Here is a 219495-nt window from a genome sequence, read left to right as displayed (position 1 = left end):
TAAAGCGCCTTGAGGTGACTGCTGTTGTGATTTGGCGCTATATAAATAAAATTTAATTGAAATTAATTGAATTGAATTAGACAGATTTTCTGTCACATGAATGTAGTGGCAAGCATGTTGAAGCCATGCTTAGTGATATGAATCCTGTAAAATGCCACTATTCATATGAATGGATATGTTCTAGAATGCCCAAGTTTGCTACTGTAAAGCACACAAAACATGTAAAATTGCTCTTCTACAACCTCTCTGTCCTCCTTCTCTCCCTCCAGGCTTCTCATTTCTTCCTTGCACTGACAATCACACACAAATATATTGTATTCAACTAGAAAATAACAAAAAGATAATCATATAATAATTATTATGAGAGCAGGTTAGGAGTTCCACATTTCATAACAGTATAACACACTGCTTAGTTATGTGAAATCAATGAATGTAGAAATAAAAACAGAAGCTACGTCGACTTTATAATTTTTTTATTGACTTTTTGCTCCTTGGTCTCTCCCTCTCTCTCCTCCTCTCTCAGTGTTTGTGCTGTCACCCAAAAATGAAACGTAACAGTGAAAGAGAATTTACAACTCAATAAAAGGCATAAAGGGATCCATACCAATTTACTGCAATATACAGCTGCTGGCCATTGACATGTACTGCCTACTGACTTACTTTCGCCTGGAACTGGAGTTGTACTGTAAACATACAATGAATCCTAATTTGCCCAGAATAGGAATAGAAATCTTTACCAAACTAAAATTATAAAATAAGTCGGCTGATTGGCTGATCACAAGCAACATAACACTAGACGAATAGCTCTAACAGCTACAATGAGCTAATTAGGTCTGGTGATCTAGCTTACTTTAACTTTTTTATGCTCTTTAGAGAACAAATAAAAATAAGAAGACACTTTGTAAGTCACAGCAGCATCCCTGTATGATCAGAACAGTTTACATTTCAGATAAAGTGTGTTTTAAGTCTGCACTACTCATTTGTGTCATGAAATTACATCTTCATCATTCTGCCACATCAATGCAAACCTGATATATTAATGATGAGCCACTCTGTTGATGCAATGCCTCTATTTGGGTGCACTGTAACATCATGACATCAAGAACAGTGGGGATTAAAACCTTTTTCATTATAACCTGTAACATCTTCAATAGACAAGTTGAGAAAATACAGTATTTGAAGACAATGTGAAAAAAATACTAAAATGCATTATTATTATAGTTATTTTAGGGAGGTTATGGGTTACCCTGAAATCTAGGGGTGCTTGAACACCCTCTAAAATTTCTACAGTAAACTTAGGTGTGAATGAAACTATACCAAATAACCCTGAAGCAGAATACTAATGGAAATAATCATTTGGGAAAAACAAATAACTGAGACTCAAAATTGTAAAAAGCTACTAATCAAACCAAATGGGCATTAAACAATCAGCAAGAATTCAACAGTTCACAGCTGAAAACCCTGGCTCCAAACCCCAGGACCACGACAGGTCTCTGGGCAAAAATGCCTTGTTAATGTCAGAGGTCGGAGGACCTCTGACATTAACAAGGTCAGATTGCTTTAAGCTGTTAAGAGGGGAATGTTAACTCAAACAACTACTCATTACAACCAAGGCATGCAGAAGAACTTGAAGGCACAACACAAACCTCATGGCAGATGGGCTACAAGACTGCACCAGCTGCCACCCGGTCAGCAGGACAGAACAGGGAACTGAGGCTACAGTTTAAACAGACTCACTAAAATGAAACAAATTTGAGAAATGGAAAAGACACGGGCTGGTCTGCTGCAATATTTGAATGGTAGGGACAGAATTTGGTATAAACAACATGACAGCTTGGATTGATCCAGCTAAATATCAACGGTTCAGGTTGGTGGTCAAAAAATGGCATGTGATAAAGCTTAGATCATGTCAAACTGGTTTCTTGGACATGATACTGAGTTCACCGTACTCAAATAGCCTTCGGGTCCAGCAGTTCTCAATCCCACGGAGCACCTTTGGGAGGTGGTGGAAGGAGAGTCACATCACGGATGTGCAGCAAACAGATCTGCAGCAATTGTGCGATGCCATTATATTAACACAAACCAAAATCTCAGATAAATGTTTCGTAATCGATGACAGGCAAAGATTCAACTGGTCAACTTGTCCCACAAAGAATTAAAGCACTTCTGAAAACAAAAGGGAATTCAACCCAATACTAACAAGGTGTACCTAATAAAGTGAGCAGTGGGTGAATGTCACGTGAGCAAATACAGACAGACACACAAACACAAACACAAACACGTCTTTGGAGGCCAAACATCCAGTGAATCCTCTGCGTGCACTCGGCATGCTTACGTACACGTGCTCATGTTTTTTAGCATTGGTTTTCCTTCTGGGTCATCTGTATCACACTTCACCTGGGGGAGCTTTCAGCACAGACCATCCTGTCCCTTTAAAGTTTCCCTTCAATTCTTGAAAAACTTTGAAGCACTGAGTCAATACAGTAACCTTTGAAAAACCCTCAGCTTAGATCAACGCACTCACCCTAGTGTAAGTTATCACTGGGAACACAACTGCCCACTGCTCCTGAGGTAATGTTAGATGTTGCCAAACATGCTACATTTACACACAGAGAAATGAATGGTGTTATTGCTGAACATGTGAGGCTCAGTGTAAGTTTGAGTTAGTTAAAAGTGTGATGTAGAGGTGTTCGGTTTGCTGCACACTAATAAAACACAGCATGAATTTAAATACCCACAAGAGACATGTGTAGAACTTTCTGCTGGATATATCGTGATTTTGTATCTGACTGGGCAAAGCACATATTTCCCGTCTACAACTGCCTTCCATGACGGTTGTGTAGAACATTTTTTTTTTTTCAAAAAGGGTGATTTTGTGAATTCACAAATGTCATCTTCCCACTGAAATCTGAAAATGGTGAAATTTCCCAAAATCTGGAGATAAGTGGTTTTGACTGGGGTTGTACTTTACCTGTCAGCAGGTGGTGTATAAGTGTCCCTACAGCTGCAGTAGCTAGTCAGTTAAATTAATCATTCTAGTTATAGTTTAAACAGTGCTCTCATCTAACTATATAGTAAGTACTCTTAATGCAGCTCATAGTAAATTGGACAAAAGCCACGAAGCTCATATTTTGGGCTGTGCAAACTAAGCTATTTAACTATGTTTCCTTGGAGTTGATTGTGATGACCTTTTTGCATTTCATAACCTTAATTATATTCACTGAAAATAAAGAAGTTTATTGAAACTGAAAACAGAAATTGTTGCCATATTTACAATTTCAAATGGGAAATATTGTGTTGGTCTTTTCTGTTCTTAGATACTCACCTACCAAACAGCCTTAATCATTATAAGTTGAGCTGAGTTGAGTTGAGAGTTGAGAAATACTCTTATTTGTCAGTTGCAGTTCCCCGCAAATGAGATGGCAGACCTTGCCGACCGTACATACAATACACAGACATCACATTGGGGAGACGGGTCAGGCTAAGTAGCAAAAAGGAAAAACAATGAAATGTGTAACACATAAGTTCTGTTCATAATGATCCCCAAAAGGGAGTCAGCATGAGGAGAAAACAAAAACTCCATAGCACATAAGAAGCACAGATATCATCACACAGTAAGGCTAAAGCATAAAGTCTATGACATGTTTTTTAGTTTTCAGCTTTCTCCATCCATCGTGTTATGTGGAGATGCCACAAATTTCCTGTAACAAAGCCATATTTACACTGTGATGGCTGCAAATCTCTACTTTTTCCCTCCTTTAGACGCAGATTTTTCTTTCAGTCTGTGTACTGCATATGCCTCTCCCAGGACTGTAACACTGTACCTATTCACTAGAGCCATGCACTGAGTTTTCTCCAGTAACCTGCAGGGCTAAAGATGAAGCAAGGTGCTCAAAAGCCTTCTTGAGGATGACTCTACAGCCAAGTCAGTCTCCATAGATCCCACTTTAGAGTAAATATATTGGGATTCTGAAAACGTGTGCACAGTCTGATGTAAAAATCGTTCCCAACAGGTTTTTAATGGGACATTATGATATATTAGTTGCTAGTTTTCTCTGTTGCTCAATATAGAAATTTGCCTATTGCCAACCACTAGTATCAGTATAAACCAACTATTTTCAGGCCTTTTCGGGTTTATTTTTAAGCAGATAGCTTCCAGTTGAGTTTATTTCCATTACTGCTTGGTGTCCTTATTTTACAACTCTGGATGCCAGCAGGCTGACCCACATTATGCCTCCAAGCTTCGCTCTGGCTCAGAACATAGCTACTACATAAACCAAATAAACATCATTCCGTGGTTTTAAAATGACCAATCAAATAAAGAATGATGTCATGCGCCCGTAATGGAATATCAAGGTGGCCAGCAGTTGCCTCGATACTCCATTATGAGGCTAAACCGCAAGACATTGTGTTTGTTCAAGGGGCACAGCTCTCCGCTGACAGCTGTTGCTCCTGCTGTCTCCACCTACATAAAACAATTAGGGTGAACTTAGCTTGATATTGGATATTGGATCTTCACCGGATATTTGTTTTTTCACTTTCAATAACTTAACCAAAGCAAACAATTAAAACTAGAGTAATGATTGCATCTTGTTTCTTAGAAAAGAGAGAACAATTTACAATCACTGGTTTCAATACTTAAAGTGCCATCCACGAATAAATGGAAGCACACTGGTTCACACCAGTTCTCTGGAGCTTGATGAAGGACATTCTGGGAAAAGGAAATAACTACATAGCCAATGGATACAGATGACTGACTTTTTAATACTCTTGAGGATGCTTTCTCTTGTCGCCCAGCAATTATTCTGCATCACGCTTGAGCATATTGTCAGTCACTGAAGGCTATTATTACATTTTAACGTTGCTACAACATCTCAAAGTTAAAATATCCTGAAGTCCTAATGTCACTTTCATTACTTATAAGATGGTAGTATCATTTATGTTGTACACAGGTCAGATTAAAATTCTTTTTATTAATTGAATTTCTGTTGTGATATTTCCGAACAGAATCCATGTCAAAAGTTGTTTCTGAAGGTGCATTATTTTATTGCATAGCCATGAAAAGTTTAAACTTGCTGTGCATACATTTGACTAATATGAGTACAGCATATGAATACAGACAGGTTCATACATAATGCTTTTCTACTCTATTTGAGCACTCAAAGCACTTTATACAACAGGCATCTTTTACTCAAGTACTTCTTTCCAGCTTCCAAGTGCTTTCTATCAAACACTCACACTCCAGCTACTTAGTGCAATTGAAGTTCAGTGTTTTGCCCAAGTACCGTTTGTCAGAGTGGAGCAACCAGGGAATGAACCACCAACACTTGGATTAGTACATGACCTGCGCCCTATCTCCTCCTTAACAGGTTTGCCAATCTCAACTCAAACTTTGCACCAACATCATCACACATACAGAGATTATTAAAATTAACGTTTTCAGAAAAGACTTATTATAAATCCCAATTCATTGGAATTTTTTGGTCATTATCCCCCTGCCAATAAGATTTTACGTTCTCCATTTGTATTTGTTTCATGTTCAATGTGTTGCCTGTACATAACTTTACTGTCACCAACATTTGTTTTCCTGATGGGGTTTTGTTTGAGTCACCACTAAATATGGAATAAAGAAAGTGCAGCAGACTAGTTACTTGAAATGTACATTCAGTTTCTTAGGAGACCGTTAAATCACTCTCCAACAAAAAAATAAAAAAATCTAGAGGTAAGAGACTAAATGTGAAATTTCTCTATTAACTGTGCCACCATTAGACACAACAAAAACACCAGGATCATGTCAAGGATACGAGAAAGATCAAAGCAACAATTTCCCATTTTCAATATTTACTTTTTATTTTTACATCCAACGTTTGCAAATTACCTGACATTAGTGGACAATTACCATTGCACAAAAGCTAGACACTGATGCAGACATCAAGGACATGCCATAATATACTGATAGAGAAGGTCCACATCTACACCTATGGCACTACAGCATATAAATGTGAGGAGTGATCTGCATTCATCTATAACTAAATAACTTCTAATTATAGACAAACTCAATTTGACTAATCATTCATAGTCACATCTGTGATAATGACTTAAGTAATGTGTTCCACCTAAGGAGATGGGACTGATATTATAGGTTGCAGAGTGTGACATAGTGAGCACACTAGGTTACTTTGGTTTGTTGCTGTTGTTACTTTCTTGGCTAATGTAAACCTGAAACATGTGGAGTTATGGATTTCACTATACCTGGAGAAAATGAAGATAAAGGTGGGACTGTTTGTAGAAATGCCAAAACCAGCAATAACCACCTTTAAGTTGGCTGATAGCTTTTAACTAGAGGGAGGAGAATGCATCAGTTTTGTAGCATGTAAATTAGTGCTTGCTTGGATACTTAAAGCAATCGCATTGTTATTATGGGTGGCTGTAGCTCAGGTGACAGAGCAGGTCAGCCACTAATCAGAAGGTCGGTGGTTCGATCCCAGGCTGCCTCCTGGCTGCATGCCAAATATCCTTGGGCAAGATACTAACCCCATGTCTGTGAAGGTTCTCAGTCATCCAGGTCATCGTAGTCAAAGGAGCTTGCAAAGAAAAGCTAAGTTACTTGAAGACGTTTCACCTCTCATCCGAGAAGCTTCTTCAGTTCTAAGGTCAAATGGTGGAGAGTCCCAGATATAAACCTAGTGGGAGTGTCCCCCCACAGAGGACAAAAGGACCCCCTGATGATCCTCTAATCGCCTGAGCCAAGGTGTGGAACTGGGTGTGGGTCCCAATCAGCCAGAGTTTCGGGTGAGTTCATTGTGAAACCTGGCCCCACCTTATCATGCGAATTCCTGAGGTCAGATGGCCCAGGGTGTGAGTGGGCGTTAAGGCGTCTGGGAAGGGATCTCAAAACTGGATTATAGATGGCAGAGAGTTGGTGTCGTAAACCACCGCCTCTGTTCAAAGATGGTCGCTCACAGTGGATGGCTTCTTTCACTCCTCTTTCAAACCATCTGTCCTCTCTGTCCAAAATGTGAACATTGGCATCCTCGAAAGAGTGTCCTTTATCCTTAAGATGCAGATGGACAGCTGAGTCTTGTCCTGTGGAGGTGGCTCTTCTGTGTTGTGCCATGCGCTTGTGAAGTGGCTGTTTGGTCTCTCCAATGTAGAGGTCTGGGCATTCCTCGCTGCACTGTACAGCATACACCACATTGTTAAGTCTGTGTTTTGCCGTTTTGTCTTTCGGGTGAACCAGTTTTTGTCTGAGTGCGTTGCTGGGTCTGAAGTACACCGGGATGTCATGCTTGGAGAAAACCCTCCTGAGTTTCTCTGATACACCGGCTACATAGGGGATGACAATGTTGTTGCGTCTGTCCTTCTTATCCTCCCTCGCTGATGTCTGATCTTCTTTTCTGTGCCTCTTTGCTGACTTTAAGAATGCCCATTTAGGATAGCCGCACGTTTTGAGTGCTTCCTTTACATGTGTGTGTTCCTTCTTTTTCCCTTCAGGCTTAGAGGGAACATGTTCTGCCCGGTGGTGTAGGGTCCTAATTACTCCAAGTTTGTGTTCCAGAGGGTGATGGGAGTCAAACAGGAGGTACTGGTCCGTGTGTGTGGGCTTCCGGTAAACTTCGATGTTGAGGTTGCCATTCTCTTCAATGTGCACAGCGCAGTCCAGGAAAGGTTTTTCTCCCACTAGGTTTATATCTGGGACTCTCCACCATTTGACCTTAGAACTGAAGAAGCTTCTCGGATGAGAGGTGAAACGTCTTCAAGTAACTTAAAGAAGTCCAGACGCTTTTCTTTGCAAGCTCCTTTGAATACTAACCCCATGTTTGCCTACTGGTGGTGGGCAGAGGGCCCGGTGGCGCCTGTGTCCGGCAGCCTCGCCTCTGTCAGTGTGCCCCAGGGCAGCTGTGGCTACAATGTAGCTTGCCATCGCCAGTGTGTGAATGTGAGTGTGAATGGGTGAATGACTGAATGTAAAGCGCTTTGGGGTCCTTAAGGACTAGAAAAGCGCTATACAAATGCAGGCCATTTACCATTTATTGATTAATCTTATTAATTTTAAAACTAATCATTATTTCAAAAAATGTCTGAAATTAAAAACACCTGGTCATCACTTTGCCTTTTTTTATTCACTCAATAAATGTAGAAAAAATAAAGAAGATGATCTTTGTGTCAAAAAATAACAACTTCAACGTTCCCTCTTATCAGGACCTCGAACTAATGATCATAACATTCACTCATTTAGTCATACTGCCTGAAATGACCCTACGATAAGTGTTCCAGAAGTACATATTACAAGTTAGGTGGGGGCGTGGGTAGTGGCACAATTCCTCCTACTTTCAACCAGAAAACTGTAATTTAAGTTATGTCTGTAACCATTTCAAAGTGTTACTCATGGTTGTATAAGGATTACTTGAGTATTGCTAGCTTAAAGCAAGATGTAAACATGGGGTACGATAACTGCATAAGGACAAACAGCCTATGGGTACAGTCTCAAATGTTGCAGCACAACGGGCAAAATTGGTAACCAAGAAGAAGGTTTAAGAAGACTCCAAAAAGTCTTAGGGGTGTTTCTTTGAGATCAATACTTTTGCTGACACACAGAAAAAGACTGATCTTCTACAAGGACCTTTGCTAGCTCCGTAAAAAACAAAACAAAAAAATACAGAAACTACAGAAACTATAAATAATCATTAAAAGGATAGAGTGTTGATTGGGTCAAAGCTGGGTGATATGATCTATACCGCACTGCTCACCGCTGGGCACATCCCAGTCAGTTAAGGGCAGGTCCATCCAGATAAATCACTTCCTGGGGAGAAAGAAAGACGAAACAGCACTTAAGTCATTATCCAACTGCAGCCTCCTGTAATGGCTCTCAAACTCCAAATCTAATCAGTGGCTTGCCACTACAAAGAAAGCTTGCCACCTGATTAAATGAGAGTTCAAATGAAGGAACTGGTGTCACTTTGTGGTTTTACATCAGGACGAACAGGGATGGTGTTTAAACACCTGGGGCGAAGTGTCCATCAGGATTAACAAGAACGGTCTTTAGTAAAGGATGTGTACCTTCTAGCAGGTGTTAACACTCCCAGAGCACGCTGTCTTGTTTGCTCAACCGGAAGAACAAGAGTGACTGAGCAGAAGGTCGTGCTAGTACTCTAGGATAGGTCATCAGTAAAAGAAACATGTTAAATGTCAAGGATGCGAGCAGGGCAGCCGACGTTTCCAGGCGTTTGCTTTTGTTCGTCCCCAAGACATTAAGGAGATTACATTCAATTGTTAAAACCTCAAAGCATCAATCAGGGGCCTTTTGCATTGCAGCGTAGGAGGGATGTTGGCACTCTGACTGACTCACTGTCTGAACCCCCTGGGCTTGCTTGTATCTACTCCACATTCATTCAAGAAAAAGAAGCAAACAAGAAAAAGACCTCTCAGCAATCAATAGCTAGACACTTACAAATGCTGTGGACGTATAAAGCAACACTGAGGAGACTTTGTGCTTCCGAAAAGTGCCTGTTGTGGCTCCTATTTATCATGATTACACAAGAATGAATGAAGTGACTTGACTTGTAGAAATATGGTAGCAAGGATTTGAGTTGTGTGAAGATTTTGCTTGCCAGCCAGACTATATAAAACATTAGGATTCTGTTTCCCAGACATGGAATAAGCCTAGTCTATGCTTTTTCCCCCCCAGTGGAGATCTTGATTTAATTATTATTTTAGTCATCTAATAATTTATTTCATGCACAAATATTTTCATATAAAAGAAAGCTTGCAGACTAAGATGCTTACGCACATGCAGCTTAGCTTCGGTTTGGATTCATTCCATTTCTGGGACTTTCTAGACTGAAGGCAGCACTGGGCCAATCAATGGTATTGTGGAAAGTCTAATAAGGCAGTTAGATGACAGCACTGTTTAAACCTCACCTATGCTGAAACGATTAAATGATTTGTAGTTTAGCAAATCCTTTTCAGTCTAAAACCACAGAATTTCAACCAGAAAGTTCAAGTGCTGTGGAAACATTGAAGTGATGAAGGACCAGCAGTCATCTTGTAATCCCTTTTGCCAGAAGCGATAGAATCAAGCTAAATTTAAAACCTAGTTGACACACTTGATATAACTGGTAAACAATCAGGGCGGCTACCAGTCACCTATACTTATTAAAGCAGAGCACAATTGTGCCCTTTTAACTTATCAATACCAATGAGATCTTGTGTAGTGCAACCATTATAGCTGCTTGAATACTCTGTATCTTAGGAAAGAGCAGAGTGACTCAGGCTGGTACCCTGTCAAAAGCTGGGCAGAGGCAAGCAGTTCCTCTGAAGTATCTTAAGGAAACTTGGCTCTCATCTTTGGAGTCATTTCAGATTCAATCACACTTGATCAACTTGGACTGCATCCCGTGGTATTTATAGAAAGTTAAACGTTATGCGGTTATAAAGCCTGGCCGAAACCCAAGAATCTGCCATCATTTCTGCCTCTGCAGCAAAGCTGAGAGTTGGAAATTTCCGGCTTTTAGTGTGGCTCAGAGATGCTTAAATTACAATGAAACTGAGGAAGAAAATCTTCATGAAGAGGAAACATAAAATACATTTAAAATGTGCTATTCTTTTGCAAGTTCAACTTGTATATCATTTCCAGGAAAGGTCTAAGCTATTACCTCTGTCTTGAATGTTTCTTTTGCCTGTTTTGCATTATCTTTTTGATTTTTTTTTTCAGCATCTTCTTCCATTACCACTTTTCTTTCTCTCACTGAGTTAGCATGTGCATTCTGTAGTCATCATCCCTTTAAAAAACTTGCTCTCATTTCCAGAGAAAAATACTGCAATTGTGGACCATTAAGTTCCCGATCCACGAACTTGATCTTTCGCTTGTTATGTCACTCTTGTTGAGTTAAAAGAGTCTACCAGTTAATGGTTCAGTCGGCCTGGCAATGAAATTAATATAGTGTGTTCAGCCCTTGCATTTTTTCCCTCTGCCACCAGAAATGGGACAGTTTTTCCAATCAGTCAAATGCAGTTAAAAGCACCCTTCACTCGTAAAAGCCATTATTGTGACATGATGGATCCTGAAGCACAAGAGGCCATTAAGGGAGTTTAATGAATAGATTAGTAAGAGCAGCCAGGTGTCTCTAGAACAACACTTGATCACACGCCCACTGAAGTTCAAATTGTGGCATTGCCAGCTGGTGTGTGTATGAATACAAAATCTGATTTTTTTTAAAAAAAAAATTTAAACTGTGATTTTTTTTTATTACAGCCTATTAAAATCTGGCACAGAAAGGCTTCACTGAAGATATAAACTACTGCTTAACGATTTGGGATCATACAGTAAATGTCATATTTTTGATCAAAGCTACTACTGCTTTCATTCACCAAATGAGTTACAAAGTGAATAGTGAATATATCCAAGACATTGACAAGGCTGTAAGTACAGCTACAAGCATTTCACCCCCATGTCATTCTGTGTATGGTTGTGTGTGTGTGACAAATAAAATTTGAATTTGAAATTTGAATTTGAAGTAAGGATTTTATTTTTATCTGTCATCCTGTCAATTTGTTGAACTAATCTAAAAATAACTTTCCCTGATGCTCAATCAAGCGCTTTTCATAAGTTGGATTAGCTTGATGGGCCTTTCTCATCACAGCCAATCCTACAACAGCTCTGTGGGGTTTAGGTAACTGTGCTGGCCATTTCACTGTAGACAAAAACAAGCTGCTTGCTTCTTTTCTCAGTGGTTATTGTATAGTTTGGAGCTGAGATTTGGGTCATTTTAGAAAGGTCAGAGGAAATTAGCTCCATGGGATATGGCATTGTAAAATCAAGTGACTTCCTTGCTCAAGATCCCATTTCTCATGTCAAAGTAACCTCAAACCATCACATGTCTCTAACATGCTTTATAGGTGGAAGTGGCTCATCCTCCTCCATGTTTTTATGAGTCATTCATCTCACAAATGACCCCAAACCCTAGAACTTGGGTTCATTTGTCCACAATATAAACCTTTAAAGACTGAACCATGAAATAATTGCCAGAAATCTGCATATCAAAGTTTAATTTTGTATGTTATGTTTATTTATTTACTTATTTTATATATATTTTTTTTTTGTTTGTTTTTTTGCAATTTATTGCTTAAAAATGTATCGCGCAATTTATTTCTTTTTGTCTGGGGATCATACTGATGATCACAAAACTCCTGTTTGAAATACGATACACTTGGTTTTATTTATTATAATTTAAATTTTAGGAGCCAAACCAATGCTCAATACTCGAGCAAAAAAAAAAGAATTCTTATAAAAGCAGAAATTTTTTTTAGCTGTGCTAACAGCTTTATGATTGTCTAATGATCAGTTAGCCTTTTAACATGATAAACCTGCATTAAGTAACAGAATACAGCATGAACTCCTGTTGAACAATTCATTTGTAATCAGAAATTTTGATTTCTAGCTCTCCTGTCAAGTCTTGGCACGTGGGGAAAAAATATTCGAACTATGATATTTCAAACATTACTTTTTTCTTCATTTTCTCTAAAATGGTCCTGCAGTTTTCTCCAAAACATTGAGTATAGGGTAAGGGTAGTTGCCTTATCTATCTATCTATCTATCTATCTATCTATCTATCTATCTAGATAGATAGATAGATAGATAGGATAGATAGATAGATAGATAGATAGATAGATAGATAGATAGATAGATAGATAGATATGTATAAATTTACTATTTGTTTACTTATAATATTCCCTTTGAATAGTAACAAATGTCTCTTTTTCTAAAAACATGAGCTTATTTCTAAGTGACCTTCTGAGTGGTCTTGTATAAATATGTCTAGACTTTAGTGGCTATTTCATTGGATTTCCAAAACAGGCAAGTCTAAAAGTCAAAAAGCATAAATATCAAACTGAGGTAACCTTTCCCTGTGACCCGGAATTCCTCTGCATCTAGCTTCCTTCATATCTGGGAGTATTGATTGGCACGTCCCGCTGTCCTAATTTAACATCATGCTTTCTTCGCTGTAACCATACAACCATTACGTAATGCCAGGATTAATTCCAGCATCCGAGCTGATGACATGATCAAATACCAATGGTTCTCGAAGCACAGTTGATGCCTTTTTAGAGCAGCCTGTAATAACTTAAACTAGACACACGTGCCCACGCTAAACCAGAAGCTCTGACAGAAATTCCATGATAAGCACACAAATGTCACATCACATGAAATTTAAAGCTGGTGGATATTTCAATTAGTTTGACAGAGCGATCTGATGGCTTGCCGTGTTCAGTTGTCGGTTACATTGCACATTATTTTTCTAACTCCACACTCTATTATTGTTGTGTAACAACCCATTCTTATTGACACCACCATCATTACTGATCACCATTACTTTCAATGATAAAGACATATTGCATTCTTTTAGACCAGTGAAAAGGGAAATATATTTAGCAGCATACCTCTATGTTTCTTTTCTTGCCTGTTTTTTAATATTTTTTGTCACATCTGTGTTGCTTTTCATAGTTGACATAGAGCAAACCACCAAGGCAGTCCACCCTCTGCACAGTATTTACTTTTAAAGGAATAGCTTTGTATTTTCCAAAAGTTGATTCTTCAGTGTTGTGTTTTGAGTTCTTTTTTAATCTACTTTATCATTTTTTTAGTGCAGTAAAAACAACTGCAAATTGCAAGCTTTTTAAATTACATTTTATTTAAAGCAAGCTCCTCAACAGAGGTAATAATTAATTTAATTTACAAGACTGTGTAAAAATTCAAGTTTTGGATAAGCCTATCTGAGGAAAGTGTGAGCATTATACCAGTTTGTCCTTACTCTGTTTAAAATGAAATAAAATATATTTTAAATGTTAATAAGAACCCCAAAGTTAGATCGCATGTGATAGCTACTTTAGAAACCCTCCCCAGTGGAGTATTATTTTGCTTTAGTGGTACATATGGGATAAATATATATTTAATAATCATTAATCATTTATTGCCACATAATTTGCACCTTCTGGGGCCCCTTGGTTTACAATGTGGAAGTATGTTTCTTAATGAGTAGTGGATATAATTTAATCATTTAACAAAGGCTGAGCAAATAACAAGGAACAGGAAGACATGCATGACGCCAGCGTGAAACACTGCACTGAACTTTACATGAGTCAGAAATCAGACTGTTGTATCACACAGCAGAGTGGCTTTCATGTCAAGCTTCGTCTACAGTGAAGTACATCATTGTCTTGATAAAATCTGATCACTTGTGACAACAAAATGAAAAGTGTGACTCATTGTAAAGCTGAGTTGAAGGCTCATCCCAACTTCCTCCTGTTCATACTAATATCAAATTATGTGTCATCAGGAAAAAAAGACTGACAGCCTGTGCAATTCAGATAAATCAATTAGATTTCAACTGATTGATATCAGCTTTCTTTTTCGTTTTATCCGCTTTCAAAAATAATTTGTACATATGAAATAAATCAGCGTTGAGTTAATCGACACAAGACAATGTTCTCATCTCCAAAGTGACTGCTCACATTGCTTTATTCCAAAGCTGGAGTGCTAGATGAGCAAATGCAATTAATGCTTAAATGTTTTCTGGAGAGCCAAAAGCAATGATTGGATGTCTCCGTTTTGTAGGCTTGGCATCATCAGATGTTTCCGCTTTGACACTGACACGAGGTGACAAATGAACAAATGGTTCTGCTGTGTTCATTTTCAAGTTAACTCAGATGCTGTCATCATCAAAAGTCCAACATCTTTACAGTAAATGACTGCGTTTCCTCAGATATGTAACGTGATGACGAGACACAGCGATGAGAGCAAATCTTATAATTCTGCATACATGACCAACAATTTCTGTAATGTTTCTTTTTTGGTTCAGTTAAATCAAAAGTTAGACTGAAATCCAAAGAGAAAGCATTAAGTTAGAGGGTAGCAATCAAGAGTTTATAGAGTCTGATCCAAAGCTGACTATTTTGGATCAGTCCAAGTTCTTCAAGTTTAGCTTCACTTAACAGAGAAGCCTTTTTAAGTACCATGGACTATGCTCATTGAACCATACGGCTGGTCGGTTGCCTTGTGGGTAAAGTTGAGACCATGGCTTTGACAAGTACGCAGAAAAGGTAGTAAGATTATTTGGAACTAACTTTTAACTGCAATCAGCTGTGTGCTACCAGGATTCATGGACGTATCCATACTGCAAGATGGGTGGGGTTCTGAAGTTTTACAGCATTCATCACCATCACTTGTAATCATGAAATCCGGTCGTTAAGTGATGACGTGAACGAATCCTACTTCCGGCCTAAAGTAGTCTGCGTTTAATATGGCTTTTGTGTTGTTACATGTTAATGTTTTGTATTTTCTTCTATTTAATCTCAAAAAGCTCCTAAAACAGTCAGTGATCACTGTTGACCTCCCTCGGCTTTTATTACCGCTAATCATTTATTTAAGCTCAGTTTTTAAAACCTTAGGATGTAACTACAGCCCAGCCCATGAAGCAGTATATGAATGACTAACCTCGTATTGTGGATGGATTATCTCAGTTGTTCTCCTGGCTGAAGTTTGGTCCTTTTACAGCATCCTGCCATGCGATTACATTTGTTCCTGACCACCGAGAACACTCACATTAACTTTTATCAGTGGAAAAAAAGTTAGCTTGTTTATATTATGCTAACATAGCTGTGTCGCTAGTGGTCACGTAGCACATCATTATATACCAGCTAGCCAAACTTCAGTAACCCTACAAACGTCACTGCTGTTTAGTTTTCTGTCTTCATTTATGTTGGAAGTGATAACAGAGCTGTACGTTTCAATTTGTTTCCAAAACCCCGCAGTCAGGACATGCTATATTGTATTTAGATAGAAGTTCTAACTCCGTTAAATGTCATAAATTCCGTTTTCATGGATGCCTGGATGTTAAACTCAATTGTTACACCTGGTAGAGCAGAACGCTGATCATTTTATTTAAGATGAAAGACTTTAGACAGTTTTTCAACTCTCAGTAATGCCATAGTGATTGTTTGATATATGGACCTGCAGCGGAGTTTAGGTCCAGACACGGCTAGTGACGTCAGACTTAACGACCGGATAGCAGGGTTCCTGTCTCATCTGTAAATGAAAATTCAAAACTCCAAGCACAATCAGCAGGCACTGTGGAAGTATTAAGAGCAAAACCTCATTTTGCTCAGTATCATGTTTTTGAGAGCCACAAACATCTGTATTTAATCCAGGTCTGCATCTATCTACTCTATCATGCTATAATAATATGATCATTTATCCCACAATCACAAACATTTATACATTTAACAGTTCAAGTGAGCACCACTTTAAACCTCAAAACCAACCTTAAAATTGTATTCACCCTGCACGTTTTTGTTGGCGTTTAGTGTGGATATGCTACGCTCGTTCAGTTTGTGTGTGTTCTGTGCTTGGTATGCTACGAATTTTAACAGTCAGCACAAAAAAAATCTATAAAGTAATTTTCAGATGGTGCAGATGATTATTTAATAGAGTCGAAATAAGCAACTGTAAAAATGATTAAAGTCTAGAAAATAGCAGAGCAGACGCAAAAATGTGGGGATGAAAAGACAAAGTTCTGGTTAATGTACCTTCATTAAAATATTAGTATTATTTGTGCTTAGTATAATGTAATTGTAATATATTTAAGGACATAAATTTAAAACATTTAGATTGGCCAGAGTTAACCTAGCCTCACTGTATACGTAATTTATTTTACATAAATATATTTGGAAAGATTAGATGATAACAGTTCGTGTAAGTGTCTCATGTCACTGTGTAACAGAAGCTCAGCATCACATTGACGGCATTTCTTGATAATTATTATTTGTTGAGCTAACACTAAAAAGAAGACCTGTTTATAGTGCAGCGGTTTGCTTGGCCAGTACTTTTTTAATACTGTTTAGTTTAGTATTTTAACACGAGATACTGGCTTATTTCTTTAACCTCCCAAGACCAAAACTCTTTTGTGGAATGTATTTTTATTTTCTCTTTGCTATTTGGCTTTATAGCGTTCGATAGAAACTGAGTAATGATGTGCAAAACTCTTTAATTGCTGTCTGAACAGAGCAGCATTTTTCCTGAATACAAAAACAAAATGAGAAACAACACTTGTGCCACTTTGAGCAATATGGCTCATTGGAAAGCCATTTGAAAGAGCAAAATTTAGTATTGTGGTCTAGACAACCAAAAATGTGACGTCGCCGTATGTGGACACCAGGTCCTGGGAGGTTAAGGGAGCTTCAATTAGCTGAGCTACATTTTTTGGCACTTTTACTTTAGTGGTTAATTTTTCAGTCCTCAAGTCTTTGAGTCTTGATTGAGAGAGCTTCAGTACACAGCAGCATGTCAAATTGTTTCATTAGTTACAAGATAAATGTATTTTTATTGCAATCAATTTTTTCTCTAAGCCTAAGAAGCATGTTTCCCAGGCGCCTCTTTTAAAAAAAAAACTACTTACACCTCTCATTATTTGTCTTTTTTAACCTGTCATCTTATACCTCCAACATCTATGAACATTAACACATTAGCATCCTAGTTTGGTCTATTCCCATAAAGGAAGTTTATGAGTTGCTGCCCATTTGTTGGCATATCTGTCTGTCTCCCATGTGACAAGAGAATTTTAACTTCCAGAAACAAAACCCTGCTCAGTTTTAGAAAAGATCTGGGAAAGCATGTGGATCCTGCACATTTACTTTATAATCCATTTATACAAGTAGTTTGTAGACAGACATGCAAGGCAACAATTATAGGGGCTCCCTATCCCCAAGGAAATCTCTTTAAGGGGGATGTCTTTCTGGTAATCCATCAAATATTCGTAAAGCTATTTCTCTTAAAACAAAAGTTTCTGACCAGCAGACTGATCGCCTTAACAAAAATCAAATGAAACACAAGTTTGATGGAAATTCAATAGTCATCACAGAAAGCCTGTGTTTCTATGCTACACTGTAACCAGCATAATCTAAAGCCTAATGTTACAGACATGTCTAGGTTTCTAAGAGGTTGTTGCTAAGTTAACTGTACAATCACTGAACAGGGAGCAAGTACATCAACTCCTAAAATTAAACAACTAGTTAGACCACTTTGTGGCACTGTTTATATTTTATCATGGTGTAGACTACTTTTAAACAATAAACTCTTTATAAGAAGTTTTAAAACGTCTAACTGGTGAGCTGCTCAGACACAATCAGAACATTAAAATGATGGATTCTGGTACTTGAGGACTGGTGTGGGTGCATTTCCTGGCATTAAAACAATAAAAAAGATGAATAGGAAAATCCTAATCACTGTATCCTTAATGGCAGAAATCAGCTTCTTCCAAGACTGCATTTCCTTCTTACAATGAGGAGTATTAATTACTATTTGAATTAAGCCAGTATATGTTTATGTAAGCCATACTGGCATCATGTTGCAATCTTGTCTGTATCCTCATTATATATTTTTTTCTGTGTGTGTTTCATGTTGGTCCCCTGTATGTTCTCACTATTTGATTGTGTCTGCCTGGGTGAGGCGTACCGGTACTGCTCTGACTGCAATTCACTCTGCTCACCAGAGACTTGTCACTAGCAGTTACACTGGCTCCACTTTCAGCCAGATTGTCCCGTCTGTGCCACTAAAAAGTTATTTTTTTTTTTTTTTCAGACTTAAAAATGACTAGTAATAACTCGCTCCACTGGGTAAAATTCACACCTATATATATTGTGTGGTCAGTTACATGCTGTCAATTTTGCAAACGTAGCAATATCTTTTGTCTGCTATGAAACATGATAGGCTTGTGTAGTAAGTGGACTTAAGAAGGGATATGACTGAGATATGAATGTAAATCAGGACTAGACTTTTTCCAGGTCCAAAGAGTACTGGGATTCAAAACTGCTAACAGTGCTGATTGCAAGATCCTTTTTTTTTTTTTATAACTGTTGGATTTTGTGCCTTATGTGTTTCTGTTTTTACTTGCCTTATATGTTCCTCTCTCTGATTTTGTGTTTCTCAGTTGTTGTTTATGTGGTTACTTTCTTTTTTATTTTGAATTTTTGTGTGTGTGTGTTGTGGATTTTACTTCCTGTTTTTGTTCATTTTCACCCTTTTGTAATTGTCTCTCATCCTCTTTCACCTGTGTCTTGTTGCCAGTCACCACTGGAATATGTTTTTTTTTCTCTTTTCCTAAAATGAAAAAGCTTTTACCTTGATAGCAGGTTAATTTTGCCCTGTTGGAGGTTTTAGATGTACGGTAATCCTTGCTGGCACTACTATTGGATCTTCATGATTCTTAGATTCCTGGCTAACCACAAGTGTCTTTGTATTTGTGTGTGTGTGTGTGTGTGTGTGTGTGCGCCCACCCTATACACCTAAGAACAGATGGTGCTCCGCAACATGCTGGTCACGACTCTCTCCACCCAGCTTTTCAGCTCCACCTCAGCCACCAGTCTGCTCATCCTCTATTCAACAGTCATGTTCCATTACTCAAACCCTCGCACTATTCTCCTAAATCTACGCTAAACCGAGTTGAATCTTTGCTAATCTGAATCGAGTCCGAAAATAGCTCAGCATGACATCAGGTGGCTTATAGCAAACCTGCCGCTGTCATATTTATTATTATATTAGAAACACACGATGTGTGGCTTTACTTCATCACATCTATTCTTAGGCACATAGAGTGAGCAAAGAGTCAGTCTGTGTAACTGCTGATATTATTAAGTGCCCATAATGTACAGCTTTTTTTTTTTTAGCCAGAAAAAAACGTCTTCAGCCGTTTGCCACTGAAATGCTGCATAAGTGCTTTCGTCAACACCAGGAAACTGACAGCACTGAGAAGGATCTCTGCAAGACTCTCTCCTCACCTCTTCTCACACACACATGCTCTACTGGAACTCTTAAAGCCTATGACGACATGCAGATGAGAGCCATAAAACTTATCAGCAGGATAGGCTGCTGTGGCTTTTCTCTGATCTGTGGCTGCAGACCCCTGACCTGTCTTGTCATTGGATAGCTGCCAGCTTAATGCAACATTGGCAGAGCTGCCACCTTTTCTACCCGTTAGTCCATCCATTTTCCGAGCTAAAACACATCGCTGACCTATTTTTAGCAGCACAGGTTGGGAATTTGCGGAATTTTGCACCAGTCAGGATATAAATTATTACTATATATTATGTTTATGTGTTTTATTATACGTTATAGAAGTAATGTATGTACGGTGTGTTCTGCCAACAAAAGAAAAGACACAACATAGTTTAAAAAAATCACTGAGTGCTAAAGTGATGATATAAACTAGAGATAAACAGTGTTCTAGTAATTAACCATCACTAAAAATGTCTATAGATAGATAGATAGATAGATAGATAGATAGATAGATAGATAGATAGATAGATAGATAGATAGATAGATAGATAGATAGATAGATAGATAGATAGATAGATAGATAGATAGATAGATAGAGATATCGAGATATATGAATGAGTAGAAGAATGGGTGTGCTTACACTTACCACCATGTGTGGGTCCACAGTGTGGCTTGGACCCATCACACAGTGACTCAGGCTGCTCTCCATTTGAAAAATTAAATGGGAGGTGGTGGTGGTGGTGGGGGGAGGGGGGCACTTGGCAAAATAAAATGAGGCCCCCAGGAAAAAAAGAAAAAAACATGCTGAGCTAAGCACAGCTCCTACAGTCTCAATCACAAAGGAGGAGGTTGGCGCACTGATGTAATGGCTGCCGCCATGCTGCTGCTGCCTTGGCAGGGGAGGAGAGCTCGTCAGCACAGTCCTACTAATTCAAACCCCCACTCCCCACCCACCCCCATTCTGGATCAAGGGTACATCAGATATCATTAACAGAGAAAAAGAGAAAGAAAAAAATGGGGGAACGGTGGCCAAGAATACAGCGAGACGCAGGGTATTGGACATGAGAGAGGATGAGGCATTCAGTGGGCATTTCTCTGGCTGCAGAGACACACATCATGGAAAGTGATAGAATCCCTGAGGGAAGAAAAGATGTCCATGAGAGTTTCTGGAGCTGTGTAGAATGCATGTGTATCACTGTGTCTATGCTAAACCTGTCAGCATCTGTCCACCTGTAGAGCTGCTGCACAACTCTGTGATATACATTTGAAAAAAGGGGGAAAGCTATTGAAAGCACTGCTTTTCTCCCATATCTCCTATAGGATTGGATTTTATTAAGTTAAAAAATAATACTTGAAAAGCTCATGAAATGAGTTAAGAAAAGAGAAAAGTAAAACCATTCCTGCAAAGCTAAGTTGTGGTAGATGTTGTTGTTTTTTTTTTTATTTAAGATAATCCTGTAAATCCTTGTCCAATGACCTAATGATGCTCCCACATAAAACAGGATTTTTTTTTCATTTTCTTTTCTTTGACCTTCATGGGCTGTTAGGTTTTAAGGCACAAGAACTATCTGCCTGCTTGCACATGGTTAAACATTGTGTCGCTGATTATGCTATGCAGTAAATATTATTAATTATAACAGTGATGAACTATTAACTTGAGCCTAATAACTATCAATACCGTCACTCATGATAGCTGTTACAAAGTATTTCCATTTTGGAAAATGGGCGGTTTGTGTTTTACAGCAAAACAACACAAAGTATGAAATACCCTCAGAGAAAAAGCCCAATACAAACCGTAGATCCGTGAGGATTTCTCTGAACACCACATTTATTGACCAGCAATTTCTGGCTTTTACCCGTCTAATGGAACAAAAGCTGGGACTGTTTCTGTGGTGCTCAACAGAAAGCACACAGGATACAACCTCATTAGCTGTTACCACTACACCACAGCAAAAGTACATTTTACTGGGCTCTAATAAGCAGTAGCAAAATGATTATATTATTACAGTTGTTTTTTTTTTAAAGATATGCCATCCTAGGGATATGCAATTCAAAAATGGTGTGAGTGCCATTTTTTCAACTTCTAGCTGCTAAAATAGTGCTGAAAATTATGTTCATTCACACATTCTCATAAAGGATTAAAGGGGAATCCTGCTAGTTTTAAGAATTTTCCTTTAAGTACTCCAGTCTTTTCTGAACATGGTGGTGCTTCTGCAAAGACAGAAATCAACAAGAAAGGTACTGAGCTGGGGAGTAGCATCAGCAACTTCATAATAGATAATAAATAGGCTGCTGAGTTAGTCAAACTGGGACTTGTCACATAAAATGTGCATTCTAGGACAGTGTAGTGGATATATAATCTGCTTTACTTTCTACTTTGGTTTAGTCCTGTTTATTATTGTCTGTAAGGAAAGACAATTCATGCACTGCAGATGAAAAGTCATGGGTTATTATGTTTTCAGGAAACAGACAGGTATTGACTGAAGTGCTCTGTGACACAGAAATAATATATGTGAATAATTGAGATGGATGGCCTTCACTAACACATGGACTTCTTCTGTCTTTGTAAAAAAATATTTTCAATGTTCACAAATGTTGCATTACTACCTGTACTGATTTGACCTTATGGTAAATAGTAAATGGAATCACACACATCTGGGAAAACTATGAATGTAGGCAAAAAAAAAAAAAACAACAACAAAAAAACCCCTTTAAATCCAGCTGGTAAGGGGTTTTCATCATTAAAGTTATTGTGCCTTTAGCGAAGAAAAAGAAACGAAAGTAAAGATATCAAACAAGCACCGACTGTTATGTCTATAGGACAATTTTATATTTTCTTTTGGATTTTTATGGAGAAACAAGTCTGCGACAGCAGTAAGACAACGTCCCTTACCCGGTGACGCATCGGTTTCTTATTCTAATTTACTGCTGCCGCCTAGTGTTCATGCTCAATCACTGCAACCAAGAGCTCGCTCCGTAGAAAAGAATATAGAAAGACGGATTTCGTTAGTAAACTAATGCACACTCCAAGATGGTTAATTAATTCGCACAGATCAGTTCATTCCAAAAAGAGCACCTGTGTTTTTTGTTTTCACAGTTTCAGTTTCTGCTTTCAGTTCACTTTTTTCTATCCAAATGGGTTCTCTTTTCACGATCCTTCTTATTATTTAAGTAAAAAAAACAAACAAAAAAACATTGCAATTGATTAGTTTAGGATTTATCTTAACAAATTAAAACTATTGTTTTATTTTGTCTTATTTGATTTGATAGTATTTGCATTTGTAGAGGCAAGATTTAAAATACACTTCTACTTTATTAATTTTGTTTTTTAGATGTCCTGTGAGTGTTCCGGGGGGTTTGTCGGTTACTTTATATTTTGCACTTATTATTTTTGTTATTGTGATTGCTTTTTTTTTTTTTTTTAAATAAGATATTGGACTGGTTTGGTTTTTTTTTTTACGTCACCAACCAAAAGTTCACTCAGTGATCACTGATTTGAAATCGGGGTTCTGTTGGTTTCCCTGACGTCCTGTCAGGAAAATAAATCAAGTGAGGATCACTGCGCAGGCGGCGGGGACGAGGCACTTTCTTAAGCAGAGATGGTGCGTATGAATTAAAAGTATAATTTTTTGGTCAGTTTCATATTATAAATCAGATCCAAAGACTGAATAAATGATACGGTATATTTTTACTCAAGAAATCCTGAAAGCGGGTCCACTTATTCCCACAATGCTAACGTTAGCTGGCTAACTTTTGACTGCACTGTGAGTAAGCAAAACACTGCACTGCTAGCGTTAGCCGCACAGTGTTCAAAGAAACAGCCATCGTGTGGCTTATACTCGGCGTAGTCTGCCTAAGTAAATATTCATTTAGCTCCTATTAAATGTTGTTAAAACATGATGAGTTAAATATTTGTTAGATGAATCAAGAATTGGAAGGCTAACGCTCAGCAGCTAGGCTGAGTTAGCATCATTGAAACTGGCGATGGAAGTAGAATGTCTTACTTTCGTTTTCCCTTAATCCACTTCACCGGCCTTTAGGCTTTAAAAGCTAGAAAAAGAGAAATAATAATTTTGTTCAGAAATGTATCGCTGCGAAGGCTGTGATGGTTCCGCAAGTCTCCTATAGTAAATGTTAGTGATGTTCTGTAAAGGTTACTTAGCTAATGACAGTTAGCCGTCATTAAATTCTAACTGGTCAAACTTTTGTATGATGGGAGCGTTGCAGTGCGACATGGTGTATCAACATGACTGCATAGCAATTGCAAATCATTCTTGTCCCCACACGTTAATAATGATAATTAAAAAAAAAAAAAAAAAAACGACAGATAAAGATACAAATACAAAAACACAGTGAAATGCACAAAATCCAACGTTTTAATTGTGACGCTGATGAGGCGATAAAAGCAGAAATCCCCATAACCTTTTTTAATCTGCTCTTCGTGTCTGTTGTTATTTGGCTTGACGGACAATTGAAATCCATTTAGTATTTTATGATTGCCATTTACCATGTTCCCAGTATTTATGCTGCTGTCTGGTCTTAATCCAGTATTAAAGTCAGTTTGGTGTTTTGTGTTTCGAGCCAGTAAAGAGATGCGTGTTTATAAATAATTTAATCACGGTGGTAATTTAAAACCTGGCTCTGGAAAAGTCCAACCTGCAGACAGTCTCTTTTGTAGTTGCCGTCTTCAGTCCTTGAGAAACAGTAGCTAACCAAGAAAACTGCTGATAATGCAAGACAACTATGTAAGTTCAGCTCCTGTGTGTGATGTTTTAATACTAGATTTTTAAGTGACTGCTTGGTTTTTGTTTATATTTTAGTTCCGCAACCAGTACGACAACGATGTGACCGTATGGAGCCCACAGGTAAGTCATGTCTTTCACTGACTAAGTGCATCATTGACACTTGGTAGCATGATGAGTGAAATAAGCCTGTCCATCTGTGAACAGGGGCGTATTCATCAAATTGAGTATGCCATGGAGGCTGTGAAACAAGGGTCTGCAACTGTAGGGCTGAAATCCAGAACGCACGCAGTCCTGGTGGCGCTAAAGGTACAGTTATGCAGTGTTTGGTGGTGATCTTACGACATTGCAGGGTTTTTTTTATGCCTTGGATAAATGCCAGAAAATTGGTCACTATACAGGCGCTGTTCCTGATGCAGAAAAACAAGTCTGTAGGATTTAATTTTTTAACACACTGTCACCAAGTATCTACACAATTATACTTCTTTCCTGAATATTTTGTGGGTCAGTAGCATGTTTCTGAGTGTCTCTAAACATATTAAAAGGATTTAATTTGTGTCATCCTGCCTACTTGTCTTATTTGTGGAAAAGGGGGGAGGGAAGCCTGTTTCTTATAATAGGAAGTATATTAAAGTCCAACAGCCAAGAAAATCTGCAGCAGGTTATTGGTGTCAAAGCACAATAACTGAAAATGCACAACTGATGTGTCATGTTTCTCTTGCAGAGAGCCCAGTCTGAACTGGCGGCCCACCAGAAGAAGATCCTCCATGTCGACAACCACATTGGTATCTCCATTGCTGGACTGACTGCTGATGCCAGGCTGCTCTGGTAGGTAACAGTGACACTGATGGTGCAAAGTAAGTCGCTCATGATTATAGTACATAATATTCTTAAATACAATTCCTACACCTTCTCTCCCACAGTAACTTCATGCGTCAGGAGTGCTTGGACTCCAGATTTGTCTTCGACAGGCCCCTCCCAACGTCACGTCTTGTCGCTCTTGTTGGCAGCAGTATCCTCTCTACTGTTATCAATCATACTAATATATGTTATAGCATGTGTTTCCTGTGTGAGTGAGAGAAACTAGACTGTTTTCTGGTTGTCTTCATGAAAGGATTAAAAAAAAAAGGAAAAAAGTGAATCGTACGATTCTTGACTTAAACTGCAGAAACCCAAATCCCAACACAGAGATATGGAAGAAGGCCCTACGGCGTTGGACTCCTTATTGCTGGTTATGATGTGAGTTTGTTTCACGCCTGCTGTTTGTTAAATATCTGCCTGGATTTATGCATGTATAGCTTTATCTGCAGCTGAAAGACTATAAAGGTGTCAGTAGTCAGTGCAGTTGATATTTATTTGTTTCGTGTCAAACAGGACATGGGACCTCACATCTTCCAGACCTGCCCGTCAGCAAACTACTTTGACTGTAAAGCCATGTCCATCGGAGCGCGTTCCCAGTCTGCACGCACCTACCTGGAGAGATGCATGGATAAATTCTCCGACTGTAAGATCCAGTTTTTAATTTTTAACCTTTTCACAAGCATTTACATTTAAAGCAGTTTAAACAGCAAATGAATGCTTATCCTGTTGTATTGTTAAATAACTAATGTAATTTGGCCATGAGCATCTTGAGGCATTTTGGGACATGTTGAAATATTTTAGTCATCAATGCAGTTTTACAATATAAACGTGGATAGTCACACTGATATGTTGGTTTTGTTGTCAGGTATCCTGAATGAACTGGTCCAGCATGGCCTCCGTGCTCTCAGAGAAACCCTCCCTACTGAGCAGGACCTCACTACCAAGGTACCCCAGCTCCCTCCACACCCACCTGATACGTCACCACCTTACACACTCGGCTAGCACAAGTCTTGACTTAAATGAGACATGAGCTTGTGCAGCACAGAGGCAGTTTCTCAGCACTGTGCCCTTTTTCTTTCAGAATGTTTCCATCGGCATTGTCGGGAAAGACATGGAGTTCACCATTTATGACGATGACGATGTTGCCCCATTCCTGGAAGGGCTAGAGGAGAGGCCACAAAGAAAGGTACTGCAAAGGTTTATCCAGTCGAGCTCCGGAGAAACATTTCCATGTCACTTCATTATAGTATACCATCTAAAATAAAACTGGAAAAAATAATTGTGTTTCAGGTTGCCCAGCCCGCAGATGAACCTGCTCCTGCAGAGGCCTCTGATGAGCCAATGGAGCACTGAGGCAGCACGCCAAACAGTGATCTGCTTCCCATAGATCCCAGACAACCACGTGACACTTAATGCAAGTCAAGAGAAATATTTAGAGGGGGGAAGATGTTGTGATGTGCCACTTGCTAAACTGTTAATCAAAAATATTCTCTGCTAACATCAAACAATGTGATGTTGCTTTTGTATGGTTAAATTGTACCATGATACAAGTAATAAACTCATTTTTGTTTTTGAATGCTGCTTCTGCTGCTCTCCATATTATTAGCTGACTCGCGTGTCAATACTTCGATTAACATTGCAGGCATCACCGAAGAGTCTGACTCAGTGCCATAAAGTAGTACTATAAAACTAAACGGCATAATTTGACGACCAGAAGATACAGGAAAGTGTGTGTGAAACATCTTCACAGCATGTTAATCACTGATGTGCATTCTCAGGTGCTTTTACTCACAGTAGGTTTGTTTAGAAGACACTCCTTCATATTAAACACTGAGGAGAAGAGGACTCGGCTAACTCCTGTCTAATTAAAAACTTAAATTAAGAATAGTGTCATTTATTGCATTTGCTCACACAAAGGAATCCAAGAGCACAGTAGGAAAACTGTCAAACAAAATTTAAAATGACTGCAGTTTTAATGGTAGTGTTTCATTGCTGACAAAAGTGAGAAGAGGCACAAACATCCTAATATTGTGCACTAGGTATTAAGACAATTTGCATTCCCATTTGGGGTCTGATTCAGTCTTACTTGCTCTTGTTTTTTGTTTTTCTTTAATTTTAGATATACTTCATCTTCCAGTACCAGATAAAATAACATTAGGTCCCCTAGAGGAGCAGAAACTGATGCCTTCTAACAAACGGTTTTGTGTGCATACTGTCCACCTTTTCAGCACATCACCAGAAATCCTGGAAGCACATTATGAATTCATGCATGCAGACGGCTAATACTCTATTAGATAATGAGGGTCTTATAAACCTTTCAGCCACTGGATCAAGCTGATATTACTGATATAAAATATGCCCTGTTCACATCTTTTCTCATGTATTCACTTAAAGTTAAGCAAGGCTGGAGAAACTGTCATGCTATCACCAGCTTTCATGTTACTTCCGATCTGATGAGAACAGACTAAAAACCCCATCTGCCCTCACAAACCAGACCCTGGTTCAAGTTGACTGTATCTGAATCGCGTTGGTCAGTTTGTGTCTTTCTTTGCTCTCCTCCTCTTGTTTCTCCGTCTGACCAAGCTGCAGGCCGTTTCCGAGTCCACTGGTTGCACCAGGTCCTTAATCTTCTCCTGCTCCAATACGGATGTCATTCTCAGCGTGAGCTCCAGCTCTTTCAGGACTCCAACCAGTTCCTCCTCTGGGACACCCAGATCAATCTGACCCAGTTGCTTTCTGTGTTCGTGCATGTCCTCCTCCTCAGTTTTCCCTAAATTGCTCTCTAACCCTACATCGTCTCTACTTGCTGCTGTCAGATCAGATTCTCTCGCAGCTCTTTCGCTCAGATCTTCTGCTTCCTCGACCACGTCTCCACCTGTGACGTCTGCAGGGAGGTTTTCGAGCAGGTCGGCCCCGTCGCCTTCTGTTCTCTCTGCCTCTGTCTGTGGACTGTGGTGGTGCTCCTTACAACAGCAGTGGGAATGTTCCCAGTATGGATGAGGCTCTTCTGGATAATCTGTGGGAAGTTTTCAGAAATGCATCCCCTCATTACTGATCACTATTGTTTTGAAATCAAAAATACAGCAGTTAGCACAGGATAATCTATATCTGTCTATCTTGCTTTCAGTATTGCAGCTTTACTTTGTAACTGAAATTTAGGTAAAAACTTAATTTTAAGCAAAGTAAAAAACTATTTAGTAAAATCATATGAAATCCTATGAAACATTTTACGACATACAGGGAATCGCTGGCTTCACTTAATCCCTGTGCAGTGTAAAGTTTGTTGCTGAAAGAGAGACTTTACTGACAGAAAGGCAAATAATTATAAGCAGTGCCTTGTTGCTTGGGAGAACTTTGAAAAAAACTTGGAAATCACACAAAAGTCTGGTCTGAATTTGTTCTTTTTGTGCATAAACGCAACCTTAAGCAACTGTTTTCATTGTTGCAGAGCTCTCCAAGAGTGTGTTAAATGGACAGTTAATTTGATGCTTTGGTCAATAAAGAATCTAAAATCAAAGAAATAAAGGAGCAATTATCAACTTCTTCACATGCAAATGCATCGAAATGATTTACTGAAATTCCACTTTCAAGTGTATTAAAGTAAACTAAGAACAGACTAATCGGTGGAAGTCATTGCTCCAGTCCTTCACCCTGGTCAGATATACATCAATATGGTTTGAATGCTAATCAAAGCAAAAAAAGATCAAAATGTTTTAACCTCCTAGGACCTGCCGTCCACATTTGTGGACATCCCATTTTGGGTTATTTGGACCAAAATAATGAATTTTGCTCTACAAGGGCCTGATATCCACTTACGAGGACATCATACTGCTACTGTTCTATCAAAATTTTACATGAATATCCTCATATGTGGCTCTTATTATTCTTAAAAACAAAAATAAGGTAAATAAAAATATCTGGTAATTCTTTGTTTTTACATTCATTGGGTCCCAATCAGCCCAAATATCAAAGAGAAATTAAAAATGCATGCAGTGGAAGAGTTCGGGTCTTAGGAGGTTAAATACTTTACGCCATTGTTTTAAATGCTCTCTGCTGTCTGCAGCACATGTGGCCGAAAAGTGAAAAACAACCACTGATTCATTTTGTATGTTTGCATTAATTTATAAAGACAAACTGCTGATATTTAGAGTCTGGAGTTTCTCACTCTAAAAATCGTCAGCCCTAAAACTGCAGTATCAGTCTGGCTTTTGTCCACACACACACACACACACACGCACGCACACACACACACACACACACACACACACACACACACACACACACAGCAGTGGGTCTCCTGACTTCACTTCAGTCATTTTTTTTTTTTTTGATTTAATGGGACTGCAGCTGGAGTTAAACACTGACCAGAGACCAGAGAACTGAGTATGAAAACAAAAAAGTAATTCAGATCCACAGCACAGGAAATGGATATATCAAAGATATATCAAAGTGCAGAAAGTTCTGAAGAAGAAATAAACTATCAAGGACTTAAAACCAAACACAGATCGCTCGTGTTCTGGCTGGATCATTTTATTCTTTACTTTGGTAAAAACTGCCTTTTGCTTGCTGACCAAAAATAATCATCATGATAGGAGGTGCAATCACAGCGTTCTGTGACTCTGCCTAAAAAAATATTCATTTTTATAAGTGGATGATTTCCCCTTTATAGGCAGTCTCCTTAGGACAGTGCTGCACTCCACTTAACACAACTTTCAGAAAGAGAGAGAGCCAAAAGTGGCTATGCTTAGATGTGGTAAGAATAGCACTTCCAATACTGACCTGAATAATGAAAACATCGCTGTATATGAAATGCAATCAACAGCCTGGCTGATGACAGAAAAATCCCTTAAACTGAAAGAATCTTAAAACAGCATCAGCTAAGACAGCGCAGCTGTGTAAGTATCACAGTTTACACTTGAAAAGCAAACCTCAGAGGCCGACCTGTGAATTTGGCAAAAACACAAAGACAAGCCAAAAAGGATGTGGAGGAAGTAATCGAGCAAATGAACCTGTACCCAAGTGATGAACAGTTACAAGTGTGAAATCAAAGAGGACACTTTCTTTTACAGCTGGAACAGAAAGAATGCAGTTAATGAAACACATTCAAAGGAAACAAGGAGAGAGTGAAGATGATGAAGTCACTTTTTTCTTTCCTAAAAATCTGATAAGAAAACATTTTCCTGTGGGTAAAATATAATCTTTTACCTTTCCACTCATCCTGGGGCTTCTTCTCTGGAGCCATTCCCTCCACCAGCTGACCCTCCTGCATCATCTGTGTTATCTCCGTCAACTGCTGAAGGAGGCTCTCCTCCTGGTCTGCCATCACGCCCTTCACCCTGCACACAGGAAAACAGAAAAGTTTATGCTTTGAACGAATATATTTAAAAGCCAGCTCTCTAAACATGCAGCAATGAGAGAAGTAAACACACCAGCACAGGCCCGTCTTAAGTTTACCACTGAACATCCAAAGGTTTCAGAGAAGGCTTGGGAGAGAGAGCTGTGGTCAGATGAGCCCAAAATCGAACTCTTTGGCATCAACTCGACACACTGGGTTTGAGGAAGAAAAATGCTGAGTATGAAATGGTAAGTATTTGTATAGCGCTTTACTTAGCCCCTATGGACCCCAAAGCACTTTACTCTACATTCAGTCATCCACCCATTCACACACTGGTGACGGCAAGCTACATTGTAGCCACAGCCACACTGGGGCGCAATGACAGAGGCAAGGCTGCCGGATACTGGTGCCACCAGGCCCTCTGACCACCACCAGTAGGCAACGGGTGAAGTGTCTTGCCCAAGGACACAACGACCAAGACTGTCCAAGCCGGGGCTCGAACCGGCAACCTTCCGATTACAAGACGAATGCCCAACTCTTGAGCCACGATCGCCCCGTATGACCCTCAACTGTCAAGCATGGAGGTGGAAATATTATGTTTTGGGGCTGTTTTTCTGCTAAAGGTACAAAACGACTTCCGTGCGCAGAGGGGCCAATAAGTAAACAAGAAACATCTTACTCCTGTGCTTGCCAACATGGGATTCTCCACCAAGTACTGGGTTGTGTCTTGCTTGGTGATCAACTTCTTATGTCACTCAGTGACACACAAATCAATTTCTAACTTTTATATGATGTTTTTTTCTGGATTTTTTGTTGATATTGTCCCTCTCATTAATATGAAAGTATCATAAAAATTAGAGACAGTTTATTTCTTTGTAAGTGAGCAAACCGACAGATTCAGCAGGGAGTCAAATAATTATACCCACACTGTATCTCTGCTGTGGAAGAGATTGTGGATGCATGAAATGAAAATAACAAACAAGCTCTATGGGTTTTGCAATTTTTTGTCTTCTGTAAAAGACGTGCAGTCACCTGTTAGGACTGTGGTGGGCGTTGGAAACAATCTTCTCCATCACCAGCTCTGTCTCCCTCAGCTTCTCCTGCAGCTGGGCCAGCTGGAAATCAGCTGGAGGGCCAAGAAAGGACAAAGTCAGGAGAAAGGGTTGCAGTATGTTTAAATTATGCAGACAATATAGATCAACGCACTGATGCACAGGCAGTCAGAATCATTTGAACAATGTACAGTTGTATTATTTTCTTTTTTACAACCTTGGGGTTTTTCTTATTGGGTTAATAACCAAAATGAAGATAAGCACAAATGCTTTCTGAGAGCGAGTGACTTAATGCATGTAAACAGCTTTAATAATGACTGAAATGCTCCCTTGATGTTGTTGCTGGAAACCAAAAAAGGGGAAATTGTGTTTCTTCGACTTTATTACCACTACATAAAATGACAACGATCATTATACGCGCTCTTCAGACAATAATGAGCACAGCAGTGATAATATGTGGCTCCTTCCATCAGAAAATAACATTAGATTCATTTAGCAGCTTAGTTACAAAAGCAAAAATGATGGGAAAGTGATTAAAAGTTGCTAAATGAGAGTGTTTAAAACCTACTGATCTTTCTCTTGAGGTTCTCTGAGCGTGATGCAGGGAACCTCCCCTCTGCTGGCTTGCTGCTCCCTTTAGACGTGATCTAGCAGAGAGAGAATCAGGATTAAAACTCTTAAAGAAACAACACAGCAAATCCCACAACCCCACAGGGAAGTGTGTGTTTGACTTCATGCTTTATAACAAACAACATCAGTCCTTTGCAGAAAAGACTGTGAACACTTTTCACTTCTTTATGGTTTAATTTTTACTTGATATTAAAATACTTTGACTTGTGCAATTTAGTGTATATGATGAGAGATGTTTAATCACAGCTGCTACATGAAAGCTAGTTTTTACTTCAGTAAAGAGCTTTTAGGTACATCTCTTGCTGTTTCTTCTCGCCAGCTGCTAGTACTTCACCTTAAAGAGGATGTAGAGGATGTAGAGCAAGATCCCGAAGCCATACACAGGGATGATCTGTCCTGCCAGGTTGGATTTGCCTCCAGCTCCCGCCCCTGTTCCTGCTCCCTTGCCTCTGCCTATGGCCTCTGTGTTGTGGGCCCTGGAGGCTCCGGACCCGGCGGCTCTCTGACCTCTGCTCTCCGGAGCCATCTGACGGTGCAACATTGGAGGGAACCGTCCTGAACCTGCAGTGAGGAGCCAAATGGGAGTCAGCGCCATTATTGTTATTGTCTGATTTTTTTAAGTAATGCATTTTTTATTTGACTAGCACAGCGCTCACTGAATAAATAAGTCAGGCTTTGCGTAAAGAGTTAGGCTTCATCTAATGTCTGTGCAGGTGTGCTAACAGAGTCATATTTTGTTTTCCAAATATAACCCCTTTAAATACAAAGCAGTTCGTATATTATACACGTATAACGGTAGATAGTGTCGTGTGTGTTTGGCGCCCTCTCCAGGGAGGAAAATGCTACTACAACTAAAGTGATGCATAAATGATGCAGAACACATATTTTGGATTGAAATACTAACAAAAGAAATAGTATAACACAATTTAAAAATCTAATGAATTAAGATACTATAAAAAATCAACCATATGAACCGCAGAGGCAACCTGACCAGTAAAGAAAAGCCGTGAAATGCGACGTACCCTCCGGCCGCTCGGCAGCATCCTTCCTCCCCCGGGATAACAGCATTTTAGGAAGCAGCAACGCGACGCACAGCACGAGGCCCGTCGCGAGGGTCACCTTCTGAAAGGTTGACATCGCCATACCGACAGGTGAGCAGTCACCTTCCTCACAGAAATAACGATATATTGTGTCAGATTTGCGGAGAGGGCGCAGACGAAGACTGGAGTGTGGTGAACTTCCTTGTTGGCTGGAGGAGCGGAAGTGCTCGGGAGCTGTAGTTACATAGTTTCGCCGTTGGGTGGCGCCAAATGATCGTATGAGTGTTTTTAATGTCCCTGGCTGGTTATGGAAAGATTTTGTATGTGTGTGTACCACTTTATAATGAGCTTTATCACGAGCTGGCCATAATAGTTCATTTCAGACACAGAGGGCACTCCTTACACTGCCATTCATGAAACATCATCATAGAGCTTCTAATAAAAGCACCACTATATCGAATTAATATCTGTTCATCATCACATCAAGTCATAGATTCCTGTGTCTAAAAATAATAATAATAATAATAATAATTATTATTATTATTATTATTTTTCATTTTTTAATTGGAAACTGACTGGGCTGATCTAATAGAAAGTGGAAGCTTGTCCCACAGCATTGAAGATAAAAACAGTGATAGGATGGTCCTCATTAGTTCTAAGAAAAATGTGCCTGTACTTTGATTTCAGGAGGATTTGTCCACACTAAGGGGTTAAAAGTAGTGAGATGGAAAGTGTGCCTATGCCATACAGAGATTACAAAGTATATCGGGGTTGTTGTTTTTTTGGATTGGATTTTGGATCAAATGAGAAGCCAGTGAAAGTGTTTCATAGGGCCTAGCACATTTTTTTCCTCCTTCAGTAATAAAATACTTACATACAATTCTAAATTATTATCCTGAAAAACTAAATATGACTCCCACAGTAAAACTTCAGCTTTCATGTAACTGATATTATACCTAAAAAGAAGCAGCCGCTTTTGTTGTCTCCTTCGTCTCTCCCTGCTTTTCTGCTCCTTAAAGATGCAGTAGGCAGAAATTTAGAAAGTGTATTTGTTAGAGGTATCCCATGATAACTAAGTGAATCCTAAAGCTCCCTGCTAAATCAACTGCACCATGCATGCGGACTAACCCTTAACATGGACTTGGTAGAGAGCAGGTGTACAGAAGGCTTTAAATGTTTTTATCTCTGAAAACTGGGACTGTTTCTGGCCTTAAATTTTGCCATAAGACCAGTAAGAGTGAAGTTGTGGGGCAGGCCACTGAACAGTAAATGTTTTTTCTAAATCTGAGTTCAACCCTTGGACATAAGAATGTGATTTTTTTCCCAATTCCTGTCTGATATGAGTGGGATGCTCAGATTTTACTGAAGCAGAAAAATGCTGTGCACACGTTTTATGCCGTCTTGGAAAATGAACCATTTGCATATTCATCGTCTGAAGGAAGCCCATTTGATTTTGTATTAGATTTTTTTTACAAGACAAGTTATTACTTTTGTACATTTGAAGGGAATATTTAGACTGTTAATTCCCTCTGGCGACATGTCTTTTCCCACCCATTACTGGCAATCTCAGTACAAACAAAAAAACAAAAAACCATGAGCACACAAAGTGAAATTCAAATCAAGTTTAATTAGTGAAGAAAACAACAGCTTGCGAGCAGAATGAGAACAAAACTAGAGTGGGCTCGAAGTCCCATTCGAGGCTTCAGAGAGGAGAGGCGGGGAGATGGAGCTGGTACTCCTCAGTTGCTGAACAGAGCCAAACAATCTTTGCTAAAGTTTCCGTTTGTTTCGGGGCTTCCTTCGAGCCAGCTGGGTGGGGTTCACCACAAAAGACACTTCAGTGACTGCCAGAGCGATCTGACAATCAGAGGGAACTTTGTATTTTTCTTTGATGGATGACTTGGTTGGTGCTATGTGTGGCCTGGCTGACTTCTTTCCATCCATCTAGTGTTTCACATTTGGTGAAGCAGACTATGAATTATTTGCAAACACTAGTTCACTCTTTTTCTGTTCACCGTCCACATTAGGTCCTCTGGAAAATATCTTCTGATAGTTTCACTACCCCGTTTTCACTCCCCAGTCGATCTCAAGTCCATCTGATCAGAACTGTCAGCTTTAAGGGAAATAGTCACGCAGCTCTGGAATAAAGAGTTCAAAGTTGGGCTGCTGGAAATGTGTTCAATCAATGTTTTCTTTTTCTTTTTTTTTCTTTTTTTCCATACAGTTCAGTCTGAAACAAGAAGCTGATGAGGTGTGCGCTGCTGTGAGTTTCATAGTCCAGCTGGCTCACAGTGGTCCTTTCTCTGATCTGCAGAGAGAGATGGAAAACATCAAATATGTCAGAGTGAGGTCTGGGGGCTTCACAAGAAACAATATCATCAGCTTTATGTATCCAGTAACTGCAGTGTGATAGCAAAACAATGGTTTTGTATTATGAACAACACACTGTGGGCTACAAGGGTACTTTCAACAAAAAGTCATATTTTTCAGTTTTAGGTAAAAACATGCTAAATACATCATTTATTTCATGCTCAGCTCTCATAATGAACACGAATATGAAAGTTTAACAAAGCTGTTGCTGCCAATGACAGTTTTGGCCTCATAAGCGTTTAATTTTCTCTTTTATTTATTACAGTGTCGTCCTACCTGTTTGATATGCCTGTATTAGTTTTCTTGTCTTCTGTGTTTCCACTTCCTGTTTTATTTGGTAATTGCTTTTCTTGTGGCTTCACTTCATCTTTCTTCTCCATCCTTTGCATCTGTTTTCCCTGCCCTTGTTATCTTTCACCTGTCTTTGACCGTTCAGCCTGCCCTTTTCCTGTTTTGCTTCCCTGCTGCTTTTTAGATCTCGAAGAAATGATTCATCGGTTAAAATCTTGCACCTCTTTACTTGAACCTATTCACACCAAACTACTCAAATCAGTATGTCACTGTTTTACAAATCCTTTAGTAAATATTATCAGCAGCTCTCTGCAGACCTGCACTTTCCATATTTCTCACAAATGTGCTATAATCACACTGCCGCTCAAGAAAAATGACTTAGTAATTGGTAATTCATAACTACAGACCTATTTCTAATCTTTCTTTCCTCGGCAGAATGTTTGAAAACACACTTTGCAAACAACTAAATGGAGAATTCAACTTGAAGTCTTTGTGATAAGTACCAATCAGGATTTAGATCCACAGAAATGGTCACACTAAAGTCATCCGTGAGCTGAAGCTCAACAGTGATTCACAGAGTTTCAGTCCCAACATAGAATTTCCTTTTAAATCCTACTATTAGTTCACACAGGTCTCAATGGTCTGTCCCCCTGGTACAGCTCTCACTTGTTCACTGTTTACAACCCAGTCAGAGCTCTCAGGTCATCAGGTGAAGAACTTTTAAATGTTCCTAGAATCACATCAAAGTATTCTGAAGATGCTTCCAGTTATTGTTCTGTTCTTTGGAACAAGCTGCCTGCTGACCTGAGATTAATTGCCTCTATGCATTCAAATTAAAAAATAGACTCATTTTATTTTGCCACTTTGTCTCCCTTAAGGCTTTTTAAACCTACACAGGTTTTTATGCTTTTATCTTCAATTCAATTCAATTCAATTCAATTCACAATAGTCAATTTTATATTATACAGTAAAGACCCCACAATAATACAGAGAAAACCTCAACAACCAGATGTCCCCCCTATGAATAAGCACTTGGTGACAGTGGGAAGGAAAAACTCCCTTTTAACAGGAAGACACCTCCTAGAAAATTGGATAAGCGGTCACACGAAGTAGGCTATTAACTCATTAAATTAGCCTTGGACGCTCACATGAAAGAGTTTATGTTATAATTATGGATAAGTGCACTGGCAACAAAGTAGCTAATTTTACAAATTGTGGGAAAAATATGAAGAGGTTGTATTGATAATGCTGACTGTCTCATACTACTGTCAACAACATGAGTGGTACGAGAGGAAAAGCAGTGTACAGCAGTCTAGCTTTAAAAGTGCTGTTTGGATGTGTGTTTGCACTTTAAGCAAGAAAAGAAAAACTCTATTATTAATGATCAGTCTATTTGAAACCAAGAAAGAAAAGTGGAAAGACGGTGAAGTTAACAGAGTTGTTAACATCACAACTCTATCATTAAAACATTAAAACACAGGAGAATCTGATGGATTATAAATGAGTATTTTAGGTGTTTTAGGATCATCTATCCATGAAAAAAATTTTTTAATTTGTTTGTTGCCAACTTGAAAAGATAAGAATTTATATTTCTTACTGATCAACAGGGAAACACGAAGACATTAGAGACTAATGAAAACCTTCTATCTGTGCTCAGAGGTCAGAGGGATCCTCCAAGAATAGTGATGCTATGATTGTTTTGTATTCAGGGATTTCATAGCTGCTGATCTGTAATCTAGAACGCGACCTCAGTCCCAGTACCCACCCAGTACCCTATTAAGAAGTGAACTTTTTAGTGCAGATAACTGAGGGTTACCCAGATAAGATGAAATCCTGCTTTGTATTAAAGGCCTCTGATGGTCAGAGATCAGTGCACTGTTTTTTCCATAGCCATAAACAAAAACACGCTGCAGTTTCTACGATGAATGCAATCCTTTATTTGCTCACAGAAGCCTTAAGTTTGTGTTTTTACATAAAATTTGTATTTCAAATAATGTTCTGAGCAACGTGTGCTGTTCAGTAACTATAACAACAACTGCACTGCATTGAAAGCAACTCACAGAAATGTAACCTAAACACTTTAACACTTGTTTTAAAAAACTCAGGCGCATAATTAATATTTAATTCTCCCAATTGGAGTGTAGATGAATTTACCTGCTCTCTATACTTTATTTACTTCTGCTTTACTTTCACCAAAGGTTGTTTTCTCACTATAAAGAACTATTTTATTTCCAAGTTTGTGTTCAGTGGAACACAAACATGTTTTTATCTTTATTATTTTTCACAATAAAATGTTCTTTGTAGTGTTTTTTAATTATTATTTTTATGCTTTTTTAAATCTACATGTTAACCAGCTGCGTGAAGGTGGAAAAACACACATGTGCAGTCGTCCAGTGGTCACATTCATGAAAACTCAAAAAGGAAAGAGAAAAAAAAAATCCTACATCAACAAAGCTACTTGGATCTCGAGAGAACAACCTTACAAAGCCAAAAAGCTTTCACTGTATCCATTTTATCAAAATTACAGGGTTGGGGCCACATATCTAAAGTAGACTCCCATTTTAGAGAGCTCCAAGCAAAACATGCAGCATATGACAAACATTTGTCTGCATTTGTAATAAAGTTACCTCATTTTTAACCTGAGTTAACAATATACTTGCCTAAAACCTTGAATGCTCTGGTGTTTATGTCCCTGAATACATAAAGATGTTTCTTTTTTGAAAACAAATGATATCTGCAAGATTTTTCAACATTAACTGGAAGATCAGAAATCATTCACAAGTAACTCTCAGCTTCCAGTGTCCAATCGTGCAGGGCGATGGTGTGTATTTTACTGCTGTAGTAGTACAATTAGTATCATAATGATATGTTGGGCCGCTGGTGGCTTTTGGGAATGTTTCTGACCTTGAAAACTTTATATTTGTGGATTGCCTGCTTTCAGCTTTCCTCAAACCCTTTGCACTCATAGCCCAACACCGCTCACACGCCCATCTAGGGGCTTACAAAAGGCAGAACCCAGGATGTAGTTCCACAGGATTTATGTGACCTCAGTTAACAACTTTAGAAAGAGTTCTGCAGATAAGGACAGAATTATTATGATTATTCTCTGGCAGCATGGTGTTTAGAACTGTTGCCTCACAGCAAGAAGGTCTTGACTTGACCCCACCATCTGGCCGGAGTCTTTCTGTGTGGAGTTTGCATGCGTTCCCCGTGTTTGTATGGGTTCTTTCCGGGTACTCCGGCTTCCTCACACAGTCCAAAGACATGTTAGGTTAATTGGTGATTCTAAATTGCCCATAGGTGTAGATGTGGGTGCGAAGACTGACAACCTGTACAGTGTGTACCCCGCCTCTCGTCCTATTGTAGCTGGGATAGGCTTCAGTCCCCCCACGACTAGAACCAGAACAGCAGCGATGGGTCATTTTGTCATGTATGTAAAGCTTAAATTCTCTCTAATAACAAGCAAAATTACACAAGTTTAAGTGGAGTTACAGGGTTGCAGTGCAGAGAACATGTCCAACCACAATGAAAATGTTGTCCCATTGTAACGCTCCCATTATTACAGCGCTGGACAGTATATCTGACAGTGGGGAAGAAATACTTGCAATGTTGGAAGCTTTAACCAGCGTTTTAATGGCTGGAATAAACATTTTTGCTTTGCTTAAGACCCTTGAGCCTTGCTTAGCACATTGCAAAGTACACACTGTACTAATTACTTCTGTGTGAATCACAAAAAGTGATCTGGAAGCACATATTTCTTTAAGCACAGCGCACTCCTTTAGTTTTACTACTGATAAATTTCATAAAAGCAAACATATTAATCTTCCTAAAGTAGCCAAGAAGATATCCTTTAGGGACCAATATCAAGCAGAGAATTATTAATCAGTTACTTCAAAGAAAAAGCCGTACTCAGAACCACACTAAAGCTTTACATAGAATAGAATAGAATAGAATAGAATTCAACTTTATTGTCATTGCACATGCACAGGTACAGGGCAACGAAATGCAATTTACATGCCTATACTGATTTATACTTTAATATAGTGGATAGTCAGTGATTTAGCTTCAGCTGTTATAGGAATATATTGGCAATGAGTCATCAGACCCAAAGGTAAATCCAAAAGTTTATATAAAAAGTTTTGCTTTATCCTTAAAATTAAATCTCTAACCTTTTGACCAAAGTTAGCTAAAGCACTATGTGGGCCAGAATGTTTGCAAATAATCTTGAAAGGAAATTCTGAAATTTCACACAATTACAGTTTTTCTGAACGGAAATATATGGAAGAAATGTATTACAGCAAAGATACCGGCCTCCCTATGTCAGATGTTACACTGACATATTCACACAGTAGATAAGTATTAAGTATTACTGCAGCCAGAGATGTTGATCATAAGGATTGTTGATTGAGCCATCTATAAAGCCACGTAACATGCATGCATAGCAAATTTAAATATTGGGGTTGAAAATCATTTTTTGAGGCAAACACACCAAAGGGTTGAAATTTAGGTTTGTTTCAAATCATATTTATTTGCTTCACTACAAGATGGTAACAGTTGAAATAAAAGTTACGGCTCTCCCACCATTTCATATAGGACAGGTGCTACCAAAGCTGGTTTCACACATGAATTTCAGACCATTTTTTTCAGACCTGCTTCAGTCTGCATGCCAGGTTGAATGAGACATATAGTACAAAGCACTTTGAGTGTTCAAGTAGAGTAGAAAAGCCCTATACACCAATCAGGCATAACATTATGACCACTTCACAGTGAAGTGAATAGCACTGAGTATCTCTCCATCATGGCACCAGTTAGTGGGCGGGATATATATTGGAGAGCAAGTGAACATTTTCTCCTCAAAGCTGATGTGTTAGAAGCAGGAAAAATGGGCAAGTGTAACAATTTGAGCAAGTTAGACAAGCTTCAGATTGTGATGGCTATGTGACTGGTTCAGAGCATCTCCAAAACTGCAGCTCTTGTGGGGTGTTCTTAGACTGTAGTGGTCAGTATCTATCAAAAGTGGTCCAAGGAAGAAACAGTGGTAAACTAGCAACAGGGACATGGGAGGCCAAAGCACACTGATACATAGGAGGATTGAAGGCTGGCACGTGTGAGCAATTGTGGCTCAAACTGCTGAAAAGATTAATGCTGCTGGTAGAAAGGTGTCAGAATACACAGTGCATCAGTTTGTTATGTATGGGATAGCCACAGTCATATCCAAAGAGACCCCTGTCCTCCACTGAAAGCACTAACAAAGGGCACCTGAGTATAAAAACTGGATCACAAAGCAACATCACGTGGATGCTGGTGTCCATGTGCATCTGTGGGATGTGCCGGACAAACAAGTCTGCTTGCAACTTACAGGACTTAAAGGCTCTGTGCTAACGTCATGGTGCCAGATACCACAGCACACCTTTATGGCCTTGACGGGTCCAGCACAATATTAGGCAGGTGGTCATAACGTTATGCCCGATCACTGCATAAGAAGCAATCCATTTACTATTTACTATTTGAATCAGCACAATCTAACCACACAAAGACTTAATATGGGGAGGCTTGCATGTTTAAGTGAGGTTAAAGTGTAGTCCAAATTTTCATATGTCTGTTAAGTACTGGAAAAGTTCAGGTCTAAAATGCAGATGCTTAAGATGCCTGTCAAGTGGTAAAACCTTGTGCAAAGTCTGTAAAATATTCAGTCTGATTAATGTGTGGCTAAGAGATTCCCACGTTTATGCCTGAATGTCACATAATGTGGAAAACACACTAAACTTTTCTCTGCAGGAATTCTAAATTCGCAACGTCTTGTTAGGGACTCTCGTGTCTGCATGTGGACATATTTGGGATGATCCTGGGCGCTCACTTGTATACCTTCCTATTATTTAAGTGCATGGTTTAGTTCAAACTGTCAGACCGTGTGTCTGGAACTGTAATTCACCGTCATCAGAATATTACCTCTTACTGAGGCTGCCTCTCGGTGCTGCCATTAAGATGCCCCCCCTCATAGTCCAGCTGGCAAAGGATCATGTTGTTCTTGAGGAAAAACTTGTCTCCCACGCAAAATCTGCAGAGAGAAATCAAAATATGGAACTGGGTCTTGGTTCTTGCTACAGCCGAAGTGAATGATGAGGTCCCAGAGGAGCATTTCAGGCATATTTTCAGCATACATCTGTAGCTATGATGCTTAGAAATTTAATCTTGCATGACTGCTGCCTGATTAACTATCTGAGTGATATACAAAGTCTTTAACCCCTTGAAGTTTTTCAAGTGAAGGGGATTTCATTGCATTCTGATTACGGTGCACTGCTAATATGCTCTTAATGACCAGTGAGCTCACCAGTACATCTCCGAGATAAGTCAACTGAATTTGATCTCCCTGGCTAATTGCTACCCTAATCTTACCTCTGGCGGCAGAGCTGACAGGCAAAGCAGTCTAAATGGTAGACGTTGTCTCTGGCTCTCATCACCATCTCAAAGGCAGGGATCAGCTTACTGCAGGCTGCACAGTTCCCCGTCACCCCAAAGAGCCTGCAGAGGGAGAGAGGGCAACAAGCAGGCCTGTAATCTGGACAAACACAGATACATTTCAGCCAGGAGCTGCAGAAGGAAAAAAAAACACTGAACTAGAGGACAAAAGGTAGCCTGTGTGTCCCAGAAAGCATCACAGATGATGGCCGAGCACCGTTCGCAAATAATCACTTCAATTACTGATTTATAGCGGTGAACCGCACTGCGTTTCCTGATTATTGATGGCTGTTTCCACTCCCCCTAATGCAGAGCCCACATTATATACATATAAGTGCAGCCAAGTGTGAAAAACCATTCAAATCGCGCCTCTAGTAGTAATTATGAGGAGATGATAGTATGAGGTTCTCATAATAAGATCTGGAGCTGTGTCATTAAGCTATGGCTGCAACTAACCATTAAGTTTATTATCAACCAATCTGCAGACTCGACAGTCAAAAAGCTGGAATGTGAGCGAAAGGCAAGAAAAGCTTGAATTTCTGCAGAAAACGTTTCATGTTTTTACTTGTCAAATGGCATGTATGATTAATTGTTTCAGCTTTGTTGCCAAAATTAGTCCAGACACCCCATGTGGACAGATAATGAGAAAACCACAGGGCTTGTAATGCATCACACAAACTCCAGTAAGTCAGTTAAAATCAGTTTTAGCTATATCACAACAAATAATCACCTCAAAGCTCTTTATATTGCATAGTAAAAATTGCATGAAAACCCCAACAGTCACACGACCCCCTATTAGCAGTACTTGGTGATAGTGGGAAGGAAAAACTCTTTTATTCGGGAAGACACTTCCAGCATCCGGGTTGGACAGATATCTGCTGTGATCGGTTAAGGGTGAGAAGATAGAGGAGTCATTGTTAGTTATTCAGAGTATTAGCAATACACTGAATACCTCTTAGCCTGTGATATGTTCTTTCTCCATTTCCTCCATTTATTTACAATAGTTTAGCATTAAAGGTTCATTTTTAAAATCTGGTTAGCTCATCAACAGCTGATTATACTATAAAATGTCTCCAACAACATCTGATATGTTCTGACATTACAGTTTTTCTCTTAAAAGTTTTATTATTTGGCAAATGTCCCATAAATTCAGAACCTAAACTATGTCCCTAACCCTACATAGGTCGCCAACAATCTGAGGCATGTTAAGAGGTTAGCGGTATAGCACTACAGTTAGCAAACCTGGAAAAAAGTCAGTACACTCCATTGTTTTAACAGTGTTGCTCTGCCAACACTGCGTGAAGGTAGGGTTACAACTTTCCATCTATTCTCTTCAAACATCTGTTATTTCTGCACTAATCTTTTTTCTTCACATATGTGAGCGTTCAGAATATCAAATGTGAGAGTTTTCATAAACTGGATATGAGCTCTATCACTAATGCATTACTGCTGATAGAGAGCAGCAAAATAGAGATTAACTGATATGAAAATGTCACGATTTATATGAAATGTCAGGTGCTTTAAGAAGAAAGTCAATTTATTACTCTCTTCTGAAACCCCAAATTTATCTGGCAACTTTTGAACCTTGTCCTCAGACCACCCGAGAACAAACTGTGTTGCTATAAATGCTTTGTGCTGGCCAGCTGCAGATGGCCTCACCGCTTATTCACCTCTAACAGAATGACCAAATAACTCCCCAAGAGCCCGGCACACACGAAGACAAGTGGCTGCCGCTGATTTCCATATTCCATTAGAGGCCAAATAGAAAAAGGGGGCTTTGGAGGAAGCCTTATGGAAAAAGGTCATCCATGTAATAAGGGAGAAAAGCACTGAGCAGCCCTGGATTACAAATGGAAAACGTCATCCAAAGAGTGACCAACGTGAGAACAAAAGTGAGACCTAATTAACAGAATGTTCTGATCTAACGAGCTCGAGTCAGGCACCTGGTGGGTTTTTTTTTCTGCTCCTTAACGAGGCTACGAAGCTCAATGCTAATTCTCTACAAATGGTCCAATTAAAAGAAATCACATGGTTTTAATCCCACTCTTCAAAGGCCTTTGGTCTGCACCCTTGCAATGATGAGGAAAACAGGAGGCAATCTAGCCAATTTAACTGTCAAAAGGGGTTTTGGTCTCTTAAGTGCAGTGCAGCTAATGAGCGACTTAGCTCCAACCAAATCCAGCTGGATTGTACATGAGACTAACACATGAGTTCAGCAATGTGGCTGCGATATCAGGAATTCTCTTGCTGACCTGACACCAGATATCATTATTTCTAGGCAAGAAAAATCAGAGGCATATAACTCTCAGTGGAGCCCGTTGACGCAGACAAGGTTTGTTTAGAAAAGGTTGATGGTTTTAAAAAGTCTAAGGTAGAAATCTATTTAAACCCCAAGTACACTGAAACATACTTACCTGTATAGTCATCCTATACCAAATCATAGTCACAAAAGGTGCAGAATAACTTCAGATATTGTACAGATGAACGTGCACCGTAATCACGAGGTGGACAAACCCTAAAGGATATCCTGCTTTATAGTCAGTTTTACTCTAATTGGGGCAAAAACTTGGTAAATTAATAACATGGGAACATAAAGGGAACTTAAGGCAAGCGTATCAAACCAAGAACTCACTAGGAAAATTTTTATTGAGCGAAAAAATTAAGCAGTGTCATGTCTTGATGCATGCTTAATCATCCATGTAAGTTAATCCCAAAAAGTTGATTCTGTTCATCTGGATGTAGTGCTTTCAGTCCAGATGAACACCTGCTTTGGCTTCATTTTTCAGACCTGCAGTCTGTGGTGCTGCTCCTTGATGAAACTATCCACTTTGTATGAGTTTATAAACCACTTTGGATAAAATCATTAGTTATTATTATTCTTTGATTCTCTTTTTCTCTTCTCTTTTTTCCTCTCTCCCTCCCCTCACCCCTGCCCAGTCACAGCAGATGGCCGACCCTCCTTGAGCTGGTTCTGCCAGAGGTTTCTTCCTGTTAAAAGCAAGTTTTCCTTTCCCACTGTCGCCAAGTGCTTACTCATAGGGAGTTGTCTGATTGTTGAGGTTTTCTCTCTATCATTGAAGGGTCTTTAACTTATAACAAAAATTGATTTGTTTGTGATTTGGCACTATCTAAATAAAAGTGTATTGAAATTGAAAAGCATCAACTGTTCATTCTACTGAAGTACCAACACAAACTTGATAAAACTTCATATCCACAGCATAATCACAGCTAATATCACCCTTTAAAGACTGATGTCTCCAGCTACATATCTTCTTAGGACGAAACTAACCATTAGAAAAGCCCATGTTAGGAACTATAAGAGACAACGGAAACATTCACAAAGTGCAAGCTTCACTGTTCTGCCTTTTTTTTCTTATGCTGAATACAAGATGCTTATGTCTGTGTAAGTTTACTGCAGACAGCTGATGTTCTTATTTGTGCTCTTGAACCCGTAAACCTCAAAACTAGTCCATGTTTGGATAATGTAACTGTTAACCAGTCACCCTGCAGGATAAACCCTTTCACAAGGAAAAACAAATGAGTATTTTTCCACAAGCCTGTAATGCAGAGTCAAAATATGGTGACTCAAAACATTCCCTCTCAAGCACACCACATCCAAACACTGTCAAATGATGCTTGGACAGATTTAATTTATTTACTGACGTGTTGGCGATTGTGGACACTTGATTGCCTGTGAGGGCCACTTGCTTCACTTTGATATCGTAGTACCATTCTCTAAGAAAAACGCTCACATTTCACATATGGGAGCCGTACCTCAGGTAGTCTCTGCGGCAAAGGATGAGGTTGGCCCGGGTGTAGAGTGTGGAGCCCAGCCGGCCCAAGCGGCAGTCACAGCAGGCACACTTCAGACAGTCCTCATGCCAGTATCTGTCTAACGCCTGAAGCATGAAGCGGTCCCGTATCTTCCCATTACAGCCGGCGCAGCCCCTCGGCTTTTCTCTGGACTGGAGGGACACAAGAGACACACCTGGCAGGAAAAAGGCCAAGAAACAGACAGACACAGAGACAGACAGAGGAGATTCAGTGTTAGTTTTCTGTCAGGAATGAGAAACAAAGAGTGAATGTCAATAAGGGCTTTTTCTGCAATCTATTTTTTTAATTGTTGCACATTAACAATATAATAGAGTATAATAGAGCAAGCATACACACACACATATATATATATATATATATATATATATATATATATATATATATATATACACTTCATTAGGGAAGTCTGTGGGACATTTATCTCTATTTCTAGTTTTATGACATTGTAGGAGATGTGTTGTTTCCGTCTATAGATATAAGTAGCCTGAAGCATGTTATTGGTTTAAAGCCTTTATGATTCTGTCAACATCATCAAAATCGACCTGATGTGGTAAAATAGTTGCTTGGGGTTGCATTGTGTTGCACAGGTGTGCCCATTAAAGTGGAAGTACTGAGTACCAGTTTAAGCAAGGGAACGTGTACTCACTCTCCTCCTTGTCCAGCACCATCCTTTAGGTAAACGGCAATAATCCAACAGTGGGAGAAATACCAGCCTTTACTCTCCTGCGTGGAAGAGCGGTAACAAACACAGAGGCCTGGACGCGCTGTTTGAACCTAGAGTCGCTCAAACTTCAGCTCCGCTCTTCATAGTCCCCGAAGAGAGAGCCGAGAGAAACAGCCGCGGAGTCGCTCTCTTTTCCCTCGCGCGTAAAAATAGCCCGTGGATGGATGAAAACAGCTTCTCGGAGTATCACCTTGCCCTGCAGTAGAGATGTCCCCAAATCAACAGTGGCTTAGCATTATCTTGGCTGATGTCAGTGCGTAAGTATTTCTCTATCTGCACAGGCTGCGGCTGTTCCCCTCAAATGAGCCCTTCTGCACGCAACGAGCCTCCCCCCTCCTCTCTCTCTCTCTCTCTCTCTCTCTCTCTCCCCTCTCTCTGTCTCTCTCTCTCACTGCAAAAAACTCCCAGAGTCAAATGTTTTTTTTAACGCTGCGTGCTAATTATATAAAGTCATTATGTTCAGATCTGATAGTAACCGCCCCCTCCCTCTCCAAATCAATTATTCAATACACAGTCACACACCAGGACAGCCCGGGCCTGAGGTGTTTTAAAATGAGCTTATTCAACTCCAAGGACACCAATTATCTCCAGGGCACCCTGTAGTCAAAGCTGTGGCTTTTCAGCACGACAGATGCAGAGCCTTTTTTGTGCGCGAACGTGCACAGGCGCTCGCCTGTTCAACGTGTTCATCCTTTATTAATGTACTTAAGGTATTTTTTAAAGGTAATAGATTAGCTCGGGCTAAGACTATACTGTATTACAGATACCATGAAAGGTATCTGTAATACAGTTTTCAAAACGAAATAGCCACACAGGTGATTAAATCTCCAGATGCCATAATCAGGAAATACTTAAAAAGATACCCTAATGCGTTGACTCCGGGTTTCGAAATGAATACATCATTTTAGATGGCCTTGAACAGGGAAATATGGAATAAAAACATGATTAAACTGCTAAAAGCCCAACATCATTTCTTCTGGAGATTTTTAGTAATGCTTTAGAGATTGTAGGTTAGTGGGGGCGATGCCAATATAGATCACATAAAAAAGCTTGTCTATACCTTCAGTCTTCCATGAATATGACAGGAAATTGAAACCTATAAAAGAGCAATAAAGTAGCTGAAAGCTTCATAATAGAGCAATTACATACAGCAAGACCTTGTGGGAAAATTAAGAAGTTAATAGAACACCACAAAAAGCATAGACCATGCCAGAAAAGTAATGATCATACTTTGGGTCCCCGTGAGACTATGATCAGCATGTATGACATAAAAACATTAAAACAAAGGTGTGTCTACTAAAGAGTTTAGGGCTTGAGTAGGCTCACCTAAAGCTACATGCCGATTTTTTAAGGAAATCTAAGCTCTATAAAGTAGCTAAAACTGACAATGAAATTGGTAGTGCAGCCCAATGTTGAAATATTAAGCAAAAACCATAAAAATATGCATCAGCTAAAGGTCACAATGACCTAATTGGCAAACCTATTACCACAGGTTGTTAATAGGTGATAAGCAGTGGTTCTCAAACTGGTGGGGAATAGAGCCGCTGCATGCAGACAAATGCTCTGTGGCGCATACATATGACACACATGGTAACATTAATGAAATAAAGTGCTCAGATCCTATCCAGGCTATCATACTAATGTATCAATGCATTTGTCAGCAGACTGGCTGCTATAACCTTCTGACTCCTCGAGTATAATAGTGATATCGTAAGCAAGGAGTCATTAAAAATGAAGAGAATATGTTGGGGCCAGATGCTGTTAATTAAATGCACTTGATTAACTTAGTTGATGTTTTGGCAGTTTGCTGGACTGTAGTATTCAGGTGTGTGAACACAATGAGAAGGAAGAAAGACATCAGCAATTGCTTAACCAACAGTGTTGCTGCCAGTCTGCAAATGGTTATAAAGCCATTTGCAAATAATCTCAAGTTCGTCAATCTATAGTGAGAAAGATTATTCGGAACTGGAAAACACTTGATATAGGTGTCAATTTTCCCAGGATTGGACATCCCATCAATTTAACACCAAGATCAGACCATGCAATGTTAAGTGAAACTGCAAAAACCCAAGAGCCACATCTCACTGCACAGACCTCAGTCAGCATGTTAAATGTTAAAATGACACTACAATTAGAAAAAGACTGAATAACTATGGCTTGTTTTGGAAGGGTTGTCAGGGGGAGGGCCTTGTCTAGCTTATGTTTGCAAAGTTCTCTGAGCAGTCAACAAGACTTCTTGTAAGAGGAGACCAAAATGAAGATATTAATTGATGCACAGCATGAAAACCAACCACAGGATATCAACACAAACACCTCATACTGACTGTTAAGTACATTGGTGGAGAGAAGATGATGTGGGCTTTTTCATAGCCACAGGACCTTGGTACTCAGTCACTGAGTTGGCCATGAACTCCTCTGTATACCAAAGCATTGTGAAGTCAAATGTGAGGCCATCTGTCTGACAGCTAAAGATAGGCCAAAATTGGGGCATGCAAAAGGACAATGATTCCAAGCACAGCAGCAACTCTACAACAGAATAGTGGGAAAAGAAAAAGAATCAAGGTGTTGCAATGGCCCAGTCAAAGTCCAGACCTCAACCTAATTGAAAGCTGTTGGGGACCTTAAGAGAGCTGTGCACAAACAAATGCTCACAAACCTGAATGAACTGAAGAAATGTTGTAAAGAAGATTGGGCAAAAATTCTTCCACAACGATGTGAAAGACTGAAAAGGTCATACAGAAAATTATTGCTTCAAGTTGCAGCTGCTAAAGGTGTCTCTGCAAGCCACTGAATCATGGGGTTGACTCAGTTTTTCACAGGACAGCGTAGAGTCCTGTGAAAACTGTTTTTAAATGACTTTACAACATGAGAAAGAATCTTTTGGCGTTTGATAAAGAACTGATTGATTTATGTGTGATACTATAGTATTGAAAGAGATGTCATATTGTGAATCGGTTATAGGACAAAAAACTCAATGTAGTCATGAATCATACTGCAGGCATTTGAAGAAAACACATTTTTAAAGCCATTTAAGAACATCACTAAGAACGACAAATTAGTTTTGGATAGTCCTGCAACTTCCTCTGGCATAATGCACAGTCTTGATTAATACTATAAGAGGATGTGATACTTTAATTATGCTGTAGAGCATTTATATGTCTTTGCAACCTCAGTAATAGACTGATAATATTACCTCCTTATAAGAACATGTTATATAAGTTATTTAAGATTAAGATTAAATAATTTAATCTTTAAGACATTTAGACAGGATAGATAGGAATTCTTGCTATGGAACCATCTAAAATAGCTTTATCATAAGCCTACTGCATTCAATTTTCTCCTTATATAAATGCAAAAGATGAATTTGAATGAATGAATTGTGAATAGCCTTGAAAGGCAATTTTTAAGTCCCAGACCTGCTGTAAGTCACCATATTGAAATTTTATGAATAGAAATACAGTAGGGCATGGGAAGGTCATTATTTAAAGTTAATATTGAACATTTGGACATAGTCCCTGTAGACAGATTATTGGAAAAATGTAGTGATTTTCAAAGGGGTTATCAAGGCTGGTACACATCCAAATCCACAAACAACACTGCAGCCTGCTTCCAAATAGATCATCCGGCCCTAAATCCTCCTCATTAGAAGCTGTGGCATCAACAACTGTTCTAACATGGCCCCTGGATCAGGTCACACTAATTAACCAGCACCATCGACCGACTATTCCTCATTATCCACCCTCTCATCTGATCGCATATAGGCCATCAAGACAGCTAACGATCAGCAGACTAATTAATCAGCTGATGTGGTGCAAGTGAAGCTCCAGGTTCCCTCTTCATTTGCGAGACACATGGGAGCTAATTAGTTCAATTATTAATGCATCTAATTAAATAGTTTCTCTGGGTAATCACGGTTACAGTCTCGCCCTCCATCAGTTCCTGTAATAAATGGTTCTGCGATGTGTTAGACCTCTTTTGTCCTTTATTTTGACATACACTAACTCCAGTGCAATGCCTGGCCCTTACTAAACATTACAGGCTATTCACAGGCCCAGACCCCATTAGGCTAATTGCACTAAAAGCAGTCTGTGGCTGACATTAAAGGTGAGCTGTGGTTAGGGCTCTAATTAGCAGTCTGTGAAAATAGGAAGTCTTTTGGCCATCTGCTACAGCTTGCCATCCTGCCTTCAGTGTGAAAAGGGCAGATACAAATTTAGGTAATGCTTTTTTTTAGGAGGGCTGTTTTCATATATAATGCCATGAGGGGCCACTGCAGGGAGCACAGTTTTTAAAAGTAAAAGCCGAATTTAGAGAAGGGAATACCAGGAAGCTGCTGCATTTTGTGGGATGCTGTATATAGTTCAGCATGTGAAACCACAGGCTGTGTTTTCATTTCAGATATAAAGGAGGAAAAACAAGGGTCATTTAGGCTTGGGACTTATTTTCAAACATCTACTGTGCTGTGAAGGGATTTTTTTTATGTGTAACTTTGTCGGATGTTTAAACAAAATCTAAAAGAACCAACCTGTGTACACAAATCATAGACGTTTCTCTTTATAGAAGCAAAAGCTTTTCCAGTCGCTAAATGAAAAGCTACCCTTTGGTCCAGAATGAACTATAGCAGCAGCTATTTGATAGATCTCCATGATCTTTTGTATACATTTATGATGAATCATGGTGCGTCTATTTGGTTATTCCGATAACTTCTCATGAAATCATCCAGCAGAAATTTCTACATTATATTTATTTTGCAGCAGGGTGGCTTAGTGGTCAGCATTTAGCCTCACAGCAAAAGGCTCCCGGGCTACACCTGCAAAGCTAGTACCATTTCCACCAGCAAAATTTGCATGCTAAAATGCTAAACTAAAAATGTGACAGTGTTAAATGGCATCATGTCAATTTGGTTGTTGCGCAGATGTTAAGCAGCTAGAATCAGCATTTAAAGAGTAATGGTAACATAACAAAAAGTTGTGGAAGTGTTGTTCAAAATAAACTTTCATGACAAATAGAATAATTAAAATCAAATATTTATTTAATATATTTATTTAAAAGAGCAGAACTAATTAACAATACACGTACCAATTTTTTTTTGTTTTGCTTTTGTTTTGCTTTTCTTTCTTTACAGAGCTTGTAAAGAGAGCTTTGCACTCACATCCACATGCTGTAGCTGTGTGCTGTCACCAGGGGGCGGTGTCAGAAATCTTGAAAAAAGCAGTCTTTGGTCAGCTTTTATGTTTGTCCTGTTGTTGGTCCTTTAGCTTAGCTCCAACAACAGAAAATAGCCATATTCAAGCCTACTGCCTAACCAGTCAGCATTCTACTTAGACCCAGTGCTTTCACCATTGGGCTAACTGCTCTGCAGTTGGTGGGGTTTTTTTCTTTGTTTTGTTTTAACAACTCTATGCTAGCAGGGTGGCCTGGCAGTGCAGTGGTTAGCACTCTTTAACACCTTCTTTCATTACACCAAGAAGGTCCTGGGTTTGAGTCAAGCAGCTGGTGAGGCCTTTCATGTTCTCCCCGTTGCCTGTGAATGTGAGCGTGAATGATGATCTTTCTCTGTGTTCCAGATAGGCTCCAGCCTTCCCATGATACTGAATGCATGCATGCATGCATGCAAGCAGGACTGTTTAGGTTACCCAAAATCCTTCACTCCTGGTAGCATACACAATTGTGGTACCTTGAATTCCACTTAAGTATGTGAAAATGGCAAGATGAATTTCTTGAAAACTGGACGATAACACTAACATTTTTATATTTCTTACACAAAGCAAAGTGCTTTACCAGACAGGCTTGGCTGATTGTAACAGAGCTGCACCTGGACTCCCAAGAGGTTAGATTTCTGAGAGTAAGCTTGTTTGTTCTGATTCCTTGGCTGAGCTGGATGGGGAAACCTGCCAAAGAAATTCAGATTTTAGGACATAAAGTGCTTTTAAACAAAGCAAGTAAATCTCACAAACTCATCCAGAAAGTTCTGTGACTGCTGCATTCAGGTCATTTCAGGATCAAATGCAGAAATCATAAATATATAGGTATTTATTGTCATGTTGTGAATAAAGGACCGACCAATTCAGAGATGTGTAATCAGGTTTAATTTGTGTTGATTAAGAGAAAACCTATTTTTGGACGCCAAATAAATATTTTTAATATCACACTGTTACAAAAGTAAATAAATATCACCATACTATATCCGTTGTCACTCCCGAGACGTAACATGGCGACGTTTTGCCACGTCCCGCGGCGTTCCTGATGAACGCAAAAGGAGACCTTCTGCGTTTTTATGGTACGCGGCGGGTTATGGCTGAAATCCAGTGCAATGACGCTCCCGCGGTAATAGACGTTCCAGCCGTGTATTGCAGCCCTAAACCTAACCTTATCCCTAGCCCTAACCATAACCTTTTCCTGATCTTAACCAGGACTTTAATGATGTTAAATAGCGTGTTTCTAAGCAATTTGAAGAAAAAGAGCGAACATGTGTAGATTGAGTCCATACAGTTCTCATATTTCCTCATTTTTCCGAGGTCGTCATTTAGGAACGTGATGGGTAGCCAAAAACGTAATATGTTGACGATTTGTCACCTAGCGTAAAATGTTACGCTGTGGGAGTGAGAACGTGTTGGCTGATAACAGGTTTTGCTGTGCCTGAGCAGAATCCGAGTAACACTGCTCCATTACAGTACACTGCTCCACCCCGCTGTAACTCAGGTGGCAGAGCAGGTCAGCCACTAATCAGAAGGTCGGTGGTTCGATCCCAGGCTGCCTCCTGGCTGCATGCCAAATATCCTTGGGCAAGATACTAACCCCATGTTTGCCTACTGGTGGTGGTCAGAGGGCCCGGTGGCGCCAGTGTCCGGCAGCCTCGCCTCTGTCAGTGCGCCCCAGGGCAGCTGTGGCTACAATGTAGCTTGCCATCGCCAGTGTGTGAATGTGTGTGTGAATGGGTGAATGACTGAATGTAGTGTGAAGCGCTTTGGGGTCCTTAGGGACTAGGAAAGCGCTATACAAATGCAGGCCATTTACCATTTACCATCCTAGGAAATTTAAGATGTCATCTTGTACCTGACAATTTGGGTCTTTTTAACAGTCAACATTTAAGTCACCTGCTTAAGGCTGCTTGGTATAGAGATTGATCTAGTAGTGAGAGAAGCATCGAAAGTTTCAAGGTTTTGGTTTTCAGCAGAACAGTGAATTTCTCTCTGTGAGTTGGGGGAGATGCACTGCCTCAAATGAGGGAGGTCAAGTATTTCTTATTTATGAGTCATAGGAAAACAGAGCATTAGTTGGACTGGTGCAACGTCAGCAGTGTCAGACTGTTGTGGTGAAGAGAATGGAGCAGAAAGACAAAGCTTTTGATTTGCCAGTCCATCAACGTTCCAACCCTCACCTGTGCTCATGAGACATGGGAAATGACGGAAAGAGTGTGGTAGTTCAGGCATCCGATTGGAAACCTTTGAGGTTTTCTTGGTCTGTCCCATTGCACACTTACTAGAGTGACTGTGTATCTCTTGTTCCCTAGGAACACTTCAGTATGTCTCTCAAAAGAAACTGCAAAGTGTTGCTGGAAAGAACAACATATAGAATACCCTGCTTAGCCTGCTGCCACTGCAACACAACTTTAGATAACCAAAAGATAATAGATGGATGGATAAATGGATGGATGTTTAGTGAGGTCCCATTGTAATGCTTTTTTGATCTGAGCGCAAGCACTTTATCCATCACTACCTTCCTGGTGAGAAACTTAGGAACTTCACATCCTCATACATACTTCTCAACCACAAGGTAGGGAAAAAAGATACCCTTCGTGATTGTTCTCTTTGACTCTGTTGAGACTGTAACACGATGAGCATTATGCAGTATTTAATAACACTTAAAAGTGGCCACTGAAACGATACATTTACTGAGGTCAGACGACACAGATCCTTGTGGTCTTTTCCCCATAGACTTCTGTGAAACCAAACTTCTTTGTAAAACCAGAGGATTTGCTCTCCATTAGAGGGAATGCAGGTTAAAGGCAACTCACCATTGACTTGGGCAGTGTATATCAAAGTCAGCAAAAAGACAATGCATATAAAAGCATGTGTTTGGATCCATGTGTGAAAAAGGAGAAGAATATGGTGTTTATTTAATAGTTTATTTTTAATAGTGATATTGTTGAAAAAGGACTATCTATAGTACACAGAGCATAAAAGATTTGCCTCAAAGCAAAAAGTGAATATCGACTTTAAAAAGTGTTTTTTAGATTCTTGTCTCAACAATTCAAGAGCAATGAGGGCATTTGACTCACTTTCTCTACATATTTTTCAGCAGATGGTGTTTCATCCTGCCCAGGGGTAAACAACATTTTTGACACTTTACTGTGCATATTAATCACAAGAAATTAAAAGTAGAACTGACATTCTGTTTTTTAGAAAAGCCGTTAAAGTTAGGATGATATGTTTAGAGGACACTCTCACCTCATTAAAAAGGTCAGGTAGTTTTCCGAATATTTATTTTAAAAGTTGATATTTAATACAGTACTCTTTTTTTTTTTTTTTTACATCCGCTATAACATCAAAAGCAGATGCAGAGAATCAGGGGAACCACAAAATGAGAGCACCATCAGTCCATATTTTCAAGTATCATAACCCAAAAGAAATGCCACAGTGATATTACAGTGCTGTGAAAAAGTATTTGCCTCCTCTCTGCTTTCACATTTTTTGCATATTTGTCACATTTACATGTTTCAGACCATCAAACAAATTTTAATATTAGACAAAGATAACCCGAGTAAATGCAAAATGAAGTTTTTAAATGATGATTTCATTTCTTAATGGAAAAAGCAATCAAAGCACTGATCAGTCACTGACTCTGCCGACTCAAGTTTTGCTTTGAAGAAGCAGCTGGAACATTTCAAGTACTTGCTCATGGTGCTATACAGTCATTTCCACCCGATGAATCCAAGGTCCACTACTGACGATGCGTCCCAAATCGTAATATGATCATCTAGATCAGATCTCTAATTCCCCCCAAAAAATGGCAGATTAGCTTGGGTAAAAGACCAAAAGTTGAGGCACACAACAATGTGTGCTGCTGGTAAAAATTTCTGGTCTGCCTTTCCTCATAACAGCAATCCCTCAAGATTCTCAGCATTTAAAGCAATGCATTATCAGGGATGACAACATCTAGTCCTTTTACTGAACCATGAGTGGTATAAAGAAGGAATGGTGAGAAGAGTGCGTCAGCAAGCTCAGAAAAATGCTGGACTGATGAAACTTCACCAGAGAGGTTAAAAGATTTCCTGAATTCTGCCTTATGACATTCTTCACCTACTCTGATAGTCTTTACTTCATACTCCACCTGGGTCTGCCAGCGCTGGACCTCTGTCTGCCTCTCAGTCCAATGCCTCCCCAGAGACAATAGTTTTTACTCCTGAGCTTCTCCTCATCTTGAAAGGGTCTTTGTCACAAGCAGGCAAGTAGCAAGCACCTTCCTCCTGACAACCTCCCGTCAACCAGTTCGCCTTCCAGTAGGGATTCACTTTCACTGTTGAGCACCACTGCATCTTCCAGAAGAATCTCTTAGTCCTGCTCCATCTTCTAATCAAACCTCATAACCCTCAAATCTGTTCTTCTCTGTGTTTTGCCCCAGTCTACATCCATGACCTGTTTTTGTTTTCCAACACCTAAGATCAATTTGTAGAGTTTTTCATTTCAGTTAGTTCCCTCTGTTCCCTTTCTGCCACTCTATCAGTCTTGTCTTTCTTTTTTGTCTTTCACGTGACAAACAATCAAAATTAGTGGTGGTAGTGTGATGGCTGTTTTACTATTTCAGGAAATGGGAAACTTGCTATATTTGATGGAACCACGAATTCTGCACTACCAGAAAATCCTGAAAGGGAATGTCCGTCCATCAGGGCCCTGTGTCTCAAGCACACTTGGGTTATGCAGTGGGACAATAATCCGAAACACACCAACAAGTCCACCTCTGAATGACTCAAAAAAACAAAAATAAATTGGAAGTTTCTGAGTGGCCAAGTCAAAGTCCAGATTGAAATCCAATTGAAACACTTGATCTTAAACAGGCTGTTTATGCTCAAAGTCTTCCAGTATGGTTCAATTAAAGCACTTCTACAAAGAAGAGTGGGCCAGATTTTCTCCAAAGCAACGTGAAAGACTGGCAGTAATCGGCCTGGGTGTGGCTAGTGAAATTAAACTCAGCTCCTACCAAAGTCATTTAAAAACTCGACCTATTTTTGTTTAATATTAGAATTTGTTCGATGATATGAGACATGTAAGTGTGACAAATATGCAAAGAAGAAGACGAAGAAGAAAAAGAAGGAATCAGGAAGGGGACAAATGCTTTTTCACCACACTGTCCATTTCAAATAACTTCAAAGCCAGCACTGAATAGCTCCTTTTCCATGGCTTATATGTTGGAAAGAATCTTTCCCACTTTCAAAAGCGTTTGGGCAGCGTTCCTCTGCTACAGATGCAGCCTGTCACACTTGAAGGGTATCTCTTTGATCTGCGAGTCTAAAACTTGGCAAGAAAACTTCAACAACAGTTGTACAAGCACAAACCTTTCCAGTTTTGCTTTGGAAAAGCTGTAACACAATGTATTTGCGTATGTCTCTTTACATATGTCTGTTCTCTATTTGAGTAAACCAGGAATCTAAAGCTGCCCTGTCCAGCTGCAAAATGCTTTAATATATTTAAATATAGTAAAAAAAAAAAAAAAAAGAAAGAAAAAGAAAAAAGTAGCCTAAACACATATAATCTAGTTACATTCCCTTAAAGGCAGAGTAGAATATCTATATTTTGGAAGGATGACAAGATTAAAAGATCTTGGTATAGTATCTTGGTATCAAATCCACTGTTCATCCATTTATTACAGTAAATATGAGGAATTTTTAAAATGAGTAGACTCAAGCCCAAACTCTTGGGTCTACTCGGGAGTTTGGGTCTCAGTAGAGCCTTCTGAAATGGAAATGTGCAAATAATTAACTGTACTTTCCAGCGGTGCCAGCACAACAACAAATCTTGGTCCAAAGCATGAGTGAGATACAATCATTAACATTAGCTACATCTGTGTTTGTCAAATCAAATGTCCAGTGTGAGAAAAGCTTGTTATCATTGGCACTAAAGTCACTTATTCTAGCAACACTAGCTCAGCTGCATCTGTGTGTCTGCATATCATGTGTTGTGCAATTTGAGGCTGTAATACAAAACATGTCATCTCATTCAGCTGCAGGCTTGTCTCCTGAAGTCTGAATTAAAATAATAAAACACACACACACAAAAAAAAATCCCCTCTCGCCCCTGCGGGTGGTCTATCCTTCAAGCTCAGGTCCTCTACCAGAGGCCTGGGAGCCTGAGGGTCCTGCACTAGCTGTTCCAAGGACTGCCAAGATCAAGGACCAAGATCTTGGATGTTGTTCCTGGGATCTCCTGGAGCCACTCGCCTAGCTTGGGAGTCACTGCCCTAGTGCTCCACTGCGACCACTGTTACCTTCACCCTCCACATCTTCTCAAGCTCTTCTCTGAGCCTTTGGTACTTCTCCAGCTTCTCGTGTTCCTTCTTCCTGATGTTGCTGTCATTCGGTATCAATACGTCTATCACTATAGGCGTCTTCCTCTGCTTGTAAAGCACTACTTTGTCTGGTTGGTTAGCCACCACCATTTTGTCCGTCTCTGGAAGTCCCACAGGATCATAGTCATTCTCGACCACCCTAGGGGGGATCTCCCATTTTGACCATGGGACTTCCAGCAATACTCAGCCCAGATGTTCCTGTATACTATGCCGGCCACTTGGTTATGGCGTTCCATGTATGCCCTTCCTGCTAGCATCTTGCACACTGCTTTTGTGTGCTGGATTGTCTCAGGGGCATCTTTACACAGCCTGCACCTGGGGTCTTGCCTGGTGTGGTAGACCCCAGGATCTATGGATCTTGTGCTCAGAGCTTGTTCCTGTGCTGCCGTGATCAGTGCTTCTGTGCTGTCTTTCAGTCCAGCTTTGTCCAGCCACTGGTAGGATTTCTGGATGTCAGCCACCTCCTCTATCTGCTAGTGGTACATACCATGCAGGGGCCTATTCTTCCATGATGGTTCCTCCTCTTTCTTGGGTTTTTGCTGCCTGAGTTATTCACTGAGCATGTGGTCGGTTGGAGCCATCTTCCTGATTTATTCATGGATGTTTGTTGTCTCATCCTGGACTGTGGTGCTGACACTCACCAGTCCCCAGCCTCCTTCCTTCCGCTTAGCGTACAGCCTCAGGGTGCTGGACTTCAGGTGAAACCCTCCATGCATGGTCAGGCGCTTCCTAGTTTTGATGTCAGTGGCTTCTATCCCCTCCTTTGGCCAGCTTATTATCCCAGCAGGGTACCTGATCATGGGCAGGGAGTAGGTGTTGATAGCCCAGATGTTATTCTTACCGTTCAGCTGACTTGCCTGACCCTCTGCAGGTACTTGCTGGTTGCAGCCTTTCTAGCAGCCTCTTAATGGTTCCCATTTGTCTGTGGGATCCCCAGGTACTTGTAGCTGTCCACTATGTCTGCATTGTTGCCTTCTGGTAGTTAGATCCCCTCAGTTCTGACTAGCTTCCCTCTCTTTGTTAACATCCGACTACACTTCTCCAGTCCGAACAACATTCCAATGTCATTGCTGTATATACTGGTGGTGTGGAGCAAGTCAATGTCGCATTCAATCTTGGCATACAGCTTGATGTCATCCATGTACAGGAGGTGGCTGACAACTGCTCCATTCTGTAGTCAGTATCAGTAGCCAGTCCTGTCAATGATCTCACTGAGGGGTTCAGGCCTATGCAGAACAGCATTGGGGACAGAGCATCTCCTCGGTAGATCCTGCACTTGATGGTGACTTGAGCTATTGGCATGAATTTGGCCTCTAGTGTTGTATGCCACATTCCCATTGAGTTCCTGATGAAGGCTCTTAGGGTCCTGTTGATCTTGTATAGATCTAGGTATTCTAGGATCCAGGTGTGGGGCATCGAGTCATAGGCCTTATTGTAATCAATCCAGGCAGTGCAGTATATATATACATATATATGTATTGTATTTGCATATACACCTACGCAGACTTACTCATACATAGCATACATAAAATTACATGTTTTGCTGTCTATAAAGATCTTTGTTTAAGGCAATACAACCAGTGATTTTTTTTTTATTATTATTCACTGTAGTGTAATTTTACATGGAAGGTCTGATCGAGCTGACACAAAGAGTCAGAGGCTATTTGATACTGAAGTAATATCAAATATCTCATTAGATTTAGCTTATTTTGCATCATTAGCACAGGCAGATATGAACATCTTGCATAGCAGTATTTAGTAGGGGTGCAACGATACTCGTATCGATATCGAACCGTTCGATACAGTGCTTTCGGTTCGGTACGCATATGTATCGAACGATACAACATTTTTAATTTATTTTATCAACTTTCCTTCTGATGATGCTGTCTGTGTTGAGCGCTCAGTGGATCTGCGCTCGACAGTGCAGCCTAGGCGGAGTAGTCGAACACAGATTCACTGAGCGCAGGGCAAGCTAGCGAGACAGAAGCTAGGCTAGTTGCAACATGGCAAATTGAACCTCCCCCACCCTCATTCAGATCTGGCGTTTGGAACTATTTTGGTTTTCATGTGATGTATGACCCTGAAGGTAAGCCTGTCATGGACAAAAGTAAAACAGTATGTTGGATGTGCCAGCAATGCTCAATTGGTGGGAACTAGTGTGTTAGCGCAGTTAGCTCGTTAATGTGTTGACGTCTTCCAGCCCCACTCATGAGGTGATCCGCGGTAGCTCGTTAACGGAGATTTGCCGTGTTGTGACGTTAATGTCATTTCAGATTTACGCTGACAGCACTAGTGGGAACACAACCAATATGACTGCACATTTACTCCGACATCATCCTAGTGCAAAGACAAGTGGAAGCAGAGAAAAACAACAAGCAGCATGCTACAAACTTTACCCGAGTCATTTAGACAGCCGTTAGCACACGATTCTCCTTATGGGGACCTGATATGTTTAATATGCTGCTGAGAATATAGCCCAGAAGAAGCGTATAGTATAGCTTTTATTTTGGAAAGAGACATTTCTCCATAATAAACTCTCTTTTCCAAAGATGAGTGATTCCTCAATCAGATACAGGGCTCGCAAAATCGCTAGCCCGACGGGGCTTTTTTCCAGTCGGGCTACCAAAATCTATCTCTGCCCTGCCCGTCGGCCTATCCTAGGAAGGAAAAATATATGTCAATGCTTTTGCATTCTTTTGGAAATGTAGCTGGGTAATTATGTCATTGGCATCGGCCACTGTCAATATGTGACATACTGAAATCGCGTTTGAATTTGCGCTTGTTTTTTGCTTTCACTTTGCAATCGCGTGAACTGTGTATAGAGAGCGACAGTACTGATTGGTGAGTGATGATAATTTGCGCACCAATTCCTCTGACATCGTCTTATCAATCGTTAGCTTACTATGCAAACATGACAAGTGAAATCTCCCGCAGCTTAAACATGTGAGAGGTTGATCGCGCAGAGAATCGCTGAGCGTTATGTTAGTGCGTGTGTAAAAGCAGCAGGATATATATTTTAGTTCTGCTGAGCCAAATAAGACAGGTCAGCGTGAAGAAGTGACAGCCAAAGAAAAGCTTACCACAAAACGGAAAGGTTATGACAAATCAGACTATAAGGAAAAAAGAAAGTGCAGCTTTATGGTTTCATGGACAAAAGAATTTCTGTGGCTGCAATATGACGAGCTAAATAACCAGGGCTGCACATAAGTGGTCCGCAGGTGCGCATTCGCTGTCAAAATAAAAACCCGCACAAGATAAGAAGTTGCAACGCGTGTTTGCGTACATAAGATTTTCAGGAGGACAGACATTTGTTTAGAACTCTTAAAGATGTCGAAGAAGCTCCTTTAAGCAGTTACTGTGATGTTCCTCCACCTCCAAAGAAATGTCAGAAGGAGTCCGAACCACAAAAGAAGCGCGTATTCTCTGAAAAGTGGTTGCAGGAGGTGAGCTGGCTTCAAACAAATGATGAACGCACAGAGATGTGGTGCAGAATGTGCCGTGAAAATTTAATAAATGACAAATTAATAAAAAGGCATGAACATTTTTTTTGTATCGAAAAAATATCGAACCGTGACACCAAAGTATCGAACCGAACCGAACCGTGAATTTTGTGTATCGTTGCACCCCTAGTATTTAGTGCACAGACAGCAGGACATCATTTTTAGTGTAAGAGGAGACAGCGGGATACCTTAATAAACCATTAACAACTCAGATGATCTGAAAAGGATTTCATTATTCTGTCCTTGATGCATAAAAATATCACATTCATTCATATTATCTATCTGTACATTAAAGATATGAAAATAGGAGGCTTATTTCAACAAAGTTAACCTTAAATTTTTGTATCTCTATTCTCTCAGATAGGAGATGTCTCGTTTTAGAAACAAGCTCTTCACATACATTCATCAAGCAATCACTGTGTGCACTCATTTAGCCTGACACACAGTGCACAGTACATGGCAAAAAGAAAAAGAAAAAGAAGAAAAATATTGTCCTTGAGTCCTGCTCAATCAACTTAAATTCTTGTTTTCATAAACATCTTAAGAGAAAACATGTCTGAATAAAGATAACTAGCTTTAGTCCTAAAAAAATATCAACCTACCACATCAATATGCATTTTAATTGTTTTTTAAAGAACAGTCTGACAAAACATTTTCACTTCTATTTATTTCTGTAGCCAATTATTCCAGCCAGATAGTTTGGTGGTGAGAGGTGAGTGAAGTACCACCTGTTTCTGTTCTAATGTGGATCTGTTTCCTTGGAGGTTCAAATCTTTGGAAGACAGCCAATCCCCTGTCACTCTGACTAAGCTGTCGGTTTTTAGATTGGAGTGGGGATGTGCTCACCAGCTGTGAGATTAAGGGGAACTGATCGATGGCCTTTCTGATTGGCTCTTGGGGTGTCCCAGCAGCATCCAATCCCCTTGGTTCGGATGGTTGTCCACGGCCGAGCCAAAAGCAATTCTTCCTCCGCACAGGGGCCAAATAAGATCACTGACCTGAAGCTTCGAGGCCACGCTTGGAGGTTCTGTCTCCATTTGTCTGCGCTCCTCATTTCTCTGGAAAAAAGGAGAAAAAAATGAGACAGTCAGAAGACGAGAGGGGAGAGAGATGAAAAGATTGAATAAAATTAGAATTTGTATGAAAGGCATGTTGCACCTTCGCACATTTACACTTTATTTTTGCTCAATCTGCATTTTTCTGACACCTTTGTTGTTATTAAGCTCTAATGTCCACTGTGTTCTGCACTGTTCTCTCCAGAAATTACCTGTCAGTCAAACTCAGGTGGGAGGCACTGTGATGTGTTTTTCCTCAGATTTGCTTCGAGTCTCTGTAGGTGGGGCTGTTTTCGTTTTCTCTTCTGTTCCGCCACATCGAGAGCTGTTTCTGCCTACCACTGCTTTTTTTTATTCAAAACAAACAGCTTTAGCTGCTGCTCAAAATGTAAAATTCATGACTTCCTGTGCGTCAAATGATTTCTTTTTCTTTCTTTTTTTTAGGAAGGGGGGGGGGGCAGTGTTTCTTGGGCATAAAAGAATGCCTGCAGGTATCTAAGAGTATGAACGTGTCCGGGAAATATCCTCACAATGGAGCGAAATGATATTTGATGAGGAAAAATGTTCACTGATCCCAAACAGCTGTATCAAAAAGACTCGTGCAGAGACATGGCTTTCATTTGCCTCCTGTGTTGCAATGATGGACACTGTCAGGAGGCTGCACTGCTTTCTGTTTGCTCTTCACCAAATATCCTCTGATTGGATGTGGTGAGGCAAAAGGTTACAGAACAATCAGAGGAAACTATTTGTTCAGAAACTTCAAACTTCAACTCTAACAGATGTAATCTTCATCTATCTGTGCTTTAGCCCTGATTTTACTTGGCTGAGCTGATGATGGGTATTTAAAATATAGCTCTAATAAGTAGTGTGAGATTTCTTGGCCTGGCACGCACAGTAAATAAATACCTTTTTATTTTTATTATTTATTTTTATTTAGATTATTTCTTGAAGTAAGTAAGATTCATTTATGGGAAAATTCCAGATGGGTGGCTTCAAAGCCACGTGTTACACAGGGGCATTATTACCCAAATTCTCCCGCATTATTCACCTCTCCATCGCTGACACAGATCTACAGGTCAGTGTATTTATCACTCTCTTTGTCATCATTTTCCATCCTTTTGTGAACATTTTGCATCACTCTTTTGTCCCATTTCATCCCCTGGTATAGGTTTTTTTTTTCTATATCTTTATTTATTTATTTTTTCAGCTTGTCTTGTGTCTCCAGATCCCTTGTTTTGCATCACTCAGCAGATGTTTTGCTTCTCTTTGTGGTCTTTGCATATAATGCTGACTCACATCTCAGCATTTCATTTGAAAGTTGCGACCATCACAAAGGCCTGTTCTTTGTCTCCTCTGGAAGAAATCATTTTTCTATTCTGAGTTAACGGGATACTGACCTGCTCTCTGAAATCTAGAGAAATAAGGATTAAAAGACAAAGTAATGGTCAAACTAATTATTCTGTCTAGTTTCAGGATAACAATGTGGTGTAATCTCAAGAAAGGCTCATTTTAGACAAAGTTCTGTAGAGCAACGTTCAGCTTGTTTTAGTTCTTTTTATGAAGGGCCAAAACAAGAAGGAATGTCAGAAGAACAAAAATGATCCAAACCTCTGAGGTGCATTTAGAAGAAAACAGCTGAAAAAAGCAGAGTTTGAAATGTTCCTTTCCTCTGGGTTTGTAATCATTCGACTGACTTCATAACAAGAAATGTTAACAGTGTCCTCTTTGAGAGGCTCTGACAAGGAAATCAAAGGCAAATTCCTTACATAACATCAATTGGCAAATGAAGCAGTTTCTAATTTATATATTTCAAGTATTACAGATACCACTGTATCTCATCTCTACCTCCTATTTAGTGGTACACACTTGTACCTGGGTACCATTCATGTATTATCTGGGTAATTGCATCACAAATCAAAGTAGCAAAAACATCTGAAGTTAGATTATATTTGTTTTCGTACATCTTTGAATAGCTCAGGGTCATAGCATACACATTCTTACTCATATGTGGTACTTAAAGACACGAGCAATCAAAATGAGTCAGTCAGAAAGAAAAACACCTATAAGTGGATGCAGATTTTCCCTCACATGTTGAAAAAAATTTGAGTCTATTTATATTGGTTTTCCTTAAATTTGCCACTCACCTTCATCTGAGACCTGCTTTCTGCTTTGGTCTCTTCCTAAGTTTTAGCAGTAAAACATCAGAGTGGGACACTAAGAGGAATACAGCTATTATTTATGGCATCTACATTACTATGTGTATTTCCCCCCTTAACAAATTTTTAAAAAAGGAAATTTCTGCTGTAAAAAGTAAATAAATAAATAAACTATCGATCTGGTTTGTGTGCAAATTTGTCGCCTCTCCTGGGCAAGAAATTATTATTATTATTTATTTTATTTTTTTTATTTTATTTTGCCTGTCCCGTTTGGCTCTTTTGCCATCAGAATTATTGTCTAAAGGCGAAGAAAGATGCCCAACGGACTTACTTTACCAAATGGACCATCCCAGCCTTGCCGTAATGGTATATTTGATTCACCTTTTATTGTTTATTTTATTTTATTTTCACTTGCTTAATACGGGACAGACATGACAGGGGAAAAGAAAGAGGGAAAGAAAAACAGCGAGGAAGAGGGACGGGGATAAAGGGCAAAAAATAAAAAGCAACAAAATAAACAGACAAAAAATACATATATCAATCACTTGAATCACCTGTTGAGGAAGAAAAAAGGGAAAACAAGCAGAAGAAAAAAATAAGAGCAACATAATAAACAACATCACGATGATCTATGGGAATATAACAGTAAATACTAAATATTAAACATTATTGTGCAGCACGTAAGATCGACAGTGCACAGTGTGCTTTGAGGTAGCAGCCAAAAAGGGTGTAGTTTGTGTGTGTGAGCACCCGTGTGTACACCTGTGAGCATGAGCGCGCTTGTATTTAAAAGGTTCCTTCATGTAATGATCTGCAGGAAATTATTAAACTCAAGGCCAGATCGTCATCGTGAGCTGTGCTGCCATCTAGTGGAAACGTGAGGGAGCGTTGCTTTGTTTAAGAGGCTAAAATTCAGCATAACAATGGAGCTTCTCCCCTCCCTGCTCTGCCTCTAGTCTTTCTATTTTTAGCACAGGAAATTCTTTTTTTACTAAAGGCTTTAGAGTAAGGCCCTCTCTCATGGACATCTAATTAAAATTAAGCTCAAAGCGAAACAGCAGTCCCCGTGAAGAGCTAAAACAGCCATCAATGTTTAACTTTAATTTCCTCTGGAATAACCAGTGTTTTTACAGCATTTACAAAAAAGAGCATTCATCAACAAAACACTGCATAGATGAAGATATTTTTCATGATACACAGTGCATTCCTTCTGTACAAAATCATGGTGACATAACTGAGAAGAAGTTTTTCTTTAGAAGAAAAACAGCATTTTGTTGAATAAATTTCATGCCCTCACTTGGTATGTGTTATTTCTACAGTATGGTGTTAAGTTTTTAGGGCATTTTCTTCTTCTTTTTTTAACTCAAATAAATACAAGATTAAGATACTGAATCTATACAAAATGCATACAGTATACAACCGAAGCTGGGTACAATGTGCAACAATAACAATGTTAAATTAAAATTGATATCACCTTGTAATAGATGCATTATTTTCTAGTCCAATTAAATACTATTTTATCTTATCTGTCATTAAAAGCAAACAGGATACAACAACATATGACATACAGGTTCCACCTTTACAATAAAGTAAGACTAAAGGGTGCATAGGAAGAGTCTGAGTGTCAGTTAAAGAACACACAATGGCCAGACAGCCACACAGCCATGCACTGATATAGGTATATGCCTCTCACTTGGCACAGACACTGATGGGTGTAGCTGCTGGTTTGTGAAGTTGGTGTTGTTTCGTCTTTTTAAACCACACATCGCCAATGAAGCAAACCGAGAAGCCAAGGCACACTACACACTGATTGTATTTGACATGTCACTACCCTAAGTATTATAATCTTCTTCATCATCTCCAAAAAAGACCTGAGAATCTGAGAAAGCACACATCTATCCCTGCTATCACAGGGCAAGAGGCAGGGTGCACACTGGACAGATCTCAAGACTCCAAAGCTAACACAGAAGAATCGCCAGTTAACCCAGTTCATGTCTTTGGACTTTTCCATTCAACTAAATAAATTGTGTTAAATGTAACGTTCAGCATTTTAGTGATAATGACCACAGCTAAACTAAGTGTTCATACAGCAGGAGCTGTTAAATAAACTATATTATGTATTAGACAATCAGAGGATTTACACAGTATGCGTATTACAAATCACAGTTCAGTGATCCAGTAAATAAAACATTATGGTTTCCAAAGAGTGGCATTACTATGAGAATATACATTTAACGTGCATTTAAAATAACCATGTAATATCAATTATACTGTCTCTAAAATATTATACCAGTATAAAAGGATGCTGAGCAAAAGACTACACAACGCTGAACTATAGGGGCAATACTCTGGTAAAGTAAAGCTAACTGAACCAATCACAAAATGAAGGCATGCAATATGGTGTTGAAAGTTTCATTCAGTGTCATCACTGTTGGCCTACACTGTACTGATGCAGGAGTCGGTGATGCAGTGCGAGCGTTCGACAAATAAAAGACAGCTGATCAGCCTCCCATGTTGTGTTGTTGGAATAAGATAAAAAGATAAAGTGTTAAGGTAACCTTTTTTCATATGTTTAAACTACACCAATAAATCAGACAGAAATTTTGCCTAGAAAGTAGCCGTAGCTATGTAACAGATTGTTATCGTTGCATTAAAAACCTGATAAAGTATTTAAAAACTGTTAAAACAACTAAAATAAAACAAACGAAACAATTTTTGCAAGAGCTGCTGATTGCTGTGGAATGTTCACGTTCCACGTCTGTTTTCAGTCTCTCAGCCAGATCCGATCTGTTTTTGGAAAGTGTGACCAAGTACAGTCAGTGATTGGAAACCCATAGTCTAATAATTAACAATAAACATGTTTTTTGACCTCTGCATATTTATACAGGGAGCAAGTGCTCCTACACATAGCTCCTCATATTGATGCTTCTACAGCAGCCCACGATGGACAAGTGGAACTGTTTCTATAGAAAGGCTATTTTGGAGGCCAAATTAGGTTTAGTTACGTGCTTAGAAAGTGACAGGTATTCAGTTAGTTGCAATCTTTATCCTCTAGATGCCGGTACTACACACAGGTCCTTTAAATATAAAAAGTAGGCATTTCACCAAAGGTTCAGTTAATACACATTAAGAGAAAAAGAATAAAAAGTGTATGTAGTAAATATCTTTTTATGCTTCCCTCTCCTGTATAGTGTTGCTCTACTTAACATACCTGCTTTTTTTTTGACTGCCTCACTGTATTTGGCCCTTTCATCAGAGAAACATACCCAAGGCAAAGTCAAAATAACCAAAGGAAAAACAAAACTTTGCCAAGATATATATTTGCCTGTAAATTTAGTAACTATGGCCATCTGAATCTTTCCACCAACCACTCATGTTGCTCATGATATAAAGAGGCTCACTGTTTCTGTCATTGTCTATACACTCAACCGTTTTCTGCTGAGTGTATAGACCAACACATTACACATCAAACCCAACACATTAAGGATGCATCCCCTTAAGGGCCACGTACAGCAGGGACATCTCAGTGTCCGATTAGCTGCTAACTGTACTGGGATCATCATACGGACTTCCTCCTCTTGCCAAAAACATTGTTGATGAGTTTGGCCATAGACTTTGAGCCGCTGTAGCGTCGTCTGTCAGCGCGATACTTCAGGTGCTCCATCACCTGCCGGATGAGCTGTGTGAAGAGGTTGGCAATGTCTTGGTAGCTCTCGGCTGCTGAGACCTCCTGGAAATTACAGCGGTTTTCCTGCGCCAGACCGCGGCCTTCATCCTCACGCACCTGACGAGCATGGCAGAGGTCCTGCTTGTTGCCAACCAGGCAAACAGGAACATCCATCTCCCTGAAAAACAGACAGCAGGGAGGCGTTAACACCATCAGTCTGCAAGATGACTGAGGATAGCAATATGAAGAGGATGCAGAGGCAAATGTGTTTTATTTTACAGCTTTTGGGTGCTTTTGCTCACAACATTGCAACAATTTTGGCTATTAAACAACCTATCCTATCTTTCTGAGCGTAAAGCAGATGTTTTAACTAGCTGTGCTTGATTTACATTCACATAATCCAACAGTTCCACTTGTGATCTACACCTACATTTATTCTCAAATACCTGTCATTAGGCTACACAGCTCTTCCCTCCGTGTTATCAGGATGCCTTGGCATGCTGCCAGGCAGCCTGATAGATGTAGATGGCCTGTTTGTTTGTTTGTTTTTTCACGCTTAAATTTATCAGACACCTGCGCTGGCAATCCCTGTAAATCATGAATCATTTATGAGTTTGAGTTTGTAGGAGGGCAGTCAGGACTCCCAGCATTCCTAGAATTCAAAAGTGCATGTAGATTCATGTCCAGTTACAAAGAACCTAGGGCACAGATACTTTGTTTTGTTGTTTTCCTGGAGCGTTTTCAGCATGTTCAGTTCATATAGTGGGTGTATGTCATTTTCCGGACTTGCCACTTTACTTTAAACCTTTGATTACTCATTCTTTGCATGAGGATTTCATCTGACATTTGAAATTGTAGAATTGAATGTAGGATTTTGCCTTCATTTCAAAACAGGCATTGTTGTAGCACCCAGAATTACTGTTAAATAACAACCAATCCAAACATCCATTATATGTCAGCAGCATCTGTTATTAAGTTTCTGCTGACCCTTTGCAGTTCTCCATGCGTGTCTCCCGAATCTGCCGCAGGATGTTTTTGGCATTGATGAAGGAAGTGCGGTCACTGATGTTGTACACCACCACAAAGCCATCTGCCCAGTCCACTGGCTCTTCAAGTATACACCTGGCCTCCGAACCCTGCCAAGAAGAGCATGTGCTTTTATGTTGGTATCATCCAGTTTGTCCCAAGTCAACGTGCCGACTGGGTTGATTTTCCTATGGAGCAGGAAAAAAGAGTTGGAGCCTGTATCCTTTACACTGTGTCACTTTCTATGGATGGCATTATGATAATATAGCTGGATACCATTATTATTTCTATAGATGTGTTCCAATGCTGAAAGCACCTTGTATTTTTATTTTTAGTTCCCTGTTTTGAGCAAAACTGAGTTGCTTTTATACTTTTTTGACAAATGCACATTGGCATTACTGTCTTCCCATTGATTATACAGATTTGATTTTATTGCTCTTTTTGCTAATCAAGCATCTTACAGTTAGTTTTCATACCTGTAATATTGAAATGCTTTCCTTTTATGGATCCATAGCATATTGGTTTACAAATTTGCTCAGCAAGCAGAGGGTTGCTGGTTCAGTTCCATCCAGAGATACAAATCCCTTTTGGAAAGTGTCAGAAAATGCATCTGGTGTAAAACCCTGCCAAAGGAAACTCACAGAGCTAGCTGCTGTGGCAACCCTCTGTGACAAGTGAGCAGCTGAAAGTCACTAATACCAGAAAGCATTTCAAAGTGGTGCCTTAACAATATCAGTAACACCAGTAAATAAATTCAGAGTGAGCCTACAAGCGTTTGTGACCTTGACATAAACAGTGTAAGAAGGGCTTGAGGCCTGAGTGCTATAAAACCCAATTTTAAACCTTTTCTCTTTACTGACTTCTTTTAATGCAGTCCGGGTCAGAAGGGCTGGATTGTGACTCTGTGTTCCTTATGGGACAGCAATATTACAGGGGGTCTAAATGACAAAGACAATGACTGATTTGTGTTCTCCTGAGCTAGGGTACTCCAATAAAACACTAACGTTGTAGTAAAGTCCCTCTCAGGTCTTTAGTTTTGTTGAATGAGAAGTAAGAGGTTTATATGGCTCTCCTTTTTTTCAAAGGGACATTCATCTCCTCAGGATACTCTCATAAATCCTTATATTCCCACACTTGCTAACTCTAAGTGAACACATGACCACAGCTAAGCCACAGGCATCTCTCCAGCAGCCTGAAAACAAACCACTGTTTTGATAGATAGATGATAGATAGATGAAGGCAAACCAAATTTTGGTTATGGCCCGACAGTCAAACAAAATTACTCAAGAATGTAAAAATTGACTTTCTTTATGAGTAGTTTAGGTGAATTTTCTTGAAAAGGCATTATTCTCATCAGTGTCAGATTTTCATTTTTTTAGTTTGTTTCCTGTCAGTGGTTTGTCGGTGGTCCTCCAGATGAAATGTTAGAAGAACAACGGGAAAAGTTGGTGGTCCTGCTGCAGCTCTGCTTTTCTAATATATTTCTGTTAATACTAAAAACAAGAGTCTTACCTGAGAGCAGGGGTCAAAAACCTCCAAATTCAGCTGCCTGCCTTCGATCGACAGTCTTTTGTGGTACAAAGAGTCTGTGGAAGAGATACAAAATGCATAAATAACAAAATATTGATGGATGTCAAAATTACACATGGAACATGTCAAAAATGTGGTGTTTGGGACTTTCATCAGTTTTTAGTAAGACTTTCAAGACACAAATCTATTACCAGGTATTAACATTACCTACCATGAATTTGTCACGAATCTACTTTTACTACAAAGTTTGTTGTTGTTGTTGTTGTTTTACAGGAACTGGACTGCTAGTGTATCAAGCATAATTTAAAAGTTGTGATGGGTCAGACATACATACACAAGTATATATTTTGACTTTATTGTTATTTATTTTAACTTTCCATGTCTATTCACTGCATGACTTGTAATCACGGCTAACAGAGCTAGAGTAGCGTCATTGCTGCAGAAGCATCAATGCCTAAAGCGGTAATGAAAACAGTGAAAACCACAGTTACATCATTACAATAAAGGATATAGGATAACAGCATCTTTATGATAAACACAAATATAAAATAGTACAAAAATACAAATCCATTAGATATCCAACTATACTATCAGAAATGTTGAGCTAAAACACTGGAAGCTGTGTCAAAACAGTTACACGACAGGATTGTCTACATTACCTGCCTGCAAAAGGTTTATTATCCAAAAGGACAATATTTTCCTTGTCCATGAATGCACAGGTGAAAATGTTGCATCTCTAAGTGGATGAGAGCAATCTTCTAGACCAAAACCTCATCAAAGTGCCATTATATGAAATCTGGAAACACTTACTGGTATTTGAGGCATATTCACCAATAAAGCGCCTGGTCAGGAAGCGCACGAGGACAGCTGGAGAAAGGAGATGAAATGGAAAACAATAAAATGAATCATGACATCATTACACACTCATCTCAGTGAAGAAGGGTGGGGGAGCCTTGTTCACCCCAGCAGGCACAACACCGTGTTAAATGTCTCCAGGATTGGAGCGATGAAACTGAAGCCCCACATAAAAGAATGCTGCACGGCTTTCCTGGAAGGTCTGTGTGCATATTTGGCAAGCTGAATAGTTAAATCCCCCCCCCAGCCTGTGCTTTGCCTCTACACTGCAAGCTACACATAAAACTGACTGACTGGGCCAGTTTTGGTCCCACAAGACAATCAATTTCAATTAAAGGCTGAAGTTTCAAGTGCTGAACTCTGGAAGCTTGCTCCTAATAGTGGGCCTCTTGAGGGGTTGTACAGAGGTTAGGACACGGTGACACACAAACATGGATATGGACATTCAACACTTAGGACTTAACACAATAGGAATTGTCCTGGTTCCATTGTCACACAAAGATACATTCAAAGATAAAAGACGCGTTGAAAGCAACAAATAGAGCAGAAGGGAGCAGAAAAACATGTCGAATGAACTCAAGCACCCACATACAGCTTCCATAAGCTACAGCATCTCCAAGGTAACGGCTCTGCTTCACTGCCAAGCACCAAGAATGGCCATGTCCCATTGTTTTAAAAGGTTTGTACAGTACAGTCTGAACCACCCTCTCACGGACAGAAGCAGAATCATAAGTAATGCTTTCTCCTAGACAGCATTTTTAACAAGAGCTTAAAAATCCAATCTGAAGTGTGTCCAAACAGGAGAACTGAAGTATGGTTGCATGAACTGGTTCCCCCGAAGAACCCATAAAAAATACTAAATGGTCCAATGTGCACACATGAAACTTAAAATAGACATAGAAAAAAAACAAGCAAAAAAACAAGATAACAAACTATCACTGCAACACATCAAAGCCAGTGAAAGCCAAGATCAAATTACACTCTAAACAACACCACAGGTGGAGCAGCAGGCCGATTGACTTATTGATAAAACATGTTGTGCTTTCCTCTGTCCAGCCTTGAACTAAGCCCTGTGACTGAGGAGTTTTAAAACAAAGGCAGATAATCTCTGGAGGGAGAAATGGTCTTATTAGTTTAGTTAAACCTCAGTGAATGGAGCCAATAATCCACTGTTGTCTTTGGTTATGTAATGCAAAACCAGAGCTCACACAATGCTGGAAGAAAAGAGAAACATGTTTATTCAAACTTGGAAGTGTTCACAGCTAAAAATAATTACTGTTCATTTCTCAAGGCCACTCTTCCTGGACCGCAAATAACAGTTAAAATCGCATGCCAAAAAAAGTTACATGCAATTAATTAATATTAATTTCTGCTATCATTCAACCTAATGTTTTTGGGGTTTTTTGTTTACCGTGTTTCTGAATGAGCTGTACTTGCACCATAATAGTCACGCACCCAGTCATTTCTGCTGTTTTCATTATGGGTATGACATGACATGAACCCAGCATAAACCTGGTGGTACCCTGGTGATTTGCTTAGCTCTGATTTAAGTTTTAGCTGTAGCCTGTAGAAGTGTCGAGAAACACTAAGAAGAGATTTTTCCACTCTGTGAATTGATTGTGGTTTGGCTCTGTGGGAATATTCATAGTTAATCACACTTTTCAATCACCTTTTCTTGTCAAAGTTTACAAGAAGTCTTCCTTCTCTCTCCCCAACCAGTCGCGGCAGATGGCCGCCCCTCCCTGAGCCTGGTTCTGCCGGAGGTTTCTTCCTGTTAAAAGGGAGTTTTTCCTTCCCGCTGTCACCAAAGTGCTTGCTCATAGGGGGTCATAGGATTGTTGGGTTTTTCTCTGTATGTATTATTGTAGGGTCTACCTTACAATATAAAGTGCCTTGAGGTTACTTTTGTTGTGATTTGGAGCTGCATAGATAAAACTGAATTGAATCAAAAATCAACTCTCATGCTCCATGGCTGGCTAGTTAAAAAGTACGCCTTCAAAAATTTTAAACAAAACTTGTTTTGTGGTTAAAGTGACATGTTTTCAAGTGTTAGCATATTGCAATCAAGAGATCTATCCAAAAATTACACTTTCCTTTGGTAGAAGACAAAATAGACAGATCTCAGATAGTTCACAGTCTCAGCAGTATCATCATGTTTTGACTGGAAAGTTAGAAACAACAACAAAGAACCACCAAAACTTCTTTTCAGATCGCAGCAGATTGCAGCGCCTCCCTGAGCCTGTTTTTTGCCGAGTTTTCTTCCTGTTAAAAGGGAGCTTTTCCTTTCCACTGCTGCCAAAATCTTGCTTGTTGAGGTTTTCTTCAGAATACTGTCAGCTCTTTACATTATAAAGTAACTCGACACAACAGTTGTTATGGTTTGGTGCAATATAAAGACACCCGAATTGAACTAAATAGCTGTTAAATCATTATATGATGGAGAGCTTTTGTGGTTTTACACATCTGCATTACTGTTTAGAGCACATATGTAATAACATCTCTAAAGTATTTATGCACATAATTCTGTCCAGCATCTGTTTTGATGAAGACCATGATAAGTTCGCCCAAGCTATGCAGAGCAGGATCGTACTCAGATAGAGCCGTGAGTCACATTCTTTAAAATCTTTAGCTCACCTCAGAAAAGTGTGTTAAGCTACATTGTGTATGTTCTATAATAATTACAAAATCTTTGGCCCTAAATTTAATATAACTGAGACACTGAATGTCTGAGAGGGGAAATTCAAACATGTTAAATCAGCCACAATTTGTCACTTTATCATTTAATTGTTTTTAATTTTAGTTAGCAACAATTTTGATTTAATTATCAGTTTTTCAAGAACAAATACCAACTCTTCTGATTTACCAGTTGTCTTATGCACTGCACTGTAAACTGAATATTCTTTGAGTTTTTGACTGATAGCTAAGCAAAAACAACACAATGTAGCATATAACCATAAAATTAAGAACTTGATGACATTTGTTGACCAGTTGATTAAAAAATAAAATGATGATAAAACACGCCAAACTGCTACATTAGCAGAGACGTGTTTAAATTCAGGTAATAAGCAAAATAAGCAAGTTAAATGAGGTGGTTTGAAGTTAAGGCATCATAACTTCCTTGTCAGCAGACTTGACAGTTTTTACAGTTTTTATTGAGATACAAGTATAAAGAGACACTTTTTCTCCCTTATAGATCACTAAATCACTCTCAAGTACTTACCTGATTTCCCAGCCCCCTGGCTTCCCAGTAGGGCCAGCTTGATGTCGTTCATGCCTGTGTTGTGTCAGGTCCTCAGCTGTATCTCTAGCTGCAGTTCTGTGTTGCGTTTGGTATTTAGGTTAGCCTCAGCTCACTAAACACTCCTTATCGTTGAAGCAGAGTGGAAGTACATGACTGCCCTCCCCTCTCTTTCTCTTCAAAGAGCTGTTTCACATTTTAAAACCAGAGGCAGAGGAGAGTGGGGAAAACAAGCACCCTCCTCTTTGGTCTCTGTCTCTCTGCCAGGAGCTCTTTTGCGCGCTCTCTCTCTCTCTCTCTCACGCACCTCTCATTTTTCTGTTTTCTTTCGCTCTCTCTTTTTTCCCCTCAGTCTGTCTGTTTTCCTTCTTTCATTCCTCTCTTGGACCTATTTCTCCTCTCTGCCTCTGCCCCCTCCTATGCAGAGCTTGCTCAAAGGTCATGACTGACTAAACCTATTGTGCCGGTCCTTCTCTTAACATTTTAACTGTGGACTTGCTTTCATCTATGGATTTTAGTGCTATTTTTCATGGGGTAATGGTATAATGGTATGGAAGCCAGTTATGCTTGTTTGCCAAGAAATGGTCAATATAAGGAAATATAGAATTACAAGAAGCAAAAATAATGCATTACCGCAATGAGTTACATGGTAATGAAAATATATTTTTAAAGATAAATGACACAAAACCTGTGATAATGTTGAGTGAAAATCTCTTATTATGACACTTATCATAATAATGATAAGTATCATAATAATGATAAGTGATAATGCTTTGAAAATTGTGAAGAAAACTCAAAACTACAGTTTTATATTTTAACACATTGTAGCTGATATTTTCAAAGTTTTGCTGTGAATACCATTTACATAATGTTTATCTACAAGAGAAACTAACTTTGAGGGAACATCAGTGCCAATTAAAATAATAGATGGGGGGGGGGGGGGGGGTGTATATCATTAATAAACATATCTGTTTCTGTCCATGCATAAAAAGGTTTATTTCTTTTCTCTTCTTACAGTATACATAACTCTATATAGTCCCATATTGCTTCGTTCACGAAAGGTTGATTTATTGTTCTGATTGGACACTATAACTGGATCATGTGACTAGCGACATGTAAAGTGTGAGTGTATGATAGGTAACAATGGGGTTGCGGTGCACGAGCTGTTGATTTTTCACATTTATTGTTGACTTATTTTTGTCCCATTCTGTAACTGTGACTGAAGAATGATTCATATTTTTTATTGCTGTGGTTAGTCAGCTTAAGGAAACTTAGTTAAAGAGCAAAAACCTATTTTTTCTGGCAGGACTGGCCTTCCATATAAACCATAATTTACCTTCTTGCCATGCTTACACTGATGTTTTCCTGTTTTGGTTTCAGGGAAAAGGAATGGCAGTGATATGATGTGGAAAACTTTTTGCTGATTTTTAGTTACACACTTTATCAACTGCACAGCTCAAAGTACTGAAGCAATATAGCAGCAATAAAAACACTGATTGGAGCATCAGTCATACTCCTCACATCCAATGAAACTGATTCAGACAAGCAATCCATCTCCTTCAGTGTCAGCCTTCACACAAAATGTGACACTTACAGCCTGTAAATCACCCTGAAATAGCTTTGATTTCACAGGCACTAACTCCAGCCAACAACAATGAATATTCTTCAGACTACAACAGCATTTTTGTATCCACTGACCCTCTTGCTAGTTCATTCTGGGCATTTTAGGTCTATTTATTTGATCTTGTTTCTGTGTAAAAAAAAAAAAAAAAAAAGAAAGTCAGATGTTCTTGTGTTTTATTGGTGAAGGTTGTCTAGACTTGGCTGCACTTGTATTGTCAGGCTTTTACAAAAACAATTACAACACTGTTTAAAGCCTTAATTTGGGGTCGTGGCTTTGGGGTATTTACATAAGTTTATTCATTGTTGTGACGATTTGATTAAAGGCAAAAAAAAATCCAGGATTGCCATGTAAACTCAACTTTTATATTTTGAAATGCATTCAAAATGTCCATGTTCGTGAGCGCTGTCAGTCAATTTTGAAGTGAATCATGTTTCCAAATCACCATTTCCAGACTCTAAAGTACTTTCATCTTGTTTACTTTAGGACTGTAGATTTATACCATTTTTTAAAAAGCCATAACAATGAAATGAAAACACCCTGACCAAATTTCTATATGTGGGTCCAAATCTATTCATATTGCATGGCATATGGACTGAATGTGCTTTTGGAATGTTTACTAAATTATCCTCTTTCCATTCAGTGATGTTTGGAGATCACATTTCCAGAACAGCTTGCATGAAGAAAAAATAATTGGAACCAGATAACTTCATGTTTTGGGAATTTAGATGAGGACTGAAATCACCAACACATCACAAGAAATTCTTTAACTCCCTCATCAGAACAGAAGAGAGATTAATATTTCATACTGGGGAAATATGCTAGCCCCAATCACTCCTAATCCCAAACCATTAGCTAGAAATCTAATAAGCATTGGTGGCTAAACATTTGATGCATCAGCTATTCATCAGTGCAAAAAATAAAATTTAAATAAAAATCCATTTCCTGTCATGCTTCTTATTCACAGTGGACATTCCCATAGCAATGAGAAATTCCTCTATTCTACTTCCAAGGTGAGCACACAGTGAAGGACCCAGCCATCCATGGAAGCTTTTAATCAAAAACCATTTCTCCTGAGCTGATCAACACGTGGCTGTAAAGAAGCTTTCATGTGCCCACAAAACTACACATACCAGGAAACACATTACTCTCCCCAGCTGGGCACACACATGAAACTTCAAAGGGTACCATAGCACTGTCAGCAACATCATTATATACTGACTGTGCACGAGGAAACCTTCTAGAAGATTTCTGTTGGTTCTGTGAAATAAGATTATCTGCTATGTATGACATGGGAAATTTTATGTTGAACTTAAACTGGGGAACTGTTGAACTAATTGTCAGATAAATTAGGTCAGTGCTTGCTGAAAGTCATTGCAGTTAGGTAGCCTAATTTCCAGTAATCTACCTTTGTAGGCATAATATTTATATGACCCTGATTTATCATGCATTTTAGATGTGGTTTGGTTTAGCTTGTGAAATATACTTAGACTTCTCCAGATGCTTTAGTCATCATAGCTTAGCATGATTTAATTTATACAAAGAACTCATGCAGTCTCAAGAACTCACACTCTCTGTACTTTGATTTCATTGGAGTTGCACATAAGAAAGTCCAGAATGAAAGATCCCCTGAAGCGCTGTAGTCCAAAAATGCTGGTTTTGAGGAAGGGAACCATTTTGATTTTACAAATAAAACCACCAAAATCAGTTTTCATTTTAGGTTTTGACATCTAGTTATTATTGGCAAATGTGTGCCACCAAAGGAGTCTTTTTCTGTTTGAAGTCCTTAATTGAAAATTGGGCATGCATTAGCAGAATGCTTTATGCAAGAAAGGAAACAGAAAAAAACTAACAAATATCAAACAAACAAATTTCTTTTGATCAGCATAACCAAGCTTTATGGGAGCTATTTAAAAAATCATTTGTGTGTCTTAGCTTCACTTTAGATTCTTAAACCTCACTTAAGTACAACTAAATGATGAAGAGATGTATAAATACGCCTATTGAAAAGCAATAAAAACATGAACATATTCACTGGAGCTGCTTTGCTATCTTAGCTTAGCTTTCTTTAAATGCTTAGAAAATTTCATCTTAACAAAATAAAGTTCAAAGTGTTTACATGTATTAAAAAAAATGAAAATACTAAACCAGAACATGAATTTAAAATGTTTGTTGCAGCCGCATTATGGTATTAGCTTCATATCTGTAGCTAGCAGTTTAGCTAGGTTTATTTTCATGTGGCATAGTTTTTTTAAACTCTCTCTATATATGTAGAGTTATTTAGTGTCTTGGGTTAATTTAATTAGACTAATCTGATATAGATAAGCGGGGGAAAATAGCAAATTGGTAGTTAATTAACTCAATTTAGCTATGCTGCTAATTATTGCATCATGGCTAACAGCAACTTGGCTACCAGTCAATGACATTCATGGCAGGTGAAACAGCCTTCTCAGTTTCTACAGGAGCAGTTTGAATCTACAGCAATCCATATTTAACTTTGTATCTTTTACATTTGTTTTTACATTTATATTTCTGTGACTCTTTATGGATCGGCCATTTGTTAAAAGGTGTTACCCATACACCAAACTTTAAAATACAGCTTGCTGTCTTAATTTTAGCGAACCTTAACAATTTCACTCATAGGGTCGTGTAATGGGTCGTCTTGGGTCCCCTCGAGCTTTTACGCATACTATTTGTAAAGACTGGATTGTGTGAAGCTACAAGCCGGTGTGTTTTATTTATTATTAGGCTACATTTAATTCTATATCCAAGGCTCAAAATTTTGTTGTTAGCTTAGCTTTACTCAGTAACTTAGTAATATGTCCAGAATTAAAATATTAAACTAAAATGTTTAGTTAGTCTGTTTAATTTATTTAATTCGTTTAGTATTAGGTTAACCAAATATGTGTCAAATATTGAAGCATAATAAAGGAAAAATTGGCTAAGAGGCAGAGACATTACTGGACAATTGTGAAACAGTATACTGACCTCCAGCCAGTCCTACCACACATTATAAATAAGCAACATTTAACAATCAACACATACTTTAACTTTAAATCAGATGAATACATGATTGTCCAGACCTACTAAACCATTTCATCAAAATGTGCAAAAGCTTCACGCAGCTGCAGATGGTGGAAGAACTGATGGCACTGGGGAAAAACCTAAATAAAATTACTGCTGATTCATCCCTTTCGGGGGAGAAAAAGCAAAATCCTTTGACTTTGCTTGTGGAAAACGTGGTTCTCATTTCAACAGGAACACCATCAATGGGCTGAGATGGCAACTATCAATCTTTCTAACAGAGGTTTCACTTAGTGATTGTTTCAAGAAACCAGAGTGACTTTGGTGTTTAAAACAATACCCATAAATCCAGACATGCCAAATGTCTGTTGGTCTAGTTTTAGTTATCCAGTCAGACAAACTCTCATAAACATCTTGAATATGTTACTGCACTGAACGTCAGGCTCAAACTGGATAGATGAAGTGCACAGGCAGCGGTTATCCAACCCACTGACTTCATATGATGTTTCTGCACTGGCCTGCTTCTTTTTCCTTTTCTTTTACCCCCAAATTTTAGTTCCCAAATTTAGTCATAAGAAAAGATCTTCATAGTGTTTCCATTACGAGGATTGAATTATGAAGTGAGATGGCCAATGGTGATTGATGGTGTGTTACTGGTCTGTGAGCTTTTTTTTTTTTTTTTAATTTATAGCATTAAAATGTCTATGCTGAGCCAAAAAAAAAAATGTCAGAGATGATGAGCAGCAGAATCTCCTTTGTCCTGGACAACATAAAAAAAAAAGGTAAATTTAGGCTTTACACAGCCAGCTCGATGACCACTACAGCATTATCTTCATAAAAGGTACATCTTTTCCAAGAGGGTGTAATAAACCAAATCAGCTATGCTCTCAGTAGCATCCAAAGTCAACAGCATGCACTTACTCCACTCCCAGACACAATAATTCAGTATTTTCATGCAGTAACTTACCAGGAATGTGAGTGAGCAAGTGAGTCTAAACCACCCTAAATAACACAAAAAGCAAGAGCAAATCATGCAGCAGCTTTTTGGAGGAACGATACATCTTTAACTGTTCTAAAGTGACAATGCTCTTATGATGAATCAAAACTATCAGAGGTACAATCAGGGCTAATGGCTGCTATTGAGTTTGATCTAAACATTAGATGTAGGTCTTATCTCAGAGACGATATTCTCCATTGCAGCTGGAGGTATGTCAGCATTTTCCTCCTTTTTATACGTTGGTGATTCACCCAGCTTCAGACAGACAGAGTGAGGGGGGCTTTGCATGACGGCTTTGATGTTATTAAATAAAACATCTGCACACGGGAAAAAAGAAGGAGAAAGAAGAACTGACGAAAGAAAGAAAGAAAACAAGAAGGAGACACGTGACAAAGGTTTAATGAACTGAACAAAGTAGATTTCCAAAGTCATTAAACCTCCTGTTAAGGACATCCCAAGGTTGGTTTATGCTATTTTATCTTAAATTAGCCACAGCGATGGCGACCCTGAAAAGCTCGCTCTCATCCCTTTCTGTATGCTTTCTGTATTGTATGGCTGACAAATTTTAGATGTGCACACAGATCAAAGATATTGTTTATAATGGGAACACAGTGGGTTTTATCAGTGGTTGCAACAGATTTTGTCCATTTGAAAGTCTTTCATTGGGTTTATAGAGTGCAGGCACTCATGCAGCACTCACAGAGCTGCTTTCATCACTGATTATACATAAGAGCATTTTGACAATAGACTATAAAAGCATGAGCTTGATGCTCTCTTATGTTTGGCAAATTACAATTAGCTGCAGGAAGGAAGAACAGCAAGAACAAAATGTCCTGAAACATTAAAAAAAATACATGTTTAAGAGCTGAAAAATTGAAAACCACAATCAGAAAATGACAACAACACAGAGCGAGCCAGCCACCAAGCAGGGCAGCAGAGTCCAGGAGAAACACAGGCTATCAGGTTTGGCAGACGGATCCACAGCATGATTTTAATGTAAAAATCACCAGGAAGTATCCAAAGACTGTCTGTATCGTTTAAGAAAAAATATATATGGTCAAAAAGAATTAGTGAAGACTGCTGTAAAACAGTGTATTCTGTCAAGGGAGTAAGGGTTTGGAAAAGAATTAGCAAGGAACTGAGAATAAATTGCCGTGACATCATAATTCAGGATGACTAGGGGGAAGTACTGGCATGTATGAATTTTGAAATTAGACTCATTGTAGCTTCTTTTATTTATGCTGCTTGTCCATCCATCCATTTATCCATCCATCTATTCTCTTCTGCTTATCCTTATCTGGGTTGCCAGCAGGCTGGAACCGATCCCATCTACCATAGGGAGAGATCTGACATCTGATTGTTTATTGTCAAGCAAACATCTGTTGCAAAATAATTCAACATATCAATTTTACAATTTTGGTTTTAACTATTATACAGTTATACAAATACTGAATTTCTCTTTGTTGCATATGTTACAACAACTTGTTCTTCATTTTAACTACATGTCTCATGTTATTGTTACTTTTTTTATTCAGTTTTTATGGTAAGTCTCCCTTCACATAGAGAAGTACAGCAATGGATAAATTGATGTTTATTAAACAATTTGCTAATTAATATTTATTATTTATCAGTCAGTTAGCAAGAATAATTGTTAGATTTCTAGGTTGTGGAAAAAAATTACCCTGCAGTATATTTGTAATTATGCTTGTGGATAATAACCAGATAAACAGGTCGAAGCACTACAATAATGCAATGCAATAGGTTTTGTAATAAACTGAAGTATTATTTTGTACTCTGAAACAACCACAGCTGTTTCAAAGTAAAATGCACATACTATGCATAACTTACGCTGCAAAAGTATTGAGGTAACTCCTGCTGGCAGATAGTACAGCAGATAACGTGTGCGTGTGTTTTTGAAGCACTTTCCTCCAGCCTTCACTGGGTTTTACTAGCTTGGCTCTGCATGATGTCGTTTAAGGAGCTCGAGCCGCTGTCTCATATTTCTGAAACACTTGGCAGCTTGTTGTGTGCAGAGTGTCCAGACAGCATGATTTTTTACCAGTTAGTGTCAAGTAGGTTTAATCAAAATGATTACTGCGAAAAATAAGTTATAGTATTAAAATAAGTTTTGATATCACCTAATCAGTGTTCATTTTGCTAGTGTTGAGGGGAAACTGTAGACTGAAACGTGCCCCGCTTAGATCCTTAAATCCTGGCAACTCCTCTAATTCCTCAATTGGCGCTTGAATAAAGACACCTGAAGCCCATTGCTCAATCCCCCCTTGGCTTTCGGGTTGTATTTTTGTGGGGAAGTTGATTTATTGTACACTCATTATCCAAAGTATGTTTACTAACTCCTTTTTTTGTTTTGGTTACTGGTGTTTGTGGACCAGTGGAGGTTCACCCCGTGGTGACCCTGTGTTATGCTGCCCTCTGCTTGATGCTGGTGAGTAAGGTTGCAGCAATTAAGGTGGAAAATCAGACTGTAGGAGAGTGGACCCCAGATACAACACCCCCCTCCTCCTTCACACACACACACACACACACACACACACACACTGGTTTATCTCTGCTGCTAGTTTAAGGCTAGCGGCCCTGGACACTCGCTTGCCTGGCTAGCTGCTGTTAACCATTTTTGTGTTGTTATTGTAATCTTTTAAGAAACATAATAAAGTAACTTAATTATTGAAACTCTGTTGTTTTTGTTTGGGCTTTTTCTTCATTGCAGCTCCAATCTCATTTCTTGATTTCTTTATTTTTATTCCTTATTTGTTACTTTTACTGTCAGCTTGTAATATAATCAAGCTTTAGATTATAATTTAGATTAATATTTCCAAAGGTGCAATTCTCTGGTTGAACACACTGGTAAAAATCCAGACATTAGTTTTACTTTTTCTCTATTTTATATTAACTGTTTCTAGTTTTGGGGCAGAATTTTATTGATTAAATACATCACTTGCTGCCTTTTCGGGCTTTACATCTTCTTTTTTTTTCTTTTACTTGTCATAAATTATAAAACTGAATGCTGTCATGGATGAGGATTTATTTTTATGTGAAGTCTAACCACACAATAAGACGAAGGCAGAGCAACTGTAGGTATTAAGAAAGAAAGTGGCTAGATAAAGATGAAAGTTGATAGATAAGATGGTATAAATGGGGAGTGGGACACAAAAGCCTCTTGTGCTCTAATGGGCTCACTGTCAATAGCATAATTTGCACTGAGGGTACATTCAAAACAGATGTCCTTCCAGTGTTAAGTCTTACACGGGCTCCCCCTGCTGGGGAAAGTTTGTAATAACTGCAGAAGCACAATAACCAACAGTCAACCAAAACAATTTTAATGATATTTATTTGTCATCAAACCCACATTGCTAGGATGTATGACACATGTGCCAATGCACCATTATGAAGTAGTTTTTATGAAAAGGTGGAAAGCCTTCTGTCTACTGTATAAAGTATACTTGCATCACCTAAAATCAGTGTTGAGCAGTGATTTAACATTAACAGAGTTAAAGTAGACCTATTGTGCTCATTTACAACTCAATTTTTATTTTTAGTCTTTACGAGAGTAATGCTGGGCCTATGAGCAGCTCCTCAAATAAGCCATTTAGCTTAGTTCTTCTAGCCTTCAAGCTAATGTTCTTCTGGTTGGCTACCACTCATAAACAGAGGTCAGCCAATCAGAGATGTCAGAGATGTGTACCTGAGATTACTATATTAAGGATATTCCCTTTTATCAACATTATACCGAGCCAATAGTAAAACAAACAGCCTGAAACTGAGTATTTAAGGAAGCGATCAGGATAACTTTTACATAAGCTGATATTATTATTTAATATGAGCACTTTAATATGAAAATGATAAATCGTGCAACTGATCTGATTTGACTGATTTCATTTAAAAACTGTAAATAGCATCTGTCTCTGTTTCATTCCATGAACATCCCTGAAAAATGTCACAAGTTTTCAGTTCCACGACATGTATTTTTAATATAAAAAAAACAAGTTATTAATGTTATTGTCACAGTTTTTAAAGACTTAAATTTCAACATGTTTTGTATTAAATGAGAAGCTGTAAGGAATAAATTGCAAGTTATAGGCAATATTTTTTCCCGCTAAAAACATTTCTCTTCTTTCTGGAGTTTTCCTTGTTCTTCCTGTGGAGCCACTGAAGGCGAGCTCTGTCTGTTGTGCCCTGGTTGGCTGATGGGAATGTCCGGTCTGGAAAAATCTCCTTCAGTTTGCTCAAGAAAAACATCTCCAGGTTTCGACCAGCCTGAGCCACCTCTGAGTCTGGCTGCACAGCACAAGGAGAGAAAAAACAACCCACAGTGACCTACGATGAATTAGCTTACCAGAGTAAAGTCATAAATATTTCAGACCAAGCAGGGGATCCTTCCAGCTTCAAAATCAGATTTCTATTTTGGTTAAACTTATTTTAAAATACCTCAGCACTTACTTGATTACCATACAGTTTACACAAATATCCACGTTCCCATGGCATATTGTCTACTACGCCATAACCATGTACTCAGCACTGAGGAGAAAGAAAATCAAAGACTACAGATTTCCTCCAATATACATTATAATAACTGCCTTGGCTGTAAACATCTTCATTCCTGGTAGATGTAAGTAGTAAATCCAGTCACATCTGCGATACCGCCTGAGATTTGATTGATACTTGATTTGCAGATGAACACATCCTTGACTGGGAGGCCCCATGTGAAGAAAGAGGCCCAGCTTGCTGATACGCGTGGAACTTATCTCCACAGACTGCAGTGCAGGAATAACTCAATTATACCAGAAATTAGGTCAAAGTGGGAAATCCGCTCATATTCCTTACGTAATTGAAAGTAGCGCAGTTCTTGAACATCAACAAGACGTCATCAACAAACTGCTCAGCAGTGAAGTAGTGGAGAGTGTTGCTCTTGTCCAGTTTCCTGCGGATCACTGACAGGTCGATGGGCCTTTTGATGATCTGGTAGTAGTTTCGAGCCTGGCACACGAGAGCATAGATTTGATGTAAGATCACAGAGGTGGAACATTTTACATTCTCAGTTAGGTTGTAAGAATTTCGCTAACAGCAATGTCTTGCAGTTATTGCTGTATATACAAATATGCACTGTATATTTAAACCGTTTGGTGCTCATGTATGTTACATTACTGCTGAGGTGATTTGTTGTTGGACTGACCAGAGGGCTGACAGGTTCATGGAAAGGAGCGCTGAGGATTTGACAGTATAGCAGCAGAGTCAACTTCTCACATCTCTGCAGACAAAAGAGCAAAATCAGTTCAAGCTTCTTTACAGTGGAGCACAACACGGATTTATTACACCGGACAGAGGCGAGTGTGAAAACGCAGTCTGATCTGGTTTGTGTAATAAACATTGATAACCCTCACGTGACACGGTATTTTAGTCATTTATGGCCCAAATATATTTCACACAGGAATATTTCATTAATACTATACTGTTTCCTTTAATTATTACAGATATTATAAAGTGCTATTAATTATGGTTTTCAATAAATGGTAAATGGTTCTTATACAGCAAATTTTCTACTCTATCAAAGCACTCAAAGCGCTTTGCACAGGAGATTGTTTGCTTCAGAAAAATCTGGACGCAATCCCCTTAGTTGTGGTGAGGGAGCAGTCTGGGCAGAGGGGGCAATAAACCAATCTGTTTTCACTATCACTCTGGCCATTAACTGTCTAATAGAAAGCTTCTGCACCAATAAATATTACTGTTGTAAGTCTGTTAATCATTGTTGACCCCAAACTGGACTCAAAAACTGCAATAAAATCAAAGCTTAAACCTTAACAAATGTATATATATAGAGAGTCATAAATGAGTCTACACAACTTAAAATGGTGTGGATTCTTGCCACACCGGTGGATCAATTTCAGTTGGAGAGTAGCCCTTTAATAGTTAATAGTCCTTTAATTTTACAGTAAGCGAGTGAACGTGTGTGTGTGACCTGGCGTCTTCACACTCTCCCCCAGGCAGCTCTCTCACCAAAACTAAGTGAATTGTTTCCAGATTTGTCTGAATCAAACAATCTCCTGTAAGAAAGGATCAACATTTAACAAGCAACCAAAATAAAGGCTATCCTCACAGCAACAGAATGAAAATAAGCATTATAGCTGTACTTTCCCCCTTTAATTTAGGAATTAAACCAGCTTACCCTCTGGTCCAGGTTGGATAGTGTATAAGGTGCCTTGACTCCCTCGCAGGAGTCCATGATCTCACAGTCGTAGGCCTCCACGGGCTCCTGCTCACTTCTACACAGAGTACACACCCAGTCACCTCTGTGGAATACACAGGACCAGAGTCCATGAAAAAATACATTAAACCCATATGTCATATATCCAGATTTGTATGTTCATGCAGCACTTACAGCGGGAAGCTGCTGAGAGGAGGTATATGACAGCCTATGTGATAAACTTTGGGGCAGCGGTCACAGCAGAGCAGCTCTCCTCCGTTCAGACAAACAGCGCAGAAATCTTCACTCTCCTCAGTCCCAGCCTCAGCTCCAGGCTGCTGGGTGGATGAGTCGGCCTGTTCTCCCAAGCATCTAATTTCACCTCTTTGATCTTCACCATCGTCCCCTTCGATTATATCAACCACACATGTACTTTCAACTTCATCCTCCAGGGGCAGGCATTGGTCCTGATCTGTTTCTTCTTCTCCTGGATCCAGTTCGATAACCAGAGTCTGCTCTGGATCTGGATCCAGATAAAATGCTTCAGATTCAGCTTTCCCATCATCAGATCCACAATCAAACAGGATGTAAGGCTGATCTGGATTAGAGTCACAGTCAAAGCCTGAGTCCTGCTCTGGCTCTCCAGAAAGGGAGTTGTCAGGACAATATGGTTCAGTCCAGGATGTTGGACTGAGATCACATGGCTCTACTGGTTTAGGCTGGAATGATCCTTCAGTTAGCTCCAGTATATCTTCCTCAGTTTGACCGAATCCATTCTGTTAGCAGAGATCAAGACACAGAGGTTAAAAAAAGGAACTTATCTTTGTTGTACATGAAAGTGTTTAGACCTTCAGCTCCGTACCTGTTCAGAAATATTTAATGACACATTGTCACAGAGCTCAGCTTGTTTTTGGCACGGCAGACGTTGCAAAGACACCACAGGCTGCAGTGATGATAAAGACACAGACTGGAAGTTCAGACGCTCCAGGCTCACTACAGGTATGCAGGAATTACCCAGAATCCTTTGGGCCTCTGGGTGAATCCTGTGAAAATGAAGGTGTCTTATGGCAGTGTCTTCAATTCCATTACCAAGATCATTTTCAGCATAAAGTCTCAGTGAGGCTAAATTTCTAAACCGGATTCACCCAAAAATGGAAAAAACAACACTGATAAAGACTTTGGAGAAGTTCATTGGTAGGGCAAGCTTTTAAAAGTGATTATCAAGGGTTAGCATTAAGAGTGTAAAATTCATAAGAACATTTTCCATTTTAAACCCATGGAAAGAACAAACAAAAACAATCCTGCCTAAACATTGTTGCAGATCAAGAAAACCACTCTGAGGCAACAACCTTCCCCAGTGCCTCCGCAAAAAGGGCAAAACACAACAGAAACAATTTAGGAACAGGCATGACAACGACCCCAAACCTATATCACCCTGACTTTTGCTGGGCTTTATGATCATGCTCTGTTGTCATCCTTTAAAATCAACATGGCATTACCACAGCAGACTCCCCTTTTTTACCTTAATCTTCTCAATAAAGCTTTCACACTTTTGTCTGGAGGCCTTTCCCATTTTTCAGATGACGGAGATGTTGCTTTTGTTTTTCTGTCATAAGACTGGTTTGGCTCCTTTTCCACCTCACAGAATCCAGTCACGCTGACCTATTTTGTTTAAAAATTCAAAAAAAGAGACTTTGCATTATTTTCATCTTTCTAAAATCCCATTTACTCATCTCTCATTTACTACTAATTGTAGTGATAAATCCCTCCTTCTTTAAACCATTGTTTACATCTATATTCACATGTTCTGCCCGGGGGGTTGGTTCCTCTGCTGTGGTTGCCAGATTTGGACCAGTCTCAGATGGCATGGCCTCCAGTGCCAGCCTTACCCTACACTTGGCTACGCATGGTAACATGGTGGCTCGCCTTTGTGGGAAGTTGCCATGGCATCTGCGAGGCAAGTCTGCCATCTCCAGGAGACTGGGCCTCTTGGGGTGAAAAAACAGAAGAGAAAACAGAGAAGAAGCCGATGGTTTAAAATCTTCTGTGTGCTCAGTGTTTGACAGTGAAAAAAAAAATAGTACAAAACCATAAAAGAGGTAGATTAAGAATCAGCAATGTAACACTAATATAACTGCTCATTTGCACAAAGAGTAATGTTTACAACACAAAAAGAGACGTTATGAGCATAACAAAAAGTTACATCACATTAACATATGGAAGGAATCAGGTATACGGTGAATTATGATCCAACATTACCTCAGTTTGAAGGCAAGTGATGAAAAAACAAGATGTCTGCTTCAGAAAGTCAGGTGAATGTGTCCTCAGGTGGATGTGAGCTGAGCAGGAGAGGAATAGAAATGTTCCATGTGTCCAGTATCAAGGGGAACTCAAATGATTTGATTGGTGGAGTGAAGATTCAGCCTCAGCCCCCTGATATTTCAGCACAGCTCACAAATAGAAACTGCAAACAGGTGTTTAATATTTAATGCGTTTTCCAAGTAATCATGTGATGCCTTTTTGTGCAGTATAGGTAAAAGATATATTGAGGGTGTAAAAATAAAAGCTCTGCATGTAAATCAGCTATGAAAATATTTGTATATTGTAAAGCCAAAAACAATGTGACAGTGTATGTGGTTGCTAATAAATCTGTAGCTCTATCAGTGGTTGGCCACAAAACAACCCCTATGCTTTATTTTCAAACTTTATTAATGACATAAAAAATAAAAATAAAAACAGCTTTGTTTTGTAAAAATGATGGAATTCCTCTTTAACGTACAAACCAAAGTCTAAAAACGTTTGGACACTGTTCCATTCTGCTTTTATTTACAGTTTTGCACAATTTGCAAATCTCATATTTCATTTACAGAAAGCAGAAACACATCTCAACGAAGTTACATTAATGAAATGAAAAGTTAATATTTGTCTAAAATTGGTGCATTTTCTCATTTTAAAGATTTAACGCGTTGTCTACATTCTGATTGTTGTGAACAAAATATGGGTTTTCAAGGTGTTACAACTATTACATTCTGTTTTATTTGCATTTTACAAAACAACCAAATGTTTTTGGAACTGGGGTTATAAAAAATAACCTTTTAAATTTTGAAACACCAACATTGGAGTTTGTGTCTTTTATCAATTCATATATCAGACTGCAAATAACTGATTCATTGTCTTATTTTACTGTTCCTGTTGGTGGAAGTTAGGATAATTTTAATAAAACATTTTCTATATACTTTATTAATTTAGTAAAGATTTTCCTCAATCTGAGGGCCAGGCTCTTTACAAAGGCCAGAAAAATACATTTGAGATGGACTCTTGACATGATACATTTTTCCCCTTTTAAGCCAAATGAAATCTTTATCATGGTTTCGTGTGAGTAAAGTGGCGTGAAATGGAAATACTTCAAAGCAGAACAAAACTTTGGGACACGCTTCTACAGAATTATTTATCTCTTATATTAACCTTATTCATTTCCTTGTTTCTGAAATAGAGACAAAGAGTATAACTTCAAACACATTAAATATATATACACAAGATAGATTAGGGATTAATAACAAAAATGTCCTTACTTGCTCAGTGGTGCTGATCTCTAGGGCTGCAAAAACCTGGTGGCATGGCAGAGGTGTGTCTTATCTTGCTTCAGAGGCTGATTTTGCAACCTGTTATTCTGGCCAATGACAAGTTACACGCTGGACATTTCACTCAAACTTTGAATAACAGACTGACTTTATGTAAATCACCTTTAACTGTGTCTGTTTGCGGTTGCGTCGCCACAGAAACCCAATAAAGCTACGTGGACATGTATGACTACACGTCATCTTTAACTGTGTGCACGTGATCCAAGCGTGTGTGTGTTTTTACTCAGGGTTTATATTCTCTGCATAATGTGTCAGGGTACTGTTTTGTTACACACATTAGTGACTAATATTTTCTTTAAAATGGAGCAACATGTAACAGCTGAGTAATTAACAAGTTTAAAGAGTTCACTCCTTGTAAACCGGTCAAAGATTAACCCCTGAGTGAGGTGCTGACGTCAGATTTGATTATTTATTCACAGTGTGTGCAAATCATCACTATAATTGGCAAACACTATGAAACTGGTATTAAAGGGGCGGGGCAACAGCTTACTAATGTAATGATGAAGAAGGGGAAAAAGAAGCATATTCAATTTGTTTCAGTCAACATTTAAATCTGCATAGACAGAAATGCAAGCAGAGCGTGTCATAGACTGACAGTCTGCCACATAATGATTTAGTTACATTATTGTTTTATATCTCTAGATTGGTGGGAGAATAGAGTCTATAAGCTACTGTGTTTAATCAAAGACCAGCATTACTGTCATTTTCTTTTGTAAGTTGTTTTTAGTTTTCTTTTCCCTAAAGGTTTAGCTGTAATAAACTCTAATAATCTTGTTAAGGACATTATATAAGCGCTCTAGTCTGACTTTTATATATGATGATTATATGTTGAAATAGTTATTATTATATCATAGTCTTGTAAGACCTGGCATTTCACTTTTGTCCTCTGTGGAGGACATGTGTCTGAGACCACTACATCAAGCCCCATGTGTGGAATTTATACAGCTCCTACTGAACTGTCGAGATGTTTATAGCATGAGTCAGATAACCTAGCATCCAAATTTGCTAGTTCCTAGTTATAGTCAGTTCAAGAAGTCGAGACAGATTCTTCAAGATTAGGCAGTCCATCAAAGTTATCTCTTATAAGAGGAAAAGAATAAAGCCCTCTTGAAGGTGAGACCCCTCTTAAGCACTTTTTATCCATAATTGACGTTGGATCTCATTATTTTAGCCCTGCTCAGGGTCCTCAAAAACTGGTACGTCCCGAGCATTCTCCTTCCTAATGTCTGATCGCCATCTCAGCAACTATCTCACTCAGCCCTCTGTCAACCATGTATGGTCATTTTAGTGAGCGACATGACCTGAAAACCCAGAATTATTTCTGTCAAGGTTCGGTTGTATAGCAGGCAGAGGTAGGAGCCAAACACAGGGCTCAGAAACAAAAAGATCAACTAAAAGTGGCAGCTTTATTTCCTGAAAGACGAAACTCCACCCCAAAATTAAAAACTCTGAAACTAGAACCTGGGAACTATAAGCTAGAAACAGACAACTAGCAATTAGCAGCCAGGAAGTTACAAGGGAAACACAGAACACAAGGACCCACACGACGCCACAATGAGCAGAGGGAGACTGGGGACTTAAACACATACACAGGATAACGAGAAGTTGGACCACAGGTGGGAGCACAGCTAGAACTATTTACACACGAACAGGACATCGAAAGCAAAACAGAACACAGTTCACACAGGGCAAAGACTACCAAAATAAAACAGGAAACAGATGGACCAGACACAAAAGGCCAGGGGAAACGAATACTGAGACGAAACAGACTAGATACAGGGAACACAGGGAGGGAACAGAGACAAAGCTACGAAGACAAGTGCAAAAACACTGAAGATGGAGAGAAAGGGCGAGAGCGAGGAGCAGAGAGTGAGAGTTAGGGAAGGGAGAGACACAGAGAGGGGAGATGTAAAATGAACTACACCTAACAAATCTAAATCACAAGCAATATACAATAAAATCAGAAAACTCATAAGTTTCGTTATGAAAAAGTCCTCTTAGATTAAAGACTGGTCCTACTCACCGACTGGCCTCTCCTATAGTCCAGTCATCCACATGGGCAGTTACAAACACTTCAATACACATTGCTGATGCACCCATCACATCAGAAATGGGTCGGTAGTTTATAGTATTCCACTAAATTTGAATGTCAAAAGTGAACTTTAATTAAATGTTAATGTTGAATATATTAGTGTTTGTTGCTTTAGTGTGAAACATTCGATTTCATTTTCTTTCCTCGTGTTTGTCCTCAGCCATCCAGGATACTTTGGTAAGGTGGGCATGAGACATTACCACCTGAAGAGGAATACCTCCCACTGCCCTACCATCAACCTGGACAAGCTGTGGACACTGGTGAGCGAGCAGACCAGGATCAACTACAGCAAGAAGCCCGATGGACCCGCCCCCATCAATGTTGTGCGTGCTGTAAGTATTGCCAAATGTTGCCATTATTAAAAATGTTCTCTCATTGAAATGTCTCTAATTAGCATTATTTGTCATAATAATTGGACCTTTCATTTAGTTAAAAGGACTAGATCACATCTTTATGGGAGTTCTTGTTGCTCTACTTTACTGTAGCTTGGAGTAGGTGGTGGCACGTCGACTTGCCATTTATATTTATTTAGAGTTTGTTTCTCCAATAGATCCTTCTGTGTCAATTTCAGTAATTACTTCCTCCAAACCACCAACGTGTCTTTTAGACCTCATTCCTACAAAACTGCTCAAAGAAGTTCTGCCATTTATTAATGCTTTAATCTTAAATATGATCAACCAAAGACATGCAGCTTGTGGGGATAGGTTAATTGGATAATCCAAATTGTCACTAGGTATGAATGTGAGTGCGAATGGTTGTCTGTCCTTGTGTGTTAGCCCTGCGACAGACTGGCGACCTGTCCAGGGTGTACCCCGCCTCTTGCCCTATGACAGCTGGGATAGGCTCCAGCGCCCCCCGCGACCCTGAAAAGGATAAGCGGAAGCGAATGGATGGATGTATGGATGATCAACCTATATGCCTATGTAGCACAGGCCTTCAAGCTAGCAGCAGTTAAACCATTACTTAAAAAGCCATCTCTTGACCCAGCGGTCTTAGCTAATTATAGGCCAATGTCCAACCTTACTTTCATCTCAAAAATCCTTGAAAGAGTAGTTGTCAAACAGCTAACAGATCATCTGCAGAGGAATGGCTTATCTGAAGAGTTTCAGTCAGGTTTCAGAGTTCATCACAGCACAGAAACAGCTTTAGTGAAGGTTACAAATAATCTTTTTATGGCATCTGACACTGGACTCATCTCTGTGATCATCAGTCGGCTAGACCTCAGTGCAGCATTCGATACTGTTGACCAAAATATTCTATTAGAGCAATCAGAGCATACTGTAGGCATTACAGGTACTGTGCTGCAGGGGTTTGAATCATATCTAACTAATAGACTCCAATTTGTTCATGTAAATGGAGAGTCCTCTTCACACAGTAGTTATGGAGTTCCACAGGATTCCTTAATTCTGTTTACATTATACATGCTGCCTGCAGAATCATTAGAAGGCATAGCAGCCATTTTCACTTCTACACGGATTACTCCCAACTTTATCTCTCCATGAAGCCAGCAGGCTTAGATTTCCCGAGTGTGATGAACAGACAGGGACCCAGTGAAGTGCTTGCTCATAGGGGGTCATATGACTGTTGTGTTTTTCTATGTACCTACGAAGCGCCTTGAGGCGACTTTTGTTGTGATTTGGCGCTATATAAATAAAATTGAATCGAATTGAATTGACTTGGGTTCAGGTTCTGGTGTTCCTTGGGTACATGCAGCGGGGTAGAAGTCGTGGGTGTGATGGCGGTGTGAGGTCCGCGGCACGTGGCGGCATCCATGGCTGCACGAAATTGTAGAAATGGATGATTTCTGTAAATGTTAGATTTCCATTCATCTAATTGTAATTTTCATGAAATAAAAAGACATTGTACCAGAAACAGAAACAATGTTGTTATATTACATCACATCATTCTGTAAACAAACAAAACACCAGTCAACTTTTGTTTTTCAGTCACTGTACTTAAATTATCTAAAGAAAATATCTAAATATTTTTTTCTTCTGGATCTCAGAAGGATGTTCATGTATTATTTTTGCATAGTGATTAGTTATTATCATTAGCTTGTGTTTTCAAATATATATTTGCTTGATGTAACATGAGAATTTAATTGCTAAAATACAAGTAGAACCCGTTTAATTCTATCAATGTCAGACTTTAATCGTATCACTTTTTTGTTAAATTCACAATCGTCTTCTTGGACTAAAAAAAAAGAAAGCGAATTTTCAGTTGACTCTTGTGTCGTTTCTATCATCAATCACCAGATGTCGCTATGGAATTATTGCACTTTGTATTGTTGGGGGCAAATCTCGCACAAAATCGCGTTCGTTCCGAATCCCGTTCCTCTTTCAACTAGCCTCCAAGATGGTAGGTTCTACGTTTTATCCCTGTGCACCCAAACTGGGTTAAATCTACTTCCATCCTTACTAACCTGTATAAAATAATCCACTTTAGATGGTGACTTATAATACACTCATGTTGTAGGAATAAATGTTGGGTGTTATTACCGTTATTTACTCATTTCTGTGAGGACTTTGATGGGTTTACTGTGTGATATGTCGCTTCTCCTGGGCCTCGGCTCTAGCAGGGAATCTACAGTTTTACCCACACGCAGAAAACAAACATTTTTTTGACAACGGTAGTGAGACTTAAATGTGCAAGGTGGTGGTGGTGTAACCCTGAAACAACCATTGGCATAACGCGTTAAACCTGCCGATAAAGGTGGTTGAGCTAGCATTAGCCTCCTACATGCTAAGCAGCATGCAAGTACTCGTACAAACTAAGCGGTTTACTTTAGCGTTTATGTGGGGAAAACATGCTATGTATACTCATTTTATTACAGATTCTTAGCAGACTAACATCACAGTCGACCTGCCGGACTGTTAAGTCTGTTATTTTGCTAGACGGGAGCTAATGTTTCAAATAAACCTCATCTTTTCTTTAACAATAACTGCAAAATCTTTGCTCACAGCCTACCAAGAAGTCGAAGACCAGGAAACTCCGAGGACATGTCAGCCACGGACATGGTCGCGTTGGTGAGTATACTCTTTTTGACACAAGTTTTAATTGATTGTTTTTCATCCCCGGACGATATGGAGATGGAGTAAACGTTTACCGACTCTCTCCACAGGCAAGCACAGGAAGCATCCTGGAGGTCGTGGTAATGCTGGTGGCATGCATCATCACAGAATCAATTTCGACAAATAGTAAGTCACTCATAATGATATTAGTGAAATTTGAGTACAGTGTGACTACTGTAAAGTGGAACTCAATAAACCTGGCTTTCCTGTATTTCGCCATAAAAGTCTTTGTAAGGTAATATGTCTAAAAATACACAAAGTATGCTTTTACCTCAGATATTTAAGTTAGATTATGATGTCCCTCCGTGTTGCCTGATATGATTTGGGTTGTTGTGTTGGATTCCTTTAGAGATAAAGCCAGGTTTTGTCGCTAAAGCAGTAGGGCTGCGTAATATGAGGAAAATCTAATGTCACAATATTTTTGGCTGTATCACAAAAAAACCCTATTTTCAGCTATATAGAGCCTAAAATTGCACTGCTATACTCTTTCAAATTAACTGTTTTATATTTTTGACAATAATATATCTGAATGAATTGAAATGTTTGGGGTTTTTTTTACCATTTGTTGCACACAGAGGTTTTTGACAAATGACAATACTGTCACAGTAAGTCTCTTTCTGTGGTCAACATTAGATGTTTAACAAACAAAAGATCATAGCAACAAAAAGGGACATTGGCAAGAATTCACAAGACAAGTTAAAACAATTGAGATTAGAAAGATGCTCTTTTGTTCTTATAACATAAAAATTGTAAACCAAAAAATGTGATGGCCTTACATTACAGGAACGAACGTTTAGATAGTGGCTATAAAAACAACTAACCTACAACCGTCACAGGTATCACAGCTGGTTTATTTAACGTTTCTTTGCTGTGTGGGAGACGCTGACATGCAGGGTTTAAAACGGGCTTCATTTTGCAGTGGATGACTTTTCAGCTGATGGAATAAATTTGTGGTACTTTTTGTGTCAGTAGTTTTATGGCATGTCTTGCAAATTACCGTATTTTGTCTCCTTGTGAAATCCAAACAGTCTCATTGCCTCGCTCCTCTGTAACTCCGGCTGTCGCCATATTTTTCCTTATCAGGAAGTAAACACGCATGCTCAGCGCAGGTAGAAATTTTTCCGGTTGGGAGGGGGGATTAATGATGCATTAGCAGCATGTGGGAGAAAAAAAATTGACAGTGAATTGCATGCAGACAGCTTTATATTGCAGCAATTTCCACTTTTTAGGTTTTACAGTAATAGTTTAATATTTATTGTGTACTATAGAGCTTGCTGTAATATATAACAAAATTAATTGGCGGCAAATTCAGCAAGTCTCTCAACCTGTAGACGGACTCGAGTTACATCAGCTGAGTTGTGGCTGCTGACAATATTCCCTGTTCTGCTCCGCAGCCTTGGTGAGCTACAGCAGAACAAGGACTACTGTCACTGTAGGGCAGTGGAATTGGAGTGTACCTCACACAGGCAGAAGAGAGTTGAGGTAGCTGATTGAGATGCCACCACAGCAGCTTGGCCAGTCTTTCTGTAGATTAATACCTAAACAGCTGCGTTTTCAAAGAAAGAGTGAAGATTTCATCCAGTAAATCAGAAACATAGTAGACCATCCCCACTACAGAGGTTATTTACTCAGCCCAAGTCTACTTGGTGAAAACTGCCATGCAATATATTATTGAAAGATATGGAGAGCAGTGCACTGATACTGTGTATTATGAACACAAAGAATTTATTGAACTTTCTCCCAATTTGGGAACTGTGCTCATCTGTGGAACACATTTATGCAGGGTTAGTTCTGCTGTCCAGTTAAGAGATGTGCTGATTAGTTTTTACCTGCTTGTAAAAAAGGCTGTAGGAAGAGAAATGCATTTATCTAATGTTTCTATAGAGACTAGAATCTCATCTTGACAGACTTCATTGTCTTGGTGTGCTTGAGTCCTCTTAGATTAAAGACTGGTCCTACTCACCGACTGGCCTCTCCTATAGTCCAGTCATCCACATGGGCAGTTACAAACACTCTAATACACCTTGCTGATGCACCCATCACATTAGAATTGGGGCTGTAGTTTATAGTATTCCACTAAATTTGAATGTCAAAAGTAACTTCAATTAAACGTTAATATTTAAAATATTAGTGTTTGTTGCTCTAGTTTGAAAACATTTTCTTTTCTTTCCTCTTGTTTGTCCTCAGCCATCCAGGATACTTTGGTAAGGTGGGCATGAGACATTACCACCTGAAGAGGAATACCTCCCACTGCCCTACCATCAACCTGGACAAGCTGTGGACACTGGTGAGCGAGCAGACCAGGATCAACTACAGCAAGAAGCCTGAAGGACCCGCCCCCATCATCGATGCTGTGCGCGCTGTAAGTATTGCTAAATCTTGCTATTATTAAAAATGTTCTCGTCATAATAATTGGACCTTTCAAATCTTTACGGGAGTTCTTGTTCCTCTACTGTAGCTTGGAGTTGGTGGTGGCATGTCGACTTGTCGGCATTGAGTATCACCTTAGGAAATTGGATTGTTTTCTTGTTGAGCAGCTGGAATCAGACATCAGAAACCGTTTTCTTGGTTTTGTTTTTTTAAAGAACAGGTGTCCTTTAAAAAGTTGAAACACTCATGGAAAGTTAAACCTTTTGGATGGGTTTATGATGAATTTGGTGCAAGAGTGTACATAGTGCTAATAAAACAGATTTAAGACTTTTTGGTTTTCCTTAATTTTTCTGCTTTCAGGACTCTTTGTGTAAAATGGAGGGAAAAAAAAATATATATACTCAGACATTTACATTTTTAAAGAGCTATAAAGTCTGGATTTGTACCAGATAATTTTCCTGTTTTCAGTCATTGAAAATTATTTCTTTTTGTAAACATACTTTCATTTTTATAGACTAGTTACTCTTGTCTATTAAAACTTGACTTTTGTTTTGCTGCATTTTGCTTATTGTGCTCACGTTAGCACACTCCCTTCTTACAGAAAGTTATACTGGGCATAGCCCCTGATGCAAGGGGATTTGTGTCTCTGGCTAGAGTTGAAACAGCAGCCTTTTTCCTCGACAAGCCAATTTCTAACGTTTGAGTTTTGTTGGGTCGACAGACGTTTTTTACTTAACTAGTGTGGTTTTGTTTGTGGTGGTTATCAGTTCATCTTAGTTTGGCTTACATGTCGTAGTTTTAGCTGTTAGTCTTATAAGAAAATATTACAGTGTATTGTCAGATAAAATAATGATCTCCATCTGTGCTTTCCTTCGCAGGGCTATTACAAAGTCCTGGGCAAAGGCAAGCTGCCCAAGCAGCCTGTGATCGTCAAGGCCAAGTTCTTCAGCCGACAGGCCGAGGAGAAGATCAAGGCAGTGGGAGGAGCCTGCGTGCTGATGGCATAACGATCTTGTCTGTGTGTTTTTGCAGAAATAAACTGTATAAATGGAAACTTGTGTGTGTGTATTTTTTTTTTCCTACTCCCAAGTTGCAATTTGATTGGCATGGAAACTGAAGAGATGCTGTTAATTTTGATTGAAAGGTGTGAGGAGCAGAGGAAACTTTTTCATGTGAGGAAATCACCTGGGTCCTCAGCACTGTTGGTCTTGTCCTTGTAAAATCTTTTTGACAAGTGTACAAGTTGCAGACTGAACAATCTTTAAAAATGCACAGACTTCCTGTTTTGTTCTTTTAATATAGCAAAAGTCAGTCGTTTCTAATGACTTACAATGAAACGGTATTGCTATGCTTTTGGTAATAATAATATAAACTCACCAAAAAAAATACAAATTTTGCCATTTGTGCTTCAGAAAGTCAGCACTACATTGAACAATTAAAGAAATGGTCAGAAAGTTAATCCTGATAATGTTTTTTGTCACGTCATTCCAATTAGAGGCAAAATGTATATTCAAATTTCTAAGGAACTTGTTTATATAGTGCTTAATCAGCTGCTTTTAAACTGCTACCTGTAAAAGAATTTTGTTTATTGGGACGGTGATACCCAACACAAACTACCAGATATAACTTAACAGCTTGTTTTTTATGTCTGGAGGCCCGAAATGGTGCATCTGACAAGTCATGTATAGAATAAAACTGTCAAAAATAAAACTTTAATATCAGTAAATATTAAAGTTTTCTCAATTGCATCTGTGTGCAAGCAAAGCTGAAACAATTCAGTAATTGTCATGAAAGTTGTCCATCATTTTAAGAGCTTTCCTTGGAAACACTGGCAGTGTGCTAGACATGGCAACATGAACTTAAGAAGTTCAATTATGAATTTCACTGCAGATTCAGGATAGTTAGGGACAGTCCTGCTCTTTTATTTGCTTTTCCTTTTTATTCTTTTTATTTGAAGTTATATGAATTAACTAGCTGATTGATAGAAACAAAAATGCAGACTAATCCACAATCAAAATATTCATTATTTGCTTTCCACAAAACCGCACAGAAAAAATAACAAGGTACAGCACAACAAGTGACTTGAAGCAATATTTTCGTGATTGTGCAGACATTTTAAACGCATGAATTTCACTCTGGTTCATGATTTGAATACTTCCTCCACCACTAAGGGGCGGGCTTTAATATGTACGATTTCCTGCCGTGTCATTTGAAAGCAGCTAAAAGCGTGACGTGAATGCGACTGAAACGAGGCAAACGTCAAAGCCAGAGCGTAAGTGTACGGAGCACAGTTTTCTCTAACTTTGCATTCAGACAGTAACCTGCGTACATGTTAAACGTGCAGAGCAGGTAGACGAATAGTCTCCTGACCTGAGGTTTGTTGACGGTTCCTGGAATAAGCAGAATGTGCTCTATGACAACGTCATGCTCTAGAATGTGAGGCGTGCACTTCGAAGTGTTTCACGTCTCGGTGTTCCTGAGCTTCCATCGAGGGAAACGGGTCTGTGCTTAACAGTTGAAAGTAAGTAGCTTCAGAAAGAAGTGACAGCCCAGCTGATTTAATTTGCACGCATGCGCTGTTTCTAGGATATCCGTCCCATACGTTTCTGTTTCCCACACTGCATTTAAGGTGATTATAGTTGGTTCAAACCTTGTCGGAGGGAAAAAAAAAACATTGATCTTTGTTAACTGGCCAAAATTTGTTAACACAGTCTTATTTTTGCACTGATGTAGCTCTGTTAACTTGTTTTCTGACATATTGTGTTTCTTACGAAGCAGCTGAAAAAGGGTTTTCTCAATATCAGATTAGAAAATCAGATGCCTATTAGATATGCTGGATCCACAGAGCAGTTTGACATCCTAGTTTTAAAAAATCCCAGTAAGTGGTAAATTCTTTTGTTGTATTATTATTATTTTTTAAACTCGACTGGTATATTTACAATTAAATTCTTGTCTTTTCAATATTTGTGTCCTGTAAAGCGATCTTAAAGCGTTCTTGGTGCCCGTTCCTTGGGTGAAGTGCACCTGAGTTTTTCCCTATACCTACCCATGGACAGCCAAGCCTGGCTGGAGTCCTCCCTGCAGCGCTCTGCCAGTCTGGGCTTGGAGGTGCTGCAGCGAGCCTCCAGGCGGAGTGTGGACTGGGCGAGCACTGCATCCCAAAACCCCACTATGGCAGATGAAGACACAGATATAGCTGACGAGGTGCTTTTATCTTTCACCTTTAATATTTATAATAATATAACCTTATAATGTAATCTAAATATAAATACTGAAAATTCTTTGTTCAAAGTTTTGTTTTTGTTTTTTTATCAGCTTGTCTCTTTTCATCTCTTGCTTTTCCAGAGAAATCCCACAGAGCTTGATGATGCCTTTGCAAAAATCGCTGAGTTCATTGCACAAACCACTAGTCATTGCAAAGTTAGTGACTATGTCCCAAAGCACCTCTATGTGGACTTCCAGCTACAGACCTGGGAGAATAAAATGTGGATTTTGTCTTTGTTGCAGAGATTTTACAAGTCTGGTTGTTGCACGCAGCCCAGTGACATTGAAAAGAACCACATGTCCAGGTTTCACACACAGCCAGCATCTGCAAAGACATCAGCTGCGCTACCAACCAGGAAATGCAACAAATACCAAGTACTTCTGCGTTGTTAAGAATGTTTTTGATTATTTGGAATAGGAAAAGCTCAGAGGCTGACAAACCCAGAGCATTTAAGGCTTTATATTTAAGCAATTTACATTAGGTAATTTGTTGGCCAAAAAAGTGGCTTGATCATGAGGAAAAGCGAAACAAAAAATTGAGTTGGAGGCTTCAGAAAGTTAGCATTTTACAGTGGCATAGACAGTACCAGCAGAATTCAGGAAACTCCTTTGAAGTTGTATAGATCAAGTTTGCATTTCAGTTTGGGGGCCTGAGTTTTACTATTTACATGTTGTCAAAAAGTTTGACTTTAATTCATCTAAAATGTAAAAAATAATCATTGCATTAAAATCTTTTTATTTGTTGCTTTCAGAACCGCGTGTCTGGATCCAGTGAGGATTTTTATATCGAGCTTTCACCTGGAACATATGCCATCACTGCCAGTGTGGCAGAGTCACAGCAGCAGACTCAGCTGGTCAGTGTTAAAGCTGGGGAGAGTGTCAACCTCACCTTTGACCTCTGACCCCTCAGCTGACCAAACCTGTGTCACTTCAATAACAACTGACCATTGCACATACTCTTTGTTTGTTTCTTGCTTCTTGTATATAGATTTTTGCATTAAGAGTTTACATTTTATTTTACTGTAATGCACTTAAACACATTCTTACCTGCACTAAGACCACATCAGTGTATTGAAATAAAATATTTTTGTAATCAGTTTTTTGTTTGGCTCTTCAGCATGCACTGTACACTGTACACAAGTTTACACTGAGATAATATGTAAATATAGTGGCATTGTTCTCAGAGAGACTGCAGTCCCACTGGTGGTCGAGGTTTGAAGCTGGTTGTGGACAAAATGTCTCTAATGTTTGCTCTTCTTCCTCTGGTGCCAGGAAGTGACTGGAACAGGGAGCTGTGATTTGGTGAGGCACTAATTTGTGGTTCAGGGATGCTGAAACTCACAGGTTGGGTTGTCCTCCTGGGAGCAGCACTCCCTGCACAAAAAAATAAATTCCATCTGAGCTCATGTATATTGCACACATATCAGAACGCATACTGTATACTACTATCATCAAAAACAGCATGTTGCATCTTTATTAACATTTTGTGAGACAAGTTTGCACTTATTTGTGACCGTAAAACGTGAGGGTAAAAGGACTGGGAATGCATTTATGTTTACAATACATCAAAAATAACATGCATGTGTTCATGTGCGCCCACACTGTGTAGCATGCAGCATCTGCTATAAAGGTAACAGAATAACATTTAATCAAAATATGAAAAACATCATCGAAAGGGTTTCAGGACCACTCTACACAGCACATACTGGGGGCCCCAGTAATACACCCAAAAAAGTCGAAGAGGATCGGATGTTTTTAAGATTGGATAAGAACAGACTAGCAGATGGAAATACACTGATTTTTTTTTTCAAGTTATTTATGAGTTTACTAACAAAAATTCAACCAGGTAACATAAGGTCAGGTACAATGTCTTTTAAAATGTTTAATTTCATACACTTAAGTAGATGACAAGGGATTTTAAACATGATGTGAATAAGTCTTCAATTTCAATATTTCCTGTCTTCTAACAGTAACACTCCAGTGTTCTCAGTAAATGTGTCATTAACCTCAAGCACTGTAGAACCCATTTGTTTATGTGATATCTCAAGTGGAATCTTCCTGTGATCTATTTTTTCACAAGGTTTCTTTTTTTTTTTGCCCACTTTTCTTTTGATCAGAAGTTATTAACTCAGTGTGTGTCTGATTCTCACCTGGCTGCCTGTGCTGTGGTTCTGGTCCAGTTCTTCTCCAGTATCTCCAGGGAGGACGCTGTTGTTTACTTCTTATCTTCACTGAAGGAGATGTTGATGCTCTGGTCTCATCATGGGAAAGAGATGAGGAGGAGGAAGATGGCAACTCGGGGTCACTCGTCCTCACATCTGCATCTCTGCGGTCCACCTGCTTGACTTGCTCTGTTTTATCAAGTTCATCTGATTTTCCAAAGCTAGCTCCAAGACTGGGTGGAACTAAACAGGATGAACAGTAGCAAGAGGCACATTCTGAATGGCAGCAGTCGGTGCAGTACAGCTGGGGGGCACAAAGCCAGCTGCAGCACTGATTGTGAGTGACTGCTTGGAGCTCCCGTACTATTCTTGCATGGCGAGAAGCAGAAATGGGCAAAAGCAGACTTTCAGGAAGCACATACACACAACTATTCCACATCAGCACCCGGAGGCTTCTAACACCGTTACCTACAGGAAGGAAGAGTGAGCCCTTTGAGTGGATTACAGATGGTGATCATGAACAGACATTGGTGATTTATTATATGAATATTTATCTTAGGAAACAAGTCTCTCGTTTGAAAACCTTCTCATTAGAATTATTGACTATAAAGAAAAATATCCTTGATTGTATCCACACCACTGAATGTCATATGATGATGTTATAATATAAAATATACGACTTCTGCCGTACCTCCATAACCATCTCTATGTTCTGCGGCTGCCACCACTTGACCTGGACCGTATCTTCTCAGATCTTGTTCCCATGGTGACAGGACAGCATCACCAGGAGCCAACCTGCATGTGCAATCTCTGCTGTCATTGACCATGTCAAGTGAACAAACGAGCTGGCGCTGGAAGGAGGCAATCTCAAACGTTGCACTTTCTGTATGGTCAAAGTCAACCACCCAAATTTCACTGCAGCCCTAAAATTGGAAGACAGTCTTCAAATATTTACTCGTCCCTTTTTTAAAATTAGATTTTTAGTCCGTTAGCATCTGACTTTTGGATAAGAGCAGTGACTTTGAGACTAAAACTTTTTTTTTAACTTTGGCTCATCAGGTTATATTTTTATGATCAGTTTTTGTTGGATTGTACTGAAGCTGCACCACAATAGATTAAATGCTCTATATTTATTCTGCTTTTCCTCTAAACACCAGGAGCTTTTCCACCACTTTTTAAATGGGATGGCACAAGGAGAGCCTTGTGAGAGATTGGCGACCTTACCTAGATCTACCCCACCACGGACCCTATGACAGCTGGGACAGATGGGAAAATTGGGAAAACACTGGGCACAATTTTCGGGCAAAGTGCTTATTAAAGCAGTCAGCATCAATGAGAGCCCTGCTCAGTGCAGCTGATGTGGCCCTGTGCACTCATCCAGATGGTAATACATTAAAAGTGGTGTGGCTGAATACCCTTAAACTTAAAGTCAGAAAATACTGTAAATGTATAGTTTAATTTTTAAAACAGTTGTGCTTTTGCAAGAGTAAATAACTGTATTAGCCCGTATTAGCTGCAGTAGAAACAATATTCAACAGTCATGTGTCACCTGTATTTGTTTTATGACAGTGCCCATGTAATAAAGGCCATCCCGCTCTCTCCTGGCCAGGACTCTGCATCCTGGGAAGAATTCTGGGCTGCTTAGGGTTTGACCAGACAGGATACAGGAGGTAACCGGAAGATTGGGAATACTCCGACTGCTTCTATAGTGTTAAATTGTTGTTAAAACAATGCTCAAAATTTAAAAAGATAGAAAAATTGTGCAACTAGACCTGAGCAGGGGTGAAGATATGTGGTGCAGCTGTGGTATTGTGACAGAGGTGGGGGGACAGCACCACTTGGCTGGATTGAAGCTTGGCAGTGATGGTTGGCTCTCAGCAACGTACAGAGGAATCACCTGACAGCAGTAATAGAACCACACATACTCAGACTCACATTCACTGTGGGGCCTATTTTTTAGAACTACCGAGCAACTCTCAGTCGCCTATACCTTCTCCAGCGTGCCATTCAAATCGAATGGAATCAGATAACAGCTCCCCCTTGTGGTCTGTGTGAAAGACTGCAGATAGTCCCTAGTGTTTCTGTCCAGTTTATTTCCTATATCTTGCAAGTAGAAAACGTTCACAGGCCTCCCAACTGCCAGTGCAGGAAGAGCTCTCAGCACGGCCTCTGGTTGATCAGGAAAGCCTGTGAAAAGAAGGTGGACGGCATGACAGGCAGGGTCGGTGAGCGCAATACTCAGAGCAGACAAGAGATCTCTGCCTGAGCTGCAGCTGATGGAGTGAATCCAGGACAGAGCCATGTACACTGTGTCAGGAGCACAGGAGCACATGTGGCGGGACCAGCAGGTCACCTTCAAGGGAAAGAAAGACTCAGTAAATCTGAGGTTCTGCTCAAGCTTAAAAAAATATCCTCAAAGTACTAAAAGCTCAGGGTGAGATAAAAAAAAATGAAGAAAAGGAAAGAATAAGAGTGATTAGTTATTTAAAAGAAATTCAAACTTGTGCACCTGATTCTTGTTTTAAGTTAATAGTATGCTGTACAACCATTCTACCCTGGAAATGAGCATATACAAAGAAATTATTAAAAGCCCCAAATTACCAGATCCCCATCACCTTGCTTGAAAAGCTCATGATGTTAAAGAGAGAGTCCCTGTGAGACGCTTTATTCAGTAACGTCTGGATCAGCAGGTGTTTCACTGACCCCAGAACAGCTCTCATTTTCTCAGAGCATTCCAGGACAAACGTGATGTTGCATCCCTGCTTTCCCAGGAGCAGTGGTATCAGTGCAGCCTCACATGTCACCATCTGTCCAGATGTCATAGTAACACTGTGGTAATGGGAAAGAATCACAAAGTTTTCTTTTATTTTTTGCCTTTTTTGTAAACTGTAATAGTGAAAAGACAGTGAGAAAGGAAGGAATCACCTGAAAATCTTTGAACTATAGGCCAAATGTAACATATTATCAAAAAGCACAAAACACATAACAATGAAAATATTTCCATATCTTGTGAACATTTTTGAATCTTTATTTAGATTTTTTTTTTTTTTTTTAGAACACACTTTACCAAATTTTAAACTGAGCGCCTGCATCAATTTTTATGAAAAATAATCAGCTTACGCACTTTTCTAAATGTATAGATAAATTAGACAGATTTATAGATAAATTACAGTTTTTGTTTTTAATGTTATGTTTTTAATAATTATTCCAATTAGTCATAATGCAAAGAGGCCAACTTTAGAACTCTGTATTACTGGATCATATTGGAATAACTGATATACTAATGTGTACATCTCTTTAATGTTGCAATAGGTGAAGATGGGACTCATTTAATTACTTTCATGTGTGACTATATGTACTGAACATATACTGTATATATATTGTATATATTGTATATACTAACTTTATATTTTGCTGGGTTTTTTACATTTTAATATATATATTTTTAATTATATATATTTTCTTATTTTATTGTACTTTGTAATATCACCCCAAATCTACAAATTCACCATACTATCAGATAAATGTAGTGGAATAAAAGCATGTAGTCTAATCAAATGTAAAGTTAGAGGACTTAAGTAAATCTACTTCCATCAAGTTGACTCAAATACGGAGAGAAACTTGAAACATTTCTTTCTATGTCTGCAAAAATAGCTCACACCGTTATTAACCTCCTTCAGTAAAGAAAGCAGCTACAAAAATGAGTCACTACAATTGAAATATAACACATTTAAAACACAGATTAAATTACCTACATTTTTTGTGTCGATCACAGTCAGCTGCAGACAACAACTTCAACCCATTGTTGATGTCGGTTTCCATGGTGTTCAAGCCCGAGCTGGCCCTCTTCATAACCACTGGAGGGCCTGTTTACCTACCAGTCGGCAGGCCAGGTCACGCTACAGTTGCTATGGTACAGCTACACAAAAACAGCAGCTGTGAAAAATGACATTAATCTCTGCAGATGTGTCAGGAGTTTTCTTCTCCTAACTCTATTTGATTTTTCCTCTAATTAACAACTCTAATTAGGTCACCTTCAGCTGGTCCCACATTCATAAATGGCTCTCAGATAAAATGGCACTGATAAGATTTTCATGGTGCTACAGCTCATGAGAAAAAATGAGCAAAGGCACAAAAATGTCACCGTTAATTTGTTTATTCAGTGGTACACTTTTGCCTCCGTTGGGTGATAAAACCACCAATCACAAGTGTCACTACAATCCTGTAAACATTAAAAGGCAGTGACCTCAATGCAAATACATGATTCAACTAGAAAATACATTTACAACATTATCAAATATAGTAGAGAAACGTCTAATCTGTATTCAATAGGTTGTGCTGAGCTCCTAATCTACACAAACTAACAGTTGTTCTCCACGGCTGTAGAATACCATGTCTGGCAGCATAATACTAATTTGCTGGATATTACAAAGAGCTAAAAATCACAGTTATATCACAATCTTAGAGATTACAGCTTCTGTTAACTACCTGCACAGCACGTACTACTCTAGCGACTGCTAATACGAGACTCACACACTCTGGGCTAAAAGAACGCTACATGTTAACCTGCAGGTGCGAGCAGCTGCAGAGTGAGAACGGCTGCCTTAACGGCTGCCAACGTTAAGATCGGTGAAGTCATTGTGGAGCATCAGGATTTCTAAACGCAGCAAGCAAACCGGCAAACTGAAACTGAAACTGTGTGAAGGTAGAAATCTGAAGTTCTCCAATGAGGCATCTGGTTGTAGGAGTAAATGTTCCTATTGCTTTTGGTCAGTGTGGGTTTATTGGTGGGTAGGAAGATTAGTAACCCAGGTCTCTGAAGTCTGTGGAGCTGCAGAGACGAAAGTTGGGGGAGAAGAGGCAGATTTGGTTAGACTTACACAAAGATGATCTGGCTTTGCCAACTTAATTAATAATTAAAGGTAAGCAAGGGTTAACATTAATGAAAGTCACCATTATTATGTTTTCCATATACTGCTACAATAATGAAAATGCAAAACTACTCCAGAAAACAAAATGTGGTGCTTGAAATAAGCAGTGTACGGATATTTTTTTTTGCACTGGTTCTTTATGTGTGAAAAACTCCCAGCAATGCACAACTTTCTATAAGTAGTGGATTACACCCTAATTTAAAAATGAGAGTTTTGTGAAGGTTTTGAATGTTTGATTGCACCTCGTGATACTAATTTGTAGGTATGATAAACTGCATGATACCTTATTTTGAAAGGTATAAATATAATTTGCACAAGAAAAAAATGTTTTTAAAGCTAAAAGATGAGAAAAACATCTTACCCTTCACTGAATTGCCTTTTGGCAAAATGAATCTGATCCCTCACAGTTGTCCCAATCACCATGATCTGCTGTTCTGTATCGATCACACACTGCAAAAACAGAAATGTCAAAACATTACAGAACCGTGCTGGTTATAGTAGAGCCATTTTAGTTAGTGTAGTTAAGCATCTAGCTTTTATCTTGTATCTGTTTACATCACTGTGTTGTTTCCCCTCCAGGATGGATGGTGGTGATGGATGGTGGTGATGGATGGTGGTGGCAAAGCAGAAGATTTACCTTGAGTGTCTTTAAAGTCTTGCTGCCCAAGGACATGAGGTGTGTGTTACTTTCTGAAAATAGATGTAATAGATGAACAGTAATATGATGACACTGCTTCATATAAAAGTGTTCTTATAATTTTCATTCAGGCAACGATTGTTGTCTTCCTTACCCACTATGGCAAATGAGCAAGTTATCCTGATTTGTCCGACGGTCAGGCCGAGCTCCTTGATGTGACCATCGATGCAGAGCCTGCGCTGAAATGGGAAGCCATCGATCTCCATTTTGATCTCTTCGACCAGTTCTTTTAAACTGAAAGGGAAACAAAATAAGTCAACAGTTCTCACCTCACATGCTGCAGGTGTTTGCAGTACATACTTAGGAGACACTGAAAAATGAACTGGTGTCAGGAAAATGAAAAATTAGTGAAGACATCTCACCCAAATCTCTCCGCAGTCACAGAGGACATCAGATTCAACTTGCAACCTGTATCAATCAGCAAATTCACTTCCTGTCCTAAACACTGTATACATAGGGGAGGTGCATGTCAGATAGGAGAAAAAAGAAAGAAAAAAAATCCTTTATACAAACAATTCACGGATATTTTGTGCTTGAAAATAATTTTTAAGTAGCCCAACGTCCACCCACCTTGCAGGGCACGAGGATGAAGTCATCCTCCTCATCCTCCTGTGAATTTACATGGCTATGGCTCAGATGAACTTCTCCATTGTTTGGTGTTACTCCAGACATGTTTATCCTACCTCTGCACAGCTTGGCCTCCAGTAGGCGCTTCTGGAGAATATTGTGTGGCTGCTACAACAGAGATTACAAACAACACAAGCACGCCTACTGAATATAAATCCTCAGTATTGTAGAAGCCTAAGATCAGATCTACAGTCTGAGCTAAAAATGCTATAATATAAAGACCATCTTTAAGCTCATGTATACAGTTTAGAAAGTACTGTATCGCCTGACTTTGACATATTTTTGTGTTATGGTTTCTTCACAGAATCCAGAGTCATCCATGTTTGGCTCATTGGTGATTCTAAATTGGCCCTTGGTGTGAATGTGTAAGCAAATTAAATAGCTGTCTGTCTCTTTAGCCCTGTGATGGACTGGCAGTCTCTCCAGAGTATACCTTGCCTCTCACCGTGTGGCAGCTGAGATGTGCTCCAGCCACCCTGCTAGAAGTGGTTAGGAAAATGGACAGACTGATAACAATATAGATTAAGGTTTTCACTTTAGATCATTGATAAATCTCTCTCTCTCTCTCTCTCTCTCTCTCTCTCACACACACACACACACACACACACACACACACACACACACACACACACACACACACACAGAAAGAGAGAGGCAATGGTCCTCCTCCCCATCACCTATATAATGTCTATATAATAATGTCTATAACTATAATAATGGAAGGTCTTAGATATGAGGCTCACCCCCTGCTTAGAAGTCCCGAGTTTCTTCAATCCATCCAAAGGAAGCAGATCAGCGGAGTCCTTATGGAGGAACTGGATCGCCTGTTTCAGCCTCCTCTGTTGCCTCAGAGTCGCTGCATCCAGGACCCCCTTTTCTCCGCGGTTCTCTGTCCGCATCCCTGTAAACATGATGGCGGGCGTGTGCGTGTGTTGCCCCTGCTCTCTGACTGCCTGCATACAACCGAGCCTAATGAGGAATCCCCGATGCGTCAAGTCCACTTGAGAAGAGGAGACTCCCCCGTAACATGACAGGTAGTTAAGACAGCCCAAGTTGTAAAAATGAATCCTGCTGTGGACTTTCAAAATAAAACCCATTTTCCAAACGCTGCATAGCCCATCGCGCAATGAACACGGATGGATGTTTTTAATGCTGCATTACAGATTCATGAACTGCTCAACTCTGAGACCCCTGAAAAGTGGATTTACTTCGTTCTTCCACTAACACAACCCCGAATTTATGTTTTTATTGTACAACCTTTAAAAACACTCAAAAAATTTCTTTCTGTGTACAAAATGCTGAATTAAGAATATTTCAGTTAAAAGTAAGATTTTTTTTTTCCCTTTGGCTGCTTAAGTGTGCCATGTCAGAAAAAGATTGAGAACTACTATAATGCGAATCTGGTAAGCTATGTTCATTTGCTTCAGATAACTCAGACTACAGTCTATTAAAGTGCCTACAGCTCACTGTTTACAAAGACCAGCTGTACTGCATATGTCCGCACCACAAGTTTATTTATTCATTTATTGTGTTTCATATAAATTTTCAAGGAACATAAATGATTAGAAAACGGAAAAGACGATGGGCCAATAATTCACTGGAACAAAACAGATGCAAACATCAAAAAGTAAAAGAAACACTGTGGTGCACTGAATGTTTAATAATGACTGATAGCGCTTGCACATAATCCACAATATGTTATATTCATGTAGCCTATGCATTTCTTGGGTGTTTGCAAGCTTTAGTGGGATGACAATTTTTTTTTAGAACTTTCTGAATCCTCACCGGTTTTATTTTGACAGCAGCTTCCGGTCTCATTCAGTATGTTTGCGTGACTTTGCTTTTACTTGAGGCAGGTAGAACGAAAACAGGGAAACATACGTCACTTTGCTGCAGCGTGACTCCAATAACACGCTCTCACGTGGAGAAACCACTTGCACAAAATGTGATGCTCTATGAGCAGCAGGCCTGTAAGAGTTAACTCACGTTTTGCACAACAAAGGCTTTTTGGTGAGGGGTATAAAGGGGTATAACAGGAAATAAAACTTTTTATCAAATCCCTTTTTTTCTAAATTCTATTTTTAATAACATTTTATTGTTTGTTAGAAAATATGAATCACTAAAAAGAAAGCACGTGCACTGGGCTACAGCAAATAATACAAAATTATTCTCTATTCAAATGGGGAAAAAATGTATATATATGACAGCACTGTCCAAATGTTCTTTCAGTGAGCAGCTCACCCTTGCTTTCACCAAAAAGGAGGCATATCCACAAAGCCATCTCCTCTGTCATTTTGCCATCACTGTCATTTGCATCCGAGCAGGAGACAGTGGTTTATGCCCCCTAACAGGACAGACTGGTATTCCTGACATTTAATTCATTTCAATTCAATAGACAATGAAGCGTTCCCTTCGTGTTTGTTCTGTTTCGTGTCTCTGAGGTTATAAGTGTTGGTTTGGTGGTTTCAGATAAGAAGGCTCAAACCTGCCCCAAGCTGGTTGTGTTTGAAACCTAAATATTGACATCAGTTGGAGCTACATTTACATCATGCAGGTAGTTGTTTACTTAATTAAAAGCAACAATACAAGACTAACAAAATCATTTCTCATTATAAATCCATATTTTTGCTCTGAGGTCAAAGTTTATAATGTGAAAAAATGTACTGAAAGTGTAAAAAAAAAAATCTTACAGATAATTAAATCATTATTTTCTGTGCATGTGTGTAATTAACATTTAGTTTTTCTCCATTCCAATCACTTTAAGCAGTTTGTTTACTTTATTATTTTATCTTTTTAATTAATTTTACTAGTTTATTTTCTTTTTTCAGTATGACATATAGATTAATATTATTATTGTCATATCAATCTATTTGGATTTTTTTAAAACTTTAATTGCATCTTTGTCAGGGTCAAACTCAAGGTTGTCAAACATTCCAACATCCCAAATCTGTCCCACCAAAGAGTCCAACACGGCCCACTGTATGACTTTGCAAAGTGTGAAAACTGTAGCCAAGTCACTAAGTATTTCTAGATTTTTACAAAGTTATGATTCATGTGAACATTTGGTGCCTTTCCTCCTGTGATCTTTAAATGAAATGAAATTCTTCTTCTTTTAATGAATGAAAATGTAATGATAGTAGACTCAATGAATGTCAAAGAACTGAGATGTATTTTTGAAAACTGATTTTTCTTTAGATATCCAATGCTAATTATCTATTTTAGTAAACAGTCCTGTCATCTAGAAGACTTGGGAGGGCAAAGGATATCTGTCACTGTGGCTTATGGTTGAACATTTTTAAAATCTTAGTTACCTATACCAGGTGAACTTTCATTCAGATGTACTTCTTTACATTTAATGACATGATAACATTTGATGGGATTTTCTTATGCAATGACGTTATTAATCTGCTCAACTTCAGATCTAATTGGGCAGTATCTGATGAAATACAAATAGTTAGACAACCCTGAGGTGAATCCTGCATTTCTACAGTCATTCTGGCCTCATTGAGGACTACATCTTTACGTCTTTTCAGCTTCTTTTGTAGGTGTTCATGAGGTAAAATTGTATCAGCTACTTTTAAAAGATGATTATCTGATGTCCTGGGTGTAGTTTGTAGTGTCGTGTCATTTTATCCCACCGAGCCTCTTTTCACTGCATTGCCCACATTCCCCCTTTTTTTACCCACACGACCTTGTTTTCAACATGGATGCCGAAAATTCTTCCACCACAGCGCAGTTTATGTCGCTGGCGAACCCATTTAACCACATTTTGTGTCGCACGGTGGCTCGGAATCTACAATGTTGGCTGACTATCGTCTACCTTTCATGCTTAAATAATTATTTTGTAACGACGTAGCAGCGCATTTACAGTCAAAAAGCCGAGACAATGCGAAAACGGACGCGGAATGGCGTCTGCCAGGGGCCCAGGAGGCTGAATAACAGCAGTATAGACTCGAATGAACGTAACATGCACACGCCTAACCCAATAGGAGCGGGCTTTGCGAGTCGGTGACCAATCCCTCAATAGAGAATGGGCGGGACAACACGGTAAGGATAGTTCTGTCATACATGTTCCCGGGTTGTGAACATCGCCGACCGTTTCCTGCACTGTTGCATGGTGGTCGAACAGGAGGAATTGTTGGAAATTTTTCGGAGGTTAGTATATAAATTGGTTTTTACCCAGTGTGCATTATTCCCTCAGCCATCTCTGTGAGAGGGAGTGACAGGTTGCGGTGGGGATTTAGTCCAAGAATGGGAGACGGCTGTTTAATCATAAAATAAAATTGACACCCACCGAGCCAAAATGCTTATGTTATCATTAATTAGCTCGCGGATTCCTCGCTCTTGTTTTCCAACTGCGTTGGCGTGAGTTAGCTAGCCCTCCGTTTGTCATTCCAGAGCCCTTTTAGACTTCACCAAATCATTTCAAAGTCTCTGTGATCTCGATAACCGCAGTCATCGAGAAACAGTTCGCCAACAACCGCTGTGAAAGTCGTGACAGCGCTGCTTGTCATAGTTAGCAATGTTGTTAGCCTACGAAGCGGCTATCAAGCTTACTCCATTACGGCATGTTTCTGTGGCTGTAGTCGTCAACTCAGCGTTTAGACACGCTGTCAGTGTGATAACTGAATACTGGGATGCCAAAGCCGGTTAAATACACTTGTTTGATATACAACAGACTTGACTAATGTGGCAAGTCATAGTTGTGCTACATCGTAGCACAACTATGACTTGTGCTACATCCAAGTATTGAGTCCAAATCAACAAGCGCCAAAAGCACATCAGCTGTGAGATTATATGCTTATAATTAACGTAAGGTCAAAAAATAATAACTCTTCAGCTGCTATGGGGAAAAAAGCTCTAGTGATAAGACACTAGTAAAAGATTGAATTACCAAATGTGAGCTGAGCACAGCCGTAGACTGGTTTATTATAGTTTAATAATAAACTATTATAATAAGTGATGTCATGTTTATGACTTGAACTTGAAAACGGAGCAAGTCAGAAGAACGCTATAACGAATCTTAATATGCTTCTTCTTTCTGCGTTTAATATCCACAATATGTCACCAGAGTTGTAGGGATTTCTTTACATTTTTATTTTGTATTCGTGTTAGATTTTCTGTTCATTTAACTTCCAGAGTTAGTTTGTTCGTTTCGGTTCACTTTTTGTTAGAGATGTTGTAATATATCAGCTGAACAATGTTATCAACCAGTATCGGCCTTATTGACTCATATCACCTATTGGCAAACACATGACATTTACAGATGTTTATCTTTTATGCAACATAAATTTTCCACGTAATAAATGTTAAAAGGTGTGATGAAGATTTGAAATTTTGTTTATTTTTTATGACGATAAAAGAAACAAAATATATGAGATTACTTTGTTTCCTTGGTACAAAAAAGAAAATGAATACAACAATGCAAACACCTAACACTGGTATCAATTCCATTGAGTCAATAGAAATAGATTAACTATGAAGCCTGATATGAAGCAGGTTGTTACATTGGCTCCAATTTCACAAGTGTTGTATCTTTAGTTTGAATGAGGGGTATTTGTCTGGGGCTGAGCTTAGAATAAGAAATATATGTTGCAGACATTTCATAAACAAACTTGACTCACTTCGCAGGTAAATATGTGCTAATGTTGTATGTGTTCACACATGTTACCATGCTGAAACTGGCAAAACAAAAAAATTAATGTAGTGCAAAAAATCTCAAGTTAATTTTTGTTTATAAAAAAATCTATTTTTGTTTTACTCTTTCACTTAACTTATTTTGTTCCACACTTAGGTTAGGTCATTCTAGTAAATCAAAACTAAGTTATAACACATTATTTCTATGCAGTTGTATGGTTGTTTGCCAGTTTGTTGGTTGTATTTACTGAGTATGTTTAGACACTGAAAAAAACATTTATATATGTATGTATTGCACATATTGGAGGAATAGTGATGATTGGGGGGCACTGCAACAGCAACAACATTAAGTAAGATTCTTAATGGTGACATCCAGTTATCAAATAACTGCACAGTATCTGCATTTTCGGTGCCTGTGTCAGTATGCATTTCATTTGAGTGTCTTGCCTGTTTCCCCTGCAGCAGCTAAAGCATGCTCTTGGCCCAGATAAACCGGGACTCCCAGGGAATGGCAGAGTTTCATGATGCTGATGGGCAGCCGGTCACACTCTGTCTAGCAGAGGCTGTGACAGTGGGAGGTGAGCCTTTAAACTTTCTATTGTTACAAAAAAATTTACTGACATAACTGCAGAACAGTACATCTAATCACATTTGAATTTCAGTCCCAGTTTTGGTTGAGGATGGCAAAACGGTGTCCAGAAGTAATCGGGTATTAGCTGGGACAAAGTGCATCACATCGCAGTCCTGTTGTTTCATTTTGTGACGATCTACTCCATTACTCCTTAAACTAAAAGTCTATGTTTTACTACTCTCTTATTTCCCAGATGCAGATCAGATGGAGAGTATGGACACAGTGAGTCTGCAGGCTGTTACACTTGCGGATGGATCCACTGCATATATCCAGCATGACACCAAAGGTTCCTTTTCAGATGGACAGATTATGGACGGCCAAGTTATCCAGCTGGAGGATGGCTCTGCTGCCTATGTTCAGCATGTGCCCATGCCTAAAGCGGGTAAATAAAATGGAAATATTGTAATACCAATAGCAGAGTAGAGCTTATTCTTTGTGTACTGTGTTTGTGGCACAGTGCAAGGCTGTAATTTAATTGCATGTCATCTATATTATGTAACAAAAGCTCACTAGTAGCTTTTCTTTCTTTTCTTTGCAAGCTCCTTTGACCACTAGTAGCTAACCAAGAACACACTAATGAAGAAGTGAATGTGAGTAATGTTTATTTTTAATGCATTTTTAGGGGGGGGCAGTTTACAGCTTGAAGATGGACAGGCTGTTCAGTTAGAAGACGGAACAACCGCCTATATTCACACACCCAAAGGTAAATAGCACCTAATCAAACTGAATTTAATTTCTAATTTTTTAAGCATCTTTCATCTATTCAGTTAGATTATTTTAATGTTTCATTTATTGTGCATCAGTAAAAGAAAATAGTCAAAAAACATCTGCTTATCCTTTATTATCCTTTACTCTTTTTTTTTAATATAAATTTTAATAAATTTATTTGCAGAGTTTGGCTAAGCTGCAAGTTCACAGACATTAAAAAATGTTCATGTGCATGTGTATCTTCTTTTTTAAAAAACAGTTGTTGTTTATTCATGGGAATTAAAAATGGTTACATAAATGTTAGTGTTGGACTAGAAAATGTACAAAACATTTATAAATAAAAACTCTTAAGGTGAGGGATTTTACCACAAAGAAGCATTAAGTTTGGGTCCAGACATACATGAAACTATTATTTCCCTCCCCAAACTTTTTTATTTTTACTGGAACAAAGCTCAGTTTCATCAGTGAGTTTCAGTTTCTGCGTCCTTCTCCTAATTTCTGTGCAGAAACATATGATCAGGGTGGCCTGCAGGAGGTACAGCTGGAGGATGGGAGCACCGCCTACATTCAGCACACTGTGCACATGCCCCAGTCCAACACCATCCTGGCAATCCAGGCTGATGGCACCATCGCAGACCTGCAGGCGGAGGCGGCAGCTATTGACCCAGAGACCATCAGCGTGCTGGAACAGTATACCACTAAGGTACGTGTGCTTTGTCTTTGAACTGGTGTGGTACCAGCTCTACATTTTGTGTGTGTGTGCGTGTGTGTGTGTGTGTTGACACAGAATTATGACAGCGAGAAAGTGGTGGGGTATGCAGTATAAGTGACAGGTGGATTCAAGGATGGGGGTGGGGTGGTACCATCTGAGGCCCTTCCTGTTTGGAAAGGTGATGGTCACGCAGAAGGCTCTGTGGTCTGTGATGTTTACAGATGACACTATGATCTGTAATGAGAGTAGGGAGCAGGTGGAAGAGCTCGGAGAGGTGGAGTGCACTGGAGAGAAGAGGAATGAATGTCAGTAGAAGCGAGACAGAACACGTGTGTGAGTAAGAGGCAGACAGGTGTAACAGTGAGGATACAAAGAGTAGTATTGATATGAGCTTGCAACGTAGTGGCATTTTATCATGTCACACAATATTTTTAGGTAAAAGAAAATCACTAATACCATTGTGTTCTGCGCACATGTAATTGGCTTGCGTAAAAAGTTATTATCTTGTTATCTTGGCAAGATGGTCACTTGTGAATATGAGATTAAATATTAACTTATTCATAGGTTATATAAATTTGCCTGTTTTGAATGTTCCATTTTTGCTGTAATAATGGTTTATCAATTTTAAATCTTATAGTTTCATATTTCATATCCCTTGGTTTAATATATTTATGATCATCCAGTAGATATTAAAATAACCTTTCTTTTCCCTCAAAGGTGGAGAATATAGAGAACCCCCTGGGGACCTTTGGCAGAGTTGAAGCAGACAATGGTGTCCACATGCGGGTAATGTTTCTTTTTATTTATTTCTCCTTTTTTTTTTCTTTTTTTTTCTTTACGTTAAGCCTAACATTGAATACATAATTGTGCCTCGTCTTTCAGATTGTGTTACAGGGACAAGACAACAGGCCAGGAAGGGTCTCAAATGTTGGGGAAAAGTCCTTTCGCTGTGAATATGAAGGCTGTGGAAAGCTGTACACCACTGCCCACCATCTTAAGGTAAGTGTGGGTGCTTTGTTTTTCTAAAAAGTTTTTTTTTTGTATTTGCCTCCTCAAGTGTAGATTATTTAAAGATAACATTTTGTAAGATTTTGCCATTTACTGAAATGCAATGCTTTACAGTTTTGTTTGTGTCCTGCAGGTACATGAGCGTTCCCACACTGGAGACAAACCGTACATCTGTGACTATCCCAACTGTGGAAAGAAGTTTGCAACAGGTAGCAACGGATAATATAATTTTACAAATTGACTCATGGCTAATTTCTTTTATTTTTGTTGCCAAATTTAATTTTTTTAAACCCTTGATTAAAATCTCATTATCACCATAGTGATGTCGACAATTGAACTAGTCAGGTTATTACTGTGTAAGTAAGTTATTTTTTTCCTTTTAATGAAGGCTGTAATTGAGTGGGATTTAATTTACTTGCAAAAAATACATTTTTTGTTTATCAAATGACTTGAAATGTGTGGAAAATGCAGACTCTTCAGTAAAGCGCCCCAGACAAACTGCCTTAATTACCACTTGTAAACACAAGTTTAGTCAACCCCATTCAATTAAATTCTATTCTTTTTATAGAGCACCAAATCACAACAACACTTGCCTGTTATGTTATATTGTAATATAAAACAGTATATTGAAAGAGATCCCTAAAGGTCTCTTTTGAAGTGGAAAAAACTCTTGCTATTAAACGTAAGACCATATCTGAGATCAGTATAAATATGGAATAGGCTGCTTGTAGGCATGGAATAATAATTTAGCTGAATGTCAAATTGTGTGATCCTTTAAGGCTATGGACTGAAGAGTCACTCGCGCACACACACGGGGGAGAAGCCATACAGATGTCAGGAGTTAAACTGCTGCAAGTCCTTCAAAACCTCTGGAGACCTTCAAAAGCACACAAGGACACATACAGGTAAACAACCACACCCAGAAACTCACTGACAAGTCACAATGTTGTTGCAACACTCAATAAGCCTGATAAGGTTTGTAAACAAACCCAGGAGATTAACTGTTGTTTGCTACTGCTGGTAAAAGCTACATTACTTCAGGGCTGTTAATACAGAAGGGCTGTTTAAGGAGTGTTTGGAATCAAAATGGATTGAACTAACTAGCCACACAGCATTGTCTTTTTTAAACAAACAACACATGGTGGTGAAGAGCTAGGATTGGCTGAACAACTTGAGGGGGTTGTGTCAAGTTGTTCAGCCAATCCTGAACAACAGATGAGGGGAGCTGAAATTTTTCAAAGCCACCATAGTGCAGCAGGAGCACAGGCACATGGTCATCACGAGAAGCATGACGCCAAGTTCCTCCTGCTTGTTTTTTAAAACACAGCAGACATTTTGCAGTTGGAATCACACTGGTTATTTATAAAGGCCTGAAGGCTAGTTTTCATACCAGCATTAGTCATGTTAAACAGCTGCTTACAGTGTTGTGTCCTATTTCTGTCAAGTTTACAATTCTATAGATTTCAAGCTGCAGGGTTGACATACTTCATGTTTTGCAGGAGAGAAGCCTTTTAAATGCCCAGTTGAAGGCTGCGGCAGGTCATTTACCACCTCCAATATCCGTAAAGTTCACATCCGAACACACACCGGAGAACGGCCATACTACTGCTCTGAACCAAGCTGTGGACGGTCATTTGCCAGTGCCACTAACTACAAGAATCATATGCGAATTCACACTGGTGAGTCTTCGGTATTTTATAATGACTCAGCTTGCTGAGTCGTTGTGAGTCACTAAGTGCTCCAGTTGAACCCCTGGATCTCAGCACAGTTTTTTTTTTCACAGAAGCTGTGCAAAAAGCTTTTAAGCTGTTAATTGATAAAGTTTCAAGATAGCTTAAATCATCATGTCTAACACTGAAGTTTGAAAAACTCTGTTTTACTAGGTAGAACAAACCAACATTATTTTTTATATATTTTTAAAACTATCTAGAATATCTATAGAATATCTAGATTTTTAGTCTTTTTGTGGACATTTAATCCTTTTACTGGTCTTCTATATAGGATATGTATTTGGATTTCATAGCTTAATGCTAGCTCTAATGTTGAATATATGTGCAGATGGAAATAAGCTAGTAAACTATATCTGGGAACAATCCCTCTGTTCACTGTTCTTCACTACATTGTGATCTTACATATAAAGAAAACATGATGTAAAAGTAAAGCACATATTAATTCTTGAGTGCTGAAACAACACACCAATAAAGATGGGGGTCTTCACTTCTCTTGCAGTTTAATAAATGAAGTCAAAAGCTCATTGTCTTACTGTTTTTTCCACTTCAGGTGAGAAGCCGTATGTGTGCACAGTGCCTGGGTGTGAAAAACGCTTCACAGAATACTCCAGCCTTTACAAACACCATGTTGTTCATACACCCTGTAAACCTTACAACTGCAATCATTGTGGGAAAACCTACAAGCAGATTTCCACACTTGCCATGCACAAAAGAACAGCGCACAATGACACCGAGCCCATCGAAGAGGAGCAGGAAGCCTACTTTGAACCCCCAACAGGTCAGTAAAATGTAACAAAACAGCTTTATAGCTTTATAAAGCACTTTAAAAACAACCACAGCTGACACAAAGTGCTGTACATTAGAACGAAATAATACAATCACATAAGATATAAATAAAAGCCAAAAAAAACAATAATAATAATTAATTTGTTAGTTAATAAATTAAAAGAGAAACTAAGTCTCACTACGGTCAAAAGCCAAAGAATAAAAATGGGTTTTAACGTGTGTTTTAAAAATGGACAGTGAAGGGGCCTCTCTAAATGCCTCTTTTTTTTTTTTTTTTTTTTTGAAGTCTGTGAGGGATGTAGGAATTTAGAATGGAAACAGATGTTAACAATAGTTCAGATAAAACTGTCTATTTATTAACTTACAAAATTCTAATGAATCCTTAATGTCAATTCAGATGCCATCGATGACCCCAGTGTGAGCTACACGACAGCTGTAGTGGAGGCAGATGACTCCGGATCAGAGCCAGTTCCAGTGGAAAGCTCCGACATGGTTGGTCCGCAGCATGTTGCCCTGGTAACACAGGAAGATGGAACACAACAACAGGTAAGAGAATACAACGACATCATGACTATAAACATATTGCAAATAACAATAATAATAATAAGAAGAAACGAGGATGCTCATCATATACCGTATATGAAGCAAACGCCTCAGAAATCCCTTAAAACTACATTCATTATAATGGTCACCAGTGGCAATAGCCATGACTGCAAAATGACATCTGATCCCTGAAAACTATATAGGGAAAGCGACCTTCTGCCCTGACTTTTGTAAACATTTTCCTAATGTTTGTGGGATCAATCACCAATGTCAAGTCATGTTAAATAAAACATAAAATTCATTTCTTCTACGAGTCAGGAAGGAGGGAAGCCCAGGATGGTAATTGGCTAACAACTAGTAATTGACAAATGGTTAGACGCTGAGCAAACTGACCTCTAACTCTTTACGTTCGGTGTCACATGACCAAAACAGCTCTGGTGAAAATGGTCTTTACAAACAATGTAGTGACAAATTACTAAATCCATCATTTGAACTGTCAGTTGCTGTTAGTTGGCAGTAATCACATAGCTGAAACTGTTGTGAACTTCTATTGTGCATACTTGTCAGCGCAACTAGACAGCTGGCTGATATGTTTCCTAGTTTGGATGTTCATTAGGTCTTTGAGGGAAGGGCACATCAACCATCATTAGCATTTCAGAATTTTCCCACGCAATAAATTGTCTTTTTAATTTATATTTTTATAGCAATAAAGTTGCCTTTTTATGCTTTTTTGTTTCAAGTGACAGCTGCAAAGTCTCATGACTGTTTGTCTACTATTGAAAAGACGATTTCTAATCTCAGTGGGACTTTGACCTGGCTAAAGGATGCAATCTGAAGTTGTCAGAGTGTAATTCAGACTCAATGTTCTTTTCTCTTTCAGGTCAGTATCTCCGAGGCAGACCTTCAAGCTATGGGTGGCACAATTACCATGGTAACCCAAGAAGGCACAACCATAACTATCCCAGCCCATGAGCTGGCAACTCAGGGTGCTCACTCAGTCACCATGGTAACAGCAGATGGCTCAGATGAACAGGTAAACAACTCTCATAGCTCAGTAGACTGCACTCAGAATAATGTGAAGGGCTTTTTTTCTATTTAGAGGGCTTCAGTGTGGCGTTGTATTCAGCTTAAATAACTGAGCTGAAAATCAAGTCTATATATTATAAAAGTAACTTAAGAAAGATCAGTTGCTTTTATTTTTAGTATTTTTTTTAAATCAGGTTTTCAATTTTAATTTATTATTTATTCGGTTTTCTGGTAAACTTCCATGATGGAATCAGATGTGTTTTAAAAATATATTTGTGGCTCAAAAATTAAGCTGTAATTTGAGTACAGCGTTTTTGTCGCCCCCAGGTGGCCATCATGACACCTGACATGGCTTCATTCCAAACTGTGGAGGAGGCAGGTTACAGCCAAGAGCAAGATGATATTCATCCTGTCACATTACTGGCCACATCCAACGGCACACACATCGCTGTACAGGTTGGTAAAGATCATCAGAGGGACCGAGTTCCAGTCATTAAATGTATTTAGTTCACTTTAAGAAGAAGATAAAGGAAAAATTTGGAAAATGTTACATCTTTAAGTCTGGTTGGAACAGGCTCTGTAGTACAGAGGCCCCACCCTGAAAATATATTTGCCTAAAGGCTTTTGTAAATATAATGAGCAGGTGGGGTTCATCTCAGGAGTGGTAGGTGTGCTGTTGTCCTCTTACTGGTTCAGTCAATTCAGGATCAAACCAAAACTTAGTATGGATGTTATTCAAATTCATGGTGACTGCTAACTTGTTATGCAAAAAAGAAAACCAGCGCTGTAAATAATTGTTTGTTTTTCATTGACACACAATCCTATTATGGAAAGTAAAGGGTTTGGGTTTTTTTAAAATGCCTCTACATATGGGAGAATGATTTATTTGTTAAAGTGCAGATGTTATCTTTATGTTTATCTAATAAATTCACTAACATTTATCCACTTAAAATACCTTTTTTAAGCTATGTATTAGAGTATCATGCTTAATTTACTATCAAGGCCAAACCCTTAAGGGTATTATAATTACATCAAAGGGCTAACAACCTTTTTATTTCCCTCCACTGTCTTTATTTAACAAATTGCACTGTTTCTGTTATGTTAATGATTTAGCAAAGGCTTATTTTGCATCTTTTCCGTCATGTGACAGTCATCCTCAAGCAGCCTGTTGGGCAATGGTGGTGGTATTGTTTTTGAGAGGGTTGGGAGTATGAATGCATTTACTTCCATATGTGTTTAGACATTGACACAACTTTTATTTTAGCTCCTTTATTTAAGTTGCAATTAAAGTGCTAACTCTCTGAAGTACTTTGAAGGATATTCATGCTCAAGGGATTACAGCACTTTAATATGTGCGCCTTTATTTTGAAGGGACCAAAACCTTGTATGTGCTAATTCTAGTACTGCTCACCTGTGGTCATCAAAATGTCAATATTGTTTGCATTGTTTTCCTCTCTCTTTTTTATAGCTTAGTGATCAGCCTTCGCTGGAGGAAGCCATCAGAATAGCATCAAGAATACAGCAAGGAGAGTCACCAGGCCTGGATGATTAATCGATAAGGACAGTGATTATGAATTAAGACTAATTTCAAATGGACTATGTCAGTGGGAGAAATCATGAGTCTTCCTCAATGTTTTTCCACAAAAGAATTTAGCTTTTATGTGTACATAGAATTTTGATAACTGGAGTTCTGGTGTGCTATTTTGTCCCTCTACATAAAATGTGAGAGGATGAGGGGGGTGGGGAGGGGGGACTTTCTAATGTTTATGGTGCACAGTACTGCAGTGTACAGCTAATGCTATTTCTAATAAAACAAACAAACAACAAAAAGTGTGATTGTGTGACTGCAGTTGATTTTCAACACCCACGTGCTTATTAACTTTGTCTCATTTCAACCTTGCTCCATTGAGAAGGTAAAAAATACCTAGAGGACAAAGGGAAACTGTATAACACAAAATTTTTATAAAAGATTACAGAAAGATATGAATGACAAGCACAATAAAAAAAAGATCCAGAATAGTTAAAAAGAGCATTGTGCAAACACATTACAGTACATGGAAAACTTTTTCAACTACCCTAAGGAATGGAGAAGAAGTGTACTGGTGCTGATTTTCAAAGAGCAGAACTGTAATAACTACACGGGAATAAAGTTGATGAGCCATACCATGAAGATGTGTGAAAAAAATGTCTAAGTTAGGCTTCATTCTGAGAAAGCACACTATAGATGTGTTGTTTGCTTCAAGACTGTTGATGGACCCTAGGTCAGAAAGAGTTTCACTGTGTCTTTGTGGATGTAGATAAAGCAGACAATAGGGTGCCAAGAGAGAAACTGGTACTGCATGAAGAAGTTGGGAAAGGGATTTTTGCACAAAATCTTCTTTTAGCCACATTTTTTTTTTAAAATCTAGTGTCTTTTAGGTGCCTCCCATACTCCGTTCCTTCGTGCACAAAATCTGCCATAGAATCCTCATACAACAATATATTTTTCTGCTTTTTTTCATAAATCACTTAATCAACTTGAACCCTTTTCAAAATGATTAAACATTAATTTATTTTCAAAAATGTAAACTTTTAATGACAGTTTCAGATATTTGAATTATTAAGCATTTATTGAAAAAACTTTGTCAATAAACTTACTAACTACTATAAACATACTAACTTGCATAACTTGTATATAACGGGTGGGTGTTTATGTTAAGGGTTTTCTTGATCTTTATCTATCGCGGCGTCTTTGATCTTTCCGCCTGAATAAATTGTCCTTAATGGTCGCGTCTCGGTCAGCGTGTAAAGGCACGCGTTCGCGCCAGATTGTTGCTTTGCTATTCATGACGTAACGTCTCCCGAAACCACCCTGAACGCCCATCTTTCAAAATTTAGGGACGAGATGTGATTGGCTGCGCATGGCATGTGACCAACGGTCGCGGGAAGTCCTTTCCCACGCGCGTGATAGGAAGGAGTTGGTAGTTGACTCATTCAAACTTTTTGTAAACATTGGAATGGTTTAATTGTGGAAAGACGTGTTTCTCTGTCAGCGAGCCGTCAAGAAGGTAGTGACGGACACTCACATCCGTCGGGTGGGGGCTTTATTTTTCGGAATTAATTCAATATCAGCTCAACTTCGGACGTTGTTCTCGGGGCCATTTTTCAGCGTTGGATGGGCGTGTGAGATTCAGCAAACACGTTAACTTTGTAGGCGAAGCTTCTGAAGGTAAAAGTCGTTCTTTTCAGACTTTTGGATCAGTACCTTTAATTTGAGGCAATTAGAAGTGTTGTATCTCATTAAAAAAAACGTCATTTCAGCAGTGCTGTGGATCCGCCGCGTGCTTTTCAGTTTTGGGGTTTTTTGTTTTTTTTACGGCGTCAACGAAGCCGGGTTTTAAATCCTGAAAATGTCGAGCTACAGCCGCCATCGGCACGGATCTCCTTCTCCCAAAAGTCGGCCAATCCGTCAGAAATTACAGTTCACATGCAGCGACGGAGAGGACGACCTCATCGAGGACATCAATAACAGCACAGGGGGAGAGTCTGGCTTCACGGAGATGGATTCCCCGATGCCAGTGCGACGGATCATCGCCGATAAATGCCTGGACGAAAGCAGCAGCCCCCTGAATCAGTCCGGTGGGGACGAAGACGTGGAGCTATGGGACGAGGAGGAGAGTTTTGGATCCCCAACTCACCTGCAGTCACCCAGCAGTGTTATATTTGCCAACTGCTCGCCATCTCCTCGGAAAAACTCTCGGCTGTTTGGAGGGTCTCCCTGTCGTCCCGGATCTCCGGACGACGGGGGGGGATCCAGCTCCCCGATCCCGGACTGCCCAGACACCCCCCCGCACAAAACCTTCAAGAAACTGCGGCTTTTTGACACACCGCACACACCAAAGGTAAATGTAATTTAATTTTTGAGACATTATTCATAATCAGACTCTTTCAAAACCGAACATTTGAGTGCACTTTCTTGTCTTGTCTCTGTAGTTTAACTTACTGCTTCGATCTTTTCTGTCTTTTCGGGCCTAAAAGTGGAAAGAGATCAGGCCTTTTGGCAAACACACTGATTCAAAATTTTGAACTCCTGGAGAGTCCGTTAATCACCCACTGACCCACTTAATGTATAACTGTACTTATTGCATAACGTTATAGTCATCCAAACAGTTGTATGTCTGGGCATGTCTATCAACGAGTGAGCATTTAATTTAAAGTACCTTTACATTATAAATACCAGTTATTGTTCTTAGCTTATTTTATACGCATTTTGGTTGAAACAGATGGGTTTTTGGTGTTTTTAGTCCTTCTGCTCTGTTATTCACTCATCTCTAAAACTGACTTTTGCAGAGTTTATTGTCCAGAGCTAGAAGCTCAGGCCCAGGGTCCTCCAGCAGGAGAGTTTCCTTATTCAAGAAAGTGGACGTTTCAGGAAAGTCACTTATTGACAGTGGCAAGAGACAGCAGACCCCCCTGGTCAACTTTAACCCCTTCACCCCTGACTCCCTCCTCATTCAGTCTGCCACACAGCAGAGAATCAACAGAAAGCGAGCACACTGGAATGAGTAAGCTTCTAACTTTATATCTTGCATCTTTAGATCAGTCCTCAAAAACCCCGTGTTGCACGTTATTGTAGTTGAAATGTGGCTGCTGGAGTCGATAAACTGCTGTCAATGATTTTGTTCCAGATTTCCCAGCCATAACAGCTAGTCTTCAATTACCTTAATGTTAATACAGCTATGCAACAATCGTTAAACACACAATGTAGTAGCCGATTTTGTAGACCTGTATTAAACTTTACCTGTTTACCTTCAGCACTTTCAGAATATCTAAACATTTGGCAGTATAAGGCCCGAGGTTTACCACGACCTCACTGAACTCTGCCATGTGCTCTTGAAGTCCTCAGTGCTGCCCCCTGCTGCTGCTAACCCACATTATTCTTTATCTTTAAACTTGTAGCTCCTGTGGAGAAGACATGGAGGCGAGTGACGGTGAAGGAGAGGAGGAAGTGGTGCCACCATCTAAGGTATTTAGATGTTCTTGTCATTTCTAGTCAGATTCAGTGCCTCTATTTTATTGTTGGGGTGTGTTGCTGGCACTGCAAACCAGAAAAATTTTCTTTATTCTGTCCGGGTGTGAATAGTGTTTTCTAGGAGGTTTTATAAATGACTAAATTGTGAGTCATATATTGAGGCCTTCAGTCACCAGATATCAAACTCTATAAATATGTGTGGTGTATTTTGGGCTTGTTAAATACATCTTTCCATCACCATCAGTAAGAGCACCAAATGAGAGAATATTTTTCGAGAAATGGTTTCCCATCTGTAGGTAAAGGTCTAGAATTCTGTTTTGGTTATGTTTTTTGTTTTTTTTGGATGGAAGCCACAAATAAACATAAGTAAAATGAATTGCTCTTATAGGGGAAATTATGTAAAGAAAAGATTGCTTTTAAATTTTATTTGGTTCCTTTTAAATTCGTAGCTACAGATGTAAAATTTGTGAAACATACCACAAAAGTTAAAGACAAAACCAAAAAAACAAAACGCGAACCACACATGTTAACTTTTTTTTTTTTTTTTAATTAACAAATCTACAACAAAGGAAAATTTGGTAATTGTTGAAGTTATAAATGTGGTGGAACGAGATTTAAATGGAAATTCCAAAACGAGTATGTTGCACAATGCTCGTTGTTATTCTAAACACATAGAAAAGGCTCATTCACATGTGTATTTCATATGTAAATTGCCTCAAAACTATTAGCTGGGTAAACCTGTTGGTTTCGGTGGTAACTGGACTGGAAAAGTGAGCTTTGTGCTGGTTGATAGTTGGATTTAAATGATTGTATCAGATTTTCTTTTGTTAAAACTCTTCTCCCACCCTCAGAGGATCACAATGATGGAAAGCAACATGACGTCCCGGTATGCTTCAGAGTTCCTCGAGTTGGAGAAAATTGGCTGCGGGGAGTTCGGTGCTGTGTTCAAGTGCGTGAAAAGGCTTGACGGCTGCATGTATGCCATCAAGAGGTCAAAGAAACCTCTGGCAGGATCAGTAGACGAGTAAGTAGATTGGTTTGTTTAAACTACGCAAAAGAAGATCATATTTATTTGTGGTGAATATTGGATACAAATTGGATGAGTGGAAAGATGGCTGGGTTATTCAAACTTACCTGTACTACTGTGTTTGTAATAAGACACATGTGTATATACCCAAAGAGACCCATGTTTCCTCTTTCATGTTTTTAAAGGAGCTCACTAAAAGTTCTTTTACTGGAAAGTTTTGACCTCCACTCATGTGAACTAAAAAACCAGCTCCAGTCACGTCCTAATTAAATCGGTCTGTTCTCCTTCACAGGCAAAATGCCTTACGGGAGGTGTATGCTCATGCCGTGCTGGGCCAACATCCCCATGTGGTACGCTACTACTCAGCCTGGGCTGAAGATGACCACATGCTCATCCAGAATGAGTACTGCAACTGCGGCACGCTGTCTGACGTCATCGCAGAGAACTACAGACGGCTCGGTTACCTGTCGGCGCTTGAGCTGAAAGATCTGCTTGTGCAGGTCACACAGGGACTAAAGTACATCCACTCAACTTCTCTGGTGCACATGGATATCAAACCAAGTGAGTAATTGATCTTGATGTTAAAATATTGGGAGTTGCAATATTTGATGTATTTTTTTTAAAGCAAAAAAGAATGGCCGTCGAACTTATTGAGAAGTTGGATTATTGGGCTTTCCTGCTTGAAAAAATGTTTTGGGGATCTCGGCAAGTTCAAGACAGCCAGAATAATCATGCACATTGGTTAAAACGAACAGTCATTACAGACTTGAAGACTTGTTTGTTACTCAAAAGTAATATACATTTTGTTCTTATTAAATAACAGGAAATAACTGTTATCTGTCATCACTTTATCTTTAGGCCTTTTGTCTTTGCTATATGCCATGAATGGGCAAAATTAAGACAGGCTCTCTTCTGACAGGGCTGTGTTTCCTGGTTCAGTTCAGTTGTTCAAAGTCTGTCCCTTAGCTTTACCCTAGACCAGGGGTGTCAAACATGAGGCCTGGAGGCCAGAATCAGCCCAAGAAAAACAATCTGGCTCACTGCATGGCTTTGGAAAATGTGAAGGAGGACATACATTTTTAGACTTTTAACTGTATTTTCTTAAGTTTTACAGCTTTTCCTATATTCTTGATACATCTAAGTAATTAGGACTAGAAATCCACCTTAGAAATTTTAGCTTCTTTTTTTTCTTTAAAGGAACTCACAACTTAAAACCCTCTTGTTTTCTAATTACAAGACAGTCTGAGCAATGAGATGTCAAAACCTTTTCTACAGTTTTTACACACATTTTACTATTTAAGCTATTTGTATAGTAATGGCTACTATTTAATTGACTAGTGCAGCTTTTCTTTATCATGTTGAAAAACCTTTATGATGTATAGTTGAAATTGCATTACTTTTCTTATATTACAATGTCTCATAGGTTTACACTGACAGCAGGGGACTTTCAGAGACCACGCCTTGAGGCGACAATTGTTGTGATTTAGCACTATGTAAATTGGATTGAACTGAAGTGGCCCAGCCCACTTGAAGTGAAAGTGGGTTGTATGTAGCCCACAGCGTTAAATCTGTTTGCCCCTTTTAAGAATCCAAGATGGCGCGGCCACATCCAGACGCCTCCCTGACCGCTCAGCTCCGACTATCCACATTTCTTGTTTTTTTTACTTATTTTTGCTCTGGTTTACATCCCAAAATCCTCTAGTCTTATAGTATACGACGGCAGATCACTTGTAAACATCGGTGACAAGGTTGCACATCTAATCTTGGACACTTTTAAACCCGACCCATCCTGGCCGCCAGAGATTCTACGCGGCGCGGAGAAGGACGGGCCGCTCATCCGAGGCGTAGAACAAAGAAGCGCCGGGGGAAACGCGCTGGCATTAGGAACAGACTAAGGCTACGTTCACACTGCGGTCTTAGTGCTCAATTCCGATTTTTTGATCAAATCCGATTTTTTTTGTCTGCTCGTTCACACTACAAATAAAATGCGACAGCAAACCATTGACTGTAGAAAACATGGACGACGCGACCCCGCCTCCTACCATTGTGCAAAAATGAAGCCAAAATATCCCGCTTGTGGAGGCTGCCATCTTGCAAATTTGGAGCCAGAGTCTGCGCAGTAGTGACTTGAGGTGGAGCGACTGTGTAACGCTCCCGTCCACACACCCGCTGGACTTGACCGCAAACACGCCCCCCTACACGTTTTACGTAGCCCGGCTGCTCGAGTTTTTTTGCTGGTTTACCACGACTGACGACTCGTTTAATTAAGGTAAATACAACCATGTCACTGTTATAAAAAAGACACACAGCTTATCATCTTATAGTTCTAAAATCACTCTGTTGTTAATTCGTTAGTTAGATTAGCCGCTAGCATATGCACTGTGTTGGAGGCTTGTTGCTAGCTAGTTAGCGATGCTACACACCTGCTACTCTTAATAGTTTTCAACACTTGTGTTTTTTTAATCCATTTTTAGACAGCGATGAGATCAGCTGCACACTCTACAGAGGCCCAGAGTTACTGTTAATATCAAAAATATAATGCTGTCCTTTGAGATTTTAACATAAGACTGAGTGTAATGGATCTAAAACTGTTTAAATCTTCAGAGCCCTCTACAGCCTGGTAACATGGAGACTTTAAAAACATCAGCAGAACGTTTCAGTAATGTAGTCTAATTTGTTCTTTTCATTTAATAATAGACTCCATATTATATCAACAGCTACATTCACCCTGGAGAGAAACTAGTGAGGGAGACCATCAGGACCAAGCTGGGTTTCCTGGGTCCAAAGGTTTGGAGAAACTTCTTCCCTTTCTTTCATCACAGCTGTCCTGTGCCAGAAGTTCTGTTGACCCGCTGTAAGAGGCATCATTTAAGAAACACCAGGAAGACTGAAGCTCATCGCATTGATCAAGCAGGACTCATGATCTTCACCAGCAGCTCCCTCACAGGGAAATCTTCAGCACTCCTCCGTAGGCCCTCCCCAGGAGATGGATAAACCCAGCATTTCATCAACACAAACCTTCGGTTTGTGTAATGTTATAAATACTCAGATACTCTCCAGAGGCTCCGGACTTTTACATAAAGATATTATATTCAGTCCTGTAGAAAGTTATATATTTAAAAATATATGATCCTCTCTGGTTACTCTGGTATGAATAACTCTGAATCACTTTATGGTAAATATCACACTGTGTTTTAAAAAAAAAAAAAAAAAAAAAAAACCAAAAAACTGACTTTGACCTTCATCAGGTTTTGTTTAATTGTGTTAGACAAAATCTCATATGCTCTTCATGCAGCTGAGTACATCAAGTGTTTAAAACGGAAGCTGTGCAGGTCTGAGATCAGCAGCTTTGTGAAACACCAAACTGAGGTCCTGTTAATGCTGATATATAGTGACACAGTTACATGAGTGATTAATCCTTTTGTTTTTTGTCTTTAACTTTATCAATAAAACAGCTGCAGCTTTCACTACAGCACGTGTGATACTTTAACCTTTGTACTGTTTTCATCAGTTCATTTTGCAGTTAACATGTGAACATGTTGGATGATCTGTCTGCTGTCACTCGATGGGGCCGAGGTCTGAATCTGAGGGCAGCTCCTGTAATCACAAAGACAACAGGACCATCAAACTCAGATATAAATTTTATCCCTCAATATTGAAATAAAGCTGATTTCTTTAGTAAATTCATTCACCTGCACAGCTAAACGAATCCTGACAGCAGAGTGCTCATTTTAGGCTAGGTCTGAGGAGCTAGCTAGCTAAGGACGGTAGTTACGGATTAGCTTACAAACACGTTTAACTTACCGAAAAAGTGCAGCGGGGCCTCGGGTAGTCCAGTTTACTGAGGAACACCTCAGGCTGTCAGGTTAAAACACTCGGTAGTGTTTTCGTAGCGTAAACGTTGGGCGTCCTCTCAGAGCCTACGCTCTATTTGCTATTCGCGAACAGAGATACGCAAGTTTCTCCGTGACTGCAGCTGTCAGTCAAAGCTCTTATGACGACGTTTCACCCCATTTAACATCACCGCGGTAGGAATTAGAATCAAACTTATGGGAAAGGAGACCCCTTGAACATCAATCAGCGTGATGAGAACTATTGAAAACAAAAGAAAGAATCTTTGGAAAAAAATTATCTAAGGAGAATTAATTTATTTTAGAGTCTGACCCCAGTCCCATCCGCTAACATGGAGGAGCCGGGGTTTATGATCTATACTGTAGCCAGCCAGGGCGATAGAGACGTTTTGGCTTCGTTTTTGGGGAGCTGTCGCGTCGTCCATGTTTTCTACAGTCAATGCAGCAAACGCGCTCTAGTGTGAACGCTCAAAGCGGCTCGCATGAGCAAAAGAAAATGTCACACACAACGCGCTCTGTTTAGACCCAGAGCAAACAATATTGTTTGACTGATGGCCCTTAATATAAAGACTTCAGACATCACATTTCCCAATTTTTGCTTTAAGTTATTTTGTTATTTACATAATAATGTAGATAACCTAATAATTATCCTTATTGCTGTTTTAGAGAGAAGCAGTGCTTCAAAGCATAGTTGCAGATTTCTGTCAGAATCTGCAGATTATGTAGTACAAATAAAATGTTAACGTTTCTCTAACGTCTTCCCAGCAGTTTCACCGGATGGCCAGGAAGCGTTCGCGATGTCTTCTCGGGCGCTTCTCCGGCGCATATAATTGGCGTCAGTCTTGTGTCAGTGATGTAAAAGACGGATTTAATGCGACTTGACCATTCACACAGCAGTCGCTTTATAAAACATCGGATATGTATCGGATTCAGTACCACATACGAAAGTGACCCAGATCGGATTTGAAAATATCGGATTTGTGCCGTTCACACTGTCATACCATGATCGGATATGGGTCGCATAGGGTCAAAAAAATCGGATTTGATGCGCTTTCGCCTGCAGTGTGAACGTAGCCTGAGACAGCAGGCGCATCGCGCACCACTGCCCAGTATCCTACTGGCCAATGTACAATCCAAGGAGAACAAGCTCGATGACCTAAGAGCAAGAGTCACCTTCCAACGTGACATGAGGGACTGCAACATTCTGTGCTTCACGGAGACATGGCTGACCCCCACCGTGCCGGACCAGGCCATAACTCCGTCGGATTCATTCTTTGTGCTCCGCGCGGACAGAACGGCAGAGTCGAACAAAACCAAAGGTGGATGAGTGTGTTTCATGGTAAACAGAAAGTGGTGTGATGCCGGGAGCATTTCTACTCTTTCCAGCGGCTGCTCGCCACATCTGGAGTTCCTGAGCATTAGGTGCCGCCCTTTCTATCTGCCCCGTGAGTTCACCTCGGTCATCGCCACGGTGGTCTACATCCCACCCCAAGCGGACACAGGTATGGCTTTGTCCGAATTACATGATGTGCTGAGTTCGCTTCAAAACAAGGACCCTAATTGTAGCAGGAGACTTTAATAAAGCCAACCTCAGACAAGTCATGCCAAACTTTTACCAGCATGTTTCGTGTCCAACGAGGGGGAATCGAATTTTGGATCACTGCTACACGCCATACAAGCAGGGCTACAAAGCTGTCTCACATCCGGCTTTTGGGAAGTCTGACCACAACGCCATCTTCCTCATTCCCCAGTATAAACAAAACATACGGAGGGAAGAAGTAACCACGAGGGAGGTAAAACGGTGGTCTGCCCAATCAAAAGCTACGCTACAGGACGCACTCGACGACGTCGACTGGGACATGTTCAGAGCATGCGCAGTCGACATCAACGAGTTTACGGAAGTAGCGGTATACTTCGTCAAGTCAAAGTAGCTTGCAAAGAAAAGCGTCTGGACTTCTTTAAGTTTGTCAATATGCTAGCGGAGGAGATTATCCCCACTGCGAGAGTCACCCCATTCCCAAACCAGAAACCGTGGATGGACAGATCGATCCGCACTGCAGTAAACGCCAGGACCGCCTCCTACAACGCGGGTCTCGCCACTGGCGATATGAGCGCCTAGAAAGCTTCCTCATGCGGCGCGCGGTGAGAGATGCCAAACGCCGGTACCGGGAACGTGTGGAGTCCCGCTTCCACCAGGGCGACACACGGAGTATGTGGCACGGACTACGCACCATTACGGACTACAAAGCCAGGGACACTGCGCCGATCAACGCCGACTCTGCATTCACCAACGAGCTGAATCAGTTCTACGCCCGTTTCGAGGTTAGCCAGGCGGCTAATGCTATCTACCGCCTGACTACCGAGGACAATGACGTCATCAGCGAGAGACCGGTGACCAGCATCGCGGAGCATGACGTCCGAGCGGCATTGAGGAGAGTGAACACAAGGAAAGCGGCGGGGCCAGACGGCATCACCGGCGTCTGTTGTGCTGACCAGCTAGCAGGTGTGTTCACTTACATCTTCAACGACTCCCTGGCGAAGTCTGTGGTCCCCACATGCTTCAAAAGATCCACCATCATCCCTGTGCCCAAGAACAGCAAACCCTCATCCCTGAACGATTACCGGCCAGTTGCACTGACCTCGGTAGTAATGAAGGTGTTTGAGAGGCTGCTGAAGAACATCATCTCCTCCTCGATCCCAGACACCACAGATCCGCTGCAGTTCGCCTACCGATCCAACAGATCCACAGAGGGTGCCATCGCTCACGTCCTGCACACCACCCTCAGCCACGTGGACAAGAAACAGGGTAACTATGTGAGAATGCTGTTTGTTGATTACAGTTCAGTGTTTAACACAATAGTGCCCTGCAGACTGTTCACAAAGCTCAGGGATCTGGGACTTAACAGCCGTCTGTGTGCATGGGTGTTGGACTTCCTCACTGGCAGAACTCAGGTGGTGAGGGTTGGTAGATGCGTCTCTAACAGCATCACCATCAACACAGGAGCACCTCAGGGATGTGTCCTCTCGCCACTGCTCTACTCCCTCTACACTTCAGACTGTGTGGCCACCCATGGCTCCAACACCATTGTGAAGTTTGCTGACGACACAGTGGTGTTGGGTGCCATCTCATCTCACTTCAGAATGAGTCAGCACAGAGACTACAAGCCCATTATCATCAATGGAGCTCCAGTGGAGAGGGTGCAGTCCTTCAAGTATCTTGGTGTCCACATCTCCTCAGACCTGACATGGTCTGCCCACATTCAGGTCCAGACCAAAAAGGCTAGGCAGCGCCTGTATCACCTACGACAACTGAGGAAGTTCAGGGTCTCTCCAAAGATCCTCAGGATTTTCTATACAGGCGCTGTGGAGAGCATCCTCACACAGAACATGACATCGTGGTTTGGGAACAGCTGTGTGAAGGACCAAAAAGCTCTCCAGAGAGTGATCCGTACAGCAGAACGCTGCTGCAGGATTGCTCTCCCCCCGCTTCAGGACACCTACACCAGGAGATGCCGGACTAGAGCAGCGGACAAGGACCCGTCCCATCCTGGCAACAAACTGTTCCAACTTCTGCAATCTGGTAGAAGGTTCCGCATCATCTGGGCAAGGACAGAGAGACTCAAGAGGAGCTTCTATCCCCAAGCCATCTGGGCCCTAAACACACACACCCGCCCTCTCACATCATCTATAATTGACTGAGACAGGACTCTCTTCCAGGCATTCTAAACCCAGGCACAATGTACATTCCAAATTCCTTTAATTTTAAATATGTTTATATTGTCTATTCTGTAAAATAGTCAGATGTCTATTCATATTAATGTACAGAATTCACCTGCTTGCTGCTACTACTGCACATTCACCCAATGTGTGTGTGTATATATATATATATATATATATATATATAAATAATATAATGTTCTTCCTCTACCCCCCCCCCCCCCCCCCAATATTTGCACATGTCGAGGAGCGTGTCAGGCTACATTTCACTGTGTGTTATACTTGTATAACTATGCATGTGACAAATAAAGAACCTTGAACCTTGAAGAAATGTGTACCCCTGCTTTATGTGGCCCATTCATGCTGATCTGCATAGCTGCCCCCCAGTATGCCCATTTTAAAACAGGAAAAATCCACACTAAGGTATTTGAGGTTGCGACTGGCCTTCTTTCTTATATTTTATAGAAAAGGAGATGAGAATTTAACATTAAAGTTTCCTAGTCCGAAACTAATAGAAGCTTTCTTTGTTTTAGGCAACATCTTTATTTCAAGGAAATCCATAGTGAGCTGTGAGGAATGTGACGAGGATGAAGGACTGACTCCTACTGTCATCTACAAAATCGGTACGCTCACTCCAAAGTTCTTTAATATCTAGTTTGTCATTTTATTAAATGTCAGATAGCTCATTCTCACATTCACCTGCGTTCCCTCTCCAGGTGATCTTGGTCATGTGACAAGAGTGAACAATCCACAGGTTGAAGAGGGCGACAGCAGATACCTGGCTAATGAAGTTTTACAAGAGGTTTGTTTTCCTGCTTAAAAAACAAACCAAAAAAAAAAAATGCTTGTACTTATTCTGCTGCACTTCCAACATAATTTTTGTTTTCTCTTTAGGACTACAGTAACCTGACAAAAGCAGACATCTTTGCTTTGGCCCTAACTGTTGTCAGCGCGTCAGGGGCCGAACCTCTACCCACCAATGGAGAGAAATGGCATGAGATCAGACGGGGCAAACTCCCTGCCATTCCTCAAGTGCTTTCTCCAGAGTTTCTCAGTCTTCTTAAGGTAACTGCACAACACTTGTCTTTCCTTTTAGATTCTTTTAGAGTTTATAAGAATAGGTGTTATTATGTCTTAACTTTTGTGCTAATCTGAGCCAAGCTGCATGTTCCCAATTACTTAAATGTATAAAGATAAACTGGAGGCCATTTCAAGTTTTTCAAGCGGCCCTTTTCAAGCACTTTCATTGGGTGCTTGAAAAGTTTAAAATTTTAGCCTTCATAGGACAGGAGAGAGCAGACAGGTCAGTAGGGAGTGAGTGAGAGGGAATTTCACATGAGATGGGCCGAGGTGGATTCAAACCCTGGCCTCTGACAAACCAGATAAGCTATATTAGCCTTCCCGTGGAAAAGTTTCTTGAATGTTTTTATTTATTTTATTAACCAAACAACTGATCTAATAATTGAATTGTAGTTAATGTATTTCGTCTTCTTTTTTGTAAATCTAAGCAATGTCAACCTCAGCTTTTAGTTTTCTGGTGAATTTATTTATAGGTTTTTTTCTTTTCTTTTTTTCTTTTTTCCCCAGCTCATGATCCACCCTGATCCAACAAGGCGCCCATCAACCTCTGTCATCATCAAACACCCGGTACTTCTGACCACTGCCAAAATGAGTGCTGATCAGCTCCGAGTAGAGCTCAACGCAGAGAAGTTTAAGAACGCCCTGCTTCAAAAGTACGTACTGCACAGAAGCTTACCAAGTGTTTATTGTCTTCACTCATCAGTCTGAAAATTCCTAGTTTGTTTGAACAAGTTGTGTGATGGCAGAAAATAAGCCAGTTATGGAGTACCTATCCTGCACCAGTGTTAAAGGAGGGGGCTGGGAATCATTGCTCTGTCACTTTGAAAAATAAAAGTAGCAAACGCATTATAAGAAATGTGTATTCAGCAATTTGTTTGTATTCCTTAGTTAAAATAATAAACAGTGAGCATAGTGAGCTTGAGGGAGAAACCCAAGGATTGTGCTCAGTTATCTTAGCTCATTTGGTTACAGTTTTCAGCTAAGTCTAGGACTGTTCTTAGTGTGGTCTACCGTCTCCTATGTGTCTCGTTTATTCCCTTTTTCTTTTAATGTTCTTCAGAGAGCTGAAGAAAGCCCAGCAGGCTAGAGCGGCAGCCGAGGAGAAAGTTTTATCCACGGACAGGATCTTAACCCGCTCCACAGTCCAGAACTCCAGAACCACCAGGCTTATTGGGAAAAAAATGAGCCGATCGGTCAGCCTCACAATCTACTGAGACTTTATTCCATCCTGATAAGAAGTGAAACACGAAGGCTTATGGACCTTTTAACCAGAACGGATCACTTAAAAAAGAAAAAAAACAACAACAACAACTTTTTGTTTTGGAGGACAACCCTGTCAGTTGAGGAGTTGGGCTCCTCTGTCCAATCAAAGCTGTAGAGTGTTGATGCACCAGACTTGAACTCATCTCACTAGACTCTTTGCCAATATAGTTCAGTCCTTTCACCAGTGGACTTCTTTTTTTCTTTTTGAAAGGAAGGTAGTTGCTTTACCTTTTACACGTTGTCATTCTTTAGGTTTGCATAGATGTCAGACAGTTCTCTCCATTCCTGTCCTTGCACTTCTCTCGACTAAGTCGAAGCGCATTTCAGCAGATCAAAACTGCAGTGAAGCTTCCCCCCCCCCCCCCCCCCCCCCCCCAATGTGTGAATGTACTCAATGTAGCCGTGCGCACCTTACTGCCTGTCGCATGCCTGATGCTGGCTACTAGAGGATCTGAGAACTTACAGGTTCTGTGTTTGTAATGGAGCACTTTGGAGGTAACATGTGGCGCTTACCACATTGTTTCAAAAGAGAAAAAAAAAGAAAGAAAAGAAAATGAAAACCTGCTGCTATCAATGTTTTTGTGTGTCAGGGTTTGGTCGGTTTCAGGTTGGATCGTTAATTGTCACTGGCTCTTATTTTCAAGTAGCAGGAGCTCCTGTTTCCATCCTGTTTTGTATCTGGTCGGATGGAAATAGATCATGCTAAAAAAATAAATAAAAAAATTATCCAATGTCTGTGAAGTACCGCAACCAGTGAACCAACTTGTTATCTATGAGGTTAGAATTGATCCATGCTTTTAATCTTGCCTATTGATCAGTGCTGCCAACCCTGCCTGTAGCATTACTACAATCATCGTCCCGTTCTTACGATTCTCATGTGTTCTGTTGGTTTGTTCTTTCTTCTGTCTGTTTTTCATAACGCTTGTCTTCAATTACTGTTTAGGCGAGTATTCCTCAACCTTTTGTTCTTGTAACCCCATAACAGTAACTTTTCTGTTGTCTGTTCTGTTGTTGTACCATGTACATATGTTCTTTTTAATAAATTCTCACCATCTACACTTCACCTTCTGTTCAGTGGCATTTTTATGAGAGAGAAAAACTTTCAGAAAGATTGAAAATGAATCTTTAAGCACAAATGATTATTTGTGTTTAACAAAAAATAGAAACAACATCCAGCATAGTGATATACCCATAAGTATATCAGCATTAGTATTTCTCACACCAAAGATGTTTGGGCAATAGAACGTGGCCCTTCTAAATCACATGAGTATTACAGGTCAGGTCATCTAGAATTAGTCACAAATTTGGAACAAATTTATTTTCCTGGAGTTTTAATCATAACTGTTTCATTTTTAAACCCAAGTAAAAATTCACTGTGTAAAAACAAAAAATTCATTATATAATTTTTTTTTGCATAAAATAACATATAAACTCCCTCGGTTCTATCTGAGATTTTCACAGAAGTTCAGATGAGGATATTAAATCTTTAGTGAAAACTTCACTACAGTTTAATCCAAAAATTGAGACCGTCACTTCACTTTGTAAAATATTTTCAGAATATTCAAATACTTTTAGCCATCTAGATTTTAACACAAACATATTCTCAGTTACATTTTAGCGCCTTAATCAAGCAACATTTTTAAATACAGAAATGTTATATTGTAATCTTTAATTTCCCATTTTTAAGTTGTCAGAAAACCGCTGAAAAATAAAGAGATAAAAGGCTTACATGACACCACAGATAAATGAATGTCATTAAATATTAGAGAAAGGCATGTGTACACGATCTCTGCACTGATGTCAATCAATCAACAGGTGAACTTAACAACACACCTTTGTATGCATCTACAAAACATCTATATACACATGCAAGTTTTTATCAAAATGAATGCCTAAAATATTATTATTTATTATTTATTTACATATAATTGGCATACTACTACTAATAATAATATTTTTGTGATTTTTAAAAGTTTAGTAATTTTGAGCTGGCAGTTTAGGTTTTCCATATATTTATATGTTAACGACTTTCTCTTTTTTAGCAAGGTAGTTTCAAACACCTATTATGTGTCATTTTTTACATAAAAAATAAATAATGTTTTTTTACCCACAAAGTCCTCACATACTCTCCGCACAGAGCGTCAGTGACACACACTCGTGCCTGATGTGTGTGCGCTCCTCTCGCTGAGCGGTGCTGCAGTTCTTCATCACGATGCCAAGCACGCAGCAGCTGACGGCGGGTCACGTGACCTTTCCCCGTCGTGTCCAACAGCAGAAGAGAGACAGTTCACACAGCAAGAGAGTAAGAGTGACACACACGCAGCCGGAGAGGAGAGAAGTAAGAGGAAAAAAGTACAGGAGAAGAAGACGAGGTATATTCCACCGAGATGGCCTTGCGGGATGAACTTTTAAAGTCCATTTGGCACGCCTTCACAGCGCTGGATGTGGACAAAAGCGGGAAAGTCTCTAAATCTCAGCTGAAGGTAAGCTGCTTTCCTTGATGGTTTTGAGTTTCTTTTGGCCGCTGGAGGTTTTAACTTTTAGGATCTTTGGCTTTTTTCGAAATAGTGAACCCGTTTCTTCCTATTCTGATTTGCGTGGAAAAAAAACAAAGGCACACACTTCTGTTAGGCAGCATCAGCTGAGACGCACCTGTTGACAGTTCGCACATCGATTAAAGGAGAATCCCACACTAAAAACCACCACAGAACAAGTAGAGCCAACAGATGTTTGAAAAGGAGGCGTTAACGCAGATGAAAGTAAAGTTATTCAAAAGATCTGCACACACCTCTCATCACTGGAAGAATCCACTTTAAAACACAGCCAAGTAGAAGATATTTTTATATGAGTACAAATTTCCTGGAGATACCTCCGTGTATGTAAACAACATGCACTCACACTCCTGTGCCAGCCAAACATTGTTCAGGAACGGATGGAAAAAAACAAAAACACTTTTCACTTCAGGAGCATCAAACCAAAGTGAAAATGGTCGCTGCTACTCTGGGGTAAGTGCAAAGAGAAAGGGCATGGGACGGCATAGGCCCTTCCTGGGTTCCCACCCTCTATTGCCAATGTACCGGCCATCCATCTTGTTCTCCTTATCCGTTCAGGGTCGGGTTCTAACCCAGTTCTCATAGGGTGAGGGGCAGGGTACACCCTGGACAGTGCCAGTCTGTCACAGGGCTAACACAGACAGACACCTATTCAATCCTGCAGTCAATGTGGAATCGCCAGTGAACCCAACATGCATGTCTTTGGACTGTGGAAGGGTGAGGAACCCAGGGTACATGGAGAGAACCCAGGCAAACGCAGGGAGAACATGCAGACTCCACACAGAAAGCCTCCAGCTGGTGGATTCAAACCCAGAATCATCTTGCTGTGAGTTGCCAACCACTACACTACTTTGCTGCACCCAGCAGATTATAGTCTTTCGTTATCTAACAATGCCAAACACCAATGGATGAGAGCATGAATAGGAACAATGGCTGAATGTAGCTCAAGTACTTGTTGTTGTCGTTTAAGTATTTCTATTTAATAAGTGGAGCTGAAGGTTATACAGTGGGTTTTAACATTGCAAAACCAAGGGTGTAAACTTTTCATTAGTCATCACCATTCACTACAACTGGTAGTGTATCTTTGCTGGAATAGAAAATATTGTTTGACAGAGCTGAGTTGACTGACTAATACTCCGAACAATAAAATTGCGCAGTGAAGATGTAAGAAGGAGAACAGTGGATTTACACAAGCTGGCAAGGTCTTTTTGGAGCCATTTCTAAACAACTGCAGATTCCAAGATCATCCCTTCAAGCAACTCCACCCAAGTACAAGTTATTCTGCCTACAGTGAAGTGACTTTTACATCTTCACTGACTAAGAGGGTGCTGACCAAGACTACTTCAAACTGAAATTTGCAGCTCTCCACACGGACAAGCCAAATGCCTCCTGGAGAAAGGTTTTATATGAGACATGACGAATACTGAGGTGTCTGGTCACAATCACGAGAAGTATGTTTGGAGGAGTAAAGGTGACTCTGTCAAAACTAAGAACAGGGACATAAATGTCAAGCAAGGGCTGTTGTGCTGCCAGTGATACTGGTACATTGCACAAAGTGGATGAAATGATGACGGAGGGCTACCTTCATATTCTTCAACTTCACCTCAAATCAACAGTAGATGGTTGAAACTTGGAGACAGTTGGATGTTCCAACAGGACAGTGATCCCAAACGCACATCAGAACTACCTACATATGCTTGGCGACTGTCTGAAATAGTTACTCAAAACAAAACCATCTTTAAATTCTTGTACAGCTATTGCATCGATGATAATGCATAATAACTGCATTGTCCTAAAAAAGGAGAAACAAATGCAATGCAGCTTTAAGACGCTCCACGTCTGTTGAAAATGGTGAAACACCTTCCTTTGTGGTTCTCTTGGTTACGCCACACTTGTTCTCCAATTACTGCTGTCATGTCCACATGTGCAACCCCACACGGCTGCGAGTCATCAAAAGGAATTCTGGGCAGGGGCCTTTGTATGACAGGGAACAGTATTTACATTTTGTTTGATTTTGTAAATGTCGACTGTAACCTACGACTTTAACCCTACGCTGTGACCTTTCATGTAACCTCAAGTGCATTTCTCAAGAAATGTAACCAAGACATGGCTTAAATGGAATGTAACTCATAACTATTAGCTGAAATTGACTTAAACATATCAATCGATCGTTGTAATAACTAGTAAGTATTGTTTTCACCTCTGATTTCAGGTGCTGTCCCACAACTTATGTACAGTCATGAACATTCCCCATGACCCGGTGGCTCTGGAGGAGCACTTCAAAGATGATGACGAGGGTCCTGTCTCCAACCAGGGATACATGCCATACCTGAACAAGTTCATTCTGGATAAGGTCAGTCAGCTGTGTAAGCACATTCAGTCACACTTTGTCAGCCTAGGATAGTAAAGTGGTGTTTATTATATGTAGGGCGCTGTCTTTTTCAGTGTCAACACACTGACAAACAATAAGTGCCATTGTTATAGAGGAAATAATAATGGCAAGTTATCAGTCTGCACTACAACTCTTCATTACTTTGCTTTGAAAATGATACATTAGCTGAAGGCTGTTCAGAGGCTTGACCAGCCATAACAAATACTTTGTGGGCGTTTTATCTATTTTGTACTAAGGCAGGAGATTGGAGTCATGTTATAGTTGCTGATTGTTTGTCCCTGAGAGCAACGGTCCCGAGTCTTCATCAGGGCTGCAAAAGCTGCCTGTATGGGCCACTCATAAATAGTGGTGTGATGCTCCTCTCAATCACAATTCTAGACAAATAAAATCAGAATTATCTTCAAAGTAGCCAATTCTTTTTGAAATGCATGTTCTTTTCTCTCAAGCAGTTGTTTCAATTCCTTGTTTTCTTGCTTCATCCTAACTTATTTTAACAGCTGACCTGATATTGTTCTGTAAATTTACTCCAATCCATAATTTCTTGGGTAAAATATTAAACGCCACAAACTGTGAAACATCATCGGGTGTCTGAGAGAGTGCTGTATGTGTAGAGTTAAAGCACTGAATGACTGGTTGAGAAGACCAGAAAAACTATATAAATCGGGTCCATTTTTAGCATCCGGGCCTTCACATAGCAAACTAGTGTCAAACCTCAGTGCTTCCTCCACCATGCTTAACAGTTGACATGTGTTTTTTCATTTCTTTTTTTTTTTTTTGGTTGGGCAGTGTTTGCAGAACCGTTCTCAATCAGTATTTGCCTCGTACTCAACAGAATGGGCAAAGATTCAGATTTCTGCAAGCCTTTGGTGTAGTTTAACGTCTTTGTGTAATCTTTATAACCTATCCTCTGCTATGGGATGTAGCAGCTTTTGATTTCGTAGACATTTTGTCTTACGGTAGATGTTTGAACATGGGGCATTTAGACATGAAACTGAGAAAGTTGTGATCAAGATATGATTCATATCGACCAGTCTTTCTTGATATGAGGAGACTTTTCCATTAAGTAGACTTTGTGCATCTCTGAATACTTTTAAAACCTGATCACAGGTAGCTTTTGGAGTCTTGATCTTAATGCTACTGAGGTGGTGTGGCATGGGTTGACATTTTGCACAAACATGCCAATATAATTGTATTAAAAACCACGTTTTGGGAGTAATGTTCCCAAATTCTCATCATTGTGGTGTATGTGTCATAAGCAGCTACTTATCTTATAGAGGGTGTTGAAGCTAAATGTGGTTTTTTTAGTTACTAAACCAAGAGCTGGCATACTTTTCCCAGCCTGCATTGTGACTGATTGCGCTGTGTTAAATAAAGACTTAAAGCTATTTGTCTGTCACTTGATCTAAGATTGGAACCCACTGTGACCAAAGGGTTCACTAACTTTCTCTTGCAGAAACCTTGTTTTTTTTTGTTTTTGTTTTTTTTGATCATATTTAAAGGTTATTTATTAGTCATATTTAATCGTGCACTACAAAGGTCCATTGATGGACACAGTGTATTAGTAGCTACATTGCGTTGGTGTCACCCTCTGTGTCCATCCATCATTGTATTGCTCCGAGACGGCGGCACAAAACCATTTATTGAACATCAGACCTTTGTGATGATGTAATAACGGGGTCACGGATGAATGGAGCGTTTGTGATTGCATAGCTGGACAAGAGAAAATGCTTATTTAGTCATGTCACGAGCAGCAGTGAGCTCTAGTGGAATTCCTTCTGAATGTTTGGAATTCTTGTGTAACATCAGTGCTAAGTGGCTATTACCATGATTTAAAAAGGTTCTTAAACTCTGTCTTAATGAAGGGCTTAAGACTTCTTATTCTTGAATGTTGCTGATTTTATTTTATTTTTTTTATTTTATATTTTCCAGTAGTTTAGTGTGGCATTTGATTATTGTTTGTTTGTTTGTTTGTTTGTTTTTACAACTTCCATTTCAGTCATTTTAAAGATGTATGTAAGAAAAAAATAGATACTTGTAAAAATATGAGTTCTGATTGGCTACCTGATAGACTGTGCTCACTGTTAACTTCATGTCTCAATAATCTGTGACACTTTATTAAATTGATCTGTTAATTAACTGATCAATGAATATAAAATACTTTTTCTCCCCGTATACATTTCTCCACTGGTGTATAGAAAAATCTTTTGTTTTGCCCTTAAAATGACTTGACTATTTCCAGCAGACCAGTTGGTTCAGCCGGAGCTTCAATATATAAAAAGCTTGGATTAACACTAGTTTAGAGAGGCTGTTTGTATTTGTTTATCCTCTTTGTTGTCTCTGTGGCAGTGCACATTTCTGACTGTTTTATGTCTGAAGTGATTTGTGATAAAGCTGCTTAAATAATTTCTTTCTGGACAAACAGACATACAGACATACGTGTTGTGTAGATAAGACGTGCTCGTGATTGGTGCTGAAAAATTCTAACCACATTTTCTTTAAAGAAACTAAATGCTGGATTTAGTTTGAGGAAGACACACACACACACACACACACACACACACACACACACACACACACACACACACACACACACACACATCCCACGCATGCATTGGAGTGGGGTGGTGTTCAAAGCATTCAACTTCACTCACTCCTGAGGAAACTCCACCCTGTCACACAAGGAAAGTAAGTGTGTGTGTGTGTGTGTGTGTGTAACCCAAAACCCAGGAGAGCAAGTATCTTATTTTACAAGGGAACACAGTTGCTAGTCAGGAAAAACTTTAAACTGCGTGTGTGTTTGTGCCTTTGTACAGCAGACAGGAAGTGCAGATGGAGGCAGTCTGTACATTATCCTCACCAACTCACCCGTATAGTGCAGCAGAAAATAAAAGGCAGACCTCTAACATTTTCTTTTATAAGAGCACAGAGACGTGTGATGAGATTGTTTAACTCTGTACCATGACCCTGAAACATTTACCACTGCTGATGTAGCAGAAAAGTGATGATGATGTTGAAGCTCAGGGCCGTGCACTTTGTTGTGTGATAGCATGTTGCACTACATAGAAATGTGTGTGTGTGTGTGTGCTTGTGTTACAAACAGAGATTACTTAAGTTCATTGTTCCAAGTCAAGAATTTTGACACACACAGTCACTGAAAGTGTTGACTGCTGTGGTGACTCCTCTTGTTGCAATAGTTCTCTGCTGTTAGGAAAGATGGAGGACAAAATCCTGAGTCCTCACTTCATGTAAAAATGCGTTGAAGCTAATTGAGATTTCACCAGTCTGAGACTGATCGGGTGGGTTTGTAAGGCACAGTGTTTCCTTGCTGAGCTGCAGCAGATTGGCAGTAAGACATTTGTGTTAACATGCCTTAAAGCGATTATCTTAATTTGAAATCCATTCTTCTGAAACATCACATTTAATAGGGAAAACAGAAATTTAAAATGCATTCATGCACAGAACATGGACTGTTCTGTTAAGGGTTAAGAGCTTAATGGGCCGGTTTCTCTGTTTAGGAACTTTACAAATCAAATAAGAATTCCTTGAATTTTGCCCAAGTTTAGGGGCCTATTTCAAATTTTTTTCCTTTTCATCAGAAATGCTCAAATGTTTATTTCTTTAACACAGTTGTGTATGTAAATAATGTCAGATCTGGAGTAATCTGTGTTCTTGCTGCAGAGCGTGTCTTATAGTTCAGATTTGGTGAACTTTGTCATTCGAATTCACACTAACCACAAAAGACATGGAGAGGAAGATTTGGCTACAGTAACTGGAGGATGCTTTCATAGTTGTATCGCAATATACACCTTTAGTTATCTGCCAATGAGAGCCTCAGCAGTCTGTGTTTAGATTTATGTATATTTATTATGCTTTTTTTTCCCTTTTTTTTTTTTTTAAAGAAATGAGGATGTTGATGCCAGATGTTGGTGATGAACCATCCTAACAGCACCTGTTTTGTGCTGTGGACCATTAAAAAAGCACTTTGTTACTACTTCCCCCTTTTCCAATGCTTTCATATCACATCATACCGTGTTGAACATTCAGCTGCTCCTGTCACTGGTGTGATTCTCATTCCACTGAAGTCTGTGATTTTTAAAAAGCAGACAGTCCGGTTGAACTGGTAACAAGATTTTCTTTTTGTCTTCCAGTTTACTCTAGTCTGACTCCACTTGTTACATTTCTGTGTTGTGTTGTTTGGGTGTGAGATAAGGTTGAAGTTTAGATCCTGAATCCTAATGAACATGTGGCAGTGGAGGGGAGGGGGTGATTTGCTGACAAGGATCTCACTGTTGAAGGGAAAAGACCGAGAGGGATCTTGAAGGGGAGGAGGAGAAAAGACAGCGAGAACCAGCGAGCTAAGAACAAAACGAAAACAAGACGAGCGTGACACAAAGAGAAGCTCTTTCGTAACAAATCCTGCTTTCACGACTTCCCCTTTACCCTATCCGCGCATGTTGTGCTGCTGCAGAGTGATTAAGCATTCAGAACCACAAACATGATGCGAACACATTCAGCTACCTGAACACATCATCATGAGAGACTCATTCTTATTTATTACAACAGCAGAATATGTTGTTTTTGAGTCAGACTTACTGCCAGAACCATTGACGAATGGCAAAATATTCATGATGGGAGGAGCCTCTTTACACCAGCATGTAACTTATATTTCATTTTACTCCACCCAAAATCTATTTTTAGCCTCACAAACAATCTTTACCTGTTACAGTCTTTAATAGTTGCAGTAATTTCACCTTCACAAAAGACCTGCAGCTGTTTTCAGCTTCAGTAATCTCCAGAAAGCTCCCAACAGCAACAAATATTCAATACACATTTGTACCATCTGAACACGTACAGAGAATCAGCATGACTGATAAGTTACTGGTAGGCAAACCCACATTTAATCTGCATAGCTAAAGTAAATGAGGATATCTATTTTGCTTATTTTGTTATTGAATACCCACTTAATTTATCGCTGCTAAGGTACATGAAATACATTTTTATTTTCTCTCATTTTTTATTTTTGCATTTTCTTCTGTCTTGGCTTGAAAAGGCTCTGAATGATGTCATAGAGATTGGCTATCTCTGACGGGAGAGGTGACGATTCAGAGGCCAATTAAAAAGACGTTTGGCTGTCGTGTTTCTGTAAACACAGTAGCTGGAGAAGTTTGAACAAATTCTGATAAATCTTTGTAGGTGTGTGGAGTGGAGTCATGTTTGCGATGACTGTATAAAGATTTAAAATATTATGTCACATTTGACCTCTGACCTTTCCATCAAGGCCAATAGATTGAGCTGAAGGCCAAAGTGATAAATACAGAGAATAGGGGGTGAGTTGAATTTGCTGAAGTTTGTGCTGTCTGAGTGCTTCTTGTTTTAAAATAATAATTTAGAACACAGACGCACAGAGAAAAGAGTAATACACTACAGGAATGTTTGTTTTGTTTTTTGTGAATTTAAAAAAAGTGTTTTATTTCATTTAGACGTCAAAATTAATTGACGTTTAGTCTTAGTTTGCAGTGTTGAGTAAAGCAATGCTTCAGGGTGACTCTCAAAAGTTGAGGAAGTACTATCGCTTTAACATCTAAGACAGGTTTCTACACAGGCACTCAACCTAAATGAGCACAATAGCAGGTTACATCAGATCTTGAGAACCGTTCAGGCTTTCAAGCTGGATGTTTGTCTCTCTCTGTCACCGCATGGAAAATGGATTCAGGTTCGGGACTAGCTGAAGCAGCACACAAGTCAAAGGTTTATTATCATGTGAACATAATTCACAAACTCACTGTTCTGTATGTTGCCTGTGAAAAAAGGACATTTTAATGAAGCATTTGATAAAACACACAAGCTCAGAAGCTATTTGCTTTGTAAATAACTGCTTGCTTATTTTAGCGTTGTGCATGCTAGTGTGGCTGAGCCCCTCCCTCTGAAAGCGTTAGTCTTCCCCACATTTACACAGAGGAAAAAGGAGTGACTTCCCATGCAGCTCTGTAAAGGGGACTGCAAAGCGCATTCTGGAGAGTTCAGCTGGAGGTGATACTTTTAGGTGTTCCTTCCCTGAAGAGCTCAGTTCTCCTGCTTAAAGAACTCAAACAAAGACAGTCTATGAGTAAACACCAGGCCGCCTCTCTGAGATGAAAAAATTTCAAGTAATGAGGTCAGCAAATGACAAATAATGCCTTTGTAAGCTCAGTCTCCAGATTTGTACACACTTGGTTTCACACATCCCTCCCCCCGACACTCTTGCCTCTGTATGATGTCATAGAGGATATCCTTAGTATGGTCAGCTAAGTTGTGCCCACAGAAGCTACAAACCTATTTGAACAGTCGTCTTTAAAATAAAGACAACTTATAGGGGATGGAGCTAAATGGTTTGTTAGCCAGTTAACTGAGTTCTCCACCAAGGCTTAGTGTAAGTGTAAATCGAGGATTATTTTAAATGGAGAATAATGCAAAGCTACTCAGAATAAAAATAAAAAATCTGGAGATGAAAATAGGTGGTAGTTCCACTAACGTTTGTACTGTGTTAAAGGCTGAGTGTTCAACAGCAATATGAAGTGCTACTGAATGTCCTGAATGCCACCTTAGACCAGTGTTTCTAAAAACTGTGTGATGGTCACTGCAGGTGCCGTAACCATGGTTTTGAGCAGGATTCGTGGACTGTAAATATAATAGTTGATGAATCCAGTTACAGGGTTGACTGGTTTCTAATTGCGGCAAACGTTGGAAGATGTTTTGGGATCATTTGCTGGTGGTTGGATTTGCGGGGCGACTGCCAGCAGGACAAGATGTGCTTCTCATCCAAACGACTGCGCACTCAGCCAGCCAGTAGTCTCCATGGAGATGCTACTGTTCACTGGCTCAAAGAAAACATCCCCTCCACACCACTGACTAGACCTTTCCTCCCATTTGGCTCTGGAATTTAAACCCTAGAGGCACTTTTTCTTTTTGTCCCTTCTCAGTTTCTGTGTGCGCTGTAATACACAATCTGTCTTTCCAAACACTCCTGCACACATGTACATCTTAGATACCCTTATGACATCTTTTTGCCTAGCCACCCTGGACTAACTAGCATGGACATGTGCTAGTAGATGAAACACATGTTGTACGTTATTAAAGTTGTGTGTTATGGATTTGATAAATGGATATATCCCATATGTATAATATCTATGCTCTGTGGTTTGAAACGTCAGCTTTGCAAAAATGTGAGCGTCTGGAAAAGCAGACTGTTCTCCTTTGGTGTGGAACATAACCTGATGATGTTTCTGTTGTGCCACAGGTGAAGGATAACTTTAACCGTCAGGACTTCAACAAAATGTGCTGGACGTTGTCGTATAGGAAGAACCTGGAGCAGAATGAGCTGAAGATCTGTAACGATGACGCCTTCAAGATCTGGTGCATCTTCAACTTCCTGTCTGAAGACAGATACCCCCTGATCATCGTCACTGAGGAGGTCAGAAAACATGGGATGCTGTTGTGTTGTAGTACGCCCTTTTTTTTTTCTTTTTTCTTTTTTTTGTGGCCCTTCCCTCAGTTGGTGTCATAGAGGGTTGGTTAGTCTTAGATTTACTGATTAAATCATTAAGTTGAAAAACGTGACATTACTGGGTTTTGTACTTTTGCAGATCCACTTTGAAGTGCTCTTTAGTGCACATATAAGTACCCAAGGCTGTTGATGTGTTGCGTAAATAGATGTTAAATTAAATGGGAATACTTTTTAGAAAGCCTTGTGTACATTAAAACAAAAGCACTTTGCAGTTGTTTTACCACTCCGTCCTACTTGAGATCTCATTCACTGGTATGTGGCTCTGGTCTGGATGTAAGAGAAGTGACATTAAAAGAAAACAATTCATGTAAACATCAGATGGCTCTAGAAAGGAACAGACAAATTCTGGGCGAGTTCTAGGTGTCGTTTTTTTGTTCACATCTCCAACTTAACATGGAGTAAAGCAACATCGAAAGAAACTGAAGAAGCTAAATTAGATTTTGAAAAAATTCAGACCACACCTATTGTGTGTAAAGACGCAGCTTTGGGATGCCATCTATGCCACATAATTAGCTTAACCACTTTTCTGGCAAAAGCCCTGCCTTGCACCCTGCCGTCATAAAACCACAGCACTGAACACAAATGTCGTTGTGAGCTGTCTTTGCATCAAAAGTGCTTCAGAAGCTACGCAGTAAGACGCTAACCTGTAAGGATGCCATTGACTAGTTCAGGAATCACATTAAGGTTTTTTTTTTTTGTTTGTTTGGTTGGTTGTTGTTTTTTTTTCAAGAGAGACGGTAAACATCTTACATTTTAGACTGGAGCACTTTTTGTTCAAAGTGCTTACTAAAAGGGGAAGCACTGGCGTAAACAGCCTTTTATTCATCTGTAGTCTGTTTTATTTGCAGCATATGATATTGTACGTGTCCCTTCACTGTGTCACTTAGTAGCCAGTGGAAAAAGTCCGTTGCTCAAGAGCAGAAAAGGAAGTTTCGAGCTTCCTGTTCTTTTACAAATGCTGGAAGATTTATTGTTGTGTAGGAAAAACATCAGAACTCAAACACAGGAAGATTGTTTGCAAAATAAATGCACATTTTGCTGCTGCAGTCATGTAAGGATGAATTGCGGGAAAAATGCAGAAATGGTGAAAGTTATCTTTTATTGTAAATGAACAGCTGTGCTTTTGATGAAAAATGACTCTGTGCATGTGATGTGTGTGTGTGTGTGTGTGTGTGTGTGTGTGTGTGTGTGTGTGTGTGTGTGTGTGTGTGTGTGTCTTTGTGTGCCTGTGTGCATGTCTGCATGTACAGATTGAGTACTTCTTGCGTAAGTTGACAGAGGCGATGGGGGGAAGCTGGGTGGAGGAGCGGTTCGAGGACTATAAGCTGCAGCTGACCTCAAAGCAGCAGTGTCTGAATGCATGGGAGCTCATCAGCCTAGTTGGGTCGGGTCACTTCAGTAAGGGCATGGACCATCAGACGCTCTCAATGGGAATCGGTGAAGCCTACCAGGAACTCATTCTTGACGTGCTCAAACAGGTGGGCAGCACATCAGCACAGACTGATGGTACAGTCTTCATCGCAAAGCTCTGTCATCTTACTCTGATTTCAAAGAGTGCCGATGCAGCCTACTGTAATAACTGTGAAGCATATACCACTTTAAATGATAGGAGTCATAGATTTCACACTAAATTAAACAGCACATTTAGCACCTGGCAATGAAAATGTCACAATCCCTCTAAATGTCTTAGTTCACAGTAGAAAAAAGGCCCCAAAAGTTTTTCGATATTTCGATTAATTCTGCTAAAAACTAAAACTGTTTTTTTTTAAAAAGAAAAAGAAAAACGCTGTTTGGGACAAAGCATTTTGAAAATAATTACAGATTAAATTCTAACCACAAATGCAAATCATTGATTAAAAATGGTGTCAAATAATGAAATTTCAGTTCATAAAGTGTTAATTATTGATTTATAATAAAGCTTGTTGTTAGGAGGATGTGAATGTTATTTAAGCCGCTAAGTATTCTGTCTTACTGCAGGGCTATATGATGAAGAAAGGGCACAAGAGAAAGAACTGGACGGAGCGCTGGTTTGTGCTGAAGCCAAACACAATCTCATACTATGTTGGTGAAGACTTGGCTGAAAAGAAAGGAGACGTCCTGTTGGATGGAAACTGCAGTGTGGAGGCAAGAGCCTGCTGTCTGTAGTAAAACTGTGTTTCAGCTTCCTGGCCTTGATTTCTATGAGAACAGCAGCGGAAGAGAATATAAACACGTGAAACACAGAGATTAATTCCCTATGCACATAAGAAATAAAAGACCAGAGAACTGTTTATATAAAAAAGAAGAAGTATGTTTTGTTATTGTTTTTTGTCTGTGTATTTTCAGCTTGTAAATTCTGTTTTTCTTTGCAGCATTTACAAGATAAAGAGGGAAAGAAGTGCCTCTTTCTCATCAAGTCATCACAAAAAAGCTTTGAAATCAGTGCATCAGACAAGAAGAAGAAGCAGGAGTGGATCCAAGGTGAGTTCTATCGAAGCTGCTCGATAGTAGTTTGATAATAGTTTTCTGCTGTCTGCCTCATTGTTAATAAACAGTAAATTAGTTGTTCACTACTTCTACTGCAAATAAACCTCTGGTAGTTCGACACAGTTAAAGAAGAACTTTGTTCTGCTCAAAACACCTGACCTACAAGGTGTCCAGGAGCCTGCTGTAGTTGTTCGGATGACTGAACTACTTCTTCTTACGCCTTTTTGATGCGGACAAGTAGCAGCTCTACTTTGAACCATTCCCAAATGACTGAGCTTCTCCCTCTATCCCTAAGGGAGTCTCCAGCCACCATTTGGAGGAAGCTCATGTCCACTGCTTGTTTCAGCCATCTCTTTTTTTCTCTCTCACTATTCAGTGTAACCTTAGTAACAGCTGAATTTCTCTCTTTATGAGAATACCCAGGACATGTAGCTGCAGGTCTGATGAAATGATTACAGAATCAATCATCGACCTGCGACTTAGGGTGTCCTGGGGCCAAGTGCACATATGAACATCGTGAATCATTATGGACAAGCAAACCATGGCTCAGGCCGTCCCTCCCATTCGCATATCCCCAGATTGTGTCATCACTAATCTAGTGACAATTCAAGTTGCCTGAAGGGGACCATGGAGTCCCCGGAAGGGGCACCTTCAGTCATCCCATGCATATACCTACCCCTGACTGCCTGATGATTGCCTTTGAGCAATGGCAACTCCAGAGTAGTATAGAGCCCAGGCTGTGTATTGAGGCAAGCCCAACTATCTCTAGCAGTAATTCCCAACCCCTCACACTGGCTCAGGTGCCTTCCTGCCCAAAGAGGTGATATTCCATGTTCCTAAAGCTAGATTTGTCATCTGTGGATTGGACAGTGAGGGCATCCAACCATGACTGCAGCCTGATCCACAAAACACCAAACTCTCATATCCCCTACTGTTGGTGGTGGTCCCACAAGAGAGCAAGCTCATGTAGTGCTTTCAGACTGTGCCCAGCCAGACCCCATAGGTTAAAGCTCGGCCTCCTTACTGTGACCTCTCACCCAGGACCAGTTTGCCTTGAGTGATCCTTCCAGGGTTGAATTGCCCCTGACAACATAGCTGCTGAGATCACGCTGGCATGCAAAACTGTCCTCCAGGAAAAAAGTGGCAATTCATAGAGGGCCTTGGAAAAACCAAAACATGAAACAGGAAGCTCTAAAACTAAATATTTTTTGTGTGATATCCATGTCTCAGCTGTTCAGAACTGCGTGACTCTGCTGCGTCAGGGCAGACCAGCGCCGCACCGCGAGGCTCGACAGAAGCGCAGAGAGCTGCGGCTGAAACAGCAGGCTGAACAGGAAGAACTGGAGCTGAGGATGAGGGAGCTACAGACAGCCAATGAGGCCAAGCAGCATGAACTGGAAAATATGAGGAAGGTAGGAGATGAAACTCACACAGTCAATAGTCCCCCGTGGATCCAGTGTGGTCAGAAAAAGTCTGCCTCACTATCACTTCTGTTTCGTAGCATCTCAAAGATGAAAATGAACAGAAGTGAAAGATGCAGAGATTGTCAAAAATATAACAGATAAAATCACAAAAGCAAAGCGGGGGAGGAAAAAACGAGAGACTTAAAGCAGCTCTTGGCCATCTTCACTATGCTGTTTGTATTGAAACAGGGAAGTTGATCTTTGTGGTCATGTGAGACAGAGGTCCATATTTTCATGGGAAAAATTGAGTGAGTGTGCATCATTTAGAGACAAAGTTATAATAAGTGCAAACTGTACATATAGTACAAGATCAACATGTGATCCTCAGACATTAGAAACGCCATGTAAAGTAAAGCCACCGACTTTCATCCTCTGAGCTAAAAATAAAAATAAAAGTTTATTTTTCTTTGTTAAAATGGAAACAAAGAAGATAGAACTTATCAGAAAACAGCCCGACGGTTGGGCAGGCAGTAATAACAGTAATTAAAACAGACTTTCTCTTGAGAACTTCTTGAAAATAGAAAGTGCACGTAAGGGAGATGTGGTTACTGAGGTTATAACGAGAGGAACGTCTGCATATAAGGCTGGAGGTGCATCTGTTGGATCACAGATGAACACCAGGATGTTTAAATAAGATTAATTATGAATGGAGCAGAAAAAAACGTCTGTGCATTCTTTAGTGAGCGAGACAAACCTGAGGGATTTCCCTCACTGAAGTTCTGAACTTGTATGTTCGAAAACGGCACTCCTCAAAGCACAGCTCAGTACTCAGTCTCAGATTAAAGAATGAGGAAGGATGGGAGGCATTCCTCTTCCAGCATCCAGCATAAAGTGCACTGGAGCAACTGCACCTCATTATCGAACTATTCACACAATGTTACAGCACACTGGTAGTTAAAGACCAGCTAATTTGTTCTCACATTCATGTCAGAGAAGTCTTAGAAATGTTCAGGGCTCAACTGTATGTGTGAAGAATTTGCAGTGTTAAAGCTGCAAGCCTGTCCTCCATTTTTCAGACAGTCTCCACAGGAAGGTGCTCACTATGTGGCACTAATTTTAGGAAAGTGCCTGAAGTGTCTGAAAACAATGTTCTGCCTGCCTTGCCTTTTATGGAATTATATTTCTGTCAAAAGACAGCAAATAATTTGTTGCCATTTATGCAAATGGAACTCGATGGCCAAGTGCACAAAGGAGCCATCATGCAGGCGAGCACGTCTCTGCTTAGCTGTAGCTAATTTATGCTCTTGTAGTCGGCTCTGCTGTCGGAGCTGACTTCTGCTTGCTTGCGTCAAACTAACTTTTGAGAGCTTGTGGAGGGGGAAGCCCAAAGAAAGAAGGCCTCTGATGGGCCTAGCTACTTTCAAAGCAATCACACCTTTAAGCCCCGGTGGATGGTTTTTTTGAGGTTCTTTGGATGTATGGTTTATTTGGTTTGTTTTTATGAGCGATTCGGTCCCTGTACAACCACAGTGAGAAGTTGGTCTGCGTTGCAGGACGTGAGCCCTAGTGGGTGTTGAACTCTGCCAGGGCTGCCCTCTGTAATTGATTACGGTCATCATTTTTTATGAACAGGCATAGCCAAGTGTTGATATACTCCTAGCTTCATCTGTGGTTACAAACTGTGGGGTAGTGACCAAAAGAACGAGTTTGTGGATACTAGCTGTGAAAACGAGCTTCCTGTAGAGGCTGGCTTCTTGCTCAGAGCTGAGGTGAGGAGTTAAGTCATTCGAGACGGACTCAAACAGCCGCCACTTTTGCACACTGAAAAAAGTCAGTTGAAGTGGTTCAGGTATAAGTGTAGGATGTTTCCTTGATGAGGTGTTCCAGGCATGTCCTGTCAAGAGGAAGCCCTGGTGTAGACCAAGGACACGCTGGGGAGATTATTTCTCAGCTGACCTGGGATTGCCTCAGTTTTCCCACATATGCGTTGGAGGTGGCTGGGGAGAAGGGGGTTTGGGCTTCTCTTCTTAGACTGCTGCTTCTGTGTGACCTGGCCTTAGATATTAGCAAAAACTGGATGGATGGTAATGGAGCTAACAAAATGGTCCAGTCTGGTTACAACTATAACTGTTTTCATAAATCTCAAACCCCCCAGACCATAGACATATACTGGCTATGGTCAGCAGCCTGCCACCTCTCTCTGTGGCCACCCACTGCACTGTGAAGTGATAAAACTAAACGGATAGAGCTGACTGGCACAGATACAGCAACTTAGAAATACCAAGATGTCTCTAACTATTATGGTATAATGTTGGGATTGCATCTTGCTTAACCAGTGTTAAGAAGGCGGTTTGTGGCCGAGAAGGAACCACTGTTTTTAGTCAGGTATGTCGTCACGGCTGTCATTGTTTAAATTAAGTGTCAAAACCAACCAACCAATCCAGCAACATTCCTCTAAGATCGCATCACAACTTAAAATAATCATTCAATAATCATTATCTTGCGCACTTTTAGAAGTGACAGTGTATTTTTGTGTCGCACACTGGAGGGTTACACACGCGTCTCATGCAACTATTTGAAGTAGGTCAACTAAAAACGCTCGTTACCACTGAAACTTTCTGCCAGCTCATGAATGCCAACAATAGACCAGCTCCACCCTGCAGTCTCTGACTAATAAATAGTCCATCACTTCCTGCAGATGAAGGAATGTGGATTGAAAGAGCAATGTGGGGGCAGGGGGTGCAGCAGCCATGAAACATGTTGCTCCAGAAAATCCTCCTGCTAAACCTCACTCTCTCTGCTGCTACCAACACTGCTGATTTCTGCAATTTCATTTGTCTTTTTCAAATGCTGATAATTAGTGTCTGCTCGCTGCTAATTCTGAGAAATAACAGGAAGTGCCATCTTCAATATTGTCGTGGTTAAGTATTTTTGTCATTGCTGTTATTCATCTGTGAGAAATCTGTTTGTTTGTACTGTCCTTCTGCAAGGTGGGCAAATGTTACAAATGTTATGAAATAGTCTCTCAACTGTTTGATTTTGTGATTTTTGTTATAGGAAAAAAACATCATTGCAAAGCAGATGGGCTACTAATAATCAAAAAAGGCCTCTTATCTGACTCAAGGGGTCAGATAAATCTTCTGAGAATGGTATTGTTTAGTTAAACTTAAATCACCGCATTGACCATGTATCAGTGGTTAGGTTTTCAGTTCAGTGTTGGACCGGGGGGTTTGCAGCCAGCATTGTGAGTAAAGCTAAGTTGCAGTCAGACTGGTTCACGCTGCGCTCGTCTAACAGACTGAAGAACAGGACAAGAGATCTTTGTCTGGAACAGCGACCTCTAAACTCACAACAATCTACCATTGAGGTGTAAGTGTACAACTCGCATAGCTAGTTTCATGAATTAACAATGAACACAAACATGTGTAGCCACACACAGGCATACAGTAGACATTCTCACACACTGCTGCTATAAGAGGAGCACTGTGACAGTCTGCAGACAGTTCACATCAGGGGTGAAGCAAAAAGAGGTTATTGATCAACCACCAGCACAGTTTAATTTACCGAAATGTTTTTCCCTGTTATGTTCGGTTTTGTTTCGAAACAAACCCACGCTCTACACCAACAGCCGGCAAACTTAAAAATGTGTTTTCATAAATTGTTTGTATATTCTAGTATTGTGGGTGTCACATTCCTCATTGGTCAGTGAGATGCCAAGAGGCCAAAAACAGCTACACACAGTTCGCACAAGACTGTGTTGCCATTTATACGCTTCACATTGTATTTAAATGATTGTAGAACAAAAACAATGGCAGCAATTATAAAAATTTAACCTTGCAGTATATAGGCTAGGTTGGACTTTTAAATGTATTTTATTTTAGTTAGTATTATTCTAGTATTTTTGAACCTTTGCTTCTTTTGCTTCCTTTGCTTCTTTTATAAATACAAAAGCGGACCCTATAAAGTTTTTAGAGCTGACTTGACTTGACTTGGAGAAAGAGTTTCGTTACTCATCCAAGTGACTTCTTCACTCTCAGCTGACTGCAGGTTTCCCCAACCTTATAAACAGGTTTGACTCTCATCATCCACTGGAGCACAAACTGTATGTCATCAGGATGCTACAGTCACAGAGGCCAGGGAAGCAGAAGAACATCATATCAAGAAGGTCCTGAGTAAATGTGGTTATCCCAGCTGGACATTTGTCAAAGCTGAGAAGGCGCCAAAAGAACGCTCCAGGAGAGAAGGACAACCACTGCCTAAGTGAAAACTCCCGCATCTCTGTGGTTTTTAAACCCCAAAACAATGAGGTACTCATGGTACCATGATCAGTGGTCTTTGATCAATGGTCATGACAATTTGCATATTAATGATCAAGAAACTAACCTGCCAGCCCATTGTTCCTTCAGTGGTGCTAGTTTCAGTCATTGTGCAAAGGTACTTTTTATAAGTTTGGGGAAACCTGCAGTCAGCTGAGACTGAAGAAGTCACTTGGATGAGTGATGAAACATTTCTCCCACTGAAAATGCTATGTCCAGATGAACAGAATCAACTTTTTGTGGAAGGTGGAAGGTCATGAGAGAATGACTAGTAATCTTCTTCTTTTACTTTTTTTCTAATAAAAACCAAAAAAAAAAACCCCCAAAAATAAAATGCAACCGCAATGGTAAACCATTTGTTATTCCAAGAAGTCTGAACTCTGCAGGACAAATGATTTCAGTGTGTATTACTTCATGCTCAATTTGCCTTCATAGAGCGCTGCTGGTGTTACATTTGCATACCTATTCAGAGGCAGCGCATTCATTTCTGTTAGTCTGTTATAAACCACAGTCTTACAACTAAAATTAAACATGCAGCAATCCCCCCCCCCCGGACAGGTCTTTGCTGAAACTTCCCCCTCACACCAGTTTCGTTGTTTGTTTTCCTTTTTTCATTCTGTGGTTTTTTTAAATAGAGAAACTGCTTTTTAATTTCAAGTTTATTTAAAAGTTATGATGTAGTTCGCCAGTTTCAAAATGGAGCATGAAACTGGTGTGCTGCATACTATATATGTGTTACTACTTTTCAGTTCTCATCCTTGGCTAACCTTTTGTCTGCACAGCAATTTCATAAAACTACTAGATGCTTAAAACAAAATCAAACATAATAGATATAATTACCAGGCTTTAGAAGGGAAAATTAAATCGGAAGAGCTACAGTTCTGGTTGGTTTTTAGCCAATCCCTGACCTTTACTGCAAAATCATTTATCTCCTCAACTAGACTTCACTTGGCAATATGTCTCAAAATGATGGCACTTTAAGGAGAAACTGTACAAATTAAGTATTACAATTACAGCCATAGCTATGAGGACGCCAAAACAAAACACAAACTGGCACATGTGCGCTCTAGATGGCTTTTTCTTTGAAAACACTAGGCATGTTGCCAATTTGATATCATTCCCCCCAGTGTGTCGAGTTGGACTGTAGCATGACTCATTAAGAATGATGACTGATAATTGGTTAAGGTACGAGGAGTGAATCCAAGGTAAAGCCAGTTAATAGTAGGTAACTTTTGCCTTGTGTTATTTTAATTCCAATAAAGGATGAAGTCCACGCTTTATCTTGTTTTATGTCATTATTATATACCCACAGCACACAAACATGTGTAGCACAACTTCTGCAAAAGCAGGAAGATGGAAGCCCTTTACAGTTTTCAAAATTCCAGGCTTTTTTTTTTTTTTTTGGCTGTTTTAGGACTTTAATATATTGAGAAGTGTAGCTTTTCTAAGCCCTGGTTATATCCCTGACTAGAGTGTGATATTTTAGTGTATGTAAAAGTAACGCCACCAAACAGTCTCTTTAACCTGACACTACAAGGGTGTGAAATGTGTGATTTCACATACTGCTTTAGTCCACTCTGCATTTCATTTTTGGCTTGTCTGTTGCTCTTTTGGCAGGCTCTGGAGGAGGCAGCAGCTAACGCAGCAGAAGAAGAAAAAAGACGCCTTCAGACCCAGACTGAACTCCAGGACCGTTACAGGAGGGATCTGGAGAGAGAGAAACTGGTCTGTCAATCCTTTTCATCTGCATGTAATGTCTAATGTCTAGTCAGTTGGACTTAATATCATACATGGACATTTCCTCTGCACCATTACAAACCTCTGATTACTCTGCCTGACAACATCTTAATATTGTTGCGCTACACTTCATTAAGTACACTCTAGTACTGGATCTTCCGATCTTCTGATTAAAATGCCAATTTAGAGTTATTTACTTTAATTCCTGAACAGAAAAACAATTTTAGTGGTTTAGTGGTTCCTACTTCCTACTGTTTAAGTTAATTCTGCATCTCCTCGCTGTATCTCTGCATAATTTCTGTGATGGCTGTTCATCAGTGCAATTCCACTCAGTCTTTGGTCAGTTATCTGAGATATGTATTGAAACATCAGTAGTAGATATGTGCAAATGTCATCAATGGGGGGCTTCCATAGTTGAAGTGCCACATTAAAATGACAGCAATGTTAGCACTGCATACTCCTTGTGTAGTCTTAAGTACTATTACAGATAAAACAAAAAATAAGCAAAGTCAAACACTACCAGGTCCTGAGTTAGACCCCACCATCTGGCCGGGGCCTTTCTGTGTGGAGTTTGCATGTTCTCCCCGTGCTTGTGCGGGTTCTCTCCGGGTACTCTGGCTTCCTCCCACAGTCCAAAGACATGCAGATAGCAAGGTCAGGTTAACTGATGATTCTAAATGTGAATGTGAGTGCGAATGGTTGTCTGTCTCTCTGTGTTAGCCGTGTGACAGACTGTGACTAGACCTGTCCAGGGTGTACCCCAACTCTCACCCCATAGTAGCTGGAATAGACTCCAGCCCCCCGTGACATGGATGGGTGGGTGGGTGGGCCACCAGACTGGTCAATTACTGCACTTGCTTTATATTCAGGGACATTAATCCTCAATTATCAGGCTGCAAATATATTTATAATAATGCATTTTATTTGAGGGCACCTTTCAGAAACCCAAGGTCACCTTACAAGGAACAAAATTAATAAAAGGAACAATATATCACTGTATTATTGAGAGCATGCAATAATGGGTAAGTCGGAACAATTTCCATGCAACATTGTTTTGCTATGACATAATTCATCCATTTTAATTCAACATAAACTTGTTAAATACATAAACTGAGATTAGCTACTAAAATAAACACAAAACCGAAAAGTACTGCAGAGTCTTGAGCAGCAATTTGGAGAGACTTGAATGGATGTTGTTTGTTGCCTCACATTTAAGAACATAGTGTGTGGTTAAGAAGTATCTATGAGGCTTAGCTAACACTGATGGCGTTTACTTTCTTACTCACAAACACTTGTTTGTAAAAGAGACTGTTTCACTGTGCTCGAATGCCACTGATAACATCTTGACATGCTTGCTACACAGCATGGATGTGGTGAAATGGCAGAGAGATGTTTAACTGTGGTTCTTTTGTCACAGTTCTGCTCTCAGATGTCCCACTTAGTTGATCCTAAGAGACGGCGTAATTTTGATTTGTATTTCTTACTTAATCTTATACATCATTAATACGTTACTCGGTTTAAGTTGGTTGTAACAGCACTTCGCTTAACTCCACTTTCTTTCACACTCGTCCACACCAGCTGAGCTACCCACTGAGAATAGCATGAGATTTTTAGTGTTTGCCCAAGATCATCTCCACTAATGAGTTCAAACTCATTCTGCTGATCAATCCTGATGGCCCATTGATCAGTTGATTATAAAAACTGCTGATTAAGATTTTGTGTGCTAATTCATAAACTTCTGATCCCAGAGGTGTTATATGAAGCAGTGTTAATGCTAATAAGTATGTTATATTTCTTTCTACTCCATTTCAGACTTAATAATTGTAATTTCATGTCATTTAGACTCTATTTTATTTTATTTTATTTATTTTATTTTTTTGTTTTGTCTGAGCACATACATGTGTGTATTTACATATATATTCGTATTTGTACATGTAAATACAAGTATGTGTACTTGTATATATCATTTTTTCTGTATATGTCTGAAATAAAGATACAATAACAATGAGTTAGTGAGGTACGCTGAGCTCTAAGGTGACTCTCAAATGCTTTCATTGAGGCTTTTCCCGTCAATAAGCTCCAAGTGGGATTTGGATAATACAGCAGCCTTTTGAAGGCTATTGAACAGCAATAATATTCAGTCAACAGAAAATATTTCAATTTGATTTGACCATAAACTAAAGTGATTTACAGCTCTCCATCAGAAGGCTGACATGCTTTCAAAAGGCTGCTGTATTATCCAAATCCCACTTGGAGCTTATTGACGGGAAAAGCCTCAATGAAAGCATTTGAGAGTCACCTTAGAGCTCAGTGTTGTTGTTTTGTTTTTTTTTTGTTTGTTTGTTTGTTTGTTTGTTTTTTACAGCATGTCACCTGTTCCTCTGATAATGTGTCTGATGGGAGTCATCAGCCCTCTTTTATGTGAACGCACTTGGAGCAGAAAGCCTGAGTTTACAGAGAGCTGATAGCAGTTGTGATAGCAGTTATCTCTGACTGAGGTTTTAGGTTGCACCTGTCTATGTCTGTTTATTTTACACGTCCTTAAATATCAATAACTCGGGTTTCCTGTGAGATGTTGATTAATCATGACAAGAGTACTTTAGATATGCACACCTGCTGTGGCACTTTAGAGTTGGCACCAATATGCAAACTCCAACGCTTAATTTAAGTCACTTATATATATATATATATATATATATATATATATATATATATATATATATATATATATATATAGATAGATAGATAGATAGATAGATAGATAGATAGATAGATATATATCATGATATATATATATCATGAAATCATTACCAGTCCCCTTAAGGCGCTTTATATTGCATAAAGACCCGACAATGAGAAAGAAAACCCTGAAAATTAGAATATTCCCTATGAGCAAGCGCTTTGGCAACAGTGGGAAGGAAAACCCACTTTCAACAGGAAATAACATCCAGCAAGAGATGGGACAAAAAACACACTGAGGAAGGGCCACAGATTAATAATATCTAATGATTGCAGAGTGGTGTATAAACACATACGAATGTATCTTATGAGTATTAATTTTGAATTCCAGGTGAAGTATACTTCTGTGTTTCCTGGTTTTAAAGGTGCGGCAGCAGATTGAGAAAAACCTGGCTGAGAAGTCCACTGAGCTGGAGCAATACCTGCAGAGGGTCCATGAGCTGGAAGACATGTATCGCCAACTGGAGCATGCTTTGGAAGACGAGAGGCGTGCCAGACAGGATGAGGAAATCATCCGTAAGCTGCAGACACGGTGAGTCAAAGGGTGTGCGGAGGGAGAAATGTTTGGGTTTGTATAAAAAATATTCCCCACAGAGCCTCACTCAGATCCTCTGATGAGGAAACTTAGGTCACTCGGATCTTTGCATACTCCTCCTATCTGGAAAGCATAACACTGGGATAAATATATTCATAGAAATTCTTTTTTGTTACCTTAACAATCCAGCACTGGTGCTACCAAATTTCAGTGAAGCATGAAACTTAATATTCCTAATGAAGTGCATCACATGAACCTCTGTCCAAAGAGCTGAGTCTGAGTCTTTGCTTTCCTTATATAGGAGGCTATACACAGCCAGACTTTCAACTTCTCCTTGATACACTTGACATTTCCTCCCTCATCCTTCCTTCCTATCTGCTGATGAATACATTCCAGGTCACGTTTGAGAAGTCACTCACCAGCGAGTATTTCCTTTAAATGTAGTCGTTGTGTTAAAAATGGCAATCAGTTCTTTAGAAGAGGACAATTTTCAGTGGCTGTTTTTTCTCTACAACCACAGTTAAATGAGTAAAATATGCCTGAGACCTAAATGGCAGTGTTTTATAATGAAACATATAGGTGCTTAATGACATACAAGAAATATTAAAGACTTGCCACTGAAATTTTGAGAGAGGAGATTTGCAAGGGGCACAGTTGTGCAGCACTATATACATATGAACAGTCTCAATGTCAAAAACAATCAACTATACAAATCATGACATCACCCCAAACTCAGATCACCTTTATGTAAAATATATTTCATAAAAAAGTTTGAACTTTTAGATAAATTATGTTTGTATATATTTATGTTTATTATATTTACTTTATATTTACTTGTCTAACTACACTATTGCACCACCTGCTGACACATCCGTTTACAACTGATTTATACATTAGCTTCTTTATTGTTGTTTTTTTTCATACTAAAACAATTATACTTTTACAGCCTGGAAATATATTTCTCTTTTATTTGTGAAAAAGTGTTTGCATCCTGCCTGATTTTCTCTTTTTTGTGTGTTTTTGTCACACTTAAATATTTCAGATAATCCAAACAAATGTAAATGTTAGACAAACATAATGCAAGTAAACACAAAATTAAGTTTCTAAATGAAGGTGAGCTGATTGCCCCCTAAACCGAATAACCGGTTGGAGCACCCTTAAAACTGCAACCAAGCTATAAGTGGTAATGAGTATTTTACAGCACTGTGGAGAATTTTGGTCCACTCATCTTTGCAGAATTGTTGTAATTCGGTCGCACTGAAGGGTTTTCGAGCATGAACTGCCTTTTTAAGGTCATGCCATAGCATCTCAATCGGATTTAAGTCAGGACAAGGCAACTCAAAAGTCTGCATTTTGTTTTTCTTAAGACATTCAGAGGTGGACTTGCTAATGTGTTTTGGATCAATGTCCTGCTGCCAAATCCAAGTTTGCTTCAGCTTGAGGTCACAAACAGACGGCCGGACGTTCTCCTTCAGGGTGTTTTGGTAGACCGCAGGATTCATGGTTTATTTACCACAGCAAGTCTTCCAGGTCCTAAGGCAGCAAACAGACCCAGACCATCACACTACCACCACCGTGTTCTACTGTTGGCATGATGATCCTTTTCTGAAATGACACACACCTTTTTGTCTCGTCAGTCCACAGAGTATTTTCCCAAAAGTCTTGGGGATGATTAAGATGTTTTCGGGCAAAACGAGACGAGCCTTTATGTTCGTTTTGCTAAGCAGTGTTTTTTTTTGTCTTGAAACTCCCATGCAGGCCACATTTGCCCAGTCTCTTTCTTAAGGTGGAGTCATGAACACTGACCTTAACTGAGGCAAGTGAGGCCTGCAGTTCTTTGGATGTTGTTTTGGGGTTGTTTGTGACCTCTTGGATGAGTCGTCACTGTGCTCTTGAGGTAATTTTGGTCAGCTGGGCACTACTGGGAAGGTTCACCACTGTTCCATGTTTTCACCATTTGTGGATAATAAATCACTTTTTCCACACAGGGCCATGTAGGTTTGGATTCTTTTTCCTCCTAAGAGTAAGCGCCGTCATTTAGAAACTGCCTTTTGTGTTTACTTGTGTTATTCTTTGACATATATTTACATTTTTTGATGATCTGAAACATTAATGTGTGACAAACATACAAAAACTAGAAACTTAGGAAGGGGGCAAGCACTTTTTCGTGTGTGTGTGTGTGTGTGTACAGTATACAGTGCACACACTGTTGATAATAGTAACTATACAAGTGTTAAACTACACAGGGTCTAATATTTTTCTCAAGAAGTGTCAAATCTGTGGAAAACGCATGTACGGTCCACATGCTTTGTTTATGCAGTGATCTGACCCTCCTGGGGGTAGGGCCCATGCTGAAGCCTGCCTGTAGTAAATGATATATGTACTGTGGACCAGATTACTGGAGGAGGAGGCCAAGAAGAGAGCAGAGTTGGAGCAGATCCATTTACAGCAGAAGCAGGCCATCTCCGTCACGGTGGCTGAGAAAGAGGAACTGGAGAAGGAGCGTCTGGCCAAGGAGAGCGCCCTGCAAGCTGCAATGAAGCAGCTGGAGCAGCTGGAGCTGGAGAGGCAGGGGGCGCTGGAGCAGTATGAGGTCAGTGATGGGGGGTATGAATATGGATGCAATAGGACTAGTGTGAAAACTCCTCTGTGGAACGGAGCTGTTACCCACAAATAAATCATTAAAACAATAAAAAGGGAAAAACTCAACTTATCATCATTTCTATGAATGTTGCCATTTTATGACTAAATTGTGCCTCTTGCTGTAGTTCAAAGCAGTTACTGAGCAGTCTTTGAGGTTTGCACCTAACATATGTCCTCAAAGCTGCTTTCAGTTGTCCTTCCTCATATGTAGCACACAGCAGGAGACAGTCTGCTCCACTCAAACTACAGAAGCTGCTACATGTGGTTTAGAGGTGGGAGCCACCTGCATGCTGGAGGCAGAACATGCAGCATCCACCTTGCTAGCAGTGACTGGACTATTTGCACAGCAGCTTTCCATGCAAATATGCAGACTCATCATGTGATTAGTCTGTCATTCCCAAAAGAATTCACATTTAATCAAATACTTTGTGGAAGCCTCAGGGACACCTGTTCAGGCTTAGCCATTTAGACAAGATTTCTTTAGACGAGAAATTTAATACTAACCACTTGTGAATCAGTATGCTGATAGGTGCCATTTTTACATCTATTAAACCTCATACATGTGTTGCGTTTTCTGTTTCTCATTGTGTGAGCCAGACGGTAAAGAAGAAGCTGGAAACTGCGACCAACAACACCAAGACCTGGAAGCACAAAGTGGCTGAACATGAGGGGTTGTTACGGCTCATTCAACCAGGTAAACAGAAACCTAATGAGCATCCGCCTGCACCATGTGGTGCTTTTCTTAAGAGCTGTTTGACAGTTAAAATTCAAGTTTAAGGTTAGGGTTGGGATTATTTTTAGGTGATAGTGATCTATTCAGAATATCATACATCTGTTTATTCATATAGAAAATATAAAATGAGTTGGTTTTTTTCACTATAACATAAATTCAGATTAAAAAAAATAGTAAAAACACATGGATGTTAAAAAGCTTTGGACAACCTAATCACAATCATAGCTGTGATTTTTAAAAATGTTGTATTGTAATAAATGCCATTCTATTTCATGTAAAAACTGACCTATGATATGTTATAAACTGTGCAGTCAATTGCAGCTGGTTATAATCAGGGGTGCACATAAGTGGTCCGCAGGTGCGCATTCGCTGTCAAAATAAAAGACGTGCACCAGATAACAAGTTGCAATGCGCGTTTGCGTACATAAGATTTTCTGGAGGAGGACAGACATTTGTTTAGAACTCTTAAAGATGTCGAAGAAGCTTCTTTAAGCAATTACTTTGGTGTTCCTCCACCTCCAAAGAAATGTCAGAAGGAGTCCGAACCGCAAAAGAAGCGCGTATTCTTGGAAAGTGGTTGCAGGAGGTGAGCTGGCTTCAAACAAATGATGAACGCACAGAGATTTGGTGCAGAATGTGCTGTGAAAATCCCACTTTAGCGGACAAAAACAGTGCCTTTTATATGGATGCAAACGCGCGTTGCAACTTCTTATCTGGTGCACGTCTTTTATTTTGACAGTGAATGCGCACCTGCGGACCACTTATGTGCACCCCTGGTTATAATCATAGAAGTTGTCAGTACACTCTCGGTGTCTCTCTCCGTGTCTGCACCATTGCAGATGCTGAGACAACGGGACGCACAGCAGTCCTGTCATTAGTCAAGACTGAGATAAACTGTACCTGAAACCATGCATGTGGTTTGGTTGTTGCAATAGTTGGCAGCACAGCTGGTCGTAGTTGTGTGTGTCGAGTAATGGTTTTGCTCGCTGATTTACAGCAATGACTCCAGTGAGCGTGATGTTGGACAGCGCCACCTCCTCGAAGGGCATTAAATCACATGCCAGTAGAGGAAGGCATAAAAGTAGAAGGCTACACTCTGCAGGGACAGAGTGTAGATAAGAGAGAAAGGGAGTGGGTTTGGTAAACATTTCCTCTGTGGTCTACCCTGTAGCTGCTAATCAGACAGAGGCTATCATCTAGAGTCCTGCAACTTTTTTGCACTGCTAGCTTAATTTGAAGAAAAATGGCAGTTACACATACAATAAATCCTCAGATTTTTAGCTGAGGATCAGCTGTTGTGGCCTTTTTTTTTTTTTAAGACTTTTTTTTTGGGGGGGGGGGGGGGGATTTTTGCTGTTGTGCTTGGGATCATTGCCTTGTTGCATGACCCAGTTTGGCTCAAACTTAAGTTGTTTATTAGATGGCCTCAAAAAATTACCCCAGAATACTTTGGTGCACAGAGGAGACTCAGTGACTGCATGGAGCCTGGGTCCTGTGGGTGCAAATTAAGCTCAAATCATCGCTGCTCCATTGCTGTGCTTTACTGTTGGTATGGCGAATTTGTGATGATATGCTGTGTGGTTTACGCTATAAACAGTTTTGGTGTGTGTGTGTGTATTTGCCATGCAGCAATGTTTTTTTTTTTCTGTTTCTGTTTCTTGCTCAGGTGCCAAGGGGCAGCAGAATATTACAAACTGGGGCCCTGCAGCCTTTTCTGAAGCAGAGCTCAGTCTGAGGGAGAAACAATGGCAGGAGACGAAGAACCAAGCAACTTAAGCTCAGTAAAGCTGTTGTAAACCATTATCATAACCTTAAACATGTTTAACTAACAAGGGAAAGATGAGACAGGCCTGCTGGGATGTACTGGAACGTCTCTGATGAAGCATATCTTTGCCGGGATAAAAAGGCATTTTATAATAAGGTGGCATTAACTAATCAATAAATCTTACGTTACCCTGTATGAAGCACAGATAGAACTGATAAACTTGGCTCTATGTTAGTGTTGGCCACCATTGATTATCTCTAAAACCACCAACAAGAAAAAGTCACCTCATAATTTAGGGAACAAGATTTAAAATGATAATTATTGCAAAATAACTTTTCCTCAGTAGAAATATGAGACATAATCAACACAAACCATGGGTGACCATGGGAGTAGTACCAAACCGAACCAGTAACTATGACAACAAACGCGGTCCACGGCTCAAAAGACGAAGACGTTGTTGAACAGAGGGATCGAAAGAATTCGGTATTGTAGAGATTTGTAGCTGTCCAACATAGGAGTGGAATATCATACACTGCAGATACTGCACATACGTGCCTTTATGTGAAAGCATGTTTCAACAAAGCCACGTAACACCACAAAATTGTTTTTGCCGTCCTTGCAAAGTGCAAAACTGACAGTTTCTCTGCAAGATTTTACAGTGTACATTTTATTTTAAAAGAAATGATGGCAGTAAGGACAGTGGCTGATTAAAGTAACTGACCCTCCTTAGCAACTCCCTTGCCGTAAGCGTTTCTCTCAGATAAGTGCAGGCACGTGTCGGACATGCGATCTACACGAGTGCAGTTTTACCAAAATGTCAGCAAAACCCACATCAAACCACAGACGTCCACAGATTATGTGTAATGATGAGAAATGTCTCAGGGAAAAAGTATTGAACACATGAAGAAAGCGAGGCGCAAAAAGGAATGGAAAGTCATGACACCAGCTGAAATCTATCAGTAATTAGAAAATAATCCTGATGCTTAGTGCAAATTAATGTCAGCTGGTTCAGTCCAAACCGACAGCTTATAAAAAGGTGACTCATTACCAGTGTGTCACAGAAGAGACTTCTCATGATGGGTAAGACTAATGAGCTCTCTCAAGACCTTCACAACCTTATTGTTGGAAAGCATGCTGATGGCACCAGTTACAGAATTTCTAAAATACTGAAGATTCCATTGAGCACTGTTGGGGCCATAATCCGGAGGTGAAAAGAACATTTTTCACCATAAGCCGACCACAACCAGGTGCTCCCCGCAAGATTTCAGACAGAGGAGTGGAAAGAATTGTCAGAAGAGTTGTCCCAGAGCCAAGGAGCACTTGTGGAGAGCTACAGAAAGACCTGGAATCAGCAGAAGGCACTGCACATCACCCCCAAAACACCATACCAACAGTGAAGGCTGGAGGTGGGATCATCATGTGTGGGGCTGTTTTTCAGCATACAGCACCGGCACCGTTCATAATATTGAAAGAAGGATGAATTGAAAAATGTACTGAGACATTCCTGATATAAATTTGCTGCCATCTACCAGGATGATGACGATGAAACGCTTCAGCAAGATGATGTTCCCAAACACACAGCCAAGGAAACTCTCGATTGGTTTCAGCAAAAGAAAATACAGCTGTAAGAATGGCTGAGCCAATCATCTGACCTGAATCCAACTGGAAATGTATGGAAAGAACCAAATTTCAGAGTTTATAGAAGAGAAGTGTGGAATCAGGATTTGATGTTTGTGTGGAAGACTGGGCCAAAATCACACCTGAGCAATTTTGAAGCTGTTGTCACAACACAGTCTTTTGTACCAAGTATTAAATGACTCAATATTAAATGTATAAATTATTAAATTATATAAATTAATTATATAAATTAATTAAAAAAACATGTTCAATACTTTTCCACTGTGTCATTTTTCATTCTGTCACATACATTTTGGACGTGTGGCTTGGATGGGTTGTTACAGACATGTGGAGATTTCGTGTCAATGGGACCTTTAGAGATAATTGGTGATGTGTTCCATACTTTACCTGCTGTATACAGAATGTTTGTTGGGTTTTTGCCTGTAAATCTTTCTTGCAGTTATTTGCAAACCATTTAAAACTGTAAGAATTGGCAGGATCCTTGTGATTTTATTTTTTATCAATATCTACATTATTGTTTCTCGAACTGACCATAACCATAATTTAGTTTTCCATTTTGTGTTCATGTGTAACACATCCGGCATCTGTACAATGATTGTGGAAGGTGACTCTGAGCTATATGATCTCCTGTAGGACCAATGGGAACCTTACCAGTTACCTTTATACAAAGTTAATAAAGAGTGGAGTACTTAGAAGTTAACAGTGGTCAGTGCCTGCTGTCTGTAAAGGCAGACCATAGTCAAAATAGACCTGAGCTAACAATATACATGATTTGAAATTGGTTTTAAGACATTCAGCTTTATTAAAAACACAAAAAAGAAAACTGTTCTGTTTTAACAGGTTTCATGGATGGAGAACTGTAAAGTAATATGGTAATTTCAGGCAGCTAATCTCTGTGTTTGCTTTTGGTTTGACTCTAGGAAAAACAAACTCTTCATGTAAAACTTGTTTTTGGCCAAATATGGTTCCCCGGTATAATTTTGTTTTCTTTCCTGAATCTCTGCAATGGAGGTGGAGAGTATAAATTTAGCATGACCCACAAAAACCCAATAACCTCATTAACAGGAAATGCACAAGGATGAAACACAATGAAACTATCCTTTAAGCCACGAGTATAAACAATGCGCACACCAGTGCTTTGCACCATTTTTCTTCTTCCAGTTTGTCTCAACTGTGTCCATGATATGCACTACTTTTGATCAGAGTCTGACCCGTCTAACAAGAATTAGCCAAAGTGTATTTTAGGTTCTTTGTTTTAATCCTTTTAAAGGAGCAGAAACTACTAAAACTGCTAAAAACTACTCTACAAACTTGTCTCCTTAAGATCATTTTTACATTAAAATGTTAGTGTTTGTACATATTTAGTCGGCTTTATGTTTTAACAATGTTACCTTCAAAAGAATGTAAACTCATGTACAATTCACTAAATGTTTTATCGTCAAAGAGCTGTTTTCAATACTTTGTTTCTTCAAGCTTGATTTCTATGGGATCAGAACGATGCCACCTTGAAACGAAACCGAAAAAAATATTGAAACCGAAAAAAAATATTGTCATTGAAATAAATGTACTCAAAAATCTTGTATTGAAACCGAAAAAAAAAAATTGATAGTGAAAAACAATTAATTGAAACTGTAATTCTTTTGTTTTCGCTTACAATTTTTTTTTTCGGTTTCAAACCATTTTTCGGTTTCAATCCATTTTTTTTCGGTTTCAAACCATTTTTCGGTTTCAAACCATTTTTCGGTTTCAAACCATTTTTCAGTTTCAATCTGCTGGCACTGTTTTGGCATCCGGGTGCGCGCTGGGAGGGGGGCGGGGATTCCGGCCCGCATATATTTGCATACATTATAGAGGCCACTAGTGCTGACCAAGCTGCCATCTTTCTCTCTTTCAATGGCTGCTTCAATTTCAGCTTGACCCTCCAAACCGCAAGTAAGTAATCATTTTTTGTCATCTTTCCTTGCTGTCCCACTGGACTGGACATTAGTTTAGTTTTTTTTAGCTACATCTGGTGAAGTTGTGGTAAAGTGCTGGTATTAGCCTATTTGTCGTAGCAAGCTAGCCTGAAGCTAATATTTGCTATATTTAGGTACACCCGTGTCTCCTTAGGAGTTGGAGGCCGGTGTTTTAGGAACGGCACAAGATCTCATCAACAGGCAGTGTTGGGCAGTAACGCAATACATGCACCGGCGTTACGTATTTAAAATACAAAATATGAGTAAATGTATCCATTACTGTTCAATAGGTGATATTGAGAACACAGTTAGTTTGTTGAAATAAATGGATTACATGGCGGTATTTTCCTTTTTCATATGTTAGGCTATGGTCTCTCTATTTTTGGTAATTCCACGCCGGTGGAAACCCAAACAAAATGATTTAATATGAAGGCAATAGCAGAGTGTTAAAGGCATCGCCCTAAACAATGTAGCCTCATGGGCAGTGTAGTCTGTGCTGCAGGGAGAACGGACTGCCATACCCGTTATGTGTCTGTGAGCGAGGGAGGGAGAAAAAGGAAAAGTATGAGCTGTCACTGAGCAGAAACGGGAGCTGGAAGCATGTAAATATAATAATAACCACTGCAGCCAAAAAGAGTGCCCGATGAGCCCAGCTGTAAGAAAGCTGTTAAGACTGGACTGTACACTGTGTTCCTGTTTTCCTCCGAAACAATAAGCAGCCTTTCAACGCCTCTCTCTCGCTAGCAAAGTTGACCCAGACAACAAAGTAAAGCTAGTTTTCAGCTACGAGCCCGACATGATGTATTAGCCAGAGGTCCCTTTACTACGGTTCGGAGCCGCTGACCTGTTTTATATATGCACTGAATAGTTTTCTACACGAGATCGCTGCAAAAAGTGCAGCCTTACCTAATGTCCACCTACTGTTACTCATTTATATTAAGATTTTAACATCTAGTTGGTATTGGTATGGCGAGTAGCCTTCAGTAAGAGTAATAAATCACACAGCAATAGTACATTCATGTAGTTGTAAAGTATTCAGAATACATTACTTCTATAATCTTTGGTGGAATACATTTTAAAATTAACCTTCCCAACACTGTCAACAGGTTAGCACCTCATACCACAGTGCACCAAAAGCAGTCTCATGAGCGCTGGAAAGGACAAGCCCAGAGCCCAAAACAGACAGTGCAGGAGATGACAAGGTTAGTAATTGTATGGTGAAAATTATACTTCTAGTTATCTTGATTGGCAAAAGAAAAGTAAATACAAAATCTGCTTCTCACATATAGGGCATTTCCAAGATTTTTTTTTTTCAAAACTAATTCAATTTCTTTCATTACAACTGTCCTGTGCCAGATGTTCTGTTGCCCCACAGTGAGAGGCATCATTTCAGAAACACCAGGAAGACAAACTCATCGCCGGGATCAAGCAGGGCTCGTGATCTTCACCAGCAGCTCCCTCACAAGAAGGATAAACCCAGCATTTCATGAACACTGATGGAGACCTTTGCTTTGTGTAATGTTAGAAGTACTCAGATAATCCTCAGAGGCTCTGGACTTTTACATAATATCATAGCTTTAAGTCCTGTAGAAAGTTAAATATATGTTGTGCTCTCTGGTTACTCTGGTATGAATGACTCTGAACTACTTTATGATAAATAACACACTATTGTCAAAAAACAGTGAAAGAATTCCTGATCAAGTTTTTAGTTCAAATACAAGTAACAACCTTTGACTTTAATCAGGTTTTATTTAATTGTGTCAGAGAAAACATCATGTGCCCTTCATGTAGCTGAGTACATTCAGTGTTTAAAACAGAAGTTGTGCAGGTCTGAGATCAGCAGTTTTCTGAAACACCAAACTGAGGTACTGTTAATGCTGATGTATAGTGACACAGTTACATGAGTGATTAATCCTTTTGACTTTGTCTTTAAATTTATCAATAAAACAGCTGCAGCTTTCACTGACAGCACATGTGGTACTTTAACCTTTGTACTGTTTTCTTCAGTTAATTTTGGAGTTACTACAAAGATCGAAGATATAAGATCTGTCTGCTGTCACTGGGTGGTGCTGAGGTCTGAATCTGAGGACGGCTCCTGTAATCACAAACAGAACAGAATCATCACAAACTGAAATATAAAGATTATCTCTCAAATCTGAAATAGAGCTGATCCTTCTGTCCTCACACACTCGGGATCTGAAGTTGTCCAGTCCTACAGTTCTGCCGACAGCTGTTTATTTTTTATTTGTTTTAAAGGCCTTATATACTAACACATTTTCTAATATCATGTTTACCTTTGAGTTGTTGATGCTTTATAAATGGACATCTGCAAAGATGAGATGATGGAGCAGGTTTCAGTCAAGGTTCAGTCTGCTGCTGCATCCTGGTCACAACATACAGAGGTGTTATCAGCTCAGTATTGAACAAGAAATATTAATGTTTCAAATTATTTGTCCTAAAGGATGCAAGCTGTACAGAGTACTGCACATGTGACTTTGTGAACATAATTCATTAAAAATAATTAGGACAGTTTTTTAACCTGAATATTTGTAACAAGCTGAGTAAAAAAAAATGCTAAAAAAATAATCAGAGGAAAAATGTAACATTTTAACTTAAGCTGACAAGCGGAAGTAGCTGGTTTCAGTACATAAGTATAGGGCTTTGCTATTTAATTCGTAGCTATTGACTAATGAGGGGTTACTGAAGTTCCAGGTTTTTAAAAGTTGGCGTTAATGTCGTTCCACATGTGGAAAGCGACAGAAAACATGCTGCTGTTTGCACATATTTAATAATCAGCTCTGCACAGGAGCAGAAGCAGAGTCCAGCCTGTTGCTCTTACAGTATAATACTCATATAAAAGTACAGTAACCGTGGTTAGTCACTGAGCAGCCTGGTGCGTTTCTCTTGATTTCTTTAGTCAGGGTAAATTCATTCACCTGCACGGGTTAGCTAAACGAACTTTACAAAACAAGTTTCCCCAACAGCCAAGTGCTCATCTTAGCTAGCTAGGTCCGTAGCTAAATTACGGATTAGTTTACAAACACATTTAACTTACCAAAAATAGTGCGGTGGGGTCTCAGGTCCTCCTGTCCGGTAGTCCAATTTACTGAAGAAGAATTTACCTCAGGCTGTCACTTTGAAATAGTCGGTAATGTAAACGCTGGACCTCTCAGCATCTGCCATTCCCGAACAGACACGTGCAAGTTTGTCCGTGACCGCAGCCGCGTCGTCAGTGTTTTCTCCAGTCATTGGTCAGCATTATAATATATGCAAATACATGCGGGTCGGAATCCCCGCCCCCCCAGCGCGCCCCCGGACGCCAAAACAGTGCCAGCGGAGTGAAACTGAAAAATGGATTGAAACCGAAAAGTGGATTGAAACCGAAAAATGGTTTGAAACCGAAAAAAAAATGGATTGAAACCGAAAAAAAATGGTTTGAAACCGAAAAATGGTTTGAAACCGAAAAAAAATGGTTTGAAACTGAAAAAAAAAATTGTAAGTGAAAACAAAAAAATTACAGTTTCAATTAATTGTTTTTCACTATCAAATTTTTTTTTCGGTTTCAATACAAGATTTTTCAGTACATTTATTTCAGTTACAATATTTTTTTTCGGTTTCAATATTTTTTTCGGTTTCGTTTCAAGGTGGCATCCTTCTGATTCCATAGATTTCTAAGTGACTCTGGAACATTTCTTGTTCCTGAATATTGTTAGTAGGATTATTTTACTGAAGTCTAACTCCCAGCACAGATGCTAACTGCAGAAAGTTTGTTATTTTAGAACAACCAGTGACTTTGATACTGTAAAAATTGAAAATTGTGATTTTTTTTAAAAAAAAATATATATATATGTAAAAAGCTCGAAACTGAACCATATAATAAATCACATCTTGAATAACTGACTTTTTTTTATAACACCGTAGAAGAGTTACAACGATCCATTTAACAAGCTTCTTCCACTTATCGAATTCAGGGATGGGGCTCTTGCTCTCAGCAAGGCAGAGGATGTGTATCTGCTAATCTACAGGTAACATTAGACGGACAGATATTTGACCTAAAGGCATTTAAATAAGGTAATGTGCTATTTATCCTAAGGTGAGAAGTGGGAGCATCTAAACATGAAAGACTATAGCAAAATGACTTAAACAGGTAAAATAAATAAATATATAGCTCAATTTAAAAAAAAAAATAAAAAAAAATGTCTCAATGTCTCTGAAATGGAGAAATTCTCAAGATACTCCTACTTTTATCTCTCAAACTCCAGATTCACATTTTTTCCATTAAACTTTGGTTTACTTTGACACATCTCGCTCTGGCCAGTCAGAAATGAATCTGTGTATGAAAGAGGTCAGGTTATATTTGCACATATTTCCTCTACTCTATTAGCCAGTTTATAAAGTAATAACTGTTTTAACCTTGAGTGATCACTAGAGGGCGCTACAGTGTCATAAAATATGTGCTGTGAGTTTATAGAGCAGCAAAACGGTAAGAGTAAAATGTTAACTGGAGCTCATCTGGGGACAGGATAGTGACAAATGTTGACTTCATTTCTGTGACTTCACTGTCTAAACCTTTAGTTTTACAAAAATAAAGCTCATCACTGTCTCATGTCTCCTGTCTGGTTGTTATAATACAGACAAGATCATAGATACTGCATTTTTCTACAGTTATGTAACAGAAATGACATTAATTAAATTGCCATCCTGGCATTGTATTATTGAGTAATGAGGACCTTACTTAATGAGGTCCAGAGCATACAGGGAGATAACATTAGTCAAATATGAGCCAAATATATAGACGATGATAATATTTGGAAAAACCAGATGTCAATACCATTAATTATCACAGCAAGAATTATGGAAATTTATTTGTATTATTTTAAATGTATCTTTTCGGATTAATCGTTTCAGTGTTGTTATTTAATAATTTAGTAGTACTATATTTCTATGTTCCATTGAATCATTGAGATTTAGACATCTGGCTGTTGTTTCAGTGTACCAAAAAAGAATCTGAAAGTACATCTGACATTCTTCGAGTTTCTCTGGTTTTGTTCCCGGAAGTTTAAAAAAACCAAACAAAAAACCAAACGTTGACTTTCAAATGTTCCAGTTCCAAAACAACTGATTAGAGTTGATTTAATCCCAGATTTGTTCAGACTTAAGCGAATGCTTTGTGAATGGAAAATAAGGCATCATTATTTAAGACTCTGACACTATGATTCAACATAGCAGTGGGTAAATAAAGAACATCTTATTCCAGCGGAAGCAGAATGTGACCGTGCACATTTATCTTCATCTCACGCAGCAACGGGAGCAATGAATGGCTGGAAATGGAGCACGGAAAAGAGTCGATAGACAAGCATCGCACAGTGTTTATGCGGCAGTTCACTCATTCACAGCGGCACAGGTAAAGCTGAGTTCAAATTTCGGCCGTCTGCCCTACATTTTAAACGTTTTCTTCAAGATCGCTGAAATTTTAAAGCAGCAAAGTTAAACCACCATGAATTATGGAATGTTAAGAATATATGCAGCCTATATTTAAAAACTTACTTTAAATCTTCAAAGCTGCACTACAAACATCCACAATCAGAATTACACATAATTCCATGTATGCTGTATTATGCTGTGCTGAAGTTAAATGTTTGAATATCTTGAAATTACAGATTTATTTAAACCAAACATGACAGAACAGATTAGACTGACATGGTAATTGTATCATATAAATAAGGTAGACATGGATGCATAATGACTGTTGGCCAATTAAAAGTATGACATTGTATTTTTTTTGATGACACAGTATTGACATAATGGCTAATTAAAAAATGAATGGTTAGTAAAACTAATGATAAACTTTACCCAAGCAACATTATAATGTCTTGGTGCATGCCCAACCATCCAGGTAAGGAAATCCCAAAAAGTTAACTCTGTTCATCTGGACGTAGCATAAAATATGGAAATCCCGATGAAAGCAATGACTTCATTATCAAGGCTGAAGCTCTGCTCACCTTGATGTCCAACTCGTATTTGTTTAATTCAGTTAATTCAGTTGTATTTATATAGAGCCAAATTACCCCAGGAGTCACTGGACCCACTGTGTGCAAGGACTTGGCAACAGTGGGGAGGAAAAACTCCCTTTTAAAAGGAAGAAACCAGGCTCAGGGAGGGACAGCTGCCATTACTGGTTGGGGGGTGAAGGGAAAAGAATTCACTTCAGTCTGTCACAATATTTAATTAATCCTAAAACGTCTCAAATGAGGACATAACCAATGGAAACTACGACTTTAAACTGTAATCTTCCCTTTATTTTGATCAGTTTAATATATAAACAGCCATCTTTCTGTACAGTGTTTTTATAGCTTACGTTACAAAGTGTTTTAGTCAGGGTGGCAGCTTTATAATGGGAAACCTTTTGCTACCTTAACATCATTTTCATTATTTCCAAAAAATATCAGAATATTTTTCATGATGACCTGCATCCCTTTGCAGCACCATTTCAACCTTTCCTTTATTAAAGGATGGTCCAGTGTATCCTGTTTTAAAGGAAGTATTGGAGGACACTCTGAGGTATCTTTCCTTAGTATTACTGTGCTTTCTAGGTTCCTAACTGAGTGACGTGACCTGGAAATGTCTGCTTGGCGGCAATAATAAGCATTTCTACTTGACCGCAACCTTGATCTGTAGTTAGTCTGCAGCTCACTAATTTTTTCCTCTGTTGCAATCAACCTAGAGTGTCTAATATGATTCAGAGGAATGTGAATGACACAGTGTAAGTAAACACTGTTCAAAACAGACTAGATTGTAAAGTCTCCACTTTTAGATCACCCCCGCCCCCACACACTCCCTCAGCTTCTCCCCGTATGATCCCCTGCTAAGTTAATTCGCTCCATCCTCTCTCCGTATCGTGCAATAGTCGTTAATTTGAGTGAGACGGGGCAGACCAAACAAACACACACAAAATGCGTTCCCAAATCTGTGGTCCAGATGCGCTCGGCACATACCACAGCTGCACTAACATTGCTTTTTTGCAACAACATGGCCTGTCAATAACGTCAAATACTGCACCGGACGCACCCCCACCCCCAGAAACGTCTGTATCCCATCATCATCCTTTCCTTTTAAACATCCTCACATTCATCAGCTTGGGGTTATGAGGCTTGTGGCACGTGTGCCGCATTCCTGGGAGGTGATGCGAAACAGAAATGCATTAAATTCCAGATCTGGAATCCATCGCAGGGGGTGTACATGAGCGTGTGTGTGTAAATATGTCTTTGTGTGAAGGGGTGTAGGGTAAAGTGGTTAACAGGTCTCGTTGCCCTCTTGAGTATGAGAACATTCGAGTGTCTGAAATGTCTGAGGAATTCAAAATATACAGCATTTGAAGGTTTTAGGAATTCTGGGCATTTACAGCAAATGGGGCTCTCGCAAACCCCCTGGAGCCTGCGGAGGTTTGCGGAGCAGAAGCGTGCTGTTGGGACTGTAAAATAAAATGTCTGCAGAACATTGACTTTCTATCACAGTATCGCATGTGACTTTTCATGGACCCCAGGGGTGTGATGTGAGAGTATTAAGAGTTCAGGAAAGCATCTGGTGAGAGAGTAGACAAAAATAGCATATCACAGCATCTTCACATTGTAGATCTCGAACGGATGATTAAAAGGTCCCCAGAGAATTCCTGTAAGGGTTGACTATGCAAGCAGATGTCCTCCCCTGCCTCATAAAAATGAAAAACACCAAAAGTGGGTCCAGAAGAGTGAGGAATTAACAGCAGCCTTCCACTTCACAACAACTACAATAACTATTACTATTAAAAGCCTGTCTTTGCCTCCCTTTGAGACTTCACCTTCGACCTCATTTCACCTGCACGTCAACTTTCTTTTCCAACAGTGCGTTTTTTATCCCGCCGCATCGTCCTCCTGATATTTCACAACATTAGATTTCAGTTGGATTTGTGTAATGTGGGACTTTGAGGTTTCGTGAGGTTCAAGGATGCGAGGATTCGGAATCTGGGACAAAGGATCTGGCTCCAATTAGAGCATCAGACTGAGGTTGACTCTGCACCCACAGGAAGGCCAAACCCGAGGCCGCAGAGGAGAACTCAAACCCATCTTTCTCAATTGTTCATACCAGATAAAAATATCTCCTGTCAATGCAAAGAGCCAAGCTAAAGGTGAGCCTTGTGCCACTCTGACCTCGAATTTGTGTTTTTACCAACATAGGTCAAAGGTTACTCGTAATACATGCAAGAGTTCACAAACCAGTCAGCTTGCCTCCTGTAAATATTATGCAAATGGACATACAGATGAATACAGGTGTTTAATCTCACACCTGACACAAGTATCAACACTCAAATGCATGTATTTCCTGCCTGCAAACACGGAGGACACAAATGCAGCAAGCATGCAATTGTACCTAAATGTGCTACAGATAAGAAGAAGAAAAACCACCAACGCACGCACAGGCAAATTTTTAATTCAACTCAGTCAGAGGAAAACTATAACAGGGAAGCAGTGAGAAGTGACTGCTTGGCTGAGTGGTCCAACTCCATCGGTGAGGAATGCTTTACGTGACAAGACCGCAAGACTTCAAAAGTCAGCATCTCATCTTCTTCCTCCCCCATGAACACAAAAGAATGTGTGGCAAGGCGCAAATATAAAACACAAGTGTTCCTGTTAAGAAAAAACCTACAACCCCCATGGACTGCACTGCACTCGTTCCAGCACATGAAGTTATTTCTTACTTCAGTTGAAACCGTCTGACTTTTTATGACTAAGCCAAGTTTGGAGTTGGCCTCCAACCAGAGCATTGTTTACCAGCATCCGACTTAATTACAGCTTTATGAAATCATGCTAAAAATATCCAAGAGCAGCAGGCTCGAAGAAAAGAAGTCAACGAGTCAGCAGAGCTCTCCTTTACCAGGTGAAAGTCGTGCATGCGTGTGTGTCGGGGGTGGGGTTACCTGCACAGTACTGTCAGCATTTCTTTATTGATGACACACCCTTCCTCCAGGGTAATGAAGGTAAACATAGGGATGCTATTTCAGACTGGAGAGGAACAGAAGCTGCTTTGTCCTCACACCCAAAAAGAAAAAAAGAAACCACAACAGGAGAGCATGGCACTTAATCTTAACTTCTCAGGCTTTGAATGTGGAGCTCTGCCACAGGTCTACCTCCAGCATCCTCACTGGCAGTTTATGTTGAACAAACTGATGAGGAAGCTGCTTTGAATTTGTAACAGTTACTTGACATTGAATGCTGTTCAACTACATCGAAGCTAGCTGAGGAAAAAGTATGTTTTAAATTTTTGAAATTGACAGTGTACGGTGATGTGAAGGTACAAAATCTTAACATACAAACGTTTTTCTAAAAGCCACAGAGTTGTGTTTATTTCAACGATGGCTCATTTATTCAGAGGTCATCCAGAAAAATATAATGAACTACTTTGTCCTGGATAAAATGTAGAAAAGTCAGCTCAGCTACTGAATATAATGGCCACCAGTTTCAGCTTGCATAGCTCACAGGTAAAAGCTCGAGTCATGCAGAACAAGTCAGTGTTGTGTATTTGCATAAGGCTGTGGCGATGCTCATCCACGATGACAATGCTGCTGATTGAGCACCACCCTGCACTACACAAGGGTCCAGTGTGTTGCTTGTGCTGGCCTGATGAGTGCTTTGCCCAGTCGTTCACAGCCATCAGGATGAAAGAATAAAGAGAAAAAGGGTTCAGCTTAGAAGGAGAAGGGTGCTTTTTGGGTTCAGGTATAATCCAAAAATAATTTAATTTAGTGTGCAGATAGTTAACTACATAGAAAAGGATTAAACTTATGTAAGCAAAATATATGAATATTATTACCTCCACAGAGGAGGTTATGTTTTTTGTAGTATTTGCATGAATGTGTGTCACTTTGTCAATCTGTAAACACCATAGCTCAAAAGGTTTTGAATGAATTTTGAAAACCTTTGTAGGGGTGTAGAGTGGGGTCATGTTAACAGTCCATTATAATTTGCTTTACATCCACCAAGTCAACTGAATCATTTATTGGCTGAAAAATGACAAACAGCCTTTTAACTATGATTCTTACAACTGTGGTTTGTATAGTCGACATATATAAAGTACTGTATAAAGATTTAAAATATCAAATATGGGTATAAAATATCAAATTTCACATTTGACCTCTGACCTCTCCTTCAAAGTCCTTTTTTAAGGTACTTTTTGAGTATAGTTGATGAATTTGATTATAGCTTTGTTATGCACATTACAATAACAGGTTATAACCTTCTGAGATTTTCAGTACATGTACTATGTTCCTGAATAAGTTCTTTTTTGGGAAGAAAATAAAAAATGTGTCATATTATTATTAATTATCATGCGTTAAAAAAACACCTACTCACAATCGTTCCTCCACTAAATATCCTATGTTATATAAATATCCTATTTATGTTGTAACCTGTGAGAAATTACCAATTAAAAGACAGTTTTATGTGATTCTGTGCAAAAATACAATCACATTATTATAATTAGGAATAATTAAAATAAAAGGTAAATGAACAGCATTTTCTCATCCTTCCAAAGTGCTTACCACTGCAAGCCACTTTCAACCACTTACACTTTTCATCTAGTCACAGCCCTTTCTTCACCTCACACACACTCACGCTGGTGATACTCTGGGGGTGTTTAAGGGGTTCAGTTTCTTGCCCAGATGCCAAAATATTTTATAGTTTTTACAGTGAAAAGCACAAACATTCCACAAACTCATGAATTTCACATCATAACGTTATAAATTATGGACAGAACTTCCTTGTCGTGCACCTGGCATGTAATGAACATAAGAATGATCTGGCCATGCCTGAATGAACCCATTAGGAACATTTATGTAACTGATAATAAAGCCTGAATGACAAAAAGAGAAATGAAGCCATAAATGTTCTGTATTCCATGTATGTAACAGCCGTCACAGGCAATGAAACAACAGAGGTGAGGTAGTGCTCGAAAGAACACATCTAGAAAAAAAAAAAAGTCAAAATGAAATCCACACGTTACACAATCCCTCTCTCCACTTCGTTTGAAAGTCATGAAACATGTCTTAAACTATAAAGTTGTAATGAGGACAATATGACAGTAATCCTTTGGTTCCAAAACTACAGATTAACTCCCCAGCTCTAATGAGGTGTTATACAATCGCTTAGCTCGCTGGAGTGCCAGGTTCACATTTCAAATAGGCTGCATCACCCAGCGTGAGTGATGGTCAGCGACGCTGGCAAGTTTTGATCCCTTATGGATTCAGCGTCGGGTGATGCTTGCTTCCTGCATGCAACGCTGGCGTGACAGCGATGACTCACGATGGCAGAATGCAATGAAGCAGGAAAGATCATTTCCAATCACACGATTAGCTTCGGAAGAATTACTATAGTAAACATGCTATTTTCAAAACACATTTATGGGCCACTTGTGGGATATCCATCTCTCAGGATTGGAGAAGACAACGTGGAATAAAGCCCCGAAACATCTTGGAAATGCAATCTACATTTTCTCCACTTGTTGCCTTAGTGCAAAAATAAACAGGATAAACAAGGCAGCAAGGAGTACACACCAGTGAACCACAGCAGCATGACCACTCACAGATGCACGGATGTTCTGAGTAACTGATGATCTTATGATGACAGAACATGTGAAGTTAATCTGGACTCAATATTTAGTGTGTTGGATATGAGAGGAATGGGCTCGCCTGAGAGTCAAGCTGTTAAGGCCAGGTGACTGGGTTTGAGCCAGTGCAGGGTAGTAAGACCATAAATCAGTATCACAGAATATTTTAAGATTCTGGCAGGATACCCCTGTGTTATTTATATTACTATTATTTTGGTATAAGTGGCCCTTTACGGAAGAATAGGTCATTCTTCTGTCAGGCCAATGTGGAAAATAAAACATGTATCATAATAATAAAAAAAAGAAATTAAACATAAACCAAACCAATAAATATCATCATCTTAAGCTTGTTCACAAAGATTAAATACAGGATGTGTGATATAGTGTTTGGTTATGGTTGGTTACTGTTTTGTTTTTTTTTTTGTTGCTACTAGATAGAGCAGAGATCTGAAGCTTTAAAAATGTGGACGTACCCTTTCACAAACTTAAGGCACAAATTCATTTGTCCTCAGGAGAAACAGCTGTGATTAGGTTTGCCTCACCTGTTTTTCTGTCACTGTTTGTGGAAATGAAGCAAAACAAGTCCAATAAATTTTTATAAGTGAAATTGCAAACAGCAGTCATGACTCTTTAGATAAATCTGTGGTCTCTTTTCTTCATTCCTATTCTGTTGTTAAGATATGTGAAACACTGATTTCATTTATGCAATAATAACCAGCACACTGGTACATGTGGTATACTGTCCAGTGCTAGTTTGAGTATTTCTGAAATGGTAAAGCTTGTGAGGTAGTCCTGGTTTTGACCAGCAGTACTTAACAGTGGATGGGACACACACACACACACACACACACACACACACACACACACACACTAGGGAAAAGTTGGTAAAGGAGTTGAAACATGTTCAAGGAATTCTAACTCAAGACTGACACAACTTAAAGTTACAGCTGCTAAAATCTCACCACTAGATGTCAGTATGTTGCAGATTGCAGTCAACTGAATTTTGTTTTCTTAACCCTCCCATGTCAAGTACATAGCTACGGTGGACGCTGCATGACTAACAACTCTATAAAACTTTGTGAAAGAAGTCGGATTAAGTGTATGAGTCAGTGAAGGTCACTTCTGTCTGATGATGTTAGACTGAGGTGAGCCACAGACAAAAAATTCAGTTAGTTGGAATTGGGATGTCCATCTGTGTTCAAGATGCATTTGTTCCTAATTCTAAGTTCATGAGAACACATCAATTTGTTGGAAAACACAATTACAAAATTCTTTTTTTCTGTTCAATAAGCCCCAAAATGACTGACTGTACCTTTAAAGGCACAGCTTACTCTACGGTGCCACCTTCAGCTCTGCTGTGTCTACTCAGAGTTAAACTGTGTCTGAGTGAAAATATATCTGAGTTTAATAACAACAGACAAGAAATGTTCAAGGTAAAATAACTTTTCTCTCTTTTTTTTTTAACCTAGCAGGGATGAGGGGACGCCTATTTTTGAATAAAACAAGCGTCTCTGGCATTAAACTGAGACGTTTACAGAAAAACAGGACAAGTTCATGAATATTGTTTGAGTTCATAAAGCTGAAAGTAGCAGTAGCAAAAGAAAGAAAGAAAAAGAAACAATAACAATATGGCTCCACAATAGACTCCACCAGTGCACATATAAGCAAAGCTGGTAAATAAACAACAACCCCCACCCACCCCCTTTAAATATTGCCAGAAATGTTTTTTTTCTTTTGCCAGGAATGGCCTTAATACTCTGTCCTAGAAATATAGCTATGTTAAAAAAAAAAAAAAGCTGCAAATTTCACAACATTATTCAAGGATGGAAGAAAAGCAGCTGAGAGTTAGAAAGGTTCAGTCTTCAAATCTTCACAAGAAAACAGCACCTGCAGAATCAGAGACGATATTAAAACGCTCAAATGTTGCTCGGCGGTGGTTGTTTTGATACCGCGTTTGTCAGGCAACAGATGTGAATCTGTGAAATATTTTATCTGAATATTTGATCATAATTTGGTTCGTTAATGCCAGCTTGTTACATAAGCATGCATGTCAGAGGTTGTTAGCACGAGCAACAGCTGTTTTGAAATCAAGCAGAAGCACGACGCCCGTGCTGACAACACAATGTTGTGTGAGATTTCTATAAATATTTACAAGACTAAGAAGTAAGATATTTATTGGCCAATGGTGCAAATGTAAAATTTATCTGCGCGGTTGACAGCGTTGTTAATAAATATCAGTCAAGAGTCTGCCAGGTGCTGATGTTTCTGGCTCTCAAAGCCCACTTTCCATCCTACATCCCACCCATTGGAATTTTAGGAGTCTCCAAATGGATCCCTGACGAGGGAAAAAAAGCTAATTTAGGTGTAGGGTGTTGTGGGATACATCTAAATACAACTAAATGACCACTGATGCAGGAGGTAATATGAGCGACCCGTAAACACGATCGCTTAAGCTTTAAATTTTGTAGCGGTGTATGTTGATTCGTGTTAACATTGGAATAAAATTAGGTTAGATCCACCAAGGTCTTCAAGGTCAACTTAATCATTTATTAGTTGAAAATTGACACAAAAACGCGTAACTTAGAAACTACGATTCTTACTTCTTACGTGTGGTGTGCATTATCAACAGAAAGTCCCATTTAAAGGTTTCAAATGTCACACGTGACCTCTGACCTCTCCTTTACTGTCAGTAGATTGATCGGGGATAATAATGCTACACAGAACTATTTAAAATTATGTTTCTTCCTGTCATTGTTTGTATTAAGAGCGTGTAGGCATATGGGAAATAATATTTGGGGATCCTAAACATCATGTCATGTTGGACTGCTGACCTCTTCTTCAAGGTCAAATAAGGTAAAACCTTCAACTTTTAAAATGTGTTTTATCTGTAAAATTATGCTTAAAATTTTGCTGCTTTTCTGCTTTTGTTTTTATTTGCAACATTTAGGAAATGAAATCTAACATGATGAAAATGGATTAAACTGGTGACTCCATCAAATGGACCAATCTGTATGCAAGAAGGCTGTATCGGGGAAAAAGGAATATAAACCAGAATTTTATTTTATTTTTCTAAATTAAAGCAAAAAGTCTAGATTGTGACTTTAATGTGATCCCTGTTTCCTTTTGGTGTAACTGAGTTTGACATCCAGCAACATGCTGAACAAAAGTTCCCAATCTGGAATGAATATTATGTAACATTTAGATGACCAGCTGTTTTATTTGGTACACCATACTGGGAATGAGTTCTTTGCCCTTCAGAACCTGACTTAATTTTTTAACCATCCTAACAGATTTTGCTCCACAATCAGAATCAGAATCAGAAAGGGTTTTTTTTTTTTGCCAAATGTTGAGCTGGTTTACAACATTAGGAAATTGCTGCAGTACTTAGTGCAAAACATACTGTAAGACAACACTTAAATAAACATAAAAAATTTAATTAAAAGTGCTAAGCAGATAGATAAATACATGAATTTCCTGTAAAAGGTGCTCTGTTGGATTGCGATCTGGTAACTGTGGAGGCCATTTGAGTGCAGTGAACTCATTGTCATGTTTAAGAAACCAGTTTGTGATGATTTGATCTTTGTGACATGGTCCATTATCCTGCTGGAAGCACGCTGTCATAAAGATGAACACAGTCAGTACAAATACTCGATAAGCTGTGGTGTTTAAATGGTGCTCCGTTGGTGCCCAAAGTGTGTCAATACAATATATCCCACACCACCAGGCAGGATTCATGCATTCAAGTTGTTTATGTCATAGCATGACTCTGCCATCTGAATGTTGCAGCAGAAACTGAGACATATCCAACCAGTCATTGTTGTTCCAAATATTTGTTGTCCAATTTCATTGTGTTTGTGTGAATGATGGCCTCAGTTTTCTGTTCTTAGCTGAAAGGGTTCGTCTTCTGCTGCTGTAGCCCATCATCTAATTTAAGAGAAGAGGTGCTCTTCTGCATATTTTGTTTGTAATGATTGATTGTTTGGGTTAATTTCACCAATCTATCAGGTCGTGGCCCTCTGAACACTCTCATCTCATCTCTGGCATCATATTTTCTCTTCTTCCAGGCTGTTTTCTATAAACCTTACAGATGCTTATGTGGGGAAAATCCCAGTAGAGTAGTATCCCATAGTAGTAGTAACACTCAGACCAACCCGTCACTTTAGGGGTGACCTAAATCAATACTCATGTTAACTAAAAGTTGAACAGGGATACATAACAAAGTGCCAGTTGAGGTGATTTGAAATGAATGATATATCCAATAATGTAGCTTGTTTTTTTTTCTTGCTTTATTGGCTAGGCAGACAAAAAACTGGAAAAATAAGTCATTAAATGCTACTGAAAAAAACAAAACAAAAAATGAAATGGAAGATATGGATTTGTGGACAGGTGTGTTTTATACACATAACAAGTTGAAATCATGAGTATCTATAACTGATTGATTGTAATCTGTGTAATCTGTGTGTCTGTTTTCCAAACAGAAAAAACCTCATATCGTAACTTTCCGTTGGTTGGAAAGGAACAAAAAGGAATGTAAGGGCCCCACATTTAGGAAAGCACAATTCCAGGAAGAAGGCTATTGCATACCAGAGCAAATAAAGAGTTAATAAAATTCCTACAGTGCCTGGCCTTTTATCTCAGTAGTAATAAAAACAGAGTGAAATAAGTAACTATGAATAGACCATGAATATCACATAATGGATGTCTGCCAAAAGTGAGCTCACACTGTGTTCTACTGACCCTTGGCTGTGGAAGTGTATCAGATTCACCCGTCTCCAAACCAAACACTACACTGTCTTTGAACTTGTCAAAATGTATTAATGAACAACAACAACAACAACAACAACAAACTGATTTGGATACAACAGCCGTTTGGCTCTGGGTGGTTAGATTTTTGTTATTAGTACACTTTGTTTTGGAAATTCTGCAGCAGGAAATGCACCAACAGCTTGCAAAGCAAATAAAGTACAACTAATTTAAGAACAGGAAGGGATCACGTTGAAACAGATCACTGACTCATCTTTTGGCCCGTGAAGCTGCAGTGGCATTGCCATGACACCACTGTGTACATGTATTCTTGGCATCTAAACTCCGATAGACCACAATACATGTCGAAGGCAAGATATTATGAACAAACTGGGAAGAACTTTTAATCTACTACTACTAATACAGTTCATCAAAAGACGCAGAGAAAATAGAAAATGTCTTCACTGCTTTTAAAAGAAGCTTGTTTGTCATAGTTTATTAAACAGAGTCACTGTTGAATATTTGTTTAGTACTGTGCTATAGCTTTTAGTAGGGTAGTATTGCAGTATTATATTATTCTAGGGTATTTAGAAATTATATCTCCTAACTTTCTCTATAAAAAGGTACTTTTTGCAATTACCCAATGCAAATTTCAACTAAATAAAATTCACCACTAAAGGGCAGCGTTTCACCAAAAACATATATTATACACTGCTGTGGGAAAAAAACAAAACGCAGCATTTATTTTGAGATCCAGTGCAAACTGTCTGGTAGATAGCTATGAAGCACAAACAGTCTATTCCAGTGGAAAGCTCCCCTGATACTTTCTCTCGTTTTTAGAATTGTTTAGAATTTAGAATTTCACACTACAACCTGGTTTGCCTCTTACCTGTAATTCTTTTTATTTAATTTAATAACTGTGCAGTACTCTCTGTTTATAGTAACCACTGTCCTTAATGTAAATATGTAAGAAAAATTGTGTATGTTTCTGTTCCGTTTCCTGTGTACTGTTTGTTTGTATATTTGTCTTTTTGGCTGCTGTTACAACCAAATTTCCCTCTTGTGGGACAATTAAAGGATTATTCTATTCTATTCTATTCTACCTTTTTTTTGTAAATCCCCAAAAGTTGATTCTGTTCTTCTGGACGAGGCATTTTCAATGGAAGAAATATTTTTTCTCCAGAAGAACAAAATCAACTTTGGCCCCACAGGAGTTAGTGTAAGAGCTGGAGTTGGAATAACATTCTCTTACCATTATTTGCTGTCCCATTTATTAGAACATCTGTCCTTCCACACTAATGTCAGTTTATTTGTAAAATCCTCACATACTGTATATGGGTTTTAAAAATAAGTAGAAAATAAAAATAAGATACTATACGCCTACCCTAGATATAATAATCGTAGGCTTGATCTTTACATGTTGTATTTAGAAACAAGAAAACATCTACACCCATTCCTCTTAACCCACCACAGCAAGTTTCAGGTTAGCATTTACAATATATGCAGCTGTTGAAACACAAGCAACAGCAAAGACTGTTTCTAAGGAAACAGTCTTAGCCTCATTTCTAAGAAATTTCTATGGGGGATACAGGAACAAGGCCTCTAGAACACAGCACAGATGATTCATTTTACCACACCTTCTTTTTAAGCCTGTTGTTGCCACGACCACAGGAGGTGCAGTTTCACTTTCTGCGGGTAATAAGCCTGTGTATATACAACACATAGTTGGAACCACAATTGGACCCAGAAGAAAGACAGATGCATCCGTTCATGCATTGGCTTTACAATTTTCAATACTACTTGTATTGTGATCATTTATTTAAGTATTTGCACCATCAGGGTGTGCCAACAAAAAGGCAGCGCAGCTTAGAGAGAAAATAAACAGTAATCTACACACAGTCCGTGTTTATTGGCTTCAAATCTTGACGTTTCCACAGTTTTTAACATCGCGTTTCTCCAGCCTGGGAGCACACCACCAAAACCTACAGTGCCATTAGCCACGCACTGTACTTTTTTAAAAAGAATTACTGTGGGGACATAAAGGCCCATCAAACAACTGAACATCTGGCCTACTTTGCTTGTGGCGAAGGCATTTATAGTTGAGTTAACAGAATCGGTTCTTTCAAGGATGTAAAATTGGCGCACTATGAGGCAGTTACTCATTCTTTTTTTTAAGGATGCTCCAAACTAGCCACTAAAGAGATCATTACTCAAATGTTTTACATGGAAGAAAAGGACGGGCTGCCAAAAAGACGTGTAAGGCAGTTTACGGGCAGTATTTTCTGTGGAAGGGAGTGAACTCCCTTTTCCTGGACTTTGGCTTGTGTTAAAAATAGTGTGTGTTGTAGAAATGCACTGTAATCAGAAATAGATCAAATCCATAGAAGCATGGTGTGGGTTGTGATATGTAACATCTTTTTCAAGTCGAGCTGATTTTAAGTTTAATATTGTAGTAAATTAAATAATAAATTTAATAGCTAACCTTAGCCGTTAGCTCGTATCATTTTTTCATATTGCACCGCTAATTAATGAAGCATTTTATGGTTTCTGATCATTCAACATAGAGTAGGGGAGACTGGGGATAGTTGTAACGTGGGTCAGTTGTAACACTTCCAATTTCTCCAATCAGGGCTAAGTTTCAAATGATGTGACTCATTCTGTGCATGCCCAACTCAGTTCTGCTATCACATGTGAAAAATCAGCACATTTTGTCAAACACAGACAATTTAACACGAAAAAAAGTAATTTGTAAGCCAAAAAGTAAGTTTTTCTACTTTATTTCAATTTCTAATAGCAGTATCTGCTTTGCAGTTAAACTCATCAAACTTAAATTATGTTTTTTGTATGTCTATGGGGATATATTCTGTGTAGGTCTTTAGTGCTATATTTTAGCCATTGGCTGTAATGTTAGCTAGTTCATGGCTATAGGAGTCTGGGTCAGTTGTAACAGCAACAGTCTGGGTAAGTTGTAACAATAATGCAGATGTTACAACTTACCACACTATTACTTTAACTTATATTAAACAAGTTGGGGCAACGACATCAGCAGAGAGAGGTTCACTGGTCGCTTTTGTATATGCGGTGAATGCCATTGGCAACACAATTCCACCACTGTTTGTGTTCCCACACATACATTATGCAGACCACTGTGTCAGAGATGGACCAGTAGGAAGTATTGGTAGTGGAAATAAATCAGGATGGGTGCAAGAAACAGATTTCCTCATCTTTCTGAAGCACTTTGCAAACCACACCAAGGAAAGCCATGATAAAAAGTAATGGAATTGCGATGCTGGTGAACAACTACATTTTTTCAGCTTCATTGTTATGTTCAAAATTGGTGCAAGAGTTGTAGGTTATAATGCCCACTGAGGCAATGAGGCCAAACTCAAGGAAGACCAACCAAAGTTAATGAAATATTCAGTTGCAGAAAATTCCATAATTTGTCTTTTTTGGGGGGTTGGAATATGTTCGAAAGCTAGATTTCTGCATTCTGTCACACACACACACTGCCTGACCTGTCTCCCCAATGTGATGTTTGTGTATTGTATGTACGGTCGGCAAGGTCTGTCATCTCAGTTGTGGGCAAAAGACCTGCAACTGACAAATAAAGGCTATCTCTCTCTCTCTCTCTCACACACACACATAGCTACATCACCTTGAATCACCTTGCTGTTGAATTGTGCTATACAAATAAACTTGCCTTGCCTTGCCTTGCCTTGCCTACATAAATGGCTCTAAGTGCATTCATGTGTTGAATAAACAAAGATTACATGTTAATGTTTTGTTAGTATCCTTATTTCATTGTGTTACATTTCACCCCAGGATATGTTACAACTAACCCAGACTATGGGGTTAATTGTAACATTTCACTCTTTGTGTTTGAGGCCATATCATGCAATGGGTAATTGTGCTGCAGAGAAAATAGCTGCACTATTTAATAGCCGAGACATGTAAATACTTTGCATTACATTTTGAATCCACTACCTTAAAAGAGCTCTAATTTACAGACAGAAATGTCAAAAATGTTACAACTATCCCCGGTCTCCCCTACATGCCTGGCAGCTACATCCCCAATCTGGAGGCCTAACCAAGTTTTTTTTTTCTTTATTTTGGTAATTTGCAAGTTTGATGCAAAGATCGGCCTCTTAAATATCTGAAAACGTTAGCTGTAGCGGACAGAGATCGAAAAACATGTTTAACCTTTATACGCTTCGTTAATTAGGATGCCTGCAAGCAGCTACCAGTGATTGAGAGCAGCACTTTTTAAGAGATCACTTGGAAGTGCACAAAAGCACACTCTTCTTTCCTAAATTGCCACACTGCATGCGGTTGCCATAACAGCACAGCGCTAATTTACACATGGTTAGCTTTTTGCAGCTACTTAAAACTAACAGATGGCTCGCTAACACTCAAACGGAGTCATCCAACACACACATTTAAATTTATTTCAGTTATTAACACATTTAAACCCAAAATAACTGCCTTAAAGCATGCAAGACCACAGAGTGTCCTCTGTTAACCCCTCTAAACAACCGATTCCTTCACAGTTGCTGAAAGAAAAGACCAAAAATATGTAAATGGACTTGCAAACAAGTCTTCCATTTGCACAATCAAATACAAACCTTTGACAGAGAGAAGCAATGTAGTTAGGTCAATTTGCAAAACCCCTGAAATGCAAAAAAATATTTCAACACTTTCTCAAAGAGAGAGGTGGGGGCTGGAGTAATAAATCAGAATTATGTAAGTATCTATTAGTCACGCTATTTGTGGACTGCTGTGTCGATTATAGTCTCTATCTACGTGTTTTTGGTCTGACTGACTGTACATGTGGGGTGGATGGGGTTGACATGAACTGTCCCACAGTCCCTCCCACTGGGTATGGCATTCAGGTACAACTCCCTCCCTTCTACTATAAAGCCTCTCATGTTAGCAGCATAAACTTCAGACTTCAACTCATGGTAAAGTCTTTACAGCTTTCACCAAAAAACAAACAAAAAAAAGAACAAAACACAGCTAAAGTAGTAAAGAACAAACTTGGATGTGCACCATTAATTTTGTACATCACAACACAAACTAGAGCCAGAGGTAAGTGAATTTGTCGCTGATTTCTATTTGAGTAAGTTTTGTAAAGAATTTAAATTCTGCAAAATTGGTGAAAAAATTCTGAATCACTGGAAGAAAATATTTTATTTACTTATGCTGTTCTGTGCAGAAAACTCTACATGTTACTGCAATAATGTGTCTAAAAGAGCTTCATCACTCAGATGTTGTGGTAATAGATAAGGCATGACCGCTTCAGTGCCATTTCTGTCTGTTTACCATTGGCAGCTCCCAGCCAACATGAGATTATCTCTGCACACCATCATCTGCTGCTGTGTTTTCACCACAGTCCTGCCATTGGTAAAAGGGGCCACAGGAGAGACCAACACCAGCCTGAGAAAAAGGTAAGCTGCCTGACAAAAGAACCCTCTCAGAACATTGTGTTCATTCTACATTCATCTAGTAGAAGATGCCCACTGTTGGTAACACAAGGAACTTTTATGCCAAGTAGATTCTGAATTTTAGTTTTTTCTTGACATAAGGGATTATTAAGCCAATAATGATAGATATATGTTTTTTTTTACTTGAATATAGTATAGCTACATCAGCACTACATTTCATAATGGGCAAAGTTGTAGTGTCTTCAGTGGACACTGTCTCTGAATGTTTTTGGCATTTATTCATTGCAATTTCCTTTTACTCACTACATGTACGTGTGTATGAACATATTTAGATTGTATAACATGCTTTGAGTGGTTGAGAGTAGAAAAGTGCTATATATATATATATATATATATATATATATATATCACTTAACATCAGTGATAATGTGACAGAGTTGAAGTTCTGTGGTTAACAACCTGTTTGTTCTTTGTGGCAGGTCTAGAGTATGGCTGCAGAGCTATATGAAGAGAGACTTGCGCAGTCGCTTAGTGACAGGCGATGACCAACACTCTGGTGGACCGCAGCAGGACAGGCTTGCCAAAACTCTCCCAACCCCATCAAGGTAACAAGAAACACTGGATTGGTGACCTAGAGTCACATAGTCATTCAGTGTGCTCCTAGTTATTTTCCTACTTAGAATACCTCCATGGCTGTCATTTATGTGTATGAAAGCTGTCTGACGCTAGAGGTGTTCAAATTTTAAAAGTGTTAAAATTCAGAATTTTGAAGCATCTATTTTTGTTCAAGACGCTACAAATGAAGTCTGAAAATGATCCATTCTCTACTGGATAAAACATGCAAAAATCTAGATATGAAACATTTTGGATTTTACACACTGTGAACATATTATGTGTTGCCAAGCTAGACTTAACAGCACCTCTAAAGCAGTAAATCTTCCCTTTTTTTCCCAGCTTTGGCCCAAATATAAGGTCCAGGAGGTCAACGTCAAGTCAATCTGGTTGCCTCCTAATCACATGTATATACCACGACTTGTTCTACCGATTGAGCCTGACAAAGAAGAACCATCAAACAGACGCCACTGCTCCTAAATCAAAGATGGGACCGGGTGGCTTTGGACGTCGCCGCCGCTCACTTCTGGATGCCACTCAGCTCGTCCTCGAGACAGGAACGCATAGATGCAGCACGGAAACTGGTCAGCGAGTCAGCAACCCCAAAAGCACCCACACGGTGGCCTAAGGCAGGCATGAGAAAGCAAAGGAGAGTCCCTGTTGGGGTTATGTGAGCACTGCAGATGAAGATTAGTCCATGCAGAACTTTTATTCCACAGATTCGGCGCTAGATATAGCGAAAGACTGGCTGCTACATCTGCACAGCCCATCAGAGGAAGCTCAAACCACTCTGGATGAAAGGAAGATTGAAATAAATCAAACTGAGACGTTTGTGTGCACATGCTTAGGTTCAGGTTTCAGTGTCTCTGAACAAGTGTTTGATTTATTGATGAATTCAAGCCAGACCTATGGGACTTGACAAGAATGTCTGTCTCTTCTTCAGCATCCAAAGCGAGCTTGGCAGCTGAGACAGAAGACAATTCACGAGGATCTTCTCCGAAACACAAAACTTGGAGGAACACATTCTGCAACAAGGGAGCCTTTTTATTTGACTTTTTCTTCAAGGAATCAGCATTACTGGGCCCCAAACTATCAAATGCAGAATCCTCACAAAACTGAACTGAATGTACTGAATTGCTTGTTAGCTACAATTTTTATATATAGATAAACATATAAAACATGTACCTTATATGTTAAAATATGAAAGACTACCTTATAATGTATGCAACTATAATTTCCAGCAACAAAACTACATATTAAACATCTTTAGTTTAACTTCAGTGAAGTATCCGATGTATCTGAAATGTGTCAATTTTTTTGTTTTGCTTTTTTATTTCTATGTATGTATCTAAACAATGAGTTGTACCATTTGCCTTCACTTGATTACACCTTTTTGGAACTTACTCATATTTAACATGTCTTATGGATATTTATCTGCACCTGAAGCAAAGCAGGCCTTTTAGTTTGGGGCTGAGCTTTCACTTAAAGGGAAGGAGAAGGATTGATGAAAGTGCTGTGCTGCCATCTAGCTTTGCAGCGGGCTTATGTGTAACAAATGCAGGCCAAGCCATTTCAAAGCATCTACTTTGGTGTGTTAAATGTTAGGTTTGACATTTATCGCCTCCTATATTTGAATGTTATAAATCATAATCATTTGCTCACAATTCAGCTGAAATTACTTGAAAAGGTATTACTGAACCAGATTAATGTCTTGCTTCGAATACCAGGAACTGTAATAATTTTCAGTAATAAATGAACAAATAAAACAATAAAATTAACTTGAAGAAACCTTTATTCTGTGATCCACATCAATTATTTACCTTGTGTGTGTGTGTGTGTGTGTGTGTGCGTTCGTGTTAGGGGGAAATACATGGCGTGTCCCTTGTCATTTAAGGATTGCGTGTGCTGTTTAATAAAATTAAACTCTGAGTCATATTGAGAGCAAAATATGTGACCCAGTGGTTTACATTCCATTCTAAAAATAGCACTACTCATCACCTGCACTGTCTCAAGAAACACATGTACTAAAATTACATTTGTATTGGGTAAACATGTTGCTCGGATTGTGTAAGTTCGACCTCCTGGGACAATAAATTATGTTTTGGCAAAGACAGTCCAAGTTCTGCGTAATGGAGAGGAGTGTGCTCTTTTATATATTAGAAACACTTACATGAGGGCTAGAAAGATATAATCACTGTGGAATGTGACCCCCCACCCAACCCACCCACCCACACGCACACGCACCTCCCTGTATGCTGAGTGGTCACAGTGCCCTGAAATGATAAACAGATTTGACGTAAATGACATAAATTTGACATAAAAACATCAACTTCCCCTCTAGGAGGATTAAATGCTATGATGGTCTCTGGCTTTGCTATGGGTTTGTTTGCAAAGAATCCTACAAACATTTGAAATATTCAATTATAAAAAGCTCATATTTCACCCATTGCTGTTGCCTGTGTTATTTAATGTGCAAGTAATGAACAAATGGCACACAGACATGTGAAGTTTTCTTCCTCTTGTCAAGTCCAGTAAAGAACTATCTGGGCCAACGAAACTCTGCAACAAGCACTGCGATAAAAACAGCCTGCGTTACATTTCCATTTCTGCCACGTGGAAGGTTCATGATATATCCAGCACACAAAATAAAGATGTTGGAGTGGTTCATCAACATATTGCATGTGCAGTATCTTGAAAATGGTCAAAGTACACCCTTTCATTTCTAAGGATTTACATATCAGGACATACAGTAAAAGCTAAATTGCAGAAGCTGTGTATGCAAAACTAACTAACTAACTAACTACCATAGGAATTCAAAGATTAGGTAACAACCACGTGCTGTTAATCAAGTGCACCTAATTAACTGATCAACAGCAAGTTTGAGTGCCTCAATAAAAACACAGACATGCTGTCAGTTTGCTGGTGTGGAGCAGTGAGGTACATGTTAATACGTTAAAACGTCACTCATCCAAGTGACTTCCTCAGTCTCAGCTGACTGCAGGTTTGCCCAATCTTATAAACACTACCTTTGCACGATGACTGAAACCAGCCCACTGAAGGAACAATGGGCTGTGAGGTCAGCTGTTTGATCATTAATATGCACATTTTCATGAGTACTACTTAAAGAGTTGGGGAATGGCTCCAGTCACAGCATTGTAAGATGGCCTCCTTGACTCTCCGCTCAAACCAGCATTCCTCCCTGTCCAGGGTATATACATCCTCATCACTGAATGAGTGGCCCTGGCCTGTAGGTGTAGACAGACTGCAGAGTCCTGGCCTGATGAGTTAGCTCTTCTGTGTTATGACAGCTCGTCAGGCCAGGACTCTGCATTTATGCTGGTTTGAGTCATTATGCACATGTACTGTTTCTCCCACTGAAAACGCTACGTCCAGATGAACAGAATACATTTTGGGGGATTTCCTTACCTGGAAGATTGAGCATGCATCAGGACACTGTGAGGGTCATGTTTTTCGACTTTTCTAGTGCATACAATACCATCAGGCTAACCCTCCTGGGTCATAAGCTGACAGGAATGCAGGTGGATACCTCTCTTGTGTCCTGGATTATTGATTACCTGACAGGAAGACCACAATATGTGCCTTCAACATTGTGTGTGTCTGACAAGGTGATCAGCAACACGAGGCCACCACAAGGTACCATCCTCTCCTTTCCTCTTCACCCTCTACACCACAGACTTCAGCCACTACACACAGACCTGCCATCTTCAGAAGTTTTCTGATGACTCTGCAGTGGGTGGATGCATCAGTGAGGGTGATGAGTCAGAGTACCGGGCTGTGGTTGACCCATTTGTCACATGGTGTGAGCAGAATCATCTGCACCTCAACGTGACAAAGACCGAAAAATTGATCATAAATACCTTGGAGAACACATAGATAATAAACTGGACTGGGACCTTAAGTGCATGAACGCATGTCTGCAAATGTGAATGAAGTGAAGCAACGCTCTCCACAACAATCTGAGAGACTGATATGTCATACAGAAAATGATTACTTCAGCTTATTTGTGCTAAAGGTGGGTCTACAAGCTATTAACAGATGGGCAACATGATGCTATGTCAACACAAGACAACCCAGAGTCTCCACTTTTGTGTTAAAAGTTCAGACTTCAAACTTTATACCAGTTTTTAAATTGTGTTGATAAGACACGTAAAACCAGTTATGCTAAAAATGTACATAATGTTTTTCCTGAATACTATCGTTATGTTTACTGCAGGAAGAAACTGTAAAAACAGCGTTTTCTAAGGAGAGCGCTTGAAAGTGATACACCTCCTGCTTTCAGGCCTGCAGGTATCAGGCTTATGATGTTTCATTTATCTTATAGTGGACAGAAATTATTGTTTGAAGTGGCAAAAATAATTTGTGTGGCATCTTATCTGATGCAGAACGCCTGATTGTTCTGCAAATAGTTAGAAATGGATATAAAAAAAACAAAGTGTCCATTGTAGTTGTTTATGTGCAAGTATACCATCAACACTGACACCAATACAAGAAAACAGCCTTTGCATAGCTGTCCACTGTAGTGACCACTATGCGTGAAAGGGCTAATTACTAAGTAAGTTGCTCAACACTGCTAATAAAAAATAACAAACTGCAGTGCACCAATGTTAAAGTAATATCAACATTTTATAAATTTAGAGTCACCCTAAATTTGAAGTTTGACCAGTTTGACCTGTCCACCTGCTGAATGTGTAGCTGCTGTGGCACTGTATGCTACAGCAGCATTGGACCATAAAGAAGAAGTATCATGAATACACAAAGGAGCTTTAAAAAAATTATCTAGCCAACCGAGGAGAATGAATTTTCCTTCGCTGTCCAGATGGTGGTGTTGCAAGCTTTACAGTAGCATTACCTTATGCTGAGCATACTCAGGACCAGTTTACTAGTATTTCAGACAAGTGTGTAGCAGCGGTATGCCACACACACACACACACACACACACACACACACACACACACACACACACACCACCACCACCACCACCACAATCATTTCTAAATCAGGGGTCCTTATATATCAGTGCTCTGTTGACAAGGTCAGGATAGAACATCTTGACCTTGGTCACAGGAACCTTAAATAAAAAATTAAAAAAAAAAACTTTGTCAAAATTTACTTCTCTTTTCAAAGTGGTGGAGAAAGCAATCCTTTTATAGAAAACAAAAGTCACTTCCCCATGTTTGTTTATATTTGCGCGCGCGCGCACACACACACACACACACACACACCTACACACACACACACACACACACACACACACACACACTTTCTCTAATCAAATACCCTAAAAGGAGACGGTGACTTGTCGCCAGCCCAGTGAATTACACATACAACTTAAGTTGACAAAGAGGGGTGGGGCTTATGAAGTCTCGAGGCTTTGAAAAAGTGACACAGAACTGCTTGTTCATACAAACGCTTCCTCCTGCACTTCCTCTACTGCCAAACAACACTGATGCAGATTACTTCCTTGTTTGCAACACCAACTTTGTACCTCCTTCATACTTCAACCCGGCAGTGACAGCCCGAAGCAGCCCAGTGTCTGCTGGAACCTGCACTGACAAGGCTTCAGTCTGCTGACACCTGACAACGGTCTCTACAGTCCCAGGACGTTTTAGCTTTGTGCAAAGCCCTGCCAACAGTAAGTACACGGCACTCATAATGATTCTTTGTGTTTCCATTGTTTATATTAACTTTATGTCATCATCAGCACTTACCTCATTTGCATGGTGAGCTCTGGCAAACATACCTAGATATAGTTTGCATATAGATTAAATATCTTAATATGAAGGTGCATATTTCTATTTCTTTTTCTTTTTGCTTTTTTGGCTTCCAAAGGAGTGAGAATCTGTAGGTATTAAAACAAAATAAATGATATATCTTAAACTGCAATCTTAAGGCACAGTCAAACTTTTTTTAAGGCAACAGTTAGCTGTTAGCTCAACATTAAAACTGCTGCCTGACATCAAAATGTTTCTTTTTTCCTTTTTTCTTTTATTCTGAAACTTTGCTCCTAATGTTGAATTCACAGCATGTCTGTGGATGTATTCTTGCTCTCTTTACAACACAGTCCAAAACAAGTCTGATCAAGTGCGGCAGCCACACATTTCCCAACAGGTACCAACATGTGTCTTAGTTAACTAATACAAAAATAAATGGAAAAAACCCAAACAAAACTAGATGCCAACTAATTGCCTTAAAAACAGGTCTGGGCGGTATTCATTCTGTTTCCTTTGTTGTAGAGGAATAAATACAAGACTGCGTTACACCCTAGAAAGACACGAACCCGTGATACAGATCTAGTCAAATGACACTGATGAGCTTATGCATGGCATAAGAATAGTTCATGCACTCCAAAGAAGACACTGTGGCAACGACAAGTTTCCCACAAGTACCAAGTTGTCAGAATATCATTTCCCTATCATATCCCTAAAACTTTCCTCTTTTTAACATAATGTGAACACTCCAAATACAAGTAATGCATTTCAACTTCTTCTTTTGGCTACTCCCTTCATGGGTTGCCACATTGGATCATTTTCCTCCACTTCACACTATCCCTAGCATCCTCCTGTCACAACTCTGCATGTTCACCCTGTCCGCTAACAGTACCAGAGACGCTCCGGTATGGAAATCTCATTCTTGATGATCTCCATGTTTGACTTGTCACAGACTTTTTGTCCTTCCTGACGCAAACCTCCCCACTTTCCAGTTCACTGACTTCCTTTCAACTAATTCCAAGTTAAATCGGAGCATGATACACGAGCATTTCAAAAACTACGATAACTCAAACAGTCAAGTCAAAGTTGTGTAAAATCATGGTCCTCGGGGTGTGACTCTGGGTGTGACCGTCACACTAGCAAACAAAGGCAAGGAAGAAGGGATTGTGATGCGAGATAAGGCTGTACTGCTTTGCTAGGAGTCATTAAATGACACCTTTAACCTATGTCAAGTTTGAGTAAATGCTGCCTTACTGAACAACATATGTGTGCAGTGTTATTTATTAAAGCTTTGTTTCTTCTAGATCAACTCAAAATGAGTAAGAAAATCAACATGGCCCTTTTGAAGCAACAGTCGACACCATGCATGGGAAAGGGTGAGTAAATAAAACCATGCACGACAAACATAATATACAAAAGCACAACAAAAAGCGATCTCACTAAACTAACACAGGCATTCGTCTCACTCCCACGTATTCAAATGCAGCTATTAGACGGTTTATCACGCATCTGTTCACACACCACTTAAAGTTAAACTGTCTGCTGTCTGCAACCTTGAGTGGCTTTTTTGAACAGTGTGCGCTCCTTATAGGTGTGCTAAAAATGAGGGCAGTAAACAGATGAATCCAACTAACCAAACCACTAAATAATTTGCATACAAAGATGGACTGTTACCAGCAATGTGCTTCCTTTTACTGCAGTAAAGTTCATACTCGTGTTCTTCAGATTCTTTGCTACACAAATGCTTTTATGAATGATCTCTAATAGTATGTAAAATGGACTACTTGGTGTGTTTTGGATCATTGTGTGGCTGCATAACTCTGGTGAGGCGTGGTCGGCGGTGCCATGCGGACTGACCTGCACGGCATCCGTAATCACGCCCGCCTGTTAAAACACGGGGACTCAGTTGCTGGTGGATTTTTGTGGTGTGTTGAATGTGCGGATGGCAGCCTGTGAGCTGCAGCCGCAGCAAATAAAAATGGCTCAAAGCAACATCCTGTGATCCTGCCGTGCCTTATTCACGCCACAATAACCCAAGAGCTTCAGCTAAGCTCCAGGTCCTAAAGTAGGAAACAAGTCCAGATGACACTACCACAACAACTTGACCGGGGAATAATGTTCTTATTAATCCACAGAATATCTTGTCTTAAAATACCTAAAAGGCCTTTTTTGGTAAATGTGAGATGAGCCTTTTTTGGTCAGCAGTGGTTTTCACCTGGAACTCTTTCTTTCTTTCTCCCAATTTCTTATTATTGAAACGTGAACTCAAATCTTAACTGAGGAAAGTGAGGCCAGCAGTTCTTTGGATGTTGTTCTGGGATCTTTTGTGGCCACCTGGATGAGTTGTCGATGCATTCTTGGAGCAGTTCTGGTAGGCTGACCACTCCTGGGAAGCTTCACCACTGTTCCAAGTGTTCTCCATTTGTGGATAATGGCTTTCACTGTGGTCCCAAAACCTTCGAAATTGCTTTGTAACCCTTTCTGGACTGATAGATGCCAGTCATTTTGTTTCTCATTTGTTCTTGAGTTTCTTTAAATTTGAGGTCTCTAGCCTGCTAACATACCTCTATAATTGATTTGTTGGTTCAGCAGGTCTGGCTGTTGTCACGCCTGGGTGTGGCTCGTGAAAATGAACTCAGTTTTCCAAGAAGTCTGTTACTCACAGTTCATTAATAATTTAGCAAGAGGAGACCATTACTTTTTCCTACAGGGCCAGCTAGGTTTGATGGCTTTTCCCCCTTACTTTAGTGTTTACATGGTAAACACCGTGACTGTAGCTGCCAGTACTTACTTTTTGTCCTACTGCCCCATATCACAGATCAGAGCTCACATGTTAGCAGCCAGTTGTGACATACCAGCTTGCATTAGCACCCCATGTTACCCTGACGCGCTCAATACCCTAAAATAGAGATAGAAGGACACTCAATACAACAACAACAACTAGCAGCTGCATCATACATACAGGCAGTGGACCAAATAAACAGCAGAGCAAAGCCCGACAGAGTCAGTCAGAGAGAAAACCCTGAAGAGAAGCATCACAGAGACAAGAAATATACAGTCACCAGAACTCAGAACAGTTTACATAGGTGTTGTGTCAGCAGCACTCAGCTGTTTTATAAGTCCTGCCACTGAGTGCCATACCTGTAGAAGTGGCGGTGCCAAAGCTAAGAGGTAAGGGGTCCACAAGAGACAGAACCAGATACGTGAAAGCTGAAATACCTGACTCAACAGGCAGAGACTGAAAGAGCCAAACATGGCCCAAATCACGACAGAAGGTAAGAGACAGATAGTGCTACCCCTACTGATTTTATGTTTCTATTAAAAAAAGACTATGAAATGTGATGACAACTATTCAAAGAGTAATTTCAAAGAAGAGTTTCAAAGATGTTTATTCAGTGGCTACTGCCTGAGGCACAGAAGCAGCTAGATTTGACTTTCTGAGTGATGCTATAAGTACAGCAGTCTTTAGCTGAGGAAACAGGTGGATATTTATATATACTATAAGTGAGTATTTTGAAATACTGGCACATTTTATTGATTTTTTTTCTTTTTGTGTAACACACTGAAAATTTAAAAATCATTCCAAAATTGAAATTTTATTATAATATTTCAGAATTTCAGTTTAATTGACGTTTCCAACATAGTCAGAGGATTTGTGAATGTTAGGTTTTTATAACTGGGGGGTTGTAATACATCAAGGTCATCCAAGAGACTGTTGAGCTGTTCCAGCATGGAGAGAGTACACATGCTGAAAGGCTCATCAGAAACAGCAGCTCCCAAAATGTGCTAGCCAAGGAACAGGCAGCAAGCGTGTCAGTGTGAGGGCAAATGTTAACGGTATCATCTGTGAAGAATTCCAGATCACTCAGAGGTTTCAGACTGAGTGTTGTGTAAACCAGTAGGGATGCAGTGTGCAGCTAAGAAGTTTGGCATCTGATACACTGGAGCTGCATGTGCTATCGTGTGCTTGTTGATTCCAGTATCCTCACACGGATATATTCTGGATGTGTCCCAGTGACCCCCATGGACTGCAACGTTAATATCCACAGTGATGACACGGTGATCAGAATATCCAAAAATCTCAACTGATGATGGGATGTTGGGTAGCAACAGTAGCTGTCACACTGTGGGAATTAAACAAGGGGGAGAAGCTATTAAAAAATAGAAAACCAATCTGCTGTCATTCATCTGCTGAAAATACAAGATCAGGGGGTCCTGAGTTCAGAAATAGCATGTCATGCATTAATACAAATAAACTTGACTGTTTCCCACCAAAAAGCCTTGAGAACCAAAATGATGGCATGCTCATGACTGCTGCTCTAACAACGGGGTCAAATATTTCCTTTCCATTTACGAGACTGGAAAAATCCTGTGAACTACATACAGGATATCTGTCTGAAGATTCTTGAATGTACGTTACTGATGCCTACCATTCAATAGCAGACCTGTATCAAGTCTGGCACCCTTGCAAACCTAAAACAATGTAACAGAAGCCAATCAATATTTGCATGAGCCTGAACTAACCTTCTGATAATATTACATGGTAAATGTCAAAATAAGGAAAGACGGACTTCCCAGGGCAAACTGCAGCAGCAATGATAATATAAACTTCAACAGCTGTGCTTTTCCACATGTTTGAATGTGGCACGTTTGTTGGTGCCAGACAGGCGAGTATTTTTGAAGCCACTTTTCTGCTGGGATTTTCCCTCACATATATCTGTAGGGTTTACAGAGGATGGTTTGAACGGCAGTTCTCTGGGCAAAATCAGCAGGGAATGGCCAGACTGCTACAGGCTGATAGGAAGCCAACAGTAAATAAGACCACACCAGGTGCCACAGGAAACTGAGGCTACAGTTCACACATGGTCATCAAAAGTGGACAACAGAAGACTGGAAAAATGTTGCCTGGTCTGTCTCAGGTTTTTAGCATAAACACCATGAAAGCACCAATTTATCCTGCCTTGGATCAGTGGGTCAAAGTAGTGGTGGTGGAGTAATGATGTGGCACAACTTATCATTACTGAAACACTACATTTTAAACAGTAATGCGTTTAAATGCTGACCATTTCAATGCCTGTATTACAGTGTAAAGTTTACAATGTACCATCTTCTGATGGTTGCTTGCAGCAGGATAGTGCAGCATGTCACAGAGTTCACATCATCCCAAACTCATTTCTTGACCACATTGCACTCAAACGGCCTCCACAGTCCCCGGACCTCAATCTGACAGGGAACCTGGCTTCATAGCATCTCTGAGGAATGTTTCCAGCAGTTTGTTGAATGCATGCCACAAAGAGTTAAAGTTGTTCCAACCTGGAACGAGGTGCAACCCAATGAAGTGCCCGCTGACTGTATATTACTTATTACAAAATAAACATGAAACTAATGGTGTCACAATATACCAGTAAGGATGATGACAACCATAAATAATAATAAAAAAAAATACAACCTCACGAATCATTATGTCATTTTTGTTTTGCAAACGTTTACGCAGCTCTGGTTTCACAAGTTCCATCAACATGATATTTCCTACATAAATATATCTTGCTTATATCACAGCACTTCAGTCACATCTAATTAACACGCGGCGATGCACCGACAGAGGTGCACTGTGTAAGCAGGAGCTTTCAGTGTTGTTGCTTTTCCTGCTGTCACATACCGTCCTCAGTGCGGTGTGCTCTCAGAACACGCGGCCAGACTTGGACACACAAATTTGTTTACTGTAACTTACCTGTTGCACTGGCAGCAAGCACTGAAACACGAGTCAGCCACTGTTAACGATCAACACTTTACCGAGTTCTTTTGATTCCTCGGAGGCGTTCGATGGAAGACAAAACACTGCTCAGTAGACCATTTAACACTTTATTTCTCTTTCACATTACTTCTAGAAGGGAGATGCGTCCTGCATGACACGTTGCCGCGGATCTCAAAATGGTGGTGCGCCCCTAACAGTTTTATTACAGAAGCTCTCTTATTCTAGTCTAAACAACAGTGTCTCAGTAACTTTCCACTAGAGATGGTCCCCTCTTATCTACTTTTTCCAAGGCAAGTGTGAGCGAGCGTCTACAGCTTTCTACTCCCCAAGGACACATGATCTAATGCCTTTATTTTTCAGGGCTGTGTCCACTCAATACTACACTATATGACTTTATAACACTTATTAATAAAAAAGCATAGCATTATTGAGGCACTGCAAATTATTTAATTCCAACACCACTCAAGACACGTTCTCTGGTCTGTGTGTTGAAATGGGAAGCTGGAAAACAGCCCCACAACCAACCGTCCTCACTCCGGATTATGTTTCTGGTATTCATGTTTACTGTCATTACTAACATAATGTTATTTCTTCTTTAAGCACTCCCATATTTAAACCCGTTTATGAGACATAACATGTCAGTATTTTGTTCCATTTTAGATTTCAAACATAATTATGACATAACTCCACTCCGACTAATAATGACCAGCATTGGAATGACAGAAGCATTCTGAAATATGATTAGATTAAATTTTTAAACACTACTTTTACTGGTAAGAAAAATACAGGTAGTCGCTAAAAAAATGTTCTCAATTTTTTTCAGATTTACCACGCCTTTTCCCAAAAGTGTCAATACACGAGGTGGATGAGAGGATTCGTCTGATGGCAGAGAAGGTGTACGCCTTTGCTCTGAAGGAGGAAGACAGCAAGGATACTCTGGCTCTGTTCACTGTCCCAGAAGACTGTCCCATTGGTCTGAAAGAGACTAGAGAGAAGGAGCTGCAAAAGGAGATGGCTGAACAGCAGTCTCAGGAGTCAGTTAAGAGGTATGGATTAGAAACATGCTTAACTGAACATGTCTCTCTTTCTGGATAGCCAAAAAAGAACAAATAAAACCATCAAAAAATGCTCAGCATAAATAGTGCTTGCTTCTTTTCCCTCTGTGTAACTAGGAAGAAGAGTTTCAAGTTGAAGCGGTCACAGTCGGTATCTTTACAGATGCCTCCTGATTGGACAACTACCCCAGCGCAAACACCCGCCACTGCTGAATCTTTGCCTTCAGACTCCTACCCAGACTTCCAGAGAGTTACCATCAGTGGAGATTACTGTGCAGGGGTAATCAACGAGAATAGTCCATATGTTGAAATATAAAAGATGGACCACAGCCTAGTGAGGAAATATACCATAAAAAACAACTCATTTTTAAATTCAGACCAATGATGTGGTAAAATGCATGTTTGGCCTATGAGAGACATATTTTTGCCCAGAATTAAAAAGTCGATCCACTCTATACTTATAAAATGACATTTTCACACAAGAAAAAGAAAAACATGACAGTTGTTCTTTTCTTGTTAAAACTTCATTCATGGCTGTAAGCTGACAGGGCAACAGGAGAGATCCTTCATTTAGCTCGGTGCCATAGTTTAAATAGATTATTGCAATCTTTAAAGGCCATCTTGAACCTTTAAGACACCGTGGTTAAACACAAACAAAAGTCAAAAATTAACAACCTTACGATGTTTCCAGATCACAGTTGAGGACTATGAGCAAGCAGCCAAGGGTCTCCTCAAAGCCCTGTTCATCCGAGAGAAGTACTCCAGGCTGGCCTACCACCGATTTCCAAGGATCACTGCCCTGTTCCTGCGAAATGCTGAAAATGAGAGGTGGCTAGAAGAGGATGAAGTCCTGCCAGGTTTACTAAACTTTTCCTTTTTGGTGTCAAAAATGTCCAATTTAATCTTCCTGTAAAAGTGCACGTTTTGTAATTTTCCATCTACTCGCTCACACACACAGCAAGAGGTTATGTACAACATGTGCAAGTGCAGGTATTTAACCAGCTCAGCTGTTTAACCAATGAAATACTCCAACATGGAGAGGAAAATGAGCAAGGCCATTAATATTAAGGGTTCAGGTTTCAGTTCCTCAAACAATTCACACAGAGAGCAGAAACAATATTAAACTTACGATGGATGCCAACTCCAATATTCAATAAAAGTGCTCAGACCAGTTTAAACAACTCACTAATGATTTGATGTTTAGTTGTGTATTGGAGATAAAGATAAAACTTACTGTGTGCCACCTATTCTATGCAGAGCTAATTTAAGACCTCTCTGTATGTGTGCCAGAGATGGTGTGAAGTGTCTGTGAGCCAAGGTCAGTCAGCCTGTTTCTGACAACAGATAATGTCGTCAGAAACAGAACCTGAAAATATTCCAGACAACAGATAAAGAAAACGTACAGTCTTAAATATAACTCCAGTGTAATAAAGTTTACCGGCCTTAAATTATCTTACTCTTTGTTATAATTTTTGCTCATTTTGATACATTTAAGGTTAAGTTCAATCACTTGCTGTTACTTGCTGTACAAATTAAAAAGTAAAACAAACACACAAAGAGAACAAAACAAAACTCAGTCATAATTAAAAGCCAAAGTTTAGGTTTAAGTGAAAAATAAATAAAAGATACTGTATAATTTCACCCTTCCTGAATACACTGGGAAGGTTATACAAGCATGGAAATATCAGAGCTCAAACCTGATTGGGCGATGCCTGACGCAGAGCCTAAAAAACTGACCTCAAATGAGTCAAGAGAAAGACTTGGAGAGTTGGAATTATGTACTAGCCATCATTTCATTCAAATGTCAGAGGTCTATTCGACTCATTTCCAGTTCCTTTTTTTGTATTCTTACACTTCACCAGAGAAGCTTTGCATGATTTTGCACACTTCAAAACAATACTTCTTTATCTCAGCACCTGGGTACATCTCAATGTGTGAAACAAGCCATCTTAGCTCCTTTACCTGCCCTCACACAGTCTTTCTTCTGATTGGATCTCCCTCATAAACAGAAGGTCTAAATAACAGGTGTGTGGCCAGGGCTTTGAGCCTGAAATGAAGGTATTAAGGATATTTGCTCTCTTTGATGAGGCTGACATCCTTATTTAAAATTGCCAGTATTCAATAGGAGCAATTATTAATTTAACAGTATATTTGTATGTGGTAGAAAATAAGGAAAAATACACTTTAAACTTTTTACATTTTATTCTATAACCAACACTTCAGAGAGTGACTGTTTTTGCAAATAACTTCTGATTGAGCTGCTGTCATCATCTGCAGACATCTTTCCTTACCCCCATGAAGGGGAGGACCCATACTCCATGGAGGGTATTCCTGAAGACCTGAACTATGAGCTGCAGATAAAGGATGGTATAATTCATGTTTATGAGAGTGCTGAGGCCCTGAAACAGGAGCAAGCTTACAGCCTTCCTTACCCCGACCTCGAGACCTTTGCTATAGACCTGAGCCATGTACTTGCAATGATAGCTGACGGCCCAACGTGAGTGCAAAAGCTTAGTCAATATTTCTAACAGATTGACATTACGAACCTTTTGACTGATACCGAATGACATTTATTACATTTTACTCGTAACTGTTTCGTTATTTTGCTTCGCAGAAAATCCTACTGCCACAGACGGCTGAACTTCCTGGGCTCCAAATTCTACCTGCATGAAATGCTGAATGAAATGGCGGAGCTAAAAGAGCTGAAAAGAGTCCCACACAGAGACTTCTACAACGTTAGAAAGGTTGGCTGAAATCTTTCTGCTCAGTCTGCGATGCCCCAGACAGAGGAGAGGGGCTGACGCACTTAGAGCAGAAGCTATTCATAACTTTAGTGCTCTCAGTATAAATAAATATCACTTTATAGGGATGCTGTGAGTTGTCCAGTAAACCCCGTGCCACTGTCTGACTTGTGTCAAACACAGGTGGATACACATATACATGCTGCCGCTTGCATGAACCAGAAGCATCTGCTGAGATTCATAAAGACCACATACCAGACTGAAGCAGATCGAGTGGTCTTGGAAAAAGGCAGTAAGAAGCTCACACTCAAGGAAGTCTTTGACAGCCTCCACATGGACCCGTACGACCTCACTGTAGACTCTCTGGACGTGCACGCTGTAAGAGAACTCAAAGCTTTCTACTTGTTCCTATGTCAGCATTACCTTGTATAAATAGAAATTGTCCTTGATGCAAACAGTTGAGGCAATAACTCAGTGACTATAAATGACCGTTTGGTTGTTTATCTTTACAAACAGCTTAACAGTTCCTGTTAATTTCTACTGCAGTCCCTTTAATGAAATGAAAATGTTGTGATCGCCACTGCGCTGCATGAGCCTCACTGTCTGACCGATCAATTATTCTTCTAGGGAAGGCAAACCTTTCATCGGTTTGATAAGTTCAACTCAAAATACAACCCTGTGGGGGCCAGCGAGCTGCGGGAGATTTACCTGAAAGCGGACAACTACATCAAAGGAGAATACTTTGCACGTCTCATTAAGGTATAGTATGAGTTAAAGCGCTAACACCACTTGAAGGCCTGCTTAGCTGTAGCTAAACTGAAATTATGTAAAGGCATCAAACTACATGCAGAATTTATTTGCTCTTGTTTTGGCCTGTCATGTTTGACACACGTGCGTGCAGGTAAATAGCCAAGGTGGAGAACAAAAAAGGAACTACTTTACATTATTCATGTTGAAACAGATCCAGATGGTGACAAAATAGGAGGCACAGATGTAATTCGACAATTAAATAATGACATTTATACTTTTCTTCTGTCAGTCTCTTTGAGACAGATAACTGAAGGACATTATCAGCCACTTCTCAAGTGAATCTCTATTAAGTATAAATTCATTTAGAGCTACAGATGTACAGTTCTTGTCCTGGTTTGCAGTCTCAGTGTGCCAGTTGATCTACAGTGCAGAACAAGCACTACCAATGAGAGCTACAGCCTCATATTGAGCTTTACAAGATCCTGTTAGCAGCTGAATAATAATGAGGACAACTAGTTAGTAGAGCCAGCTGTCACGGAAAGCATGAAGGCCTTTTTTTCCCATTCAGACAAAAGATATACAAAAATACAAGATGCTAAAGCAAGCCAACAAATATGAGGCGTGACCTAATAAAGCCTATGTGTGGGAAACAGTGCATTTACTCATGTTTAAACTTGAAACTGTAGCCTGTTGTTTGACTACAATTGACATTTTTATCAGCACAACTTGAACTGATCCCACAGAAAAGGAGGAAATTGACCTGGATATAAACTGGCTACAGTTAAAGCAATGAAGTACAGGCCACCATCCCATCATATGTTCAGGATGTTCCCAGTTTTGTTCCCATATTTTTTTCTAGACATTATGACATCACTGTGGAAAAAGCCCAAACATAAATAATCAAATGAACAATGGCTAAATTCCACAAAGCTGCTTTTACTTATTAAGGCGCTGGTGTTGTGCATGCTGAGTCACTGTGACATTTTGATACAATCAAATGTTGCTACACGTACAAAGATTTGAGTCATATTCATGATGAATTGGAATAAGATATATATATGCCTCACACGCACTGGTAGTGCTGCTCATCTAAGCGATGCTTTGGAATATGCAGTAAAAAGCACTTTGCTGAAACTTGGAAACAGCACAGACACAAAGTGTTGCCATATCCGTCCACTGAGCAGTTACAACTAGTCACTTCTGCTTTATCAAGAAACATCCTGTTTCTTCCTGTGGTTTGTTATCCGTTTCAGGAAGTCGCCGCGGAGCTGGAGGAGAGCAAATACCAACATGCCGAGCCCCGTCTGTCAATTTACGGCCGCTCTGCGAGCGAGTGGGAGAGCCTAGCGACATGGTTCATCCAGCATAAGGTCCACTCGCCCAACATGAGATGGATGATCCAAGTGCCCAGGATTTAGTAAGCATCAACTGAAGGCTAAATCCAGCATAATTGGGTTCTGAATAATTACACTTCTCAGTCAGCTGTTTTCAATAAGCAAACAAACTGTAAAATGTTTATGTCATATGCAGAAAGATGGGTTAAATTTGCTCATCTTGTCTTGCAGTGATATTTTCAAGTCAAAGAAATTAATCCCAAGCTTTGCCAAGATACTGGAGAATGTGTTCCGCCCCCTCTTTGAGGCTACAATCAACCCTCAAAAGCACAAAGCAGTCCACGTGTTCTTAAAATATGTAAGTGTCAAAAGGGAGAAGTTTTTAGTGATGGGATTTCCGGCTTTTTTTAGAGATCCGGCTCTTTCGGCTCGGCTCACTAAAAAGAGCCGGCTCTTTTGGCTCTGAACCGGCTCTTCAGGTTGTTTTGTTGCTTTAATTATTTAATCATTAACAATAATATAAAATTATGCAGAAAAGGAATTACTAATGTAAAAAAAGTGGTTTTATTTATATATGTTTATTTATGGCCCCTAGAGACAAAGCACGTACAAACTCTAAAACACATTTCTAGCGTTAACTGAACTTCCAAAACAGAGCTACCCAGATCACTTAAATTACACAATTGAAAGCATGTGTGTATTGTTTGTGTATTTATAGATAAGCACTCATATTTATTCAAATAATTAAAAAAAAATTATTTTACCTGTTACTACCACACACCAAATCCGGTTGTTGATACTTCCTGGCTTGTGTAGCCACTAGGTAACAAAAGCTCAACACTGCGCCCTGCATCCTGGAGCACTTCTGTTGTCTTTTTTACGTGATTCTGAGTTTTTACGTGGTTTGGAGTTTGTACATGCTTTGTCTCTAAGGGCCACCATAAATATACTTTATTTATTCACTCCACATAAAATGTAATAAATAAATCATATAATACAAAAAACAACTATTTACATTTTCAGCTTTTTCCTTTTAAACAAATTTAACATGAAACAAAACAAAACACTGCAAACCACAACACAATTAAATATAAATTAAAATATTAAAACAAAAAGAAGATGCACATTCTCTGTCATATGGGCCTGCATGATTTCTGAATCCTTTATCATCTGCAACTGAAAATAGTGGATGATTACTATACCTTTCTAATGTGACTTGTTGTCCCTCGCTCTCTTTCTCTCTGGCTCTGTTCCTGTGCTGCTGCGAGTGTAACTAACGCCCCTCCCCCCTCTGCCCAGCTCAAAGTACAGGCCGCGCGTGCGGAGTTTAGCGGAAAAAAGGGCGAGAGAGAGGGTGAGAGAAAGAAAAAAAAAAAAAAAAACTCACGGCTCCCAATAAGGAGCCAGCTCGCGTCGTTCACTTCAAAGAGTCGGCTCTAAGAGCCATTTCGTTCGCGAATGACCCATCACTAGAAGTTTTAATGTGCAATAGCAGCCATATACAGACATGAAAAAATGTAATGGTACCTTTCCACAATTAAATAAACAAAAAACATAATCATCTGATTCTTATATCAGCTTACAGAAGAATCAGATGATTATTTTATGCTACTTAACAAAATGAAAATGGCAGGACAAAAAACAAGGTGGTGGCCTTAATATAATACTTTGTGGCAACACCTTTTGCAGCCATCAGTACCAACAAGTGATCTCTGTACTTCACAATAAGACGTCTGCATTTCCAAACAACAGGTAGTTTGGCCCACTCTCTCATGTTTGAAGGATGCTGACTCCACACTGCACTTTCAGATGTTTCCATAGATGCTTAATAGGATTAAGATCCTGTCTCATGGAGTGCCATTTAAGAATAGTCCAAAGTTTTATTCCCAGCTATACATGCTTTTAGCTGCATGTATTGGGTCATTATCTATGACCTGCGACTGAGGCTGAGCTTTCTGACACTGAGCAGTATTTTTCACACCAGCATGCTTTGGTACTCTCTAGACTTCATTGTGCTCTGCCCAGATTATATGTTTCCTGTGTCAGATGAAACAAAGCTGCCCCAAAACAAAAGCATCCCCTTACATGTTTCACAGTAGTCTTGGTGTTCTTCTCTTATAAGGGTTCATTTTTCCTTTCAACAAAGAGCTGATGTGGGTGGCTAAAAAGCTCCAGGTCTTTCTCCTCAGTCCAAAGGACATTTTCTTAGAAACTTTGGAGCTCGTTTTGGTGAATTCCACTGAAATGATTCATTGTTTCAATAAACTGCAAGGAAACAAATGTATCCACGTCTGTCCGTTCATTTCAGTGTTGTGTTATATATACTTTATGTTTTGCAAATGTGCTGATGAGAATCTGTTTTCCTGTAGGTGACGGGATTTGACAGCGTGGATGACGAATCTAAACACAGCGACCACATGTTCTCTTACAAGAGCCCGAAGCCTGAGGCATGGACCACAGATGACAATCCTCCCTACACCTATTATCTGTTCTACATGTATGCCAACATAATGGTTCTCAACAACCTCCGCAAGTAAGCCCTGCCCATTAATCTCATTTAATGCTACGTGGTTTCCATGTAGTAGTGCACAAAGTAATTATGGACCGTTCTACAGGCAAAGAGGACTGAACACCTTCCTGTTCCGTCCCCATTGTGGAGAGGCGGGTTCCATCACTCATCTTGTCTCCGCCTTCCTGACAGCTGACAACATCTCCCATGGACTCAACCTTAAGAAGGTTAAAACCTTAAAATCATATTGAGGTTTGATACTCAGCGTCTTGTGTTTGCTGATGGCACAAGATGCCGGCAGATGATATTTTCTGCAAACAGGTCCATCAGTAACGAGCAGTGACACGCTAATCCACACGAGTGCTTGTTTTTAGCTGTCACATTTTAGCTTTGCATTAAGCTTCATTTCAGGACCCCAAGTCCCTCTCCAATGTGCTCATAGGAGAATAAAAAGAGCTTGTTTAAGTAAGATGTGTTGGGTAGAATACCATTTACCATCCAGTTGATGTCTAAACACCAGAGAAGTTCCTGCTGTGTAATATAATATCCGACTAAATGTTAAGAGAAAAATAAACAGCCAACAGATGAGGTTAAACACTGCATGTATAAATATGTAGGAAAGATTTAAAACAGTTAATCACATTCTCTAATAATTGCATCATGTTTTCAATACTGCTCAAATTTGGAACACATTGCATTATTGCACACGGACGACATTAGATTAGTATGACAAGTGTTGCTAAGATTAGCGCTGCAGCCCTTAACATCCAAATGCCTGTGCAAAGAATGTAGCTACATGTTGCTCCAGTCAGTTATGTCAGTTTACATGGACACATCTTCCATACAAGCACTTTCCAGAGTGCATGTTTAAAGCTTTTTCTCTGTCACAGAGAGAGAGGGGAGTGCTGCCATCTTCTGGGCTCCATAGCCCAAGGTTTGTTGTGTCATAACATAAGATATGGTTTCTAAAAGCATCATTTAAACATCTTGTCATCTACTTATGCACATCTGCAAGGAAAAAAGACAATATGACAACTCAAAAACTTTGCAGGACAAAAACCTTTTGAATTTTGATGAGAAAGTCAATATTGATTTAACGCTTAGTTTTGAATAACGTCTTATAATTAGGAAGACTTGCGTGTCTGCACCATCTACAAAACGTTTCCCTTGAACTTCTACTTGTTCTGCTTGTAATTTCATTAAGTTTTCCCACAAATAAGATGAAAATAACAAAACAAAATTGTTCTATTCGCATTACTGTGTTGTGTCTCCTCACCAGAGCCCAGTGTTGCAGTATCTATACTACCTGGCCCAGGTCCCAATTGCCATGTCTCCACTGAGCAACAACAGCCTGTTCCTGGAGTACTCCAAGAACCCCCTGAGAGAGTTTCTGCACAAGGGCCTGTGTGTGTCCCTGTCCACCGACGATCCCATGCAGTTCCACTACACCAAGGTCAGAAACACAGGAGAATATTTTATTTACCTTTTCACAGTCACTTTGATCACAGTAATTTGCTCCAGTCTGGTGACGTCTGTGAGACTAATTGAATAATCACTGTCAGTATGTGGTGCACAGAGAAATACAAGAAATTTCTCTCTTCTTGAAGGGTGCTGTAGAAATAGACCTGCCAGCCTAATCATAACATTTCATTTGTTAATATCAGTTTTTTGAAACATTTCAGGAGGCCTTGATGGAGGAGTATGCCATTGCAGCTCAGCTGTGGAAGCTGAGCACTTGTGATTTGTGTGAGATTGCCAGGAACAGTGTTGTGCAGAGTGGCCTCTCACATGAGGTAAGGTCAGACCTTTTGTGCTTGGGGGATGCTCTCTTTAAAAGTCCTTATTGTAAAATGATGTGTTTGATACAACAGATACAATGGATAAAATAATAGATAAAATAAAAATGTCTTTATTTTTTTGTCCCAAACTTTTGTATTAAACATGAACTCAAGTTGATCTGCTGCCAGGGTTGTTTAAAAAGACAAAATCAGTACTTTTTGGAAGTTTGAAATCCTGTTACTTCTGGTGTAAAACAAACAGCATTTCATTAAAAAAAAAAAATGCTTTATACAAACAGTCACATATAAAGGTGGTAGTGTGATGGTCTGCTGCTGCTTTGCTTCTTCAGGAGCTGGATGACTTTTTATTATTAATAAAAGATCAGTTCATGCCCTGAAGTTCAAACTGACTTGGCAGTGCAGACTTACTGAAAGCTAACTAATTTCCCAAAATTCTACAATATTCCAATAATTTCTTTCGAAAACTTTATTGCTCACAAAAATGTCAATCGGCACATCCAAGAAGAACCCTAAAATATGTCCTTCACATTAGTACCGATCCTATTACCACTGAAAAGCTAGACAAGATAATGTCTGACAGTCTAATAGTACTGACTTCATTGACTGCATATTTATTCTGTGCAATCTCTTTTTTTTTTTATGAAATCCAAACCCCACAATGAGTTATATCTGGAAAATATTATATCTATTTGCAACTTTCCAACCTACATCTTTTTAACCGTGCTCCCTATAGGAGAAGAAACACTTCATTGGGCCCAACTACCTACAGGATGGACCAGACGGCAATGACATCAGGCGGACAAATGTAGCACAAATCCGCATGGCCTATCGCCACGAGACTCTGTGCAATGAGCTCAGTTTTCTAGTGGACGCAGTGAAAACCGAGTTCGGCCACAGTTCAGCTCAGTGACCGAACACACCAACACAAACTGTGCTTGGATATGTCACACAGGGATAAAGGGGCACAGGCTAGACAGCACAATCTTTTAAACACCCTCTAAAGGTTCCTGATGCTTATTAGGAAAAAATGCAGTGTTTTCTACATATTTGATGCTTGTTGGTAAAGGTGGCGGTGTTTTGACCTCATGTCACAAAATGAAAATGTGATTGTAACACCTTCCAGTCAGCATGTATATCGTTTCATCAGAATAACAGTCTATTTTCATTTTGCAAGTTGTTTACTGTGGATGTGGCTATTGGATTGACACATTAAGAAGGGGGAAATGGTTTAAAAGTTAGAAAGCAACAACTGATTTTTGTTCTGCATGTTCTCTGCTTGAAGATAATATACATTTGGGGTCAGACTATGCCGTGTGCATGGATTTCAGGCACGAGCATAATTCTGACAGACGTTAATGAAAGGCCAGGTAAACCATTACAGTGAAATCTGTATTTAAGACCTGTGTTACTCTCGCAAACATGTAACTGTTTAGAATTTTCTTTTTATATATGTGATGTCATTTTTAAATCGTTTTCCATTCCTAAAATAAAGGCTACAGAAATGTCAGAGATGTTTGTCATGAACTTTCTTTGAACCAACCTGCCAATAAGTTACAGAGGAAACAGATGCTGTTTAAACTGAGCAATCGTCTGCTGCCTGCACACGGCATGCAAGGGGAGAGGTTTCAAAACCTTCCACACATGTGAGTGTTTTATCATCATGATAGCGGAAGCAGGCACAGTTGTGATCAGGAATACAAATTTCTAATTGCAAAAGAGGGATCATAATGTCAGCAAATATTTCTGAATCTTCTTTGAAGCCAAACATCTGACACTAATTTGATAAGAA

The 219495-nt window shown here is 39.5% G+C and overlaps 14 protein-coding genes, 2 long non-coding RNA genes and 1 other non-coding gene across 25 annotated transcripts; 10 read left to right on the top strand and 7 right to left on the bottom strand.

The window, feature by feature from the left end:
* Window positions 1–23311: 23311 nt before the first annotated feature.
* Window positions 23312–27007, top strand: psma1 (proteasome 20S subunit alpha 1). Of its 2 annotated transcripts, none has more exons than XM_085167249.1 (10): window positions 23312–23430; window positions 24649–24693; window positions 24778–24879; window positions 25295–25398; window positions 25494–25582; window positions 25739–25809; window positions 25945–26074; window positions 26297–26376; window positions 26513–26617; window positions 26722–27007. In XM_085167249.1, the coding sequence occupies exons 1-10, from the start codon at window positions 23428–23430 to the stop codon at window positions 26782–26784; spliced, it is 792 nt and encodes a 263-aa protein (XP_085023375.1). In that variant the 5' UTR covers window positions 23312–23427; the 3' UTR covers window positions 26785–27007. The 2 variants fall into 2 exon arrangements, with proteins under 2 accessions (XP_085023375.1, XP_085023374.1); XM_085167248.1 differs by lacking the exon at window positions 23312–23430 and adding an exon at window positions 24544–24573.
* Window positions 26784–33958, bottom strand: ric3b (RIC3 acetylcholine receptor chaperone b). The gene is made up of 6 exons (XM_085167247.1): window positions 33471–33958; window positions 32783–33009; window positions 32387–32465; window positions 31799–31892; window positions 30637–30767; window positions 26784–28447 (listed from the first exon to the last, which is right to left on the bottom strand). The coding sequence occupies exons 1-6, from the start codon at window positions 33589–33591 to the stop codon at window positions 27963–27965; spliced, it is 1137 nt and encodes a 378-aa protein (XP_085023373.1). The 5' UTR covers window positions 33592–33958; the 3' UTR covers window positions 26784–27962.
* A 1137-nt stretch (window positions 33959–35095) lies between these two features.
* Window positions 35096–47507, bottom strand: LOC146515071 (rhombotin-1-like). Its single transcript, XM_085167250.1, has 5 exons — window positions 47089–47507; window positions 46383–46596; window positions 42546–42671; window positions 42099–42207; window positions 35096–35796 (listed from the first exon to the last, which is right to left on the bottom strand). The coding sequence occupies exons 1-4, from the start codon at window positions 47108–47110 to the stop codon at window positions 42102–42104; spliced, it is 468 nt and encodes a 155-aa protein (XP_085023376.1). The 5' UTR covers window positions 47111–47507; the 3' UTR covers window positions 35096–35796; window positions 42099–42101.
* A 16605-nt stretch (window positions 47508–64112) lies between these two features.
* On the bottom strand, window positions 64113–76064 carry rerglb (RERG/RAS-like b). Its single transcript, XM_085168114.1, has 5 exons — window positions 75741–76064; window positions 72476–72532; window positions 71648–71721; window positions 70097–70245; window positions 64113–69287 (listed from the first exon to the last, which is right to left on the bottom strand). The coding sequence occupies exons 1-5, from the start codon at window positions 75790–75792 to the stop codon at window positions 69002–69004; spliced, it is 618 nt and encodes a 205-aa protein (XP_085024240.1). The 5' UTR covers window positions 75793–76064; the 3' UTR covers window positions 64113–69001.
* An 8015-nt stretch (window positions 76065–84079) lies between these two features.
* On the bottom strand, window positions 84080–95558 carry LOC146515069 (uncharacterized). Of its 3 annotated transcripts, none has more exons than XM_085165800.1 (10): window positions 91172–95558; window positions 89859–90063; window positions 89402–89587; window positions 89122–89261; window positions 88462–88642; window positions 87795–88375; window positions 87582–87705; window positions 86592–86666; window positions 86243–86395; window positions 84080–85696 (listed from the first exon to the last, which is right to left on the bottom strand). In XM_085165800.1, the coding sequence occupies exons 3-10, from the start codon at window positions 89567–89569 to the stop codon at window positions 85493–85495; spliced, it is 1626 nt and encodes a 541-aa protein (XP_085021926.1). In that variant the 5' UTR covers window positions 89570–89587; window positions 89859–90063; window positions 91172–95558; the 3' UTR covers window positions 84080–85492. The 3 variants fall into 3 exon arrangements, with proteins under 3 accessions (XP_085021926.1, XP_085021924.1, XP_085021925.1); XM_085165798.1 differs by having other exon boundaries at window positions 84081–85696; window positions 89390–89587; XM_085165799.1 differs by having other exon boundaries at window positions 84081–85696; window positions 89390–89587; window positions 89859–89938.
* Window positions 95559–95606: 48 nt separating this feature from the next.
* Window positions 95607–99827, top strand: rpl27a (ribosomal protein L27a). Its single transcript, XM_085165804.1, has 5 exons — window positions 95607–95690; window positions 96295–96358; window positions 96454–96529; window positions 98591–98765; window positions 99652–99827. The coding sequence occupies exons 1-5, from the start codon at window positions 95688–95690 to the stop codon at window positions 99778–99780; spliced, it is 447 nt and encodes a 148-aa protein (XP_085021930.1). The 5' UTR covers window positions 95607–95687; the 3' UTR covers window positions 99781–99827.
* Window positions 98284–98414, top strand: LOC146515068 (small nucleolar RNA SNORA3/SNORA45 family). The gene has a single exon (XR_014875533.1). It is a non-coding gene; the product is annotated as a small nucleolar RNA SNORA3/SNORA45 family (small nucleolar RNA).
* A 326-nt stretch (window positions 99828–100153) lies between the features above and the next one.
* c7h11orf16 (chromosome 7 C11orf16 homolog) lies at window positions 100154–107229 on the bottom strand. The gene is made up of 7 exons (XM_085165805.1): window positions 106815–107229; window positions 106190–106552; window positions 105972–106096; window positions 105749–105902; window positions 104891–105122; window positions 104188–104667; window positions 100154–103411 (listed from the first exon to the last, which is right to left on the bottom strand). Exons 1-7 carry the CDS (start codon window positions 107019–107021, stop codon window positions 103218–103220), a joined length of 1755 nt encoding a protein of 584 aa, XP_085021931.1. The 5' UTR covers window positions 107022–107229; the 3' UTR covers window positions 100154–103217.
* On the top strand, window positions 100811–103113 carry akip1 (A kinase (PRKA) interacting protein 1). The gene is made up of 5 exons (XM_085165803.1): window positions 100811–101294; window positions 101753–101977; window positions 102119–102193; window positions 102281–102412; window positions 102790–103113. Exons 2-5 carry the CDS (start codon window positions 101822–101824, stop codon window positions 102937–102939), a joined length of 513 nt encoding a protein of 170 aa, XP_085021929.1. The 5' UTR covers window positions 100811–101294; window positions 101753–101821; the 3' UTR covers window positions 102940–103113.
* A 1110-nt stretch (window positions 107230–108339) lies between the features above and the next one.
* On the bottom strand, window positions 108340–111520 carry LOC146515064 (nuclear receptor-interacting protein 3-like). Its single transcript, XM_085165801.1, has 7 exons — window positions 111198–111520; window positions 110398–110562; window positions 110190–110272; window positions 109922–110061; window positions 109768–109820; window positions 109492–109580; window positions 108340–109030 (listed from the first exon to the last, which is right to left on the bottom strand). The coding sequence occupies exons 1-7, from the start codon at window positions 111411–111413 to the stop codon at window positions 109000–109002; spliced, it is 777 nt and encodes a 258-aa protein (XP_085021927.1). The 5' UTR covers window positions 111414–111520; the 3' UTR covers window positions 108340–108999.
* A 2987-nt stretch (window positions 111521–114507) lies between these two features.
* Window positions 114508–126511, top strand: znf143b (zinc finger protein 143b). 4 transcript variants are annotated; one of them, XM_085165792.1, is made up of 15 exons: window positions 114508–114609; window positions 116554–116669; window positions 116916–117104; window positions 117345–117425; window positions 117937–118133; window positions 118860–118928; window positions 119025–119141; window positions 119284–119359; window positions 119930–120055; window positions 120650–120829; window positions 121431–121658; window positions 122064–122212; window positions 123090–123242; window positions 123563–123691; window positions 124704–126511. In XM_085165792.1, exons 2-15 carry the CDS (start codon window positions 116564–116566, stop codon window positions 124785–124787), a joined length of 1884 nt encoding a protein of 627 aa, XP_085021918.1. In that variant the 5' UTR covers window positions 114508–114609; window positions 116554–116563; the 3' UTR covers window positions 124788–126511. The 4 variants fall into 4 exon arrangements, with proteins under 4 accessions (XP_085021918.1, XP_085021920.1, XP_085021919.1 ...); XM_085165794.1 differs by lacking the exon at window positions 114508–114609 and adding an exon at window positions 114621–116085; XM_085165793.1 differs by lacking the exon at window positions 114508–114609 and adding an exon at window positions 114621–116441.
* wee1 (WEE1 G2 checkpoint kinase) lies at window positions 126314–140247 on the top strand. 2 transcript variants are annotated; one of them, XM_085165795.1, is made up of 11 exons: window positions 126314–126443; window positions 126536–127116; window positions 127565–127779; window positions 128174–128240; window positions 129098–129270; window positions 129566–129834; window positions 137375–137464; window positions 137558–137643; window positions 137736–137906; window positions 138429–138574; window positions 138982–140247. In XM_085165795.1, the coding sequence occupies exons 2-11, from the start codon at window positions 126625–126627 to the stop codon at window positions 139133–139135; spliced, it is 1863 nt and encodes a 620-aa protein (XP_085021921.1). In that variant the 5' UTR covers window positions 126314–126443; window positions 126536–126624; the 3' UTR covers window positions 139136–140247. The 2 variants fall into 2 exon arrangements, with proteins under 2 accessions (XP_085021921.1, XP_085021922.1); XM_085165796.1 differs by having other exon boundaries at window positions 126327–126443; window positions 126539–127116.
* Window positions 140248–141446: 1199 nt separating this feature from the next.
* Window positions 141447–173089, top strand: swap70b (switching B cell complex subunit SWAP70b). The gene is made up of 12 exons (XM_085165797.1): window positions 141447–141667; window positions 143949–144089; window positions 151405–151578; window positions 152922–153149; window positions 153649–153795; window positions 154023–154131; window positions 155368–155549; window positions 161474–161581; window positions 164698–164864; window positions 167262–167460; window positions 168108–168204; window positions 169910–173089. The coding sequence occupies exons 1-12, from the start codon at window positions 141572–141574 to the stop codon at window positions 170017–170019; spliced, it is 1758 nt and encodes a 585-aa protein (XP_085021923.1). The 5' UTR covers window positions 141447–141571; the 3' UTR covers window positions 170020–173089.
* LOC146515061 (uncharacterized) lies at window positions 155556–160177 on the top strand. The gene is made up of 2 exons (XR_014875008.1): window positions 155556–156592; window positions 156917–160177. It is a non-coding gene; the product is annotated as an uncharacterized LOC146515061 (long non-coding RNA).
* Window positions 173090–173437: 348 nt separating the features above from the next.
* Window positions 173438–176650, bottom strand: LOC146515059 (uncharacterized). Its single transcript, XR_014875007.1, has 2 exons — window positions 175896–176650; window positions 173438–175696 (listed from the first exon to the last, which is right to left on the bottom strand). It is a non-coding gene; the product is annotated as an uncharacterized LOC146515059 (long non-coding RNA).
* A 17443-nt stretch (window positions 176651–194093) lies between these two features.
* Window positions 194094–198238, top strand: admb (adrenomedullin b). Its single transcript, XM_085165802.1, has 4 exons — window positions 194094–195066; window positions 195310–195425; window positions 195902–196027; window positions 196377–198238. The coding sequence occupies exons 2-4, from the start codon at window positions 195322–195324 to the stop codon at window positions 196660–196662; spliced, it is 516 nt and encodes a 171-aa protein (XP_085021928.1). The 5' UTR covers window positions 194094–195066; window positions 195310–195321; the 3' UTR covers window positions 196663–198238.
* Window positions 198239–201441: 3203 nt separating this feature from the next.
* Window positions 201442–219213, top strand: ampd3b (adenosine monophosphate deaminase 3b). 2 transcript variants are annotated; one of them, XM_085167823.1, is made up of 16 exons: window positions 201442–201687; window positions 203068–203139; window positions 208342–208564; window positions 208691–208853; window positions 209265–209430; window positions 210851–211070; window positions 211188–211317; window positions 211498–211692; window positions 211942–212073; window positions 213318–213481; window positions 213630–213756; window positions 215768–215931; window positions 216014–216134; window positions 217187–217360; window positions 217590–217700; window positions 218440–219213. In XM_085167823.1, exons 2-16 carry the CDS (start codon window positions 203079–203081, stop codon window positions 218614–218616), a joined length of 2328 nt encoding a protein of 775 aa, XP_085023949.1. In that variant the 5' UTR covers window positions 201442–201687; window positions 203068–203078; the 3' UTR covers window positions 218617–219213. The 2 variants fall into 2 exon arrangements, with proteins under 2 accessions (XP_085023949.1, XP_085023950.1); XM_085167824.1 differs by lacking the exons at window positions 201442–201687; window positions 203068–203139 and adding an exon at window positions 203152–205038.
* The last annotated feature ends 282 nt before the right edge of the window (window positions 219214–219495 follow it).

Source organism: Neolamprologus multifasciatus, chromosome 7 (assembly GCF_963576455.1).
Source record: "Neolamprologus multifasciatus chromosome 7, fNeoMul1.2, whole genome shotgun sequence".
Classification (NCBI taxonomy): Eukaryota; Metazoa; Chordata; class Actinopteri; order Cichliformes; family Cichlidae; genus Neolamprologus; species Neolamprologus multifasciatus.
This window is presented reverse-complemented; position numbering and strand designations above follow the sequence as displayed.

Bases quoted from the DNA above. Each gene is read 5' to 3' on its own strand.
- wee1 (XM_085165795.1), top strand. From the start codon at position 126,625: ATGTCGAGCTACAGCCGCCATCGGCACGGATCTCCTTCTCCCAAAAGT. The intron at 127,780-128,173 runs GTAAGCTTCTAA...TTAAACTTGTAG, and splicing joins AAGCGAGCACACTGGAATGA to CTCCTGTGGAGAAGACATGG. The intron at 137,644-137,735 runs GTTTGTTTTCCT...TTTTCTCTTTAG, and splicing joins CTAATGAAGTTTTACAAGAG to GACTACAGTAACCTGACAAA.
- znf143b (XM_085165792.1), top strand. From the start codon at position 116,564: ATGCTCTTGGCCCAGATAAACCGGGACTCCCAGGGAATGGCAGAGTTT. The intron at 119,360-119,929 runs GTAGCAACGGAT...TGATCCTTTAAG, and splicing joins TGGAAAGAAGTTTGCAACAG to GCTATGGACTGAAGAGTCAC. The intron at 121,659-122,063 runs GTCAGTAAAATG...ATGTCAATTCAG, and splicing joins CTACTTTGAACCCCCAACAG to ATGCCATCGATGACCCCAGT.
- ampd3b (XM_085167823.1), top strand. From the start codon at position 203,079: ATGAGTAAGAAAATCAACATGGCCCTTTTGAAGCAACAGTCGACACCA. The intron at 203,140-208,341 runs GTGAGTAAATAA...AATTTTTTTCAG, and splicing joins GACACCATGCATGGGAAAGG to ATTTACCACGCCTTTTCCCA. The intron at 215,932-216,013 runs GTAAGCCCTGCC...ACCGTTCTACAG, and splicing joins GTTCTCAACAACCTCCGCAA to GCAAAGAGGACTGAACACCT.
- swap70b (XM_085165797.1), top strand. From the start codon at position 141,572: ATGGCCTTGCGGGATGAACTTTTAAAGTCCATTTGGCACGCCTTCACA. The intron at 144,090-151,404 runs GTCAGTCAGCTG...GTTGTGCCACAG, and splicing joins ACAAGTTCATTCTGGATAAG to GTGAAGGATAACTTTAACCG. The intron at 155,550-161,473 runs GTAGGAGATGAA...CTCTTTTGGCAG, and splicing joins AACTGGAAAATATGAGGAAG to GCTCTGGAGGAGGCAGCAGC.
- admb (XM_085165802.1), top strand. From the start codon at position 195,322: ATGAGATTATCTCTGCACACCATCATCTGCTGCTGTGTTTTCACCACA. The intron at 195,426-195,901 runs GTAAGCTGCCTG...TCTTTGTGGCAG, and splicing joins AACACCAGCCTGAGAAAAAG to GTCTAGAGTATGGCTGCAGA. The intron at 196,028-196,376 runs GTAACAAGAAAC...TTTTTTTCCCAG, and splicing joins ACTCTCCCAACCCCATCAAG to CTTTGGCCCAAATATAAGGT.
- rpl27a (XM_085165804.1), top strand. The intron at 96,359-96,453 runs GTGAGTATACTC...CTCTCTCCACAG, and splicing joins CCACGGACATGGTCGCGTTG to GCAAGCACAGGAAGCATCCT. The intron at 96,530-98,590 runs GTAAGTCACTCA...GTTTGTCCTCAG, and splicing joins AGAATCAATTTCGACAAATA to CCATCCAGGATACTTTGGTA.
- LOC146515064 (XM_085165801.1), bottom strand. From the start codon at position 111,413: ATGCAGGCAGTCAGAGAGCAGGGGCAACACACGCACACGCCCGCCATC. The intron at 110,563-111,197 runs GTGAGCCTCATA...TCTCTGTTGTAG, and splicing joins TCGGGACTTCTAAGCAGGGG to CAGCCACACAATATTCTCCA. The intron at 109,821-109,921 runs GTAAGGAAGACA...ATCTATTTTCAG, and splicing joins TTGCTCATTTGCCATAGTGG to AAAGTAACACACACCTCATG.
- psma1 (XM_085167248.1), top strand. The intron at 24,880-25,294 runs GTACAGTTATGC...TTTCTCTTGCAG, and splicing joins CAGTCCTGGTGGCGCTAAAG to AGAGCCCAGTCTGAACTGGC. The intron at 26,377-26,512 runs GTACCCCAGCTC...TTTTTCTTTCAG, and splicing joins AGCAGGACCTCACTACCAAG to AATGTTTCCATCGGCATTGT.
- ric3b (XM_085167247.1), bottom strand. From the start codon at position 33,591: ATGGCGATGTCAACCTTTCAGAAGGTGACCCTCGCGACGGGCCTCGTG. The intron at 33,010-33,470 runs GTACGTCGCATT...TCCTCACTGCAG, and splicing joins TGCTGCCGAGCGGCCGGAGG to GTTCAGGACGGTTCCCTCCA. The intron at 30,768-31,798 runs GTGACTGCACGT...TCCTGTGTGCAG, and splicing joins GCCCACCACAGTCCTAACAG to GGTGAAGGGCGTGATGGCAG.
- LOC146515071 (XM_085167250.1), bottom strand. From the start codon at position 47,110: ATGGTGCTGGACAAGGAGGAGA. The intron at 42,672-46,382 runs GTACGGCTCCCA...CTCCCTCTGCAG, and splicing joins TGCCGCAGAGACTACCTGAG to GCTCTTTGGGGTGACGGGGA. The intron at 42,208-42,545 runs GTAAGATTAGGG...TTCTCTCTGCAG, and splicing joins TGTCAGCTCTGCCGCCAGAG to ATTTTGCGTGGGAGACAAGT.
- akip1 (XM_085165803.1), top strand. From the start codon at position 101,822: ATGGACAGCCAAGCCTGGCTGGAGTCCTCCCTGCAGCGCTCTGCCAGT. The intron at 101,978-102,118 runs GTGCTTTTATCT...TTGCTTTTCCAG, and splicing joins ACACAGATATAGCTGACGAG to AGAAATCCCACAGAGCTTGA. The intron at 102,194-102,280 runs GTTAGTGACTAT...TCTTTGTTGCAG, and splicing joins AAACCACTAGTCATTGCAAA to AGATTTTACAAGTCTGGTTG.
- LOC146515069 (XM_085165798.1), bottom strand. From the start codon at position 89,569: ATGGCAGACTTGCCTCGCAGATGCCATGGCAACTTCCCACAAAGGCGA. The intron at 86,396-86,591 runs GTCAGTCCAACA...CTCGTGTGCCAG, and splicing joins ATGAACCTGTCAGCCCTCTG to GCTCGAAACTACTACCAGAT. The intron at 85,697-86,242 runs GTAAGGAATATG...TGTGCTGTGCAG, and splicing joins ACTGCGCTACTTTCAATTAC to CCAGACTCAGAGGTGGCTCA.
- rerglb (XM_085168114.1), bottom strand. From the start codon at position 75,792: ATGAACGACATCAAGCTGGCCCTACTGGGAAGCCAGGGGGCTGGGAAA. The intron at 70,246-71,647 runs GTAAGACTCTTG...TCTTCTTGGCAG, and splicing joins TTTTTGACCCCTGCTCTCAG to GGTTCGGAGGCCAGGTGTAT. The intron at 69,288-70,096 runs GTCAGCAGAAAC...TCTGTTTTTCAG, and splicing joins CGCATGGAGAACTGCAAAGG to GGAGATGGATGTTCCTGTTT.
- c7h11orf16 (XM_085165805.1), bottom strand. From the start codon at position 107,021: ATGACATCTGGACAGATGGTGACATGTGAGGCTGCACTGATACCACTG. The intron at 105,903-105,971 runs GTCTAGTTGCAC...TTAACACTATAG, and splicing joins ATATCTTCACCCCTGCTCAG to AAGCAGTCGGAGTATTCCCA. The intron at 104,668-104,890 runs GTACGGCAGAAG...TCCTTCCTGTAG, and splicing joins ACATAGAGATGGTTATGGAG to GTAACGGTGTTAGAAGCCTC.